This window comes from Tursiops truncatus, chromosome 15 (genome assembly GCF_011762595.2).
Source record: "Tursiops truncatus isolate mTurTru1 chromosome 15, mTurTru1.mat.Y, whole genome shotgun sequence".
Classification (NCBI taxonomy): Eukaryota; Metazoa; Chordata; class Mammalia; order Artiodactyla; family Delphinidae; genus Tursiops; species Tursiops truncatus.
Window position 1 is genome coordinate 19,285,390 of NC_047048.1, and position 288,358 is coordinate 19,573,747.

The window sequence follows — 288,358 nt, forward strand, 5'->3', positions numbered from 1 at the left end:
GGAAAAGATCTCCTAAGTTTTGAAGAGGGAAAATCAGTCCAGTCCCAATGCATGCAAATTATCTCTCGGCCAAATGTTAAGCCAGCTTGCTCAGTGCAACCTCCTTGTCGCTCCCGTCTTGATTCAGCCATCTCCTCCTTTGGCTCAGTCGTTACCCTTAACACTACGTAGACCCTACCTGTCAAGAACTTCACCTCCACCTTCCCTGGTTCATGCACCCTCACAGTTTGACAGCACGGCACTACCACAATTTTTGGTCCTCAAATGTCAACGGGCAACAGCTGTTATCCCTTCAATACCTACTCAGCAACTACTGTGTGTGTGGCCACGTGGATTACAAAGACTAGCAAGAGATTATGCACTGGCTGCAGCTCATTCATCAACAGCAATGATCAGAAAGGGGACCATGGTTTTGAAGCAAGCACCAACGGGAGGACGCACCTGAATTTGACCCGGGTAAGCTGAACCCAGTGATTACTGTCTTTGAGGGGAAGGCAGGGTTGGGCAGGCCTACAGGGGAAGGAGAGTGGAGCCACAGCAGCAAGGCACAGCAGCTCAGGATGTCTAGAGCTAAGACACGTCCAGGGGCACGGAAGCTGTGTGGCCCTTGCGAGCTATATTTGGGGATGCATGACTGGACGTGTTACAATGTTTAGATCAACTCTTACAGGCTGTTAGTGACTTGAGGTCACAGACCCAGGGGAATGTCACGGTCAAACTAATGGCCTGGACTAAGGACTGAGGGACAGGCAATTGGGAGAGATTAAGAAAGATTTAGGAGTAACACAGTCGCTTAGGGACCAGAGCTGTTGTATTTAAGGACTAGGCAAACACCAAACCACTTTTTAATTTTTTAAATCAAACACTTTATTTTCACATAACAAGCGCAAAAAACTCCCAAACACTTTAACAATACAATTAACGCAGTTATGAAGTCAATTATATACTACTCAAAGCCCCAAAAGGTCAATCAGCTTAACGTTCCAAACATTTCCAGACGTGGTTTTTCAAAGCTACCTTTGGTTTTTGGAAAAACCAGTATGGAAGTCAATATACATTGAATGCATTGAACAACATTTGCTTATATTAAGGTGTCCACCAACATTAGCTTACACCTGGCAAGTTGGAGCATGATCTGAAGTCATACACTGAAATACGTACACAGGTTCTGCCCCGGAGCTCCTGCAGTGAGGAGGGAGGAGGGCCGTGAAGGGGGAAGAAGAAGGCCAGTCCAGGCTGTGGCATTTCTCGTTGTGTAACAGAGGTATGAGAGTTTAACACTAGAACACTGTCAAGTCATTAAGCTTCATGTTCCAAATGGTCTCTTGCTGAGGCTTGAGATGGGCACAAATGGTGGGGAAGATGAGTCACAGAAGAGTTTTGAGCGACAAAATCCCAAAGATGCTCAGAGGGCCGGAAGGAGCAAGCGACAGTTTCCCACTGTTCTCACATTATTTCAGGGTGAAATTGTGTATAAGTTCGGATAAAATATTCAAATATTTGCTTAGATTTTTACCAGTTGCTCTATGAGAACCCTCATACATAGCAACTTTGAAACTTTCATTATAAAAAAGAGCGTACAAATAAATTCACAAAAAAGAGACAATTAATGTTGAGCAGCCAAAAAGTCATGGTTTATTATATCTGAAGAAATTTCATAATTCAAACACAACCAAACTGTACATTTTACAATCACATTCTATTTGTAAACAGTTAAAAGCCACTGACTTCTTTTGCATCTTAGGACACAAACAGTTAGAATCAAGGCAATGAAATGATGGCAAATTCTGTACTGTTAAAATTTTTACCCTTGTTTAGTCTCTCTTCTTTGACTAAGCAAGCATTATAATACCATTTGTGGGCAAAAGAGGGGAAAGGAGAGAAAGAAATTTTAAAAATGGTGTAACTCGTTAGTTTGCAACAACATTTAAAATTTTCTTTATACAACGAACAATTCTGTAAGCCCAATACCTTGGTTACAGTATGCATAGTTACTGATTTCGGCTTTACGGTACAACAGTTAAACATTAACACAGTCACAAGAGAGCAGAAACATATAGAGCCACTTGATGGGATTACAAAAAAATTATTACCTACTGATTATTAGCAAACCATCATCACTCACTAATAAAAAGACAGCATCTGAAAGCAGAATCTCAAACTCCAGCTTTAAGCGTTTTTTTGTTTTTTGTTTTTTTTTCTTTTTGGCAGAGAAGATTCTTTAACAGAGCAATATGTAGTATCAGTGCTAAAAGTTGGGGTTTTTCTTTTTTTCCTATAAGAAACTACAAGGAGGTTTTTTTTTTTGTTGTTTTTTTTTTTTTTTTTAAAATGGGGAACTGGTTTTCCTGAGAACCATGCTCTTTGATTTAGGACAGGAATAGAAAAACAAAAGAACATGGCCAAATGCTGCTCCTTTTTCCCAGAGATAGAAAGCATCTTTTAAATCATCCTCCATTTTTTTTTTGTCTTTTAATTTTTTTTTTTAAATGATGGAAGAGTAAACATTTTTTTCTCAAAAAACAAACAAAAAAATCTGTAAACAAGAAGGTTCAACGTGGGAACCTTCAAAACAAAATGGAAAGCCTATTCAAAGTGCAGGGCCCGTCCTGGGTGGCAGGTGGGCTGCAAGTCACAGCTGTGGCCACAGTTTTTCAAACTGCAGAGCGAATTCTTTAGTTTTATAACATGAAAAAACTGGTGCAATACTTTCATTTATAGTCCTAAGTCAGTATCATAACTTGATCTTTTAAACTCCACGATACCACAATAAGGTAGGCAAACATCAAGGCATAGTAGAGAGCGCACACCTTTTAAGAACATCCTTGAGTAAACATTTACACTGGAACAGCTGCCCCCCCATATTGCCGATTAGACGGAGAGAACATCATTCAGTGCAAAGTTAAAAGCTCATACATTATCAGCCCAAAAAAATGGTTTTGCAAAAAGAAAGAAAGAAGAGAAAAAGAATGAATGGGGGGGGAGGGGTAGAAAGGGGAAAATTAAAAAAAAGAACCCAAAGGCTAAACATGATGAATATACACAAGTGAGCTCATTCTATACGGTGTAGCATGTATGGCGCTATTTGGGAGTGTAAATAGATAGATACCTTTTCACATTATAATATTGGCCTGCATGATTCAAGTATTCAAACTGATATGTTTCAGGGAAAACAAAGTGGAAAATGTGCAGAGAATAGCTGTTCCCACAGGTGGCCCTGGCTGCAGGCGGCGAGCCCAACTTAGTGCTCCTTTCTTTCGCGTCTTGAGGTCGCAGTTCTGAGTCGAGTCTACACTGTTACATGGACTCTCCACCCCCACCCAGGTGGTCAACAGAAAGAAAAGCGTTAATGGGGGACGGGCTGCTAATTCCCCGGGGGTCGCTGCTGCTTGGGGGACCCCACAAGCTTGTGGAATAATGTGGGGTCCCCCAGAGGGAAGTGCCGTGAAGCTCTCCACAGTTGGCTCCCGACAGCCCAGCACCATTCCAGTGATTGAGATCGGCCCGGCTGGAGAAGGAGTGGGAACAGTCGAGGGAGCCCAGCCGGCTCTGGCTGGACCCGAGGGACTGCCAGCTGGGAGAAGGGGTCAGAGACTGACTTTGTGCAAAGAAACGACTGATCTCCTCTTCACTGGCAAGCTCAGCAAGAATAGTAGTGTTCCCCAGTACACACCTGGAGGAGAGAGACACAAGCGGGCTAGCTGAGGGGTCTGGGTCAAAGTCAGGGTGACACTGTCTCTGCTACAAAAGCAGTGGAGGGCGAGAGGGAGAGGGCGGGGCACACAAGGACCCAGCGTGCCCTCCCTTCCAGCCAGCGTGTGCCCCGGAGGCTGCACACGGCGGGGGCACAGCGCCCAGGGCTCTCCAGGCCCAGCCGTGCCACCCGGTGCTGCTGTGGCACCAAGATCATGTCTTCTTGTCCCTAACAAGCAATTTAAGGGACTTTCTAGGGCCATTTGCATCTGGTGTGATGCATCCCTTTCTGAGCGCTGCCCCTGGAGCCCAAGGCACAGTGAGGCGGCAGCTTTTATGAAGCGCTCACTGCGGGACCCCAAGTGCTGGCCCAGAGATGGCACACAGAGTCACCAGCTGCACTTTCATACACACAAGGGAGCCCTAACGAGAGAATTCCAAACTTGCAATCCCAAGGGCATTTTCCAGGTGCCATGCGCAGAATGGCCAACTTACATGTGCAGAGACTTTTGTGCCTTCACTACCTCTTCTTTTGAACTGTAACGGACCAAAGCATTTCCATGCGGGAGGTTCAGGTGGAATGTGATCAGTGGGCCATGCTGCATGCACAGAGTGCGCAGAGTTGAGCCGTCAATCTAGGAAACAGAGCGTGGGAACTGCCAATTAGATGCACCGCTATGAAGACTGTCCGGGTAGGTTGTCCCAGGCTGGGACTCTGGTCCTTTCTCTCTTGCCCAAGGTTCTTCACTCCTGGTGCCACTCTTCACTGGGACTCACTGCTGTGACAGGGTACAGTGCCCCCCTCCCCACCTCCACTGGTCCCAGAGCCATACCTCTGTGGCCTCTAGACTCCTGGACATTCCCCAGATCCCCAATTCCTTAGTTAGTCACTGCCCCTGCTGTGGCTTCATGTCTTCTCTCTTCCCTGCCCTGAGGACAGGATGCATCAAGGCACTGCTCCCTGGGGAGGAGGGGGGTGGGCTCTTAACACCCAGCCTCCAGAGGAGGGGGCAGTCCAGGGACTAAGAAAATGTTCTCATCTAAAAGGGCAGACAAGTTTTCTCAAAGTGCAGTACAAGGACCACCTGCATCAAATCCATCTGAATGCCCTTATGGAAATGCAGGTCCCTGACCCTAGCCCAGATATACTAAATGAGAGTCTGTGGGGTGAGGCCTAGGACTCTCTATTTTCGGTCAGCTCCCGTGCATTTTACAGTGTAAAAACCACTGGGTCAGACCACCAGCCTGCCTGAGGCATCTGAAGACCATTCTCTGCTGTTTTCTCTGCCCGGCCTTGACATCTACTCAGCACCACTTTGGAAGGCCTGGGTAGTCCCCATCTCAGACTTCAACCAGAATGCAAACCTTTGCTTCCATGCTACCTGGCGTATCCACATAAGCCAGGATACCTGATGTTCTTACCTGAGGTGTAAGGTTTTTCAGAACAAGCCAATTTGTTATTCTCCCTGAGCTGCTCTCACCCCAGCTGGAACCTAAACAAGGAAGAAAAAGGACAAGTCAGTTTTCCAAGACTGTGGCCTGAATGACTGTTCAGGACAAACATACTCCAGTCAAACTGCAGACATTCAGGAGGACCATCTGGGCTCGTGGCGTCCTCCTCTTCCTTCTTACTTACCTGTGCGTCTACATGGGGTATTTTCTCTGTGGGCCCAAGATGCCGGCTCACTCCAGCTCTGACCAGGTGTTAGTTTCTGGGGCACGTGGCTCTGCCTCTGGGTGGAGGGGGCTCAGAGGGCTGCCAGCTCATCACACGGTGGGCTAGTGAACCAAAGGCCAGATGCCTTCGGGGTCTTCCCATTTATAAAGCTAGAACTATCGCAAATGGTAGCCTTTGGGGAATCGCCTCAGCTCACGATGATCTCAGGTTATCAACCGATGACTGCATGTACGTCCCACAGGGTGTGAAGTTCGAGGGGATTTAAGAGCTTGCAGTCGTCCAGACATTCCTCGTTTCAGTCTGGGCTACCACAGGGGCTCCACACCTGGCTCTCCTGCCTGGCCCTACAGCATCGTCTCTCCCTCCCAGCAGCAGAGCTTTAAGACATGATCAAGTCAATTCTGCCTACAACTACTTAAAAGTGCCTCAGACCTGATGAGGATGATTATAATTTATGTGACTTTCTGTTTGAATATAAAAAAAAAAATCCCACAAGGACTCAGAGGCAAAAAATATAGAAATCAATTTTCACTGCAAAGTAAAGGAGCTGTTACAGTGGAGGATTCCTGGACTGAGTGTCAATATTATGACATAGTGTGCGTGTGTGGTAACTGCAGTCATTGTAGCTTTTGTTGTGGTCATCCATTTACAATGCTTGCTGTCAGTTTATTTATCTCTTGTAAAAATAAAATACAGTGTGTGTGTGTTAAAAAAAAAAAAAAGAACTTAAAAAAAAAACAAAAAAACAGTGCCTCAGAAACACTCCGGGTGGCTTAGGAAGATGGCTGCGTGACACAGCTCGTGCCCACTCAGCTCGCCCTGAACACCACCCCTTGCCAAGCTCCAGCAACTCCAGCAGGAAACGCTTGTGCTTTCCCAGGTCTCTGTGCCTGGCACATGCTGCGCCCTCTGCTGGCCTGGCTGTGACTCTTACAGGCTTCCTGAGCCCATTCAACTCCACCAACCCTCCTGAGGGTGAGGGTGCCACCAGGCACTTAGCCGGCATCCAAAACACATCTGTGGCCTGAAAGAACCACTTACACACGACACCAATTACACTAACTTGCATTCAGTGGCTCAGAACAGACTCATGTGCTTTTTTCACATAATTAAAACTTTCCCCCAAAGGAAACACTGCAAGTTTTATTTCAGCCAATCACCTGTCCAAAGAAGAAATTATTAATGAGGTTTTACTGCAATTTTCAGCCTGGAGATGAGAAAGTTCGGTGCATTTGAGGGGTGGGGTAGAACGGATGAACTGGTAGACGAGCTCTGAGTTGTATATGTGGCTGTGTGTGTTGTGTACGTTGTGGGGAGGCGGGTGAGGACATGATGCCAGTACAAATCCAGTGCTAGCCATTTACGGAAGGAGTAGAGAGGTAAGGGAACCATCTGTCCCAGTTTTCCTGGGATAGTCTGGTTTAGGCCTGTACAGTTAATTAACAGCACCCCTTTTCACTCTCAAACGTCCCTGTTTAATCAATAAATTTTATGATCATCCTAAGTACAGGCCAAGCTTTCACCCAAACAGACCCCATTCTTCAAGGTCCAGGTGGGCTGCTCCCACCTCCCCGGGCTTGTCAGATGACACTTCTGCTCCATGTGACGTGGTATTATGACAAGTCTGCCATGAGCAGGAAGTTACTATACCTAATAAGATGAGCCCTTGAGGAACTTCTGAAAGAAAGGAGATCCCCATTCCATTAACTTTATCACTGACAGGTGTGTCTTTGGGGAAATGTAAGTAAACTGGGCAAAATTTAAAATAAAATTTAAGACTCTCAAAAGCATGGCAATTGCAGAAGATAGCAATGAACCAGGAATCTTACGTTAAGTTCTAATCTTACTTTATAGAGGATGCAACAGTCTGCTATTTAGGTCTCTGTTAAACTAGGCTGTTGGTACTGATTAGTGTTCAGCAAATAAACCACATGAAACCTTATGCATGTCGTCTTACCTGGGGTATACCTGGCGTCAGAATTTCCCCATCCTCCACCTACACGAAGGGGAGAATTATCCCACGTAGACAAGGGTGGCTTCTGACCAGTCAGTCCCGGAGGCGGGCGGGACGGAGCAGTGATGTTTTTAGGTGGCAAAGGGACCTTCCACAGCTCATGAGCCAGAGAGGTGTTTGTAACTGAACCAGGAGACCATGTCAATTTGGAATCACTATTTCTGGCTACTCAAAGGAAAAAAACAAAAGTGGGCAAGAGGGGAGATAAACGCTTTCAGAAAAGAGAAAATTTAAATAATGACAACACTCATTCCCCCACTAAAAGCAAATCAAACAAACAAAAAAACTTAAAAAAAACCCCAAATCAAACTAAACTGCAGAAGAAACAAAAAGCCAAAAGGAAACTGCTCCCTTGCCTCAAAACAGACTGTCTGTCTCATTAATAGTTTTAAGATCTGTGAAACCCTTAGTCCAGCGTATACAACTACATTGAACACTGCTTTGAGCTGCTCGAAAGTAGCAAGTGGGAACTCCATACCTTAACAACCATAATGAGCTGCTCAGGACCAACACTTAGGCCATTCGATTTAGCATTGTGTTATTCATTCATGAAAAAAGGACTACAAAAGCAGCCCTAACTCAGGGAATCTTCACAGCAGACATTCGCTGGGGGCTACTCTATGCTGAGCGCTGGGCTGCTGGGCGCTTGGTGTACGCTACCTCTAATCCTCACACACATTTTACTGAGGTTCAGAGAGGTTAAGCAACTTGCCTATGGGTCCAGTGCACAGCCAGGAACACAGAAAACTAAATCGAAATAATATCAAAAAAAATGAGAGAGCAGAAGGGGATAGAAAATTTTATAACTTCTGTCACCATCAATTATTTTTTCTACCTGCTCATAAGGAGCATGTCTTTAAGTCAGCACGTCTCAAAGTGTGATGGGAAGACTGGTCACAACACAGTTTATTACTGGTCTGTGACAGTACAAATACAGAAATTCAGAGTGAGCGTTTGTAAACTCTTAACAGCAATCTGATGCTGCTGTAACTCCCAAGTGTGTACTCCAGCAACTCGAAGTCCAGGTTTACTGTATTTTACAAAAGTTACCAGTTTGCAAAGGATTGGGCATTAAAAAAGTAAAAGGTCCTTCACTACAGATTGTTGAGGACTACTGCTTCGAACTAAATTATATTTAATCTGAGACAGCTCTCAGATGAGAGATTATTATTTTAGTAAATGATTACTAAATAAAATGATTATTTTAGTAAATGACTACTGGAGACAGTAAATTTTAAAAGGGGGCAAATGGTGTTAAAAATATCTTCCCAGGCTCAGAAATATACTCTCCCAGCACCCTGAAAAGAAGACTCTGAATCAAAAGAAGAGGTGAACACAACGGCCCTGGCCCCAGGTTCTGCCCCTTCCTCTGCCAGAGCCTTGGCAAACCCAGGACAAGGCCCACCTGAAGTGCTTTGTGCTGTACTGCTGAGGGGAACGTTGTAGTTGGAGGCACGAATGGATGACCAGGCACTAGTTGAAGGCAGCGTGGTGTTCAAGGATGAGGATGACCCTACACAGGAAAAGAGCACAATCAGTCATCCCCAGAGCAGGGGACATGGCATTCGAGAAGAAGCAAAAGCACCCAGTGGACCTGCACCTTAACAGTATGCCACAGAAAGGAAACAGCCATGTTCAGGGCCACGGGAACGGTGCCCATGACTGTAGCTTCCTTCCTGCCTTCAAAACAGCACGTGGAGAGCTTGCTCACTGTTTCCACCGTGGCTCAAGAGGTATCCCTCCCATTCCGGTCTTCTAATAACTGTCTGTGAGAACGCACCCCAACAATAGGATCCAGCAAGAGACAACGCAGCCCTGCTTCTCAGCAGTGGGCTCCACCAGGGCTCCCAGTCTGTCTCTGAACTCTAATGACTTCTTATTGGGCAGCTCACCAAGGTGCCCTGGCACTGGCACTACCAGTGAGCCAGGCCTCTGTCCCCTCCCATCGTGCCCTACATTCAGTCTCGAAAACCTAGCCTTTCTTCCTATTTTTTAAAAAAATCCCCTTGACCGCTACCCTAGTTTAGCTCCAGACCCGACCATTAATGGGGATCACTGCAACAGCTCCTGCTGCCAGACTCTTTCATTAACCACCAGGCTGTGAGGTTTTATTGCTGGCTCCGTCCCCACGTTCTCCTGTGAAGGCAGTGAGTGGCTTTAACTATTGCTATACACAGTTGGCTGCTAAACTCAGCCGTTTTAGAATGATGAGGATTCTCATCTTAACCACTGTGACCTGGCAAACACCTGGTAACACATTCTGTATTTAACAAAGCGCTGACTGTTCTACATTTTCTTTATTACAAACTGTTTAAGGGGACAGCTGTGAGGCTGTACGTTACAGAAAGAGAAGAGATCGTCACTCATTTCATTCACCTTTCTTCTACTGCATGCATGGAGTACTTACATATGCCTGGGGTGAAAGACAACCACGGGGTAGGTGGGAGGAGGATTTCATTGGATAACCCACTAAAAGTGCATCTGGACTGCAGCGACCCTTAAATTTTTCTTATTTTCAGTCTCTGGGAGACAAAGAAAGCCAATTCCTTCTCCAGATGAAAGTTCTTTAACATCCAGAGTGTATAAACAAATAATAATATAACATCTTCCATAAGAAACACCCATTTCTTAATAACCACAATACGGAAACTTGTTATAAAATGGGTAACAACCTTCAGTTGTTAATAGTTACTGGAAAGCAAGTGTCTGCTGGTCCTCTGCGTTTACCACATCAAGTGATAATAAATCCTCATCATTTTAAAAGTGGCTGAAGAGTCACCCACGGGAAACCGAGAATTCTGTTATCCCTGTCACAAGCCCCTTGGAGGTCAGGCGCTGTGCTGTGCTGGAGTGACTCTCGCTGCTCAAACTTTCACATCTACTTTGAGCCACTGTCCTGCATCATTCAGAAATCCTGAGTCGTATCCGCCTACATACCACTGTTCCTGTCCCTGAGGTGGTCGACTTCCCGCACAGTATTAATTGAAAGATTGTTTATGACACTGCCAGGAGTGACATAAGGGTCAGTTTCAGGGTCAATGTTTGGATAACCTTTCCATGGTTCACCAGGGCGAAATTCTGGAAATAAAAATTTAAAATTAGTTCAGGCTTAATCATCAGCTGAAAATCCATCGGTAACTACCCAAAAGTTTTATTCCTAAAGTCTATGCAATTATCAAATATCTCCCAATACTCTCAAATTATTTTCCAATACCCTAACAGGCTGACTCAATATCACAATTAATATACTGTTTTTTATGAATAACTTGCAACTTTTTTCTGGGTTTATATATCCTTAGAAGTAACACTTTAAAAAAAAAAAAGTAACACTTCAAAGTGCTTTATTACAAATCACAAAGCCACAGCAAGTTGGAGAGGACGAAACAGGTCATAGGTGCATTTCTGGTGATTCCTCAGTAAATGCAAATGCTGTCACCTCTGTCCCCAGACACAGCTAGAGAAGAACAAGGAATGAAGGTTTATATCATTCTTCGCGCTGGCCTAATCCCTTTGTGGGACTAACCCCGCCTTCACAGACTGGAGCATAAAGGCGCTGGCAATGGGCCAGGTCACTCATCAGCCCAACACCTGGGCTCAACTTCCCTTTCCCATTTCTGTGTTCTTCCTCATCCTTCGCGTAGTTCAGTCCAATCACAGATTCAGGGCCAAATCATTAGTATATCTAGAGGTATCGAAACCTTAATGGACACAAACTCTAATAAAAGAAGATGTCGGCATTTTACCTGGTGGCCAATTAACACTGCTAGAGCCGTTAGGCGATTTGGCACGTGGCCAGCCATCTCCTACTGAACCCGGAGGACTGGCTGGTGAAGTACTGCTGTTCATAAAGTCATAGGGAACAAATGGAGACTCTTCCAGCCTGAAACCACTTGAAATAGCACCTAAAGAGAGAAAATGGAAGGGAAATGTGACCAAAATATAGTATCACATTTATTTCTTGTAGTTTGTCAAATATAGTAAGAAAACTTTTCATTAGATCTGTGGGTTCCAAACTGTCCTGTAGATTATGTGAAGATGTGAGGAGAAAAGAAAGCCCTGTGCTTTCTTCCAGATTTCAATCACTTCTAGCCTCTGATATGAATGAGGCCCTTGCCCACAACGACAGTATATTTTCACAAAAAGCCAAGTAAATGGACAGAGGGCAGAAGGAGAGAATGTGTGTCAAGGAGGGGGCAGGGACAGCATGGAGAGTCTGGGGGAAAAGATTCTAGCCAGTGGGTGCGGCCTGCACAAAGACTTGAGGAGAAAAACTGTTCGGCACATTTGAGGAACTGAAAGATCATTCTGCCTGAAAAACAGTAAACGGGAGAGAGAACAACATGAAGGAGTGGGGCCCTGATCTTGAAGGGCAGGGATGACCAAGTACATTTTGTTTTAAATGCTTGGAATTCAAAGATCCTGAGGTGGGGTGTGCACACTCTAGCTGTCCCAGGCCCTACCACTCCAGACTGGCCTATGCCCTGCCTGTTCCCCGAAAGCATCAGAATTTACAACACCCTCAGACAGGGCTTTGTAGGACTTGGCAAGGAGTTCTTTATGCTGAGGGGTTTTAGGAAGGGAAGTAATACAATCCCATTTGTTTTGAGGTCACATTTGCTGCAGTGTGGAAAATGGAAGGAAGGCTAGCATAGAAGCAGGGAGACCATTAGGAGACACAACAGATGCATAAACTATGTATTTTGGAAGCAGAATGGGTACTATTCACAGATGGACTCAATGTGCAGACTGGAGAAAGGAAGAAATCAAGAATGTCTCTTAGGCCCAAATACCCATCAACAGATGAATGCACAAACATAATGTGGTACATATTGTCCAATTCAACTATAAAAAGGAGTGAAATACATGTGCATGCTACAACACGATGAACCTCGCAAACATTACGCCAAGCCAAAAATACCAGTCATAAAAGACCAGATATTATATGCTTCCACTTATATGAAATGTCCAATACAGACACATCTACAGAAAACAAAAATATCAGTTTTTACTTATGGCTAGAGAGATGGGAAAATGGAGGTGGGAGAAATGACACCTAAGGGGTTCTTCTAGGGTAAGGAAAATGTTCAAAAGTTGATTGTGTGGGGCTTCCCTGGTGGCGCAGTGGTTAAGAATCCGCCTGCCAATGCAGGGGACAGATTCGAGCCCTGGTCTGGGAAGATCCAACATGCCGTGGAGCAACTAAGCCCGTGCACCACAACTACTGAGCCTGCGCTCTAGAGCCTGCGAGCCACAACTACTGAGCCTGCGTGCCGCAACTACTGAAGCCCGCGTGCCTAGAGCCTGTGCTCCGCAACAAGAGAAGTCACTGCAATGAGAAGCCCATGCACCGCAATGAAGAGTAGCCCCTGCTCACCGCAACTAGAGAAAGCCCACGTGCAGCAACAAAGACCCAACGCAGCCAAAAACAAGCAAAAAAAAAAGTTTAAAAAAAAAGTTGATTGTTCGATGGATACCCAACTGAGAATGTTACTGAAAGCCACAGAATTTTATACTTTAAAAGGAGAAATTGTATTATATGTAAATTATCTCAAACTTTTTGAAAAAGAGAATGCCTCTTAAACTTCTAGCTTTAATAACTTGATTGAAGGAGGTACAATTTCTGGAATGGGGAGGAGCAAGGGTGAAGAAAGTAAAACAGAGCAGGTCCCTGTGTGGCCCTCCCGTGTACAGAAGCCATTCCATGTCCCCCATTTCTTGTTTGTAGAAAAAAGGTTTCAGCCTCCTAGACCTTCCCTGAGCCCCAAAGGGCAGATTCAAACAGTTACTAATCTGGGGAGTGAGGGAATGCAGAAACAAAGGAAAGGCAGTCAAGAAACAATAGTGTAGCCACCGGCCGGATCCTGGTTCCTCCTCAAAAGATATACATCACAACCTGATAGAAATCTGAGTTCTTCTACAGGAACTGAGGCCCCCAACCCAGGTGGAGGATGGTAACTTCAGGCTGATCACAAACACTGGACCACAGACTGGATGGGACCAGAGGGCTAACGACTGAGACTCCTGGAACACCACCGTGTTATTTCCCCACCAATCAACCAGAGGAAGGTTACACCCCCTGTAGCCCCCCCACCCCAATTTCGCCTATAAAAATTCTTCCCCCCCTTAAAAGCATTGGGGAGTTTGCACTTTTTGAGCACAAGCTGTCCATTCTCCTTGTTTGGCCTTGCAATACTCCTTTCTCTACTCCAAACTCTGACATTTCAGTTTGTTTGGCCTCACTGCGCATCAGATGAACTTGGATTTGACAACAGAAGGAAAACCAAGTGTCTTGTCCATTCATGTAGAGTTTGAAACAGATGTAAGGAAAGCCCTGGTTCATGGACTCAAGGCTGCTCCAGCTATGAGCTTCTGGTAAAATACAAGACCTCATGCCACTCACTGGTGGGCACTAACCTATCCCGGACATGATTCAGTTATTCCACCAATTCCATTTCCCTCTCTTCTCTGGCTTCCTCATCTAGTTATTACTTTTATCGTAGTGAACTCTGTATCTTAGGCTAATTAAAACCACTTGGAAATACAGTGGGATATATAAAGTAGTAGTTGCAAGTAATACAGTAAGTAAGCATAACTGCCAAATCTGAAGTGATTAATTCTTACACAAGAACCAGCAATGATGAAAGCATCCGCCCCCCTTTTTAAAAAGAAACAATATCTACTTATTCAAACTTCATTTTATTTAAAAGGACAATAGACACAACTTAAGCGGCAGCCATGATCCAATTACATTCTATTAGACACTGCATGGGAGAGCATCAGAAAAATGAAATGTAAAATTTATGTGGTAGGTTTAGTTTACGCAAATAGAGCTGGATTTACACTGGAGAAATGGTGCCGTCTTAGAGGTAGGGCACTCATGAGATGACGATGACGGCAATAACAATAATGATGAAAGCTGAGACCCACTGGCCACTTATGTGTCTAACCCTGTTCTAGTGCTTAGGCGCTTCAGAGTTACTGCCTTATCAATCCTCAAAACATCATAAGCATTACTATTATTACTCCCATTTAGCAGATGAGGGACCAAAGTTCAAAGGTTAAGCTACTTGCCAGCAGCTAATAAACAGCAGAGCTAATTAGGAGCGGAGGCAGGCGTCAATTCTAGGGTCCATATTTATTTTGACATTTTGCCATTGTCTCAGCTCCCACTCCCTCTCTTAAGGAAAATTCCAAACAAGATATACCACTGTGTGGCAAATTAGCTTAGAATTCAGGGCTGCTTGATTTCATGTTTCAATGTTCCTTCAATTACATGACAATTTCACCTTTAATTTCTGATAATCATCAGTCCAATGTGTACAAACCAGCAAACTGACCTTTAAGCCAAGTTTAGTCAAAGTTTCAAGATAAAATCCAATGAAAAGGGAAGGAATGAATGTAACAAAATATCCTTTTAATACTAATCAGAGGAACAATGATTTGGTGTTACTTAAGTCAGAAAACAAGAGTCTCCCCTGGCTCTTCCCTATTATTTTAAAATCACTAAGTCCTGTCAATCCTGCTGCCTACCTAGCTCTTTTTTCTCCTCCTGTGATTGCAAAGATTTCTGAATTACTTTGTTTTGGGTCCCCTTGTATATAGCATAGAGTCAGATTTTGCTTTATGATCCAATATGAATTTCTTTTAATTTCTTTATAGATTCTTTAAAAACTCTTTGAAAATGTTGATTTATCTTTTCTGAAACTGTGGAAGGCTTATAGTTTTTGTTTAGTGGGTATCTTTATAACTTACACATTTAATCTTCATTTCTTTTTAAAATATTTTGATTGAGATGTAATTGACATACAACATACTAGTTTCAAGTGTACAACATAATGATTTGCTATTTGTATATATTGTGAAATGATCATATAGCTTTTGAATAATGACACATGAGATCAGACTACTGTCATCTCGTTTGACCACGCTCTGGATTAGGCAGAAGTTTCCTAACTAATCTCTCTGTCCACTTCTACTCCCCAGTTCTTCACACTGCCTCTTCAAAAATGCCAATCTGATCATGTCACTTTCCAGCTTAAAACTCTTCAACAGTTCTCCATTACAGAGGAGTAAAATTCAAACTCTTCAGTAGTTTGTAAGGCTCTTAAAACTCTAGCCTCTACTAACGCTTTATGGTTTTCCCTCCTTTGACCTCTGCCTGGCTAATGCCTGTTTATCCTTCATATCTCAGCTTAAGGGATCACAGGCCTCCTGGAAACCATTCCCAATTGCCCTCAACTAACTCTAAGACTAAAATAAATGTATTCCAGCTCCTGAACATTGTACTTTTCTCTGGCAATGAGGAGGGGAAAGGGATTTTCTAAACTCTGGTAAGTCACAGAATCTTAGGACCATAAAGTATCACAAATACCCCAGTCCAAACCTCACTTGACCCACAATTCCCCTGTTAAGCGGCCTTGCCTCCACTCTACTCTACTTCCCTTAATGAATCTCGCTTTTTGACTCTGGAAGGTGTAGAGTAAAGGGTCAGCACAGGGCTAGACTGCACATGGCAAAGAGCTTCAGACTAGTCCTTGATGGCTCCTGGGTTCCTGTAACTCACGGAATAGCACGCCAGGTTAAGAGTTCCTCTGCATACATTGGGCCATGGCCATGCCAGAGAGTTTATGATAACAATGTGATTTATGGTGAACATCTGTTTTTGTTTGCATGGGCCTGGGTCACGCTGTTTTGGTCTGAACTCTGAAGGGTCTGCAGGGGGTTGGAGATTGACAAGCAGGTGTGCTCCATGTCTACACAACTGACCCCTGACAAAAAAATGAGGACACTAAGGCTTAGCTGAGCTTCTCTGGCTGGCAATACTTTGTACATGTTGTCACACATTGTTGCTGGGAGAATTAAGTCCGAGAAACTGCACTGAGAGAGGACAACAAAAGGCTGCTCCTGGTTTCTCCTGGACTCTTTTCTATGCGCCTTTTTCCTTTGTTGATTTTAATCTGTATTCTTCTGCTCTAATAAACCATAAGCATGAGTATTTCCGTTTTTCTGAGTTCTGTGAGTTCTTCTAGGAAACCAGTGTACATGGGGATCTCTGACACGGAAGATTCTCTTGAATTTGCCCTTTCTTCTCTGCTCCACAACTATCTTACTAGCCCTCTAAGCTTCACTAGATGGGGATAAAAATAGAACCCACGTAAGATTGTGATGCAAAAGATCAGAGCCAGCCAAGCGTCCCCACAGGCCTCTCCTGTTTCCAGGCTCAGCCCATCTCAGCCCAGCCTGACTACTGCTATCGGATCATTCCCGCTTAAAAAGTGATCTCTACACTACTCTGGTACTATGGAAAAACAACCCCCGTTTTCTACAACATGGAAATACAAATGCCAATAAGGCCAATCAGGTTTTATATACAAGTGAAGCAACCTGCCTACAGAAAAAAAATCCCATGGTCCCTCCTCAGATAGAAACATGACTACAGGGAAATATTCCCCTGGTTAGGGAGTACAGAAAAATATTTCTCCACCAATGGGAGGGAAGGCACAGGTGTGAGGGGAATGGGAAGAATGAGCCATGGGCAGCAGCCACTCAACTCTGGGTGGTGACTGCTCTGGAGCTTGGTGCTGGCAGACCTTCACATTTCTCCAGAGATGCCAGAAATCTGAATCTGTACGTGAAATTTCCTGAATGTTTAAACAGATGCTGGTTCAAAAAAAATATTTTCAAAATAGTGTGTAACAAAGCATAACACTCAGACCAGTTTTGGGATCTCTTCTAGAATACAAAGTTGGATGCCAATTTTATTTTTATAAGGACAAAAGAACAAACTGCACCAAAATAATAATGGAAATAAGACGATGAACATTTCTCTATTTTTTTAATATAAGGAAAACTGAAAACAAATAAAAAGAGTGTGCCTGAGAAGAAGATTCTAAGTCTCTACCAGGAGAAAGAGAGATAGTAAGAGAAGGAAGAGAACCACAGAGCCAAGAGGAGCGCTTCTGGGAGAAAATGATAGTATAAACAATTAGAGAATTATTATAGTAAGAAAAAGCACTTTCTTTAAACAGACTGAAAAGCTTAAAAAAAAAAAAAACCCAAAAAACAAAACCCCAACCTTTTAAGACTTGAAATTTAGAGGGTTCTTATATACAGATATAAAACCAACCTGGTCTTTCTTTCTAGAGATGAAGACCAAAACCACACCAGGTCAAGGTATATTTCTGAAGTCATTTTTACAAGGAAGGAAAAAATACAACAATGAAGAAAGAATAAAAGCAACCACAGAGAAGAAATTCTATCAAACAGTCTTGATTTTTAAGGGGATAAAGTAAAAGTCTGGAGATCTCAAAATAGTATCCATGAAGGGAAGACTACTAGTCTTGGGCTGCTTCACATTAGTTACAGGGCCTGCTAAAGTAAAGAAAATGAGAACATTTCGGGGGTGGGGAAGCATATAAAATTTTTGTAATTTTTATTAACAATACAAAAATACTTTAAAAAAAGAAAAACTGACAGTTCCAAGATGTCAAGTTAAGTAAATAAAGAATAGTAGAATAAACTCACACTTATGGTCAATTAATCTACGACAAAGGAGGCAAGAACATACAATGGAGAAAAAGACAGTCTCTTCAATAAGTGGTGCTGGGAAGACTGGACAGCTGCATGTAAAAAAATGAAATTAGAACATTCTCTAACACCATATACAAAAATAAATTAAAAATTGACTAAAGACCTAAATGTAAGACCAGAAACGATAAAACTCCTAGAGGAAAACATAGTTAAACACTCTTTGAGATAAATCCTAACAGTATTTTTTTGGATCCGTCTCCTAAAGCAAAGGAAATAAAAGCAAAAATAAAAAAATGGGGCTTCCCTGGTGGCGCAGTGGTTAAGAATCCTCCTGCCAATGCAGGGGAGACGGGTTCGAGCCCTGGTCCAGGAAGATCCCACATGCCGCAGAGCAACAAAGCCTGTGCGCCACAACTGAGCCTGCGCTCTAGAGCCCGCGAGCCACAACTACTGAGCCCGTGTGCCACAACTACAGAAGCCCACGCACCTAGAGCCTGTGCTCCGCAACAAGAGAAGCCACTGCAATGAGAAGCCTGCGCACCGCAACGAAGAGTAGACCCTGCTTGCTGCAACTACAGAAAAGCCAGTGCGCAGCAACAAAGGCCAGATGCAGCCAAAAATAAATAAATAAAATAAATTTATTTTAAAAAAATAAACAAAAATAAACAAATGGGACCGAATTAAACTTAAAAGCTTTTGCCCAGCAAAGGAAACCATTGACAATGAAAAGACAACCTAATGAATGGGAAAAAATACTTGCAAATGATATGACTGATAAGGGGTTAATATCCAGAATATATAACAGCTCATACAACTCAACATATAAAAAAAAACAACACCCAATTTAAAAATGAGCAGAAGACCTAAACAGTTTTGCAAAGAGGACATGCAGATGGCCAAAAGGCACATGAAAAGATGCTCAACATCACTAATCATCAGGGAAATGCAAATCAAAACCACAATGAGATATCAGCTCTCACTGTCTGAATGGCTATCATCAAAAAGACCACAAACAAAAATATTGATGAGGATGTGGAGAAACGGGAACACTGTGCACTGTTGGTGGGAATGTAAATTGGCACAGCCGCTGTGGAAAACAGTATGGAGGTTTCTCAAAAAATTAAAAATACAACTACTAATGACCCAGCAATCCCACTTCTGGGTATATATCCAAGAGAAATGAAAACAGGATATCAAAAAGACATCTGCACGTTTATTGCATCATTATTCACAATAACCAAGATATGGAAACAACCTGAGTGTCCATCAATGAATGAAGAAGGTGTTGTATACACATACAAAGGAATAATATTCAGCCTGGAGAAAGAAGAAAATTCTGCCATTTACAACAACACGGACGAACCTTAAGGGTATTATGTTGAGTAAAGTAAGTCAGACAGAGAAGGAAAAATACTGTATATCACCTATACGTGGATTCTAAAAAAATACAACAAAGTAGTGAACATAACAAAAAAGAAACAGATTCAGATATAGAGAACCAGTGGGGACAGGGGCAAGATAAGGACAGGGGATTAAGAGGCACAAACTATTAGGTATAAAATAAGCTACAAGGATATACTGTACAACACAAGGAACTTAGCCAATATTTTGCAATATCTACAAATGGAGTATAACCTTTAAAAGTTGTGAATCACTATATTGTACACCTGTAACTTATATAATATTGTACATCAACTATATTTTAATTAAAAAAAAGAATAACAGGAACATACACTGAAGTAAAGGAGAAAGAGCATCAACCTCCTTATTCTGAAAAAGAGAACGTTACTAGAATATGTTCATTAGATTGCTATGTATACAAGAATAAAACTATCTGTTTAAGCTAATTACTAAAAAACAAAAACTAACTGCTCACATTCCAGGTTTATGCAAAATCAAACAATAAAATGCATGATGAAAAAATAAAAAACAGATACTAAGTTTAAAAAAACAGAGAAGATAAAATACAAAATTAAAATATAAAATTACTAATTGAATTGACTGAAAAACAAACTTATGATAATAGGCTGCTTATAAGAAGACATCACCACCCACTACCTGCATGTCACGTGCCAGGCAATGAGGTAGGAGCTTAATAGTTATTATCTCATTCAATCCTCAACAGTTCTATGATGCACCATTTCCACTTTACAGATGCAAACACTGTGGCTTAGAGGTTAAGAACTGGGATCAAATCCCAGGTCTATCTGCCTTCAAAACCTATGCTGCGGGCTTCCCTGGTGGCGCAGCGGTTGAGAGTCTGCCTGCCGATGCGGGGGACACGGGTTTGTGCCCCGGTCCGGGAGGATCCCACATGCCGCAGAGCGGCTGGGCCCGTGGCGCGCTGGGCCTGCGCATCCGGAGCCTGTGCTCCGCAACAGGAGAGGCCACAACAGTGAGAGGCCCGCGTACCACAAATAAAAAACCAAAAAAATCCCTATGCTGCATGATGACATGCCACTTATATAACGCATACCATATACATACCAGTATGCCCTCAGTAAGTATGCTGAGCACTTGAGAATGTATGATATACACTACACCTAAAACAGCAGTGTGAGGAAGGAAACATTTTTACAAAGAAACTGAGGGTCAGACATGCAAAACAGACATGGAAAAATTCATTTTAATCAGAGTAGACAGAAAACCATACGGCAGAGACATTTTTCTGGGTCTCCACGTCCTAACTCTCTACCCATTCTTCTCCAGGTTTCTTTACTACCACTGGCTCTAGGATTGTGTGTCCTTATTCCCTTCTATGCGCCATCTCTCTGGGCAACCTCATCCATGTCGACGACATCAACATTCTGATGAACACAAAATCTTACTCTCGCCCAGATTTTTCTTCTGAGTACCAGGCCTCTAATTCTCATTTCTTACTGGGCTTTTCCACGTTGAGCTATCCCTAAAATACCACACTCAACAAGTCTAAAATCCATCCATTATCTGTCCCAGCAGGCCTGCTTCAATTCCTACATTTACTCTACCATTAACTGCATTACCGGCCACTCATCCTTTCACCTAGCAAATGTCCCCCGAGTGCTGCAATGTGCTCAGTGGGGCTACAGGTAAGCAAAGCATGGACTCTCTCCTCCAGGAATTTATGTCCTGTTACGGAAAAAGGCCTAAATGGATACTAACACAAGACAGATACACATAAGAGGTGCTATTCAAACACAAAGCCTGGAAGAGGCTTCTTGGAAATGACTCTTGAGCCCAGGGTAAGGTATAGGGTTGGACTGAGGAAGGCAAGAAGCACAGGAGGCACATCACAGATAATCATATATTTGCAGAATGAATTAAGTTAGTTACCAAGCCCTTCTGTCCTTAATTCTAACACTCTCTTCAATGCATTCTGTCTTCTCATGCCCGTTGCCCTCTGTCTCACTTAGACTCCTTTAAGCCTTAGGTGCCTTTATATAGCCCTCATTTTCATGTTTAAAGTGATTTTTTGGCACAAAAGTTTTCCATGATTGCTCAATACCTACTATTGCAGCTACACCTTCCTCCTTTCTCTCACTTGTACCTTCACCCCCAGACATGCCCACCTAGCAGAGCTCACCGGGAGGTCCTGTCTTTGAACGTTTCACATGCTATCCTCTCCATGGTGTTCTTTCTCCACTCCTTTGGTAAACTTGAAGACTCAGTTCAGACCCATGGTTTGTTACTCCTGCCTCACTTCCCCAGTAGATTTCACATTCTTATACCGTTTATCCTATTGTATGTATTAACTTTTAGGCAGCTATCACAGTGTAGTAAAGCTGTTTACATGTTTATTCTTGCTACCAAACAATGAGCTTCTTCAGGGCAAGTATTTTTACTTGTTTACATAGTCAATGTGCACATGTATGTACATATGTATCTATGTACCAGGTGGCCTAGCACAGTTCTTGGAAAGCAGAAAATACTCCATTAACAATTACTAGATGAATGGAAAGGAACTGTCAGAAATCAAATTATGGTGGAAGTTTTTAATCCCTTACACCAGATTAAATTGAGTAAATGTTAAGTAGAACACTAAAACAATAAAATAATAGCAAAAAACTAAATGATCATCTAAAGAGGGAATAATTAAAAAATAAATGGGTAATCCGACCTGTTTTTCACAATAGCACAATAAAGGTCATTTTTTTTGGTTTTAACTAAGACTTAATAACTAATAAAGCACTTTTTAATAATGAGAAAAGGTTCTTAAGAGAATTTAGCTATGAAAAAATACATATATAAAATAAAATAAAGCCTAAATTTAATATTCTACAGTTATTTTTTTAAAAGTCAAAATATAAGAATGCATTTTATACCATGTTTGCTGGAGTTTTGATCCAAAGATGTGTTCACAGAAATGCTGTCCACTGTAGTCCACTTCCTTAGTCTTGACTGTGGCTCTTTAATACTGTTCATATCCATATTTACATTCAAGTTTGAGTTCAAGCCTAAAAATAAGATAATAATTTTAAAAAACCACTTTATAAAATATAGCGTATTTTCCTTCTGGTACCACAACTTTCATTTTCTAGAAAAACATATGTAGCTAATCTAATGTTTTCAATCCTAATGTTCCTTAATAAATACCATCCTGCAAATGTGGCACAGCCAGAAGATTATAGACAAAGGCAAGGCAGGCAGGACAGACACTCTGGACTCCTGGCCGATGCCACGCAGAAACAACGTCAGAAGAGCGAACCATGGCTAGATTATCAAAGAAAGCAACACACAGAAATCCTAAATAGCTTGTCTAACACTCATTAATATAACATTTTCAAAACTGTTAGTACCATAAAACTGTTAGTACTATAATTGCATTAACTGTGGGAAACTACTCCATATAATATTGATTATTTTTAAATTCCTTGGCAAAATAACAGAAAATTCTACGACAGCCGAATATTAAAGTTTATCTCTCTATTAAAATATACCTCTTTAGGTACTTCCCAAGAGAAGAATTACATATGATCACTTTCAGTTGCTAACTTTTGCTTATAAACAATTTTCAACTGCCTGACCCGCCAAAGGATAGTATCATTTAAAAGTAAAAATGTCCTGCTCTAACAATTGTACCTTAGGGCGAGACTCCCATATCCCAAGGTGCAACTTACTTGAACTCTGCTGATGACACACATCAGACTTAGATATTCTCTTGGAACAAAGATGGAAATTTCTATCTGAGATACTACAGTCAGAAAACTGACCATTAAGCCAGTGTTTCTTAAAGTGTGATCCTGGGCACCATCATCAACAGAATAATCTGAGATGCTTGTTAAAAATGGAAACTTTTCGGAATTCCCTGCTTCCACTGGGCACGGATTCGATACCTGGTCGGGGAACTAAGATCCCAAAGGCCGTGCATTGTGTCCCGCCCACCCCCCCTCCCCCCCGCAAAAAGAATTGATGATAGATGTTTTCTTAAGCTTAAGTATGCACAGGGTAAGAAATTACAAATATAGGGACTTCCTTGGTGGCGCAATGGTTAAGAATCCACCTGCCAATGCAGGGGACACAGGTTCAATCCCTGGTCCAGGAAGATCCTACGTGCCACAACTACTGAGCCTGCGCTCTAGAGCCCATGAACCACAATTACTGAGCCCTTGTGCCACAACTACTGAAGCCCGCACACCTAGAGCCCGTGCTCCATAACGAGAAGCCACCGCAACGAGAAGCCTGTGCACCACAACTAGAGAGAGACCGTGCACCACAACTAGAGAGAGCCTGCACACCACAACTAGAGAGAGCCCGGGAGCAGCAATGAAGACCCAACGTAGCCAAAAATAAATAAATTTAAAAAATACAGTTTAAAAAAATAATAATAATTTTAAAAAGTATATAAATGGGCACACAACGAAAAGTCAGGGTGAGTTCTTAAAAAGTAAGTCAGGTTCTATTACTTTCTTGCTTCAATCTTCCAAGTGCTGAAACTCACACTAAGATCCTGCATGCCATGTGGCACGACCAAAAAAAAAGAAAAAAAAGTTTTCAGTGGGAGCCAGAATCTTCATTTAACACACATCGAGGTGGTTCTTAATCTAAAGTTTCAAAACAAATGGTTTTTAGATACTTGGGTCTGATGAGTCCCTGTGATACCAGGTCAAGCTTAAAACTTTAATAATATAAATTCTCTAATACCACCCCTATTTGGAGAGAGTAATTAAATTTGCTGCTCTCTGGACTCATTAATTAGACCCAATACTTGGCAAGTTTTTTCTGTGAAGGTTTAGATAGTAAATGTCTTAGGCTCTATGGATCACATGGTCTCAGTGTCTCTATGCAACTCTGTTGTTACAGCACAAAAGCAGCCATAGGAAATACATTAACAAAAGAGCATGGCTGTGTTCCAATGAAATTTTATTTATAAAATCAGGCAGCTGGCCAAATTTGACCAATGGGCTATAGTTTACCAATGCCTGATTCAGACAACCATACTGGTGCTTGCCTGGGTTAAGCAGACTTCCTTTTTTTTTTTTAAATAAATGTATGTATATATGTATGTATGTATTTATTTATGGCTGTGTTGGGTCTTTGTTGCTGCGCGCGGGCTTTTCTCTAGTTGAGGCGAGTGGGGGCTACTCTTTGTTGCGGTGTGCAGGCTTCTCACTGCGGTGGCTTCTCTTGTTGTGCAGCACGGGCTCTAGGTGCCCACGCTTCAGTAGTTGTGGCACATGGGCTCAGTAGTTGTGGCTTGCGGGCTCTAGAGTGCAGGCTCAGTAGTTGTGGCGTAGAGGCTTAGTTGCTCCGTGGCATGTGGGATCTTCCCGGACCAGGGCTCGAACCCATGTCCCCTGCATTGGCAGGTGGATTCTTAACCACTGCACCACCAGGGAAGCCGCTAAGCAGACTTTCTTAATCAAGAAGAAGTCTCTTGCTGTAAGGGTAGCGAGGCTAGGAAATCCCTTATTTAGAAACTTATCTCCTCATTGGCCCAATTTATATGTCCAGTATGTGATCAGTGAGAGTCACTTCCTTTCACTAGTGAGACAAAACCTCTCAGTGTACACTTGGGTATTCTTTTACCACTATACTGTTGTCTCTGGGATGACCCGGCTTCTCTGGTATTCACCTACAGTGGTAACTGACAAGGGAATGTAAAGAGATTGCTAACAACTCCTAAAACTCAAAGTTCCACCTATGTCCTAGCAGAGAGTCCATGGCAATACCAGGGAGAGCCAAATCCTGTATCAGGTTCAGCCAAAGTGGAACGGCACCAGGGGCAACAGCAGGCCCAACTCCTGCCCACAGCCCAGAACATGCTAGTTAACTGACTTGTCTTCAACAAAACTGGGCCTGTTAACCAACAAAGCTGGTTTACAAGAGAGAAAGAAAAAGTTAAATGAATAGGGTGTGAACGATCAAAGGTCAAAATATATTCAAAGGACAAAGAAGAAAAGGGGCCTAAGGAAGGAGAAGACATATAAGCCTGAAATTCCCAGAGGGAATAAAAAGCCTGGAGACGTCATAAAAAAAGAGAAGGGGGGGTGCTATGGCAAAAGGAATAAAGGCAATCCCTTCTCTCACCCCTATTTTCTACATTTATGCCAGTAATCATTTATAAATATTTAAATAGTAATTAAAATTTCAGATGTGACTGTTCCCAGTTGTTTCCTCAAAGCAGCACTGCTCAAAATTTCTCTGGCGTGCTCTAATAATTTCAGCCCTCCCCTCCAATTCATATCCTACAATTAAGATATCTGAGTGTTAAAAAGAAATAATATCTTTATACTAACTCATTTCAAAAGAGCATGGGATTTTTTAAATAGTGTGATTTTCTTGAATGGAGAGAGGCGTTCCTGAAGCATGAAGAGGCTAGCGCTAGGAGAGGCGTGGCCACCCTCTGAGAGGGAACAGCTAAAGATCAGTGTGGCACTTACAAGAGAACATCTGGACAGGTAAGACAGCAGGATGTTAACTTGTGACCATGAAGCACCAGCCGAATGCTTTGGCCAAGGAGAAACCCACCTATGGGGAAGTTGCTGAAAGCATTTATTGGTGATGGCCCTTTTTGCAGCTCAGGTGTAGTGTGGGGCATGACATTTTCAAGGAAAGATTTCATGGCTGGCTGATGGAGTGACTGCTGCTGAGATGGCGGAGTCTGTTGCTTCACCAGCAGGTTTGGATCAAGTTGACGAGACGGCTGCATCATCTGCTGCTGCACACTAAGAGGTCGACCCTTAAAACGACAAGACGACTGTGAAAAACTGTGGAGAAAAGTCTTTACAGACACCTTCATTCCCCTTCACTTTTGAATTCACTTCCTTCTCAGTAGGAAGGTGAAGAATCACTATATACCAGTTAATAAGACTTCTGGGCAGACAGAAGACTTAATGAACAACCTTTTCCATTATAGTTTAATAAAGCATTTCGACTGTCTTCTTACAATGGAGTTGATATAAGCTGAGTACAAGCAAACAAGGGGAAGGATCAGATCTACCTGCTGGTCTTGCTGCTGCCGGTTCCCAGAAGGCACGCTTCTCTGACTCTGCGCCCTTTGCTGCTGCGCTAACAATCGCTGGAGGGAAGATTGCAAAAAGGTCATCAGTACCACGTCATCACAGACTAGCGTGCCCTAGAGTGACGGTGGCAGAGGGACCTACAAAGGCATGGTTTCATCTAGTCAATGCCCACATGCCCTGCCTCATCTAATATCCCTTGTTTGGACTCTCTGGCCTCCAGCCATTCTGTTGAATTCAGTCTTTTGCTCAATCTAAACTTCCACTCCATCAGGGAAATTTTTCCTCCTCATCATACCCCGACCACCAGCCCAGACCTGGCTGGCCTTGCTCACAGAGCACCCTGCCCTTCGAGTTCACCATCTGTCTTCACACATGGACTGTTAGCTCCCTGAAGGCCATGGCTATGCCCGTTTTATTGACTGCAACACTTCCTGTGCACACTCTAGTGTTCAGCACACAGTAGACACTCAATAAATGTATACTGAATAAGGCTATTATTCTGCTTACCTGTAACTGGGAGATCTGAGAAAGCTGGTTTAGTTGGGATAGCTGGTTCAGCATGGCTACCTGCTGAGGGCCAAAGAGCGGATTCAGGCCACCGTTGTTTGGTGCATACTTCAGCAATGAAACTGGAACCTGAGGATCACAATGGCAGGTTAATAACAAAAGTAACTCAAGCTAACAAAATGTACTGTGTATTTTAAATTATCAGTAGAGCAATTAAAATTTGTGGACTATTACTGGGGGGGGATTGTGTTCTAACTGTCTTTCTTGACTTCACTAATTTATTGTTCACATATGTTTTCACGTGTTAAGTATAAAGTGACAGAGATGAATCTTAAGCCAGTCAAATTTACTTTGCTATTGTCCTCCTCCCCTCAAGGTATTTTATGAAAAAGAATGATAAATTTTAGATTTAAATTATCTTTGACTCATTTTCTTCACCCTACCACATCCCTCTGTAATAATAACTAATTCAGAATTAGTTTCATCTCAAAGTTGCCAATAAATACTATGATGATCAACTAGTCATCTCATTCAAATACAAATTTATTCAAGGTTCTTTTCCAGGTAAAGAGTAGAGAATATAGTGGAAATTTATTCACCTGAGGGGAGAGTAATGGAGGAGGCACTTGAGCACGGAGATTAGGCTGAGATGAACTGAGAGGTTGTGCTGGAGGCTGCTGCAGGCCCCGGGGTTGTGCTGCTGTGTTTCCAACACCAAACATACTGGGATTGCCATTCTACAAAAACAAACAACCACCACCAAATAACACTGGGATTCTTTAGGGACAAACACCTCATTACCACACTGAAATACTGATTTAAACACAGCAACTACATGTAAGAGAGATCTTATTACTTATACAAATCAACAGAGAGCCTAAAATACACACGTGGACTTACCTGTCTAACAGAATTCAAGTTTTGCATACCCAGCCCTGCTATGGAGCCAAGGGCCTGGTTAGGTAGTGCACTATTTGAAGGGGGAAGCTTCATGCTTTGACTGGACATAAACTGCATGTTTTGGGATTCATCTGCTACAATGCCATCCTGATTGGACAGACAGAAAGATGTGCAACACCAGCCAAGCAAACAAGTGGAAGGGAGAAATCATTGCAGGAACAGAAGAGAAGTCATATGACATTCCAGCATCAACAGGAAACAGGTAGAAAACAGAAGAGATCGGATTAGTGTTAATTCTAGAGTACATAGAAAGAACCAAACATACTTTATGGGATTAAGAGGAAAATATAAATGCAACCCCTGTGATAAACCGAGACATAAAAGGACAATGAACTACAAGTCCAGTAATATTTGGCACTGGGTTATAAACACTTTATATTATATTAAATGTTCTAAACTGTTAATGAGAAAATTATGCTATTAAGTGTATTGCTTTCTTAGCCACAGGGTAAAACAAACAAAAAACAAAGGAACAACTTACCTTATCAAAATAAGGACTGCGCTCCATGGAAGACTCTTTGGAAATCTGAGGCCGAGAACCAGGGCCTTTCCCGACCGTTCGATTGTAATCACCAATATTTAGGCTATGTTTATCTATCTCCATTCGTTTGTCTTGTAACATTCCTAATAAATGCAGGAGACTACGTTATCAAGTAGGAAGATAACTAACCTAGATGGTTTCAGATAAATGTACAGTAGAAAGAAAAATACTCACTTCCAAACCAAAATGAATTCTGCCTTGACCAGGACCATGTGAAGAATGCACTTAATAAATCTTGCATTCCTCACAAGTTGGGTTTAGCGAATACTGTTATTTTATTGAACCAAATTAACTTGAAAATAGACTAGGAAATAGACGGTTAAGACATCTATTGGTCATCTATAATCTGCTTAATTTTAAAATAACAACATAGTTTCCAGTAACAAACAACAGAAACAGCACTAAGACAAACCACCATCTAGCATATGCTCACGAAGTGCCAGGCACCGTTCTGAACATGCATTCTCATTTAATGCTAATAATTCTACTATCATCACCCCCACTTAGCAGACAGGGAAAGGTCTTCCTCTTTTCTCAGGGCTTGCTCCGCTCTCCGCATTCTGACTAAGCTGCAATAAATATGACCTCCTCTCATGGAAAGCCCGTCTGGCAAAAAATCTTCACTCAAAATAGCCAGCTCCCAGGCTACAATCCTACTTAAACAAATCTCTAACTCCACGTCCTTATCATATTATACCCGTTCTGGGTTCTCTTTCTCCTCCTCTTTCCATAGCTGAGCCCACTTCTTTGTGTTTCTTCAATGCTGGGATGTACTCAGTATGTTTAAGGTCTCACTCTTTCAACTCTCTCTCTCAAACTGGCCTCCCCCAGGCTTATTCACTACCAAGGTGACCCTTAAATACAAATGCCTACTCTGAATTCACTCCTGTGCTCAGTCACACATCTTCAACTGCCTGCTGAGCATAGCCACTTAAGTGCCCCTTGGTCACTTTTAACAGGTGAAACCAAGCACATGATATCGCCTCTAGATCTTCATGGGACTCAACAGTGGCATCTTCATTTCTCCTAGTCACACAGCCTTGAAACCTGGTTTTTACCTTGCGAGAATACCTTTTCCTCCCATTTCCCTGTTCCTCAGTCTCCACATTTTCTCAGTCCTCAGATCTCCCCCATAATTTCCTTGCAGCTGCTGTCCTTCTTTGAGATGCCTGCTGCTGCAGCCACCACAACACTCACCCCTACTACCCTCATCCTAGGCAAGTGGAAAAGACAAATTTTAACAAAAGGATTCTTAAAATAGGTACCATTTTCAAATGCTGCTGCTTTCCAGAAGTACTGGTCCAGATATGTGAATAACCCACACTTCAGCACTTGTAATTAAGAGCTCTCCCTTAAATGGCAACGAACTTTTTTTCTTTGGCAACAAACTTTTGCAACAACCTCTCCTCTGTTCTCTTTCCCCCGTTAATGGTGTCACCATTCACTGACGCACCCAAGCTAGCCATCTTGAACTCTTTTCCTCACTCTCCACATCTAATCTTGTAACCAAACCCAACCAACTCTTCTTCCAAGTCTCTCTCCAAGCTGTTCTTTCCTAACAATCCACATTATTTTTGCCTACCTAAATAAAATCTTTTCAAAAAGTGGCATGATACATCCTTTCTCCAAACCATTCTGTGTCACTTTATTCATTCATTCATTCATTCATTTTTGGCTGCGTTGGGTCTTTGTTGCTGCGCACAGGCTTTTCTCTAGTTGCGGCGAGCAGGGGCTACTCTTTGTTGCAGTGCGTGGGCTTCTCATTGCAGTGGCTTCCCTTGTTGCGGAGCACGGGCTCTAGGCACACGGGCTTCAGTAGTTGTGGCCCACAGGCTCAGAAGCTGTGGCTCGTGGGCTCTAGAGCGCAGGCTCAGTAGTTGTGGCGCACAAGCTTAGTTGCTCCGTGGCATGTGGGATCTTCCCGGACCAGGGCTTGAACTCGTGTCCCGTGAACTGGCAGGCAGATTCTTAACCACTGGGCCACCAGGGAAGTCCCCGCATCACTTTAAAAACCATCTGAGTGCCAAATGTGGCAGCCGCCCCTTGACCAATCCTTTAAGAAGACCCTTGGCTAAAGTTACCAATGACTCGTCCTAACCCCCAGGATCAAATCCATTCCATGACAATCACTTTCCTCTTTTCAAATCTCTATTCTCATCTGACTACTGAAAAATTACTCTATTCTACTCTAACTTGTTCCATTTCTCCTCAGATCTCCCTTAAATGTCATTATTCCCCCTGGAGTTTGTCTTTGGCCCATTACTCTGTAAGCCTCTAGCTGACCTTCTTTTTTTGTTAAACTTTTTAACCTTTTTTTTCTTCCTGGCCGTGCTGGAGCAGCTTGTAGGATCTTAGTTCCCTGACCAGGGATTGAACCCAGGCCCTTGGCCGTGAAAGCTTGGAGTCCTAACCGCTGGACGACTAGGGAATTCCCCAGTCAACCTATTTTTTGAGGCTGTACTACCATCAGTGTCTAGTTACACTTATTATCTCCAGCCCTATCTCTTCTAAGCTCCACATCCAGATTTTCTACTGCTTACTGGACGTCACCACATGGTTTTCATAGCAACTTTAAACTCAGTAACCTTGTCTATCAAACCTGTTTCCCCTACTATATTTCCTATCTCAAATAACGCCCAGTTATTGATTTATTGTCTCTCAGCTCCAAATTCACACTTTCTGACTGCTCTGTGAAAGTATCTGGGCTCTACATTTTTTTCTTTCACCAGTTGGCACTGAGGCTTTGTCAATAGAGGGCGCTGGAGAGACACTGCAGGCGGAAGTTTTGCCTACGTGCCCTTGGCGGCTTTGGCAGTGCTTCCAGCTTCTCCTGTGCCCTACACTTGCAGTACAGGGTGATCAGTCTCACTCGGAGGCCAGCTTCTCCCAGCATTCCCACATACCTCCAGGCAGCTTTGTAGCAGAGTGTCTAAGGTGAGACATCTCTCCATGAACAGCTTTTCCCAGCACCCTAGAAGGGTAGATTTCCAGAAAGTTCCAACAGCACAGCAGCACAGCAACTTCTCTGCCATTCAGTGAGCCATGGAGGAGGCAGAGCCTTGTCATCACAGGAATAGATGCATATTCTGGATACGGACTTCCCCCCCCTGCCATCCATGGTCTCACAAAAGGCCTTATCCATCACCCCTCACAGCACTGTGTCTGATCAAGGAACTCATTTCATAGTAAAGGAAGTAGAGTAATGGGCTTAACTAACTGGTCTTACCACATGTATCATCACCCAAAAGTAGCTAGCCAAACTGATAGGTACAAGTGGTTCCTGAAGACCCAGTTACAAAGCACGCTGAAAGATAACATTCTAAAAGGATGGGCTTCTGTCCTACAGGATACAGTTAAGAACCGATGTTACTGAACCAGCTGGCAAGGGGGCGGGGGGCTCACCTGCTGGCTGGAGTGACTGACTCTGATTACCAAGGGGGACCTGGTTTCCTGCTACAAAACGAAGGCAGCAAAGACTCTGGAATCCGGGCAGGTGGGCAGGGGGTGGGTGTGTGCGTCTGGGGGTGCTTCTTAGTAATTCCATGCCCAGTAGTAAAGGTTAATGAAAAAACTATAACAACCAAAAAAGCAAAGATGACTGAGGGCTCAGACCCTGCAGGAATGAAGGTTTGGGTCACTCCACCAGCAAAAGAACCCAGAGCAGCTGAGGTGCTGGCTGACAGTGGGGAAGTATGGAATGGGTAGTAAAAGAAGGAAGCCAAAGATACCAACGAGAGCTTGTGACCAATTACAGAAATAAGGATGGCAGTAGTTTTGCATGTTATCTGTTGCTTATCTGTATAGGCCATCTTCTTTTCTCTTCCCTTTTTTCACTTTTTACGCTGTAGAACAGCTGTTTACGCTGTTGAGTTTATACTTTAGTCTTTAGGTTACTCCTTGTATCTGCTATTCATATATCCGTATCTTCTTGAGGAGTCTCGTTATTATCCCTTCCTAGCCAATCCCTCATTAGTCTAATAGTGATTCTTTACATTTGTATTAAACTTTCCCTGTTCAAACTACTATGTAGTTTCTCTCTTCTGCCTGGACTCAGACTAATACAACAACAACAGTACCACATACTAAACTGCCCAGGCAAGAAAGCTGGGAATTATCTTTCACCACACCCTCACCCTCATCCTCCATAGCAGATCGATTCAAGCCAGTTATCAACTTCTATTGATTCTAATTCCTGTATCTACACTGAATTAAGTTTCTTCCCACCAACTGTCTTAGTTTAGAGCTTTGAAAATTCTCACTGGCTACAGCAACAAATCTCTAACTGGTTTTGCTATGTTTAGTATCTTTTAGTCTTCCTCTGCTGCCAATGTTTTCTGTCCCAAGTTATTTTCAATCTACAGCCATGATTATTTTTGTAAAACATAAGACCAAATCATTTCATTCTCCTGGCTTAAAGTTCTTTAATCCCATACTTTCAGAATAAAGCTCAGACACCCAAGCTCCTCATGAGTTAGCACCTACCTAGTTTTCTGGCAACCTCACCTAAGTAAAGCTTTCACCGTCACCACACTCCCACCACCACAACCAATTTATATTTCTTCTTCCATTGCATGGAACTACTTGCCATTTCCCCAGTATGGTTTAAGATATCTCTATCATGTATCTGGGTCTTTGTACACATTGCTCCCTAAATTAAGAAGACTATATCACTCAACCTGGATAACTTATTCTTGACAGGACTAAATTTGAGGTAATCAAAGGCTAACAGTATCACTACCTTAGCTCTGCACAGTGATTTACACTTTAAAAGGCATACTAACTCAGAAAACCCCCACATTCTAATGTATGCTAGAGAGAATAGGAACACTGAAACAGAAACCCAGGTCTCCGTCTCCTGGTCAAGGTCAGTGCTCTTTCAGGAGGATCATGTCAGATAAGTTTCTCCATCAATGATGAATATAAAACTCAAACTGATTTAATTTTTTCTCACCTCCAGAAAGGTCCATCTTATTGCTCTGTACATTTTCTTCTGGTGAGTCTCTCTGAAGAAGGAAAAAGTAGCATGTTAGTAGACCTTAATTTATCAATGAAAATAAATTAAAAGTGAAGAATTTTACTTTATTTCCTTATTTGTGAAATTTAAGTGGATCATAAAACTTCATTTTTCACTGCCTAATATGATAAAAAAAATTTTTTTAAATAAGACTAAAAAAAAAGATACGTGATCAATGTTTTTAGCTAAAACTGTAAAAATAAAGAAGACATCATGGAAAATTTTATTCTAACCTCAGCATATTCATAAGGACTCAAAATAATTATTTGTTAAGAAAACAAAAAAATGAAATTAGGGTATTAGGGTAAGTTTATGGATCGCCATTAAAAGGGAAGGAGGTTGCCAAGAAAACATACTTACCGAAAAACTGATATTTGAAAACTGTTTAACAAATGGATTTATCCATGCTTCTTCTTGTTTGTTTCCACCTTTCATCATTCCCTTTGTAAAATAAAAGAGTAGAAAGATGCCATGGCCATCTCTATTTATCTGGGTATAGTGATGGATTAATAAAACTTCAAGACAATTCCCAACTCTCATTTTTAGCCAATAAATTTCTCCTCCAACCAACTCTTCTCACAGAGTTGTTCATAATTAAAAATCAACTTATTTGATTTTCAACTTCCTTTGCTCCAGTCCTCTGGTATAGCTGTAATGCACAGAGAAATCTCTAAAGGCAAGCAGTCAGAAGGAAAAGACAGAAGCAAAGGGCCTTGATGACCCACAAAAAGTTAAAAAGTCCTCTGGATAATGGAGAACTGTTCATCAGACAGTTTCCAATTTATAAATGAACTGTGTCCTAAAAGATTAATTATAATTTGGATTTGTAGAATTCTCACACAAAACCAAAGAAGAGTCACCAGGTTTCAGGTTAGTCCAAAGAAACCAATTAAACCCATAATTTAATTATGCTATGTGCACTGTACTGAAAAAACACCATATGTTTCCATATGAAAGAGTATTTTAAAATTCCAATTTATGCTGCCAAGAACACAATATCCCCAGCAGCAACTAAAGCTGGGATTCCTCCTACTTGGTGTTGGCTTTCTGTGGCTGCTTAGGGTATGGGAGGTACGGAAACTACTTGGAGACATGACTTCAGAGAAAAAATGATCCGTGATTAGCAGTTTGGTAGACAGGGAGGCTGGAAGCCATAGAGACCAAGGCCTCCCATTAACGTGAGGATCACAGAACAATTCTCAGTTTGTTGCCTTCATTTCCCTTTCCCATTGCTACTACCTATTCCTTCTGACTGTGGAACAGAACACAGCTTCGTAATTTCCCCCTAACTGCAGGTCTCTGAAGCAAGCATCTAACCCTTTCCAAGGTTTCTGAAGTGGGCTTTGATTCCTTTTCCTTTTTCACCCCCACCCCATGCCTAACTGGTTGCCAATACCTGTCTCTTTTATTCCAAATGTCTCTCACAACAATCCCTTCTACTAAACATTTATTCTTGCTTCCCAATTCAGGCTGTCCTTTCTAACCAGAATGAATGCAGAAGCTTCCGAACTAAGATCACTAACTCTGGTCTCTCCTCTGTTCCAATTTATCTTTCATACTATCACTGGTTAGCTTTCTTTAAAGAAATTAATTTTAAAAACCAAACTGATGTTGCCTTCTATTCAACTTGACTGGCTCCATATTTTATACAAAATGAAGCTCAAATTCTCTGGCATGTTACTGAAAACACTTTGGTATCTAGCCCTAATCTAACTACAGATTAGATTGTCACACCTCTTCTCTAAAATTCTGTTATTTTAGTAACATCAGCCTAACACTTTCCCTAACACACCCCACCCCGAGGCATCTTCCAAATTCAAGCTAACACTCCTTAGAGCAACTCTTACCGCCCCATACTAGACCCTGAGCTCCTTGAAGGTATGCTCTTATCCTAGTGTTTCTGAACCCCCAGCACCAAGCACAGTACCTGGCACACAGCAGAGGCTAGATAAATATTTGCAGTTGCTTTCTAAAAGATTTTTACTAGTAGAAACAAAGGAGAAAGAGTAAAAAGGCTACACACCCTTTCCCTTCTCCTTTTTTTGCCACTCAGACCCTGTAAGGAAAGACAAAGTCACAAAACAGCATGGTCCAGTGGGAAGAACACAGGGTTTGGAATTGGAAGACCTAAACTTAAGTCCTTGCTCTGTCACTTACTAGTTATGCAACTTTGGGCAAGTCACCACTTTTTCCAGTCTCAAATTCCTCATTAGTATTCTATCTCAGAAGGTTATGAGGATCAAATGATTTATGTAAAATATGGGGAAGCACTTCATAAGCTATATGGTGAGGCAATAGGCAAATTCAGCCAAATGAAAAATTTTTTAAATGAAAATGGCAGGTCCTAGACTTAGAATCCCAGGATCAAAAGGGAGGGACCCTGGCAGTGAGCTACTAGGTATTTGACTTCTAAGGTCCCTCAAAAACAAACTGTTCTCAAATAGGGTCGAGAGGATATATTAGAATCACCTGGGAGATTAGGCACATATTTTCAAAATGGTCCCCAAGAAAATCTGACACCAGTGTTCTCAAACCTGGCTCTGCATCAGAAACATTCAGAGAGCTTGTTTAGGACAAGAAACTTGGTCCAATTTCCAAAACAACAGTAGCCTAGGGTATAGGATATTATACTTTTTAAACAAATGTCATACAATTCTGATGAACAGCCAGGTTTGGGATAAGATGTGTCCACATTTAAAAGCAAAACAAAACTCTACTCATTCCTAGGGATTTTTGTCACAGGACCTTTCAGGGTGGAGAAGGGACAAAGATGGGGGATGAATAAGGAGGATGGTAACTCTGGGTAATGCGGAGGTCGGGGACTCCAGGTGAGGAGGTGGAATGGGAGACGAACTGGCAGTGGGATGGAAAGAGTCGACATGGAGATTTGCCCTTCTCTTCATCCTCAGCACTGCAGGTACCACCCTGGGGTGAGGGGTTGTCCCAGGCAGCACTGGTGGAGGGGGAGGAGGAGAGAAATCCCAAGCTGTAGCAGTGGGGAGAAAGGAAGTTCCTGTAGTCTTATGTTTTTCTAGGTGGCTGCCCATACAAGAGGTTCTACCTAAGTTGGGGACTGCATGGACTATACTGATTGCATTAAACGGGTAGGCAGAACATTAATTTTCTGTGGGTAAACTACCTTTGGAATTTAAAGTTTCAAGGGCTTTGCCCTTGAAATGTTTACCTTCGACGACATTTTCTTTGTATATGGTGGCCAATTTAAAGATGAATTAAGCTCTTGAGATGAATTACTATTCCACATTCCAATCTCTACATCCTCTTCCTCTTCCCAGCCAGTGGGGCGATTTCCAGGCAATGGCATATCATCACCACACCAGCCATCTTGCATAGATTTTGGCCCTGATTGTGGATTTGTGATAAAGAGAAACATGCTTTAATCAAACAATTCTTTCTGGAGGCTGAGCATTCATTAAGCAGGCAGAGCAGGGGGAGAACCTGAAAAACCCTCTTTTATCTCCCTTACCAGATCTGCACGGCAAAAATGTATGTTATATGCTGAGCCAAAAGCTACATTAAACCAGAATTTATTTTTATTAAAATTTTCAATAAAACACCTGCCATGCTTTTACAAGTCAGAGGGTTCCTAAACATGGGACATCGGTGGCACTCTTGTTCGTACTTGCTTAGCAAGCTGCATGGTGACGCACAGGGCCAAGAGGACGAACAGAATTTTTAAAAATTAATTTTAATACATATTTTTAAGGAGAATGGCCCAAAAGCATAGCAAGTCAAAAGCAGAAAGTATTTCATCTCTATACTCGGCCTTTGGAATTCCTATGGGAATAGTGACAATGTTCATCTGAATATTGAGGGTCCTTCCTGAACTCTGTTCATTTTCTGTGTAATATTCAGGGAATTGTCTGGAACCTGAGCCAGAGAGTTTGGACATATGTCCCCATGACTATTATACTCAGTCTCTCGTGCTGGATAGCATGAAAGTTGCTTGACTATTTCTAAATAATCCAATTTGATAAAATATAATTTAGGTTTGGTGAAGTACATGCAAATCATTAATAGTTATACACTTCTAAGAAAAAGAAAAGATAGGAAAATTCAGAAAGGTAAAAAAGCAAACCACATTAACAAGTTCAAAGAGCCAAACAAATAGTGAAATCATCCAGTATGATAATACATGGATACATTATCAATGCCATAAGCATTATCCAATTACTTAATTATAGTCAATGAGATCACCACTGCTACAGCCAGGAATTATCAATAACTTACCAGATTTGCTTAATGCTTGTGGACCAACAGAGCTGGAGCCCCACGTGGATGTGCTGGATGCCGCAGCAATGGGTTCGCCCCAGCTGGGACCACTGTCTATGGGTTTACCCCATGCTGAAGTACCATTATCCACAGTTGTGGCTGGAGTAGAAGTCTCACCCCAGGGCTCACCCCAGCCTTTAGAAAGTGTGGGAAAAGAAGTCATCAGCACACGGTAGAGGCAATAAGGAATACTTAGGGAACAAAAGAAGACGACCTTCACATTTATGTATTAAATAATAATGTGATAGGCAGAAAGGATGGCATCTGTTTCATGTAAAGAAGACAAATAATTTCCCATTATTGTAATTTAACTATATGGTATGAATTTTTTTTTCACCTCTTCTTTCAGAATTGCCCTCTGGGTGTACAGCAGATTCTTTTGAATAACCTTAATTATGGCAAGTCATCCTCCTTTGAAGATGAATTTAACTCCTGGAAAAGTCAAGTCATTCTGAGTCAAACCTAGTGAATTAAAGCAGGTGATCAAGCTGGGTACAGTATGTGTATAAAATTTTTACTATACGTACAACCTTTCAACATCACTGTTTTGGAAAAAGCAATTTACTGTAAGACTAATAATAGGTAGGCATCCTACTTTTATACATGCTGAACAATGCTTCTTAAAAAATTTATTAGGTTGTCCGAAGCAAGGCAAAGCCAAGCCATAAACACGTTGTTTAAAAGAACCAAAACAGCCTTCCCCTTAGATACATACCTGTTTTTTCTAAGAATTATATCTAAATTAATAATACTCAGAAAAAAAGTTCGGTGCTGAAGGGTTAGTTCATGAAAACACTTCTGTCTCTACATCCAATGGATTATTCAATAAAACCTCCATTCACAAAGGCAACACATCTCAATGACAACTAATGAAAAATGTCATTGTCAAGATAATTTGCAGAGGATAGGAATTAGTTCCTTGCTATAAGACGAAAGTGGAATATACTAGAAAGATATTATTAAATGTTTTAAGCAAACATACATACATGCTATATCCAATAGACTTAGATTTCATGCCTACTTAAGCAAATTCCTTCTAAGGCCAAATATAGTACCTAGTTTCTTAGGGAGCACTGTGCTTATTAGATACTTGTTTTATTTCTGGGGATATTTTAGTCAAATAATAAAACCAAAACGTGATGGCTTGACTCAGAAGAACTGAAAAAAAGTGTACAGCATTCCAGCTTGACATCACTTTTCCAATTCTGCCTTCTACAGCGTTCCTAACGGAGAATGGAGTATGTGGGATTCACAGCCAACACTGCCAAAGGCAGAGCTCTGTTCCCTGATGGTAAACACCTTCCCCATAATTTTCTTCCCTATAAACTTCTCCTGGATTAGAGTTAAAAAAAGCTTTGTGTGCACATCCAAATACTTCGTTAGACAAGTTTTATAATAACAGTAACTTGAAACAAGGTTCACAATACTGTGAAGTACTTTGTAGCACAGACCCCATAAAATAAAAACTCACCAGAGCCACTGCTCGCCTCCTTGTTTGAGATGGCACTTGCAGACGGCAGCAGCTGATGTACCTGTGCTTGCTGGTCTGAACGGCTGCTGCCGTTTGGGACATTTTTGTTCCACATGTTCACATTTTTGTAGTTGTATTTGCTTGGATCTCCCCAAGCTGAAGTTCCATCATCGATCTCCATTTTGCGACGTATGGATTCTGGGGATGGTTCCTCCCAGCCTGTGGGCTCTTCTTCTTTTGTTGGGGCTGGTATAGGTCCTCCCAGCCAGCCTGTACCAGGAGGTTTGCCTGTAGCTGATGGGATTCCCCAAGATCCGACATCCTGTTGCTTGTTCCAGTCCGGAGAACTGACTGGCTTTGACGAATCTCCCCAACCTAGAGACTGATTAGACTTTGGAGGATCTCCCCATCCCTGGGAAGGATTCGGTTTAGAAGATTCATCCCATCCTGATGAATTATTTGGATTTATGTTATTTCCCCAAGTAAAAGAACTAGTTTTACCAAGTTCGTTCCAACCAGAAACGGACCTATCACTGTCACTACCTCCTGAGCTAGATTTCTTATTAGCCTCACCCCAATGGTTACTCCTTGAAGTTTCTCCCCAGTTATCACTGGCAGAAACGGACCAACCTTGGTTTGATTTTTGTCCATCACCCCATCCCTGTTTGTTCTTTTGCGAATCATTCCATGCAGACTTCTCTTCTTTGCAATTCCCCCACTGATTGCTCTTGGCCATTCCTGTAGCAGCAGAATCATCTTCCCATCCCCCCTGGCAGTTTGAGCCTTTGGAATCTCCCCACCTCAGAGTAGGTTTGGGATCTCCCCACCCCGATACAGATGAGGTATCATTACTACTAGGGCTAGTCTTATCTGTACATGCCCCTGAGTTAAAAGTCTGTGTTGCAGAGCTTCCCCAGGCCTCTGTCCCATTGTCAGTCTTTCTTTCCCCTCTAGGTGACGTTTCGGTATCCCAGGCAGTATTCTGCTTAATAGGAGTCTGTCCCCAACCAGAGTTGGATAGGACACGTGGATCTAAGTCAGTTCTGTTTACAATGCTTTGGAGTAATGTGTGCTGATCGATTTTTCTTCTATCTCTACTCTGATTTTCCCCAGTTACTTTTTCCTCAAGGCGTCCAGTGCTTTCTGTACTACCTTCACTCTCCACTGTACCTCCCGTTTTGGCCCACACACTGTTTTGCTCATTTGTCTGAGATGTGGCAGAACCCTGATCCTCTTCCTCAGTAGATTTCCATCCGTTTGTAAACTTCTTACCATTGCCATTTGCACTGTCACTGGAATGCTGATTGCTAGGCAGTTTGCTCCATTCCACGCTGGGTATATTAGTGCCAGTGTTTTGTGCAGGAGTTCCCCAACCTCTTCGACTTCCTCCAGAATTTGCACCATTTCCCCATGATGCACTCTGGGAATTCACTGCCCCAGACTCCCACACACCTCCTCCTTTATTTGTGTTCACTTGAAAGTTAGTGCCCACAGGCCCATTTATGCCAGGCTGCATTAGAGTTGCATTCACAGTGTCACCATTAGCTTGGCCATTAGGGCTTGAACATTTGTCTCCAGAGTAATTAGAACCATAGGCACCCCATGTAGTACCATAAGAGCCTCCACTTTTTGACTCTCCATTGCTAAGGTGAGACAGGGAAGTGCCATTTACAACCGACGGAGCCTGTATCTGAGGATGATTCATTGTGCTCACACGCCAGGCCCCTGTATTACTAGGCAGCTCATTATTCTGTACTGAACCGGAGTTTGGTAAACTAGAGGTCACAAAGTTAGTAGTGTTATTTGGTCCAGTCATTTCAGTGGTAATATTTTGAGGTTGACCACTGAATGAAACCTTCTGTGTACCACTTACTTCAGATTCACAAGTTTCCTGAAGGCTTCCCCAGGTACCATGGGTAGAAGAACCACCCACTTTAGAGTTAATACTCTGATTGTTAGGCATCTGGCCTAAGGTACTGCACTGAATATTGATGCCAGAACTACCACTCCCTACAGGCCCTTTTAGGGCAAGTCCGTTGTTCTCTAACACTGGCCAGGCACCATGGTTGCTAGCTGAATTCAAAGTGCTTGGATTTAACCCTCCATTTGATGAAGAACTTACAGTGCCCCAAGCATTCATTCTATTGTTGCTACTTTCTGATTTGCTTTCAGGAGCATCCACAGAGACCTGACATGTGCTTATTATGGCTCCATGGGAAAAACCCCACGGCCCAGTACTACTTCCATGGCCCACATTATTGCTGCTGCTACCAACCACAAACTTGTTTTGGGATCCAAGTCCAGTGCTATTCCGAAGGCCATCATTTTCACCACCTGTGCTCCCTGAAGCCATGATAGTGATGTTTCTCTCTGATTCAGAACTGGAGGCAGAATCAGCATCCACACATTCTGAAGCCAACTCTAGATCACTGCCAGGGACTGAGGGCCATGCTTCTTTTTCAGGCGAGTCGTTTACAACAGCATTCTTACAGTTTGTGCTAGAGTCACTTGTAGAAGACACAGGTCCCCGCTGCGAATTTTCATAATGGGATCCTGAAGTATTGTGGTTTATATCTAGAATAAAGAAGAAGCACAAAAATGCATGAAATGTTTGGAAAACTGATGAATATATTATAAATGTACATGGCTCCTCAACATCAACAAGCTATAATACTTGGCAGTACAATTACAAAGGCATTCGTTATATCTCAGCCACCAATTTTCCATATCCAATAATTAATTCCACATAGGCAGGGAATTTTGCTGCTTGCTTCATTGATGTTATTCCAAGAGCCTAGAGCAGTACCTGGAACATAAGAGTTCCTCAATAAATATTTGAATGAGTGAATTGTTAACATATCAGCAAGTAAAGAATTTGGAGTCAGGAAGGACAAGGTAGTAATGATGGATTAGGATAATGGAGCAACCCAGGCTTGGAGGCCCAACATGGGAAAGAAGGGGCTGGGATATAAACGGTTAAAGACAAGTGAACAGGCCAAACTTGATAAAATGTATTAGAAATATATTAGGAATCCTTTTCTATCCACACTTTTTTAAAATAGCTTTTTCACAACTGTTTTGGGTATTACAACAAGTTTATAAGAATTATAAAGCCTTTTCCATTATATTTCCATTTCATTAGTGTTCATATTCAATCTGAAAAATACTACATGCAAGTAAAAATAATTTTAGTTCTATTCTCCTTCATAAAAATGTCTTAATAGCCATGTTTATTAGAAGACAACAGAAAAATGGTTGATATGCTGAAGATCAAAGTTATGATTAAAAAATCAACTGCTGACATTTGAAGACATTAATGACTGGTCACATAATCCTGTCTTAGACTTACTGCTACGTACTGATGTTATCATCTAGTTATTGTACTGCATGTAGGGCAGGCAGTTTTAGTGCTTCTAATGCTTTCCCAAATTCATTCCTCTCATTCAGTTTAAGAATCTGGTAGATGGAAATCCTCAGAAATATTAACCTGCATAAGATGTTTGCATTTAGACTGTCCCTAGCGGGTTGCTCATATTGTAGTTCTCTACTACAGTAGTAATCAGAGTCATATGTAGTGTTTCTCAGTAATACATATGCTCAAGTCACGTCCCAGATGCAATGAACCAACCACCAGGCATTGTAAGCCCAGAAAGTTAAGTGTCACTCACTATAAGGGTATTGCTAATATGGAAAATCAGGTTCATCTTGCATCATTTTCTCTCAAAGCACAATTGTTAAGCAGCAAAAGGTGATAAGCTAGAAAGAGTAGCAAAAAAAAGGACTAGACAGAGACCAGAAATGTATACATAATTCACCAAATATAGATATACAGATATAGATAGATAGATAGATATAAAGTTCTGTGACTGTGACTTCTGCTCCCTGATTAAGAATCATTTGGCAGTTTTAAGCTGCCAGGTAAAGCTTTTCATCTTTCAGTGCCTATGAGGAGGATTTTTCTCATGAAATAAAGGATACTAACATGTCGCTCAGTCTTACTGGGTAAAAGCAAATCTACAGACCAGCACCTGCACTGTCAGCAACACCATTTGGCACTCTGGAGCACGTGCTTTATGTGCAATGTTGTCACTGAATCCTTGAAACAACCCTAGAGCACAGGCATCACCTTCACTTTACAGATGAGGAAATCGAGGCTCAAAGGTTGTAGAAAATAAGGTAAGAAAGGCAAGATTCATCATTAGGTAAAAAAGCAAGGTGGCTCAGAACATGGCTGGAACTCTAGAGATACCCAGGTTCAAGTCTGGACTCTATGTAGTAGCTGTATGACCAAACCTGCAAAATGGGGATACAAACAGTACGTACGTACTTCTTTACCTGGTTGTTTAGTTAACCTACTGTCATATGCCAAGTATGTGGCTCAGTGCCGGCTTCAAATAAGTGCTCCATGAAGGGCAGTTTGGTGTAGTAATTAAGAGCAAAACTCTGAAGCCAGCCTGCTTGGGTTTAAAAGCCGCTCTGCCATTTACCAGCTATGTGACCACAGGTGAGATCCTCAATCTTTCTGTGCCTTAGTTTCTTCATCTGTAAAGTGGGAATAGTAACAGTACCTATCTCATACAGTTGTGAGGATTAAATGATTAATAAGTAAAAGTGCTTTGAACCATATCTGATCCAGATTAGGTACTTAATAAATGAGGACCATTATTTTCATTAATTAATGTGTATCAGTGATTTTCATTATTTTTCAGTCCTATCTCTAAAGCACATGTCATTCCACCATGCCTCCCTCAAGAAGAACAAAATTAGAAATCATATACGAAATTGCTTACTTTAAATCTCCATTTAGATATCTCAAAAAGGATGCCAGCTCCTAGATTATACCCCTACAGGTGCCTCCTCCCAAAGGAAAACACAATCCTGCTTCTTTACTAGTTTTCCTCATCTCAGTAAGTTTCCTAAAACCTAACGTTTATCCTTGATTCCCTCCTGTGCACAGCAAAACCAAAACATCACGAAGTCCCAAATCCATCCACTTTTCTCCAAATCTAAAACAATCAAGCCATCATCATCATCATCTCATGGACTATAGCAAAATGGGATGAAAAAAGATCCTAATTGTAATGGCCACAAAAACTATAAAGGAAGTTGGGGGGCTTCCCTGGTGGCGCAGTGGTTAAAAATCCGCCTGCCAATGCAGGGGACACAGGTTCAAGCCCTGGTCCCGGAAGATCCCACATGCCACGGAGCAACTAAGCCCGTGCGCCACAACTAGAGCTCACGTGCAGCAACTACTGAAGCCCGCGTGCTCTAGGGCTCGCGTGCCACAACTACTGAGCCTGCATGCTGCAACTACTGAAGCCCGTGCGCCTAGAGCCCGTGATCCTCAACAAGAGAGGCCACCACAATGAGAAATCCGCACACCACAACGAAGAGTAGCCCCGCTCGCCGCAACTAGAGAAAGCCCGCACGCAGTAATGAAGATCCAACACAGCCAAAAAATAAAAAACTACAAAGGAAGTTGGAATAAAGCTAACATAAATACTTTAAAAAGTCATATATGATTAAACTTTATTGCAGACCATAGCAGACAACTTGATTAAGTATAGAAACTTGTTCCTCAATAGGAATATATAACAATGTTCCTTTTAAGTTTAATTCAATTATAAAAAAATACTAACAAGAGTCTGTAATTTGATTAAAGTGATTTAAAAGTTCACGTAAAACAAATAAGAGGATTAAACAAACTCTTGTTATCATGTAACAGTTAAATAGCACTGTACTACCAGAGTACATAAGAACTTCAATTGAACAGAAAAAGTAATCCAGAAACAGCCCCAAGTATATTATCTAAGGTTATATGTCAACGGTTAGCATTTTAAATCAGCAAAAGGAATATTCAATACTTTATAAAGATTTTTTTAAATGGACAACCTAACAAAAACAATACCAAATGATTCAGTGTTAAGACGAAACCAAGAAGTTACTTGTGAATAAGAATTTTTTATACATAAAAGCAAAGAAAGAAACCATTAAAAAAACAGAGATTGGACTACTTAAAGTTTTTTTTTTTTTTTTTAATGCCCAAATACATCAAAAGCAAAAAGCCCCAGAGAACCGCAGAATACACTTGGCAAACCAATTCTATCACCTTTAATGTTAGTGAAACTTTCTCTCACAATCTGGTCATGACCTAGTTTGGAGGTGGTAATGTTCTAAATTTGCCTTTTGCCGTGTACTCCCATGCATTTTAGGAAAATAAGAGATGCCATCAGTAATTATTAGCTAAAATTCCATTTTTAATCTGGAACCTACTTGACACTTTCCCAAAAACCTAAATTAAAAGGCTATCTCAAAAGCTGCATTTACCAAGGCTGGATCACAAAGCCATTTTTGTTACAAAAAACACTGCAGCTTAGATAGAAAAATAAAAATCTAAGAGTAGGGGAGTGGGATAGGGAGTCAGGGTGGGGGTGGGGAGATTACTAGCCTGACTAAAATTATAAAAAGTGCAGGACTCCTCAACAATCATGACTAAAACATTTCAGAGTCAGAGACTACTTCAGAATTGGAAGAAGTCAAATAATATATTTCCCTTACACATAAGGAAGCCAAAAGCCATCATTACAAATGATCTGGAAGACAAACATATAGAAACATCATTAAGTAGAAGATGATAATTACACTTTTCCAGGAAAGGGGACAGTTCAGTATTACTGAGTGTAATGCAAAATACAAATTTTAAACTAAGATTTGGAAGACTGAACTTAACTGAGAAACATCTGAAGTCCAAAATGTCATCAGCATCCTGCTCTCATACAAAATTGCCTTAGGAAGACTGAGGGCAGCTCTAGTACCATACCTCAAAAAGAATATAAAAAAAAAAAAAAAAAAAGGAATTCCCTGGCGGTCCAGTGGTTAGGACTCTGCGCTTTCACTGCTGAGGGCCCTGGTTCAATTCCTGGTTGGGGAACTAAGATCCCGCAAGCCATGAGGCATGGCCAAAGGAAAAAAAAAAAAAGGACATAGCAGTGCATTATGTAGCACCTATTCAGAAAGAAGATACGTGGGGTAGAGCAAAGACTGGTGATAATTCAAGGGACTTGCATAATTCATTCAGGAAGAATTTAGATCCAGGAAAATTCATACAATTTCCTAAATAAAAATGTATCATGTAACAAAATGGCTAAATATGTGCTTTCTGCCTTAAAGACTTCCAATCTCACCAAAAATAAAGACCTTCAGAAGTTAACAGTATTTAGGTTTTATAGTATTTCCAGGAAGTATGAACTGTTATCATTGGGAATATGAGAAAACCTTAGATGCACAATTTCAAACAGTACTTGAATGAGAAAGTTAAAAATGTTTCCTTAGGGACTTCCCTGGTGGCGCAGTGGTTAAGAATCCGCCTGCCAATGCAGGGTACATGGGTTTGAGCCCTGGTCTGGGAAGATCCCACATGCCGCAGAGCAACTAAACCTGTGCGCCACAACTACTGAGCCTGTGCTCTAGAGCCCGCGAGCCACACCTACTGAAGCCCACGTGCCTAGAGTCCGCACTCCACAACAAGAGAAGCCACCACAATGAGAAGCCCGCACACCACAGTAAAGAGTAGCCCCCGCTCACCGCAAGTAGAGAAAGCCTGTGTGCAGCAACGAAGACCCAACGCAGCCAAAAAAACTTAAAGAAAAGTATCCTTAGTTATTCTAGCTTCTAGTCCAAGGGCTGGCAAACGTTTTCTGTAAAGGTCCAATTAGCAAAGATTTTAGGTTTTGCCAGCCAGATGGCCTCTGTGGCAACTACTTACCATAGTAGCTGGAAAGCAGCCATAGATAACATGTAAATGAACGGGCATGGCAGGTTAAAGAAGACAAATGCAATACCACAACCAAATGCAGTGTATGGATCATGACTGGTTTCTGGGGTAGGGACTGTGGAGAGGCGACTACAGAAGACATTCATAGGGTTGTTGCTCTAGACCAGGTGGTGAGTGTCTGAACCAGGTCAATGGTGGCAGCAGTGCAGAGGAGAGAGGAAAGCTGAGAGATGTTCTGGAGTTAAGATCAGCAGGGCATGATAAACCAGTGGCCTGTAGACATGAAGAAGAAGGAGAGTTAAGCATGATTTTAAGAGTTCTAGATGGGTGACTGGATGAATGGGGTTGCCGACCTTTTGAGCAATGGGATCCAGAAGGAGAAACTGGCATGTGGCAAGATAATGAGTTCGATTCTGGACATGTTGAGTTTGAAGGGCCCAACATCAGCTGAAGAAATCCAGAAGACATGGAACCTAAAACTGGGGAGAGAGATGAAACAAAGCCTTGGGAGGGAGTAACATCTGAAAACTGGTCAAAGAAAAATGAAAGAATGAAAGAGCTTTAAAAAGAAGGAAGGGGTCAATGATAAAAAATGTAGATACAGGTTAAGATAAGAATGGAAAAGTCTATTTTGTAACCACAATTAAAAATAAAAAAAGTCTGGATTTGGCACACAGAAGATCAGTGCCCTTAGTAAGAGCTACTTTAGTCAAGTGAGCAGGAGCCAGACTCCAGAGGAATGAAGTGATGTATCAGAGATTCCAAGTCTAGAGTATTTCTGTAAGAACTCTAAAAGTAGAGAGAAATTCTACAATAGCCCCAAGAGAATGGGAGTTTAAAGGAATTTATTTTAAAGATTATAAAGACTTGAATATGTTTACAGACCAAGGGACAAGTTGAGAGCAAGAAGTGGAAGTTACAGGACAGCGAGGATGTGTACTACACCGAAAAGACAGTGACGAGCACAGCTGGATGGACAGTATTTTAATCTTTAAACATCTCTGGAAACTTTAAGTTTCTTAAAAAAATTGAAACGTAGGAAAATCTATAGTGTAATATAAAAAACACTCACACACCCCTCACCTTAAGGTATATACTACTAATATAATAGAAAACTCCTGTGTACCCCTCTCTTGTTAACATCTCCTTTCTTCTACAGTAGGTAACTGAGTGGTAACCACACAAAATGCTGTATTTGAGTTTACTCATAAGCAAAATATGTTGTCTTGCAAGCTTTATATTTTATATAAATGATATCACACTATAAACAAAGACTTTTTGGTACCATCTGCAAAAATGTGAACATGAACTACGTATCACAGGATATTGCTGAAAACATCCCTCTTCTGCTTAACGGTGACTGTGGTATCATGGTTGTATAAAAGACTATCCTTATTCTTTTAAGAAATTACCTGTGGAAGTATTAAAGGTGAAGTGCAATGAACATTTGTGCACACGTTTGCATATGTATGTATATATAATGTACTAACAACGGATGGATCTGAATCTATTTGTTTAACTTTTCTGCATGTGTCATGTCAGTTGGATGATAAAAATGTGGGTTGGAACACTCTGCCCCCTAAGAACAATACTGCTGCCAGCCCTGTTAAGTGTAAGTCCCCCCAAATCCTTTATCACACAGCCTTCAGGCCCCCCAATTCAAGGGTTTTTTTGGGGGAGGAGCAAGGCCTGATACCTTAAGGCTCTAAGAAATCAACTGCAAAAGAGAGGTCCTTCAGTGATGACTGAAACCATCACTAAGTGTTTGAGGCACAGCCACAAACTGGCAGCTCAGCCTGCAGCATTGTGTGGTTTGACCAGCACAGGTTCTAAAAACTTAAAATGAGAATGTAAAGGTAGTCAGGCAGGGTACAAAATTAATACATTTACCACAGCTCCCATTACTTCTTTTCATCCTTTACTCCACTTACCTGCTAGCCTATGAAGGCATTTAGTTTGTGTGACCTCTAATTTAGAAAATACCTAATGTCATCTAGGTACTACCCCTCTTCCTTGACTGCAGTGAACAAACGAGAAATGCATTCTGTGAGGACAAGGGAAGTGTATCCAGAACTCCTCATCTTTACCATGCAAACTTTTAAGTAAATTTCTATGTATGTATTGCATGTATTAATTTAAATGTCAAATCTATTCCATTACCTATCTCTGTTCAGGAAACCAAAAAATCAAACACAAGTACAAAGAGACAAAACAGTTAAGATTATGTTCCCACATTTCTGAACTACATGTAATTCACAACATGCAATTTTGGGGTTTCTGGGCTATTGTTCATGCTGTTTGTACCGTCCAGTACGCTGCTCTTGATTGATTGCTAAGCTATTCTCTAATCTGCAAAATGAAAATTAAACATGTTAATACAGTGTGTGGGTCATAAGCACCCCATAAGGGTTAGTCACTATATTATTAATATTATTGCTGTTATATTATTATTAGCCCTTCAGGAGCCAGGAGAGACCTAAGAAGTCCTCCCTAATTCACAGACACCCAATGCCCTATTATGTGACTAGTGTTTCTATTATCATTTCTAGTAGCACCTACAAAAATATTTTAAGGTAAATACGTGACTATGCTGTTAAAGGGGGAGTCATAAATGTTTAAAACAAGACAAAAGCACAAGTCTGGTTCTTCTGCAGAATGCTTTGCCTTCATCCTCTGTGTTCTCTAGTTGTGTGGGGATTTAATTTTAAACCTCAGGCAGATTGCTGTACCCTCCTTATTTCCATCGTAACCTCCACATTAATGCAGTCCACCTTTGTAAAGTTGTTTTAGAAACAGGTGGGATATTTTCCCTTCTCAGCCTTTTTTTGAAGACTTCTTCCTATGCCCACATCATAGGCTTTCTTTTCATCTGAATGTATGCCCATAACACTTTTGGGTTTCTTGACCCATACCAATTTTTGAGAAATAAGATTCTTATACTCCCATTGTTTCCATTTCAAAAACGGCTTTGCTCTTTCATTTCCCAAATTGAAAAAGCATATTCAACATACATTTTCTAAATTTACTATCCCACTTTCCTGTTTGTTAATTATCATACCACTATTACTTAGCTTGCAGTAGGTACTCAAGCATTTGTTGTATAAATAACCTCTCCTAGGTTTTAACCACAATGATGCTGATGACTCAGTACATCTGCTTTGCTTCCAACCTGACTTCCCAGAGGAACTTCAAACCAAATTATTAATTGCTTGGCATTAGATCTAACATATCTAAACCAGACTCTTCCTCCTGAAAAGTGCAGGTCCTTCAGTAAAAGTTTCAGGGAAGATAATTCATGCAGTGCCTAAATATTAGGCACTAAACTAGCTGCTTTAACATGTCACATAATACCATCCTCAAAGCAACCTTACAGATTGGGTACTACACTTTACAGATTAGCAACGACAGTCAGATAAGTTAAGTGATTTGGCCAAGCTTATGCAAGAAAGTGTGTAGGGGAGTAGAAGTAAGTATGAACTTGGGCTGATAATTTAAGTTTGCATCCTTTCCAATAATGTGCTTCTCTAATTACCTATGCTCGAAAAATCACATCTGTGCCCTCTTCCTCCTTACCTATCACTACCAATATGCTGCCAAAGCAAGGCACGGTTGTTATGAACATAGCTTTGGAGTCAGACAGATCTTGATGTGAGTGCAGGCTCTGCTACTCATTAGCTGTGAAATACCATATTACAACATAGAGTAGTTCCTGGTATATATAAGAGAGCACAGAGGTAGAAAGTGAATATTCTACCTGAGATAGTTAGGAAAGGCTGCTCAAACGAGACTCGAACACATGTAACAATTAAGTAACCTGCCAAGGTCACACATGCTGGTATATGGTGGAACTAGGACTTCAAAACCAGGTCCATCTGGCTCTAGAGACTCTGTTCATTACCAGTCTGCTACTGTTTTCATGTGTGGGAACCTTGATTATCCTCAATTCTCTATATGACTTGTGGTAAAAGTGTCAAAATAGTTCAATAAGTGAATGGACAAACCAGTCGTCAGAACATATCAAAACAAACTGGGCTTTGAGAAAACTGTAATCACACACTGGATTTATCTTCTGCCTCACAATCATTACTGAGCTGAGAAAAGCCGTTCTGAGGCAATAACTGAAATGCATGTGCTCTGAACAGAATTTTCATGGGTGGTAGTCTCTTTACGGCACGTGGTAACTGATCTCAAGCCATTTTTGTCTTGGTGCCTCAGTTTCCTCCACTGAAAAGTGGAGATAAGAACAGCTTACACCTCTCAGGGTTGTTGAGGATTAAATGCAATAACGTGCACAGTTGCTTAGCACGTGACTTGGTGGGGGGGGGTGCTCAATTTTAGCTATAGTCTTATAATCAATTTTAGCTATAAGCTGTATATTAAAATGGGTAAGATCTGGAGGGAGAGCTCTAGTTAACCTACAGGAAACATTTTCAGATTCCCCATTCATAACTTCTGTATAGAATTCTTATTTTTACAACACAGATACTGATGAATACAAATACATCACCAAACAGGCATGAGTTTATAAACTTGCTACACTGCTAATGACGACAGTTGGAGTCTCGTAAGAAATGCCTTCTCTCACCTGACTGGGTTTTGCTGATCTGCACCTCTCCGTTATTTTGTGGCTGTTGATTTGTTAAAGCACTGCTCTCTGACTGGCTGCTTAACACTTTAACAGCAGATCCCAGGTTTGCTGCTATGACAGGAAAATGCTGACCCCTCTTTAGAAGCTGCTTATGTTCCTGGTGGCGAAATCGAGGTGGAACTTCGCGCGGATACCGAGGCAAGGCCTGTGGTGGCTGCGGCTGCGGCGGCTGCTGTGGCTGTGGCGGCGGCTGCGGCGGCGGCTGCTGATTGTTGGCTGTGGCTCGCTTGGCATTATTATTAGTGCTGGTTGCTGTGGAAGTGCCGTTATTAGAGTTGGCAGGCTGAGGCTGGCTTACACTGGGCTTTATCTGTTCTGGCACTAATCCCAACAAAAGAAAAGGGGTGGAAAAGATTAGCCAGTAAAGTGCACCTCCATTGCAAGCCATCTAAGTAAAAAGGCACTAAGAAAAACAATCCTAAAGGAACAGAAGCTTTACGTGTGCAGGGATATCCTTCCTCATTCACGGGCTCCAGTTTTCTTGAGAAGGATCACTGCCAAGCATCAAATTTTACTTCTGCTAACTACCTATCTGATAAGGGAATGGACACCAGTCAGCATTCCCTGTCCTGGATGACAGTTCATGCTCACCATCTCCTTCCCACATTATCTCCAATTAGAGAACAAGCACTGTTTATACAACTCTGGAACTCACAATAACTAAAATAACAAAGGTGACAAATCAAGTTTTGGTAATCCCGAAAGAATCCTCAATTCCCCAGTAACTGTTCTTAATCTGCCTCATGTTTAATGTGTTTGGTCCCTATTTTTCATCTTTGAAAGACAACACAGAGTAAGGGTAGAAAATAATCCTGCTAGTTCCCTTACAAAACAGCAAAGTTAACACTGTTTTTTGTTATTAAAATGTAAAGCCTGAATCAAATAAGACCAATTCAGAACTGGGATGTATATACAAAGATCACAGACTGAAATCTATGAGACTAACCAAAATTGGAGAAATAACTTGGATACCCTGTCTTAAGCAAGTCTGAAAAACAGCTATCTGTCTACTGTATGAACAATCAGAGACTATAGTGAATTTCTGGACTCCTAAAAGAGATTAAGTAAGTAAATAAACTGAGGGAAATGCTCTAAACCAGTGAAAACATACCCCATCTCTAAAACTACAGGGAGGCAGCGTGGTATATGAACTTTTGGTGCCAGATGGACCCAGGTTTCAATCCCAGCTCTGCCTTTAGTAAGCTTTGTGTCTTTGGACAAGTTGTAAAAACCCAAGCCTGCGGTCTCCTCTGTAAAAGAGGGATAACACCTATCGCTTGCAGAGCTATCCTAAGGTTAAATATATTAATGTTTACAGAGCACCAAACACAAGGCTATACACGCATACTCTGGTTTATTGTGCTTCGCTTTATTGCACTTAGAAGATATGGTGGTGGGTTGTTTTTTTTTTTTTTTTAAATGGAAGGTCTGTGGCAACCCTGCATCGAGCAAGTCTATCGGCGCCATTTTTTCCAACACCACCTGCTCACTCTGTGTCTCTGTTTCACATTTTGGTAATTCTCGCCGTGTTTTAAACTTTTTCATTATTATTAGTTATGGTGATCTATGATCGGTGACCTTTGATGTTATCGCTGCAAAAAGATTATGACCCACAGAAGGCTCAGATAATGGTTAGCATTTTTTAGCAATAAAGTATTTTTAAATTAAGGTATGTACATTTTTTAAGACATAATACTATTAAACAATAGACTACAGGATAGTGCAAACATAACTTTTACATGAACTGGGAAACAAAAAAATTTGTGACTCGCTTTATTGTGACATTCACTTTATCATTTTGTGTGTGGCAGTTTTAAGTTATTAGTTTTTAAAATAAAAATATATATTCACTTTACTCCGGTGGCCTGGAACTGAACCCACAATATCTCTGAGGCATGCCTGTAGAGTGCCTATTTTTTAATGACTGGCATAATACCACTTTATACTTTTGTAGCAGTTTAATGTTTCTCTGAGATTTTGATGCATCTTCACAGATGCCACTGTCAGATAAATAAAGTGATTCGTCTCCATGTGATCAGTAAGGACACTCAGAGAAAACTGTTCGAGAGTTAAGAGCTCCAACCCCACCACTCACTAGCTACGCTATTTCTGTGTCTTTTTCCTTGTCTATATGGTATAGACAGTCTTGATCTAGTACCCAGAATAATGTAAACATTCAGTGAACAAAAGGTATTACTGTGGCCCAAATAAAAGAAATATTTATCAAATGCCTAAAATGTATATGATTCTGTAATAAAGTGCTGGTCACATGGGTTGTTTCCAATAGGCACCCAACTTCCTCTTACAAACCCTCAGATCTAGAGCCACCTTTCATTTAACAGTTTAGCCTCACTATTGTCTTCTTTCTCTGAAATGGTGGATTTAGTCTATATCACTAATACTGATACTTTTTATTCTTAATATATGATCTTGACCTCTTATTTTTTAAAATCTGATTTTGATTTTTCTAAAGTAATACAAAAAAATTGTATTTCAGGAGGAATTACATTGAAAAATCACAAACATTCCATCTATTGCTTGGAATTCCTTCCATTCTTGAAGGCAAACCGAAAAGCCTCTTATTAGCATTTGGGCCAAGTGCATTCTAGGTCTAATTACTTTATGTAGAAAATTCTGTCTCCTAGACAATTTTATGCTCCCAGAATGTAACAATAATGTATATTCCTCTGTCATGAGGAAAATAAGGAACTAGAATATTCTGAAGTACCTCTGAAACCAAAAGAAGATCAAGTATATGTAACTGAAATTATAAGGCACATAAAAACTCTAACTCAGCTTTTACATGCCTAGTATTGGGCTCAGTATGGTATTTGGCAATTGAATGTAACCTTAAAGTGGTGCAGTTACCCACTGCTAAAATACAAGTTTGTCCGCCACTTTATTACTAAAGGGAAAAGATTGTGACAACAATTTAATACCCAAACAAGATGTTATTTATGTGAGACAGCAACAGGAAAGTGTTGTTTAATACATTCAAGAAATTAGAAGATATCCTACATGAAAACACTGTGAATAACCTACATGAAGACGTGTATAAGAACCCTAACACTACTTCAGAAGTGACTAGGAACTCAGAAGCAGTATTTACATCGGTCACCCAGCAACCCCACACCTACCTCAAAAATTCAAAGAACTCCTGTATTTCTTATCAATAAAGCGCCATGGGGAAAATAAGGCTGAAAGAGATACTAGTTTCTTGGGCCAGAAAACTTCACTGACACCAGTAAAAACATTAAGACACGTAACTACTGACTATAATACTAAACTAAATAATCTAAGGTAAAATCTCAGATGTAAACATGGGATGTAGTAGTAAAGAGTAAAGGAGAAGCTAACAGTGCATGTAGGTGTGCCAGGGTAAGGGTGGAGTTGCTGGGTAACAGATATAAATACTGAATAATTTTCGCTGCTGTATATGTGTAGTTAAAATTTAGGTTAATTATGTCAGTAAATATCTAAACCATTGGAAGGGGGAAAAATGACAAAACGATCCATTCAACAGACAGAAAATGCAATAAAGAGAATTACTTTTAAATTGCGGTTAACATGAAATACAAAATGAAATGTCAAGCATAAAACTCAAAATATCTGTAATCAATAAAAATGTGAGTGGGTTAAATTAACTACTTAATAAAAGATCTTAAACAGGGTTAAGAAAAGAAAAAACAAACTTAAGGAATATACTTATCAAAAATCACTCCTGAAACAAAACAATACAGGAAAATTGGTGGAAAAAAGTACAGAGACAGATATACTAACAAGAAATGCTAACAAAACTTAGATGAAAGCAACATTAATATCAGACTTTTAAAATTCAAAGAGAAAGCATTATAAAGATTTTGCATACTGATAAAAGAAACAAACTAAAAAGAAATAAACAACTAAGAGCCTTTATATACCAAATCTTAGTATCAAAACGTGTAAACCAAGTGGGGACAGAAAAGAAAAACTGAGAAAAAGCAAAACCATGTATCTTGAAATGAGGTAACACCTTTTTTGACAAGTACCTGAGAAACAGTCATGAAGTGCACACACAAACCATCCAGCACTAAAGAAAACATCAATAAATTACAAAAAGTAGGAATAATACAGATGGTATTTCTGGATTACAATGGCATCACACTAGAAACACAGGCAAATACAACTGCCTTATTTAAATAAATTTTGAGTTGAAGAGGAAATAAATACCAAAACTGTAGAATTATATTTAAAAAAATAGTGAAAACAATATACATAATAAATTTTAAGGTATCATAGACTTAATTATTTTCAACAAATGAGAATGAACGTGAAGCAACCAACTCAAGTTAAAAATCAAACTAAAGGAAGCAGTAAGAAGGAATCAGTAAAAATAAAAGTAGAAATCAATGACTTTAAAAGTGAACCAACAGCAAATAAAGATTTGAATAAATATATGACACAGATATAAAAAAGGAGTATAAACAAAATATGCTATAATTTTACATTTTAATCTCCGGAATATTTTACATTGTTGATTCAATAAAAGTTTTTTGGAATGCAAATAAGTGAACCAATAAATCCAAGGCATCGTTCTAAGAAAAAAGTAAACTACCAATTAACCTAATTTTTAAAAAAGAAAATGGAAAAAAAATAAGAGATGATTTTCTAAAATTAAGGTATTTCTTAAGGCTTAACTCATTAAATAATTGGAAAAACTGGAGGAGGGAATTATTTAACACTGATCCCAGAAGAGGCAGAAAAAAATAGATTAATTAGCATAGAAGAGGTGGAGAAATTTATGAAATCATCAATCAGGATCACATAGTTTGATCAATACTACCATGCATACTTCTTCATTTTTTTTTAACTAGCACACTTTGAAGAGATATTTATCTCTAAATTAAATGCTATTTAAATTGTTGTAGGGCACAGCATAATACCAACATTAACACTGTTACAAATAAATCAGACAAAATTTTCGTAATCCCAAACAATGGGGGAAATAAAAGAAGCAATATAAATAGTACTGGGGAAGAAAGGACATAACTTCAAATATAGAGATTCTGTAAAGACAAGAAAATACTATAATCTATACCAATAAAACAGAAAACCCAGCTAAACTGAGTGTTCTACAACATGGCTTGGCAAATCTTTCCTGTAAAGGGCCAGATAGTAAACATTTTAGGTTTTGCAGGCCATACAGTCTCTGTTGCAACTACTCAACTTGCTGCTGTAGCACAAAAAAACAGCCACAGACAGCACGTAAATGAATGGATATGATTGTGTTCCAACAAAACTTCACATAAAAAAAACAGGCAGTGGGCCAGATCTGGCCTGCAGGCTGTAGTTTTCCAGCCTCTGCTCTGTAAAATATAATTTACCAAAATGAGCTCACAGAGGAGTAGAAGATCCTATGGAATAATAACAGCTGAGGACACTGAAAGATCCTGCAAGATTTACCTCCCTAAAAAGCACCTGGCTCAGATGACTTCACAGGGAGTATGTAAATAAAGTCCTCAGGAAGCATATATAATATCAATCTTACAGAAACTGTTCCAGAACAAAGAAGTAAAGGTTCAAAAGACTGGCTGGATTCAAATTTTGGCTCTGCAACTTACTAGCTACATGACCATGGGCAAAGTACTTATCCCCTCTGTACCTGTTTCTTCATCTGTAAAACAGAGTCAAGTATTAATACCTACACCCATCGGGTTTTTGTGAGGTTTTAACAAGATAATAGATGTAAAGAATTAAAAACAGTACCTGGCACATGGTTAGTACTCAATGAATGTTAGTGATTACTATTACCATCTGGGTAAAAAAAAGAGAGGAGGAATTAGGATGAACCCCAGGTTTCTGGCCTGGAATCCGAGTAGACAGTAGTACCATTTACTAAGATACGAAATAGAAGACAAAAATTAAATTTGGGAAGTATGTGAGAATGAGTTTAGTTTTTTGTTGTTGTTGTTGAATTGTTAGGTTTGTTATTACTATAGGACAGCCACTCTCAAACTTTTTGGTCTCAAGACCCCTTTACACTTAAAAAAATTACTGAGAACACCAAAAATTTTTTGTTTATGTGGGTTACATCTATAGATAGTTACCATACTAGGAATTTAAACAAAGAAAATTTTAAAATATTTATTGACTCATTAAGAAAGTCCTTTATATATTAAAAATAAATGTTTTTTGAAAAAAAATTTCCAAAACAAAAAAAGTATGCATTGTTTTACATTTTTGCAAATCCCTTTAACATCTGGCTTAACAGAAGGCAGGTGGATTCTCACATCTACTTCTGCATCCAATTTGTTGTGACTTGCACATTATGTACCCTCTAGAAAACTCCACTATATACTCATGAGAGAATAAGTGGCTAGACAAAGCCTTTCTACTATTATTATGAAAACAGTTTTAACCTTGTGGATCTCATGAAAGCTTCAGGAAGCCTCTCAGGTGCCCTTGGGTAAACTATGAAAACCACTGCTGCAAGAATGCTACTGAATATATGGTTCTAGAATTCAGTAAAAGTTTGAACTAAAAATATGGATTTATGATTCAGCATACAGGTAGAAAAAGAAGTTATGAAGTTGTAAAATAAGAAATGGCAAGACCTAAAGAATAGGTTTAAATAGAAGACAGAAGAAGAGAAGTTATGGCAAGAATAAATTACAACTGCCAGAGAAGTAGGAGCGCTGTTGTTTATTTTAGTAAACGGCCTCACTATCTATCTAATTACTAAAGCAGGGACATCTTTCTCAAATTCTCCCTATCCCTTTAGGTCCAGTCAGTCTAAAGGTCCAATAGATTAATTATCTCCTTGATACAATCCAAATGCATCCTTGTATCTCCAATGTCACTGCTGCGATTTAGGCCCTTATCAATTTCATCCTGCAAAAACCTAATTGGTCTTCTTGGCTTAAGTGCTGATCTCATCCCACACCCTTTTCACTCTCCCCAAATCTATCATCTCTCTGCCCCACATTATCTATATTATTAAAGTGCTCTCAGAATTAATGCAAAGTCCTTAGCACAGCCCCTATCTACCACTTTTCCAGATTCATATCCTGCTACCTCCACACACATCTCCTCTTCTGCATCAAATACCTCCAATTCTCTGAAAGGCATCATGCTCTTTCATGACATTCCTTTCTTGAAAATCTTTCTGTCTACCACCTTTCCTAGGAAACAACTAATCACCCCCCACTACCCCTCTATTCAGCTAATCTTAGAAGTATTTTATGACAACATCCCCTCCCCACTCCCATAAAACTCTTAGGCATTCCTTACACCAGAAGTCCCCAACCTTTTTGGCACCAGGGACCAGTTTTGTGGAAGACAATTTTCCACAGACGGGGTGGGGCGGTGTGGTTCAGGCAGTAACGCGAGCGATGGGGAGCCGCACATGAAGCTCCCCTCCCTGGCCTGCCACTCACCTCCTGCTGTGCGGCCTGGTTCCTAACAGGCCCGGGGGTTGGGGACCCCTGCCTTACACTACATGTGCTCTGTAAGTGCAGGTTTCTTACTTCTTCCTTTTTCCACGTGGTGGTCCCAGCACCAAGAACAGCAAATGGCATGTTCAAAAATCCTAGAGAAATCAGAAATATACCTTTTCCTGGGTCTTAGCTCTGCTTCTTCAAGGAACTCTTACCTTCCTACCCAAAATTTCCCATCTTAAATTACCAACACAAAGAGGAACATAGCTGATTTGTCCTTCTACAATCCTCTAGGTTTAGCTGACTGAGTAAATTCTTCCACCGAGCTTCATTAATGAATTTCTGGATGAAACCACCCTATTAACCAATTCTGCTCTTCAGCAAAACACCTTAGGCAAGGTACATCTGTTCTAATGTACAGATCTTCTTTAAGAGCTAGAGGATACCCATACAATATTCACAATATGGTATTCCCAAGATCTTGGTTAATCTGTCGATCAAATTTTGTCCAAATATGTGAGATGCAGAAAAGTGGGATGATGAAAGATTTATTTTTCAGACAGAGGCACGTGCTTTAAAAAAAAAAAGTCATCTACTGTATAGCACAGGGAACTCTACTCAATATTCTGTAATAACCTATATGGGAAAAGAATCTGAAAAAGAATGGATATATGTATATGTATAACTGAATCACTTTGCTGTACACCTGAAACTAACACAACACTGTAAATCAACTATACTCCAATATAAAATAAAAATCAAATTAAAAAAGGAAAAAAAAGTCAGATTGCCCTCAAGTCTCTCTTTCATAACTAACAATTCTAGAAGTGATCCCTAAATTTATTTAATTAAAAGTGCTATGGGGCATGTGTTTAAAACAAAAACAGGTTCTTCAAGCCTCACAGATTTACTAAATCAGAATCTGTATTTTTAAAAGCACATATCACGTGGTTCTCATTTCTGAGTAAATTCTGAAAACTAGATACTGTAGCAGCATCTACAGAGCTTCTGACTTCCATTTGTGAGTCCAAAACAAAAGATAATACCTAACAATTTCAACTAGAAGTTAGTGACAGGAACAACAAAAAAAGTCCCAAACACACTGGGGGAAAAAAAAGTTTGCAAAAGTTATATAATAAAGGAATTTTTAAATTTAATTTTTGATTAATTTGATTTTTTAATTAGAAAAAATGGTCCCAAATATATATAAAAATGAAGTTCAGATAAATTAAACAGTTAGACTATACAATGCTAAAATTTTTTAAAGCTTTCAGAAAGCACAGGCAAAATTTTTTCTAAAATCTGAATAAACGGTAGGTTTTCTCAGCCTAAAAATGAGTCAAGAAATCAAAGAGTAAAAATTGTTAAGTTTGAGCAAATAAAATTATGCAGTGTATTTTATTTTTTCAAAGGTGTCTGTGTGTATATATTTATTCCAAATTAAAAGGCAAACTGGAAAATATTTGTCCTTTGGAACAAGTTAAAGGGATCCATTCCCTACCCCCCTCCCACTGCCCACCCCAATTTTCCCTAACCAAAGGGGAAAAGGTACTGTTTTGGTTTAAGGCGCTAAACCTAACAGAGGAAAGCATTCAACAGAGTCACTAGAGTTTAGGACCGGAGTCTTAAACTAAGAATATAAATGTTATTTAATTTTGCTTTCCTTCTTCTAAACATATATTTGCATCTTCTGCATATGTACCCCCTATGGGGTCTGATATTTAGATATTTCTACCTGGTATCTCATCCTCAGAACAACCTCAAACATATAATACAGTCCATAATCTTAAAAATTTTTGCATCAAACACATTAAATGGAATGTTAATGAGCTTCTTATACAGAGAGCTCATGTAAATAGATAACAAAAACTCTAGGCCCAAGAGGAAAATGGGTAGAGAATAATGGGCAATTCATAAGAGCAAAAAAGTACAATTAAACATATGATACTCCATTTTATCAATAAACAAATTGATTTATATTTAAAGCAATAAAATACCAATTTTGGCCTGACAGATTTATAAAGATAATATATCCCATTCTTATGTTTCAAGACATATTCCTTGCACTGTGGCAGAGACACTGCACTGTGATTCACCCATGCTGGGTTGGGTTCTACTTTAATGAGAGGAAAAAGCCAGTCATCGTCTGGGTGAGGAGGAACTCTGAAATGACTGGGGAAACTGCTAATATGATGTTTCAATGGACTAAAAGGTTGCTAGGATACTGCAAAACCACAGTTGTGGGAGTTACAATTTACCAAGTATCAGTTGGATGCCACACAATTTATCTAATATCTCTTTATCCTCACCATGATTCTATGCATTTGAATTATTACTTCCATTTTACCAATAAGAAAACTAAGGGCAGAAGAAGGCTGCCCATGACTAAACATCTAGTAAATGGCGAAGCTAAAATTTAAAACCAAATCTGACCCCCAAACTAATGTTCCTCCTAGTATACATTTTCATCTTACTTATAAGAGCAAAATCAAACTCTCCAAAAATAAAGGAATGACTAATTCTGGCTTAATGACTTTGAAAGCTACAAATCAAAATTCTAACCAGCGTTTATAAGTTATCTATCACATACTCAGATTTAACTACCCTCCAGTGACTTATGTTCTATATTATATATCATTTCATTCCCACATTAAGTAACCTGGATTATCTCCTTTTAACAGAGTCAAACCGAAGTTTAGAGGTTACAGTACTTGCGCAAGGTCACAGAGATAAGAACTACAAAGGCAGTATTCAAATCCAAGTTTATCTGACTCAGAAGACTGGACTTTTAACCACTATGCCTGGTTTACACAAAAATTCCAGGATTATCTTATTAGATGAATCAATGCTTTTCGCTTCTGGCAAAATGCTGCCTTTAAGTAACATTTTATCAGGCGTACTTTCACTAAGGCTACTGGCACTGAGAGAGAGAGCTCTTAGTAAGCATTCTGAAGCACAGCTACTATTCTAATTAGAACTACAAGTATATAAAAGTGAAAAAGATGATATATCATGTGTTTTTTCCTAGTCTGGAGCTTTCTTTTACCTGGTTATAACTGATAAAGCTATTCTTGCGAATCCATCCCGACTTCTACTCCAAAATTTAAACCAGAAGACTCCTGATTTGTTTTCTTTGAAATTGAAGACCTAATTGTTGCCCAAGCAGAGTATCTCAGGGCTCAGGACACAACCATACGATGCCTCCAACAACTATAGGCTCATTAGTCTCTGAATCTAGTTTTTGACAATAGTTTACTTTGTTAACTGCAGTAATCTCTGCTTTTCTCATATCTATTTCCTGTCTCCTTTGTCCTGCTCCAGTCTCATCAGACATCTGAATTCACCAAAATCTTTAATTTCTACTTATTTTAATAATTTATTAGTATTTATAAGCAAAACACATCTACATTTGGTAGAAATAAAATGGTTCTTACCTAAAACAAAAAGAGGTCCTTAGCATTCTTCATAACCTCCTGAGTACATAAATCTAGATTTACATGTATAAATCTATATAAATCATTTTTCTTTCTCAGTAGGTGAAAAGGAAAAATGGTGACTCTGATATACCTAAAAACAGTACTTTTTATTGACTCCCATGGAAGTAGAAGCCCATTTCCCCCCTTCCCGTTAGTGCATAGTTAGAAATCTTTGTTACACAGCTCAAAGACATCTTCATAGAAACACATTCACCATTAGTAAATTCTTAATCAGTAAGAACCTCCTCTTCTTCAAAGAGGTCAGTACCCATTTGCCTTCAAAATCTCTCATAAAGCCAAAGTACTATCATGGCACATTTGGAATCAGAACCTGGTCTTCCAAATATTACCTAATACCTGCCTGTGGTACAAAAGTCATGTTTCTACCATGCATACTGTGGAGAAAAACACTGAACTGAACCCCGGTTCTAACAGCAGACCTTTCCAACCTGTGTGCCAGGAATCGGTTAGAGGGATGCTGAGGGGAGCAGCACTTCAGAGTCCAGGTGACCAGACTCTCTAGATCGTCATCCTCAGCTGAGAGCAGCCTCTTCTGTTTACAATAGCCCCACAAATGTCACTTTCTACATGTGCCATTATGTGAATAAGGTCAGGCAATGTGCTTCAAGTCACAATCTATTTGCGCCTCAATTTTCTCCTGTATGCAGTACAGTGATCCTTTGTCAGGCCACCAAAGTTCCTGAATTTCATTATTGTAGGAGGCTTTGTGATTGAGAAACTTATGATCTCATGGAGAAAACAGAGTGCTGAGCTGAGATCACAGGTAAAAACATTTAAAACAAAGATGAGAATGGAAACACATTGGGGACAAGGACTTGGAGTTTTGTTCATGCACAGCAGTGACCACAACAGTGCATGAAACAGGGTGGGCACGCAATAAATATTTCATGAATGTTAAATGGTTCCTGAAAAGTCAACCACTTCACACATCACAAAATTGTCGAAACCTCTCTGATTCAAAAAATGTTGCTGGTAATACAATTTTTTATTTATTTCTTTGTGCTCAGTCAACAGGGAAATACTATAAAATCTGTTAGAAGATCTTTCTGTAATATTTTTAAAAGATGCATTGTTTTAGTTCATTCATTGCATGTTATTAAACCATGGGCAATGGTGTAGCTCTCCTGTTCTGTCTTCCATGTAACTAACAACAGGGATATTTTCAAAGAAAAAGAAGCAGTAGAGCCCAGTAGGGTTAGTAGTCCAACCCTTACTCAGACACCAATCAGCTGCATAACCAATAGGAAAGTTACTTAACCTTTCTTAATCTTGATTTTACCTGTAAATGGTGATAATACTATCCACTCTCATAGGGCTGTTGAAACGATTAAATGCAGGCTTATATTGTGCTAGTACACACTGATGAAGCCCTATTCCTAAACATTTAAAACAAAGATGAGAATGGAATAATTCCTGTATTAGTTTTTAAATATCCACTGCGTTAAGTCTCGCAGTTCCCAGGCTGCTGCCCTGGTGCCTTCGCTGGGTCCCACACATTTCCCAAAATTCAATAGCTAAGAGTTACTCTTAGCACATTAAGATCTTAGGTCTGCTCCAGTACAGTGTTATGAATCACTGGTGCCCATTCACTATTAGTAATTAAATATTTAGAATCTCACCTTGACTAATGAAATATAATCAAGCACAATATAAATATAAAGCACAGTCCATGCTACAGAGTAGGTGCTCAGAGTTAGCTATCTTGACGCCTCCAATAGGATGTGACATGCAGCTGATTTAACAGCTCTTGAATATTTTGATCACTCCCTAGATCAATGGATTTAAGTAATGAAATTATGTTTGATAGAAAAACAGAAAGGCTAGAATTGAATACAAATAATGGTTTCCAACTATGGCAGGAACAAAAATGTGTCTTAAATGTTGATTCAATTCTCATGAGTTTTTAATTAATCCGGAAAGAGAATAGCCACAATTAACTCTGCTTCCCTATGTGATCACCAGAAAACAAAAAATCTGTATCAAATTTTCTCTATTCCTGCTTCCATCCCAGGCTCCTCTCATCTCCTTTAGGAGCTCTAGGGTTTGCTATTCTCTGTAATTAGCTTGTTTATGAAACCACTTGAAGAAAGCACTGGCATGATATAGACAGACAGAAAAATAAATATTAGCTGTCAAAAATTAACAGTGCTTATTCTTTTGCAAGGAATGTACAATCAGTATGCTTCCAAAACAAGCCAGTGTCAGAGCTGGAGAGCTGTTTTAAAAAAATGACGTTTATTCTTGATAGAGTTCCCAGTCCTTCCCTGTCTTTACAATGTATAGGTCCACAGGATACCCATCCGTTCCTATTCCTCACCATAATTTTTTTAGCGCTTCATTCCCCTGCTGTTTCAAAGAGATACTCATCATATACATATTTTAGAAAGGAATTTCAAACATTCAAATAGCTATGCTCCGTACAGTTTTTCCAAGTTCAAGTCACAGGTAAGAATAAAATTTTCAGAAATTTCATTATGTCACTCATTATAATGGTCCACATTTTTATGAGATGACGCATGAGTCCACTGCACCAAGAAATAAACATCATATTGTTTTCATATAAGAAAGCTGGTCAAGAATTTAATTTATGATACCTTACAAAAATCCAGCTTTTATACAGTTTCACCACTGAATGAGAGCAACATCAGCAGGTATTATTTAATCGGGAATGGCAGTAGCCTTAGAAAAAGAAATAGCTCATTAAGGCAGAATTCTACAGGGAGTGCCGGGCCTAACCAGTTATGCAGTCTGAGCACTAAAATCTTGACTCTTAACAACCAAGAAGGCTCTAGAACTATGTGGTCCAATAAAATTTAAAATTCAGTTCCTCAGTCACATTAGCCACATTTCAAGTACTTAATAGCCACATGTGACTAAACCTGGGCTTTATATAGACTCTATAATATAGAAAGACAAAAATGATGCTGACAGTATAAACTATAATCCTGAATTAGGTGAATTCTCCTAATTTTTAAATGTTGGCAATCAATTAAAACTTTAAAGGATAACAATAAAAACACTGTGTGGAGACCATAGGAGATGAGGGAGAAATGACAACTAAACAAATTACCTTGCATTGGATCCTAGAACAGAAAAGTTAATGGAAGAATTGGTGAAATCTAAATACAGTCTGCAGTTCAGTAATACCAACGTATGTCAGTTTCTTAGTTTTGACAAATGTACCACAGAAACGTAAGATGTTAATAATGGGGAACTGGGTGAGGTCTATATGGAAACTCTCTGTACTATCTTTTCAACTTTTCAGTAAGTCATAAATTATTCCAAAATAAAGTTTAGTAAAAAAAACAACGGTGTGAGCCAAACCCATACCACAAGCCTCCTAAATTTATAATCTAATCACTGCCATAAACACCATATATTGTACACACCACGAAAATAAATACATTTTCATGAATCAGAATAAGCGTGACCAAGTATGAAGGGAGCTGCCATCAAAAGAAGGATGAAGTGAGTAAAACAGTTGGCAAAACAACATAAAGCATTTTGAAGTGACTTTCATGTACTCAGCCTAACATTCTCAGAATTGTGGAAAATCTAAAAAAAAGATTCAAATATGTTCATGTTTTATGTATGGATGTAAAGGAATGACTTACATTTGGAAAGGATGTAAGCAGTAGGTACTCAAAGGTCATGTCTGAAGAAACAAATATCCATGGACCAGTCAAAAATCTAAGATAGAATAGTGAGTGCCCCAAGCTTAATACACATCACAACACCCTAAGAAAATGGAAAGGGAAGGATCAAGGGCAGTTAGAGAGATCCACTAGAAGATGAGTTCTGAGAGCGTCAGAAAAGCTGAAAGGCATCCTTGGCTAAGAAATGGGATCAAAAAGAAACAAACAGGAATGAACATGAAGAAGATAAGAATGATCTGAAAAGTATAAAGGAGTGATGGGAAACAAGTTGGTTAGATCATGGGAGGTCAGATTAAAGCGGGACTTGAAAGTCAACCAGGAGTTTGGTTTTGAAGCAAAGCAACAAGGAACAACTTAACATTCCTATCCAGGCGAGTGGTGTGAGAAAAGTGGAATTTTAAGAAAATTAATTTGGTCATGTTCCTACTAAAATTTTTTTTGGGGGGGGCCACGTCACAAGGCTTGCAGGACCTTAGTTCCCCAACCAGTAATGGAACCTGTGGCCCCTGCACTGGAAGCTCAGAGTCCTAACCACTGGACTGCCAGGGAATTCCCCACGTTCCTACTGAATTAATTTGGCAGTGCTACTCCCTACATCATTCCACATCCCTGTAACTTTCTTAGACATCCAAATTCAAAGCCACAATATCACCTTCTGATCTCACCAGTTGCCAATCCTGTCAATTACATCTCGAACACCTGTCATCCATCTCCTACCTCTACTGTCAAGACCTCAGTTCAAATCCTCATTACCCTATTCCTTCTCTTCTCTCTCTGGTACTGCTCCTTTTTGGTGACACTAGACACAACTGACAGAAATGTTCTTAAAGCATAGCTTATGACCATGACCTCTAAATGCAAGAACCTTTGCTAGCTCTCCACTCTTTAGGCAGCATGAAGTCCGTCCTCTGGTTCCCCCTACCTCTATGCCTATATTCGGCCCCTTCCCTTTAACACCCCTATACTCATTCTCTGAATATTCCCTCTTCTTGTCCACCTGCCTCTTCTGCCCAGTGTCTTTTTTCTGTTAGCTCCATCTTTCAAATCCCTGCCCATCTTTCAACCAAAACTTTCCATGTAAGTAATTGCTAGATTTAAAAGAATGAAAAAACAAATGATGTCACCATCTTAAGCTCTTCAGTGGCTCCTTGAGTACATTTAGCATATAAGGCCCTCTCTGACCTGGTCCCTGCCTACCTCCTTCAAAAAACCCTTCAACCCTGACCACTTATCACTAGGTATTTAATGCTCTTGGAATACCACCAATGCACGTAACATCACATTATGTCTTGTCTCTGTGCCTTCAATCATGCTGATCCCTCTGCCATTTCATTCTTTCTTTGACCGGCTGTCTCACCTTTAAGACTCACAACCTCAAAAAGGTCTTCCTTATCTGTTCTTGTTCACTCTCATACAACTGCACCTAAAAATGTTACCTTAAGCAATGCCTTGGACTTCCCTGGTGGCACAGTGGTTAAGAATCCACCTGCCAATGCAGGGGACAGAGGTTCAAGCCCTGGTCTGGGAAGATCCCACATGCTGCTGAGCAATTAAGCCCATGCGCCACAACTGCTGAGCCCGCGCTCTGGAGCCCGCGAGCCACAACTACTGAGCCCGCACATCACAACTACCAAAGCCCACGCACCTAGAGCCCGTGCTCCGCAACAAGAGAAGCCGCCGCAACGAAGAGTAGCCCACGCACCACAATGAAGAGTAGCCCCTGCTCGCCGCAACTAGAGAAAGCTTGCACGCAGCAACGAAAACCCAACGCAGCCAAAAATAAAAATATAATAAATTTATTTAAAAAAAAAAAAAAGCAATGCCTTACCTTAACCTCTAATAAAAACAAGCAGTTTTGAGTGCAGTATCAGCCAAATGCAGAGATTATACTTTTGGTATAGCTTACGTAAAAATTCAGAATCTTTAGGCCTAACAAGTTCAGCATCAGAGAGCCCTACACCTTTCATTACAGGTAGTCAACTCCTGGGAAGGTGAAGAACTCCTGATTCAGGATGTGAGAGGAATTAGGTTCCTGTTTCTTTACCACCCTGAAGTTTTTTGCTTGGCATGTACTGGGGGCTGTTCAACCTAACCATAATGTTAGCAATCTACTATTCTCAGTGATAATATAGAATGGATGTCAGTCTGCCTACAGGACGGAGTGGGGGACAGTATTATACAGAGTACAAGGAATAAAGTCCTAGAGGTAGCTCCAGCCAAGAAGACTTTTAGATGGAAGACTGAAGGAAAGGCACATGTGCTCAAAGACTCCAATCAAGGAAGTATGTTAGGAAGTGGTGTTTATTCTACAAGATAAATGTAAGGTAGGTCTCGAAACTATATTTTTAAGGTGGTAATTAATATATACTACAATAAATCATAAACCCCAAAAGATGACTCCACGGTGATGTCACTGAAGAAGTCTGTCCCCACCCCCTGTTCCTTTCATGCTCTTCTCTCTCCCATCCTGGAGGTGAATAAAAATGCACATCAACAACCTTCCTTTAATGAAAAAAAGAATAAAAAATAGCTTTAAACAACGTACCTTTGATTTTTTGTTCAGTGGCCTAAAATAAAAACAAACAAACAAAAAACAATGTAAATATGAAACTGAAAGAAATGGATTGTTATGATAAAATGCTCATATATTACTATTACATAAGACATACACATTTTTATTAAATAAGGAATTTGTCATTTAGATGAACTGCATAGGAAAAGATATGCAAAAAAAGCATGCTTTTCCCACAGATGTGCCCCATTGTCCCTGACACAATGTTTATTAGTAAAAAAAAATTCTGGAAATGCTTTAGTCACAAAGCAGAAAAGACACCATTGTATGACAGTATAATAATAATAATGATAAATGGAACTTCTCTTCATTTAGTTTTAAAATTATATAACTGTCACCTTTACCTTTAATGGATCTAATGAGTTTTTCAAATGTTTAAAGGGCTTCAAATTTTCTTGTATCACATGATAAAACATGAATTAAGTTTTCTGGAAGAAAAGCTGCATAAAGCTTCTTTGGCCAAACTAGTTAATACATTTAACTCCTGGAAGTTAGGCTGCTACAGTTAAGCATGGTGAACTTTTAAGTATTTTTGGGTGGGAAAAATTTTGAAACATTTGTCACTTCTGACACATCTGACAATTCAATTAAAATGACTGTGTTCTGAAGTTAAGCTGACATGGGCCCTGCTTCCCATGCCTGCCCCTTCTTCCACTGTCTCTGACACAACAGGGAGAGGGGCTTGAGGACAGTAGGACTGCCTCAAGGTGGCTGGCTCAAACTTCAAGGGCCTCAAGAAGAACTGATTACAGACAAAGGCCACAAGTGAAAATCAACTTTTTGATTATGCCCAACTGTGTGGGAATCCTAAAAGAAAAAGATACAAGGATAGGCAGGGAGGTGAGGGAAGATTGAATAATTAGTAACTGAATAACCAGGAATTGCTTCTAAATGAAGATAAAGCTTTTCTTAACTGTCATAGGGCAGGATAATTCATTTTGCTTAGTCATATTAAATTGTTACCAAAAACACCATTTTTAAAATTATATCATTATAGAACTATATGGTAAAGAACTATATGGCAATTACCATAATACTGAAGCCAAACATTAATCTTTCCCCGGAGAGCCAGAGTCGATCTAGGCACTGAAGTACTTTACCAAGTTTTAGAGCACTAGTGACACATAAAATAATGGAGGCCCATCTTTTACTTTATATGGATCGAAAATTAAAAAAAAAAAAAATTGATGGAAGGACAATGGCAAAAGACCAGTCAACTAGCTTGAACACTTCATTTATTTCTGGAAGAAATTGTTTTTAAAATCTGGTAATAGAAAAATAGTCTTATTAGAGAGAACTCAGTATCTGAATACTTCCAAGTATTACAAGCATCATGTCAAACTATAAGATAACATAATTTTGTGAAACCCAAAAAATAAACAAGGAAATTATTCTGCATGTTGAACAGATTGTGTGTTGTTTTGTGCGCTGTTTTGGTTTTTTTTGTTTAACTCACCTGGTCTCTTCCACAGTTTACTTCCAAAGGAAACTAGGCTACAGTACATAGAAACCATGACCACATTACTAAACCCCAAGATATACAGTGTTGCTCTTCTAGGCCTTACAGCATAAAGGATATCTACTATGCCAACTCCTTTGGGAAAGAAACCTTCATGTTGCTTGAGAACAATGATCCACCTCATTCAGTATTGTGTCATCTACAGAGAACAGCACCAGGGGACACTCAAAGGAGTGTCTGAAGGACACCCATCAGAACACCAACTAATATAGTGAAAGAATATAAGTAATAGAACCCAAGAGCTCCCGATTAGGAGGAAATGGAACTGAAAGAGTTCCATTTCGTTCAAATAGGTTTTTGTTGGTTGGTCCAGGGAACTTGTATATTACTCAAACTATTAAAAAGAGAATTTTCCAAGTGGGGTCAGTGATTTTAAGAATATTTGTCTGCACTGTTCAAAATGGTGGCCACTATTCCATGTGTTTACTGACCACTGAAACAGAGCTAGTGTGAAGTGATATGCACAAAATACATACCAGATTTCTATTATTCAGTATTTTTTAAAAAGGTAAATAATTTCATTGATAATATTTTATACTGACTACATGTTGAAATAGTAATATTTTGGATATACTGGGTTATATAAAATATATTAAAATTAACTTCAACTGTTTTTTTTTTGTTTGTTTTGTCTTACTTTTAAATGACCTTGTCATTTAAACCCTCTGGGTCTCAGTTTCCTAATCCCTCAAATGGAGAAGGAGAAAAAAAAACTGTTCTGCTTACCTTTTCAGGGCTATTATAGGGCTCAAGTAAAATATAAAAAGATCTTTTCTGGATAAATAATACTATTCAAACGTGAGGTATCATTGTGGATCTTGTACAACAGAATTAAAGGATTCTGGCAAACTGAGAAGCAAAAGTATTTCTATTTTGAATATTTTTTTCTTAAAAACCTGAGCTGTGATTCCACAAGCAATTATCACCATTGCCTCAGTTTACTAGTGAAGGCATCAGACAAGTGGCAGACACACCCATGCCAGGTCCATGCCAGGTGCTTTGTTTCTGTCAGGCTCTGCACCACTTGTCCCAGCTCCTCGACCCCTAAGTACACCTCAGTGGTTAAGAGCTCAGAGTCTGAAGCCAGACTGCCTGGCTTTGACTCCTGGCCCCACCATTTACAGTGTGACCTTGGTCAGAATTAGTTAACTTCTCTAAAGCTTGGTTTCCTCATCTATAAGACAGGAACAAAAACACCTACCTCAGAGTTGTTGTGAGGCTAAAAGGATTGAACTCATATAAAGAGCTTAGGGGAAAAAAAAAAGAGAGCACGCTTAGGACAGTGCCTAGCATACAGAAAGCATTCAACAGATATTCCCTAGTGCCCTACTCACCCATGCTTTGGCTCCTTCATCTCACAAACTTGACTCAAACTCACTCCCAGCTCCCAGGTCCTACTTTTTTCCTCTTTTTCTAATCATCTAAAATGTCTTAACAGTGCCAGGTATTAGAAACTAAAACAAGGACTAAAGAATTAATAGTTTGATTCACTTATTTTAAATGAGATAATTACTGGTTAGAGATCTTTTCTGTGATTTCTCAGCAACCAGCACACTGTCTAGAACCCAGGTCTGCTGAATTATATTTTTAAAAAAAGAAGAGAAGAGTAAGCTTAAATAAGGGCCAGGACTGTAAAGACAATACCTAACTGCCCTTGATGAGTACAATGCTCCAGGCCTGGTTATATTACCACTTAGGTTACTGAGAAAATTTGCTACTTAGACTGATGAATATGGTCTCTAGTCTCAGAACAAAACAGCCTTTGGGAGACATAACTAGTAAATACTAAAATTTCCAAAAAGGAGGAATGAAATTGGAAGTTTTCTACAACATAAGTCTAATTTAAGCTTGAAATGAGTACATTTAAATCCACAAAGCCTTTTATAAAAATCCCTTCAAGCTTTTAACACAATAACAAAAATATCCATGAACACTGACTTTTAAACATTCTCAACCGAAAGATCCCAATTTGTGTTGGTGCCTCCTTCCAACCCTCAACCATTATATGCTTTCTAGGAACTACAATTACATGTTTAAAGTAAAGTTTATACTAAATGATCCCTCTATAATTAACCTATTTCTCATCCTCCTTTTTCCTCCTCACTACATTTCCCTCAAGATTCCATCTAGAAATTTCTTCTAAAAACAGAACCTAGAGATAAATCCATGATAACAACCTACTACTACTATTGTTACCCTTTTCTTAAGTACAGAAACTACATTCCTGAGCTATATCAAATTATTTTCTGAGCCTAGAATCAGAAGGTAAGCAAATAGCCATAATTCTTAGATGCGAAATAGAAGGCTTTTCAAAGAATAAAAAATCAGCCATTGATTTCTATTATTAACTAGAGATGTATGGAACTGAAATAAAATAAAAACCATGTAATTTTGTGTCAGAGATTTTTTAAGGAATTTACATATTTAAATTGATATTTAACAGACAAAATTAGAAAAACTATCATAGTACAAATAGTGCAGTGAGCTTTGTTTGGTGTCTAATTGTTTATATAAGGAGTTGTATATCTAGTTTTTTATTTAAAATAGAAATTAACTCTGGTCTGAATTTAAATTTCTTTAAAAGACCACAGTTAGGGACTGTTAAATCTGTTCTCTGTATTCATGGCATAAAGACTTATTAAATGCCTTATAAAAACCACCATATTATCTCCAGCTTTAAAGTTCACCTTTAGTTGGTGAAAAATAAAGTAAAAGTATAAGATAATGTTCTGTACCAAAAGGATAAAGCCATAGCACCGAGTTTTGGAAAACCTAGGGGAATAAGAAGATTTCAATTCTATTCCTGTTCTGTCACCCTGATGGTGACACTTAACTCATTTTAATGCTTGTGTTCCTTATATATAAAATGAATGGATTAAAACAGCATCTGAAGTCTTTTCAGAAACAAAAATATATAGTTTTTTTCAAAGTGTGCATAGATTACATAAAACAGACAGATTGTTTTTACCATAGTGAATTCATGTTTCAACATTTATATAAATGGGCCTGTCTCCCTAGCTTATGGAGATCTCTGTCACCTACCTGGATACACCTGCTGGCTCCTACGACAGACAAAAGACAAGCTCCAGGAAACTTATCTTAAAACTCCTGTGACTCACAATATATCATATGGGCTCTAAGTGTGCCAACTTGGGATATTTTTCCTTTTATTTTGTTTTTAAAGAGCTATTTGGTAACAGCCTACAGAAATACCAGCTGTCCTCATTTCACCAATGGGTTGTATTCAAATTCAGTTGTAAGCTGGTTATCTAGAATTCAGAGAACAGTCTTATTTACAGTGGCATTAGTCTACTAAGCTTAACATTTATTAGAGATATTAAATATTCCTTTATATTGTGTTCAATCACTAGATATTACTTTTTCTATAGGATACATAGGAATCCCTATTAATGCTGAAGATCTGACAAAAGAAAGAGGGGAAAAAAAAACCCTCCCCATCTCTCTAATGGCTATGGAACCGTATCTCTGATGATGGTTCCAGTGGGACATAGTTGGGGTGAGAGCCTGGAACCCTACAGTGAGTGAGGCAGGGATGGAGTGGTAAACAGTATGAAGAACTCACTTCATATTTTGTGAGGGGCCAAATGCCACGAAAATCATCATTCGTGTGTTAAAGACACTGCCTTGGTGATTTAGATTTGGTTATGAAGAATATAAAGGTAAACTTTAACAATTAGAGTCATTTATTTGTATATGTTACAACTTAAAAATTATACTCACATTACATATTTAAAAATACAATATTTAAAATTTTAAAAGTTCTCATTACAAGAAAAAAAATTCTCCAATTAGGTATGGATATGATTAACCAGATTTACTGGGGTGATCATTTCACAATACATACACAAATATTGAATCATTATGTTGTACAAATGAAACAGAGGCCTAAGGCATTATCAATGCCAAAACTCTATAGTAGGAGTCTATTCCAAACCCTATGACAATTACCAATGCATCTCTTCCCATCACTCGAGTTAACAAACGGCTGACAACAAGGGTCACCTATTAAGTCAACTCATCCTCATCACTCTTAATCCTCCACAGTGCTCTGTACTCTGCTCTTCCCCAGTTTACTTGCTTCATCACACCCTAAACCCTGCAAGTTCAGAACTGAATTATATTTCTTTTCCCCTTTCTGTGTATCCCCTAACCTGGTTAACTGCTCCCAAAATGTACTCAGCCACTCACTCTGGAACCTAAAAGTCAATCCAGGTTACTCTCCCTTCATATCCTTTCAACAAATTCTATGGATTCTTTTAATAGTCCCTTCACCAATATCTCAGTCTCTAGTTTCTACCCCTTCCAATCCAATTCCACAACTGGCCAAGGTTCTAAATACAATTTTAAAATACAAACTTTTATGTCACTCTACTAAAATGTCTTTGGTGTTTTCCCCAACACCCGATGGCCAAAATGGGAGAAGTGCCAACAGCTATGACCAGCCCCTCCAGTCTCACCCCGACACTTCTACACTTGGCTCCTTCCCACCACCACCCCCTGCAATCAAAACCCATACTTTAACACATACAGGCTACAGACACTTAATTCTCAGTTTATACTGCTGGAATCATTTTCCATTCTGCTCCTTATTCACTTGGCTAATTTCTATTCTAAGAAAACTTCCCTGTCCCTCTACCCCATTTCAGGCTGAGTTAAGCACTTCTCTCTGTGCTTCAACAGATCCCTACCTGCCATAGTTTTGTATCCTGTTTTTCCCTACTAAATAGTGTGGAGATAACGATGTTGCTCTAGTCTATATCCAGTTCCTAGCACAAAAAAGGTATATATTAAAAATTAAAATCATAACTTTTCATTAGAATACAGAAATGGAACAGTAACATCACTGGGTCCTTTAGAACATTTTTAAGGTCCCTGAAACGTTGATGTAGCAGGAGATGAGTGCCTAGCTCAGTTAACTGTCATCAGCCTCTAGTATTAATTTGGAAAAATCTTTACAGGCATCTTTTATTTTTCTGCAATTTGTGTTGCTTTGATTACAGTTTTTGATTAATGTATTGGTTAAAGATCTTTTGCAGCAATTATGTCTTAGGCTTATTTTTAAATATCTTAACATAACCTTCAAATTAAAAAAATCAGCCCAGGTACTAAATAAAAAGAGAAAAGGAAATTGACACTTTGTTTCCTATTATGTTTATTACTATTTCCTTTATTACTTTATTTTCTATTATGTGTATGTATTACATTATCTTATTCAACTCTCATTTTACAAAACATAAGGAAACTAAGGCCCAGAGAGGCTAAATAAAGTTGACGGCCACACTGTTCTGTACGCTATGTGGGAGAGCCTGCTTTCAAAGCCTCTCTATGCAGCTACAAATTCCACGCTCTTCTCACTATAAAATGATGTATTATGAAAACCTAGGAGCACCTAATCGAAAAATAAAGACCTATGCAAAGCACTTACCTTCGAGAAAAATTATTGGCAAAATCAAATAACTATGCATTAAATTGTACACACTTAACAAGTTACTATTAATGCATATTCAAAGACATTAAATATTAAAATGAATCTCCACTGAAGTTAAAACATTAAATCAAATGCTTTACATAATCCGATAAGAGTAATTTTCTTTTTTAATCTATGTTTAAACTGCTTAATATAAATAATTAGTTTATACATATACTACCTTCTTTTGAGCAGCTTCCTTCTTTTTCTTGTCGTCTTTTTTCTTTTTCTTTTCTTCCATCAACTGTTCTTCTTCTTGCACTAAATCCCTGAACCACACAGTTGCAATTAACTTTCCCAAAATGAATTAGTAACAGTAATGTTGCATATAGATTCATTTTCACTCTTATCAGAAGACATGGCAAATTATTCTTTTATCATTCATTGAAATAAAACACAACTTGCAACCTCAGTCTAACTATACAGCCACTGCACAGTACTTTTCTTTAGTAAGCCACAAGTAGTAGAGCTTTTATCTTAATGTTATCTCAAGGAAGACAACCTAAAGTTAGCAAATTTTACACTGGGAAACAAGCAACCTCCTCCAATTCTAGCATGTAAACAACATCTCATGAGCAGAGTTACCTTGCTTCTGGCCCCAATTATCAATTAGTAGCTAATGGCAATGCCTGGAACCTTCCCCACAATCCTCTCCTGACCAGGTATCTGGGGTATCTTCAGCTCTCCTTGCTCTAAAAAGCTTTATACCTATTTTTAGAACACAACTTATTCATAAATAGATGATTTGTATTTTAGCATTATACTAATTTCATATCCTATAAACATTCTAAACTATTCTATCAATACTTGGGAAACAATCCATAATGTACTAATGTAAGTAAGTTTGTTTCAATTCTTAAAATCAGAAATGTTCAAATTTGTCAACAGAACCTCTGGCTCAGGATTTCAAAATGAATGGGCAAATGTATTTGTCTCCTCCTTTCTACTCTCCCTCACTGAAATGATAGGGAAAAGGGTACTAAATCTATTCAGAGCTGATGAATATACAAGAGCAAAGGAAGCTGCAACCTAAGAATAAACACAAGAGAAGTCTTAAACGGCTGTATGTGCCATCCTGTGGTAGAGCTCCAGAGAGGCTCCAAGATTAGAGCTGGTTGAGCAAAATAGGCACAGAGCAAAGACTGCATAAGGAATAGAAAGGCCACAACTACTCAGCTCTTTCCATCCACTTTCCATTCCTATATGGCTACATGGCCACAGGTAGCAAATGCATTTAAATCCAAAAAAACAATCAACACCCTTCACATACACAGGGCTCCCCATCAGCATCCCCCCAACCCTTTCAAGGTAGGGGACTACTGGGTAATGAAATCTACACAAAGATGGAGGAAACATACTCAAGTTACCTACATTAATTACCCTAGAGTCTAGAACCTAATCCTTCATTCATAATATCAACAGACAACCAAAAATCACGAGATACTTAAAGAAAATCAATACATAAAGAAAAAGTACCTAACTCTGCCCTGAGGAAGCTTTCCAGGGGGGACATTATGAATACCAGGCAGAGAAGGTTCAAGGGACAAGAACTAGACACTTGGGAAATCGTAAATAATTCATTAAGGTTGGAATGCATATGGCAGTGGGGATGCAGTAGAAGATAAAATGAGAAACACAGACAAATACATACAAAACTAGAAGGGGTGCTATAGGTGCACTCCATTGAGATTACACAAAACTTAAGTTGGCTTTGCTGATGGAAGAAACTGAGAGAAGACGCAGGGAGACCATGAAAAACAAAATGAGTGACATTATGTAAATTGATGATAATTTAGTAAAGTTAACTATACAACTGCTAAAATCAGAAGTTGGAAGAAGAGGATGATAACTGTTGCTGTATTTCATTCCGTTTTGTTCAAAGCAGCACTGTCATGTGGCTAATAGAGTAGCAAAACAGATTCAAGCCAACTGTAATCATGACTCATTCTCTAGCATTCTTTGTGAGGGAGGTAATGAGACTGAGCAAGCTCACTCACTGTAATCCTGGAAGCCAAGGCTGAGATAGCCATAGCATGTGAGAGAAAGAATAAATTCGTAAACAAAAGCAAATAAGTTACATCATTGTCATGTTACTCAACCAAAGCTGTTTACTAGCTCCAAATACTTAAATTCCTTCAGCCTCAGTTTCTTCATTAAAACTGGGGATAAATTACCGTATGCACCTACTTCCTAGCATTTCTGTAAGGTTTACATGAAGAATGCTTACTTAACACATTTGAGTAAGCAACTCAAATGCCTAGTCAGGAACCCCTCTCACCAATTCTCAGTGGCATCTCTAAGACTGTATTCACTCTACTTTTCTCAAGATATTTAGGGTCACTTATTATGCAGAAACTCAGGAATCTTTAGCATTTGTTCTTTGTGTTTGCCTGTGAATTACAGACAAGTCCTTTTCTAACCTTGTTCTACATCACTATAATTTTACTCTATGGGATGTTCCTTTACTATTTAACCGGAATTTTTTTTCTCCCTTCTCAAACTTCATTTTGAAGACTTTTTGATGACATTAGCAAATGTTTTCCTGACCAAAAATGGTCTCTTTAGTACTTAAAAGATGAACCATATTTCCTCAAGGAAATATTATAGTATCAGTTGATACCAGAAGCATAAGAGAAAAAAGTTCTCTTCTTCAATACTGTCATCACCACCAACTAACCACACTTTTCCCACATCTCCTTCAGAAAGCCAACTGGAAAAAATACATATAAATATACCTAAACACTTCGACTTTCAGAATTTAAATGCTAGTAGAGAGTCATATAAGATATTTGATTCTATCTTTCACCATATCTAGCAAAAGGAATAAGGGTCGATGGATCTGATAGGTCTAAGTTGTCCATGTTGTACATGCTAAGTTGCACATGCTCCACAAAGACGACATTCCAGTCAGCAATCATTCATCCCTTGAAAGTTAGTAGCAAAATATCTCAAATATGCAAGTTCTGGATCTAGGAATGAGAACAAACCTCTGAGTGATTAAAATGTTACAGTGACTATGCTGGGCCGTTTAAATATATTTTCCCATTTGTCACTTTTTTAAAACGATAGGGACAGGTTTCCCTTCAACAGATGAAGAAACTGAAGCTCAGAAAGGTTAAGCGACTTGTCCAAGGTCATACGGCTAGTATACAGTGGAGTAAGGATTCAAATCTTGGTTCTCAAAGTCATGGTCCTTCCTTTCCCCTACACCATAATACCTCCCAAAGTACTAGCTCTCTTTTCAGAAGCCATAGAGAATAATCCTTTTCCTTTAGATAGGTTAAGTGATAGATCTTCTCACTTTTATCTTTTCTCCAGACTGTGTGCCTCCACAATCCTTTTCTTATTTCCTTCCACCTTTTATAAGAACACTTAAGAACAATGTACTACAGGAAATACAAAGTATTGGAGTTCCAAAAACCATGGGGTGTATAATCAGGAGCAAGAACTGCAAAAGACTCAAAGACAAAGACTAAACAACCACTGGTTTTAACAAGAGGGGACCAGGCATTGGTGACATTTAAGACAGCAATTTCAGTATTTTTTATTTTGTGAATGTTTGTGGGAGGACAATGTGGGAGAAACAACTAGACCACAACCAGTGAATAGTTGTAAAGTCCATACTTGAGGAGTTCAATCGTTTTGTGGGGTTTTTTTGTTTGTTTGTTTTAAGAAAAAAGAGAAGTAGGCGAGTAGCTAAAAAGCTATCAGAAGTGAGCAAAAATGCCCGTCTTTTTAAAAAAAACACTCATGAAAAATGCAAGGTGCATGACAGAGTACATAGTATTCTACCATTTGTGTATAAAGTGAGAGAGCCTATGTATTCATATTCATCTGTATGTGTCTAAAATGACTCTAAAAGAACACCTAAGAAACTAATAGTAATTGTGGGGGAGGAAGCAGAAGGAACTAAGCATTTGGGGCCCGAGAGGAAGGGAGATCTCACTGTATAAACCTTTTCATACACTATTTTAGTTTCTGAGCTATGTAAGTATTCAAAAACTTAAATATTAAAAATTTTCCAGTATTAATATTAAATTTTACTATTTAAAAAGTAAAAGGCTGTTCTGTTTCTGGTTTGCTCGGAGATCCAGTCATGAATGCATGCTATATTCTCTTAGATTTCTTTTTTGTATCTATTGAAATGGTTACAGAATTTCTGTCTTTTGATCACTGATATGATTAACTCTATCGATGGATTTTCTAGTATTGAACCAAGCTTTGCATTTCTTAGTATAAAGCCAATTCAATATATTATTTTTTTAAATAAATTGCTGAGTTTTCTTTCTAATAAAGGCAAAAAACTATAATGCTACACTATTTTTTTATACTAATTTCACTGGCAAAAATGTTCAAGAATAATAATATCCAGTGCTGCCAAAATGAAAGTTAAGAGGTTCTTGCTTATATTACTGGTAGAAAACTACTATAACCTTTTGGAAAGTATTGTGGTAACAGTTTTAAAAATTGAAGTTACACATAATCTGAGAATTCCCTGGCGGACCAGTGCGTAAGAATCCGCACTGCCACGACAGGGGCCACTGGTTCAATCCCTGGCTGGGGAACTAAGATACTGCGTGGGGGCGCGGCGGGGAGGCAGGAATGAAGGAAGGAAGGAAGTCATAATCTATCCAGCCACCCCATGCTTCAGAATGTGTCTTACAGAAATAAAGCACTAGTACACAAGGCCATATGCATATGAAGGTTCACTGCAAGGTTCACAAGGGCTGAAAAGCAGAAAAGTTGAATGTCCATCAATAAAGAAATGGCTTTATAATAGCACAGCATATTGGATTGAAAAAAAGTTGATCTGTTTATTGATTTGAAGGAATGTCCCTAACATTGTTAAATGAAAAAAAAGCAATTTGCAGAACTGTGAACAGTGTTAGCCCATATTTTTTTAAAGTTGTCTGTTTGTATATTTGTATAACTTTATACAAATTTAAGGAAATACCCTTAAATTTGGGTATACCCTCCTGAACTAGGTATCAGGAAATACCCTCCTGAACTAGGACACTAGAGTAACCTCACAACTGAACCAACTGTTTGGGGAAATTGTTATGTTTTTTAAAAAGCATATCCCCATGGAAAACGTTATGGTGAACATGCATTATTTTTGTAAATTAGTACCAAAAAAATGTTTTTTAAAAACATCATGTCTAGGATTTGCTTTTACTACTCCAGTCCCCACCCCATCTTCCCAAAAAAGGAAAACAGAAAAATGAAACAAGATTGACAAAATGTTGACAATTGCTGAAACTGGGTAATAGGTACGTGAAAGTTCTTTATTCTGTTCTATTTTTGTGTATGTTTGAAATTTTCCATAATAAAAGACAAAATGATCACAAGCCTCCAACCAAATGATTAAAGGCAACAAGGTGGGAGATCAGAGATAGATGAAGCAGATAACTGTGTGAACCAAGTGTCTTAGGAACAGGAAGAGAATGGGTAAGACAAGTGTCCATAATGGCAGCAAGATAGATCTGGGATCTAGAAAGCCCATCCTGGAACTGCTCTTCCTGATGCTTGGTCAGTTTTCCCTACATTCCCAACACGAGTATCATTAAAAACAATCACTTCCAAAGGATACTCCTGTAAACTGCTGTTGGATATGGACTAGCAAGGACCTCTGGTGAGCAACTTAGAAATATCTATCAACATTAAACTTTTAAATGTCACTATGTTTATGACCCATCAATTTCAATCTAAGCCTCTACAAAAGGAAATGTACAAAAATAGATACTGAAAAATAATAGCCTAAAAGCCAAGCAATAGGGAAAAATTAAACAAATCATAATGTACTCATACCATGAAATACTATGCATTAGTTTAAAAAAAAAAAGGAGGGGAGTTATAGATTTCCATGGTGTGCAGAAAGGAGTTATTAACACAGCAGATTTGAGACTGTGATCCTAAGAAAGGACTGCAAGGTTGGCCACTGGCTGGTGTCAAGGAACTTGGATTTCAGGGAGGTTCCCACCAATCCCTAACTGATATGGGTAAGCTTAGTACAAACAGTATAGTTTTGCTGAAAGCCTACTTTTCTTATGGCAGTTGGGAATTTTGGTACACGTTAGGCAGAGGGTACCTACATAACCAGCCCCTAAAAAAACCCCTAGGCACTGAATTTCTAACCAGCTTTCCTGGTAGACAGGTTTACATATGTTATCATAATTTGATGCTAGAGAAATGAAGCACATCCTGTGTGACATCACAGGGACAGAAATCTTGGGAGCTTATGCCTACCTAGTTTCCTCTGGATTGTGTCCAATGTGCCTTTTCCCTTTACGGATTTTGCTTTGTATACTTTCACTGTAATGATTCACAGCCATGAGTATGACTATATGCTGAATCCTGTGAGCCTTCCTAGTGAATCATCAAACCCGAGGGTGGTCTTGGGGAACCCCCTCAACAAATGTGGCCTTACAGAAAAGATCTCTAAGACACACTGCTGAGCTGAAAAAATGTCACGGTCCAGATCATTATATCATTTGTTAAAAAAACAAAAACAAAATCCCATTAAAAAAAGTACACATCCACAGGATAGCAAGGAAGCGGACCCTCAAGGTACCTGGATGATCTGACTCTCTGTATCCAAAATCATTTAATAATAACCTACAAAATGTTTAATCAATAAATCAATAAGAATGTGCCTGGGGATTCCTAAAGTCAAGCAGTCTGCTGTGTACTGGGAGAACCCAAGTAGAATACATGGTTTTAAACTACAATTTTGTAGGAACAACAACTGAACACACCCGCAATATGGAAACAAGAAATCATTTGGTAGAGGCCATAAGCAAGTTCAGGAAAATAAGACATGCATATGAGCTGTTACAGCTAAGCAAAGCTTCATGGAGCAGTAAGAAGTTGATCTGGGTCTTAAAGAAGAGGCAGGATTTCTAAAGAGAGGTGGGCTTTTTCAAGCAAGGGAGCACAAAAGGGCATGGACACCAGCAAAGCATGGAGAACTGTTAGCATGGCAATTTCAGGGTCCAGTGTTGACTGGGATAGAAAAGGGAGGAAAAGCACTGGGTAAAAGTAGGAAATAAATTTGCTCAATAGGGTGAGAAGACTGTTGCAGTAATCCAAGTAAAAGTGTTATGTCCTGAACCATGATGGTGGCAAGTGGAAATGAATAGCAAAGAATAAATCCAAGATAATCACAAGAAATTGGAATAATTGACAGTATTAATAAGAATGGGGCTTCCCTTGTGACACAGTGGTTGAGAGTCCGCCTGCCAATGCGGGGGCGCGGGTTCGTGCCCTGGTCCGGGAGGATCCCACGTGCCGCGGAGCAGCTGGGCCCGTGGGCCATGGCCGCTGGGCCTGCGCGTCCGGAGCCTGTGCTCCGCAACGGGAGAGGCCACAGCAGTGAGAGGCCCACGTACCACACACACACAAAAAAATATATATATATATATATAAATAAGAATATATATATTCTTATATATATATTCTTATGTGTGTGTATATATATATATATATATATATATATATATAAGAATGACAAAAGAGAGACAAGATAATGACAACTCCAGATTGTAGAAAGTAAAAATTTTTAAATGGAGGCTCTGCTGTTAGAAATGATTATAGAAAATAGGGGGCTACTTTCCATAAGGCCCAACTAGCCTATCAGTCTCAACCTACCATAAGCCAGCTCACCTTCACACAGAAACCAACTGTATGTTACAAGCTAGTTTTGAAAATAATTTCACATCTTCTGCCAAAAAATGTTGTTCACCTACTTTTTCTCTTACAATTTATTGTTTTCTCCCAGCCTTCCTGCTTCTCCTTTCCCTATCTGCTTGTCAGCCTCTTCTTTTTTCCTCCTTCTTGTCCTCCTATGCCTAAATTAATCACCAAAGCCAGTCTAGCACCACAACAGGAAGTCACTGGTAACCTTCAAAGCTATAATTTCACCAGATAGTAAAGACAGAAACCAAACTGCTGCAAAAGAGGTTAAGCATGATCAGATTTTCAAAAATTTAGCCATGATATGAAAAAAAAAAAACCAGGATAAAACTGAAGTTTTTTTTTTTTAAATAAGGAAGACTAGTACTTATTTGGAAGTAGAAAAGGGGTTAAGGAATAAAGGTATCAGAGAGGGTGATAATAAATGGGGTAACACAAGAGAAGCTTGTTTACAGTCACAGGTAGTTTATACCTGCAAATGCTAAAGTAGTTAAATAAAACTGATACATCCATAAAATGGAATAACTATACTGCTGTAAAACAGATAAGGAAGGCCTCCATATTCTGATATGAAAGGATCTGAAAGGTATATAGTTAACTGGGGAAAAAACTAAGGTTCAGTATACTATCTTCTGTGTTAAAAGTGGGGAAGAGATAGGAATATATATCCCCCATGTGCTTGTATTTGCGTAAAGGAATTCTAGAAGCACACACATACAGAAACTAATAAAAATACCTATTTGTGATAGAAATATGTGGAGAAAAGAGGACAAAAGACAGGATGGCGGCAACACTGTGTATTTCTAGATAGCATTCGATTTTGAACCATAAAGCATAGGCAGGTAGTGAAGCACAGGCAGGTAGTGAAGCATAGGCGGTAGTGAAGTCAGCATATCTTCCTCTTAAGAATGAAGAGAAAGTAAGAAAATAGGATATGATGAGGTATCAGTGAAGATACAGATGATACACAGTCTGGATCTCTTCCAAAAGTAGGAGGTTGAGCTTGAAGGGGGCTTCTACTGGCCTCATAAACTAAGCAATAAAATAGTGCTAGTAAAGGATTACAACCCACTGAATAAATGAAGAATCCATGAGTCCCTACTAATATGAATAAATGAATAAATGGATGAATTAACAGGGTAAAGGGACAGATCATACAGTAGAATGTCAACTAATGTAGCAAAAATAATGGACTTAGAAAATCACCATTTAGCAATCTATTGACTCAGGCAAGAATCTTGATGAGAAATAATATATTTACATAGTTTCAAAGTACTCCCAACAATATAATTATTAATTACAAAGAGAAAGTACTAACTTTACAGTGGTGAAACCTGACATATACCAGGTAGTTGGTATTCAACTTACCCAAGTAGTTTAAGTTACCATCGCCAATAATGAGATAAATGGACATGATGCACCTCCTTATATGAGGCAATAAGCAAAACAACATCAGTCCTGTGCTGTTCCTGCCAAAAACACATAATGTAAATCTAATCAAGAGGAAACATCAGACAAATATAGATTGAGGGACATTCTACCAAATAACTAACCTGTACTCTTTAAAAAATATCAAGGCCTTCAAAAACAAAGACAGACTGAGAAACTGTTCCAGAATACTGGTGACTAAACAAACTTGAAAACTAAATGCAGCCTGTATCCTAGATTGAATCTCTGACCAGAAGGAAGTTGTTGTTTTTTTTTTAATTTGCTCTCAAAGTTATTACTGAGACAATTGGCAAAATTTGAGTAAGATCTGCAGATTTGCTATTAAGATTGTACTGAATAATACTTTTCCAATTTTGATAATGGCACTGTAGTTACTAAGAAAATGTCTTTGAATTTAGGAAATATTTATTTTTAAATTGAAATATAGCTGATTTACAATGTTTCAGGTGTCCAGCAGTGATTCAGTTTATACACAAACACACCTTCTTTTTCAGATTCTTTTCCATTATAGGTTACTATAAGATAGTGAATACAGTTCCCTGTGCTATACAGCAGGTCCTTGTTATTTTATGTATAGTAGTGTGTATCTGCTAATCCCAAATCCCTAATTTATCCCTCCCTCCCCTCCCCTTCAGTAACCATAGGTTTGTTTTCTATGTCTGAGTCTGTTTGTTTTGTAAATGACTTGATGTGTATTATTTTTTTAGATTACATATATAAGCGATATCATATAATGTTTGTCTTTCTCTGACTTAACTTCACTTAGTATGATAATCTGTTTGCAGCAACACAGGTCCACCCATGTTGCTGCAAATGGCATTATTTCATTCTTTTTTTATGGCTGAGTATGTTAGGAAATAAATATTTAAGTTTTTAGGGGTAAAGGGACATCACGTCTCTAAGTTACTCTCAAATGGTTCAGGAAAAACACCATTATGCATGTAAAAAGAGAATGAGAAAGCAAAGGTGGTTAAATATCACCATTTGAGGAACACAGATGGAGGCTATTCAGGAATTTTTTGTCTAGTAAAATTTCTCTCAGACTGAAATTATTTTCAAATAAAAAGCGCAGGTCGGGGATAGTGATATTAGAATTTTAAAAGAACTGAAACCCCCCACCGCAGCAACAGGAGCACTGTACAGTTTACAAGGTGCTCTGAAGAGATCATCCATTTTGAACCACAATGCCAAAACACAGAATTTATGTTATTGCCATTTGACACTAAAAGAAACCAATGACTGGAAGCTCTAAATGACCTGTACAGTGTAAGACAATGGTAAAGGCTGGCCCCAAATCCGGTTTGCTAAGCTACGCTCCTAAATCTACTCCTCTTTTGAGGCTTAACAATTACTAGTTCCTTCATAATTCTTTCCAACTCATATAAAACTCACCCTTGACCTCTAATTAAACAATGCTCATTTTCTAATTATTTCAGATGTTAATCTCACTCTTCCAAATAGAACTAATTACTGTTCTGGGGACAAAAAGCAGTTCTACTTATATTAGTACTCCAATTTAATACCAATTCCTTCTTCCCTGCTGTTACTAACACTCTAACCCCATCCACCACCAAACATGCACTCTTTTCACTCTCTTCTACCCACATTCTACTTCTTTAAGGACCAGTTTAAATCCAATCTATTCAAACAAGCATTTCCTGGGCAGCACAGCATGAGGTTAAGAGCTCTGGCTCTGATCCCAAAGAGACGTGGGCTTAAATCTCAACTCCACTACCGACTTGTGTAAGCAACTTGTTTAATTTCTCTAAAGCCTCCGTCTCCTTGTTTATAAGAGGTCTTAAACTGTACCTCCCTCAGAGGGTTGTTGTGAAGATTAAATTAGGTAATGCAGAGGAAGTGCTTAAGAGATGCACATAAGTGTACACTAAACATTAGCTACAAGAAACTAGGTACAAAATATGGCACTAAACTAATGTTAGGACACAAAGAAGATTGCGACCAAAGAAAGGAGAGCATACAGTAGAAAATGGAATTGACTCACCTCTTAGAATGGCTGTCATCAAGAAGACAAGAGGTAACAAGTGTAGCAAGTGTCGGTGAGGACATGGAGAAAGGGGAACCTTTGTGCACTGCTGGTGGAAATGTAAATTGGTGCAGCCACTATGGAAAACAGTATGGAGGTTCCTTAAAAAACTAAAAATACAACTACTAATGGCCCAGCAATCCCACTTCTGGGTATATATCCAAGAGAAATGAAAACAGGATATCAAAAAGATATCTGCACTCCCATGTTTATTGCAGCGTTATTCACAAGATATAGAAACAACCTAAGTGTCCATCAATGAATGAAGAAGGTGTTGTATACACATACAAAGGAATAATATTCAGCCTCGAGAAAGAAGAAAATTCTGCCATTTGCAACAACACGGACGAACCTTAAGGGCATTATGCGGAGTAAAATAAGTCAGACAGAGAAAGACAAATACTATACGATTATCACTTATATGTGGACTCTAAAAAACCTGAACTTGCAGGGGCTGGGGGATAGGAGAATTGAGGAGATGTTGTTAAATAGTACAAACCTGCAACTCCTGAAACTAAGGAGAATAAGTTCTGGAAATCTAATGTACAGAATAGTGATTACAGTCAACAATACTATGTTATATGCTTCAAAGTTGCTCAGAGACTGGATTTTAAATGTTCTCACCACGAAAAAGAAATGATAATTATGTGACATGATAGCGGTGTTAGCTAATGCTTCAGTGGTAATCATATTCTAATACTGTAGACCCTTGAACAAGGCAGGGGTTAGAGGCACTGACCACATGCAGTCAAAAATCTGCATATAACTTTACAGTTGGCCCTCCAAACCCACAGTTCCACATCTACTGATTCAACCAACCACAGATCATGTAGTACTGTAATATGTATTTAGTGGGGGAAAAAAAAAAATCTACATATAAAAATCCACACAGTTCAAATCCATGTTGTTCAAGGGTAAACATGCATATAAATATCTCAAATCAGCAAGCTGTACACCTTAAACTTGTACAAAGTTAGATGTCAATTATATCTCAATAAAACACACACATATACACGGGCAATGCACTAACTGCTGGGGGGAAAAGAAAATGGAATTAATTTTGTTAATCATACCTTAATAAACTGGGAAAAAAATAAAAAGAAAAAGTGGAACTGGATATATAAAAACAATTATTAATGCACAATGCAGAATGAGGTAGATGCCAAACCAAACAGCTCAAGACCCCGGATTCTAGATTCCAAACCAGACCATACCTGGTACCAAAAGACAAAGATATCACAAGAAAGGAAAACTACAGATCAATAACCCTTGTGACCACAGACTCAAAAATCCTTAACAGAAGACTAATAAATCGAATCTAGCAACATATAGTAAGGACTATATGCCTTGCCCAAGAGGGATTTATCCCAGGAATGCAAAGTTGGTTTAACATATGAAAATCAATGTAATACAACATTAACAGAACAAAGCATAAACCAACGTGACCTCAACAGACACAGAAAAAGCATTTGACAAAATCCAACACCCTTTCATGACAAGATAAAAACATTCAAACTAGGAATAGAAGGAAACTTCCTTAATTTGATAAAGGCCATCTACAGAAAGCCCACAGTTCACATTATAATTAATGGTTAAGACTGAATGCTCTTCCTCTAAGATTAGAAACAAGACAAGGATGTTCACTCTTGCCATTCCTATTCAACATTTTACTATAGGTTCTGATCAGGAAAATTAGGCAAGAAAAAGAAACAAAAGGCACCAAGATTGGAAAGGAAATTATAAAACTTATCTTTATTCACAATTAATATGGTCCTATGTATAGAAGTCCTAAGGAATACACACACACACACACACACACACACACACACACACACACAAAACGGGTTCAGCACAGCTGCAGGATACAGGATCAACATACAAAAATCAATTGGCTAATGTTCTAAAACATGTATGAACCTTGAGAATATTATGCTAAGTGAAATAAGCCAGTCACAAAAGGACAAATATTACGAGTGGTTCTAGGAACCACTCAAGAGGTTCCTATAACAGTCAAATTCATAGAGACAGAAAGTAGAATGGTGCTTCCCAAGGGCAGAGGGGAGGAGAGAATGGGGAGTTATTGTTTAATAGGTACAGAGTCTCAGTTTTGCAAGATGAAAAGAGTCACTGGTAGTGACAGTTGCACAACACTGTGAATGTGCTTAATTTCACTGAAATGTACACTCAAAAATGGTTAAGACAGCAAATTGGCCATACCAAAATTTTAAATTTTTGTGCTTCAAAGGACATCAAGAAAGTGAAAAGGCAACCCACAGAATAGGAGAAAATATTTGTAAATCATGTATCTAATAAAGGACTTGTATCTAGAACATATAAAGAACTCTTACAACTCAACAATAAAAATATAACCAACTGTAAAATGGGCAGAGGATGTGAATAGACATTTCTCCAAATCAAACACACAAATGGCCAGTAAGCACGTGACAGGATGCTCAGTATTATCAGTCATTAGGGAAATGCAAATCAAAAGCACAATAAGATATCACTCCACATCCACTAAAATGACTATAATCAAAAAGAACAATAACAAGTGTGGGTGAGGATGTGGAGAAAATGGAATACTCATACACCGCTGGTGGAAGTGTAAAATGGTACAGCTGCTTTGGAAATAGTTTGGCAGTTTCTCAAAAAGTTAAACATAGAATTACCGTATGCCCAGCAATGCCACCCCAAAGTACATACCCAGGAGAACTGAAAATGTACGTCCACACAAACACTTGCACATGAATGTTCACAGTATCACTATTCATAATAGCCCAAAAGGGAAAGCAACCTTAATGCCCATCAACTGATGAATGGATAAACAAAATGTGGTACAGCTATACAATGGAATACTTTTTGCCCATAAAAAGAATTAAGTACGTGCTACAACATGTATAAACTATGCAAACATGCAAAGTGAAACAAGCAAGACAAAAGGCCACATATTATACGATTCTATTTATATGGAATGTCCGGAATAGGCAAATCCATACAGAATATAGATTAGTGGTTGCCAGGGGATGGAGTGAATGGGGAGTGATTGCTAACGGGTATGGGGTTTTTTTTTGGGGGGGGGGGCGGATAAAAAAATGTTCTGTAATTAGGTAGTTGTGATGATTGCACAATTCTGTAAATATACTAAACTGAATCATGTACTTTAAAAGAGTGAACTTTAGGGCTTCCCTGGTGGCGCAGTGGTTGAGAGTCCACCTGCCGATGCAGGGGACATGGGTTCGTGCCCGGGTCCGGGAGGATCCCACATGCTGCGGAGCGGCTGGGCCCGTGAGCCATGGCCGCTGAGCCTGCGCGTCCGGAGCCCGTGCTCCGCAACGGGAGAGGCCACAACAGTGAGAGGCCCACGTACCGCAAAAAAAAAAAAAAAAAAAAAAAAAAAGACTGAACTTTATGGTATGTGAATTTAATCTCAATAAAGCTGTTAGAAAAAAAAATTGAGGTAGAATTTGAAGGAGACATTCAGAGAAGGAGGAACTGAGGACAGGGCAAAAGGTAGAGGGGTAAAGCTAAACAGATAAGCTTAGCACAGACAAGAGTTTGGGCTTCAATTCCAGAGTCACTAGGGAGGCGGCAGAGGTTTCTAAGAAATAGTGAGTGACAGGCTCAGAACTGTGGCTTGAGCATGATTAACCTGCAGCAGTGTAGAGAATGCACATTTTATGTCCCTTTCTATTTTTACATGGTAAGATTCTCACTTATATGCCTCACGTCACCTAGGGATTCACAAGAAGAATATTAAGTAAAACATATTTCTCTGACAGCCTTTGTATGGTCAATTATCAAAGTAATGCTTAAAAATACATTTTAAATTAGTGCACATTTCATACCACACAGCACTATTTCCTTGTGTTTTAGGGGGATCCTCCAGAAGAATAAGAGAAAGAAGGGACCCAAGTCAACAAAACACAGATGTCAAAATTATAAAAATATTCAATATCACTGCAGCAAGCTGTTCAATAAATGCTGGCTGACTCAAAACCACTAGTAAGAATAGCAAAACAAGTGACTTGGTTTAATCTTGTTTGTTATTATACAAAATCCAATCAATTGCTGTTTGCAGAAAATATCTTGTAAGGTTCAAAGTATAAAATTCCTTAACCAAGTTTCAATCTGTTTTGAACATTCCATCTGAAACGGGAAGTCAGCTGAGTCATGGTCACACAACATACTACTGCCTAAAATTCAAAATGCTTTTCCCTAGTTACAAGAGTAGAAATGCTAGGATTTTTGCTTCATACCCAGCTCACACAGAGTATGCAATTCATTTTAAAAGTAAGACCACCTTAATATGACATTTAAACTATACAGCTGGCCCTCTATCCCGGGTTCCAAATCCACAGATTCAATCAACCAAGGATCAAAAAAAATTCCAGAAAGTTCCAAAAAGCATAACCTGAATTTGCCATACATGGGTAACTGTTCACATAACATTTACATTGTATTTACACCTATTTACATAGTATTTACATTGTATCAGGTATTATAAGTAAACTAAAGATGATTTAAAGTACACAGGCAAATGTGTACAGGTTATATGCAAATACTACGCCACTTTATATAAGGGATTCGCGCATCCTTGGATTTTGCTATGGGCTGGGGTGCGGGTTCTGGAACCAATCCCCCTCAGATACTGAGGGACAACTGTATTTTCATGTTGGTCTTTTGGGTTTGTTTTTTTTTTGAGAGAAACTATGCCTTAGTTGAATGTTACTTTCTCTCTTTTAAATCTTAAAATCTCCCTTTCACTGACATTATTCAGCTCCTCTAACCTCCCCCCCATAACACAATGTTTCTTAATATTTGCAGAGCCATGAGCCTTTGAAATCTGATAAATGCTGAGGATCATCTTTTTCTTTTTTTTTTAAAGCACACATTCAGTTTTTCAAACTACCTCATACCACCTGTGGTCCCTCCGTGGAATCCAGGATGAGAAACCCTGTTCTGGTGGCACAATGCCACTCTAACTTCACTGGGGTATTCTTTTGAAGAATGCATATCACAAGCCCAGTCCTATGTTTCATTTTCTTACCAGGGTTCGGTTTACTACTGGTGAAAGCCAAAAACACGCAACTTTTATGTCTAACAATGGAAGAGCTACCTTCAGAATAACCCTTCAAAAAAGCTGCAATCGTTATAGTTGGCCAATTTAAAAAAGACTTGTAATTACTGTAACTTCAACTATTTAAAATTATACCTCAGTTTCAACTAATTGTCATATTCTAAAATGAAAGAAGCACTGAGCTAGTGTAAAGGTAAAAGTACTGGGTAAACTTTTAGCTAACTTCCTTCAAAGGGGACAGGGAGAGGGCCTGATGTGATGCACTAAGAACAAACACATCACCTATGTGGTATTCCTGCCAACAAGGTTTAACCTGAATCTAATCATACAGAAACCAGACAAATCCAAACTGAAGCCTGCAAAAACAACTAGTCTGGTCTATTCCAAAATGTCCATGTCATGAAAGGGGAAGAAATGCATAAGGAACTGCTCCTGATGGAAGGAAATTACAGATGACTAAATGCAACCCTGGATTAAGAACTGAGAGAAAAGAACAAACTACATTTTAAAAGATACTATTAGGGTTTTCCTGGTGGCGCAGTGGTTAAGAATCCGCCTGTCAACGCAGGGGACACGGGTTCGAGCCCTGGTCCGGGAAGATCCCACATGCTGCAGAGCAACTAAGCCCGTGCGCCACAACTACTGAGCCCGTGTGCCACAACTACTGAAGCCCACGCGCCTAGAGCCCGTGCTCCGCAACAAGAGAAGCCACCGTGATGAGAAGCCCGCGCACCGCAACGAAGAGTAGCCCCGGCTCGCCGCAACTAAAGAAAGCCTGTGCGCAACAACCAAGACCCAATGCAGCCAAAAATAAAATAAATTTAAAAAAATTAAATAACTACCCGACCCCCCCCCCAAAAATGTCCAAAAATAAATAAATAAAAGACATTATTAGGACAACTGGAAAAATTTGAATATGGACCAAATAGTACTGTAACAAAGTTAAACTTCCCCGACTGTGATCATTTGATTGCTGTTATGTAGAATGCCCTTGTTCTTGGGAGATACATGTTGTCTTATTTAGGGGTGAGAGGGCATGATAAAACAAATTTGGCAAAATATTAGTAACTGGTAAACCTAGGTGGAGATACAGGTGGTCGTTGCACTATTCTTGCTACTTTGCTGAAGATCAGAATGATTTTTTCAATTTTTTAAATGAGAGGACATTTTCTCGATTTTGAGTGAGAGACGTCATAAGTCAGTCTGACAAGAATATACACAGCCATATCTATTTTAGTCTTTCCAATTATGGGCAATACTTCTGAGGTTGTCATAAAACAGAACTGTAAAGGGCTGTATTTTATACTTGCACACTTACTTCGGATGCCAAAACTCACAAGAGTTACAGAATGGTACTCAGATTTTTTTAATGATGTTTATATTTAAAACTTCCAGAAGGTTGTTACACATTTTAAAATTAAGCTTACAGTTTGTGATTCATTTATTCTACCAATTGATATACCACATAGATGCCAAATAAAGCCAGAAAGAAATCTACTAATATGAAATTGCTGGCCTACACTACATCACAGGAAAGCAACAGAAAAGCTTAACAAAATCAGAAGATTTTTTTTTTTTTTCCAGATAAAGTTTGGTGAATTCCAAGAGCAGGGTCCACCTTATCTAGGAAGACCTAATGCTCTGGTTTACTCCTGCTGTCCCTAGTCTTTTCTTATTTAGCATGTCCCAAGTAAAGGTGTCTCAGATAAAAACGTTCCAGTTTAGATGCTACATTATATGGTACACAGCATCTTTAACGACTTCACTTGATGACATTTAATGGTTGGTTTAGGGAGAAAAATAAATCAGCATAACATGAAGCATGTAGTTCTACTTTAGACAACACACCCTATATTACAGTAAATTAGTAAAATGGTCACAAAATTATTGAGGGAATTGTTCTCACGTTTTCAGAAAGAAAGGAGAAATCAAAGTTCTCTCTTTTCTATTGTGCAATATAAAATAAAATGCTGCCTAGCTGTAAGAACCCTATAGTGAGAGTCAAAAGGCCTGTTTGAATCCCAGCTCTGTCACTTGTTAGAGACTATAACCCTGACCATAGCTTTCTCATCTGTAAAATGAAGGGATCAGAATATTGGCTGGGATCATGGTCCAGACCTAAATATTCAATGATTCTATCACTTTGGTATATATATATTTTTAAGTTAGATAAGTTGAGTTACAAGAGATTTCTTACAACTATAAACTGTAACTTACCATCTTATCTCTCCAAACTCCTATTTCTGTTCTCACATCTATTCTGTTCAGAGGCTGGGTCAACCTCCCATTCAGCCAAGACAGAGACCCCGTGTATTTACTCCTCTCACAACTGATCACAGACTAAGTAGCTGCCAAACCCCACAGTCCACATCTTCAGTATCTCACACTCTCCCCTCTTTCTACTACCATGTTAATTCATGTCTTCATCACACCTCTTGCCCAGATCACTAGTTATCATTTTTCTATCCTATCACCACCCTACCTAAAAGCACGTAGTAGCTTCCCACAATGTAAGATTTATGCAAAAAGTTCCCAACCTGATATTCAAGAAACTCGACACCTGCCCCCACCCTTATATGCCAATCCAACTGAACTACTTACTGCTATTTCAAAATTCCCTATACTTTCTGGATTTTGTGCCTTCATTTCTGCTGTTGTTCCTACAGTGCCTTTTTCTCTGCCTTTCAAAACTGATTCCATTCTTTAAAATTTAGTTCCAATGGCGATCTCACACATCTAGACATTACAGTTCTCTTTTGAATGCCCAGGATACCGACAAAAAGTGACAATTTTAATGGCCAACAGTAAATTAGATAGTTTAGCTTGTGTGGGCAACTAAACTTATCTATTGTGCCAATTTTGTTTAACTGGCACGGGCTACCTGGCATGCTGTCTTGAGGGTTTGCAGTTTAGCAGAGGGAAGGGAGAATGGCAATGTAACTTTGTCATTCATTCAGAGACTAGAGTTTCCAAACAGGGGGTCTATACAATGGGAATTTGGAGTTCCATGGTATTAAAAGATATTTAACATTTAAAGATTTAACGTTAAAAATCCAAATGTTTGGTTATCTTCGTGAAACATGAAGATCTACAACAGTGTGGGTGACTTTGCCCTCCAGGGGACCTCTGGCAGTATCTGAAGACATTTTTGATTGTCACATCTGAGTATTTCTGGTAGATGCTGCTGAACATCCCACAATGCACAGGGCAGAATTCACACTAATCAATAATCTGGTCAAAATGTCAACAGTGCCCAGGTTGAGAAATTCTGATCTAGAAGTGTTGCTTGTATGTGTGGGTTGTGCCTCCCCAAAGATTTTTTCAAATTTTTCAAGGTGAAGAACCATGCCTCTTGTAAAGCAACAATACAGTCCAAAGCATACCAGTGGTGTGGCCTCCTGAAAGCTACTTAACCTCTTTGTGCATCAAAGTCTTCACCTATAAAACAGGAACAGTAAAAGTACCTACCTCACAGTGTTCCAGGATCAGATGAGTCAATATAAGACCTTCAGAAAAGTGTGCCAGGCAGACAGAAAAAACACTCAATAAATTCAGCTACTTCCATTCTTCCCCTCCCTAGTGCCTAGTCTTCCATTTGGAACATATAAGATGCTCAAGAAATGTTTACTGAATGAATATAGGATAATGCCTTCCTGGGGAGAGCACAAATGGGTAAAGACATACTCTCCTTATTTGTGAAAAAGGAAGCACAGAGCTAAGGATGGAGTTGAAAGGAAGCATTTACCCACCTAATCATCTCTCTCCCGCCTCAGGAAACTTTTAACCTTTAGGAAACGTTCCCCTCTCACAAGGTCCTTAGTACACAGTGCCCTGTTGTTTTTCCTTTTCATTCCTTCTGACCAACTGAAGAGCCTTAAGTATATGAATGGAATGGTATCTTCTTTTGACTCTTACATCATCTACCTTGTATTAGTTATTTATGTACCCATGACAGTCCTCCTCCTAGACTGCACATGCTCTCTGTGGCCAGGGACAACACTTGACTCCTTTTTATAAAACCCTAGGGACCTAACAGACCTTAGCAACTAGCTGGCCCAAACCTCTTGTTTTATAGATTAGGAACAGAGAGACTAAGTGATTTGCCAAGAGTCAAGGTCATACTGTAAGTGCCAAAGCTGGGATTCAGACTCTCATACACAGATGATACAGAGACTCCAAGTTCTATCCAACTGTAATAGCATATAAAAATTATACCTGTGGTAGAGACAATTTTTAATTTATAGTCCCAGAAAACCTCCATAGGAATTACACTGATACAGTTACCTGACAAAGCAAAAAAAGAAAGAGAAACAGACTGATGCCTCCAAGCTCCTTTCTGACATTACACCTTAAAAATTCAACCTCTTTTATTTAACGGTTTCATATCTTAACATTTCTTTAATAGCTTTTGACAAAACTTATTTAAATATCCAACAGTTAGTCAGTGACATCGGGTTTGATTTCCTTTAAATGATCCTGTAATTATTTTGAATAACAGAAAATCTCTTATTTGGTAAGACGATGACGTCCATCCTTCACCGACTTAACAGATTCTTTAATGATCACTTTAACAAATTAATATCTATAAAACTCAAAAGACTAGCAGTTTGAAATGATTCCATATGCTGAAAAATATTCAGATGATTTGAACTGTGAATGTTAATTAAGAACCTCAACACAAACATAAAACTTATAATCACCAAGCACAAACTACATTAAGACCTGAGATAGAGAAATTTTATTTTATTCTGTTCAAGTGAAAGAAAGCTGCTCACTGATTAGGTTAATCTAGAAGTTTCTGAGTGTCCCAATACGATGCAAAAGAAAACGGCGAATAAGAAAGGAAAAGACTGTAAGACAGAAAATGAATGTGAAAAAGAGTTAAATATGGTGCAATGCCCTGATGCTTAAGCAATTACAGCTCAATAAAGCTCAACATTTCCATAAAGGCATCGTTTAAAAAAACCAAAAAACCCCTTTGTGGTGAAGATTTAAATTACCAGTGCAAAAGCACTCAGGTCCAAGAGGAATGAGAGCCACTTACTGGAACAGATTTTTAATTATTTTACCAGCTGATAAAAAGAGCACATACAGAACGTAGATATAAATGTATTTTCAAAAGAAAACAAAACGCAGTTTATGCTTGGTAAAGTTCAAGGGCAACACTGTTTCTTTCCAGTGCAACAGAATCCGCCTGACTACAATGTGTTGGAAAAAAAAATGCGAACACATAGTATCTTTTTATAAAGGCAACAATTTGAGTTTCAAAGTAATAACGGGGAAGCCAAAACAGTTTGACAGCCCGCCATAAGGGCCGCCTCAATCATGAGTCACACAATGCCTGCAACCATTTACAATAGTAATTAATGCACAAGTCCCCTAATTAAATTCTAAAAGGGTGAGAATGCTTTAACTAAGTTTACAAGAATTGCTTTTCGCTGTGTTCCCCCCACCCCCAAAGAAAGGAACACACGCGTAATTACGCATCTCCCCGCAATCCCTCCATGCAGTATTCCCTCCGGCCTCTTCTCCGTGTCTGCTCCCTGCGTGCGAAAGAAAATGACACCGGGTAACTTCTAAACCCAGCAAGGGCGAGCCAGAGTGGAAATACAAGATTAATAGGTCGAGAGGCGGTAAGCTCGCCCATCTTACCTGCTAAGATTTCTTTCTGCGTCTTTGGTAGCTTTAGCTTCCAATTCTCTGGAACAGAAAAGAAAAAGGGAGAGAGAGAGAGATGCGCATGAAAACGGAGCTGCTGCGGCAGAGGCTCGCGCCGGGGCCGGATGGGGAGGGGGAGGGGAGCCCGGGGGGGCTCACAAAGCTGCGGGGCTGCAACCCCGACTGCGGTCAGGCGACGCGAGCGAGCCGCAGCCCCCGGCCTGGCCCCAGCCGTGCAGCGCCGCCCCTCCGGGCCTCCCGTCCGGCCTCCGCAGCAGCGCAGCCGGTTTCCCTCGCGCCGAGGCCCGAGATCTCGGGGACGCCCGGCGCCGCCGCTGCAGCCCGCAATCGGGGGCCCTGCGGCAGCGCCCGAGGCTCCTCCCGCCCTGAGGGAGGCCCCTGCCCCACTCACCTCATGTGTGTAAAGTGCACGAGCAAGTGGGGCGCGGCGAGTGAGGCTCGCGAGCCTCAAGCCCTCCGTAGCGCCGCGGGGAGAAGCCCGAGCCGCTGCACCAGCGCCATTTTCTACACCGACCCGAGGCCGCCGCCGCCGCCGCCACCGCCGCCGCCGCCGCCGCTGCAGGCCCCAAACCGGAAGTGAATGCCCCACTCGGCAACCCCTTCCGGGGGTGCCGCGGCCACCGGCCTCAAGATGGAGGTCCTAGCAACTAGAGCCGCAGGCTGGGTAGGCCCTTGGCAACCACCCCGGCGTGGCGCGGTCCCCGGCTGGACCTCCCTGTGGGGGGGTGGGGGGATCACAGCCTCCGAGGCGCCCCGCACAGCGGCAGGGGGCCCCGCCGAACTCCGAGCCCAGCCTTTTTTGGCACGGCCGCCTCGGATTCTGACTTGAGTCCCTCTCCTCCTTCTTTGCTGCGACACAAGTTTCCTTCCCTGCTGCCCGGCCCCTCCCCCACCAAAACACAGCAGAAAAAAAAAAATCGCATAAACCGCAAATTCTACCCCAGCGGCAGCATGATGATTCCTCGCTGCTTTTGAAATCCGCCACTTCTAATTTTTTTTTTTTTTACTTCTAATTATTTTTGACCTTGGGCCAATTATTTAACCTCTCTGCTTCTCTGTTTCCTCCTCAGATAATAATGCATACCTGAGGATGACAGGTTTAGAAGCGATTTTTATCCTTCGAATTTTGCAGACCATTTGACTCAGCAATTCCACTTGCATGAACTTCTGTTCAAAAAATAATCCTAGATAGCTACAGATAACGTCACCATCGTGATATTAAGTCCTGCGTTGGTGGTGGTGAAAAATTGTGAACGGCCAAAATGTCCAACATTACGACATGGCTTTAAAAACTGAACTCCTGTAAATAGTGCTGCAATGAACTTTGTGGTAAATGTCTCTTTTTGAATTATGGTTTTCTCAGGGTATTTGCCCAGTAGTGGGATTGCTGGGTCGTATGATAGTTCTATTTTTAGTTTTTTAAAGACCCTCCATAGTGTTCTCCATAGTGGTGGTTCTGTTTACAATACACTGTTTACAATAGCCAGGACATGGAACCAACCTAAATGTTCATGAACAGATGAATGAATAAAGAAGATGTGGCACATATATACAATGGAATATTACTCAGCCTTAAAAGGAAACAAAATTGAGTTATTTGTAGTGAGGTGGTTCGGCCTAGAGTCTGTCATACAAAGTCAGAAAGAGAAAAACAAATACCGTACGCTAATGCATATATATGGAATCTTAAAAAAAAAATGGTACTGATGAACCTAGTTCAGGATTAAAGAGGTAGACATAGAAAATGGACTTGAGGACATGGGGTGGGAAGGCGAAGCTGGGGTGAAGTGAGAGTAGCATCGACATATATACACTACCGAATGTAAAATAGTTGGCTGCTGGGAAGCAGCAGCATAGCACAGGGAGATCGGCTCTTCGCTTTGCCATGACCTAGAGGGGTGGGATAAAGAGGATGGGAGGGAGGCTCAAGCGGGAGAGGATATGGGGACATGTGTATGCATATGACTGATTTGCTTTGTTGGGCAACAGAAACTAACACAATATTGTGAAGCAATTACACTCCAGTAAAGATCTATTAAAAAAAAAAAACTGTACTACTGCACGCGTTAGGATACTATAAAAATGCTGGAGAGGAAGAGTAATGGCACAGCGGAAAATGGTTACAATAGAATAACTAAAAAAGCAAGTTCCTAAGTAGCTCACACTGTGAAAGCATGTAGATACAGTAAGATACTTATATATGAAGACAGTAAGCTACATATGTGTACATAAAGTAAAAATATATACCTACATGTAGATACAAGATACCTACGGGTAGATACAGCAATGTACATACCTGTATATACAGTAAGATACATATATTCGTGTGCATATGTGTGTGTTCCTTCCATCCTCTCAAAACGCTTTCTCTTTTTTTTCTTTTTATTTTTGGCTGCACTGGATCTTCGTAGCTGCACGGGCTTTCTCTAGTTCTGAGAGCGGGGGCTACTGTTCGTTACCGTGCGCAGGCTTCTCATTGTGGTGGCTTCTCTTGTTGCAGAGCACGGGCTCTAGTCACATGAGCTTCAGTAGTTGTGGCACGCAGGCTCAGTAGTTGTGGCGCATGGGCTTAGTTGCTCCGCGGCATGTGGGATCTTCCCAGACCAGTGCTCAAACCCGTGTCCCGTGCATTGGCAGGTGGATTCTTAACCACTGCGCCACCAGGGAAGTCCCTCACAACGCTTTCTCCCCCCAATCTAAAGATGATTCCAACTCTGTGCTTGCAATCCATTCCTTCTCAGGAACCTCACTTTACGGATCATCCCATTTTCCTCTTTCTACTGCTTTGATCCTTTCATTGCCTTTAAAACATGCCCAAATCTCTCCCATTAAAAAGAAACAAAACCTCCCTTGACTGCCCAGTTCCTGTCCTCTGTCAGGGAGATGTGTAATAAGTTAATGTATAAGGGAATGAATGGATGCACAGAAAGTCCTAAAGCATATGTACCAAAATGTTAACTGATGATATAGTTTTTAATTTCCTTCTTTTAATGTATCTGGCTTTTTTTTTCATTTTTATACAATGAGCATGTAAAAAAAAATTTTTTTAATCTGGTTTACAAAGTGTAAAATGTAGGGGGCACCAAATAAATGCTAGTGACTTTCCTTTTCTTGCCATATCCCTAAGTTCGATTCATCCATGCATATATTTGGGTTTGTTTTCTTTTATTGTTCTTTCTACTTAAAGCATTAAAAATTATATTACAGCATTTCTTTAGGAGTTAAAAAAATGAACATGTGTATATAGAACAGTATGCTTTCATACCAGGTTTATGAATAGTTTTCCACAAAAGCATAAAGCAATGTAATATTTATCAACATTTACACAGCTGTTAAGATTAACTGATTTTTTTTTTAAAAAATTAGACTTTCTTAGGTTTGAAAAAATCATTGATTCTCATTTGGGGCAATTTGGCTCCCTAACCCTCACACAAAGATTTAGCAATTTCTGGTTTCTGATGGTCACAACTGGATGCTACTGGTACCTAGTGGGTAGAGGCCAGGGATTCTGCTAAACATCCTACAGTGCACAGCACAGCCCCACTCCCCCCAGCGTGAGAGTATCTGAACCAAAATACCAATAGCACCCAAGGTTGAAAAACCCTGGAACTAATTCCCAGCTCCAGGGAAGCTGAGAAGATATAATTTCTTGAAGATCTTTCCAGAGTGGTTTGACACAATCACACATGACTCCTAGAGGGCTGCATTATGAAGGTATGCTAATCACTTTTTGATTATCTCTTAAACTTGGTGCATAGGGGTAGGTCAAAGAAGAATGACAACAGAAAACCAGCACTGATTCCTTATCAGAAACCTGCTGGACTTCCCTGGTAGTCCATTGGTTAAGACTCCATGCTTCCAATACAGGGGGCATGGGTTCAATCCCTGGTTGGGGAAGTTCCACATGCTGCATGGTGTGGCCAAAAAAAAAGAAAAAGAAAAAAGAAGGGCTTCCCTGGTGGCGCAGTGGTTGAGAGTCTGCCTGCCGATGCAGGACACACGGGTTCGTGCCCCAGTCCGGGAAGATCCCACATGCCACGGAGCGGCTGGGCCCGTGAGCCATGGCCGCTGAGCCTGTGCGTCCGGAGCCTGTGCTCCACAACGGGAGAGGCCACAACAGTGAGAGGCCCGCATACCGCAAAAAAAAAAAAAAAAAAAAAAAAAAAGCCTACTAAGGGGTCTTCTCTTATTATTCCTTCTCTTTATTAATAATTAGTCTCTCTATTGAATATTTCCCATCATCATACAAACATATTCTAGTAACTTCCATAATAAGAAAAAAACGCAAACAAAACAAAAAACAACTCCATGGATGCCTCATTCCTCTCCAGCTTCATTTCTTTTCTTTTTTTTCTCTCTTTCCCAGAAAAACTTCTTGGAAAGGTGTTCTATACCAGCTGCTTCCAGTTGCTCACCTCCTTTCCCAGCCCACTCTAACCTGACATCCCCACTCCTCCCCACAAACAGCTCTTATCAAAGTCAGAAATGACCTTGAAGCTCTCAAGCTCAATAGTAACATTTCTATCCTGCTCTTGATTTACTTCATTTTTTTTTTTTTTTTTTGGCTGCCTTGGGTCTTCATTGCTGCACACAGGCTTTCTCTAGTTATAGCGAGCGGGTGCTACTCTTCGTTGCAGTGCACAGGCTTCTCATTGCGGTGGCTTCTCTTGTTGCGGAGCACGGGATCTAGGCACGTGGGCTTCAGTAGTTGCAGCATGCAGGCTCAGTAGTTGCAGCACATGGGCTTAGTTACTCCGCGGCATGTGGGATCTTCCCGGACCAGGGCTGGAACCCGTGTCCCCTGCATTGGCAGGTGGATTCTTAACCACTGCGCCACCAGGGAAGCCCCTGATTTACTTTTTAGCTGTATTTGTCACAGCTGACCAGTCCTGCCTTCTTAAGAGAGCTTCTTTTCCAGAATGTCTTGGCAGCACACTCTCCTGGGTTTCTTTTTACCTCTCTAGCCATTTCTTGTTTTTGTATCCTTTGCCATCATCTCTTGCTTTGTACCAAATAAATGTTGGAGAACCCCAAGGCTTTGTTCCAGACTCTTCCCCTTCTCTGTCTCTCAACTTTCTCCTTCGGATGGGTAATTCCATCCTTTCTCTTGTATTTAAATACTATTTAAATGTAGATGACTCTCAAATTCATATTTTTAGCCCATATCTCACCTGTGTACCCCAGAATGCTAAAATGCCAGTCTGTCTGGGCAACAAATATATGTGCTAGGTACTGTGCTAGGGCCCAGTTCTCAGCAATACAGGAGCAACTACTCCTGTCCATTAAGTCTTAAGAGGCAGACAGATTTTTTCTTTTTAAAGCAAACTATAAAGTGTATAATTATAAACTATGACAAGTGCACAGAAGGAAAGAAATGTGCTAAGCATGAAACAAAGGAACATTACATAGATTGTGTGGTCAAAGAAGGTTTCTTTGAAAATGTAAAGCTTCATCTGAGAGCTGAAAGATAAGGGGCAGCCAACCCAGCACCTAGGGAACAGCAGAGGAAGGGTCTCAGGCTGGAGGCTTAAACTGTGGGTCCTTATTGTGGATGAAAACAGGCTTCGTATTGTATTTAGCTTTAAATCCACTGGTGCCACCATTTTTACTTACTTGTATAAACAATTAGGAACAAAACCAGAAACAAGGTTCTGTACAGAGTAATGGGTTTCACTAACATAGCTGGTTTAAGTAAGCAAATGCCATTTCCTACAACAAGCATATTCTCTAGATTAAGTGAATGTTATAATATGTTGCATGCCTTATGGTTGAAGTTTCCAGTTTGAGAATTTGTATGTAACATTAACTGACTTTCCTACCATAGCTTTTTATGGAATAGCTCTGGAAGAATCTGTAACTATCTCAGGAAGCTTCTTGCTTCTTCTTAGTGAGCATAGTAAGAAACAGAGGCTATACAAAATTAAACGTAAATAAGATCTTTTCTCCATTTGTCTTTCTTCCTTGGGTTTTTTGTTCCTTTGGTTTCTGAGGTTACCAGAGCTTAAGTATTCTTCAACCCTCTCTTCCTTATCTAAGAAGGGTAAATGACTAGCCTAATACTTGAAAAATTATGTACTTGAAAGGATTATTTTTTCTCCCAAGTCTCTACCAAATACCATCATGAAATCTATATATTTAGACAAAGCTCACTCAAAATATTTTTAAATTTAGAAAAATTTTCACAATAATGTATAAATGGATATTGAAAACATGAACACAAATGAGATTTCCTGGAAAGAGTATAATTATTTTATTTAACTGAAATCTATTTGGTACTTAATACATGCCAATTATGTATTGTTCTAAGTGCTTTAAAAATATTAACTGGGGGCTTCCCTGGTGGCGCAGTGGTTGAGAGTTCGCCTGCCGATGCAGGGGACACGGGTTCGTGCCCCGGTCTGGGAAGATCCCACATGCCGCGGAGCGGCTGGGCCCGTGAGCCATGGCCGCTGAGCCTGCGCGTCCGGAGCCCGTGCTCCACAACGGGAGAGGCCACAGCAGTGAGAGGCCCGCGTACCTCAAAAAAAAAAAAAAATTAACTGATCATTATCATTGTCCTCACACAGCCCAATGATGTTATCCCCATTTTACAGATGAGGATAATTAACTTGCCCAGAGTCACCTAAAATGTGGTAAAAATCAAGCAATTTGGCTTCTGAGCCTAGATCACTAACCACTACATTGTAGATCTTTTTTTCTCAACTCAATTAGACCCCGCAGCTCCCTTTGATAAGAAATATTTTGTAACACCACCCTTTCTATCCCTAAATGATCATCAGAGATAGTATAAGCTACCTAACATATAATTTTAAAATCACATAAAATGACATGTCTGAAATAAAGAAGTCAAAGGAAAGTAAATAAAATAAAATGTCTTTCACTATGTAAATACTTGGTAATAGTCTACACTGGAAGACTCAGTAAAGTCGGCAGATCCTGGCACCTATGTGTTGAATCACTTCTACAAATGCAGCAGTGCTGAAATAACTACTCATACACCAAGACCTGTAGTGATGCTGGAGATGTAATTTATCTGGAAGAGAGAACAACTCTCAGTCAAGTTCTGAACAACTAGAGAACAATTCTCTTTCAATTTAGGGGAACATTGAATTACTGAAAATTTAAGTGTATAGTAATGCTGAATAAAGTAAAGAGTTAGGTCCTTGGATAATTACAAACATGCTTTCACTCATGAGAATGTCGGGGGGCGGTCCTACATTTTGTGGGACTGTCCCTGTCCAGCCCCTCTCCACTGAATCCCAGCTCTTTGTGACAGCCCAAACCCCTTCAGCAGTTTCCCCCACCCCTCTGAGGAGTGGAGGTGAAATATTACCCTATGGAGAACCATTGCTGTGGACTGAGGAAAGAGCAGAGGAATGCTACTCCAGTGACAACCTAGCAACGCACGATTAACAGGATTAAGGGTAGTATAATGGGGACAATCAGATGAGGACTTCTCAGATTGATGTGTCAGAATTTAGCCTTATTCCAGACTTCCCTGCTGGCGCAGTGGTTAAGAATCCACCTGCCAATGCAGGGGGCAGGGGTTTTGAGCCCTGGTCCGGGAAGATCCCACATACCGCGGAGTAACTAACCCTGTGTGCCACAACTACTGAGCCTGCACTCTACAGCCCGTGAGCCACAACTACCGAGCCTGCGTGCTGCAACTACTGAAACCCGTGTGCTTAGAGCCCGTGCTCCGCAACACAAGAAGCCACCGCAATGAGAAGCCTGCGCACCACAACGAAGAGTAGCCCCGCTCGCAGCAACGAAAACCCAATGCAGCCAAAAATAAATAAATAAATACATAAATAAGTAAATAAATAAAAGAATTTAGCCTTATTCCTTCTCTGTCCCATTCCCCCCACCACACACAAACCTGTCCCCAAAGAGACAGTTTCCCCCAGGTAGCAGTAATACCTGGCACGAAGCTGCCCCAGCCAGAAACCTGAGTCAATTTTGACTCTTCCCTCCCTCTCATCCAATATATCACTGTTACTTTGTTTCCAAACTTCTCTTATTTTTCCCTTCCTCTGTTTCTCCACTGCCAACCCCCATGGTATACCCTGAAAACGCCACCAATTCACTTTTATTTCCCTTTCTTTTTTGTTGTGGTATAGTTTACGTACAATAAAATGCACACTTTTGAAGTCAAAAAAAATTGACGAGTTTTGACACATGTAGTTATTTGTCAAAATAAATACCAAAATTAGTGTAACCAAAATCACTATATAGAACACTTGGTCAGCTCTGAAAATTCCCTTGTGCCCCTTTTCATCACTCACCTGATCCCCCCCGCCCCTGCCCCCCCACACACACACCTGACGCCAAGAAACCACTTTTCTGATTTATATCACTATGGGTTAGTACTGTCTGTTCTGGAACTTCATATAGATGGAGTCATATAGTACGCATATATATATACTTTTGTGCCTAACTTCTCTTGCTGAACATATCCTAGTCATTCATATTGTTGCATGTGTCAGAAGTTCATTCCTTTTTGTTACTGAGAATTATCCCATTAAATGAATGTACCACGGTTTGTTTACCATCCTCTTGTTAACTGACACTTGTTTCCAGTTTGAGGTTATTATGAATAAAGCTGCTATGAATAAAGCTGTATTCTTGTACAAGTCTTTTTTGTTCTTTCTTTTTTCTTCTTCTGTGGACAGTAGACATATGTTTCTATCTCTCTTGGATAAATAGCTAGGAATAGAAATACTGAATCACAGAATAAGTTCATCCTTAACTACATGAGAAGCTATACAGTGTTTCCGAAGTGGTTACACCAGGTTACATTTCCAATCGCAGGAGGGGCTCTGATGCACCACATCCTCACCAGCTTTATACATGTTCACATGAAATCATTCACCGTTCAGCAGCCTCAGTGATTTTTCTTAAATTGAAAACTTGATCATCGTACTCCTGAACTTAAAATAATTCAAAAGCTTTCCAGGGCTCTTGATTCAAAGCCCAGTAACTTTAACATGGATTGCAAGGTCGCCCAGTGTTATCTCCAGCCACCACCCTTCTCTCCTTGCTCCAGACAATTCAATCCAAGGGCTTTTGTTTTTTTTCTTGGCCATGTCACATGGCTTGCAGGATCTTAGTTCCCCAGCCAGGGGCTGAACCGGGTACGCAGCCATGAAAGTGCAAAGTCCTAACCCCTGGACCACCAGAGAACTCTCCAAAGGGCTTTTCTTTCGTTTTCTAAAACGTGTCCGGTTCTTCACCCAGCCTTACCATCCTTCAGCTCTCAACCACATGTCACTTCCTCAGGATAGACTTTTTTTTTTTTTTTTTTTTTTTTAGGATAGACTTTTTGACCACCACCTGCCTTGACTTTATTAGGTCTCCCAGTTACATATTCTAAAGGCATCCTCTACTTCTGCATTCTGGCATGATCACATCTGTAATGTAGTACTTCTATCATTATTTGTTTAATTTTTGATTCTCCAGATTCTCTGTAAGCTCCAAGAGAGCAAGGACAATACTGCCTTGTTCTCACTATATCTTTCGCATCTAGCATGTTGCCTAGTACATATTAGGCCCTTAATAAAATTTATTGGATGAAGGAATGACTCTTCCATGCTTGCTAACCTCCCTCTATCCAAATATCCACACTGCTGCCAAACTGGTTTCCTAACAAGTAAGTCTCATCAGGTGCTGCTGCTGCTGCTAAAATTTCTTTTTTTTAACACCTTTATTGGAGTATAATTGCTTTACAATGGTGTGTTAGTTGCTCCTTTATAACAAAGTGAATCAGCTATGTGTATATATATATCCCCATATCCCCTCCCTCTTGCGCCTCCCTCCCACCCCTCTAGGTGGACACAAAGCACTGAGCTGATCTCCCCGTGCGATGCAGCTGCGTCCCACTAGCTATTTATTTTACATTTGGTAGTGTATATATGTCCATGTCACTCTCTCACTTCGTCCCAGCTTACCCTTCCCCCTCCCCTTGTCCTCAAGTCCATTCTCTACATCTGCATCTTTATTCCTGTCCTGCCTCTAGGTTCTGCATAACCTTTTTTTTTTTTTTAGATTCCATATATATGTGTTAGCATACTGTATTTGTTTCTCTTTCTGACTTACTTCACTCTGTATGACAGTCTCTAGGTCCATCCACCTCATTACAAATAACCCCAGTTCGTTTCTTTTTATGGCTGAGTAATATTCCATTGTATATATGTGCCACATCTTCTTTATCCATTCATCTGTCGATGGACACTTAGGTTGCTTCCATGTCCTGGCTATTGTAAATAGAGCTGCAGTGAACATTGTGGTACATGACTCTTTTTGAATTATGGTTTTCTCAGGGTATATGCCCGTAGTGGGATTGCTGGGTCGTATGGTAGTTCTATTTTTAGTTTTATTAAGGAACCTCCATACTGTTCTCCACAGTGGCTGTATCAATTTACATTCCCACCAACAGTGCAAGAGGGTTCCCTTTTCTCCACATCCTCTCCAGCATTTATTGTTTGTAGATTTTTTCATGATGGCCATTCTGACTGGTGTGAGGTAATACCTAATTGTAGTTTTGATTTGCAATTTTCTAATGATTAGCTACATCGGGCATCCTTTCACGTTTCTTTTGGCAATCTGTATATCTTCTTTGGAGAAGTGTCTATTTAGGTCTTCTGCCCATTTTTGGATTGGGTTGTTTGTTGTTTTTGATATTGAGCTGCATGAGCTGCTTATATATTTTGGAAATGAATCCTTTGTCAGTTGCTTCGTTTGCAAGTATTTTCTCCCATTCCAAGGGTTGTCTTTTCGTCTTGTCTATGGTTTTCTTTGCTGTGCAAAAGCTTTTCAGTTTCATTAGGTCCCATTTGTTTATTTTTGTTTTTATTTCCATTTCTGTAGGAGGTGGGTCAAAAAGGATCTTGCTGTGATTTATATCATAGAGTGTTCTGCCTATGTTTTCCTCTAAGAGTTTGATGGTGTCTGGCCTTACATTTAGGTCTTTAATCCACTTTGAGTTTATTTTTGTGTATGGTGTTAGGCAGTGTTCTAATTTCATTCTTTTACATGTAGCTGTCCAGTTTTCCCAGCACCACTTATTGAAGAGGCTGCCTTTTCTCCACTGTATATTCTTGCCTCCTTTATCAAAGATAAGGTGACCATATGTGCATGGGTTTACCTTTGGGCTTTCTATCCTGTCCCATTGATCTATATTTCTGTTTCTGTGCCAGTACCATACTGTCTTGATGACTGTAGCTTTGTAGTATAGTCTGAAGTCCAGGATCCTGATTCCTCCAGCTCCATTTTTCTTTCTCAAGATTGCTTTGGCTATTCGGGGTCTTTTGTGTTTCCATACAAATTGTGAAATTTTTTGTTCTAGTTCTGTGAAAAATGCCATTGGTAGTTTGATAGGGATTGCATTGAATCTGTACATGGCTTTTGGTAGTACAGTCATTTTCACAATGTTGATTCTTCCAATCCAAGTACATGGTATATCTCTCCGTCTGCTTGTATCATCTTTAATTTCTTTCATCAGTGTCTTATAGTTTTCTGCATACAGGTCTTTTGTCTCCTTATGTAGGTTTATTCCTAAGTATTTTAATCTTTTTGTTGCAATGGTATATGGGAGTGTTTCCTTAACTTCTCTTTCAGATTTTTCATTGTTAGTGTATAGGAATGCAAGAGATTTCTGTGCATTAATTTTTTATCCCGCTACTTTACCAAATTCATTGATTAGCTTTAGTAGTTTTCTGGTAGCATCTTTAGGATTCTCTATATATAGTATCATGTCACCTGCAAACAGTGACAGTTTTACTTCTTCTTTTCCGATTTGGATTCCTTGTATTTCTTTTGCTTTTCTGATTGCTGTGGCTAAAACTTCCAAAACTATGTTGAATAATAGTGGTGAGAATGGGCAACCTTGTCTTGTTCCTGATCTTAGTGGAAATGCTTTCAGCTTTTCACCATTGAGAATGATGTTGGCTGTGGGTTTGTCATACATGGCCTTTATTATGTTGAGGTAAGTTCCCTCTATGCCTACTTTCTGGAGGGATTTTATCATAAATGGGTGTTGAATTTTGTCAAAAGTTTTTTCTCAATCTATTGAGATGATCATATGGTTTTTATTCTTCAATTTGTTAATGTGGTGTATCACATTGATTGATTTGCTTACATTGAAGAATTGTTGCATTTTCAATTGTTGCATTTCATCCAAAATTTTCATTTTGGATGATCTGTCCATTGGTGAAAGTGGGGTGTTAAGAGTCCCCTACTATGATTGTGTTACTGTCGATTTCCCCTTTTATGGCTGTTAGCATTTGCCTTATATATTGAGGTGCTCCTATGCTGGGTGCATAAATATTTACAATTGTTATATCTTCTTCTTGGATTGATCCCTTGATCATTATGTAGTGTCCTTCTTTGTCTCTTGTAATAGTCTTTATTTTAAAGTCTATTTTGTCTGATATGAGAATTGCTACTCCAGCTTTCTTTTGATTTCCATTTGCATGAAATATCTTTTTCCATCCTCTCACTTTCAGTCTGTATGTGTCCCTAGGTCTGAAGTGGGTCTCTTGTAGACAGCATATATATGGGTCTTGTTTTTGTATCCATTCAGCCAGTCTCTGTCTTTTGGTTGGAGCATTTAATCCAGTTACATTTAAGGTAATTATCTATACGTATGTTCCTATTACCATTTTCTTAATTGTTTTGGGTTTGTTATTGTAGGTCTTTTCCTTCTCTTGTGTTTCCTGCCAAGAGAAATTCCTTTAGCATTTGTTGTAAAGCTGGTTTGGTGGTGCTGAATTCTCTTAGCTTTTGCTTGTCTGTAAGGGTTTTATTTTTTATTTTTATTTTATTTATTTTATTTTATTTTATTTTATTTTTTTTTTTTTGCGGTACGCGGGCCTCTCACTCTTGTGGCCTGTCCCGCTGCGGAGCACAGGCTCCGGACGCGCAGGCTCAGCGGCCATGGCTCACGGGCCCAGCCGCTCCGCGGCATGTGGGATCCTCCCAGACTGGGGCACGAACCTGCGTCCCCTGTATCGGCAGGCGGACTCTCAACCACTGCGCCACCAGAGAAGCCCAAGGGTTTTAATTTCTCCATCAAATCTGAATGAGATCCTTGCTGGGTAGAGTAATCTTGGTTGTAGGTTTTTCCCTTTCATCACTTTAAATATGTCCTGTCACTCCCTTCTGGCTTGCAGAGTTTCTGCTAAAAGAGCAGCTGTTAACCTTATGGGAATTCCCTTGTACGTTATTTGTTGTTTTTCCCTTGCTGCTTTTAATATTTTTTCTTTGTATTTAATTTTTGATAGTTTGATTAATATGTGTCTTGGTGTGTTTCTCCTTGGGTTTATCCTGTATGGGACTCTCTGTGCTTTCTGGACTTGACTGACTATTTCTTTTCCCATATTAGGGAAGTTTTCAACTATAATCACTTCAAATAGTTTCTCAGTCCCTTTTCCTCTTCTTCTTCTGGGATCCCTATAATTCGAATGTTGGTGCGTTTAATGTTGTCTCAGAGTTCTCTGAGATTGTCCTCAATTCTTTTCATTCTTTTTTTCTTTATTCTGCTCTGCAGTAGTTATTTCCACTATTTTATCTTCCAGGTCCCTTATCCATTCTTCTGCCTCAGTTATTCTGCTATTGATTCCTTCTAGAGAATTTTTAATTTCATTTATTGTGTTGTTCATCATTGTTTGTTTGCTCTTTATTTTTTTTCTCTTTATTAATTTTATTTATTCATTTATTTTGGCTGTGTTGGGCCTTCGTTGCTGCATGTGGGCTTTCTCTAGTTGCAGCGAGCGGGGACTACTCTTTCTTGTGGTGCATGGGCTTCTCATTGTGGTGGCTTCCCTTGTTGTGGAGCACGGGCTCTAGGAGCATGGGCTTCAATAGTTGCAGCACATGGGCTCAGGAGTTGTGGCTCGTGGGCTCTAGAGCGCAGGCTCAGTAGCTGTGGCGCATGGGCTTAGTTGCTCCGCGGCATGTGGGATCTTCCTGGACCAGGGCTCGAACTCGTGTCCCCTGCATTGGCAGGCAGATTCTTAACCACTGTGCCACCAGGGAAGCCCTGTTTGCTCTTTAGCTCTTCTAGGTCCTCATTAATGTTTCTTGCATTTTCTCTATTTCCAAGATTTTGGGTCAACTTTACTATCATTACTCTGTATTCTTTTTCAGGTAGACTGCCTATTTCCTCTTCATTTGTTTGGTCTGGTGGGTTTTTACCTTGCTCCTTCATCTACTGTATATTTCTCTGTCTTCTCATTTTGCTTAACTTACTGTGTTTGGGGTCTGCTTTTTTCAGGCTGCAGGTTTGTAGTTCCTATTGTTTATGGTTATGTTCTGCTCCCAGTGGGTAAGGTTGGCTCAGTGGATTGTGTAGGCTTCCTGGTAGAGGGGACTGGTGCCTGTGTTCTGGTGGATGAGGCTGGATCTTGTCTTTCTGGTGGGCAGGACCACATCCAGTGGTGTGTTTTGGGGTGTCTGTGAACTTATTATGATTTTAGGCAGCCTCTCTGCTAATGCATGGGGTTGTGTTCCTGTCTTGCTTGTTGTTTGGCATAGGGTGTCCAGCACTGTAGCTTCCTGTTCATTGAGTGGAGCTGGGTCTTAGCGTTGAGATGGAGATCTCTGGGAGAACTTTCGCTGTTTGATATTATGTGGGACTGGGAGGTCTCTGGTGGACCAATGTCCTGAACTTGGCTCTCCCACCTCAGAGGCTCAGGCCTGACACCTGGCTGATTCACCAAGACCCTGTCAGCTACACGGCTGAACCACCCTTCTAATGTATCTGAAACTCACTTTGACTTTACTTGTCTAGTTTTCCACAATTTCTCCCAGAACCCAGTGGCTGTAATTAAGGATCTTGAGCACAGGTTCCAACAGAGTAGAAGGGTAGCGTACTGGAGCTGAAGGACCTAAAAATTCTTAAAGAGATCTCTGTACTCTATAGAATATTAACTGAAACCCCTTGCTTAGCATAAAAGAACCCTTCTTCAAGAACTCTTACTACATAACCTACCCTATTTCTTAGAATTCCTATTTTGTGTTCCAGTGACACTGAGTTATTGCTACTTTCTCATGTTTTCCGAAGCCTCTCTGACTTAAACATGTTATTTCTTCTGGGTGGAACATCTCTCCTATTATGTCTACTTAACATAAACTTCTACTTCAAAGCCCAGCTCAAATGCTTCCTACTTTAATAAACCTTCGCTGAGGTTCTCTGGACCTCATACTAATATAGATGGGATTCATGTATCAAAACTAACCTAGAGGGCTTCCCTGGTGGCGCAGTGGTTGAGAGTCCGCCTGCCGATGCAGGGGACACAGGTTCGTGCCCCGGTTAGGGAAGGTCCCACATGCCGCGGAGCGGCTGGGCCCGAGAGCCATGGCTGCTGAGCCTGCGCGACCGGAGCCTGTTCTCCGCAATGGGAGAGGCCACAGCAGTGAGAGGCCCGCGTACCGCAAAAAAAAAAAAAAAAAAAAAAAAAAAAAAAAAAAACTAACCTAGACTTCACTGATTGTTTTTCCCTCCTATTCAGGTGGAAACAGCCCCCCTAGAAAGGACCCCTTGAGCATTTAGGGCTGGAATCTTACATGTTCTCATGAGATAATTCATTTTATCCAGTCACTGCTGCCATGTAAGGTCCATAAGAGTGGGGACTTGTCTGTGATGTTCAGAGTTGTATTTCCAGTACCTAGAGTGGTGCCCAGGAGTATCAAACATTGAATTAATATTTGTTGAATGATGAAGAATGAATGTTGTCTTTCTTCCAAGCAGTCCCACCAGGTGTGTCAAGGAGCATCATTGTTCTCCCAGGTACTTGCTTGTGACCATCTTGACTACCAGCAAGAAATAGATTCTCTTAGACATCTGCTTACTTTTTTAGATCTGCGGGGTTTTGCTTTATCTTACAGATGTAAGCAACATTCTTTCATAATGCTTTTGTTTTCCCACCAGATCCACCAGGCACCTTCATTGTTTTGTTGAGGATAAAGTAGGTACATCTACCTCTTACTAGGTTCCTCAATATTTACTGCTAAAGTAATCAGTTATTGTTTCCCTTTTTCTCTGAATTGAACAAGTGATAATGGCACCTGCTTTGCCTTGAGGGCAAATCTCCCTTACTCTCAGTCCGTTAACTTTGATGAAGAAATGCTGCATTGAGCATTTTTATGTTTAAATTTTTTTATTCCCACTGACCAAACTTAGGGTAATTTTAACACTAAAATAAATATAGTAAAGGATTATAACCCTCTGAATAAAATAGGAAACTATACATCTGCATAGCCACAAACGTATATCATTCATTCATTCATTAAACATTAGGTGAGGAATAGGGGCTTCCTCATCCACTTCCAACCAAGGTGGAGCAACCAAAACTCTATTTACCCTCCCTTCTGAAAAAGCTAAAAATACAAACAAAATTTATGAAACAACAGTTTTTAAGATATTGAACATCAAGGAGTGAAAGAGAGTGATCCCTGAGAGAGGGGAAACAAATGAGGCGAGCCCTATGATTGCCCTAGATTACTGTTTGAGGATAGTTTCCAGGCTATGGTACAGTGGTACAGGGAGGGGGAACCCAAGCAGAGAGGACTCCCTGAATTGAGACAATGTAGCTGAGAGTCTGGAGCTTTCAAGGTGGCTAGATTGACAGGTCAGAGGCCCAGAAAGCAGAGAACCACACACATGGAGGGCTCTGGAGATCTGCAGAGGGTCATGTTTGGGTCTTTAGCTGGGAACTGAATAGTGCCTTCATGTCATGAAATAATTCAAGATTGGGAAATATTGGAAGGATTAGAGGAATAGAGTCAGATAACAACAGGCTTCTTGTTAGAAACAATGCAAGCAAGAAGACATGGAACAACATATTTCAAGCATTAAAAGAAAAAAATATTAGTCAATCTAGAATCCTATTACCTTCAAAAATACTTTTAAAATTAAAGATGAAATAAAGACAGACTTTTCAAGCTTAGAAAATCTGAAATAATTGTCACCAGCAGATCTGTACTACAAAAAAAAAAAAAAAAAGTGGTAAAATGAAGTCCTCAGACAGAAGGAAAATGAGCGAGATAGAAATCCAGATTATATAAATGAATAAAGCGCACTGCAAATGGTACCTACATAGGTAAATCATAGATAACTATGAAAAATATTTTTCTTATTATTTAAATATCATTAAAAGATAATTGTTTAAAACAAAAATGAGAAAAACATATTGTGGGGTTGACAACATATGCTGAAATAAAATGTAAGACAAAGTAACACAAAATCTGGGAGGGGAGAAATGGATGTATTGTTGTAATGTCTGGTTACTAAGGTGTATACTATTGCTTAAAGGTAGACTGTGATAAGTTAAGACTGTAAATGTAAACCCTGCAGCAACTGCTAAAATAATACAATAAATAGTTATGGCTAATAAGCCAACAGAGGAGTAAAAAGGTGTAAAGTAAGGGTTCAACTTTATTCTTTTGCAGGTGGATATCCAGTTTTCCCATCGCCATTTGTTAAAAGACTGTCCTCCAACCATTAAAAGTTCTTGGCATCCTACAAAGTAGTAAAATGAAGTCATAAAAATTACAGAACTAAAAGTATACAGGAAAAAAAAAAGGAAAATGGAAAGAAAGAACAAACAGGACAAACAGAAAACAAATAGCCAAAATCTAAAATTTAAATCTACCAGGTCACATCAGATATAAGTTGTCTAAGCATCTCAATTAAAGGCAGAAATAGAATGGATAAAAATGAAGGATCCAACTGTATGCTGCATACAAGAAACCCCTTTAAATACTAAGACACAAACAAGTTAAATGCAAAAGGATGGAAAAAATAAACTAGGCTAACACCAATCCAAAGAAAGCTGAAGTGGTTATATTAATACCAGACAAAGTAGATTTTAAAGCAATGACTATTACCAGGGAAAAAGATGATTCTTTTGTAATGATAATGGGTCACTTCATCAGGAGGGCACGACAATCCTAAGTTTATGCAGCTGCTAGGAGGGCTTCAAAACAGCAAAAATTGACATAACTGAAAGGAGAAAAAGACAAATCCACAATTGTAGCCAAAGATTTCAACACCTCTCGCTCAATAATTGATAGAACAAGTAGACAGAAAATCAGTAAGAACATAGAACACATGAACAATATTATCAACCACTTGACTTAATTCACATATACAGATTACTCCACACAATAACAGCCGAATACACATCCTTTTCAATTGCATGCAGAATGCTTATGAAGATAAACAATATCCTTAGCCATAAAAAGTCTCAATAAATTAAAGAGAATTCCAATCATACACGGCATATTATCATACTCAACAGAATAAAATTAGAAATTGATAACAGAAAAAGATCTGAGAAATCCCCAAATATTTTGAAACAAAATAACACACTTCTAAATAACCCAAGGGTCAAAGGAGAGATCAAAAAGGAAGTTATAAAGTATGAAAAATGAAAATACCAAAATTTGTAGAATGTACCTAATGCAGTACTTAGAGGGACATTTATAGCACACTAAATATCTATATTAGAAAATAAGGTCTCAAATCAATGACCTCAGTTTCTACCTTAAGACATTAGAAAAAGAAAAGCAAATGAAACCCAAAATAATAAGAAAGGAAATAATAAAGATCAGGATGGTAATAAGTGAAAGAGAAAAAAAGAGAGAGAGAGAGAGAGAGAGAGAGAGAGAAATATCAATGAAGCAAAAAACTAGTTCTTTGATAAACTAGTTTTATCAATAAAATTCATAAATGTTTAGCCATGAAAAAAGATAGAAAACACAAAGCAGTAATACCAGAAATGAGTGAGGTGATAACACTACAAATTCAATAGACATTAAAATGATAATAAGGGAATATTGTGAACCAGCTTATGCCAAAAATTCAGCAACTTACGTAAAATGGTCAAATTCCTTGAAAGACAAACTAAAAAACTCACTCAAGAAGAAAGAAATGACCTGCATCGTCCTTTATCTATTTAAAATTTTAACTTTATATTTAAAAACTGTCCCATGAAGAAAACTCCAGGTTAAGGTTTCTTCATTTATTCTAGCAAATATTTAAGAAATAAATAATGTAAAAATCTACCAAACTCTTCCATAAAATCAAAGAGGAGGAACTATTTCCCAATTCCTTCTAGGAAGTCAAAATTACTCCAGTAACAAAGGCTAAGATATTACAAGAAAAGAAAACTACAGACCAACATCTCTAATGAACACAAATGCATGAATTTAAAATTTTTTTGCAAAACAAACCCAACCATATATAAAAAGACATATAAATATTCCACAACCAAGTGGTGTTTATCCCAGAAATGAAATCAATGTAATTCATCATATTATAAAACTATAAAAGAAAAACCACATAGTCATCTCAATAGATGCAGAGAAAGCTTTGGACAAAATACAATATTTATTCCTTATTTAAACAAAAAAAACCTCATAGCAAACTAGGAATAGAAGGGAATTTCCTCAATACGATAAAGGGTATCTATAAAAATTCTACAACTAACATTGTACTTAATGATGGAATACTGAATATTTTTCCTCTAATATCAGGAATAAGACAAAGATGCCTGCTCGAACGTCTTGTATTCAACATTGTTCTGGAAGTTCCAGTCAATGCAAAAAAGTGGAAATGAAGAAGTACAACTGTCTTTATTCACTTTCTATGCAGAGTGTTCAATGGAATCTACAAAAATGCTACTAGAATTAATAAGTAGGTTTAGTAAGGCTGTAGGATACAAAAGCAACATACAAAAATCACTTATATTTCTATACAATAGCAATGATCAATAGGAATTTGGAATTAAAGATCACAACCATTTTCAATAGCATCAAAAATATGAAATGCTTAGGGATAAATCTGACAGAACATGTGCAAAACCTATACCCTGATAACTACAAAATATCACTGAGAGAAATTAAAGTGTACTTAAATAAACAGAGATATATGGTGTTTATGAATCGGAAGACTCAGTATTATTAGGATGTCAGTTCTTCCAATTTGATGTGTAGATTTAATGTAATGATAATCAAAATCCCATCAGGTTTTTTTGGGGGGGGCGGTTTGGTAAAAATTGACAAGTTGATTCTAAATCTCATCTAGAACTGTAGAGGACATATAATAGCAAAAATAACCTTGAAAAAGACCAAACAACTGGTGGATGTAGACAACCCAGCTTCAAGACTTACTAGAAGGCAGCAGTTATCAAGATAGACAAATGGATCAATGTAACAGAACAGAGAGTCCAGAAATAAACCTATACACATATGGTCAATCTATTTTCAGCAAAGACAATTCAGTGGAGTGAAGATAATCTTTTCAATAAATTTTGCTGGATATTTATATGCAAAAACTAGTACCTCAACCCTTACCTCATATCATATACAAAAATTAACTCAAAATAGATAATATACCTAAACATGAAAACAAAAACTAAAAAACTTTGAAAAAAAAACTCAACTACTTTTGGAAGTAAATATAGGAGAAATCTTTGTGATCTTGGGTTAGGCAATGATTTCATAGTCACCAAAAACACAGTCCATAAGGTATCAGAATTAAACATTTCCACTCTTTAAAAGATGCTGTTCAGAGAATGAAAAGCCACAGACTGGGAGAAAATATTTGCAAATCACATAAAGAATTTAGATCCAGAATACAAAAAGGCGTCACAAAACTCAATAATAAGAAAGCAACCTATTTTTTTTAAATGGGCCAAAGATTTGAACAGACCTTCAGTAAATAAGATATATACATGCTCGAAAGCTTTAGTAATTAGAGAAATGCAAATTAAAACCACAATAAGATACCACTACTCACCTATAAAAAATGTCCAAAATTAAAAAGACTCATTATACTATTGTTGGTAAGGATGTGAAGCAACTGTAGTTCTCATACACTGCTGGTGGGAATGTAAAATTACTCGATTATTTTGGAAAACCATTTTGATAGTTTTTTTGAAAAAGATAAGCACACACCTACCTTTTAACCTTGTGATTACATTCCCAGATTCTTACCCAAGTGATATGAGTGCATTTGTCCATACAAAGACTTGTGCATGAATGTTCATAGAAGCTTCATTTGTAACACTTCAAAACTAGAAACAACCCAATTGTCCATCAACAGAAGAATGGATAAACAAACTGGTATAAATCTATATGGTGGAATATTCTTCCGCACTTACAAGGAATGAGCTATTGATATATACAACATGGATGAACTCAGACCAAAATTAGTACAAATTGTATGGTTCAGTTTATATAAAATTCTAGAAAGTGCAACTTATTTTATAGTAATAGAAAGTAGATCAGTGCTTGCCAGGGGATGGGGAAGATTCAGGGCAAGACGAGAGGGAAAGATTACAAAAAGGCAAGAGAAAACTTTTGGGGGTGATGGATATGTTTACTATTTTGATTGTGGTGATGGTTTCACAGCTGTATACATAATGTCAAAACTTATCAAATTATACACTTTAAATATGTGAGTCAATAAAGCTGTCCCCCCCCCCAAAAAAAAAAGTTTGGCAAAAGGAACAGGATATTTACATAATTTCAAAACACCTCCCACAAAATACTCAAAAATGTAAAAGGAAAACGAGTAACTTTACATTGGAGAAGCCTGACAGACACCCGCTTAGTCGAATGATCAAAGTGAACATCATCAAGAGACGGATACTTCTAAATCTAGCACCACCTGGAAGGATGCAATGAGAAGAACACAGCATCTTTTTGTGCCGTTCCTGTCAAAGATGCATTACTCGAACCTGATCATGAGGAAACCTCAGACCAACTAAATTGTGGGGCATTCTTCAAAATAACTGACTTGTCATTTTTTTAAGTGTTAAGGTTATGAAAATCAGGGAAAGACTGGCTGAAGGAGTTTAAAGAGATACGGCAAACAAAAACAATGCTTGATTCTGAACTGGATCCTTTCCCTACAAAGACATCATTCAGATAATTATGGACCTGAAAAGCGTTTGAGGATTAGATGATATTAATGTTAATTTCTGGATTTCAATCATTGTATTAAGGTTATGCAAGAGAGTTTCTTAGCTCGTAGGAAATATACACTAATTTATTCCAGGGTGATGTGGCATGGATTTGGGTCTATTTTCAGGTTGTGTCAGCAATTTACTCTCAAATGGTTCAGGGAGAAAAAAGTTCTTTTTCTGTACTTCCAACTTTTCTGTTAATTTGTGATTGTTAAAAAAAAATTCTTCTATTTACAACTTTGTTAATGTGCTTGAGATATCTGTGGAACAGATTCATAAAAGTGGACTAACTGGGTCAAAGTTTATGAACATCTTTAAATGTGATAAGTATCACCAAATTGCCTTTCAAAGAGATTGTGCCAATTTATAACCTGGCCAACAGTTTATGAAAGCATTTATTTCCTCTCACTCCTTTTGGACACTATTAAACACTTTTATCTTTGCCAATCTGTTATCTCATTTTAATTTATATTTCTTTAGTCACTAGCAAGGTTGAGAAACTTTTTATGTGTTTAAAAGCAATTTGGACTTCTTTTTTGTGAACTACATCTTCATATCCTTTGTCCAATTTTAAAGCTATTCATATTTTCCTTTTTATTTATGAGCTCTTTGTATATTAAAGAAATTATTTTTTGTAGTCTGAATTGTAAACACTTTTTTTCTAGCATGTTATTTATCTTTTAACTTAGTCTATGCTGTTTCTATACTATGCAGCTATTTTAATTTTTATGTTGCCATTTATTCCTGTTCAGCTTCTGAGTTTTGTGGCTTGCTTAGAAAGATTTTCTTCGGTTCAAAATTATATGTGTGTGTACACATGTTCATGTTTTCTTATTTTTTGTGTCACTTATTTACATTTAAATTGTTTATTCGTCTGGAATTTATTTGGTGTAAGAAATCAGATAAGCACCCAGCTTTAAGTTATATTTTCTCAAATGGCTAGCCAATTACCCCAGTACTGATTACTCCATCGTATGATTTTATTTCTTTTCTCCCAGATTTGAAATACAGCTTTACCGTATACTAGCTTCTCAAACGTACTTAGGTCTATTTCTGAATTCTAACCTGTTTCGTTAATCTGCCTTTCTTTTCATGTACCAGTACCAAACTTTTTTCATAAAAGCAGCTTTATAATATGCTTCAATGCATACTAGGGTTAATCCTTCTTTATTAGTTTTCTTCTTCAGAATTTTCCTGGCTAGCCTCACTTGTTTATTTTTCCATTTGAACTTTAGACTCAGTGAGTCTACTTCCAAAAAAAACCTCATAATGTATTTTTATTGATATAAAGTTAAAAACAAAGGTTAATTTAGGGAGAATATGCATCTTTACACCATTAAATCTTCTTATAGATGAACAGGGTATGTATTTTCATTTGCTTCTTCTTTCATTTTCCTTCATTTTTGTTTTGCCAACATTGTAAAAGTGGGTGTTGGTGCTCTTTTAAGTACAATATTTTTCTTCCTTTTTTTTAATAGCTTTTTTTCTGAAACATAAGAATGCTGTTGATTTTGGATATTTGTTTTGTAACCAACTACTTTTCAGAATTAATTCATTGTGTATAAGAGATTGTCTTAACTTTTTTAAAGAGATTTTTCAATAGTACTCTTGGATTGTCTAGATATGTAATTATATTAGCTGCGAATAATCATTATATTGTCTCCACTTCGGAATTCTTAAACTTCTTACCTTTAAATCTTGGTACATCTAGAACAATGTTTAAAAATAGCTGTTTAAAAAAAAAAGCTGAATGATACTCAATACTCTGTCATGACCTATATGGGAAAAGAATCTAAAAAAGAGTGGATATATGTATATGTATAACTGATTCACTTTACTGTATGCCGGAAACTAACACAACAACGTAAATCAACTATACTCCAGTAAAAAATTTATTAAAAAGTTTACTGAGATGCTTTTATGATTGATAAAACAAAAATTTCAATTAGTGAAAAAAAAAAAGCTGAATGAACTACAAAAGTGAACACACGCATGTAACTCCACACATCCCCCTCCCAGTTTCCACCCCAACACCCCTCCCTCCAGGAAACCACCACCCTTGTTACAGCAAACAGGTTGTGGTGCATTATGGTTTTGAGATGCTACTGGATTCTGGTTTGCTTATCAACAATATGCTGGCTTTGTGGAAAAAGTTGACTTTCTTTATATAGTAGGTTGAAAATTACTAAATTGCCAATATTCAACTGTTTTGGAACTACAGAAACAACAACTGCATTGGAGAAGATTTAAACAAATTAAAGGACATCCAGAATGCTTAATATTGTTAAGATGGCAGCACTCCTCAAATTGATTGAGAGATTTAACACAATCTGCATTGGAATACTAGCTGGATTCTTTATAGAAATTGCCAAGCCAGTCCTAAAATTTATGTGGAAGTATAAGGGACCCAGAATAGCCAGAGCCATCTAAAAAAAAGAACAAATTTGGAGGACTCATATTTCTTCTTCTTTTTTTTTTTTTCCGATATGCGGGCCTCTCACTGTTGTGGCCTCTCCCGTTGCGGAGCACAGGCTCTGGACACGCAGGCTCAGCGGCCGTGGCTCACTGGCCCAGCCGCTCCGCGGCATGTGGGATCTTCCCGGACCGGGGCACGAACCCATGTCCCCTGCATCGGCAGGCGGACTCTCAACCACTGCGCCACCAGGGAAGCCCGAGGACTCATATTTCTTGATTTCAATATTTACTACAAAACATAGTAAATAAACAGTTTGATACTGACATAAAGATAGACATATAGATAAATGGAATAGAATTGAGAATCTGGAAATAAACCCTCACGTTTATGATCAATTGATTGTCAACAAGGCTATTAAAACAATTCAATGAGAGAAAGAGTCGTTTTTCAACAAATGGTGCTGGGACAACAGGATAGTCAAATGCAAAAGAATGAAGTTTGACCCCTAACTTATGCACATAAAAACATTAACTCAGGATGGATCAAAGGCCTAAATGTAAGAACTAAAACTGTAAAACTCTTAGAAGGGGCTTCCCTGGTGGCACAGTGGTTGAGAGTCTGCCTGCCGATGCAGGGGACACAGGTTCGTGCCCCGGTCCAGGAAGATCCCACATGCCGTAGAGCGGCTGGGCCCGTGAGCTATGGCCGCTGGGCCTGCGCGTCCGGAGCCTGTGCTCCGCAATGGGAGAGGCCACAACAGTGAGAGGCCCGCGTACCGCAAAAAACAAAACAAAACAAAACAAAAAAAACAACCCAGTCAAAAAATGGGCAGAAGACCTAAATAGACATTTCTCCAAGGATGACCAACAGTTAAATGAAAAGATGCTCAACATCGCTAATTACTAGAGAAATGCAAATCAAAACTACCATGAGGTATCACCTCATACCAGAATGGCCATAAACAAAAAGTCTACAAATAATAAATGCTGGAGAGGGTGTGGAGAAAAGGGAACCCTCCTACACTGTTGGTGGGAATGTAAATTGGTGCAGCCGCTATGGAGAACAGTGTGGAGGTTCCCTGAAAAACTAAAAATAGAATTACCAGATGATCCAGCAATCCCACTTCTGGGCATATAGCTGGAAAAGACAGAAACTCTAATTAGAGCAGATACATGCACCCCAATGCTCATAGCAGCCCTATTTACAATAGCCAAGACATGAAAGTAACCTAAGTATCCATTGACAGATGAATGGATAAAGAAGATGTTTCATATATATATATATGTATATATATAAAAACATACACAATGGAATATTAGCCTAAAAAAGAATGAAATAACGCCATTTGTAGCAAAGGGATGGACCTAGAGATTATCATACTAAGCGAAGTAAGTCAGAGAAAGACAAATATCATATGATACCACTTATATGTGGAATCTAAAAATAATGATACAATGAAGTCATTTACAAAACAGAAACAGAGTCACAGACATAGAAAACAATCTAATGGTTACCAAAGGGGAAGGGGAGGAGGGATAAATCAGAAGTATGGGATTAACAGATACAAACTACTATATATAAAATAGAGAAACAACAAGGACCTACTGTATAGCACAGGGAATTATATTTAATATCTTGTAATAACCGATAATGGAAAAGGATCTGAAAAAGAATATATAAGTACGTGTGTGTGTGTGTATATGTATATATAGTTTTATATATATACAACTGATTCACTTTGCTGTACACCTTTAACACATTGTAAATCATCTATACTTCAATTTTTTAAAAAGGCACATAACACAAATAAGAAATGTGCAAAGGATCTATATGACATTTCTCCAAGACAAATGGCCAATAAGCACATGAAAATATGCTCAACATCATTAGTTATGTTGGAAATGCAAAAAAACCAAAACCAAAAAATCCTCAGTGAGATATCACTTCACACGCACTAGGATGGCTATAATCAAAAAGACAATAACAAGTGTTGGCAAGGATGTGGAGAAACTGGCACCCTCATACACTGCTGGTGAGAATGTACAATGGTGCAGCCACTTTGGAAAGCAGTCTATCCGTTCCTCAAAAAATTAAACATATAGTTACCATATATATTGACCCATCAACTCCACTTCTAAGTATACACCTAAGAGAAATAAAAACATGTGTCCACCCAAAAACTTGCACACAGAAGTTTTTAACAGTTCTATTCATAATAGTGAAAACGTAGAAATAAATGTCTATCGACTGATGAATGCATAAAGAAATGTCGTATATCCATTCAATGGAATATGATTTGGCCATAGAAAGGAATGAAGTACTGATACCAGCTATGACAGGAATGAATCCTGAACACATTACCCTAAGTGAAAGAAGTTATTTGGGAAAGATCACATATTATATGATTCCATTTACATGAAATGTCCAAAAGAGGTAAATACACAGAGTCACAAAGTAGATTAGTGGTTGCCTAGGGCTGGGGTGGAGAGTTGGGGGAATGCGGTGGGAGATAAAGGGTATCGGGGTTTCTTCTTGGGATGATTGAAATGTTCTAAAATTGGTCATGGCGATGGTTGCACAACTCTGTGAATATACGAAAACCCATTGAATTGTACACTTTCAATGTGTGAATGTAGAGTATGTGAATTATATCTCAAGAGAGCTGTTGCCAGAAACATGTCAATTTCATACGGTTCAACCCAATTGTCCAGTATCTTAAATAGCACTGGCTTATATGGTATGGCTTGAAGATGTGATCGAGTTTATGTGTGAATCTGGGAAGAGAAGAGGGAGTAAAAAGACTACCTGCATGAGAAGATAGGAAAGGAGGCAACCAGTGGGGGCAGGGGGAGGTTTGTTTGCTTGTTGAGGATGGGAGAGACTTAGACTTCCCACATAGGAGGAGGAGAAAGAACCAGCAGAGTGGGAGATGTTGAAGAAATAGGAACAAGGGTGATGGATGACCTCCAGAGTCGGGGCAGAAGCAATCACCTGGGAAGGAGTCCAGTCTCTCTCCCATAAGACCAGAAGGAAGGGGGAGAGGATGAGTTCGGATACTAATTAGTTGATGGTGCAGAGAATTTTTTTTCTTACTGGCCTCAATTTTCTCTGGAAAGAAGGCAAAATCATTTGTAAAAATAAGAGAAGAGAGATCAAGGTCGTGGGTTTGAGGAGAGGGGAAAGTTAGAACTTAGTAAGGGGAGTGAGCGAGGAACCCAGGGGGGCTTGGGAGCCTGAAGACCCAGCTGCCAGCAGAGGAATAGATTCTGAAGTGATGCTGAGACTAGACCCCTGCAGTTCTTTCCTGCAGCCTCGTTCAGGAGCCATCGCCTCCTGAGTCATTCCTGCTTCGGGCCAGACAACCCCAATTCTTTCAATATTACTCATACATTTTGGCTTTGAGCCTCTTACTCTCTGGATAGTCTCCTCTGAACTGGCTGCCTTTGGCAACCTTCCTCCCAGAACTGAGTGTTCTTTGCTGGTGAGCGCTGATCCAAGTCGACCTCCCTGGTTCTGAGCCCTATGCTTTCATTAATTCAACCTAAGATGACTAGATTCCCCTTGGCAGCCTCATGGCATCAGGTTAGTGACAAACAAATCCAAAGAGCAGACGGAAATCTGTCTGATAATACATCAGCCCCCCTTGTTAGGCACGGGAAAATGTGGGGTGGAAGGAGACCAGCGGTTTGTCAAAGAAGCTAGAAAGATATTTAACATGTTGGCGAATGTCTAAATGTGTGGGATCAGGGAACAGGGTGGAGACACATAGGTGGGACGTTCCCCAGGGGTGGGTAAGGCCAGCCAGACTGGCACGTCACCCATCACCTTGAACCTAATTACTGAGCATAGCCAATCAAGCACCTTTACCCTGGAGATCCTCAGCCCATTAGGGTTCACGAGTATCACAAGAGAAAGGGGAGGGTGCCAGGGAACCCTAAGAAATATCTTTTGACCCCAGCTATTGGAGTTATACTGGAGTTACTGCTGGTCTAAGTCTCTGGGCAAAGAAGATGTGGCAGGTATATACAATGGAATATTACTCAGCCATAAAAAGAAACGAAAGTGAGCTATTTGTAATGAGGTGGATAGACCTAGAGTCTGTCATACAGAGTGAAGTAAGTCAGAAAGAGAAAGACAAATACCGTATGCTAACACATATATATGGAATTTAAGAAAAAAATGTCATGAAGAACCTAGGGGCAAGATGGGAATAAAGATGCAGACCTACTAGAGAATGGACTTGAGGATATGGGGAGGGGGAGAGGTAAGCTGGGACAAAGTGAGAGAGAGGCATGGACATATATACACTACCAAATGTAAGGTAGATAGCTAGTGGGAAGCAGCCGCGTAGCACAGGGAGATCAGCTCGGTGCTTTGTGACCACCTAGAGGGGTGGGATAGGGAGGGTGGGAGGAGGGAGACGCAAGAGGGAAGAGATATAGGAACATATGTATATGTATAACTGATTCACTTTGTTATAAAGCAGAAACTAACACACCATTGTAAAGCAATTATACTCTAATAAAGATGTAAAAAAAAAAGTCTCTGGGCACCAGGAGGCATAGGGTTCCTGATTCTAGAAGGGACAGTATAAAGTGTGGTTGAAGGAACGTATCCTTTGGTGTCAGATGTAGACTTCAAGCCTGTCTCTGCTACTTATTTGCCGTGTAACACTGGAATTTGACACACTGCTTAGCCTCTTGTAGCCTAAGCTTCCACATCTGTAAAATGGAAATTAATTAACACCTCTTCTCTTCAGTGCTGGCTGTTGAGGAGATGATGTCAGTGGCCGTCCAGTGCTACTTTCCTGTTCATTTCTGGGCCTTTGTTTTGGTTGTTCCCTCAGAAGCACATTTTACACAAGTCAGATTTGCCTGAATATCTCCTGGTCATCCTTTGCATCTCATCTGGCTCTCTTCTGTCTCCTGCAAGCCCTTCTTGATTAGGTGTCCCTCTCCTGCCCGCTTCGCTTACCCCCTTCCCAGGACTAACTGCACCACATCAGAACTCTTTACCTGTCCATCTCCCTGCCAGGTCTGTGGAGGCAGGAGCAGGATCTTGCCACCATCATACCCCCAGTTCAAGGCACACACTGAGCACTCAACAGATAAATGTTGATGAAATGAAGTTTTGAAGATGAAGTGAGATCATACAGGTTTAGCCCACGCCTCCCGAAACACACTAGGAACACGAAAGAATACTTACCCACTTTGTACCCTCTCTGTAGGTGCTTTGGCTCCCCTAAAATTCTCCCCAAATCCTGTGGGGAGACTCCAGGGAAGAAAGCACAGACTCTGGAAACAGAATGCATGGGTTCCTATCCTGCCTCTGCCACTCACCAGCTCTATGATTGACCCTATCTGTGCCTCAGTTTCCTCACCCATGAAATGAGTCATAAGGTTGCCATGGAGATTAAATAAGCTACTATTGGCATAACGCTTGTAACAGTGCCTGGAATGTAGTAAATCCCATGAAAGCATTTAATAAACATCTGGAAAAGGCCCCACACCAGTCCCCCTGGCTGTCCCTCCATGCTCCTTCTCTCCCACTTCAGCTGCCTGTGATGATCTCCCACTGTTGTTGCTAACAAAGATGGCGGGACATCTAATCCAATCTTGTGGAGTCTAGGCAACCTCTGTCTCGGTTAGGTTGCAATCAGCCACACTCCTGTGATTACTGAAACCGTGGCTTCTCCCACTTTAATGTGCCTCTGAATCAACTGAGGATCTTGTAGATTCTGATTTGGAAGCTGGGGCAGGCCTAAGATGATGCATTTCTAACAAGTTCCCAGCTGATGCTGATGTTGTAGGTCCACAGACCACATTCAACTTAAAAAGGACCTAAACAATAAGGATTGCTTTTTCTCACAAATAAGTGAGAAACAGACCTATAAGTTAATATTAGAAAGAGGATTAGAAAAAAAGAAATCAAAAGGTACCCCGACATAGGTAGTTGCTACCATTGTTTTAGCATTTTAATGTTGTCAGGGTCTGTGATTCTCTTGGCCACAAAATGGCTGCTTCAGCTCCAGCCATCAAGTCCAAGACCCAGGCAGAAAGAAGGGGGATGGGTCAACAGGAAGGCCAGTTCTGAGCATGCCTTTTTAATACAAAAGCAAAAGCTATCCCCCACACCTCTAACAAAGCTCTGCTTACATCTCATTGGCAAGAATGCTTTCCCACGGCTACCACTAGCTTCAAGGAAGGATGGGAAGGTGTTTGGGCACAGTCCTGCCTAAAACAAAATGGGAAAGAATGAGAGGAATGGATAAGAGATAAGCAACTGGCAATACCAGCCAGTCTGTGCATATGCCCAGATTCATGTACACACCACTTCTTGTCACTCTCAGAAAATTATGGGATTAGTAAAATAATTTTTTTCTGCCTCTATGGTTCAGGGATGGTGCATAATCTCGGAGCTGAACAAGCCTTTCAACCTTTAGCACGAAGTCTTTCCCAGGAAGCTTCTCAAACTATCATACACATAAGGAGGGCAGTGAAATATTGAAATTCTGCCCACTCCTGCTATCAATTGTTTCCCTTCTTCTATTATTTTTATTCTTTAAATAACAACTTTATTGAGATATAATTCACATACTATAAAGTTCATCCTTTTAAAGTGTATAATTCGATGGTTTTCAGTATAGTGACAGACTTGTACAACCATCACCACTATCAACTTTAGAACATTTTCATCAACCCAAAAGCAACTTCATATCCACCAGCAGTCCCTCCTCACTCCCCCCCAGCCTCTGGCAACCACGAATCTATTTTTTGTTTCTATAGATTTGCCTATTGTGGATATTTCACACAAATGGGATTATACAATATGTGATATTTCACTTAGCGTAATACCCTCTGTATTCATCCATGTTGTCACAAATGGCAAGAGTTTATTCGTTTTTATGGCTGAGTAATATTCCATTATATATATATGTATGTATATATATATATACACATATATATAATATCACAGCTTCTTTATCCATTCATCTGTTGCTGGACACTTAGGTTGCTTCCATATCTTGTCTATAGTAAATAGCGCTGCTACGAACATTGAGGTGCATATATCTTTTCAAATTAGTGTTTTCATTCCTTCCTTCGACTAAGCTAGTTTGCACTGGGCTTCGGTCACTGGCAGCTGAAAGCATGTGGCTAATACCGTCAGGCATTGTAACTTAGGATGGTTATAGGCATGGGCTCCAGCAGCAGACAAACTCGAGTCGAATTCCCCTCCTGTCACTTGCTAACTGCTTGACCTCACTTCCAAAAGCTTCAGTTTCTTCAGCTTCAAGAGTGGAAAAATGAAACACCCTCACGGTGGGATTCATTGAGAGGGCCCAGCACACAAGTGCAAGGAATATCACAGTGCTTCACGGCTTTTATCTAAACCACAGGGAATGCTGCTCAGTATTCTGTAATAACCTAAATGGGAAAAGAATTTGAAAAAGAATAGATACATGTGTATGTATAACTGAATCACTTTGCTGTACACCTGACACTAACACAACATTGTTAATCAACTATGCTCCAATATAAAATAAAAATTTTAAATGAATGAATAAATAAATAAACAAACAAATAAGCCAAATTAAAACCCTGGGAGCTTCATCAGCTCACCGGACCTGCTCAGCTGCCCGTGCTGGTGGGTGATGGTCGTGGGAGAGCTCTCGGGCCTTGCTCTTGGATCAGTGCATTCAGCACCGTTGTCTGAGTCCATGTGTTGGGCTTTTAAAGATAAGTGTCTTGGCTTCTGTTGTGTGGAGCTTGGACAGAGGGTCCTTGGCTAAGATGGGAGCCCCAGGCCACAGTCCAAATGGCCACATGAAATCATTTCCCTCCGAGGTACTGCCACCTCCCCAGGGTGTTGTAAGAGGTAGGACATGGGTGGGGACATGCCAGTCTCTGTCCCCATGTCTAGTCCTGGGGACAGTTCTGCCCCACTTGGTGTTCATTGCTCTGTCTCCCCTCCATCTAAGATACTTGCCTTTTCCCCTCATCCTCAGTGATGACCCAACATAAGTCCTGCAACAAATAATATTTCGAAGAACAAAGCCAGAGATGGGGGCTGTTTTGAGGTTCCTTCTGCTTTCCTCCATATCAACCAATCCCTTTCAGGTGAGAGAACACAAAGTCTGGTTTCCTTCTTGGAGCAAGGGAGGGAAAAATCCACTGGGACCACACTATGAATTAATAGCTGGCTAAATTATCTTGCCATAGTACGAGTATCTGTATATCATTATTTTTCATAATACTACTATTATTATTTTAAATATACTTCAGTTGGGAAGATATTTGCCAATCTATTCAGAATAAATACAGCTTTGGCTCAAATCTGAGACCTCAAGGATTTGTCATAAATCGTTTAGTGCGGTGTCTGGCACCTACTGGAACCATGATAAATATTAGTTTTCCTCCCAGAAGGTTCACTAAGAACAGTCTGGGTGAGGTGTTAGATATTAAGGGTTGACTATCTTTTTTTCTTTTTTTTTTTAAGGTGCTGGCTGGCAATATATTATTTCTTTTTTTTTTACTGGAAGTGTAGTTCATCTACAATGTTGTGTTAGTTTCTGGTATACAGCAAAGTGATTCTATATATATCTATTCTTTTTCAGATTCTTTTCCATTATAGGTTATTACAAGATACTGAGTATAGGTTCCTGTGCTATACAGTAGGTCCTTGTTGATTATCCATTTTATATATGGTAGTATGTATATGTTAATCCCAAACTCCTAATTTATCCCTCTCCCCCTCCTCTTTGGTAACCATACATTGTTTTTTTATTTTTAAAGTTTATTTTATTTATTTTTTAATTAAAAATAATTTTTATTGGTGTATAATTGCTTTACAATGTTGTGTTGGTTTCTGCTGTACAATGAAGTGAGTCAGCTATACATAACATTGTTTTCTATGTCTGCGAGTCTATTTCTGTTTTGTAAATAAGTTCATTTGTATCATTTTTTTAGATTCCACATATAAGTGATATTACATGGTGTTTGTCTTTCTCTTTCTGACTTACTTCCCTTAATATGATAATGTCTAGGTCCATCCATGTTGCTTCAAATGGCATTATTTCATTCTTTTATATGGCTGAGTAATACTCCATTGTATATATGTACCACATCTTCTTTATCCATTCATCTGTCGATGGACACTTAGATTGTTTCCATGTCTTGGCTATTGTAAACAGTGCTGCTATGAACATTGGGGTCCACATATCTTTAGGGCTGACTATCTTTTAAATAAGGAGTGAAAATTACAGAATTACATGTACAGTATGACACTTTAGTTTTTTAAAAAAGCGCATAGACAGCAACAGTATGTGGATTCTATGGAAAAAAAGAAACGTTTAGAAAAACGTCCAGAGGGATAGACTCCAAGCACACTGAACCGAGGCAGGGGAGGGGAGCCCAGGGTTGACAATGGCAACTGGAGGGGACTTATCCTTACCTGATACATTTTAATTGTTTTAAGAAGATATTCATATATTTTGTGTACAATTAAAATCATTTTCTAACAAGTTAACTTATGATTGAAAAACACGTGGGCCGGAGGGGAGCCAAGCAGCCCCGAGGAAGGGTAGGCACAGAGCACCTTGGCTTTGCTTTTTGGCCCTTGGGTCTCTAACATGGGGTCTCCATAACTACATGGAGTTTTATTTGTTTGTTTGAGAAAGGGACAAGGAACCCATTATCTGAAATCTGGTTGACTCATTGCTCCAAATATCAAAGATCTTCACCTTTCTGGGTCTGTTCCAGACCTCCAAAAACCCCAGGCAGCCCCTGGAGATTACAAATTTGGAAGCAAAAAGGAGGCGATATGTAGGCAGTGGAGCAAGCGGGAATCAGAATATTGGTGAAAAGACTAGCCAGGTCTGGAGGTCAGGCTGACCTATCTTTACTCTCCAGAAACTTTTATATTTCCTCTCACGGAACACATTTGAAAGACCGCATTTATCTAATCAAACATAGCTTTCATAACAAATTTATTTTCTCTTTGGTTGTCTTATCTAATACTACTAATTGTAGCTGCTGAGAAACATGAATTTGGGATTAAGCGGAGTTACTCCCTAAGTTACCACCATGCAGTCAAAAAGCAAAACAAGGGACTCAGTGTTGAACGAACCCAGGTTCAGAGCTCTTGCCACCGTGCCATCTTGGGTGGCATACTTTACATCACTCACTTTTTGTTCCCTTATCTATAAAATGGAGCTTAAGTAAAGTAGTATTTGTGAACCGATTGGAACAAAGCTTTTGGTTTTCATATAGTAGGCACCCAATCAACGTTAGGGTTACTTTATCTAGGAAAGATGTTTCTGTACCTTATCAGCCACAAAATAATACAGAAAGTTACCATTCCTTGAGGGTTTTTGTTGAGAAAAACCTCACTTTTGAAGACCATGGAATGAGAACTTCTGGCTGAATGATTTCCCTTTCTGACAGTCCCTATTTCTCTTCCCTTAAAAATTATTTTTCTTCATAGCACGTATCACCACCTAACCAACTTTATCCGTGTATTTATTCTTTTTGTTTATTGCCTGTCCCTCCACTGAGATGTCAGCTCTATAGGGGCAATGATTTATGTCCGTCTTGTTCTCTGCTGAGTCTCTGGCAGCTAGCCTAGTGCTGGCACATAAGAGCTCCAAAAATTGTGTTGGATGCATGAATGAATATTCCTAAATTTTCTCCAGGTCTGCATACAGTGCCACCATCTCAGAACGTTTGGAGTCTGAGGAAGGATTCTTGTCAAGGTGTATATTTTAGCCTCCAGTCTTAGGAGTCTCCTTCAATTTGTCCTTGACCCATGTCCACACCAGGCATCTAACAACATGGTCCTGCTTCAGTCTCAAATCCAGCTCACTTTCCTCACTGCCACCAGAGGGCTCTTTTTAAAGCACTGGATCTGGTCATGTAGCTCTTCTCTGGAAGAATCTATGTTGCCTCTTGATGGCTAGATCCCCATGTTACATGTTTATACCAGTTAGGAAGCTCTTGGATTTTTTTTTAAACCAGAAGACATACCTTCAACTGAAACAATGTGGACATGAATTGAATCCAATAAAGAGTCTGATTTGACCCCATGGGTCCTGCTCCATTGGCCTTGGCTCAGTCCTACGGAGGTTTCATTCATGGGCTCGTAGAGAGAAAACAGCTTCAGTGCTTGGCCTCGCTTCCTAACTCAGCAACGTCCAGAAGAGGAGAGATCAATATACCTTTCTAAAACATTTTTATTGAAGTATAGTCAATTTACAATGTTGTGTTAATTTCTGCTATACAGCAAAGTGATTCAGTTATACATATTCTTTTCCATTAAGGTTTATCGCAGGATATTGAATATATTTCCTGGGCTGTACAGTAGGAACTTGTCCATCCATTCTATGTATAACACTTTGCATCTGCTAAACCCAAACTCCCAATCCTTCCCTCCCCTACTCTTTCTCCCCTTTGGCAATCACAAGTTTGTTCTCTATATGTGTGAGTCTGTTTCTGTTTTGTAGGTATGTTCACTTGTGTTGTATTTTGGATTCCACATATAAGTGACAGCACATGGTATTTGTTTGTCTCTGTCTGACTTACTTCGCTTAGTATGATAATCTCTAGGTCCATCCATATTGCTACAAATGGTGTTATTTCATTCTTTTATATGGCTGAGTAATGTTTCATTGTGTGTGTGTATATATATATATATATGCCACAACTTCTTTATCCATTCATCTGTTGATAGACATTTAGGTTGTTTCCATGGAGAGACCAATGCATCTTAAGGCTCTCTCTCAAATGTCATGAGCCCTTGCCTCACTTCCCTCTGGACTAGGTTGGGTCATTTCCCTTCTTAAATCAGGCCCTGCTTCTAGGAGAAAGCCATGCTCTGGTTGACCTAGGTCTGGATTTCTGAATCAATCACTGACTTGGAGGATGTAATATCATAATTGGTTTTTATCAATCAGGCTCCTCCCTTTTTCTGCTTCCATGGTGCTGAGGGTCAATGCCTCTAGTGGCTTCTGAATGGTGGAGAGGAGATGGGAAGGGTGTTGAAGGAATAACACAATTTGCTTCACAATATATCTCACAGCACCCCGTATACTATTCCTTCAATTATCACAATTATTATTTTGAATAAATGTGAGTAAATGAATCAATGAATGAGTAGGGTTTCATCTGCTAGAGATGAAAGATGTTCAAGAACGTTGGAACAGCCCATAAAGCCAAGACTTCTTAAGGTTTGTTACAACTAGAGCCTAGGATGATAGGGCTAGGGAGAATTTCCAGGAATTAGACCAAGTGAGTGTTTCAGAGTTCTCCAGAAAAACAGAACTAATAGGTTGTATATAGAAAGAGATTTATTATAAGGAATTGGTTCACAGGATTATGGAGACTGAGAAGTCCAGACCTAGGAGAGCCAATGGTATTGTTTCAGTCTGAGTCCAAAGCCTGAAAACCAGGACAGCTGATGGTGTAAGTTCTGGCCTAAGTCTGAGTCTGAAGGCAGAAGACTGATGTCCCAGCTCAAAAACAGTCAGAGAGAAAGAATTCTTTCTTACTCAGCCTTTTATTCCAGTCAGGCCTTCAACAGATTAGATGAGGCCCACCCACACTGCGGGGGGCTGTGCTTTACTCAATCTACTGATTCAAATGTGAATCTTTACATCCAGAAACACCCTCACTACACACCTCACCCATAAATATGTTTAATCAAATATCTGGGCACCCTTCAGCCCAGTCAAGTTGACACATAAAATTAACCATCACAGTGGGTCTTAGTCAAATTGTAGAAGGTCTTGAATGCCATGTAAACAGGTTGGATTTATTCTTTAGTCATTCGATCATTCACACATTCTTTTTTTTTTTTTTTTTTTTGTGGTATGCGGGCCTCTCACTGTTGTGGCCTCTCCCACTGTGGAGCACAGGCTCCAGACGCGCAGGCTCAGCGGACATGGCTCACGGACCCAGCCACTCCGCGGCATGTGGGATCTTCCCGGACCGGGGCACGAATCCGTGTCCCCTGCATCGGCAGGCGGACTCTCAAACACTGTGCCACCAGGGAAGCCCCCCATACATTCTTTGATTCCCTACTCCATGAACTGTGCAAGGAGGTAGGGATAAGATGATGAAATAATGCAGATATACTCCCTGACCTCAAGGAAGTATTGGGAGATACATTCGATCCCCAGGTATCTGCAGAGGTTTGGTTCCAGGACCCCCCGTAGATACCAAAACTCATGGATGCTCAAGTCCCTTACATAAAATGCCATTGTATTTGCATATAGCCTATGCATATCCTCCTGTATACTTTAAATCATCTCTAGATGCTTGGCGCGCTTATGCATGTCGGTACCATTGGGCATCTTCTTCCAGAGCAAGTAGAAAACTTGCTCTGGAAGACAGCCTTTCTCATCTATGAGTTTCTTGAACTCTCCTGGGAACACTGATGCTGCCTCAGCATCGGCCAATTGCTGATTCCCCCCTGATGTTTAAGTTCTTGAGGCTGCCGCTTTACAAAGCCAGCCAGCCAACCCCTACCAGCCTGCATCTCCTTCCTCTCTCAAGCCCCTCACGGTAGCGCTCACAGAGACTGGGTGCTTTTTCACACATAATTTTGCCACCATCAGGGACATCCTTCTGTGACATGTCTTCTGGCCACGCACTTAATGCTTTCTCAGGCTTTGCAGGTACTCTATCGTGAACCAGAGAGACCATTTTTGCTATTGGAGGGCCAGCACTGACCCTTCCACGAATTTCAGCTTCTTTCTGCTTCCCTGTGCAAATGCTTGATTCGTCCTTAGCGACCTTATTCCCACTTCCGCAAGCCACGTGCTGCTTTTCAAAAGATTAAGATTTTTGTTTTCTTGTTGAGGTGGCACTTCAGGCTCCCTCTTAGCATTTGATGGATCGCTTTGACCACCTAATTGCTCTTTAGAAGCTATTTTTTTTTCCCACAGAAACAAAGGGTGCACACAACACGAGGAGCAGGGGAACGAGAGGGGAGGCAAACGATGCTCAAGTGAGGAGCGCTGGAGAGACACCGAGGACCTGTGCGGGCCCGAGGCCACAGAAGGGCGTGATACCGAGGACCTGTGCGGGCCCGAGGCCACAGAAGGGCGCGCCTGCACATCACCGCGTTCATGTGGATTCAGTACAGTGCTCAGCAGGTGGCAAATTCAAGTGTTGGTTTTTGGAAGTTTCTGGATTTTTTTTTTTTTCCAAATACTTTCGATCTGAAGTTGGTTGAATCCACATACGTGCCACCCAGATATGGAGGGCCAACTGGATAGCTAATTGGGTAGCTAATTATCTACCTGCTACCTCCTCTGGGAAGGTCCCTCTCACTGCTCAGCACCCAGTTCTCCAGGGGGACCCGTCTCTCCCTCCTCTGGGCTCCCAGGGTCCCCTGAGGTAGTGGTAGTAACACAACAGGTCTAAGAGCCCTGTCCTATGTACATGCACTCACTTACGTAGACCTCACACAGCTCTATGTGATGGGCACCGGGACCGTCCCCATTTAACAGTGAGTGTAAGTAACTTGCCCCGAGACACAGAGCTAGTAAGTGGTAGAGCTGAGACCTGAACCTGCCCGCCAGTCCCACTCCAGGAGGCAGACTCCTAAACACCACGCTAAGTAATGCCCTCAAGTGGGTACCAGCATCATCCCCATTTTACAGATGAGAAGACTGAGGTTCAGGCTAGGATTTGCCTAAGGCCATGGAGTTTAGGAGCTGAACCTGAAAGCAGGCAGGTGGCAGAGACTGAGTTTCTTCCCCGTCACAACTCCCCACCACCCCTGAAGAGGGCTTTGTGGAGACACCATACTGTATCTGTTTATTTCCACACCTTTCTCCATTCTCCAGTAGAGTCTCCTCAAGACGGAAGACCTGATCTATTTCCCTGTTTCTTCAGCTCTAGCACAGTTTTGGCATTTGACCCAGTAGGCAAATGTTTGCTGAATGAATGAATGATTGTTAGTGAAGTTCCCATACCCAGGGTATGGCCTGTGATCGAGAGGGTTTTGAAATATTCTCTGCAAACTGGCCTGTTTCCTCGGCCTCAGGAGGAAAAAAAAAAACGTTGAAAAGAAAGAAAATGGGGCGTAACAAGGATTCCGGGCTGGATTCCATGACGTCACCCTGAAGTTGGATGTCTGGACTGGTAAACAAAGGCTCTTGTGACAGGGGCCCTGGCTGGCCACTCGGCCGTGTGGGAGAGGCAGGGAAAGCAGCCTGCCTCAGCGCTGGCCTCCACCCCAAGCTTTAGCCCAGGCGCCTCTGCATTCAGCAGGTATCTCATCCAAGGGAAAACCAGGACAGGAAATCACGTTGCCATGGAGACCAGAGAGGCCCTTCCAGACACAGGGGAAAATAAACACATTCTGGTTGGACTTAACCCCCACGAAGCCAGGGTAGCCTCACCTCCTAGTCTAAGAGGTCCTGGTTTTCTTTAGAAATGTCCAGTGGCCTCTCCTCCAAGGGCCCTTAGCACCAAGGGCTGAATGACAACTCCAGCCTGCTCTGGGTCCCCAAGGGCAGTGTCACCCCAGGGCTGAAGGAGGAAGCCATTTTTCTGCCTGGACCTAAGGCCTCAGTCTCCTTCACGGCTGGAGGCTCCCTGCTGACAAGGACTGACATTTATATGGTGCTTGCTGGGCGCCAGGCAAGATCTCCCCCTGTCCTCGCGACAACTCAGTGAGGAAGGCATTGTGTTATTGTCATACCCATTTTACTGACGAGAAAGCTGAAGCACAGAGTCCTTGTGACTCACCCAAGGTCACCAGATTGTTGATGGTGGCATCAGAATTTGAGGTGCTTGGACCCTTCTTGGTCAACAGAGTACAGCACTTAAGACAGGACTTTGAGAATTCCCTGGTGGTCCAGTGGTTAGGACTCTGTTGCTTTCACTGCCAAGGGCCCAGGGTTCAATCCCTGGTCGGGGAACTAAAATCCCACAAGCCTCGCAGCATGGCCAAACAAACAAAGACAGGACTCTGGAGCCTCCAAAACTAGCTGTGTGACCTTGAGCAAGTTAATTAGTGTCTCTGAGCCTCAGTTTCCCCAGTGGTATAGAGCACCTGCCTTGAAGGATTGTTTTAGGGTTAAATGCAATGCACGTTTATTGAGCACTTGCTGCACGCTGGGCACTATGTTGGGCCTTGAAAGTACAGCAGGATGGAAGACAAATGCAGTCCCAAGATCAAGCAGCTTATAGATGGACAGAGGCACATTCAGGACAGAGGGAGGTGCCCCCCTGGGAGCTCCGAGGCAGGAAGGAGTTGGCCCCTTGGAAGAACTGGAAGCCAGAGGGGCAGTTCCGAGCAGCACGGAGAGTGCCGGAAGCTGGATCACATAGTACCCACGGTAGATTTCTCTCTAATGGGAAGAGGTGGGGTTCCTTCCCAGTCCTGATGCTGTGAGATTACAGAAGAAAGTCAGGTTTCACGGTCACTGTCAGGGGTCAGTCCTACCTGAAGGGGCCTACGCTAGGGGTTCGCTAGCCAATGCCAGACTGAGAGCTAAGTCTGGCCAGCTGCGTGTTTCTGTATGCGCCTGCCAACTAAAAATGGCGTTTATGTTTTTAAGTCATTGAAAAAGAATTTGAAAAAATATTTTGTGACATGTGAAAATTATATGAAATTCAGATTTCCGTGTCCATAAGTAAAGTTTTATTGGAACACAGCCACACCCACGTAGGCCAGTGGGCTCTGGCCGCTTTGGCGCCGTGCCAGCGGGTTGAGTACTTGAGACAGAGATGCACCGCCTACAGAGCCGATAATACTGAATGTTTGACCCCTGATGGAAGGAAGTGGCCAAGCCCTGGACAAGACGCCTCTGGCTTTGCAGAGCAGAGTGTAATTAGGGAGAAATCGTGCATCTGGACCTTTGAAGGGCAGCGATGCCGGGAAGCGGCAGTTCCCTGCGAGTTAGCGGTGACGCGCGTAACAAGGTGCTGGGTACCACGTGTGTTGACTTCTGAGGTCCTCACCACGGTAGGTACAAAGATGATCCTCACTTAACACACGAAGAAACAGGACAAATGTCCTTGGGACCTGCCCAAGGTTACACAGCTGGTGGGTGACAGGCTCAGGATTTGAACGCGGGCAGTTTGCGCCCTGCCACCTCTCCCAGGTGGCGTCAGTGATGAGGCCGGTGTCCCCGGGGACGCCGCGCTGGACGTACAGCTGAGAGCGCGATTCCTCACCGCACCTCACCTGAGCTACCACCTCACCTGTCCCAGAAGCTGCAGGAGAGTCTTTCGAGACCTCCACAACTCCTTGGATCCCGCCCCATGTTGGGGGACTTCATTACTTGACAAAGTGTTTGTGGTGACAACAGCCTACTTGCCCTCAGATCCAAGTTCCACAGCACTTCAGAGCACAGGGCTTGGGAGCCCTCCAAAACTAGCTGTGCAGCCTCGGGCAATTAATTAACCTCTCTGAGCCTCGGTTTTCCCATTGGAATGTAAATGCCTACCTTGAAGGACTGTTGTGAGGGTTGAATTCAGGGACACACTTATTGGGCAATTACTGTATACTGTACGCCCTGTGCCTTTGGGTTGCCAAAAACATGGACGATTCACAGGGCTCCCTTGCCCTGTGGCTTCCCATTGGTTTTGACCAATAGGGAGCTAGAGAAGGTGAGTGGGGGAGGAGAAAGCTGGAAGGATTTAACCTCCAGCTTCCTCCCTGCTGGGTGGGTGTGACCTCCTTAGGGTCACAGCTCCTGCCTGGTGGCCCTTTTCACACGGGCTTCTCAGTCTCCGGGTTACAGTAGTCACTCTTCCCCTTGGCCCCTTCAGGTCTAGGGGTGATAACAGAGCCCAATGTAATTAGTCCCTGGGGATACTTATGGTTTTCTGACACCCTGCCCTCCTTTGGAAAGAGTTTCTTTATTAAACGCCCTTTAAAGTACCTAATCTGAGTGTGCCCTTTCCTGCTGGGACCCCGACTGGCACACTCTTCATTTAAATTAATTTCCCAAGCATGGTAGGCTCAGTATATTCTGCCCGGTCTCACAAAGGATCTGCTCTTCAATTCCCCAACACAATATTTGTAGTTTCAAATCCCATCACAACGTTATGTCAGAGATGAATTATATCCCATACTGGTGAGGGTGTAGGGGCCCATATACTGATGGGTAGGAATGCAATACAGTAAAGACTAAACACACGGGAATTTGGCAACATGTTTCAAAATGTTAAGAAATCCCTTTGGGGCTTCCCTGGTGGCGCAATGGTTGGGAGTCCGCCTGCAGATGTGGGGGACACGGGTTCATGCCCTGGTCCGGGAGGATCCCGCATGCCGCGGAGCAGTGGGGCCCGTAAGCTATAGCCACTGGGCCTGCGCGTCCGGAGCCTGTGCTCCGCAACGGGAGAGGCCACAGCGGTGGGAGGCCCGCGTACCGCAAAAAAAAAAAAAAAAAAGAAATCCCTTTGACCCAGTAATTTCATCCTCAGGAATTTATCTCAAGAAAATAATCGTACAAGTGTGAAAAGATGTTCTATTCTAGTCAAACAAATTGTCTATCAGTAGTTGACTAGATAAATTAATTCACCCAGTGGATTTTTTTGAGTACCTACGGAGCTTCAAGCACTGTTCTAGCCCCTAAGGATCTAGCAGTAAACAAGTTTGATGAAGTCTTATTTTTGTGGAGCTTACATTTTAGCAGTTGAATTAATTACAGCACATGTATATAATGAATGACATGCAAAAAGACAAAAAAAATTAGTAGTTCCAAATGTATGAGAATATAAAGATGTCCGTGATAGATCATTAACAGAAAAAAGATCTGGCTACAGAACAGTAAGTAAAATAGGATTCCATTTTTATTTGTTAGATTTAGAAGAGACTATGGATGAATATAAAACAAACGTAATGATTATTAATTGGGGCAATGAGGTAATTATGGACTTTCATTTTGTATTTTATACAGTCTATATTATTTGAGTTTTATTGGAATAAGCTTTGCCAATTAAAAAAGATATTTTCACTTTGAACAATAAAATCTCTAAGCCTGTGTTTTTCCATTTAAAGTAGTATTTACCTTTTTAATTTTAAAAATTATACATAAATACATTCTTTGTGTTAAAGTTTCAAAAATATAGACAAAGTTTAAGCTCTTCATGACTACTCCATGGTAACCACGGCTGTGAGTTATGTTTACCTCCAGATTTATTTCCATACATACATTTACTTGTAGCTACAGAAAATATATTGTGTATTGAGGTTTTTTTCTTTTACATGAATGATATCCTACAATAAGTATTGTTCTTCACCTTGCTTTCTAAAATCCAGTGTTGCAAACGCCTTACATTAGTACCAAAAGATTGGCTTCGTTTCTCTTAACCACTCCATTGTATTCACAGTATGGGTACACCAAGTTAATTTAGGCCCTTAGAAGGTTTAGCGCTTGTAATTTAAAATTAAGTCTTAGGTTATTTTTACACAATAAATTACCCCACAATTTAGCATCTTAAAACAACAAATATTTACTATCTCACAGATTCTGTGAATCAGGGTCTTTCACAAGCCTGCACTCAATGTGTTGACAAAGACTGTGGTCTCATCTGATGGCTCAGGTGAGAGAGAATCCACTTCCAAGCTCACTCACATGGCTGTTGTCAGGCCTCCTTGCTGTCTGTTGGCTAGAAGTTCTTCCTCAGTTCCTTGCCACATGGGTCTTTCCAGAGGCTAGCTCACAACATAGTAGCTGTCTTCCCTCAGAGACAGCAAGAGAAGGCATGAAAAATGAAAGCCAGAGTTTCTTTGTCACTGAACCTTAGAAGTGACGTCCTATCACTTTTGCCACATTCTATTCATTAGAAATGATTCACTAGGTCCAGCCCACATGCAAGGGTGAGAAGATTATACAAAGGCAGGAATATCAGAAGGCAAGAATCATTGGGGACCATCTTGGCCGTTACCTATCCCGGGAAAGATAAGCAACCACATGAGCAATGGATATGATGAACGATAAGAGAGGAAGCACAGGTAATTCAAGGCAGGAGCTGTGTAAGGAGTTATCCATTCATTCAACAAGTACTGAGCCCAACAATTATGTACTGTGACCAGGCACTAATCTAGGTTCTGAGCAAAAAATGATAAACAAGGCAGATCAAGCTCAGGCTCTCATGGAGTTTACAACATAGCAGAGGCAAGACAAGGCAACCAGAGAGGTAATGAGCCTAAGAAACAGGACAGCGGTCGTGCAATTCATAAGGGATTTAACAGGTAGACTCACCACAGTCTGTTGGTGACAGGATGTGGTGAGTGAGGGGGAGGGAGGAGTTCAAGATGGTTCCCATGTTTCAAGGCTGGGCAACTGGTGGACTCTGGTACCTTGCCCAAGAGGAAGAAAACTGGAGGGGGAATAGACTTAGAGAAGAATAATAAGCTCAGTGTTGGATGTGTTGAGTCTAAAGAATCTCTGGAACAACAAGGTGATACTCAGGAGGCAACGGACACCAGTCTAGGAGCTCAGCAGCGATGCCTGGACTCAAGACAGAAAACAAGACATCAATGGCGTGGTGGTGATATTTAAGCCACACCAGTGAATGGAGAGAGGAAATGAGGCTAGTGGAACCCTGAGGAATTGGAACATCTATGCCGTAGGGAAAAGGAAAGAGGAGGCAAAAGGAGAGAGAAGGCAAAGGAGCAATCAGAGAGTGGGGAGGGAGTGTCATGGATTCCGCAGGAGAGAACTGGAAGCAAAAGGAGTGAGCAGCTCTGTCAAACCCAGTTAAGATGTCTCCCTTGGGGCAGAGAAGTCACTGGTGACCATGATGAGAAGAGCTTCAGAAGTGGGGAGTGGGGAAGGGAGAAGGTTGAGGAGTGATTGAGGGGTGAGGAAGTAGAGATAGTGAGAGTAAATCATTCTTGGCTTTTCTTAATCCTATTGGCACATATATGAATACCGAGGCATTATCTGAATTAAATGTCCATCCTTGACGTTATTTTAGTGTCTGCGAGGCTGTCAGCTCTTCCTTTCTCATTCAGTCCTAATACTTTGGTTGGGAATGGTTCTATTAGGCAAGAAGGATAGGATTGCTTTTGAAAAGTGGGGAAAGAGTAGGAAGAAAAGCCGGGGTGGGGGGACACAACTTTCTGGACTGTGATTGTGAAGTTGTGTAACCTCCAGTCAACAGAGAAGCAGAGGTCTCCAGGAGTGCAAAGGCTGAGGTGCTGTGAAGTCCTAGATCCCTTATGGGTACTCAATATCTCCTATCTAAACTGAATCCTCTTCCAAAGCTGAAATGTGTCCATATCCTTTATTAGCAAGATGGAATCTTTCTTAGAAACTTCAAGCATTTACTATCTAAGTAGGAAGAATCTCAGCTTTTCTCACGCAAACTATCTTTTTGGACTGCTGCAGTATCAACTTGTTCTTTCTGTCCACCAGAGGCCTTGCTTCTTGAATTTTTTTTCTTCCCCTTGAGATCAGAAAACTGTATGAAATTGGTGGTGTTGATTGGAGAATTTGAGTGGATTGACTGACATGGTTCCTTTGGCAGTCTTTTCATAATCTTTCTTGTGATCCTTTTGAAAAAATTTACTTCACATAATTGTTCAGATGTAGACCGGTCTGTATATGTGTGTGTAGGGTGAGGGGGGGGGCGTGTTTTAAGAGAAATAATGCTTTAAAAGTTTCCTTTACAGGTGTCACCTTCTGTCACAATACACTGAACAATTCATCTGCTTTTGTGTGTCACTCTGTTGCAATAGAGAAAAAAGGATGTCCCCACCTCCACCTGAAATCCAGGCTCTATTACTTGCAAAGTCCGTTTCTAACTAGTCCCAAATTATCAATCCCACCCAGGAAAACTGGCGCCTTGCTCTTTGTGGACCCACTGATTCATTTAATACTATTGTACTTTTGAATCACTTACAAGTTGGAAATAAAAAGTAGACCATTTCTAAACATTAGCATTTGACCTGAATCGACCTTCTATTGGGAGGTAGCACTTTAGAAAGAGGTGGCCAGGGCTGGGAAATTCTAGAACTAATTTGCCATTGGCATTTTCTTGTTCACTTGCTTCCCAAATAATCATATCCAAACAGCTGTTTTGTTTTTATTTTGTGCCATCCCCCCAGTTTCATTTTATTAATATATGTTCAGATACTGACTTGCATTTAGGACCTGAAAACAGGTAAGTTTTGCAAAATGCTGTGGACAATAAAAATGATTTGTAATCTGTAGACTTTACTCCTTGGGAGAGACTCATCCAGATGTTCCTCAAACAGACTTTTATCATGTAAAACAGTGCACCATGGAGGAGGATTTATGTAGATCCTTCCATCTTCTCCTCCTTCCCATGATAATGTTTCTGGGGACTGAACCATTGCTGTGTTATATCATTAATTTTAGTGTTAAGTTTCCCAGCCATTTCTTTCCCACTGCACTGAATTCAGAAGCTCCATGATCACTTTTTTCTGTTATTTTTTTTCACTTCTTGACCTATTTCCTCTGCATTTCACAAGTTCTTTTGTTGCATCGATACAACCTTCTCCTGTATCATTTCTGCTTTTCTTGCTTCCAGTAAGATTTTTGTTCAGTTGATGTTCTGTGAAGTTTTCCTTTGTATCTGCTTCTTTTTTTTTTCACTCTTGGCCTATTATCTCACTGAGTGTAGACTGTTTTTCAAACATGCTGCCTTCTTTGCAGTAAATCTTTTATCAGGAGAAACATTTTCTTCTGAGCTCTTTCATCTTTGTAATTCATCTCATGCTATTAAATATTTTCATAAGTTCCAACATTTTATTTTTTATTCACTGACAATCTATTATTAGTTTAATTTGTTGATCTGTATATGTGTCCCTGGAATGCATAAGACTGAGTAGATGCTTCAAGCAACATTTGGAGCAGGAGGGCAGAAGGAGGTCACTAACTCTATCTCTATAGTGTATTTAAGACTAGAACCTACCATACTTTATTCAGAATCCCCAAAGCTTAGTGCTTGGCTATCAGTTGTCAAAACTTGCCAGGTGATTCCATCGTACAACCAGGATGAGAACCACTGCCTACCTCCTGGCTTCTCAGTGGAAGCTAAAAACACCCAGCAAAGCTAGCCCATAGCGCTAAATTTTGAGCTAAGCACAGATAAAACAATAAAGACATTTATTAAGAAGTTCAAGTCTATTATCACTTCATTTTCTTAAATGAGAAAGTGACAAATCTCAGCGGGAGCCTTTAAGGCTTATTGTTAAGGCTAGTGTTGAAAGTAAATTTTGGACATAGTGCTTTTAAGAAACACTCTTGATATTGTTGCTAATGTCGATGTTGTTATTGATATCACAGATATTTTTTTAAACGCTACAAAATTATGGTCTATATTCCTGACTCCCTTTCCGAGGCTGTTTTATGTTTTGATGGTATCTGATGCCAGGCTCTGCTGCTAAGGAGAATGTAGTCTAAAGTGGATGCAGTGTAATTACGACAGACGGAACTTTGGTCCGTTTTCATTCACAGCTGCATTTTGTTAGCTGGTTAAGGTCACATAGTTGTCTCGCAAAAATATTTCTTGAGTGAGTTGCTGGAGGGTTGTTTCACTGCTTGGGCCAGTGCGATTCTCATATGCTGCCACAACCTTCTTCCTTACCTTTGCCTGAGACGTGGCCCTGCAAAGGGAACTCTCTGGCATCCCTAGGTGAGCAAAGCCCTGTCCTCTCTCTCCGGGAAGGCAGCGGAGCCATGCCCCCAGGACATGAACTTTGAAGCCTGGCGGTTCAGATGTGAGTTCACTTCTGACACCTAATAGTGGTGTGACCTTGGATCTTGTGCAATTTACTTAAGCTTTCTTTTCTACCCTCTCTCATAATCTTATTATGAAAATGTTCACAGATACAGAAAAGTTGAAAGAGTAGTACTATTATGATATATATGATAAATACACAGTAATATATGATGTACTATATTGACAATCCAAGGATGAACCACCCAGATTCAACATTTGTTAACATTTTACTATATTTGCTATGTTTGCCATATATGCTTACGTATAAGGGTGATATAATTTAAAAAACAATCTTTGTCCCAGGTTCCTGGCACACAGCCCCTAAAACCCTCGGAACACTGGAGCGATGAGCGTCTTTTGTACGCTAATGAGATGATTGGTGTCTGGGGGCCACCCCAGGATGGGGCTGGTCCCCAGAGAGACCAAGGTTTGATGACAGGGTTGGAACGTTCAGTCTCACCCTTCTCCTGGGAAAAGAGAGGTGCTGGAGATATGAGCTAATCATCAATGGCCAATAATCTAATCAATCCTGCCTATGTAATGAAGCTTCCATAGAAAGCTCTGAATAACGGTGTTCAGAGAGCTTCTGAGTTGGTGAACATGTAGAGATACTGGTACATGTGGAGGGGGCGTGGAAACTCGGCACCCCTTCTCCCACACCCTGCCCTACGCACCTCTTCCATTTGGCTGTTCCTGAGTTGTATCCTTTATAATGAGCCCCCAAATGTAAGTGCTTTCCTCAGTTCTGTGAGTCATTCTAGCAAATGATTGAACCTGGGGAGGGGGTTGTGGGAATCCCCTGAATTTATAGCCTATCAGTGAGAAGTGCAGGTGACAACTGGGGCTCATGACTGGCATTTGAAGTGGGGCAGTCTAGTGGGACTGAGCCCTTGGATTGTAGGACACCCCACTGGTGCCCAGAGAACCAGAGAATTGGTTGCTGGTGTTGGACAACATCACAGAGTAAGTATATGTACAAGTAAATTACAGGCATCATAACACTTCTCCCCTAAATATTTTGGCCTGTATCACCTAAAAATAAGACCATTCTCCAACATAAGCACCCTACGTAGCGTTTTCACACTTAGCAAAAATTAACAGTGATTTCCTAATGTCATCTAATATACAGTCCATATTCAAATTTTACCAAATGTCCCTCAAATGTCTTTTTAAAAAAATATTCATTTAGGGCTTCCCTGGTGGCGCAGTGGTTGAGAGTCCGCCTGCCGATGCAGGGGACGCGGGTTCGTGCCCCGGTCCGGGAAGATCCCACATGCCGCGGAGCGGCTGGGCCCGTGAGCCACGGCCGCTGAGCCTGCGCATCCGGAGCCTGTGCTCTGCGATGGGAGAGGCCACAACAGTGAGAGGCCCGCGTACAGCAAAAAAAAAAAAAAAATTCATTTATTTATTTGGCTGCATCGGGTCTTAGTTGTGGCGTTCGGGCTCTCTAGTTGGGGTGCGAGGGCTCAGTTGCCCTGTGGCATGTGGGATCTTATTTCTCTGACCAGGGATCAAACCCGCATCCCCTGCATTGGAAGGTAGATTCTTAACCACTGGACCACCAGGGAAGTCCCTCCCTCAAATATCTTTAATGACTGTTTTTATTTTCCATAACAAGTGCAAGTAGGATCACAAATTGCATTTGGTTTTTATGTCTCTTCACTCTCCTTTTTTTTTCTAGAAAATATCCCTACCCTTTTGTTAACGATATTGTGAAGAATCCAGGCCAATTGTCTTGTAGAATGTCCCATATTCTGGATTTCTGTGATTGCTTCCTTAGGCAGGGTGTGATATTTAACTTTTCTAGGCTTATATACCCATGGGTGCAGTGACAGTACCTGCCAGTTCTTACTAACTACTACTATATAGTCGATGTGAGGATTAAATGCAATAATGCTTGGAAAGTACGGTATCTGGCACAAAATAAATGGTACTATTGTCACATCATGATCAGCAGCCTCCCCATCACCACCGCCACCCTCAGCACTGCAGGCTCCAAGCTGCCGCTGTACACAAACTTTCCTGATTCTTTCCTCACCCTCTGGGATATCTTATGCTCATCTTGCTCTGTTCCTTCTGTCCTGGAGAACTTAACTGACTAGTCCTAAGCCAAGTGACTCTCTTAGCCCCTCCAAGAACTGGTGGTTAGCATTTACCCATCCTCCTAGGGACACCCTCTTTGTTCAGAATCACCGATTTACTACTACAAAATGGCTCAGATGATAGCGAGGCATTAACTGGTGTAACGCCCACCTGGGGAGGAAGTAGGTGCTTTGTCATTGTTGGCTCTGGGGGTGACCTTGGTGCTGAGTTTGTTGGTGCCGCAGCTGCTGCAGTGCTGATGGAGGGATGCTGGAGAAAGGAGATTGGCTGGTGAGGAAGGTGAAGAATGTGCTGCCAAAAGACTGGGCTCAGAGCCAGATGCTAATTACGATGGCCTGGGGGTGCTGGTACCCTCTGTCCGCGTCATCTGAGGAAGCAGGGGGGAAGCTGGTGGGAGTTGGGGAGGTGAGAGAAACGGGAAAGGTGAGAGGGACTGACAGGTTGGAGAAATCCACTTGTTCCCCTAGGGTCCACCCTCCCTTCAGACCCAAGCTGTCTGGGAGAAATTGTGGCTGTCACCATAGCAACAGCAGCAGCTGATGCGTGATGCACAGTGTCTTTATTAGAGAACCTCGGTCAAGCTTGTGCCAGTATTTTTCCATCTGAATCTCATTTCTTCAGTAAACGAGAGACCGGAGGCTGGGAATGGCACGGGTGGGGCTGGGGGTGCTTGGAGATGGAAACAGGAGAGTTCTCAGATATTCTACTGAATTTCTGGGAATTGTAGATTGAAGAGAAGCAGATTTTTTACATTACTTTGATAAGACATAATTTAAATATTCAAACTGCTTCAGAATTCCCTTAAATTATACATGAATTGCTGAAGCAGCATTCCCATTGCCTTCGGAAAGGTGCAAAGCATTGCACACTGGAAACCTTAGTGGAAGGAGATGTCTCTGGTCGTGAGCAGGGCCAACCTGGGAATCAGACTGACCTTAGTCTCCCAGCCCTGCTAACTTCCCAGCAGAGCGGCTTTGGGCTAATTACTTTACCTCATTAAGATCAATGTTCTCAGCTGTGAAATGGAGGTAAGAAGAGTAGCTGCCTCACAGGGTTATGATGAGAAATAAGGGAGCAGATGCGTACAGAGTTAAGCCCAATTCTTGACCCTCATTAGATGCTCAATAAGTGGTCTCTTCCTACTGTGAATATTTCTATTACTACTACAACAATTTCTATTATTCCACCTATTACTACTACGGGTACTATTACTGTTACTATTCTTACTATTACTCTAACAATGACTAATGTTACTCATCTTCTCTTCCTCCTCCTATCACCATGGGGATAACACAAATCAGCTGAGTAAGGATTATGACCCACTGGCAACTGCCTCTTCTCCCTTAAATGGTACCAGCGCCTCTATGAGGGGCCGGGGTCAGAAACTGGGAAGACCTTGTTGTTGCCTCACTGGCTGTGAATCTAGGGTCAGACGAAAGCGTGACTCCACAGACAACTAGGGAATCCTGGAACAGCAATAGGATCTTTCTTAGAGATTGTACAGCTGATGTATTTCAGGACTTTTTCCAAACTTGTCACTCAAGTACCCCCTCTCTATTTTTGTCCTGAATACCACCCACGTTGTTCTTTATTTCAGGTTCTTCCCTTGAACTTGACTCCCTTTTTATTGGCCACGTAAATGTGGTTTTGAAGGAAATTTTATAGCGCTATGAAAAATGTAAAACTAGTATCACTTGCCATGAAAGGAAGTAACTAAAAATAAAAGTGATGGAAACAATTCAGTGCTGTTGAATTCTAGCTGATACTTTTTTCTGTTGAAACTTTTGAGACTTGGGCTCACCCTCTCTGTTCACAAAGGAGGTTGGCAAGAGGTTGTTGAAGATACACTAGCACCAAAATGAAACTTTCCTGTGTGAAGTATTGAAAACCACTGGAGGGGAATGAATTTCTCACTATATGGTCCAGTGATATCTTATGCTCCATGTGTGTCCCCCTGAAATCACTGCTGACCTTAATTAAAGAACAATAATTACCTCTTCTTCGAGGGGAAGGGGGTGGGCAAGAGGTAGGCCCTAGAGCAGACTGCATTTCAACTGCTTCTAATCGTTCAGGCCGCCAAGGACACAGGTGGACATCCCAGTGGAAGGAACGACACTGGTGAAACACGGGGGCACACGTCATGACGATGCTCCATCAGGCAGCTTTAAGTAGTTCAGAGTCACTGAAGCAGGGAGGGGCAGGCCGACAAGGTCCAAATCACAAACGCTTTGTTAGTTGCACTAAGGAATTCCAATTTCATTCACTGAGTAAAGTGCAACCATTGAGATATATTAAAGTGTAGAATAATAAGAGAGTAAAAATAGCTATTGTTTACAAGCACCACTATACACTTGGCATCGAATCTTCACAACAACTCTGAACGGGGCAATATTATCCCTGTTTTACAGATGAGGAAACTAAGCCTTAATGAGGTTAAGTGGCTGCCCAATGTGGTAGATTGCAAAAATGACCGCAACTCTCCACCCCTCCCCGTGTTTGTCACATTGTAGTCACTTTGCAAAGGGACTCTGCGGTTCCTTCCATCAAGAGTGGAATCTGTTTTCCCACCCACTGGCCTTTGGGGTCAGCATGAACCAGAAGAATGTGGGGAAGGGACAATGGGCCAGTTCCAAGCATAGGCCTCAAGAGGCCAGGCATGGCTCTGCTCACTCTTCTGGAACCCTGACATTACCACGTGCACAAGGCCCGGTTGGCCTAATGAAGAATGAGAGGTCGGGTAGGGCAGAGTCCAGCTGCTCCAGCTGCAGCCCAGGCATGTGACAGAGCCCAGCCAAGATCAGCAAAGCCACTTCTCCAACCTGCAGCTGACCCCAGACACAAGAGTGAGCCCAGGCGAGACCAGAGCAACCACCAGCTGATCATAGACTCATGAGCAGTAGAGAATAGGGTTGGTTAGTTTTGGAGCCACTTTGGTTAGTAAAAGCTAACTGAGAAACCCGGCTAACCCAGTGTATAAATGTTGGAGTCAGGATTTGGTCCCAGGCTATGCTTGTTTTTCCCTCCAGGCTGTGCTTTTAAACACTATTTCTCAGGAACACTGAGATTTCCCAGTTACATTGGTAGGTATCAGTTTTTCAGCACAGCTCACAACTTTCCACTGATTGTGGACCACAGCTGCCCTGTACACCACCTCAAAAAGATTTGGTCAACAGATAAAGGAGGAGCAGGAAAAGACTTGTGTCCCAAGAACATTTTCTACAAATGGCACCTTCAATAATTCTTTTAAGGCAGTGGGTCTCAACCAGAAGTGATTTTGACCCTCTAGGGGACATCAGTGGTGTCTGGAGACATCTTTTATTGTCACAGCCGGGCAGTGCGGGTGCTCCTGGCATATCGTGGAGAGAGGCTAGGGGTGCTGCTAAACGTGCAGCCTAAACGCGTAAGACAACGCCCCCAAACAAAGACTTATCTGGCCCAAAAATGTCAGTCGTGGCGAGGTTGACAGACCCCGTTTTAAGATAACATGTAAACGAGACCATCATTATGACTATGATGCAAACACTTCTGAGCAGTGGATCTCAACCCTGGCTACGAACTAGATTCATCCAGGAAATTTTCTAGAAATACCAACACCCAGCCCCCATGCCCAAAGACTCTGACTCAGTTGGGGTGGGGCCATTTAAAAAATTCTTTCCAGGTGATGTAACGTACAGCTAGGGCAGAAAACCACTACTTTAGGAAAGGTAGCGGACAGTGAGTCATACAAATAAGATAGTGAAATGATGCTTTTAAAAATATGTCTGCCCCTTCTCTTTGTCAGAGTAGCCTCTGTACCTGGATTCTTGCTCCCCTGGTGTTAGAATCTGACTGCAGCTCTGTGCATGATTCCTTTGAGTCCTGTGGCTTACTTCCCCTGGCTTCTGTCTGTTTCCACCACACTTGCCCCAAACAAACACTTTTTCTCCGATGCAAGACTCTTCCTGCTCACAGATTTTCCTAAGACCTTCATATACAGGAAGATTTCACAATTTACTATAGGCTTTTCTTGATATTTGGGGATTACTGGCAGGACACTCTTTCCAGGAGAGTCTTCTGATATCTCCCTACGTTTATTCACCCTTCTCTTCTGTGCACTCCGGGGTTAACTCAGCAGGCTTGGGATGGTCAAACCATGCACATATCAAAGAAAAGGACTGGCCTCTGATCTGCTTCTGGGAGATGACCTCTAAGCCCTTGGAATACCCTGCCTGATAAGAGTGTCTTCGTATACCTGGGATCTTGGGCCATGCCAGATGGTTTATGCTAACGTGGGATTTATGGTGAGGGCTTTGGGCCATGCTGTATTAGCTCTACTTCCGGAGAGGATGGAGACTGAGTAACTAAGGTCAGTGACACACTCACTCTATTGTCTACATGACGGACCCCCAACAAAAACCGTGGACATCAAAGCTTAGGTAAGCTTCCTTGGTTGTGTTGGGAGAATTAAGCAGTATCTCTATGATTCCACTGAGAGGGTACAACTGAAACCCAGTGCCTGGACCCTGCCCTGTGTACCTTTCTCCTTTGCTGATTTTAATCTGTATGCTTTCACTGTAACACACTTTAACTGTGAACATAACAGCTTTTCTGAGTTCTGTGAGCCCTCCCAGCAAATCTTCAAACCTGAGGGTGGTCTTGGGGACCCCTGACACATCTCCCTACTCCCTATTCTCTCTTTTCACGTCTTCTGGAATAAACTAAATAAATAGAGGGTCCTCTATTTTCTCTTGTAAGGCAATTCTGACCATATGCAGATCATTTGGGGTCTCATGTTTTCTTCTAAGTAGTTTATCAATAAATTTCTTTCAAATAAATTCAGTGTTCTCCATGGAAATGAGGCTGGTAAAAACAATTTTCTCTAGCTTATTACATACTTTTGCAGACATTACTTTGTAAGCATGTGCACACACACACACAGAACTGTCCTACCATTACCAGAACCAGGGCTGGGAGTTACTTTTCTGCTAGAATCTAGAAATCATTTCCACTCACTATAAGGCCAGTGAAAGTAGAATGAGAAACACAATTGGCAGTGTACCTCTCTGCAAATAAGGTGAAGGTCTCTTCAGCACTTCCTCCCAAGAGCTAATGACTGTGTAGATTCCACCATATGGATGTACCATGATTTTTTCAACCAGTTCTCTATTGTTAGATACTTGGGTTGTTTCCAACATTTTTGCTCTTCCATATAAGGCACCAATAAAGATTATTCCATAGTAACCATCAGGCTCTTCTATAATTATTATCTTAAGATAAATTTCTATACATGGTATTTCTGAATTAAAGAGTATAAATGTTTTTAAGATCTTTTTTTTTTTTTTGCGGTATGCGGGCCTCTCACTGTTGTGGCCTCTCCTGTTGCGGAGCACAGGCTCCGGACGTGCAGGCTCAGCGACCATGGCTCACGGGCCCAGCCGCTCTGCGGCACGTGGGATCCTCCAGGAATGGGACACGAACCCGCGTCCCCTGCTGCGGCAGGTGGACTCTCAACCACTGTGCCACCAGGGAAGCCCTAAGATCTTTGATAGAGTATTTTCTTTGAGGACTATATCAATTAAAAATTCACCAGTTCTATGTAAACATGATTGTTTCCCTGCTTCCTTATCACACTGTGCATTAATTACTTGCTCCATTAATAAACAAATTGCTCTAACAATAAGAGGATAGTTAGCTAAATTATGGGGCACTTATACTACAGAATATTATGCTGCAAAGAATAAGGGAAGCTTCTGGAATATAAAGGTGAAGAGAAGCAAAGAGATAGACTTTTCCTATCCCAACATAATGAAATGGACAAAAATTAACAAAATCTAGATTTAAAAAGCCACCAGGATCATTTAGAGGAAGAGAGGAAGATGTATGACCTTAGGTTTTGGCTCTAAAATGTCAACGGAAAAAAAATACAGAAGCTTCATGCAATTAACAGGCAGCTTCTGCCCTGTACCCCAGGAAGTGTGAAGAGGGGTGAGGAATGGGTAGAAGGTGAAGGTGAAAATCCTGAAAAATCTTAATAATATCCCCCCATTTGGAGAGAAGACAACTGAGGGGATAAGCCAGCAGCTGGGGGGAAAGTCTCCCACACCCGCGGGAAGAGAAGCTCCTTGCTTCCATATCGGTGTCCTTCCAGAGAGCTGAAAAACAGGTAGGGTCTGGCATGGTATATCCCAGGTGGCAGGAAAGCGGGAAAGGAGATATAGACTGGTCTCAACTACCTCGCTCTAACTACTCACTGCCATAAAAGGACTGGATGGAAGAGGAAACAGTAAAGAAAATATCAGTACATCAGATAAGTCTCCTGATGGTGTGTGTGGCAGGCGGAAGTACCTGGTGCCTGTCCCCCCTCTCCCCCACCTTCTGGCTCAGAGGGGAGTGGGAGGAACCTCTGGGAAAGTTGGGTGAGGGGATAACGGAGGTGGAGTGAGCCCTGTGATGGGGCATTTAACACAATTGCAGAAAACAGGAACCAGCCTTCAGCAGCCACTATGGCTCACTGGCTCAGCCTAGCTCTGTTTCCCTTTGCTGCCTGCCCCACCCTATCCCAATGCAAAAACTGACAAAACAGAAACCCAGGAAGCTCACCCATTTTCCTTTATTTGGGGAACTCAATAGACATTTACTAAAGTTGACAAATCAGGAAATGGAGGTTTAAAATATTACCTAAAAGTATAAAGCCAACCTAAAATTATAAAGCTAAAAGTTACCAGAAACAAAGTAAGGGGAAGCAGAACAAACATAATCCTCATATCAAAATAGTAGAAAACAAAGTAAATATTAAAAACAGAAAAGATGAGAGAACGAAAACAAATCATATCTGTTATTTCCATAAATGTATGTGGAGTTTTAAAAAAGCAATTTAAAGAGAAAGACTCCTTGGATCAAAAAAGCAAAACACAACTTTTGGCTGAAAACAAAAGAATATGTCAAACAAAATATCTCAAGAAGGTTGAAAGGTATGAACAAAGACATACCAGGTGAAGATGACAAAAAGGAAGCTGGGTTCATGTTATTAGTATCAGACAAAGTTGAATCTAGAATTATACAAGGTAGTTGAGATCAACAGGGGCATTTGATAATGACAAAGTGTGTGTACACACCACAATTAGGCTAAAACTTCAATGATATGAGGACACAATTGAAGACAGTATCAAAATGATCAGAGCATCAACTACAAACAGAAACCAAGGACTAAAAAACTTATGTAGCTCACCTCTCCCAGTCCACAATAGAGAAGGAAATTAAAAATGAAGATTTAGAGGACCTCAATGTACACTTAATTAGGTTGACTTTGTAGTTTTGCATCAAATGCTGTACACTGACAATAGAGGATGCATCTTTTCATAGTCCTGTGGAATTTTTACAGTAATGGACTGCATATCAAGCCACAAAGAAAATCTTAATAAAATTCAAAAAGTAGAAATATTACAGACCATTTTCAATAACACAAGAAAACTAGAAATTAACCACAAAATTAGGAGGGAAAAAAACCTACCACCCACCTGGGTGGGGGAGAAGTGTGGGAAGAGAGAAAGAGATTAAAGAATATTTTTAAACCAAAATTTCTTAATATCTCAAATAATGGGGCTTCCCTGGTGGCGCAGTGGTTAAGAATCCACCTGCCATTGCAGGGGACACAGATTCAAGCCCTGGTCTGGGAAGATCCCCCGTGCCCTGGAGCAACTAAGCCTGTGAGCCACAATTACTGAGCCTGTGCTCTAGAGCCTGTGAGCCACAACTACTGAAGCTTGTGTGCCTAGAGCCCGTGCTCCTCAACAAGAGAAACTACCGCAATGAGAAGCCTGTGCACCACAAGGAAGAGTAGCCCCTGCTCACCACAACTAGAGAAAGCCTGCACACAGCAACAAAGACCCAACGCAGCCAAAAATAAATAAATAAATTTATTTAAAAAAATATCTCAAATAATGAAATAAAGTCAATACATATCAAAACCTGTGTCATATGGCAAATATGGGTTGTTAAGAGGAAAATACAGAGCCTTAAACAAATATATTAGTAAAGAAGGCAAAAAAACCAAATGAATTTAGTATTCAAAGAAGAAGAAAAAGAACAACAAACTATTCTAGGAAATTAGAAGAAAGAAAATCATAAAGAAATGAATCAACTAGAAAATGAAACAAATTTAAAAAGTACAATTGGTTAATCCAAGAACTGACTCTTTGGGATGGGGTGGGTTAAAGTGAAATAGATAAACTACAGAGTGAACTAATTAGAAAAAACAAAAACAAAACAGAAAAAGCACAGAAAAGACATTAAAAGTAAGGAGAAGGAAACAACATAATACAGAGGAAATGAAAAGATTTAATACCTAGCAAAACTTTGTGCAATTACATTTGAAAATCTGAAATAGATGACTTTCCAGGAAAATATAAATAACTGTACCAAAATAAATACAATGCTAGAAATCTTAAAACAGTAAGCAGGAACAAAACTGAGAATGTTATCAACCAGCTCCCTACCAAAAACCCACCAGACTCAGAGAGTTTCTTAGAGGAATTCTTCTAAATAGCCAAGAAATAGACAATTTTGCTTGTATGTAAGTTGTATCAGAGCACACAGAAGTAAAAGACGTTCATATTTTCTGTGAAAGCCACATCAAAACATGAAAATCATGTCACAAAAACCATATACTAAGCTCATTTATAAATATTACATCTCAAATAAGATATTACTAAAGAAAACCTAACATATTTCAGGAATGTAGGTAATGCTAAGTGTTAAGAAATCTTTTTTTTTTTTGGCTGCATGGCTTGCGGGATCTCAGTTCCCAGACCAGGGATTGAACCAGGCCATGACAGTGAAAGCCCAGAAATCTAACCACTAGGCAACCAGGGAACTCCCAAAAAAATCTATTAATAATCATTGTTCCCCATACATTTTGTTTTTTTAAAAAATCGCCATAATAAAAAAATTTTAATGTTATTAGCATAGATGACAAAATATTCTCTTATGTCTTTCAAAATCTCTACTGTATATCTGGCTAAACCTTTTTTATTTCCAATTTTTGAAATATGCTCTCTATTTTTTTTCTCTATTTTTCTTTGTAAATCTCTCTAGAGTTTTATTTTATTGATCTTATCAAAGATCTGGTATATGGATTTATTTAACATTTGTTTTTCTCTATTGTTTAATATAGTAGTGGCTGACTTTGTCATGACTGATTCTATCTACCTCCTATTTTAGTTCATTTAGTTCTTTCCCATAACATCTTTTTATCAGAAACTTATTTCATTTCTTTTTATGCTTTCTTAATAAAAAGCATTTAAAATTATGATTTTGCCTCTGATTACTGGGTTGCCTCTCTCTCGTAAGTTTTGAAAGGTAGTGTTCTTCTTGTGTTATTTTGTACACAAACAGAAACTAAAGTTTTAATTTCCTCTTTTCCCCAAAGTAATTTTTTAGGGGATTTTAAAAAATTCTAAGTATTTTGATTTTTTCAGTAATCTGACATTATTCATTTATAGTTTGTTTTTATCAAATACGTAATTTGACTTGTACAATTTCTGCCTTTGGAATTTACTTAAGTTTTCATTTGGCCTAACGTGTTATCATTTTTTATTTAAATCCTGATTTTCTTGTATTTTGTTCTTTCAGAATGAGAAGAGCCTGTTAATCTCTTGCTTAATTTTATTTTTGTTAATATTTCTTATAATTCCATAGAAATAATTATTTTTAATCCCCACATTCTTTGCCTCAGCCTTGCTTTAAATTTGAGGTAATAAATTCAAAGGCACTTAACAAAAAGCTCTAAGATAAAAAAACTGTTGACTCCAGTTCTTTTGAGAACGCAAAACACTGGCTTTTACTTAAATAGATTTTAAAAAAACATGTTAAAAACATATTTACAATCTAGTGATAAAATTAAGTTAAATACGTACTTTTATGAATTTCTGTCATCATAAAATTAAGTTTTTGTCTAAGTCTGATAACTATAAAAGGCAAGGAACTTTCTTAAAGTCAGAAATTATTTTAATGCTCCTAGGACCATTAATTTAAAATCTTAAAAAGTTAAATATTTATACAGGAAATGGCATTTGCTAGAGTGTTTGTTGTAGAGAATTTTGCTTGTTTCCTCAATGTTCTAAGCTACATTTATCACGGGAGGTTAATTTTTCTTACTGATGTAATTATAATGAAGCCAGCCAGCATATAAACTCTGTATATTCTCTTGGAGTTAAGGAAAAGCTCTTGTTAAGACTTTTCTCCTTACCGAAGTCATATTATAGAAATAAATGGCGATTATAGTGGAAACTATTTAAAACCACAAAATAGAATCTCACTTTCTTTGACAGTTCCTATCATTTTTTTTCTGCAGTGCTTTGGTTTTTATCTCATAGATGTTCACAAGTATTATTATCCTTTAGGAGGATTGTACCTTCTGCCATAAAATAATACTCTGTCCAAAATGCTTTTTTGTCCTCTTTCCTCTAAAATTAATATTACCGTTCTGTCTCATTTACTTTTCTATTTCTGATGTATTTTAGATCACCCTCCTCCCCCTTTTTTTTTTGCTTAACACTTTTGATTCACTTTCCATAGGTTTGTCTCTTGGAAACATGATATAGCTAGATTTTTTTTTAACAACTTTATTGGAGTATAACTGCTTTACAATGGTATGTTAGTTTCTGCTTTATAACAAAGTGAATCAGTTATACATATATATATGTTCCCATATCTCTTCCCTCTTGCATCTCCCTCCCTCCCACCCTCCCTATTCCACCCCTCTAGGTGGTCACAAACCACCTAGCTGATCTCCCTGTGCTATGCGGCTGCTTCCCCCTAGCTATCTATTTTATGTTTGGTAGTGTATATATGTCCATGCCGCTCTCTCACTTTGTCACAGCTTACCCTTCCCCCTCCCCATATCCAGCAATCTTGAGAACAAAAAATGGAGCTGGAGGAATCAGGCTCCCTGACTTCAGACTATACTACAAAGCTACAGTAATCAAGACAGTATGGTACTGGCACGAAAACAGAAATATAGATCAATGGAACAGGATACAGAGCCCAGAGATAAACCCACACACATATGGTCACCTTACCTTTGATAAAGGAGGCAAGAATATACAGTGGAGAAAAGACAGCCTCTTCAATAAGTGGTGCTGGGAAAACTGGACGGGTACATGTAAAAGTATGAAATTAGAACACTCCCTAACACCATACACAAAAATAAACTCAAAATGGATTAAAGACCTAAATGTAAGACCAGACACTATCAAACTCTTAGCTAGATATCTAAAATCTCATCTAAAAGGGCTTGGTTTTTTAATGGGATTGGTTAAGTCTTTTCATTACTGTTCTGTTAGGTCTTATCATTGTCATCATACTTTATACTTTCTGAAGTTAATGCTCCCTTGTTTATTTTTTCCTCTTGTCATTTGCAGTATGAATCATTCTGCCTTTGTTGGTGTTATTGTTCTACTTTTTATAGATTTGTTCATTTGTTTTATTCCCAGACACACATCCTCTGCTTGGGTAGTTCAGAGTTTCCATAATCCTGTCTTAGTGAAAGGCTGTGATCTTAGGGAAGTGGAATGCAATTTCAATTTAGGAAATGGTTTGAAGCGAATGCTCCCAAGAAGCTCTAATTTCAGGACACTTTTACACAAAGTTCAAGAAGATTCCCGAGCCGCTCTGCAGATTTAATTGTCTTGACTAATCTGTTTACTCAATCAATGTCAGGTAGGCTGAGGGGAATTTGGGATCAGGATGAAATTAATCAATCCATGTCCTGTAGGCCCTGGGGTAAACTCGATCTGTGGGAAGGCAAAAAACTAGCACTGGGGCGTTTATTAATTTGAAATTGGGTTTCTCTAGGTACAGAAGGGCAAATTGAGGATCCCAAACACTTAGATATCTTCCCCTCTCTTTCCTGAGAAAAGTTATGTCGTTTGATCTCATCACCACTTGTTTGGATCCTAACTGCCACTGAATCAACATCTATATTTAAGAAACAAATGAAGCAGAAGAAAAAGAACAGTAGATATGAAAGTAGGAACTACAAAAACAATTGATGTGTTGGAAAATGTTGAGGTCAGGGGGTTGGATGCCAGTTGGGACCTTAGACTGGAGGCTTTTAATGCAATAGCAGCTGGTGATGGGTAACCTGGATGTTCTCCAAAATGCTGGTAGAGGCGAGCCTCATAAATTAGTTTTGATCACTGTTTGGCATTTCCCATTTTCAGTTTACAGAAGGGCCACTATATAATTTGTATATCTTCTTTTTTTTTTAATGGGGGTATAGTTGTTTTACAATGTTGTGTTAGTTTCTACTGTACAGCAAAGTGAAGTAGAGTTGCCTGTGCTATATGTATATCTTCTTTTTGAAGAATTACTTTTGACATATTCATTAAATATTATAATCATGTGATTATACTTATTTAGACACCATATAATCTCTATTGTAGTTAATTCTATTTAATTGGTGTCTTTGTCCATCTTTCCACTTCTCTCAAGACTTCCCTTTTCTTAAGATCTTTCTTTCCAAATTAGTTTTAGTCACATGAGTAAGACACGAACGCATTCTTCTTATTAAATCCAAGTTAGTCTAAGTTTCCTCTCTCCCTCCACAGAGGCACAGAAGTAACCACTCCGGTGTGAATCTATTTTTATCTCTCTCTCTCTCTCTCTCTCATCTATCCATCTATCTATCTAATTAATTTTAAAATGTGGTATTTTTTTAATGACATCATAGTGCACAGCTTGCTTTTTCCCCTTCCCCACATAGTGATATGTTTTAGAGATCTAACCATAGATCTATTTTAAATTGCTACATAAAATTCCTTACAATGGATACACCACAATTTTTTGGCCATAACCCAATTGATGGATATGAGATTGTTCTGTTTGGGGGCCACTGTAAACAATGTTTACAATGTTGCAAGGAACTTCCTTCTATATGCCTTCCTGTGTCCATATACAGAGCTTTAGGGAAGAAACTAAGCAGTGAAATTGCTCAATTTACTGTTGTCGTTTTGTATTTCTAGAGCCATGCTATCCAATACAGTAGCCACTCACCACATATAGCCACTGAGCACTTGAAATAGAACTAAATTTTTAGCTTTACTTAATTTTTAAAATTTTGAAACTGAATCAGAATAACAGTTTTTTTTGTTATATTGAATTTTGGTAGGACAAACAAATAATTGCATTGCATAAAATATTATTGTTATAATGTAGGGCACATATGCATTGTTATAGGTAGGCCACTTGTGCACGTTCCTAGGATGATATATAAACACATCACCTATTTAATTGGTGTATATGGACTGATTCAGTTTGAATGATTTTTTTCTGTGCACTGATGTAAATCACTGTAATGTGTTTACTGGAATATTTTATGCAGACAGTATGAGTTGCATGATACCTTTTAAATTGCAATTAGTAATTAAATCAAAATATGTATTATTATAATTATAATTCAATTACTTTTTTACATAGGAATCAATTTTAAAGGTATAAAATGAAGGTGTACAAATGATGAAGAATCAAATGGAGCTGTAGAAGCTAGTGACCAAAATAGTAAAAAAAAAAAAAGGGACTGGAAGAAGATAGTGCCACAAATTTCACGATGAATGTCAATTGTAATTTGCTGTGGCAGAGCAAAACGAACACGCTGTGTTATTGTGAAACAAACATTTTTAAAAATAATAAACTGGAAAATATTGAGGCATTTCCAGCAAATATACAGTTGAATTTGATAAGAAGTTTTCTCTCTACATTCAAAAAAGAATTGGTGAAGCACATGAAAAAATGCCCAATATCAGTAGTCATTAAGAAAATGCAAATCAAAACCAAAATGAGATCTTTTCGCATCTATTAGGATGGCTATTACTGAAAAAACAAACAAACAATCAAAAAAACAAACCCAGAAAATAACAAGCTTTGGTGAGAATGTGGACAAACTGGAACTCTGTGCGTTGCCATGGAAAATGGCATGGTAATTCCTCAAAAAACTAACATAAGAAATACCGTATGATCTAACAATTCCACTTCTTGGTATATATCCAAAAGAAGCAGAAGCAGGGACAGATATTGGTACACTCATGTTCGTAGCAGTATTATTCACAATAGCCAAAAGCTGGAAGTAACTCATTTGTCCGCCAATGGATGAATGGATATACAAAGTGTGGTATGTACTTAAGCGGAATATTATTCAGCCTTAAAAATGAAGGAAATTCTAACACCTGCTACTACATGGATGAACCTTAAAGACATTACATATACTAAGTGAAATAAGTCAGTCACAAAAGGACAAATATTGCATGATTGCCCTTATATGAGATACCTAGAGTAGTCACATTCATGGAGACAGGAAGTAGAATGGTGCTTGCCCAAGGCTGCAGGGAGAGAGAGTTAGTCTAATGGGTACAGAGTTTCAGTTGTGGAAGGTTTTAAAAGTTCTGGAGATGGATGGTGGTGATGGTTGCTCAATGTGAATGCACTCAGTACCACAGAACTTTACACTTAAAAATGGTAAATTTTATGTTCGGTGTGTTTTAACACACACACACACACACACACACACACACACACACACCATTGAAATTAGTTGCCTGAAATCAGAATAAAATGTTGAACAAAAAAATTTTAAATAGGCGTTAACAGAATCAGAGATTGCAAATTTGGCCAGTTATAAAATGATTCTTGCACACACGTGTGCACACACAATTTTCAATGGAAAGATGGTAAAAGAAATTATTTTTTCAGTTATGAAAATTTTGTGAGAAAATTATGAAGAAGAGACTAAAAAGATATTTCATAACAAGTGAACAAGCTTCAACTAAGCCACCAAACAAATGCCCATAGAATAAAAGAATTTATCAAAGACAAATTAATTCAAATTTTGAAAAATAGCAAATTTTAGCTGAATCATGCCATGAGACACTGCCAAATGAATACTTTGGGTATATAAAGGTCTTCCAAATTTATACAGAAACATTGTAAATCCATGGCTCTAAAAAAAACTGTAGATTAGAATTTTTGAATCTTTCACATCTGATAAAGATGAATTTCAGTTAGATATGAAAAAAATAGTTTCTATCATGCCAGATGGTGCTCCAGCTATGTTCAGTCAAAAATGCGGATTTATTGGAATTTCAAAACAAGAGACTGATGTTTCCCTTATTGCTTCATCCCACCGTATGATATATATTGAAAATATTTGTGTTCACTTTCAGAAGTAAACTCTATGGAAAGTGTTATGGATACAGTTGTTAAAATTACTCAGTGTATGCATTCAAATGCTGTGAATCATCACCAGTTTATGGAAAGGAACAGAAAGCAATGAATATGATGATCTTGTTTCTTAATCTATGTTCATGGGTTGAGTCATGGAAGAGTTTTACAAAGATTTACTGTACTGTCAATTCCAATTCAAGATTTACTTGAAAGAGAAGAAATTCTTACTAAATATTTAACAATCAAAGATTTAAAAAATGGCAGCATGATTTATGTTTTCTTACTGATATCATAGTGTGTATGAATGAGATACATTTGAAGCTCTAAGGAAAGAGAAAAAGCTTACTTGTGACCAAGCTAGAAAAGTACAAGGATTTACACTGAAGCTAAAATTTTTTTATAATGCAAATCAATGATTTTTACACATTTTAATATGAATCAATGTACATAATGCTTTAAGTGGTAATAATCAGCATTATGTAAATTATCTGCAAAACCTACCAAAAAACTGGAAGAAATTTGAAGAAAAATTTTTGTGGGTATTGATAAACTTAAAGTTACTTTTCAATTTGTGCAACACTCCTTTACATTCCATGTGAATACACTGAGCTGATGCAAGAAACAATGTATTAACATAACTTGGACAAACATAGCTTTGAAATTGATATGCTTTTGCTTCAAACAATTCTTCTAATAAAGATGAATTTGTTTTGTCAATGTGGAGGTGAATATTAAAGGCAAGTGATTTTTGGTACTTGATTCAGTAGTTGGAAAACTTTTAAGCAGGTCTGGAACAACTTGGGAATGTGATTCTACTTTTTCAGCTGTAAATATAAACACAGATCAAATATTTCCAATGAAAATGTAGCATCTGGATGAGCTGTGCCATGAGAGTTAAGTACACCCTGAATTCCAAAGACTTAAAAGAACAACAAAAAGGAACATATCTGGATAAATAGTAGGATAAAGGTCCTATTGTGTAGCACTGGGAACTCTAGTCAATATCCTATAATAAACCATAATGGAAAAGAATATGAAAAAGAATATATATACGTATAACTGAACACTTTGCTGTATACCAGCAAACACTAAATCAACTATACTTCAATAAAATTTTTTAAATGGAACATATCTCACGAATAATTTTTTATATGGATTACATGTTGACACAATAATATTTGGGAAATATTGGTCAAATAAAATATAAAAATTAATTTCACCTGTTTCTGCCTTTTTTTTTTTCTTTTGCGTGGGACTCTCACTGTTGTGGCCTCTCTCGTTGCGGAGCCCAGGCTCCGGACGCGCAGGCTCAGCGGCCATGGCTCACGGGCCCAGCCGCTCCGCGGCATGTGGGATCTTCACGGACCGGGGCACGAACCCGTGTCCCCTGCACCGGCAGGAGGACTCTCAACCACTGCGCCACCGGGAGAGCCCTCTGCCTTTTTTAATGTAGCACTAGAAGATTTTATGTGGACCTAATTAAACTTAAAAGCTTTTGCACAGCAAAGGAAACCATAAACAAGACAAAAAGACAATGCTCAGAATGGGAGAAAATATTTGCAAACAAAGCAACTGACAAAGGATTAATCTCCAAAATATACAAACAGCTCATATAGCTCAATATCAAAAAAATAAACAACCCAACCCCAAAATGGGCAGAAGACCTAAATAGACATTTTTCCAAAGAAGACATACAGATGGCCGACAAACACGTGAAAAGATGCTCAACATCGCTAATTATTAGAGAAATGCAAATCAAAACTGCAATGAGGTATGACCTCACACCGGTCAGAATGGTCATTATCAAAAAATCTACAAACAACAAATGCTGGAGGGGGTGTGGAGAAAAGGGGACCCTCTTGCACTGTTGGTGGGAATGTAAATTGATACAGCCACTATGGAGAACAGTATGGAGGTTCCTCAAAAAACTAAAAACAGAACTACCATATGACCCAGCAATCCCACTACTGGGCATACACCCTGAGAAAGCCATAATTCAAAGAGAGTCATGTACCACAATGTTCATTGCAGCACTATTTACCATAGCCAGGACATGGAAGCAACCTAAATGTCCATCGACAGAGGAATGGATAAAGATGTGGTACATATATACAATGGAATATTACTCAGCCATAAAAAGGAATGAAATTGGGTCATTTGTAGAGACGTGGATGGACTTAGAGAGTGTCATACAGAGTGAAGTAAGTCAGAAAGAGAAAAGCAAATATCGTATACTAACGCATATATGTGGAATCTAGAAAAATGGTATAGATGATCTTAGTTGCAAAGCAGAAATAGAGACATAGACATAGAGAACAAATGTATGGATACCAAGGGGGAAAGGGGCGGGGTGGGAGGAATTGGGAGACTGGGATCGACACATATACATTATTGATAACTACATATAAAATAGACAACTGATGGGAACGTACTGTATAGCACAGGGACCTCTACCTAAGGCACTGTGGTAACCTAAATGGGAGGGAAGTCCAAAAATGAAGAGATGTCTGTATGTGTATGGCTGATTCATTTCGTTGTGCAGTGGAGGCTAACACAACAGTGTAAAGCAACCATACTCCAATAAAAATTAATTTTAAAAAAAAGCGAAAAAAAAAGTTACATATGTGGCTTGCATTATTATTCTATTGGACAGCACAGATTAGAATCCGTCCCTTCTGATTAGCACCAGATCTCCCTCTGGGAGAATTACCCATTGTGATTAGGTCTGGCAGGAAGGCAGTTTACGGCACCTGCCACCTCTCTCAGCTCCCACACTGTGGAAGCCCAAGGAGCAGGATCCAGGATCCACGAACTTGGGCAGTCAGATGCTCACTCCTGGGACTTTGATTCTGGGCTAAGTGGCACAGAGACAGAAGGACTGTTTGGAAGTCAGCCTTGACGTGGTATTGGTGGTAGTGTGTGGACCAAATTGTATTGCTGTTACTAACAGGGGGTGGGTTGAAGAGTCAAACAGAATGTCCACTACAGAAGTGTAGCCAGAGGAAGATGTCAAATCAGGCAAAGTTGGCGTCAAGCCATGTGAAGGTTGAGCTAAGCCTCCAAATAGGGAATAAGTGAGAAATGTGGAAGCCAGGGAGATGGAAATGGGATGGAGTGTGGAGTGCAGCGTGCGCTGAGACTAAGTGGTAGCTGAAAGAACCACATAAAGATTAAGTAAGATGCAGATAAGGACTCCATGCCTGCCCTCATCAGCAGTCCTTCTAAGAAAACCATCCTCTGAGTTTTGGAGTGAAGACCTGGATTAATTCAGGAAAAAGGACTCTCTGGAACCATCCAATGCTATGGCAACCAAGGAAGCAATAGTGGGGATTCCTGCTGACAACAGGAGCCACAGACATGATCTCCCCCCTCCTTCCTTCTGCATGGGGCGGGGGGAGGAGGGAGGTGGTGCCCATTTCCTGTCCCCTCATCCTACTTTCTCTAAAGACCAGGTCCTGTGCTTCCCATCAATGGGAAGGAGTCTTAATCCACAGCGAGATTTAAAGGTTCAGGAGCTCAGTCCCTCTGGCTATCATCTCAGGTTTGATGAAGGGTCCAGCTTATAACTGGGCTCCTGTGAGCAAGTCCCTACCTTATGCCCTGGTTCTGATGGCATCTCCCTTCTTCACTCCTGGGACTGCCTTGCTTGGAATGTGGTTTATTCCTCCCAGAGGCTGGAAATGTTCTTTGAATCTCAGCTCAGTGACCACAGTCCTGCTTTCTGCCCACTGATTGATGCTCACCTACCTGACTTACCTGGATCTCAGGTGCTCCTAGACTTCCCATGGCTTGCTCCCCACACCCCTGTGTTGAAACCACCTGTGACAAAATTGCATGATCTCTTAAAGTCCAACTACCCATGTAAACTGACCATTCCTTTGGGCACTCTGTTCTGTCTGCAGATCTGAACCTCCTCACCCGGCCTGGGTTCAGAGTCCTTCCCCAAGTGCCTCCTGTGTTGCAGTTTATCCCTGGGTGTCCAGTCCTGTTCGGAGCCTCAAGATCACAGCCACTAATCTGGGCAGAGCCTTTGGGACGATTCTGCTATCTCAGTTCTCTCTGCCTAGAAAAAAAGCTTTCTCTGAGGAACCCAGTGAAACTCAACCTATTCTTTCTGGCTTTTACTTTGATTAATACCATTTCAATTAGCAATTTCCCTCCTAGCTTTCTTCTCCATTATTTTTCCCAAGAGACTAGCTTCTTTAGCTACTTTTCCCTGATTAAGCTCCATGAGGGCAAGGGTATTTGTTTGTTTAGCTCACTTGATGTGTTCCAAGTACCCAGAATAGAACCTGGCACATAGTAGGTGCTCAATAAATAACCATTGAATAAAGGAAAAAGAAACTATGACTCAGACTCCTCACAGGGATTAATACGCGTTAGCAGTGACTAGTACCCATATTAACATATAACACACAGGATAAATCTTACTTATAGCATTTTAGGTAGTTTTTGTTTTATCAGTACTGGTCTTAAGAACATTCCTTAATACATGAAAGCAGGAACTCTTTTCCTCCCCATTTTGATGTGGATTTCATTTTTTGTCTGCCTTTCCACTATCACTGCAGGCCAGCTTTACCAGCCACTACCCAGGTGATGTCACACTGATCCAGCAAACCCACCAGCCAGACTTTCCTTATTATTTCCCTCCTGGATGTCTACAAAAGCCTCCTAACTGGTCTTCCTGACTCCCTTTTCCCCCAACTCCCCAGTTGTCCTCTTTAAGTGGCCACTGACTTTCCTAACACTGAACTGCATTGGAGAGAGCATAGGTGTCAGAATGGCCAGAAAGTGACTCACCACCTTGCTATTTGAAGATGGACATGATACGGCGAGCTAGATCTACCTTGAGAAGATAACCGCTGCCGTGGGAGCATGGTCCATTGGCTTCTGTCTTGGACTCATCAGGGTTACGTTTCAAACCTCCCTTTTTTTTTCTCGTACACAGTTTTGATTTCAGCCCTGAGTCATTCAGTGGTCAGAATTTTGAGCTGACACTTCCTCTGGTTTCCTTAGTTGGAACCCCAGGCAGCTCTGGGCTGAACGGACTGACCCATGCGCCCCAGTGTGAGTGATACTACCTGTTCCATTCCTCGGGCAGCGGAATGTCTTGGGAGCCAGGACACCTGGCTTCTAGGCCTGGCTCTGCCACTAGTTGCATGACTTTGGGCAAATCACATCACCTCTCTGGGCCTCAGTGTTCACACCTGAGAAATGAAGGGGTTGCATTATATTAGTGATTCTCTGCTTTTAATTTTTTTCTCCCTCCCGAATATAGCCAGTGATATAGATTTACTTATGAGACACACACACATATGCAACTTTTTGGTGCTAATTACATCCCTTTCTTCCCCACTCAAGAAAGCCTATTAGAATGCAAGGGAATGACAGTGGAAATTTGTTTTTATTAGTATTTTTTAAAAACAAGTAATCTGCAAGCTTGATATTTTGACTGTAATAGAGTTACACTTATTGAGGATTTAATTACCCACTTTCAGAATAAAAAGAGAGAGAGGGAGGGAGAAAGAAAGCATAAGGAAGAAAAACGCATCACCTTAATAGTGAGGAATAGTGTGAGATAGGAAACAGGGACCTGGTGGCTTCTGGGTTGGTCTCGGTCTCTACAAACCTCTCATCCTGTGAGGTTCATTAAGCTGAGAATTAAACAATCATTTCTTAATACAAAGCCCCCACAGGCAAACCAATGACATCACCTCATGTTCAGCTAAAGAAACAAAAATCTCTACCTATGCTTTTCTGGAAGAAAACATGCCAAGAAAGTTTCTCATCTCCAGTATGGCCTCTTCCTTCGAGATTTTTCACTGGAAACTTCATGCAGTTTTCACCTTCTCTGCTGGCTTACTGATCCTCATGTCAGATGTGACTCTGCAGAATTTTACGCAGTCTTCACCCTTGACAACTGCTTGATTTATGAACCGAGGTGGGTAGCTGCTCAATTAGGTATCTCTAAGGTCTCATCTAGCATCCAAGTTCTGGGAAGAGCTTGGCTTAAGCCTACCATCCCCTACCTGGTTTCACCTGATCTAGTGTACGTTTCCACACTCCTGCCTAAGAGGAGGGCTCCACGCTGCTGTTTTAATAATTTTTCTTAGCAACATTTGTAACCATCTTTCAGTTTTATCCCCTTGTAAGAAAGGGATATCACTGCTGTCTCATTGTAAGAAAAGATCCCTCTTGCCCATGCTAATTCTTCCCCTTGTACTTTGATTCAGTAACCACCCCTGCCCCCGCCCATGCCAGCATCATTCTTTCTGTCACCGACGTCTTCAACGTCTCTTCCCTAATAGAGTGTAAGCTGCAGGAGGGCAGAGGCTGTGTCTAGTTTATTCACTGCTCTTTACCACTATCAAGAACTGATACAACTGGTACTTAGTAAGTAGTTGTGGACCACATGAATGACTGACGGATTGAATGAAGAAGTAGATGAATGAAACTACTCTTGTCTGCTGAATTCCCACTTTAGCATGTAAACATGCTCTAGTTTTTCCAATTTTTCATGATAAACACTCACACAAACACTAAAAAAAAAAAAACTATCAACCCCAAATAATTCTCTCCTAACTTTTAGAGTTAAAGGACTTGAAATATGTGTCAGCGTTCACTGTTTCCAGTTCCTCACATCCCATTTCCCCTCAGACCTCTGCAGTCTGGTATCTGTTGCAGCCACATGAGTGAAACTGCTTCCACCAACACCTTCAAGAACCGACATGTTGCCAAATCCAATGGACAAATTTTTGTCCTCATTTTACTTGATCTCCTGACTCTAAATCATAAAAGTGTTTGAATGTCTGCTGAATGAATTTACTATTCTTATATAAGCGGAGGGGAGACAGAAATGATTTTTTAAAAATAATGTCTGCTCCGGGGCATGTATCCAGAGAAAACCACAATTCAAAAAGATATATGCACCCCAGTGTTCATAGCAGCACTATTTACAATAGCCAAGACATGGAAACAACCTAAATGTCCATCAACAGATGAATGAATAAAGAAGATGTGGTACATATATACAAGGGAATATTACTCAGCCATAAAAAACAATGAAATAATGCCATTTGCAGCAACATGGACCAGAGATTATCACACTAAGTGAAGTAAGTCAGACAAAGACAAACACCATATGATATCACTTATGTGTGGAATCTAAAATATGATACAAATGACCTTATTTACAAAACAGAAATAGACCCACAGACATAAAACAAAAACTTAGGGTTACCAAGGGGAAAGGTGCGAGGAGGGATAAATTAGGAGTTTGGGATTAACATATACACACTACTAGATATAAAATAGATAACCAACAAGGACCTACTGTATAGCACAGGGAACTATACTTAATATTTTGTAATAACCTATAAGGGAAAAGAATCTGAAAAAAATACATTTATATGTATGTATAACTGAATCACTTTGCTGTACACCTGAAACTAACACGACACTGTAAATCAACTATACTCCAATAAATAAATAAATAAAACCTAAAAAATAAATAAAAATAATAATAAAACGCAAAAATGACAATAAAAATAGCTATTGCTTCAGTTTTCTCCAGGGTGATTAGTTTAAGGGAAGCCAGGTACAAAACCAGTTAGAGGTTATAGAGATGCATTTGTTTACTGACTCACTTATTCATTCAAACACACGCATGTAATGAATCCCTTTAATGTGCCAGGTATTGGGGAAAAAAGACAAGGCAGCAGATTTCAGGGAGGGTCCCTCTGGTGGTTGTGCCATGTACCAACCAGACAGCTGATTTTGAATTAAAAAATAATAATAATGCAACTATTAACATGTAACATTTATATTGAAAATACACACAGTTTCAAATGCTCAGTCTAATGAATTTTCAGAGACTGAACACACAAGTGTTAAGAGCACCTGGATTAAGAAACAGAACATTACCAGAATTCCCACTGGGTCTCCTTCTAGACACTCCTTCACCTCCATGATAACTGCTGGGTTGACTTGGACATTATAGATCATGGTTCCTGTTTTTGTGCTCTGCATAAGCACAATCGTACAGAATGCACTCTCATTGCCTCACCTGTCTCGCTCAACATGGTATTTTGGGGATTCATGGATATTGTGGTAAGTAGCTGTAGACATTCATTCTCATTGCTGTCTGAATTCTCTTTCAGCAAGACCCTCAACCTCCCCACATAATTATGGTTCCCTCTCTCCCAATAACATTTCCCGTCCCCCTTCCCTGCTTTCTCTCCATACTTCTTATCACCGTCTAACATACTGTACATTTTATTTATTTTATCTTTTGCTGCCTGCCTAGAATGTAAGTTCCGTGGAGTCGGATAAATACCACAAATACCCTGTGAACAAATGAACCTCAGCTACTTCCACATGGCTCCCAGCACACCCCGAGTCGGGGGTTGGGGGTGGAATGCCATGTTGCCCAGAAAGAACAGATGGGTCAGGACTGCAACAAAGTGTCATTTAGCAGGAGACGCCAACCTGATGTGGAGCCAGGTGTGGCTCTCCTACTGTGACATCTGTACCATGACCACGAATACCGATGCGAAAATCCTACATAAAATCCTTGCAAATGATTTTTAAAAGTTTATTAAAACCAAAAAAGAAAAAGGTCCAGAAATATCTATTAGTAGGGAATATCCCTTGGGATATCGGAAAATTGGATGTGAACTTTCTGTCTTTATATGCTTTTCATCTTTTGAATTATTAATAATAAGGTCTATTGCTTTAGTAATAAAATTTAAAGAATAACACACCACGGTTAAGTAGAAGTTATCCTAGTATTGTAAAAACCATTGAATGTTTACAAACTGATATTAAAGATATCACAAAGGCTGACAACGTTTTATAAAAATCACAAATTTTTATAATAGAAGAATGCCTGGCTTAGAGTAAGCACTCAAATATTTCTTGAATGAATGAATGTAAAATATATTAACATGTTCAATCATCCCTATAAGTCAAACAAGAAAAAAATAATTGAACTAATAAATGCTGAAAGAGCATTAAAAAAGAATTTAGCATAAAAGAAGAAAGTATATATATGTATAAAGGAATCACTTTGCTGTACAGCAAAAATTAATACAACATTGTAAATCAACCACACTTCAATAAAAATAAATGAATAATAAATAAAATCAAAAAGAGTTCAGCATCCATTCTTGATGAAAACCCTTGGCACGTGTTAAGGAAGAGGTTTCCATCATATGCCTCTCTGCAAACCACTGCAATCTGGCTTCTGCTGGCACCACGCCAGGGAAACTGCATTCCCCAAGGCTCTCAGTGCCCTACATATTGCCAAATCCAATGCACTTGGCTGGGGACCAATAAATATGTAATGAATTGAGGAATGGATGATCAAAGAATCTCAGATCAACAGTCAACATCATACTGAACAATAAAACACTGGAGTTGTCTCTTTAAAGTCAGAAGCTAAACCAGGATATGAGCTACCACTGTCATTTGATGTTTTTCTGGAAGCTCAAGCAAAACCAAACAAAGCAGCATGGAGACAAAACAAGGTATAGCTCTTGGCAAGGAGACAAAAATGATCTTTCCTTGCATGAAACCTAGCAGAATCATCCAAAAACTATCAGCAATAAGAAGAGAGTTCTGGAAATTTACAAAATAAACACTCAAAGAGCAATAGTTTTCCCCCCAAATCAGCAAATGGAATGTCCATGGAATGATGAGTTATGAGACAGCTGAGAAAGTACAATATAAAGAAGGCACAGGGAATTCCCTGGCAGTCCAGTGGTTAAGACTTGGCACTTTCACTGTGGTGGCCCAGGTTCAATCCCTGGTTGGGGAACTAAGATCCTGCACGCTGTGTGGCACGGCCAGAAAAAAGAAGGCACAGAATCCCATGAATAAAAAGTAAAACAGTCTAGGTGAAAGATACAGAATCCTAGCTCTACAAATTAAAAAAAAAAAAGTTGTAAGAAGAATAAGATTTTTTTTAAAAAATTGACTAGGGGTTTCCCTGGCAGTGCAGTGCTTAAGAATCTGCCTGCCAACGCAGGGGACACGGGTTCAAGCCCTGGTCCGGGAAGATCCCACATGCTGCAGAGAAACTAAGCCTGTGCGCCACAACTACTGAGCCCGTGTGCTACAAACTACTGAAGCCCGTGTGCCTAGAGCCTGTGCTCTGCAACAAGAGAAGCCACTGCAATGAGAAGCCCGTGCACCGCAGTTAAGAGTAGCCCCAGCTCGCCGCAACTAGAGAAAGCCTGTGCGCAGCAATGAAGACCCAATGCAGCAAAAAATAAATAAATAAAATAAATAAATTTATAATAAATAAATAAATAATTGGCTAAATGTGAAGAATAAATGATGCTTATGTTACGAATTTAACATTTAATTCTAGGTGAAAGAGACAGGCTAGATATCTATCATAAACAGATCACACAGAGCTTAACTATGAGAGAGGGTCAAGGTTGTTAAAATGGAGCTGATATTGCCCCAACCTGGAAAGCATATCCCACTTCCCCCGTTACTGCTTGTAATCACTGTCTGAAGTTCCCATACTTGTAACCTCAGTTTCCCTGAGATAATAATCTGCTCTCCTAGAGAAGTGACTTGACAAACGTGGGAAAGTCTAAAACCAAGAACCGGGACGATGAACCTATTTAGGTCCAACTTGAACCTCTTGGTTCAGCAGAAAGTTTTCACGGCCCCTGTGATAATTTGTGGGTTTTGCATATTATTTAAGGTGCATGAAATACTTAGAAGAATTTTATTATCTAATGTACATTTATTTTGAAATGTTATTGCTTGAATTTTCACACTATTCTAAGTACTGGGCATCTCGTCCCTGCCTTAAGTGAGCTTAAGTTCTACTCAGAGATGGACACAGAGAACAAACAAATACACAACTAGTATTATTTCAAAAGTGACTGATGCACCTATGGTCAATTAATCTATGACAAAGGAGGCAAGAATACACAATGGAGGAAAAACCATCTCTTCAACAAGTGGTGCTGGGAAAACTGGACAGCCACGTGTAAAACAATGAGATTATAACATTCCTTCACACAAAAATAAACGCAAAATGGTGTAGAGACCTAAATGTAAGACCTGAAACCATAAAACTCTTACAAGGGAACATAGGCAGAACACTCTTTGACGTAAATCATAGCAATATTCTTTTGGATCTGTCTCCTAGGGCAAAAGAAATAAAAGCAAACATTTAAAAAATGGCACCTAATTAAACTTAAAATCTTTTGCACAGCAAAGAAAACCATCAACAAAATGAAAAAAAAATGATGATATCAACCGACAAGTGGTTGATATCCAAAATATATAAACAGCTCATACAACTCAACATTAAAAAAACCAAACAACCAATCAAGAAATGGGCAGAAGGCCTGAATAGATATTTTTCCAAGGAAGACATACAGATGGCTAACAAGCACATGGAAAGACGCTCAGCATCACTAATCATTAGAGAAATGCCAGTCAAAACTACAATGAGATATCACCTCACACCGGTCAGAATGGCTGTCACAAAAAAAGTCTACAAATAATACATGTTGGAGAGGGTACAGAGAAAAGGGAGCCCTGGTGCACTGCTGGTGGCAACGTAAATTGACACAGCCACTAAAGAAAACAGTATGGGGGGGCCTCTAACAACAAAACTTGGAGCTACCGTGTGATCCAGCAATTTCACTCCAGGGTATAGATCCAGAAAAAACAAAAACACTAATTCAAAAAGATACATGCGCTCCAATGTAGTAGCAGCACTATTTATAAGAACAGCCAAGACAGGGAAGCAATCCAAGTGCCCACAACGGATGAATGAATAAAGAAGATGTCATACACACACACACACACACACACACACACACACACACACACACAGAGGAATATTGCTCAGCCATAAAAAAGAATGCAATTCTGCCATTTGCAGCAACATGGATGGACCTAGAGAATATTATGCTTAGTGAAATAAGTCAGAGAAAGACAAATGCTGTATGATGCCACATATATGTGAAATTTATAAAATAATACAAATGAATGTATAGGCAAAACAGAAACAGACTCACAAATATAGAAAATGAGTTAGTGGTTACCAAAGGGAAGAGGGAAGTGGGGGAGGGACAAATTAGGGTTATGGGATTAACAGATACTAACTACTACATATAAAATAGATAAGCAACAAGGTTATTTTGGATAACAAGGAATTATAGCCATTATCTTGTAATAGCTTTTAATGGAGTATAATCTACAAAAATACTGAATCGCTATGCCATATACCTGAAACTAGTATAATACTGTAAATCAACTACACTTCAATTTTTAAAAAGTCATTGATACTATGAAGAAAATAAGCCTGGTTAAGGTGATAGACATGAAAGAGAGTGTACTCTGGATCGAAGACTTCTCTGGGGAGGTATTTGAACTGAGATCTAAAATGTATGAAGAAGCAAACCATGCAGAAGCAAAGCATCCATGCACAGCAAAGAGAGAGTATAAAGTTTCAGAGGCAGAGACGAGCTTGGTGTGCTCCAGACTGTGCAAGGCAGCACTACGGCTGCAACAGAGTGAGCAATGGGGAGAGGAGGTTGAAAGCAAAGCAGATGCCAGGTCACGTAGGGCCTTGTAGACCACGTGGAAGAGTCTGGATTTTATTTTTAATGTGAAGGGAAGTCTTTGGGACGTCTTGAACAAGGGTGTCATGTGGTCTGATTTATGGTTTTTAAAAGCCCATGGGGGCTGCTGTAAGAATTAGTAGTCTGTTGGGAATTGCCTGGCTGTCCACCAGTTAGGACTCGGCGCCTTCACTGCCAGGGGCCCGGGTTGGATCCCCGGTCAGGAAACTAAGATCCCGCAAGCTCTGAGGCGCGGCCAAAAAGAAAAAAGAATTCGTAGTCTGTAGTAAGGAGGGGTATGAGTGGGAGCAGGCCAGCCAGTTGCGAGGTCCCTTAAAGAGTCCAGGTGGAAGATGATATTGGCTTGGAAGAGGACGGTAGCAGTGTAATTGGAGAGAAGTGACTAGTCTGAAGACAGGTTATGAAGACAGAACCAAAGAACTTACCTATGCCTTGACTGGGTGTGGGATGTGAGGCAGTGAGAAATCAGGAAAAACATGTAGCATTTTGGACTAAACGTCTGGGGGGGATGATGGAAACATACTGGGGTGGGGGGACAGGTTTGTTAAAGGGAAGTTGAGAATTCTAGTTTGGACATGTAAAGTTTGGAGTGCCTATTAGATACCCACGTGGTGGTGATAAGCAGGGAAACTAGGAGTGCGTCATCAGCCGTAGGTCAGCGGTCCCCAACCTTTTTGGCACCAGGGACCGGTTTCGTGGAAGATAGTTTTTCCGTGGATGTGGGTTGAAGGGTGTGGTTCAGGAGGTAATGAGAGCCATGGGGAGCCGCACATGAAGCTTCGCTCACTGGCCCATGGCTCACCTCCTGCTGTGTGGCCCGGTTCCTACCAGGACGTGGACCACTGCCGGTCCGAGGCCCAGGGGTTGGGGACCCCAGCCGCAGGTGGTATTTACGGACATGAGACCTCAGATAACAGAGGAAAGGATTTAAGTGGAGTGATGTTGAGGTCTGAGGCCTGAACCCTGGGGCATATTTAGGGCAAGTGGGAAGAGGCGGAGGAAAAAACAAACGGGCCAAACCAAGAGGGAACAGGAGGCAGGCCAAGATTTTGGTGCTGTGGAACACAGGAGAAGAAAGTGATTCATTGTGTCAAATGCTGCTGAGAGGTTGAGGAAGATGACGACAGAGATGTGGGCATTGGATTGGCAAACTGCAGGTCATCGGCAACCTTCACTAGAGAGGATTCATGGGACTTGTAAAAATCTGATTGGAGAGGGCAATCATGGGGCCAAAAGTACAAGTGGAGGTCTACACATCACACGTCTAAACATTTAAATTTTATCAGTCAAGCAAACTGCTAAATAAAATATTATTGTATTTATTACATATTGGAAGGCGAGTTCCTTACCAGAAGGAACTGGCATAGAGAGAACTGGTACCCTGACCTGCTCCCCCAGCTTTTTCTTCTCTCCCTCCAGATTGAATATCCAAGTTCCACCTACACATGCTTCCCCAACCCTCCACCCTAGTCAACAGCCATCTCTGAGGCGTAGAGATATATACACCACATCCCTTGGATCTGGGGAACAGCCCCTAATAGGCCCTGGGAGCTGGTTTGGGACCATTTAGACAGGGTCCTAGGCATCCTGAGTGAGGTCTGGGGAGGCGGCAAATCCAAAGGTTTGTGTTCCCCTCATGGGGGGAACTGAGTGGGGTCCTCTAAAGCATGGGGCTTAGGGGCAGTACTGGAGTGGGTTAAAGAGAGAACGGGGAATATGAGGTGAAGTGGTGAGAAAGCAGTGTAGACAGCTCTTTGGAGCGACTTTTCCTATAATGGGGAAGTAGCTGGAAGGAAAGGAAAAGCCAAAGAAAACTTAGTCTTTTTGCTTTTTAAAGACAGCACTTTTGCATGGTGATGGAAAGGATGAGTGGAGGAGAGGATGGGGATAATGTTGGGCCCACAGTCCTTCAGCAGGTGAGAGGGACAGGATCTAAGCCTCAGGGGGAGAGATTGGTACGGACAGTTCTTCCACTATTAGATGAGGGAGAGCAGATTCAAAGGGCACAGATGTAGGTAGCCTGGTAAATCTGGCAGTGGGAGGAAGAAAAATCATTCTTTTCTAATTGCTTCTAATGTTTACAATTACTTAGCAAATGAGATCATCCACTGAGAGTAGGGAGAGACAAGTTGTGAAAAGTTATCTGAGACACTTAATGGTTAAGATGGTAAATTTTATATTATTATGTATTTTACCATAATTAAAAATAATAATAATCTTAGGGAGTTCGCTGGTGGCTTAGTGGTTAGGATTCCGGGCTTTCACTGCCATATCCCAGTTAAATCCCTGGTCGGGAACTGAGATCCTGCAAGCCGTGTGACACAGCCAAAAGAAAAAAAAAATTTCAAAAGATGACAAAAGGCTAATAAATAACCATCCTCCCCTTTTTCAAAAAAAAAAAAGCTACCTGGGAAAACAGGAGAGTAAATATATTAGGGAAATGTAATATTAGAGGCAGTACTAGGAGCTTACTGGAGACTTATGGACATAAATTTAAAGCAAAACCAATAAGCTTAATCGTGCATGTTTTTCCTCTGCTACCTTCAGTTACCAGGGTACAAACAGGTGAAGGAGGCAGAAAGTTGGGTTAAGAGAATTTGATTGATGTAAGAAGATTTGTGACTTTAATTAAAAAATAGTTAAGAGAATTTGATTGACTTAGACTAAAACTGAATGCTTAAAAACTTCTGGATTAGTAAACAATTTCAGATTTATTAGGTTTGTAAATAGTGTTTCAGTGCTTAGCAATTTTGTTTGTTTCATTTATAAGTCTGCCTTGTAAGACGTTTGAAGCACTGAAGAGAATAAAATCTGTAATTGTGGTTAAAAATGTCAAAGCTGGAAAAAAAAAAATGCCAAAGCTGGGCTTCCCTGGTGGCGCAGTGGTTGAGAGTCCGCCTGCCGATGCAGGGGACGTGTGTTCGTGCCCCGGTCCGGGAAGATCCCACATGCCGCGGAGCAGCTGGGCCCGTGAGCCATGGCCGCTGAGCCTGTGTGTCTGGAGCCTGTGCTCCACAACGGGAGAAGCCACAACAGTAAGAGGCCCGCATACCGCAAAAAAAAAAAAAAAAAAAGCCAAAGCTAAGGGAATGTTATTAATCAAGATTGTAAGTGATGTTAAATATTTAGGAGAATTTACTATGTCAAATTTACAAGCTAAGTTAGCACTGATATAAGAACAAATGAAAATGAGTCTAACTTTAGATAAGACTTATAAATACAACAATATCATCTGTGAGTTATATGTTAAAGGCTTAGGGAAAATTGGGTTTTTACATTTAAAAATTTAGCAAATTGAGCATTAATTAAAATACAAGTAATTGTAAGTATACTCTTGTACTCACTAAGGCCCAAATTTAGATGCTAAAAATATGGCTGTTCCCTATGAGATGCCATCTTATGCCAGTCTCACCATTTTATTTTCTCAGCACAGGTATCTACCTTCCATGTTCCAAAATTCCACTAAAATGACAGAAAAATATGCATTATTTACATATACAAAATCATTTATATTTAATATATATTATTTATATATAAAATATCTATATGGTCTGGCAAATTTTGCATTTACATCTATAACTGCCAAAACTAAGAAAGAGTCCTATTAGTAAATCAGAAATGATGAAGAATTCCTGTAAGATAGAATATATAAGGGTTCCAATCAACGGCAAAACTAGGGTGGAGAAACTTGACACTAAACACTCCTGAGGGAAGGTAGCTCTTCCTAAGGAATCCAGGGGGAAATCCAAGATTAGAGTAAACAAGCAGAAGAGAGAGAGAGAGGTCCGCCTGGACAGTTGTTAAAGTAATTAAATACAGGGCTGCATTTGGCCTGGCTGGATCAGATATCGCCCTCTAGCTGGCAGCTCAAGGCAGATAAAGTTCCCAGGATAAAGACCCCAGGACTACTTTTTGAATAGGGGAATAAATACCTTTCTTGGAGAAGGCTCTGAACTTGAAGGCTGGCCTGGATGGGGAAGCAGAGCCTTTTTAACGGGGCCTCCAAAACAATAGGGACTGAGGTTGGGGAGGAAGAGAAAAGGTTGTCCCCAGTGCCTGGTCCTGTCATTGCTACATGGGTAGCTCTCCAAGGTAGGATGCTTCAGAATAACTGCAGGGGCAGCCGAAGGAGGCAAGCAGTGCCCCGGAGAATACTCAGCTACCTACCAAGAAGGATAGAATATCTCGACCCCTAGAATATAAACTACCTGGTCTGGCAGTACATTTACCCCATCCCTTAAAATCCCAGGAATTGGCTCCGGAAATAAGAACAGGGATCCTCATTTGGACTAACAATGCTCCAGCTTCCAACACTGCAAGTTCTAGAGAAAGGAGTGGTGGATACAAGAAACATAGTGTTTATAAACACTAGTAAAACTTATGACTATATCTAAATAAATGCGGATATGTTTATTGTGAGAAAAATTAAAAACTGGAACTAGAATTTCATAAGATTTCAACATTGGAGGGGACAGGAAAGGGTCTGAAAGTAGGTCGTGGCTTGAATTATTCCAAGGGGGCTGTAGAGGCAAAGTCAATCTAGATACTGATGGGAAGATATCTGACAGGAGATTTAAGATGAATTGGAATGGGTCATGCAGGAGGCTTCTGGGGTGCGGGAAATATTTCATTTCTCAACGTAAAAATGTTGTTTTGTTTGCTTTATGTTTTTTTCCCCTGAGTGTCTTATATTTCTGTACATAAGGTATTTTATAATAAAACATTTAAAAAATCAAGAGTGACTGCTAGATTTGGGATTTTCAAAGCTGGCTGCATATACAACATGGGGAAGGTTTAAAAATACTGATGGCCAGAGCACACCCCAGACCAAATGAATTAGAATCTCTGGGATGGGGACATATGTATCTGAGAACCACTGTACAAAAAGAATAAAAATAAACAAATTCAATGGGAAGAAACAGTAATCACGATCAATGTTAATGGGTTAAATTCTCAAAGTAAAAGAACTCAACAAGATCACCGAAATCCAAGTTTCCTTCATTTCTCAGGTTTCCTATCTTAGTATTGGCTCTGTTCTCAGATTCCTTGTGGCTACAGGACTGCTGTAGAAATGTTATCCCTATGTGCTTTTAGGTTTATATTAAGAGGGAAAGAACTCTTGAGTGTATGCCAGATATCTCAGCAAAACCTTCATGGCATCTCTTTTCTTCTACTGTGATCATGTGCTTAACCCTGAGCTAATCACTGTGACCAGGAGACTTTGGTTGGCCAGGCCTACATCACAGGCATGCCCAAACTCGGGGTGCAGTCAATACTGCCAGAACTACATGGGATGAAAGTGTGGGGGAGAGCTGGAGCCTCAGGCAAAACCCAGAAGCTGTTAGCAGAAGTAGAGTGAATGGAAGCTGGGCAACCAAAGAGAAAAACAAATTCCATAATGGAAATATAGATTCAAGGCATTAGAAAACAATAAAAACTAAACCAAAGTGGGTAGGTTCAAAGTGGAGGTTAAGGAGATGGAAACTGGTTAAAAAAAATATCCTGCCCTACAGAAACAGTTGTCTATGGGCTTGACTGAGGCCAGAGAAGAAGCTATTAAGGACAGTGGACAAGCTGAGCCAATCTCCATGGCTACCAGTCCATCCTATATCCCCAAATATGTATCTGCAGCTCAGATTTCTCTCTCCACGTTTATATACACACTTGCCTTCTGGACAACTATACTACATGCCTAAGAGGCAGTTCAAATTCATCATGTCCAAAACTTAATTACCAAAAGACGCCAACGCTCCTCTTCTTCAATTCCTTTTCTTCGTTAATTACCTCAGGCTCTAAACCAGGAATGCAGAATCATCTTTTAATTCCTTCCTCTCTCACCTCCATGTCTCATCTTTCTCTAAGAATGGTTTCTATCTCCATTCTTCATCAAGATTTAGCACAATTGTAATTTAATCTTTGGGTAATTTGTTTGAATAGTGATCACTCCCACTAGGCTGGATCCAGGACAAAAGGCCCATTGCAGTCTTTCCATTTTTGTGTCCCCAAATCTGAGCTCTGCTACTGGCGTTCAGTACTGGCGAGTATTTGTAGAAGGGTTAAAATCAAGTCTGCCAGCACCCAGTTTTATGTGCCGTTTTCCAAACTCAACACTATATTACTACCTGAGTAATCTTCTGAAAATACAGATCTGACCCTATTTTCCCCTCTGTTTAAAATCTTTGCATCTTTCAATGACCCCCTCATTCCCTAAAGGAAAGCAGCGTTTCTTAAACTTTCAGTGTCTAATAACTACTTACTAGCTCTCTGGAGCATATTGAAAACCTCCAATTTTAGGTTAACATTCATAAAATTTTTAAATAATAAAATGAGTATAAATTAACTTAAAAATTAATAATATTCAAGTATCCCTTGTTATCCAAGCCTATTTATCTCCTGAGTTTGAGTTTGGAAATCAAGTTCATAGAGCAAGAGATACATATACTTGGTACCTGAATTCTGGATAACAAGTAGCAAGAGTTTGGATAGTGCAGTATACCAGGCCTACTAAAAAGAAGTATTCAAATATACTCAGATCCTGAGTTTGGGTAGAGAGAGTTGAAATAGCAAAAGTAGGATGATGAGAAATATCAAGTCAGCGAAAGGGATACTGTTATTTGCAATCAATCATTAAAGTATATAACATACACACATATATATGTGCATCTGGATTAATGACAGATTCCATTTATTTTGTTCTGCTCAACTAGAGAGCATAACTAAGAATTATGGGCAGCAAATGCTTGGTGGCCCTACAGACGGTTGTGTATATTTGGATGGGACCTATACCTAGAAAAAGTGGTGAAGTCTCTCACTAAAGGCCGCTTTCACAAGCAAGTAAGTCAAAGAATATATCTTATTCAAAGGCTGGATGGTTGGATGTTTTAACTTGGATGGTAGTTGCAAATGAATTTCTAATGTTTTTTGTTTGGGTTCAGCTCTGGAAAGAATTTCTCCATTTTTTCTGGCATAGTGAATGTTTTTTAAATATGCCCAATAATATGTTGTTGATATCTTTCTCCAGAAAATGAAAAAAGTCAAGTATTAGGAAAGAGTCAATGCCTGCTAACAGAGCCTCTTCACCACAGTTCAATTTCCTGATATCTTATCCTTGGCACTGAATGTCCTAAGAGGTTGGGCCTGAAGTGAGAGGTTTGAGCTTTTCAAGCTACTGCCCAGGGCATGTTGACACCCACTTGAAATCACTGAGATAACATTTCCTTACAACACTGGTAATGACCCAGATTTATGGTTTCTGGCTTTCCCTGGCATTATTGGTGTTATAAAGAAGTCTTATCTCCTCCCTCCTTTCAATTATTCACATGAGTACCTTCCCCTTGGATAGCCAGCACGCTTTACGGTGGAGAAACAGTTTTAGTACACGCCGCCCATTTCTTCACAAAACACACGGGAAAGACATGGGCTCCCTGATGGAGATTTGATTGTGCTAACAATTTTTGTTACTTCTTCAACACTTAGAGAGGATCAGCATGCGTAACTGTTCTTGGTAAATAAAACAGCGTGCAATTTTAGCACCTGGATACAACTATTTTTGAGTAGTCAAGTGAGGTACATGGCAAAAATGGCCCTAACCCTTCATCCCTCCTTATGTCCATGCCCTCTGTCACAGTGTGGTAGCACCCTCCCACTCTACCTCTGAGCTGGCCATGGGACTTGCTGTGGCCCAGTGGGATTTGCTGTGGCCCGATGGGATGGTAGCAAATGTGACAAAGCAGAGACCTGAAGAGTGCTTGCGTGTTTGGGCTTGCTTGTTCTTGTTCCTCTGCCTTTGCCTTAAGAATATGCTTGGGCCAGCCTGCTAGAAGATGAGATGCATAGAGTAGAGTTACCCAACTTGTCCCAGCCAAGTCTATCCCAGACTAGCCATGCTGATACCCAGACACATGAAAGAACCCAGCTGAGAGGAGCAGAGCTGCCTACACCACCCACAGCCAGGACTGGCTTCATGGCTATGGGGCCTTTGTAGTCACACAGGGTCCTGTGCTAAGAAAAGTCCCATGCTTCGTTTCATATTCTGCTGTCATGACCCTGAAATTCTTAATAACTTTTGAATAAGGGGCCATGCATTTTTATTTTGCACTGAGCTCCACAAATCATGTAGCTGGTCTTGCCCACGTTCTAGCATGACACCTGGAGGAGCCTAGCTGAGATGGGGAGGAGCCTCACGGGCCTACAGACTCATGAGATTAATCAATTCCTACTGTTGAAATGACTAGGGTTTGTAGTTGTTTTACATTTTGTAGCAATAGATACTGACACACCAAGCCTTTTTTTGCTGGACGCATGGTTGGTCCTCCATCAGCATTACCTCAAATACACTTCTAACCTGCATCATATCTCACAAAAATATTAGATTAATTGATAATGAGAATTCAAAATTATAAATTATGTCTTTCTCATTCATATAGCTACCACGGAGATGCAAAAAGCTGGTTCATTCTTTTCCCACAAGTGGTTTCACTCAACTGTAAAACAAAATATTGGCTGTCATCAGTACAACAGTAATAGTCCCACCCTCTTTGTGTGCCATTTGTGCTATGCAGCATACTCTCCTGACATTAGGTTTGCTTGTGGCCACTTTAGCTTTCTTCCTCAGCATTTTATTTGTCTTGAATTTGAGGCTGGTTTTATAAGCATGTTGGCCATAGCATGACTTGTATCTGTTGATGCTGTTGCCTTGCTGTCTTTGCATTTAGAAATAAAATTAATCAATTTCATACCAGAAAATATTATTTTGTGCTTGGTCCCAGAAAAACTACTGGTTGACCTATAAGGTTATGCTATTTTGGAAATGATGTAAAATCTCTGAGAGCATCACGAAGCTCTCTGACAGGGTTTTCTAATACAGAGTGCGCAAGGGGGGATAAATCCCTTGTTCAATAAAATCCAGTTTTTAGATATTCATAGCCACACTTCCCATTCACACTTTCCCTTTCAGCTGCTTGGGTGAAATAATCACATTCACAGATGCTCTTGTCCCAATAGATCCTGAAGTCCTGTTCACTAATTATGCTTCTGAATTGTAGAGTTTATACTACTATTTTTTTTTTTTTTCCGGTACATGGGCCTCTCACCGTTGTGGCCTCTCCCGTTGCGGAGCGCAGGCTCAGCGGCCATGGCTCACGGGCCCAGCCGCTCCGTGGCATGTGGGATCCTCCCGGACCGGGGCACGAACCCGTGTCCCCTGCATCGGCAGGCGGACTCTCAACCACTGTGCCACCAGGGAAGCCCTATACTACTATTTTTATCATTGCTTTTCCACTTCAATGAACCACTTTTTAGTCATTAATCTATTTTTGTTAATCAGAGCCATAACACAATAGTAACAACAAAAAATGCAAATTTTACACACATAAACAGTAATATTCCAATGATATAGCTAAAATAAACTATATCCTAGTAACTGATTTTAACTACATCTTGTTAAGTGTCTGACAGATTTGATCCATCCATATGTGTGAACCATTATTAAGAACATAATGGTATTTGATACTTTTTCTTCCATTTCAAATTCATAAAATTTTAAAGAACATATCTTTTTATTACTTGCGCCACAGAAGCTGCTTGAGGACCATTAGTTTTACAGATTAATTGATCACATTTTAGAAACACTGACCTAAAAGGCCTGAACTCTTTGACGTGATATATAAGCCATTTCACAATCTAGTCCCTTGATTCATATAAAACAATAGTTGTTATTAGTGTGTATACACACACACGTTGTTATTAGTATAACAATAACAATAGCAACAATAACACTTTCTATTTACTGAGACCTTAAATGATGCCATGTGATCAGGTGCCTTTCTAAGCATTTAAAAGGGATTCTCTTACTTCAAACTCACAGTAACCCTAGGAGGTAGGTACTAGTTTGTTATTATGAATTTACAGATAGGGAATTATGAATATTACAGAGGTACTTGCTCAAAATCACAGAGCTAGTAAGACGCCGAGCAGGAATCTGATTCCAGGCTTGTCTAACTCTCAAGGACTATATTACCTGGCCCCCACCCTGCCTCTTCAACCTCCCCTTCCTGTACTCTCTCACAAACGCTCGCAGCCTCTGTATGCCTCAGCGAGGCCACAGTACCTTCCATTCCCCAGAGGAGATGTCTTCCACCTGTGTCTGTGCCCATCTTATTCCTTCTGTCTGGAATGCCCTCCGCTTTTCCCCCCGTCACCCTTGTGAACTTTCATTCACCCTTCAGCACCCAATTTAAGAGTCTCCTCTATGAAGACTTTCCTTCCACCCACACCCCAGATTTTTACCTTGTCTGTAATATCAGCCTAAATTTTATTTCTTTCCATTCTCCAGACAAAGATGCAAAAATGTCTACAGTGACAGCTGAGTTATTAAGAATTATAAGATGACAGAACATAATTTACTACATTGTACCTGATTGTTCCCTGGTCTATCATTAGTCGACTCCAGTTATTGATTTATGCCTCAATGAATAGGCAATTCCTTACCTTAAAATGTTATTCTCAGCTGGTCAGAGGACAGAATTACTTTTTATTGCATCTCTAATAGCAACTAGTTAACTTCATGAGGCACAGGGAACACATTCTCTATTTTACTCTCTCCAATTTACTATCTGAGAGTGAGATCCATGATAATAAGTAAAATTTCTAAATTCACTGTCTCTAAGAACTGGTAGGGATATTGTTTTATGGATACTTAGAAAACACAGCTCTATCAAGGTGGCAAGAGTATATCTTTAGGTCTGCTGGTAATTAAGGAAGCTGTAAGTTAATCAGTTATATTCTCTCTGAAGAGAAAGTAGGGGCTTCCCTGGTGGCACAGTGGTTAAGAATCCGCCTGCCAATGCAGGGGACATGGGTTCGAGCCCTGGTCCAGGAAGATCCCACATGCTGCAGCAACTAAGCTCATGTGCCACAACTACTGAGCCTGCTCTCTAGAGACCACGAGCCACAACTACTGAGCCTGTGTGCCACAACTACTGAGCCTGCACTCTAAAGCCCACGAGCCACAACCACTGAAGCCCGTGCATCTAGTGCCTGTGCTCCGCAACAAGAGAAACCACTGCAAAGAGAAGCCCACGCACTGCAACGAACAGTAGCCCCTGCTCGCCACAACTAGAGAAAGCTCATGTGCAGCAACGAAGACCCAATGCAGCCAAAAATAAATAAATAAATAAATAAATTAAAAAAAAGAGAAAGTAGAAGGTGGTGGTTTAGAGCAATGGTCTCTAAACTCTTTTGAACACTCACTTCAGCAGTAGACATGTGAACCTTCACCCCCACAAATGTGTGTATTTATTTATAGTTTATGTATGTGTACTACTGCATTAACATTCAGTATGGAAAAACATTCAAAAAACATACAAAACATTCATGAAATGGAAACGAAAAGGAATGAGGTAAGGAATAAATAAAAATAGAAGTTCCACTATTTTCCTTCCTTACCCAGTGGATCATCTTGTGTACCTGCTGGGATACAATCACACTTCCAGCAGAAGACTCACTGGACAAATACCAACTGGCCCTGGTGGATCCAGATGCTGGGCTCACCCTAGTGGTCCCCAGCACCTGGTTGGCCCCTGTGGACCCAGGATCCAGGTCCAACTATGCAGACTCTGGTCCCAGACCCATCACTGCAGACCCAAGCACCAGGCCTGCCTGGTGAACCCGGGCTCCAGGTCCACCCCCAAGGACTCAGGCACCAGGTCTTCCTACCTGCTGACCCAGGCACCAGGCCTGCCCACTTATGGATATCACCTAGAATCTCTGGATGGGCTGACAGGTGAAGGGCTTTGCCTACTGAAGCCAGTCTATAAAGCTATTCTTCAAGGTGTAGACACCAACACAAGGCCACAAGGATCATGAATAATGAAGAAAACATGACACCACCAAAAGAAACTAATAAAACTTCAATGACTGACCCTAAAGAAATGGAGATCTATGAACTGTCTGACAAAGAATTCAGAATAATCCTCTTAAAGAAATTCAATGAACTACTACAAGAAAACGCAGATAAATAAATGAAATTAGGAAAACAATGCATGAACAAAATGAGAGGTTCAACAAAGAAACAGAAACTATGTACTAAAAAAAAGTAGAAATTCTAGAGTTGAAGAACACAATAATTGAACTGAAGAATTCAATAGAGAGCTTTGGCAGATTTGACCAAGCAGAAAAAAGAATTAGTGAGCTAGACGGCAGATCATTTGAAATCATCCAGTCAGAGAAGTCAAAGAAAAAAGAATGAAAGAGTCAAGAAAGCCTATGTGAATCATGATATACCATTAAAAGAAACAGTTACGCATTATTGGAGTCCCAGAAGAAGAGGGGGAAAGGGGGAAAAGAAAGCTTATTTAAAGAAACAGTGGCTGAGAACTTCCCAAACCTAGGGAGAGATTTGGACATCCAAGTTCATGAAGCTAATAGGTGACTGTAAAATTTCAACACCCAAATCATGTTTTCCAAGACAACGTAGAATAAAATTGTCTAAAATCAAAGAAAATGAGATAATTTTTAAAGCAGCAAGAGAAAAAAAAATCTCACCTATATGGGAACCCCCATAAGGCTATTAATGAATTTCTCAGCAGAAACCCTGTAGGGCAGAAGAGAGTGGGATAATATATTCAAATTACTAAAAGAAAAAAAAAAACTGTCAAGAATACTTTACCTAGCAAAGTTGTCTTTGAGAAATGGAGAGAGAAAGATTTTCCCAAAGAAACAGAAGCTGAGGGAGTTCATCATGACTAAACCTGTCTTACAAGAATCGCTGGGGCTTCCCTGGTGGCGCAGTGGTTGAGAGTCCGCCTGCCGATGCAGGGGACACGGGTTCGTGCCCCGGTCCGGGAAGATCCCACATGCCGCGGAGCGGCTGGGCCCGTGAGCCATGGCCGCTGAGCCTGCGCGTCCGGAGGCTGTGCTCCGCAACGGAAGAGGCCACAGCAGTGAGAGGCCCGCGTACCGCAAAAAAAAAAAAAAAAAAAAAAAGAATCGCTGAAACGAGTTCTTCAAGCAGAAATGAAATAACATGAAAATATAAAAGATACTGGCAAACGTAAGTATATAGTCAAATTCAGAATACTCTAATACTGTTATATGGTAGTGTGTTAATCAATTAACTCTAGTATAAAGGTTTAAAGGACAAAAGTATTAAAAATAACAATAGCTACAATAATTCGTTAGTGAATATACAATATAAAAGAGGTACATTGTGACATCAAAAACATAAAATATAGGGTGGGAATAAAAGAATAGAGCTTTTGTATGCAGTCAAAGTTAAGTTATCAACTTCAAATACACTGTTATGTCCAAAAGATGTTTTATTTAATACTCATGATAACTACAGAGCAAAAACCTACAGTAGATACACAAAAGATAAAGAGAAGGGAGTCAAAGCATTTAATTATGGAAAATCACCAGTACAGAAAGAAAGACAGCAAAAGAGAAAGAAAGGAAAAAGGGAACTACATAACAGGTGGAAAACAATTAATGAGATGGCATTAGTAAGTACTTACCTATCAATAGTTACTTTCAATGTAAATGGATTAAATTCTCCAATCAAAAGGCACAAAGTGGCTGAATGGATTAAAAAACAGAAACCAACTTTATGCTGCCTCCAAGAGACTTACTTCAGACTTAAGGACATGAACAGGCTCAAACTGAAGGGGTGGAAAAATATATTCCATGCAAATGGAAACCAAAAGAGAGCAGGAGTGGCTATACCTATATCAGACAAAATAGACTTGAAGTCAAAAGTGTTAACAAGAGACAAAGAAGGTCACTATATAATGATAAAGAGGTTAATTAATAAAGAAAATACAGCAACTGTAAATATATAGACAACCCAAATCAGAGCACCTAAATATATTAAGCAAATACCAGTAGATGTGAAGGGAGAAATAGACAACACTACAATAATAGTAGGAGACCTCAATACCCGACTTTCAATGATGGATAGATTATCCAGACAGAAAATAAATATGAAACGTTGGACTTGAACTACACCTTAGACCAAATAGACCTGACAAACATGTATAGAATATTCTACCCAACAGCAGCAGAATACACGTTCTTCTAAAGCACACATGGAACATTCTCCAGGATAGATCATATGTTAGAGTACAACACAAACCTAGCAAATAGCAACTGTAAGATGACTGAAATCACACCAAGTATATTTTTTGACTGATATGAAACTAGAAATCAGTTACAAGAGGAAAACTGGAAAATTCACAAATGTGTGGAAATTAAACAACACACTCTTGAGCAACCAATAGGTCAAAGAAGAAATCAAAAGAGAAACCAAATAATATCTTGACACAAACAAAAATACAACATACCAAAACTTATGGGATGCAGCAAGACTAGTTCTAAGAGGGAAGTTTAATGCAATAAACATCTCTATTTAAAAAAAAAAAAAAAAAAAGCAAGGTTCCTAAAGTGAATGAACCCAGCCAGTGCCTCTTGCAATGGAGATGGCCACGTCTTGAGAGTTTCCAACTTTGGAAAAATGAGCGTCCTCAAGAGACCCCAGAATCTAACAACAGCATATACACTTCCTTTATAGAGTCTCTTGCTGCTATGACTTGATTCTCACAAGCTCCAATTTGGTTGTAGTTGCTACTTCCCTGCAGGTGAAGAAAGCTTTCTTTGCTTTGGTGACTAATGGTATACAAGCTGCCCCTTTCTGGGACAGCAAAAAGCAAGGACTTGTGGGCGTGTGGACTACCACTGATTTCATCAATATCCTGCACCGTTACTATAAATCAGCCTTGGTACAGATCTATGAGTTGGAAGAACACAAGACAGAAACTTGGAAGGAGGTGTACATACAGGACTTCTTTAAACCACTTGCCTGCATTTCTCCTAATGCCAGCATGTTTGATGCTGTCTCTTCATTAATTCAAAACAAGATCCACAGGCTGCCAGTTGTTAACCCAGAATCAGGCAACATCTTGTACATCCTCATCCACAAATGCAGTCTCAAGTTCCTCAAATTGTTTATCACTAAGTTCCCAAGCCAGAGTTCACGTCTAAGTCTCTGGAAGAGCTACAAATCAGCTTCTATGCCAACACTGTTATGATCTGCTGTATGTGGCTCTGGGCATCTCTGTACAGCACCAGTTCTCAGCCCTGCCAGTGGTGAATGCGAAAGGTCATGTGGTAAACATCTTTTACAAGTTTGATGCTATCTATCAGGCAGCAGAAAAGACCTACAACAACCTAGGTGTGTCTGTAGCCAAAGCCCTGCGACATCAGTCACATTACTATAAATGTGTCCTCAAGTGCTACCTGCATGAGACGCTGGAGACCATCATCAATAGGCTGGTGGGAGCAGAGGTTCACCAGCTTGCAGTGGTGGATGAGAGTGATGTGGTCAAGGGAATTGTATCATTATCTGACAACCTGTAGGACCTAGTGCTTACAGGCAGAGAGAAGCAGCCCTGAGCTGAGGGAAGAGGGCAGGCAGCACCAGCGGATGTGCCTCACTCACTGCCTGCCTAAAGCTCTGGGAATCACGGATAAAACCTGGTGACTGTTCCGTGCTCAGGAGCCCCCCTACCCTTCTACCTGGGAGCTGGAGAATGCATGGGGAAAGGAAGGAGAATAAATTTTTAGGTGTCCTTAACCTCACAGTACTCAGAAAAACTTTCAGTCTAGCCCATCCTAGCTCCTACCCTCATTCATATCCCCCTTTCTGGGCAAACTATGGGCTCTGTGCCCCCCCCAGAAAATTCTGATCTCTAAGAGATCCCTGGGCTTCATTTAGCCTTAGCCTCTATCTCAGCCTCTGACTCCACTATAAGACAACAGCACCATAGAACTCTTCATAAAGATATTTTCATTCATCCTGTTTCATGTTGGGTGAAAGAGGCTAAATTCATTTTGTGACATTTCTTCCCATAATGGGAGTGGGGTGGATCACTGGGAGGAGGGTTTTGGGGTGTCTATGCTGTATGCATGTGAAGGGAGATGGGAGTTGGTGAAAGAAGAAGGCAGAGTGGTTAGCTGAGGTTATTGCTTTTCATGGTGAACCTAATTAAAATGACAAGAACCCATCCTGAGGGTTGTCTTTTCATCTTGTTTATGTTTTCCTTTGCTGTGCAAAAGCTTTTAAGTTTCATTAGGTCCCATTTGTTTATTTTTGTTTTTATTTCCATTTCCAAAGGAGGTGGGTCAAAAAGGATCTTGCTGTGATTTATGTCATAGAGTGTTCTGCCTATGTTTTCCTCTAAGAGTTTTATAGTGTCTAGCCTTACATTTAGGTCTTTAATCCATTTTGAGTTTATTTTTGTGTATGGTGTTAGGGAGTGTTCTAATTTCATTCTTTTACATGTAGCTGTCCAGTTTTCCCAGCACCACTTATTGAAGAGGCTGTCTTTTCTCCGTTGTATATTCTTGCTTCCTTTATCAAAGATAAGGTGACTATATGTGCATGGGTTTATCTCTGGGCTTTCTATCCTGTTCCATTGATCTATATTTCTCTTTTTGTGCCAGTACCATACTGTCTTGATTACTGTCATACAGAGTGAAGTAAGTCAGAAAGAGAAAAACAAATACTGTACGCTAACACATATATATGGACTCTAAAAAAAAAAAAAAAGGTTCTGAAGAACCTAGAGGCAGGACAGGAATAAAGACGCAGACGTGGAGAATGGACTTGAGGACATGGGGAGGGGGAAGGGTAAGCTGGGACGATGTGAGAGAGTGGCATGGACATATATACACTACCAAACGTAAAATAGATAGCTAGTGGGAAGCAGCCACATAGCACAGGAGATCAGCTCGGTGCTTTGTGACACACCATTGTAAAGCAATTATACTCCAATAAAGATGTTAAAAAAATAAAATTAATTAAATTAAATTTTAATAAATGACAAGAACCACCCCCCCCAAAAAAAAGAAAGATTACAAAACTTTATACCTTAAGGAACGAGAAAAAGAAGAACAAACTAAGCCCAAAATTAGCAGAAGGAAGGAAATAACAAAGATTGGAGCAGAAATAAATGAAATGAAGACCAGAAAAACAATAGAAAAGATAACACAATTAAGAGCTGGGTTTCTTTTAAAGATAAACAAAATTGACCAACCTTTAGCTAGACTAATTAAGAAAAAAAGAGAGGACCCAAATAATTGACATTAGAAATGAAAGAAGAGACATTACAGCTGATACCACAGTAATACAAAGGATCATAAGAGACTACTATGAGCAATTATATGCCAACAAATTGGATAATCTAGAAAAAATGGATAAATTCCTAGAAACATTCAAACTAACAAGACTGAATCATGAAGAAATAGAAAATATGAACAGACCAATAACAAGTAAGGAGATTGTATCAGTAATCAAAAACCTCCCAACACAGAAAATTCCAGGACCAGATGGTTTCCCTGATGAATTCTAACAAACATTTAAAGAATTAACACCAACCTTTCTCAAACTCTTCCAAAAAATTGAAGAGGACAGAACACTCTTAAGTTCATTTCACAAGCTAGCATGACCATGATGCCAAAGCCAGATAAGGATGCTACAAGAAAAGAAAACCAAAGGTCAGTTTCACAGATTAATATAGATACAAATATTCTCAACAAAATACTCACAAACTGAATTCAGCAGCACATTAAAAGGATCATACAACATGATCAAGTGGGATTTATGTCTGGGATGCAAGGATGGTTCAACATATGCAAATCAATAAATGTGATACACCACATTAATAGAATGAAAGATAAAAATCATATGATCATCTCAATAGATGCAGACAAATACTTGACAAAATTCAACATGCTTTCATGATAAAGAATCTCAACAAATTGGGTATAGAAGGAATGTACCTCAACATAATAAAGGCCATACATGACAAACCCACAGCTAACATCATCCTCAACAGTAAAAGGTTGAAAGCTTTCCCAATAAAATTAAGAACAAAACAAGGGTGTCCCCTCTCAACATTTTTATTCAACAGAGTCCTAGAAGTCCTAGACAGAACAGTTAGGCAAGAAAAAGAAATAAAAAGCATACAAATCAGAAAGGAAGAAATAAAAGTGTCTTTGTTTGCAGATGATATAATCTTTTATACAGAAAATCCTAAAGACTCCACCAAAAAAAAAAAGTTAGAACTAATAAATGAATTCAGTAAAGTTGAAGATACAAAATCAACCTACAAAAATCAGTTGTACTTCTATACAACAACAATTAACTATCCGAAGAAGAAGTAAAGAAAACAATCCCATTTACAGTAGCATTACAAATAATAAAATACTTAGGGATAAATTTAACCAAGGAAGTGAAAGGTCTGTACACTGCAAATTATAAAGCATTGATGAAAGAAACTGAGGAAGACACAAATAATGGAAAGATATCCTGTGTTTGTGGATCAAAAGAATTAATATTGTTAAAAGTTCATTCTACCCAAAGGCATTTCTAGATTCAATGCAATCCCTATCAAAATCCCAATGCATTTTCCACAAAAATAGAAAAAGCAATCCTAAAATGTGTATGGAATCACAAAGACCCTGAAGAGGCAAAGCAATTCTGAGAAGGAAGAACAAAGCTGGAGGCATTACACTTACTGATTTATTACAAAGCTATAGTAATAAAACAGTTTGGTACTGGCATAACAACAGACACATAGATCAATGAAAAAGAACCAAGAGCCTAGAAATAAACCCATGCATATACAGTCAACTAATATTTTACGAGAGAGCCAAGAATACTCAATAGGGAAAGGACAGTCTCTTCAATAAATGGTGCTGGGAATACTGGATATTCACATGCAAAATAATAAAATTAGATTCCTATTTTATACAACCCACAAAAATTATCTGGAAATGGATTAAAGATTTAAATAGAAGATCCAAAACTTTAAAACTACAAGAAGAAAGCACAGGGAAAAATCTCCTCGACGTTGGTCTTAGCAACAATTTTTAGTATATGACAACAAAAGCATAGGCAACAAAAGCAAAAATCAACAGGGGGGACTAGATCAAACTGAAAATTTCTGCGCAGCAAAAGCAAAAATCAGCAAAATGAAAAGGCAACCTCCAGAATGGGGGGAAATATTTGCTAACTATCTTTTAAAATTTTTTTATTTTACGTTAGCATACAGTTAACAATGTTTTGTTAATTTCAGATGCATAGTAGATTGATTCAGTTATACATATACATGTACCTATTCTTTTTCAAATTCTTTTCCCAATTATGCTAACCATCTATCTGATCAGGGATTAATATCTAAAATATATAAGGAAATTGTATAACTCAATATCAAAATAACAAATAACCTGATTTAAAAATGGGCTAAGGACTTAAATAGACATTTTTCCAAAGAAGGCACACAAATGACCAACAGGTACATAAAAAGATGTTCAACATCACTAATCATCAGGGGAATGCAAATAAAAACTACAATGAGATATCACCTCACACCTGTTAGAATGGCTATTAACAAAAAGACAAGAGACAACAAGTGTTGGTATGGCTGTGGAGAAAAGGAAACCCTGGGGCACTGTTGGTAGGAATGTAAACTGGTGGAGCCACTATGGAAAACAGTATGGAGATTCCTCAAAAAATTAAAAATAGAACTACCATATCATCCAGCAATCCCACGTCTGAATATATATCTAATAGAAATGAAATCACTGTCTCAAAGAGTTATCTGCACCCTCATGTTCATTGCAGCATTATTCACAATAGCCAAGACATGGAAACAACTTAAGTGTCCATCAGTGTATGAAAGGAAAAAGAAAATGTGATACACACACACACACACACACACACACACACACACACACACATACATACACACTGGAATATTATTCAGCCATAAAACGGAAGGAAATCCTGCCTTTTGTAACACATGGATGGACCCTAAGGGCATTATACTAAGTGAAATAAGTCAGACAGAGAAAGACAAATACTACATGTTCTCACTTATATGTGGAATCTAAAAAATACAAACTCATAAAAATAGTAGAATGATGGGGACTTCCCTGGTGGCTCAGTGGTTAAGAATCTGCCTGCCAATGCAGGGGACATGGGTTCGATCCCTGGTCCGCGAAGATCCCACATGCCACAGAGCAACTAAGCCTGTGCACCACAACTACTGAAGCCTGTGCGCCTAGAGCCCATACTTCACAACAAGAGAAGCCACTGCAATGAGGAGCCCGCGCACCACAACGAAGAGTAGCCCCCACTCGCCGCAACTAGAAAAAGCCTGCGTGCAGCAACAAAGACCAACGCGGCCAAAAATAAATAAATAAATATTTTTTTAAAAAAATAGTAGAATGATGGTTGACAGGGGCTGGGGCATGCGGGGAATGGGGGAGATGTTGGTTAAAGGGTGCAAACTTCCAGCTCTAAGATGCATAAGTTTTGGTAACTAGACTTAACAATACTATATTATATTCTTGAAAGTTGTTAAGAGAGTAGATCTTAAATGTTATCACTACACACACAAAAAGGTAATTACATGGAAGAATGAAGGTGTTAACTAAGCATATTGTAGTAATCATTTCACAGTATATATATGTGTGTGTATCAAATCATCACATTGTATACCTTAAACAAATGTATATGTATGTCAATAAAGCTGGAAAAAAAGGTAGAATTCAACAATATAATTCACTACACTAAAAGGATAAAGTAGGAAAATCATTTTATCATCTCAGAAGACACAGAAAAAGTATTCGATAAAATTCAAAAACAATTCATATTTAAAAACTCCAAGCAAAGAAAAATAGGAATTTTCTTAATGTGATAAGAGATAAAATTCTAAAAAACCCCATTCAACCAAAAAAAAAAAAATCAGTTACTTAATTGTGTAATGTTGAATGCTTTCCCTTTGAGATCAGAATGAGACAAGGATAATTACTTTCACTATTTCTATTATATTGTATTAGAAGGCTTAGCTGGTACAATGAGGCAATGACAACAAAAATTAAAAGGTGTAAGGATAGGAAAGGAAAAAAATTAACTTGCAGAAAATAGTTTGGCATTTTCTTGTAAAACTGAACTTATGCATACTCTATGATCCAGCACTTTCACTCCTAGGTATATAGCTTAGAGAAATTCTTGTACAAGTCCATAAGACATGTACAAGACCAAATGCCCATCAAGAGTAGAATGGATGAATAAATTGTAGTACATTCACTTGGTGGATTACTATACATCCGTGAAAATGAATGAACATACACAAACACAGATGAATCTCAAAAATAAAATATTGAGTAAAATAAATGTCATAGAAGAATATCTATGATCTGATTACATTTATCTACAACTCAAAAAGTTGGAAAAACTAACATATTGGTTAGGGATGCATACATATGTAATAAATCTAGCAGAAAAATTACTATTATAAAAGTCAAGATAGAGGTTACCTCTAGGGAAGATGAAGAGAGATGTTATTGGAGGGCTTCTAAGGCACTAGGTAGGTGTTACAAGGACTTTTTTATTCTTCAGGCTGTATGTATATATGTATGTATTTATACATACATGTTTCATGTGTGATACATTTCACCATAGAAGTTTTTTTGAAAGCAATTCTTTTTAGGTCTAATTACCTAGAGGTATTTAGAGGAACATATTCAACGATACCTTGAGCAAACAATCAGTAAAGTCTAGACTTTGGGAAAATCTAGAGGAGAAATCATCTTGTTTCTTTAATACAAAATTTCAAGGAAAAAAAAAGAGATGAACAGGAACCTATAAATTACAAAAGATGTGAGAGACATATTAACCAATTGCCAGGTACAGACCTTGTTCGGATGCTAATTCAAACAAACAAATTACTACAAATATGACAACTGCAGATATGTGAACACTATCTGGATATCTGATGATAATAAGAATTTATTCTTGATTTTATTGGGAAGCAGTGATGAGACAGTGGTTATGTTTTAAAAGGGGGCCCTTGTCTTTTAAGGGACAATCATTCCCTCGAAATCCCCCTCAACGCCCTCACCCTTTTCTCTCCTGTGGAATTTGTTCAGCAAAACTTCAACCCGACTTGCACTCCAATATTTACAGATGAAATTTTATCATGTCTAAGATTTGATTCAAAATAATCCTGTTTGGTGGCGGCAGTGGGTGGGGTGGAGGGATGGTATAGAGAAAACAAGATTGGTCATCAGTTGAAAATTATTGAAACTAATGTTGGTATACTGGTTTTCACTATATTTATATATACATTTGAGATATTGCATAATAAAAATTAAAATAAAATAAAAACCAGGACAAAATTTTAAAGAAGAACTTCTGCTAAATCAAGATCTGTTTTGAAAGGGAAAATAAATATAGAAGTGATTGTGACATTTTGGGGTTCATTACCTTCTCACTCTGCCCAGAATAGCACCATTTATTTTGTTTATCTTATTTTGGCTGTAACGCGCAGCTTGTGGGATTTTAGTTCCCCGACCAGGGATTGAACCCAGGCCCTCAGCAGTGAGAGTATGCAGTCCTAACCACTGGACCACCAGGAAATTCTCAGCACCATTTGTTTTTCACAAGACAATCTAGATCATTGCTTCTAAATCTTCAGTGTACATACAAGTCACCTGAGGATTGTTAACATGCAGATTTGGATTCAGAATATCTAGGTTGGGGCCTGATATTCCACATTTCTAACAAGCTCCCATGTGATGCTGATGCTGGACTACCTCCAAGAATGCAGTCTTTCACCTCATCATAACCTCTATTCTGTTGAGCTTACCACTCACTCATCCTCCATCATTCCTTCCTGGTTCCATTCCCATTCTGGTCCAGCTTGGATTCTCTGGCTCACCTGGACAATCATTCCCTTAAAACCCCCTTCAACATCCTCGCCCTTTTCTCCCCTGTGGAACTTGTTCAGCAAAACTTCCATCCGACTTGCACTCCACCATCTCCAGGTTCTTGAACCCAAGCACTTAAATGTTACTGGAGAAAATGAGACAATTTTAAATACATGCTCTCTGTTCTCAGTAGGCACTCTGCTTTGCCCAGCAACCCTACTTCTCTCTTCAAGATGCTTATTTCCAAAATGACCATTTTATATCTTTACCTCCTCCCTCTTCTCATCTCCTTTCTCTCTACTAATCCCCTTTCACTGGGAAAATAAAAGTTGGCAGATAGGAAACTCTTCATCCTCTCAATATCAAAATCTATAAGCCTTCATGTATCTGCTCCATCTTCTTTCTCATTATTCCTTCCTTTAAAAAAATAAAAATCTATCAGCACCTATTCATTCACATACACTTTGGATCCCATTCCCCTCTCTCCCTTTCAACTGGACCACTCCAACAGTTTACATAATCTACAGGTTCCTGTTTCTGGTTTTTTAAAGCAAACATAAAATCAAGATAGATTCCCAACCCTGACCCATATCTAAATGGTGCTTGATTTCTGTGCTCCCTTTCACAGTTTATTTACTTTTATTCACTCCTTAACACACTCCAATCTGGTTTCCATTATCACCAATCCACCAAAATTGCTCGTGTCAAAGTCTTCAGCTATCTCCATGTTACCAACTTGAATAGACAATTTTCTGTCCTCAATTTACTCAACGTCTCAGCAACTTTTGACCCAGTTAATAGAATACGAGATTTTTTCCTGCCTGCTCCCTTTCCCCCACCAAAATATTCTGATCCTCTCCTAATCTTTCCACCTTAGGAAATGATATTACCAAGTTTAAGTCCCTTTTCTTAAACTCCTATCAAATCCATCAGCAAGGCTTGTTCTTTCTACCTCCTGAATATTTTTCTAATCTGTCTACTTCCATGCCATTTTCACTGCAATTACATTAAACTAATGTCTCCTATTTCCCAAAACAAGCCACCTGCTTCCTTGCCTCAGGGCCTTTGCACACACTGTTGTCTTGCCGAGAACACTGAAACACACTCCAAGTTCCATATGGCCCAAATGTCATTCTAGGGTAACAATCACAAAGTCTTCTTGGACTCCAAGTCATTCCCAGATAACCCCATGAGGAGACATTTCGACATTTCTGCACCGCTTTCTCTACCCTCTCCTGATTCACATCCAAAAGAGATGCTCAGACCCCTGCTTGTTCTAAGCAGATAATAAAGTCTGATATATGACCTGGTCTAAGCTCATCTCTAATCAGAGCAAAACTGGCTCCAAATTTCCTCTTGGCTTTCAGTTCTTCCCATAGTAGAGGAAGACAGTATCCAGCTTACCATTCTGAATTCATGTAGTAGGCTGGAAGCAAATAGACACAGTATTTTATAACGCCTCTTGTCAAGAGGTATATTTCTTCATCCCTTGAATCTGGGCTTGACCATGTAACCTGTCTGGGCCAATGGAGCATTAGCAAACACAATGCAAGCAGATGTTTGAAAAGTGCTTGTGCATTGGGGCTTACCCTCTCTTGCTGAATTTGGAACTCAGCCATCATACGAAGACAACTGAGCTAGCTAGCTTGTTAGATATGGAGACACATGGCCTGGTCAGTTTCAGTGGCCTCTGCCGATTAGCAGACATGTGAGTGAGAACATCTAATATCAACCACCGCCAGCCAGCCTGCCAGCTAACTAGCTATATGAGTGAAGCCACGCAAGAACAGAATTCCTGGGCTTCCCTGGTGGCGCAGTGGTTGAGAGTCCGCCTGCCGATGCAGGGGACACGGGTTTGTGCCCCGGTCCGGGAAGATCCCGCATGCCGCTGAGCCTGCGCGTCCGGAGCCTGTGCTCTGCAACAGGAGAGGCCACAACAGTGAGAGGCCCGCGTACCGCAAAAAAAAAAAAAAAAAAGAAAAAGAACAGAATTCCTGTCCAGATGATCCCAGCTGCAGCTGTCAACTTGCTGCATAATGACCTATAAATGATTGTTGTTTTAAGCTGTTAAGTTTTGGGGTGCTTTGTAACACAGCAAAAACTAACAGATACACCTCTGGAAGGAGTCTTTTCATATTGCAAATCCAATTATGCTACTTCCCTACTTAAAATGCTTTAATGGTTGTTCATTGATCCTGGGATGAAACCCAAGTCTTTTTAGCAAGGCCTACTGTGACCCACATTATCTGGACGGCTTCACCTCCTATTGTCCCACTCGTTCTTGCTGCTCTTGAAGTGGACCCAGTTCTCTCCCACACTGAGGCCCTTACACATGCCATTCCCTCTACCTGGGATGCTCTTTCTGGCTCTTCACCTGGTCGATTCCTGCTCCTCTTTCAAGTCATAGCTTAAATATTATTGTACATCAGCAGAGAGGACTTCTTGGACCAACTCTTCCCCTTCGCCCCCCAACGGAAGTATGTCTCCAGTTATATATTCTCATGCTACCCTATTATTTTTCTTCTTAGCAAATACCCTAATTTGAAACGATATATTGTCTTGTGTGATGGTATGTTTATTAGCTGCCTTTTCCACTGGATTGCAAGCTTCACGAGAACAGGATGTCTCTGTTTGTTCACAAATGTAGCCCCAAACCTTGCATACCACCTGTCACATAGAGATGTGGATAGATATTTTTTGAGGCAGTTTATCATAGTGGTTAACAGTGCAGGCTCTGGAGAAAAGCTGCCTGGGCTCACATCCTAGCTCCATCACTTATGACCTGAGTGACATAACTAACTCCTTTGTGCCTCAGTTTTCCCATCTCTAGAATGGGGATACAAATAGCACCTCCTCATTGAATTGTTAGATGGATTATGCTCAGTAATTTTTAATTATTTCTTGCTGAACAGGTGTCAGCATACCTGGAGAACAGTGAACCAGGAGCTTCTGACACTGCCAACATCTCCTTCCTATGAGGCTACAGACACTGCCATGATTAAATTTGCTTTTGCCTTCCCTGTGGCTAGTTTCTCAGCTAATGCTCTGCTCGTTCCACCAAGGTGCAGCCTCAAACCGTAAGCCATCTCTGTGGGGTGCCTTGTGACAACTGAGTGAGCCCCTATGCATTGAGCACTGGATTTTGACTCCTGCTTTAAGACCCGACTTCTTGCACATAGAGTCAGACATCTGGGGTCAGAGGACGTGGTCTCCTAACCACTGTAACTGCCCCTCCTGTCTCTTGATGATCCCCTGGCTGAGCAGGGACCTGGAGCCGCAAACATCCACTCAAGAAACAGTTCTGATGGGAAATACATCAATCACCCTTAACACACACGCACACGCACACACATACATGACAGGAAGTGGGCCCTCTGCATTGTCTTAGTAAGAAAATCATCTCCAGAGGGGCCGTTAGTAGACTTCCAACCACCAAGTCCTCAGAAGCTGGGCCTTCAGGTTCTGGACAGAAAGAACATAAAATCTAGGTACCCCCCCCAAAAAAATAATGTTTCAAGGCGAGGGGAGAGGAACTCCTAAGACAAGGCGTGGGAGAGAGAAAAACAGAAGGTGGGGGTGAATGAAAAGAGAAAATAAGAGGGGGTGGAGAGGGAGGAGGTGAGAAGTAAGAGAGGTTGAGAAGAGAGAGGCTCAGAGGAGCAAGCTGAGATAGGAGAGGGATGTCGGAAGAGGAGGCCGGGAAGGCAGGGAGAAGAGAGATGGAGTGCACATGCCGCCCCGGCACAGCCGCGCAGCACTGGTCCCAGGAAGCCTGCGTCTGCCGGGGCCAGAGCCGGCAGGCACGTTCCTTCCAACGCGCCCAACCAGGGTGCCTGTGCATGCTAATGAGGCAGTCTAGGACGGCTTCACACACAATTGCTCCAAGTGCTCAGGAACTTACCAGGCTTCAGAATGATGGGGCACAGCTCCCGGGGTGGGGTGGGGGGGACCCCCTGCAGAGGGGCCTGGCCTCCAGGTACCCGGCGCTCACGGGTTAGTGGCTGCAAGACGACGGGTTTTCCATTCAGTCAGGCACCAACCCAAAGGGAGGGAGAGCCAGACCAAAAGGCAAAGGAGAGGAGGGGAACCTGCTTGTGTTTTTGGATTTAAATTGTTTTTGAGCCCACGTAGCCCTGGGAGTCACATGCTGCCTGCAACATCACCGGAGTCATCACGTGATACAGGTCCCCCATCATGTGACGAGACAAATCTGCCTAACTTCAGACCCCCGCCCCCACCTCCAGCTCTCAGACTGGCAGATAAAGTGCTTCTGGAGGAGCCTCCCCTTCCCCCAGAAGTCAGTGATAGAGGGAGGGATGCAGGTGGAGAACCTCAGAGCCCACGCGACGCTCGGGTCTTGATGAATAGTAATATGCCTTTCGCCCTCCTCCTAAGCTACTGCGACTTGGAGCAGTGCCAACCTCATTTGCATTCCAGCCTTTGTGAATAACTCAAGTGTCGCCACCGTTGCTCCAGCAATTGCAGAGCGTTTGAGCTCACACCATCCTGCCTTGTCCTGGAAAGCCCAGCTCGCCGGCCTCCCCTCCCCACAGCTTCCATGCCTCCTCACAGAGCAGTGGGAGTGGGGCGGAGCTGGGAGACGGTGGGGCTGCAGGAGAAGGGGAGCCGCTCTAGCTGAACCTTCTAGTCCTTTTTTTTTTCTAGCTGCAGTAGGAGTCAGGTGGGGCCCGTCTGGCTCTGATTAGGCTGTCTCCTCTTAGTGATTGTAGCTCGGCTCTGCAGCGCTCTCTCTCTCTCTCTCTCTCTCTGTGCCCACAAGCATTCCTTCATTTCCCTCCTTAATCGGGATTCAGTTAAGTAGATCTGGTTTAAAAATCCGTTAGGCTTGTTTCCTCCCATTGCAGTAACCTCCTTGTCTCACTTGTTCCTTCACTCAAACAATCTTTTATTAAAGAAACTCATTTCTGTCGAGTACCTACTGCGTTGTGGATCTTGTGCTAGGCATTGAGAAAGGAGAAAGGAAGGGAAGAGATGTTAGATGCGTAAAACAAGATCTCCATCCTGGAGGCGCACGTTTGTTAGGGGCAACAGAAACATCAACAGACGTAGTAGATGTAAATTTCAGAGTCGCACAAACTCAGGCATGCAAAAATGTGAATCCTCTATTCGTCTACACCCCAACCTCACCTCTCCCTCCAGCCCCACACACCCCCCGGCCTCCATTCTGCCCAATATAGGAGATTTAATCTAATCACTTCCGAATAAACTTGTCTGGGTGATTTTTCTCTGCTTTGGATTTAAAGTCAAATTAAATTTCTGTTCTCTTGTCACTCTGCATACTAGGGTTGATACTAAACTCTGACTCGCTCAAATAAAGAAACAGGTAAACTATATGGACCACTTTCCTCGGAAGGAGATAGTATGACCGTTACTTTACAATCTGGAGGCCTGTTTGAGCAAAGGAAGATTACATTTTAAGAACAGATGGGCAGCAGTGTAAAATGCCTATGAGAGAAAAGATCCTGTTCTGAGTCAGAAGTTTTGTTCTATTCCATCCTATATAATAAGAGAAGAAAGGGTGTCTGTGGTAGGCACAAGTGGCTGAGTTTACATGATGTGATAAATTAAGTTTCCTGTGTGGGGCAGAGTGAGGGCTGAGTGTAGAAATTAGGCTTAGGAGTAGACAATTAGAGCACTAATGTTTTTGCACTCCTGAGTTTGTGTGACCATGAAATTTGGGTTTGCTGTGTCCGAGTTTCTTCTGCCTTCCACTGACAACAGGCACCTCAAGGACAGAGATCTTGCCTTATGTGTCTCTACAACTCTTATTCTTTGTCAACAAAACCCCATTATGATGCCAACAGCAATGTTTCCAGCCCCGGGGATGACTCCATTCTCCTTTGTCAGTGATTGCTCCAAGGATGGACATGTGACAGTTCTTGCCATAGGGGCAAAAGGGTCAACTTCTTGGAGCTTCTGGAAAGATTTTCCTACTTGATAAGAGACAGAGTCATGAGGAAAAAGTTCTCTTCTTGCTTGCCACCTTTTGTTACTTGGATGTGGTCATGGGAGGCAGCCATCATGTGACGATGAGGTTAAAAAAAAATCATTGTCATAATACTAAGGATGGCGAAGAGGAAGGACAGAAAAAACACAGGTCTTTAATGAAACTGAGTTGCCAAACTGACCCTGGGTCCACCTATCTTAGAAAAATTAAGCATCTTTATGGTTTAAGACACTTTTATCCAGGAATCTTGTCACTTGTGTTTGGAACATATCCTAACTGACATAGCATCCACTGAACTTGGCAGCTGCCTCCTGGTTATCAATGGCCTTGGAAGAATAGCACTGGTGACGTTGTGGAGGTGGAAGTCTGATGATAGTGAGTCAAGAAGTAAATTGGAAAATTCTCTTCCTGACAATACAGAGGACCAAATAAGCATAGAAAAAAATCTGGATAAAATGTAACACATTTCTTTTAAGTGCATAGTTGAGTACTCTGAGAGAGAAGAAGAAAAAGAAAAGCAGAGAGCTAAGCTCATGAGGTAACACTGTGTCAGCCCTGGGGAGTTGGGAGTTGGTGCTTAATGGGGACATGGCAGCCTTAGAGGATTGGGTTGTAACCTCGAGCAGTGTAGAAGACAAAGTCTGGGGAATTGGAACTGAAATTTCGACAACAACTTAGGACCCTCAAAGTGCTGTATTCTCACTGAAAATGTGCAACAGAAAAAGGTCTGCATTTAAGTCCAAGAAAACATGGAAGCGTGTGTGATTTGACCTGAATTCTGGGTCAAGGGAAAAATGACTCCTCTGATAATTAATAACCAAGGCCTGGCTCATGTACTTTGATGTTTGAATATACACTACTTTTTATGACCCAGGAATACCCAAAATAAAAAATAACACATAAAGAGAGGAGCCTTGGAGAGGCAAACATAAAACTGACCCAGAGGCAAGTTCCCTAAACCCAGGCTCCACAGAATTCCCACGGATTAATTTCCCACAGCAGATGAGTTCATAATCCAGAATGATAAAACACCAGTTATAACATATAAAGCACTAGTAGACAGAACAGTATTAGATCCCTCTAAATTTCATACAATAAAACAGTTAGATGTAGACTATTTAAAAAAACTTTATGCTTAACTTTTGTTTTTTTTTTTGCGGTACGCGGGCCTCTCACTGTTGTGGCCTCTCCCGTTGCAGAGCACAGGCTCCGGACGCGCAGGCTCAGCGGCCATGGCTCGTGGGCCCAGCCGCTCTGCGGCATGTGGGATCTTCCTGGACCGGGGCACGAACCCGTGTCCCCTGCATCGGCAGGCGGACTCTCAACCACTGCGCCACCAGGGAAGCCCTATGCTTAACTTTTTAAGAAGAGATATTGCCTCTTGATTTCAAATAAGATGGAATAACAGGATTTGGATGTACCCTTCTGTGTGAAACAACTTAAAAGATAAAATATATAAAACAACAGTTTTCAAGACATGGAACATTAGATAACAAAGGACAAAGGAAACAAATGAGATGAGCCTTATTATTGCCCCATATTACTTGTCTAGAAAGAGTCTTCAGGCTGCAGTGAGAGAGGTGGGACTCAGACTGAGGCTGGCAGTCTCCCTGAGTTGAGGAGACAGAGCTGAGAGGCCAGGGAGGCCAAGGCAGTTAAAGTTTGCAAGGCAGGGTACTGGAGAGGAGATAGCCTCATGGAGAATGAACCTCCAGAGATCTGCAGGGGTGCCCTTCAAGTCTCTAGCTGAGTACAGATCATCACACACATGTGATAAAACTACCCAAGACAACTGAAAGAACCACCCAAAAGGATTAGAGGGACCAATTCCTGGGGCACACACAGGGCCAGAAATAATTCCTGTTCACCACCCTAGTATGGAAAAATTTGTAATTTACAGGCTATTGGGTAGAGTACTAAGAAGTGTCTTGCCTCAGTGGTGGGACCAAATTATCTCCAGACTAAACACAACTCTAGTTCAGCCAAACAAACTTTAAAGCGAGCCTTGAAAGAATCAGTATATTTCCGAGTAACTTAACTCTACCCCATATCAAAGTTAACAATATTTAAAGAAATACAAAAACATCCAGCACATGTCAAAATAAAGTTCACAATTCTACCATCCAATCTTGAATATTATCAAACACGCAAAGAAACAGAAATATATAACAGAATGGAAAAAAAATCAATCAAAACTGACCTAGAAATGATACAAAATGGAATTAGTATGTAAGAAAATTCAAGCAGTTATAATAATTATGTTCCATATGTATAAAAGGCTAGAGGAAAGATGAAATATGTTGGGTAGAAGCATGAAGATATCAAAGTCAAGCTTCTAGATATGAAAACTATAATGACTGAGAGGAAAATTATAATACATAAGATTAAAAGCAGATTATACTTGTAAAATAGAATATTAGTGAACCTAAAGACATAACAATAGAAATAATCCAAAGTGAAGCACATAGAGAAAAAAAAGATTGAAAGAAATGAGCAGACTATTGTGACTTTTAGAAAAACTTCAAGTGGCCTAGTATACATGTACTTGGAGACCCTGAAAGGAGGGGGATAGAAAAAATATTTTAAGAAATCATGGCTGAAATATTTCTAAATGGATGAAAACTATAAACACAGAGATCCAAAAAGCTAAACAAACACCAAACACAAGAAACATAAAGAAAACAACACCAAAGAATATCATAATCAAATTTTTAAAAACCAATGATAGGGAGAAAATATTAATAGCTGTCAGGGGTCACTTCACATCTGCTAGGATTGCTATAATAAAAGAAGATGTTTTGTGGATGATATGATACTATACATAGAAAATCCTAAAGATGCCACCAGAAAATTACTAGAGCTCATCAGTGAATTCAGTAAAGTTGCAGGATACAAAATTAATATACAGAAATCTGTTGCATTTCTATACACTAACAACAAAATATCAGAAAAAGAAATTAAGGAAATAATCCCATTTACCATAGCATCAAAAGGAATAAAATACCTAGGAATAAACCTACCTAAGGAGGCAAAAGACCTGTACTCTGAAAACTATAAGACACTGATGAAAGAAACTGAAGACAACACAAAGAGTTGGAAAGATATACCATGCTCTTGGATTGGAAGAATCAATATTGTTAAAATGACTATACTACCCAAGGCAATCTACAAATTCAATGCAGTCCCTATCAAATTACCAATGACATGTTTCACAAAAGTAGAACAAATAATTTAAAAATTTGTATGGAAATACAAAACACCCCAAATAGCCAAAACGATCTTGACAAAGGAGAATGGAGCTGGAGGAATCACACTCTGTGACTTCAGACTACGCTACAAAGTTACAGTAATAAAAACAGTATGGTACTGGCACAAAATCAGATATATAGATCAATGGAACAGGATAGAGAGCCTAGAAATAAACACATGCACTTATGGTCAATTAATTTATGACAAAGGAGGAAAGAATATAAAATGGAGAAAAGACAGTTTTGGGGTTTTTTTCTTATAATAATGGTACTTTGTTTTTGTTTTGTTTATATTTATTTTTTTATCTGGCTGCACCAGGTCTTACTTGTGGCATGCGGGATCTTTAGTTACAGCATGTGAACTCTTAGTTTCAGCATGTGGGATCTAGTTCCTGGGCCCCCTGCATTGGGAGCATGGAGTCTTAACCACTGGACCACCAGGGAAGTCCCAACAGTCTCTTCAATAAGTGGTGCTGGGAAAACTGGACAGCTACATGTAAAAGAATGAAATTAGAACATTCTCTACCACCATATACAAAAAATAAAACTCAAAATGGATTACAGACCTAAATGTTAGATCAGATAGTATAGAACTCCTAGAGGAAAACAAGCAGAACACTCTTTGACATAAATTGCAGCAATACCTTTTTGCATCCATCTCCTAGAGTAATGGAAATAAAGGCAAAAATAAACAAATGGGACTTAATTAAACTTAAAAGCTTTTGCACGGCAAAGGAAACTATAAACAAAATGAAAAGACAACCTACGGAATGGAAGAAAATATTTGCAAACAATACAACTGACAAGGGATTAATTTCCAAATATACAAACAGCTGATTCAGCTCAGTATCAAAAAGAACAAACAACCCAATCAAAAAATGGGCAGATGGGACTTACCTGGAGGTCCAGTGGTTAAGACTCGACGCTTCCACTGCAGTGGGCAAGGGTTCAATCCCTAAGATCCTGCACGCTGCATTGCATGGCCAAAAAAAAAAAAAAAAAAAAAATTGGGCAGAATACCTAAATAGACATTTCTCTAGAGAAGACATACAGATGGCCAACAGGCACATGAAAAGATGCTCAACATCGCTAATTATTAGAGAAAGGCAAATCAAAACTACAATGAGGTAACACCTCACAATGGTCAGACTGGCCATCATCAAAAAGTCTACAAATAAAAAATGCTGGAGAGGGTGTGGAGAAAAGGGAACCCTGGTACACTGTTGGTGGGAATGTAAATTGCTGCAGCCACTATGGAGAATAGTGTAGAGGTTCCTTAAAAAATTAAAAATAGAGCTAACATATGTTCCAACAATCCCATTCTTGGGCATATATCCAGAGAAAACTCTAATTCAAAATGATACATCAACCCCAATTTTCATAGCAGCACTGTTTACAATAGCCAAGACATGGATGCAACCTAAATGTCCATCAACAGAGGAATGGATAAAGAAGATGTGGTACATATATACAGTGGAACATTACTCAGCCATAAAAAGAATAAAATAATGCCATTTGCAGCAACATGGATGGACCTAGAGATTATTATACTAAGTGAAGTAAGTCAAAGACAAATATCACATGATATCACACATATGAGGCAAATGAACTTATTTACAAAACAGAAATAGACTCAGACATAGAAAACAAACTTATGGTTACCCAAGGGGAAAGGCATGTGAAGGATAAATTAGGAGTTTGGGATTAATAGATACACACTACTATATATAAAATAGATAAACAACAAGGACCTACTGTATAGTACAGGGAACTATATTCAGTATCTTGTAATAACCTATAATGGAAAAGAATCTGAAAAAGAATAAATATCTATCTCTCCATTTATGTATAGCTGAATCACTTTGCTATACACCTGAAACTAATACAACATTGTAGATCAACTATACTTCAATAATTTAAAAAAAAAGATAATATCATCTGTGTAGGCCAAGATGTGGAGAAATTGGAACCCACATACACTGCACTTTTGAGAATGTAAAATGTAAAAAACAACCACTTTGGAAAATAGTCTTGTATTTCCTCAAACATTTAAGAATACCATTTGATCCAACAATTCTAATCCTAAGTATATAACCAAGAGAAATTAAAACATATGTTCACATAAAAACTGGTATATGCGTGTTCATAGTAGCATTAATCACAATAGCCAAAAGGTAGAAACAACCCAAATATCTATCAATGATGAATGGATAAGCACAATGGAATACCATTTGGCCATAAAAATAAATTAAATACTGATACATGCTACAACATGGATGAACCTTGAAGACATTATGCTAAGTGAAAGAAGCCAGTCACCAAAAGAACCACATATTATGATTCTCTTTATATGAAATATCCAGTATAGACATATCTGTAGAGACAGAAAAGAGATTAGGGCTGAAGGAGATGAGGATATTGGAAAGTAATAGCTAAAGGGTACAGGGTTTCTTTTTGAGGTGATGAAAATGTTCTAAAATTGATCGTGGTAATTGCTGCCAACTCTGTGAATATACTAAAAAACCACTGAATTGTATACTTTAAATGTGTGAATCATACAGGATGTGAATTATATTTTGATAAAATTGTTACAAATAATTAAAAAGCAATGAAATGGAGGAAAAGACATTTTACATATAGAGGAAACAGATAAGAATGAGACCAAAATTTTGGTTGGAAAAATGCAAGTGAGAAGACAGTAACAACATCTTTAAAGTACTGAAAGGAAAAAAATCAACTTAGAATTTTATACCTCCCAAAAAACGTGTCAAAAATGAAGTCATATTAAATACATTTTAATTCATATAAAAGCTGAAAGAATTCATCACCAGCAGACCCACACTATAGGAATTGTTCAAGGAAATCCTTCAGACAGAGGGAAATAATTCTAGATGGAAATCTGGATCTACATAAAGGAAAGACAAGCACAAGATATAGTAACTATGCAGGTAAATATAAAGACTCTGTGCCTTATTATTTAAATCTCTTTGAAAATAATGTTTAAAGCAAAAGTAATAACAACATACCATGGGTATACAAAATAAATAGAAGTAAAATGGGTGGTGAAAATAGCATAAAGATCAGGAGGGGGAGATGGAAATATACTGTTGTAAGATTCTTATACTAACTATATGTGAAGTGAAATGTCACTTGAAAGTAGAATGTGATAAGTTAAAGACGCATACTGTAAACCCAAGGCAACCCCTAAAATAACATAATTAAGAGTCATAGCTAATAAGCTAAGAGGAGTACAACTGCATATAGATATGGATAAATCACTAAGGAGAAACAGATAATTCCGCAATTATAGGCAGATATTTCAACATCTCTCTTTTAATAATTCATAGAAAAACTAGACAGGAAATAAGTAAGGGTATAAAAGACCCAATATTTTAACCAACTTGACCTAATTGACATTTATAGAACATCCCACATAACAGCAGCAGAGTACACATTCTTTTCCAGTGTACATAAAACATTTATCAGGATAAACCATGGTCTCTGTCATAAAACAGTTCTCAAGAAAATGGATTAAAATTATATGAAGTACCTTCTATGACCAAAATGGAATTAAATTGGAAATCAATAATAGAAATAAATCTGAAAAAGCCCCCAATAGTTGGAAACTAAAAAACACACTTCTAGGGGCAGAGTCAAGCTGGTGGACTAGGAGGATGAGGAATTCGTGTCTCTGCACAACTAGGGCACCTACCAGGCACCGGTGGGGGACCATGGACACCTAAGGGGGTGGGAGAAACCCCCAGAAACTGGGTAGGATGTGGGGAGTAGTGAGGGGAGAGGAGAAGTGGAGGCTGGACTGGACCAGCGCCCCTGAGGGGCGGCTGCGGGGGGAAAGGGATCTGAGGCCCGGAGGGGAAAAGTGGGGGGGACCTTTGGGAGGGCAGAGGACCAAAAGGGAGAATGGCCAGCGTTTAGCCTGTCCACTTGGGCCCCCGGAAGCCTGCTGAGATCCCGGGCCTGATCCTCTGCACACTAAGGCCCCACCCAGCCACGTGGGTCCTGAGGGAGTGGGAGGGAGGAAAGGGGGAGCAAAAGTAAAGGCCGGACCTCTGGGACCAGCACCCCTGAGGGGTGGCTGGGGGAGGGGAGGAGTTCCTACACCTGGTTGGACCCACCCACAGTTAGGGGTCCAGAGGCGACGGAGGAGACTCTGGAGGGGGATGGGGTGGAGGAACGGAAGGGACCGCAGCCAGCATTTTCCCTGTCCACTTGGGCACCGGGGAGCCTGTTGGGCTAATCCTCTGCCCTTAGAGTCTCCCTCCTGCTGTGCAGAGCCCAAGCTCCGCCCCTACACCCCCACCCAGAGCCCTACCTCTACAGGTGGCACTCTGAGACCCCCTCCAACTGCCCTGGGCCTAAACCGCACCCACACACCCTCACCCAGGGACTTACCTCCAAACTCCGGAACTCCACACTTTGGAGGCCCCCCTCTGGGCGTGCCTCCTCTCCACTTCTGCGCAGGTGCTAAGCCTAGGCCCCACTCCATGCTTAAACTGCACTCCCCAGCCTAGGCCCCGCCCCACCCTAAACCCCACCCCTGCCTAAGTTCCACACCCCCGTCTAGGCTCTGCCCCACCTAGTCAAGGCCTTTTCGGGCCTTTTTTTTTTTCTTCTTTTAGGTTGGGCCTCTGTATTACCTTGCTGTTGTTGATTCGCTTATATTTTTATTTTTTCTAATCTTTTATTTTTCTAATTTTATTTTATGCTTTATACTTTGTTATTGTTCTGCTCCTTTGGGCTTGTTCCTTTTTTTTTTCCTTTCTTCTGCTGTGGTTTTCTTTTACCTTGCTGCAGTTGTTTCAATTATACTTTTATTTTTCCTAATATATTTCTTATCTTTCTAGTTTTATTTTATTTTTTATTCTTTGTTATTGTACTGCTTCTTTTTTTCTTTTCTTTTGCCTCACCGCACAGCTTGCAGGATCTTGATTCCCAGGCTGGGGGTCAGGCTTGAGCTCCTGCGGTGGGAGCGCCAAGTCTAAACCACTGGACTACCAGAGAACCTCAAATCCCAGGGAATATTAATTGGAGTGAGGCCTCCCAGAGGTCCTCATCTTGGCACCAAGAGCTGGCTCCACCCAACTGCCTGCAAATTCGAGTGCTGGATGCCTCAGGCCAAACAACCAGTAAGACAGGAATTCAGTCTCACCCATCAAAAAAATAAAAAATAAAAAATGGAACGACAAAAAGTACATTACAGACGAAGGAGCAAGGTAAAACCCCACAAGAACAAATAAGTGAAGATGAAATAGGCAACCTACCTGAAAAAGAATTCAGAGTAACGATAGTAAAGGTGATCCAAAATCTCAGAAACAGAATGGAGAAAATACAAGAAATGTTTAACAAGGACCTAGAAGAACTAAAGAGCAAACAAACAGTGATGAACAACACAATAACAGAAATTAAAAATACTCTAGAAGGAATAACTGGCAGAATAACTGAGGCAGAAGAATGGATAAGTGAGCTGGAAGATAGAATGGTGGAAATAACTGCCACAGAGCAGAATAAAGAAAAAAGAATGAAAAGAATTGAGGACAGTCTCAGGGACCTCGAGGACAATATTAAAGACACCAACATTCAAATTACAGGGGTCCCAGAAGAAGAAGAGAAAGAGAAAGGGTCTGAGAAAATATTTGAGGAGATTATAGTTGAAAACTTCCCTAACATGGGAAAGGAAATAACCACTCAAGTTCAGGAAGTGCAGAGAGTCCCATACAGGATAAACCCTAGGAGAAACACACCAAAACACATATTAATCAAACTAACAAAAATTAAATTCAAAGAAAAAATATTAAAAGCAGCAAGGGAAAAGCAAAAAATAACATACAAGGGAATTCCCATAAGGTTATCAGCTGATTTCTCAGCAGAAACTCTACAGGTCAGATGGGAGTGGCAGGATATATTTAAAGTGATGAAAGGGAAAAACCTACAACCAAGATTACTCTACCCAGCAAGGACCTCATTCAGATTCAACAGACAAATCAAAAGCTCTTTACAGACAAGCAAAAGCTACGAGAATTCAGCACCACCAAACCAGCTTTACAACAAATGCTAAAGGAAATTCTCTAAGCAGCAAACACAAGAGAAAAAAAAAAAGACCCATAAAAACAAACTCAAATCAATTAAGAAAATGGTAATAGGAATATACATGTCGATAATCACCTTGAATATAAATGGTTTAAATGCTCCAACCAAAAGACACAGGCTTGCTGAATGGATACATAAACAAGACCCTTATATATGTTGTCTACAAGAAACCCACTTCAGACCTAGGGACACATACAGACTGAAAGTGAGGGGATGGAAGAAGATATTCCATGCAAATGGAAATCAAAAGAAAGCTGGAGTAGCAATACTCATAACAGATAAAATAAACTTTAAAATAAAGACTGTTACAAGAGACAAGGAAGGACACTACATAATGATCAAGGGATAAATCCAAGAAGAAAACATAACAATCATAAATATTTATGCACCCAACATAGGAGCACCTCAGTATATAAAGCAAACGCTAACAGCCATAAAAGGAGAAATCCACAGTACCACAATAACAGTGGGGGACTTTAACACCCCACCTACACTAATAGATCATCCAGACAGAAAATAAATAAGGAAACACAACTTTAAATGACACAATAGACCAGATAGACTTAATTGATATTTATAGGACACTCCACCCAAAAGCAGAAGAATACACTTTCTTCTCAAGTGCACACAGAACATTCTCCAGAATAGATCACATCTTTGGTCATGAATCAAGCCTTGGAAAATTTAAGGAAATTGAAATGGTATCAAGCATCTTTTCCAACCACAATGCTATAAGATTAGAAATCAATTACAGATGAAAAAAACTGTAAAAAAACACAAATACATGGAGGCTAAACAGTGTGCTGCTAAATAACCAAGAGCTCATTGAAGAAATCAAAGAAGAAATTTAAAAAATACCTAGAAACAAATGAGAATGAAAACATGATGATCCAAAACGTATGGGACACAGGAAAAGCAGTTCTAAGAGGGAAGTTTATAGCAACTCAAGCTCACCACTTTTGATAAAATTCAACACCAATTTATGATAAAAACTCTCCAGAAACTGGGCATAGAGGGAACCTACCTCAACATAATAAAAGTCAAGTACAGCAAACCCAGAGCAAACACCATTCTCAATGGTGAAAAACTGAAAGCATTTCCTCTATTATCAGGAATGAGACAAGGATGTCCACTCTTGCCACTATTATTCAACATAGTTTTGGAAGTCCTAGCCACAGCAATCAGAGAAGAAAAAGAAATAAAAGGAATACAAACTGGAAAAGAAGAAGTAAAAATGTCACTGTTTGCAGATGACATGATACTATATGTAGAAAATCCTAAAGATGCCACCAGAAAACTACTAGACCTAATCAATGAATTTGGTAAGGTTGCAGGATACAAAATTAATGCGCAGAAATCTCTTGCATTCCTATACACTAATAATGAAAAATCAGAAAGAGAAATTAAGAAAACAATCCCATTTACCATTGCAGCAAAAAGAATAAAATACCTAGGACTAAACCTACCTAAGGAAGCAAAAGATCTGTAGTCAGAAAACTATAAAACACTGATGAAAGAAATTAAAGATGACATAAACAGATGGAGAGATATACCATGCTCCTGGATTGGAAGAAACAACATCATGAAAATGACTATACTACCCAAAGCAATCTACAGATTCAATGCAATCCCTATCAAATTACCAATGGCACTTTTCACAGAACTAGAACAAGAAATTGTACAATTTGTAGGGAAACACAAAAGACCCCGAATAGCCAAAGCAATCTTGAGAAAGAAAAATGGAGCTGGAGGAATCAGGATCCCTGACTTCAGACGATACTACAAAGCTACAGTCATCAAGACAGTATGGTACTCGCACAAAAGCAGAAATATAGATCAATGGAACAGGGTAAGAAGCCCAAAGGTAAACCCACGCAATATGGTCACCTTATCTTTGATAAAGGAGGCAAGAATATACAACGGAGAAAAGACAGCCTCTTCAATAAGTGGTGCTGGGAAAACTGGACAGCTACATGTAAAAGAATGAAATTAGAACCCCCCTAACACCATACACAAAAATAAACTCAAAGTGGATTAAAGACCTAAAGGAAGGCCAGACACTATAAAACTCTTAGAGGAAAACATAGGCAGAACACTCTATGACATAAATCACAGCAAGATCCTTTTTGACCCACCTCCTTTGGAAATGGAAATAAAAACAAAAATAAACAAATGGGACCTAATGAAACTTAAAAGCTTTTGCACAGCAAAGGAAAACATAATCAAGACAAAAAGACAACACTCAGAATGGGAGAAAATATTTGCAAACGAAGCAACTGACAAAGGATTAATTTCCAAAATATACAAGCAGCTCATGCAGCTCAATATCAAAAAAAACAAACAACCCAATCCAAAAATGGGCAGAAGACCTAAAAGACATTTCTCCAAAGAAGACGTACAGATGGCCAAGAAGCACATGAAAAGCTGCTCAACATCACTATTCATTAGAGAAATGCAAATCAAAACCACAATGATGTATCATCTCACATTGGTCAGAATGGCCATCATCAAAAAATCCAGAAACATGGGGGCTTCCCTGGTGGTGCAGTGGTTGAGAGTCCGCCTGCCGATGCAGGGGACACGGGTTCGTGTCCCGGTCTGGGAAGATCCCACATGCCGCAGAGCGGCTGGGCCCATGAGCCATGGCCGTTGAGCCTGCACGTCTGGAGCCTATGCTCCGCAACGGGAGAGGCCACAACAGTGAGAGGCCCGCGTACCGAAAAGAAAAAAAACAAAAATCTAGAAACAATAAATGCTGGCTCGACTTCCCTGTTGGTGCAGTGGTTAAGAATCCACTTGCCAATGCAGGGGACATGGGTGCGATCCCTGGTCCGCGAAGATCCCACATGCTGTGGAGCAACTAAGCCCATGAGCCACAACTAGTGAGTCTGCATGCCACAACTACTGAAGCCCGCACACCTAGAGCCCTTGCTCAGCAACAAGGGAAGCCACCGCAATGAGAAGCCAGCGCACGGCAACGAAAAGTAGCCCCCACTCGCCGCACCAGAAAAAGCCTGTGGACAGCAATGAAGACCCAATGCAGCCAAAAATAAATAAATTAATTAATTAAATAAATTTAATTTTAAAAAATGCTGGAGAGGGTGTGGAGAAAAGGGAACCCTCCTGAATTGTTGGTGGGAATGAAAATTGATACAGCCACTATGGAGAACAGTAATGGAGGGTCCTTAAAAAACTAAAATAGAATTACCATATGACCCAGCAATCCCACTACTGAGCATATACCCTGAGAAAACCATAATTCAAAAAGATACATGCACCACAATGTTCATTGCAGCATTATTTACAATAGCCAGGACATAGAAGCAACCAAATGTCCATCAACAGATGAATGGATAAAGAAGATGTGGCACATATATACAATGGAATATTACTCAGCCATAAAAATGAATGAAATTGAGTTATTTGTAATGAGGTGGATGAACCTAGAGTCTGTCATACAGAATGAAGTAAGTCAGAAAGAGAAAAACAAATACCGTATGCTAACGCATATACATGGAATCTAAAAAAGTGGTACTGATGAACCTAGTGGCAGGGCAGGAATAAAGATACAAACATAGAGAATGGACTTGAGGTCACAGTGGGGGAAGGGGAAGCTGGGATGAAGTGAGAGAGTAGCACTGACATACATACACTACCAGCTGTAAAATGGATGGCTAGTGGGAAGCTGCTGCATAGCACAAGGTGATCAACTTGATGCTTTGTGATGACTTAGTGGGATGGGATAAGGAGTGTGGAGGGAGGCTCAAGAGGGAGGGGATATGGGGATATATGTATGCATATAGCTGATTCAATTTGTTGTACAGCAGAAACAAACACAACATTGTAAAGTAATTATACTCCAATAAAGATGTGGAAAAAAATATTTAAAAACTCACTTCCAAATAACCCATGGGTGAAAGGAGAAATCAAAAAGGAAACTAGAAAGAATTTTGAACTGAATGAAAATGAAAACACAACATATAAAAATGTGTTGAATGCAACTAATGGAATATTTAAATGGAAACTTGTAATACTAAGTGAATATTTTAGAAAAGGAAGATCACAACTACGTAACTTTAGCTATTACCTTAAGAAACTAGAGAAAAGGAGCAAACGAAACACACAGTAAACAAAAGAAAGGAAATAATAAATATTAGAACAGAAATCAATGAAATAGAAAACTGAAAATATAGACAAATCAATGAAAAAAACCCGGATATTTTCAAGATCAATAAAATTAATAAATTTCTAGCCGTACTGATCAGGAAAAAAGAAAGAGAAGACACAAATTACCAATATCAGGAATGAGAGAGATAACACTCCAGATTTATGGATATTAAAAAGGATAATGGAGAATATTATGATAACTTTATGTTGATAAATTTTATAGCTTAGATAAATTAGACAAATTCCTGGAAAGACAAAAATGATCAAAGCTCACTCAAGAATACTGTACTATACAAGATCAGTATATACAAATCTATTGTAGTTCTATACACTAATAATGAACAACCAAAAATCTAATTAAGAAAGCAATTCCATTGACAATAGCATGAAAAAACATACTTAGGAATACATTTAACCAAGGATGCACAAAACTTGTACACTGAAAACCACAAAACATTGCTGAAAGAAATTAAAGAAGATATAAATAAATGGAAAGATATCCACTGTTCATGGACTGGAAGACTTAATATTATCAAGACAGCAATACTATCAAGAGAGATCTACAGATTCAATTGTAATCCCTATCAAAATTCCAACTCCCTTTTTTTTTTTTTTTGCAGAAATGGACAAACTAATCCTAAAATTCATATGGAAATGTCAGGGACTCAGAATAGCCAAAAAATTATATTTTAAAAGAACTAAGTGGGAGGACTCACACTTCCCAATTTAAAAACTTACTATGATGTGGTACTGGCTTAAGGATAAGCACATATTATCAATAGTATAGAGTTAAGAATCCAGATATAAACCTTCACATTTATGGGCAATTGATTTTGGAGAATGTGTCAAGATTCAATGGGGAAAGAGTAGTTTTCCAACAAATGGTGCTAGGACAAGTGAACATCCAGATGCAAGAGAATGAATTTGGGCCCCTACCTCCTTCCATAGGCCAAAATTAACTCAAAATGCATCATAGACCTCAGTGTAAGAGGTAAAATAATAAAATTCTTGGAAGAAAATGTAGGAGTAGATCTTCATGACCTTAGATTAAGCAAGTTTTCTTTGACGTGACACAAAAATTAACAAAAGAAAAAATAAGATAAATTGGACATCATCAAAATTTAAAACTTTTGTGCTTCAAAAGACACCATAGCAGAAATAAAAAGACAACCCAAAAACTGGGAGAAAATATTTGCAAACTGTATATCTGATAAGGGACTTGGATCCAGACTATACAAAGGACTCTTACAACTCAACAGAGGAAAGACAAATAGCCCAAGAAAAAGTTGGGCAGGGAATCTGAATAGATATTTCTCCCCAAAAGATATGCAAATTGCCAATAAGCACATGAAAAGATGCTTAATATCATCAGGAATGAGGGAAATACAAATCCAAACCACAATGAAATATCAGTTTACATCCACCAGGATGGCTATAAACAAGAAGATGGACAATAACAAGTGCCGAGGAGAATGTAGAGAAATTGGAATTCTCACACTGTTGGTGGGAACATAAAATGGTACAGCTGTTTTGGAAAACAATTTGGCATGTAACCCAGCAAATACACAAGACTGAGAATTGAAAATATACATCCACCAAAAAACTTGCACATGAATGTTCAATAGCAGCATTATTCATACTAGCCAAAAAGGAGCGATAAGTCAAATGCCCATCTATTGATGGATCAACAAAAAGTGGTATAGCCAATGGGACCTAATCAAACTTAAAAGCTTTTGCACAGCAAATAAGACCATTAGCAAAATGAAAAGACAGCCTACAGACTGGGAGAAAATATTTGCCAACAATGTGAACCAACAAGGGGCTAATTCCAAAATGACAAACAGCTCATACAAATCAGTATTTTTAAAAAAACCTGATAAAAAATGGGCAAAGGACCTGAATAGACATTTTTCCAAAGAAGGCATACAGATGGTCAAGAGGCAAATGAAAAGGTGCTCAACATCACTAATCACCAAGGAAATGTAAATCAAAACCACAATGAGATACTACCTCATATCTATCAGAATGGATATTATCAAAAAGACAAGAATAACAAGTATTGGTGAGGATGTGGAGAAAAGAGAACACTCATGCACTGTTGATGGGAATGTAAATTGGTGCAGCCACTATAGAAAATATGGAAGTTCCTCAAAAAATTAAAAATAGAACTACCGTATGATCTGGCAATTCCACTTCTGGGTATTTATCCAAAGAAGGCAAAAACACTAGTTCAAGAAGATATATGTACTCCTACATGCACTGAAGCTTTATTTACAACAGCCAAGATATGGAAGCAACCTAGGTGCCCATCAATAGATGAATGGATAAAGAAAATGTGGTATATATATATATATATATATATATATATATATACACATACACACACACACAATGGAATAGTACTCAGTCATAAGAAAGAATGAAATCTTGCCAGCTGTGACAATATGGATAGACACATGGAGGGTTATTATGCTAAGTGTAATAAGTCAGACAAAGAAAAATAAATGCCTTATGATTTCGCTTACATGTGGAATCTAAAAACCCAAACAGAAACAAACAAAAAAACCAAGAACAGACTCAGATACCGAGAAAAAAAATGATGGTTGCCAGGCAGGGGATGGGGGGAATGGACAAAATAGGTAAAGGGGATTAAGAGGTACAAATTTCCAGCTATAAGATAAATAAGTCATGGGGATGTAATGTACACATAGGCAATATAGTTAGTAATATTGTAACAACTTGCATGGTGACAGATGGTAACTGGTCTTACTGCAGTGATCATTTTATAATGTATAAAAATATTGAATCACTATGTCATATACCTGAAACTAATATATTTTATTTTATTATAACTCAATAAAAATTTTTAATTAAAAAACAAGCTTATGGAAAGGTATATGGAAGACAAATCCCTTAGCTATACCCTACAAAGAATCAGAGTTACCAACAGAATAAAAGAGGTGGAAGAAGAGAAGAAGAAATAAGGAAACAGTGGAAGAAAAAGTTCCTGATCTAAAGGAAAAACTTAGGTTGATATAGTTGACCGAGGATTCTAGGCACAAATCTAGAATGGCCTTGAAAACATGAGAAGTCCAGAAATTTATAGAATCTTGGGGGAAAACTTTGACATTTTACAGGCCCACGTTTTGCTAATCTGTAGGACTTGGCAAGCTACCAGCTGACATTGTTTAACAATATTATTGATGATAGAGAGTCGGATTGAGGGATTCCAGCTAAACATAGTGGACTGAATATAATTCCTTCTGATTCTTCCTGAAAATTCACTATAATGATAATAAAGGGAGAAAAGGGGCACAAATGAACAAGAACAAAGAGAAGAAGTAATAGCAACACATTTTTGGAAGGTGAAATTCATATGGAAAAGTAGAAACTGACCAGAAAATCAGAGGTCTAAATCAGTAGCCCAAAGTGAGGCTATTCATAAGATAGAAGCCCAGGAAGAATCAGAATACATAGGTGACAGATACTACTGAAAGCAGGGATGCAGGTAGGGCCAGAAGGGTGAATACACAGCAGCTCATCCTGCAAAAGAATGAAGACTAGCTCAACTAGAGCAGTGGTTCCAAACCTTGGCTGCACATTGGAATCCCCTGGGGAGATGTATTAAATCAGAAACTCTGGAGGGTAGCATCCACCCAGTTTTCAGTATTTTTAAAGCCCCCCAGGTAATTTCAATATGCAGCCCTGTGAGAACCACTGAACAGAAAGCCTCTGGATTTGAGGACATCAGGGGTGCTATAATGAGAATAGGAAGATTGACTCTAAGTCTATATACTGAATGAAGCCTACCTGGCTCCCCAAAAGTTCCTGGTAGCAAGCTTTGTAATTATATTGCACCTTCTCTATCCCATTCTGAAGAGTGGAAAATTCCTCTTTGGGGAAACTAGCCCAAGAAAAATGTCTGGGAGATAGTAGCAGCTGGGGCTCCCCTAATAAATGATCCAACAAGAACAACAGAACCCACTTGACAAACGTCACACACAGTTTCTAATGCAAGGGACAACAACCAAAAGAAAAAAAAAAACTCAAAACCTATCATCTCTCCACAAGTCCTATTACATCCATGAAAAAGTACAAAAAGGGAATAAAACAAGAAATAATTCTGAGAAATTAAAAATATGCTAGCAGAAATAAAAATTGGGAAATGTTGAGGAGTCTTCACCATAAAAAACATAGATAGAAAATAAGAGAAAAGGGGTAAGAAAATTAGACAATCAGTCCAGGAAATCTAACATCTAAATAATAAGTCCCAGGAGAAAAATGGAATGGGGGGATATTGTCCCACAAGTAATAAAAGAATGTTTTCTAGAACTGAAAGACATGAATTTCCAGATTGAAAGGGCTCATAGAGCACTCAGCAAAATAAATTTAAAAATACATTGATGTACATCAATGTACATCACTGGCCTTTTTAATGCACCCAGGATCGGAGAAAGTTCCCAAAAGTTTCCTGGGAGAGAAAAAAAAAATAAACAAATGGATTAGAAGTCAGAATGGATTTGAACTCCTTATCAGCAATGCCAAGCTGTATCATGAGAAAGGCCTCCAAGTACGAGTGAAAATAATTTCCAACCTAGAATTCTATGCCTTGTCAAGCCATAAATCAAATGTGGGGTGGAGTAAAAACACTTTTAATATTATAGGAGCTCAAAAAATATACCTCTCAGGAATTTACTAGAGCATGTGCCCTCCACCCCAAATGAGGAAACAAAACCTAGAAAGAGGCACACAGGATGGAAAACACAAAGATAGAGTGCAGGTGAGAGGGTGAGGAAAATTCCCAGGATAGTAAAATAAGCTTGTGGGATCAGAGCTGTGCAGCAGGCCTAGAAAAGAACCCATTTTTTTTAAATAGGAATAGATATAAAGAAGGTTCTAGAATTGTCACAAGAAAAAAGATAAAACCGAAGGAACAGGATTTATTTGAATATGCCAAGAGGTTGTTTACATTTTTGGTAATCCATAGGAAACAAAACACATTTTAAAATGAGCCAGTTATTAATTCCAGGAAAAACAAAATTTCATAAGAAAGAAATCCTAATATACCAAATGACTTGATTCTGAATATATCATAATGTACACACCATTCGATTTAGCCCAGACAGTGAAACTTTTATTTGGAGGCTGGGAGAGGATGTATATGTGGTGGGGAAGGGGCAGGTAGGGACAAGGAAGAGCTAAAGTAATAGTTAATACGTGAAACTGGAAAATCAAGAAATAAGAGGCGAATGCTCTATTTTTGGGTTTTGGGTTTTGCTTTTGTTGTTAAAGAAAGAACTAGCAGACTTGAAATTGCCTCTGAAGAATTGGAGTCAGGGTGCAATGGGTTAGCGCAGGAGACTGAATGTGAAGTCTTGAGGCAATTTGTGACTTTTAAAACTATGTACAACTTTGTTAAAAACAAAATTTAAAAGCCTTCCAATTGAGAATGTGTAAATCATGATCTGGGTGAACTTCATGGAAAAACTAACCATCATAGACAAATCCTGGTGGAAATGTCAAGGTGCGGGGAGAATGGAGAATCAGGTTGGCTTTGGACTTGTAATTCTAAACACCTGAGGGCATTGGAACTTTGTTTTATTGGAATTTTATTATCAGTGACATCTTTTTCAGATGTTAATTGGCCATTTGTATTACTGAGTAATAGCTGAGTTTGTAATTTTTTAAAGTTGTAGAGGGAAAATAAGTTGCTATTTTAAAGAACAAATTGTAGCTTCTTCTGCCCCCTAATGGCATAATTCATCACAGGAGAATTGTTTCTTGGTTCAGAAAAATAACTTAATGATTAATTTCAGTTTAAAAGATGAAGAGCCTATGGTATAGGACTGAAAAGAAGGATGATGCTGTACATAGAAAAATGAGAGGAAAATTTGTTCTAGGAGAAATGTCATAAAACTTATGAAGACTGAGACCCTAGTAAGATTAGAAGAGAAAAATCAGCACCAAGAATGGACATCAGGAAATCAAAAAGGGGTAAACCAAGATAAACAGATCTCGACAGGTACCATCAGAAATAATGAGGAAGGGGCTTCCCTGGTGGCGCAGTGGTTTAGAGTCCGCCTGCTGATGGAGGGGACACGGGTTCGTGCCCTGGTCCGGGAAGATCCCACATGCCGCAGAGTGGCTGGGCCCGTGAGCCATGGCTGCTGAGCCTGCGCGTCCGGAGCCTGTGCCCCCGCAATGGGAGAGGTCACAACAGTGAGAGGCCCGCGTACCACAAAAAAAAAAAAGAGAAAGAAATAATGAGGAAGGACCTGGGTTTCCAATTGACTGTCTGATTTGAAAAATAAAGAACTAAACTAGTAAAGAAAAGGTGATTCTACAAGGCAGGAGGAAAACTGATCAACACTTGAGTTATGCAATAAAACAAAATTTTGGATAAAAAATATTTAATCTGTCTAGAATTTTAAGATGTGAAAAAAAGCTACTTTAAATGGCTATCCAGTTCTCTCAAACTGCTTACTGAAAAATCTTTCTCACATTTATTTATGCTGAAGCTGTTACTACTCTTATACTTGGATCAATTTCTGGAATTTTATTCAATTCCACTTAATTGTCTGCCCTTGCTAGTACCAATACCATAATGATTTGAAAATTATATATCTTTAAGTGTTTTTTCCCCTTACCTGTAACAGCAAGGGGAATGAGGCCTGTGTGGGCTAGCCTTCTTCCTGGCAATGAGACCAGGTATAGCAAACTATTTTTGGATAAAATTGTCGCCTTTACCAGTCAACACTGTAGCCTTAGATCCAGGTTAAGGAAACCTGAAGTGCAATTTCCATCATATCAAAAGTGGACTCAAAGGGAATATTCCTCATGTGCTCCACAACCTGCCCTGTCCCTCCAACTTACAAGGTGTTCATAATGCCTGTGATGATCTATTTGCACTTCTCAAGAGGCCATCTGCTTTCTCAAGGAAAAGAATTATAGGTGTTTATTTTACTTTTTTTTATAGCCAACAATACTGTATTATAAACTTCAAAGTTGCTAACAGACTACATCCTAATTGTTCTCACCACAAAAATATATAATAATTACATGACGTGATAGAGATATTGGCTAACACAATGCTGGCAATCATATTGCAATATATAAATCTATCAAATCAACAGATTATACACCTTAAACAGGTTATGTCAGTTATATATAATAAGAGTTGTGCTAATTAGGTTTTTGATATTAGAAACATTTAAAATGACAAGATAGGGACTTCCCTGGTGGTGCAGTGGTTAAGAATCCGCCTGCCAATGCAGGGGACACGGGTTCGAGCCCTGGTCCGGGAAGATCCCACATGCCATGGAGCAACTAAGCCCATGCGCCATAACTACTAAGCCTGCGCTCTAGAGCCCGTGAGCCACAACTATGGAGCCTGCATGCCACAACTACTGAAGGCTGCACGCCTAGAGCCCGTGCTCTGCAACAGAGAAGCCACTGCAATGAGAAGCCCACGCACCGCAACTAAGAGTAGCCCCCACTCGCCACAACTTGAGAAAGCCCGTGCGCAGCAACGAAGACCCAATGCAGCCAAAAAAATATATATATATACATAAATAAATAAAATTAATCATCAATGTGATTTTGTAAATTGATATTTATTAAATTTATATTTCCAAAGCCAATTAATATTTAAGATAATTGTTAAATATATATTATTAAATTAAGAAATACACACTAGATATAGAAAAATAACATTTCCCAGAGTAATTACAAGAGGTAATGATTGATTGCATCACAGGAAGTCTATTCTTTAGCCTGAGATTCTGACTCCAGTAAAGCCAAGATTCTTTGGATTCTTGGATTGGATTCTTTTTGAATCTGAATTAATTTGATGAAGTCAAATTGAAATCCTTCCAAAATATCAGTTCAATTCAGGGGGTTCAAAATTTCATGAATTGTCAGTTTCAACCTTTTCTTAATAGAAAAATTGCTACTAACTGATGAACTGCTACTGTTATTCTTAGCATATTTCCAACAGTAATAATCACCAGATGGCCACCCACCACTGAGTGACCAAAAAAACCCCCAAAAACCTTAAAAATGTGGTATTGTGGCAGAAATTACACACTTCTATGTCTGCCCCTCCTATGCTTTACCTGGTATCTAGCACTGATATAGTTTGCCTCATGTTCATTTTTTTTTTTTTTTTTTTTTTCGGTACGTGGGCCTCTCACTGTTGTGGCCTCTCCTGTTGCGAAGCACAGGCTCCGGACGCGCAGGCCATGGCTCACGGGCCCAGCCGCTCCGCGGCATGTGGCATCTTCCCAGACCGGGGCACAAACCCGCGTCCCCTGATGCATCGGCAGGCGGACTCTCAACCACTGCGCCCCCAGGGAAGCCCCCCTCATGTTCATTTTTCATTAAATTTATTAATTTTTAGGACATGAAAAAGAATCAGTCTACCAGCTTTATTCATATATCATTAAGCCTAGGTAAAAACATTTATAAGCAATTATTATAATTTTAAGGTGCTAACATCTCTACAAAAGAATATTTTCTTTAAATCCTAAATGTATGTCCACTCTTGTATTAGTATCTTTTACTACTAAAGACTTTAACAATTAAATTGAGAAAGATTCACACTGGCCAAGCCAACTTCATAGCAAATTACTAAACAGCCACATTGCGAAGTGGAAAAGATTCACGTTGGTGTCGGCTTTAATAAAAGATCACTGTTCACCCTCCAGCTTTAAGTGCATAATGAAATTATCAAGTTATTTTTAAAGTCTTAAAAAAATTTTTTTAAATATTTTTTGGCTGCATTGGGTCTTCGTTGCTGCACAGGGGCTTTCTCTAGTTGAGGTGAACGGGGGCTACTCTTCCTTGCAGTGCACAGGCTTCTCATGTGGTGGCTTCTCTTGTTGCGGAGCATGGGCTCTAGGTGCACGGGCTCAGTAGTTGTGGCGCACGGGCTTGGGTGCTCTGCAGCATGTGGGATCTTCCCGGACCAGGGCTAGAACCCTTGTCCCCTGCACTGGGGATTCTTAACTACTATACCAAAAGGGAAGCCCTAAAAAGGTCCTTTTAACATGATCTTAAAAATAATCTCAAAGGCAACAAAGACTTGATAAACTGTTTATACTTGAGGTTACTGAAAAAATTCACGTGAAATCTTTGAATATTCCTGTTAACCCCATTTCTTTCATATTGTATGCCTGTTATTCACTTCTAGCAGCTCTACATTACCCTTTATCAAGGAGTTAAATGGTTTACTTTTATTCAGTTCTCTTTTCATGATCATTCTCAATTCTTAAAAAATGTGAAAAATGTTAATGTCAAAAGGATGTGATTATGACATATAAAAAGAAAAAGCAGGGTACACTATATACATGTATTAGAGAGGCCTTTGTTGTTAAGAGACCCACTGAAGCTAGCTTAAGTAAATGGCAGTGGTGTAAAAGCACTCAGAAGGAAGTTCCAAATCAGAGGTTCTGTTCTATGTAGTTTTGTACAATAAGAACAGTGCTCATTAAAGGAATTAAAGGCAGGAAAAAGTGGACAAGACATAGATGAGGACACTTGCACAAATCAGGATGCATAAACCATTAACTAGCTTTCTACCTCTCTGAATCCCTGTCCTAAACATTTTGGAGGGCATCTGCTTTCTTCATTTGGCATACTGAGACTAGCAAAGGAGTTATTTTTAGATTCCTAATTGTAAGGCTTTGGAGTTTCCCTGGCACACTGAAGCAGCTAGTCATTGGAAGGATACTATCACCCAAGTCTATAGTAGCTCAAAAGTTTTTTCCTGTCTTTAAAAAGTTGACATATTCCTGGTTTCCGTGATCTATTGAGGGAGACAACCAAACAGAGCCTGTTAGTAAGCACTTTGGTGTTACTATAGCATATTCAGTGATTCTACTGCATCTTGAGTATGTATATTGAGGACGGCAGACAGCACTGAGAGAAATCAAAACAATCAAGCTAACTCTCAAACAATGGGTAGGAACTTGTGAAGACAGGCAGAGGAGGAAGGAAATTCCAGCCAGGTGAAACAGCCAATTGAGTTAAGATATAACCTTGTCTTTTTGGAGAGGTTTCACATGTCCAACACCAAATGGCAGGGGTGAGGTGGACAAGTTAGGCACTAGTTGGAGTACCCAAGGCTGGACTGAACCTTCAGAGGCAGTGGAGTTGCGTGCTCAAACCAGCATTAGACAACATAAGCCATCAGGATTTTTAAGGATCAAGTACTGCACCTAGTACAGTACCCGACACTTATTTCTTAAATTTTCTTTCAAGCCTTTTAATTTTGTTAAGCAGCATGCAGCACCTGTATCTAGATTTGGGGTTTAACCTGTTCAGATACAGCAAGATGGACAAGGGGGAGCAGGTTTGGGGAGTGTTGGCATGTGGCTGAAATGATGGGATATAGGCAACTATAGAAGGAAGGACAATAAAAGAATAACTACGGGATGAGTTGAAACCTCAGGCCAATAGAGAATGGAGCTGAAAAACCAAGTTGCAGATGACATAATGGAGTTTTAATTTAAGATGGGAATGGTGACAGGTGATTAACAACTCTGGAAAATTGTCCTAGGAGTGGACTGCAATTAAAGTGAAGGTGAGTTGAGCTTGAAATAACAATGCACCTAGGTAATGAAACTGACCTCACATGACAGAATTCATGATAAAAAGTGAGTTCTAGATGCCAAAATCCTCGGTGAACGTGCGAGATATAGTTTAGATTTTGGGTCGAGATTAGTTAAGTATTAAGAGTGTAGTCTTGGGCTTCCCTGGTGGCGCAGTGGTTAAGAATCCACCTGCCAAGGCAGGGGACACGGCTTTGAGCCCTGGTCCAGGAAGATCCCACATGCTGCGGAGCAACTAAGCCCACGCACCTAGAGCCTGTGATCAAGAGAAGCCACCGCAATGAAAAGCCTGTGCACCACAACAAAGAGTGGGCCCCACTTGCCGTTAACTAGAGAAAGCCCGCGTGCAGCAACAAAGACCCATCTCAGCCAAAAAATAAACAAATAATTTTAAAAAAGTGTAGTCTTGCTGGAGTATCTGAAAATACAAGTGGTATGTGTTGTGGGTAGGGTGGGGTGAGGTTGGCAGTGGGTAGAACAGGCATCCCATCCCCAGTGATGGAGATGTCTAGGAATAAAAAAATGTGACTTCAGAAAGTCAAGTCGGTTTCATTTAAAGGCTGCATTTCCCAAACTTAACATTTCCCAAACTTTTCCCAGCATTTCCCAAACTTAACATTTCCCAAACTTAACTCAGTCCTGAATGGCTTTCATAAGGCTAATAGCATTCTTACTATCACTCTTACAATTTTTCTTTAAATCACTTTTTCCTTAAATATTAAATGCTGCATTACACACATTTAAGTATGTTTGTATACCATCTAAAACCGAGTACCAACAATGGTATACAATACTGTAAATATTGTACTGTACGCTCTGGAAATAATGAATCAAGGCAAGACAGGAAGTTAATAAAAGTTGCTGCTAATGTAAGCCCTTTCCTCTTCTACTACCATAGTCCAATGCCCCCTGCCAAAGTACTTTAGGACCACTACCTCACACTAGAACTGGTCTTTTCCTGCTTTTAGCCATTGTCTTCTTAATCTGCATTTATACAGCTATGTTTCTAATGTACCATTCTTATCCTACTTCCCGACATCCTTTCAATAGCTTTTTATTGCTTACAATAAACTTCCTAAACCAGAGCCACTAAGGAAATCCATTGTAGCCTTACCTACTGCTTCTTGCCTCCTATTGCTGCTTGCTTCTGTCACCTGGACAGATTGGGTAGGCCACAGACTGTTGTGTTATTTAGTACTTTATCAAGGAATTTAATACTCATTTATCAGGGTTTCAAGAAAAATACATAACCATAAACAAATCAAAATTCCTCATCTCTAAAATTCATGTCCGAACTTCTAATTACTATATTTAAGACCCTTCCAGATTTATTCAACCAGATCTCCAATTAACCATGATATCTTATTTCTGGCTACCTATTACCAGCCCACTAATAAAGTACATTTTCCATGTTTACTTCAGAATTTTACATATACAGTTCAGCTTATACTAAAGCCTCAAAGGATATTTTAAATATGAAAATGGAAGGGGGAAGAGACATGACACACTTTCCTTCAAATAAGGCAGATATTCAACATCTGAAAAGTTTACTGAAAACTTTTATTGTAATCAAAAAGTGACATAACGGAGTTGTAATGAATTCAGCAAATCATTCTGCTGATATTTTAGAACTGATATCAGCTTTTGCCAGGCAATTAAAAAAATTCAATGTGAAAATTTCACAGTACAGTAAACTCCACCCCAACTAATTATGGTGGTTAAAAATAATAGGCCCTAGCAAAACCTCTCATGTTACATGGTCACAACTCACAATTCTGTACAAAAGTTCGTGTTATAAAGCTCTGATGTAAAAATCAAATAATCAAGCAGCAATATTTTAAGTGCAGCACAGGGTCTTCCATATCATTATTTACAAGGCTTGAATCTCTTTACATTATAACAAAATTTAATACAGATGACTTAGTAATTAAGTCAATTTTTAAAATCTGCCCTTTTACACAGTGACAGATTTCACTTTTTGGTCATCCTTCTCCTTCTCCTTTTCTTTATCTTTGCTCTTCTTTGACTTCTTTTTCTTATGTTTGTGTTTTTGGCTTTTTTCCAATTCTACTTCAGTGCCTGCATGTTTCTTATGCTTCTTATGTTTTTTATGTTTCTTGTGCTTTTTCTTTTCTTTCTTTTTCTTCTTCTTCTTGCTGTCCTGACTTTCTGCAGAGCTAGCACTGCTACTGTGGCTTCGGGTTTGGCTTCCAGAAGGGCTATGACTTCTACTTGGACTGACACTAGGGCTGCTTTGACTCTGGCTCCTGGTTACACCTACCTGGCTGACTGCTGCCATGTCCAGGCTCTCTTTTGCTTTCTCCATTACTTTATCTTTCAGTTCCTTAGAAATCTTCCCTGAAGTTTCTTCCTCTTTTACAGATACATTGCTTTCACTGTCACTTTCATTGTAATCTGGTTCAAAAGCAGCTTCATCAGTTTCTCTAGTTAAGTCAGAGGACAGTCGAGAGGAATGACTTAACTGGGGTTTAGGCTTGATGGTGTTCTTATCAATTTGCCCAGTAACTTGCTCCTTCTCAATCTGTGGGTCCGGTGGGTTAAGTATATACAGTGATTTATTGCCACTTGACTCTTTATTGTTCTTTGCCTCTAACACATGTTTCTCACGATCTTTACAGGGATTTTTATCTACAGATTTCGTCTCTTCACTTGAACGTTTAGTATCATAAGTGGATTTATGATCATGAGGTTTTTTGTCTCTTGAGGGACTAGAGTTACTTTTTTTGGAATCTCCTGTTCCTTTTTTAGGCAAATCTCTCTCCTCCCTTGGCTTAGTTTTTTGTCCAGCTGCAGAGTCTTTACTGCGAGAAGGAGAGTCTTTTCTTCTTGTTAATTCATTCCTTTCATCTCTACGTTTGGAACTTGAATACTCTCTGTTGTCATAATCAGTTTTTTTGTCTCTGTTGGGAGTGAAGTCTTTATTTGAGGAACCTCGAATGGAATCATGCTTATCTTCTTTGCCAGAAGTTCTAGTCTCTTTGGAAGATTGAGACAGACTTTTAAAATTTCCTTGCTCATTCAGACGGTCCAGATTACTATCTTTCTCTGGCTGAGTGCTGTTCTTCCTCTTTTCTGGGTTTTCCTTTTCCAACACTGAATGATCTCGATCTTTGGTTTTCCCTTTTTCACTAGATGCAGAGTTTTTTGAACTTTTGACCTCATGCTGTGTAATTTCATGGCTCACTTCCTTGGTGAGTTTCTGAATTTTCTCTGACGACTCATTTTCTTTTTCAGTATATTTGACTGCATTTGATGGCTTAGTGCTAACATTTTTTATAACACTGGCAGGTTTTCCTACACTTGATATAGGCTGTGTGGTGGATTTAACATCTTCTTCTTCAGATTCAAAGTCATCTTTATCCCATTTGGATTGAGGAACCTGAATCATAATAATAACATCTTCAGCAGGAGCTGTGTTATCATTATTATATTCTTCCATTGTTTTAATGACAGTTCGCTTTGTATCTGTTTTTTCTTCAGATTTCCGCACAGGACTGCCTCCAGTCGAACTGGTACTAAAAAGAATTAAAATATTTTTTAATTCATGAAGAACTTACAGTTATTAAACATTGATAAGTATAAAAAGACCAACTTAAACATGATAAATGTCCTTTTAACTTTCAAAAGCCACTTATTTTGCTGAGATATAAAGATTTAAGTGTATGATTATATAAAAACAAATGTGGCTCACCCCCAAAATCTACTTATCTTTTAACAATTCCTTTCTTCAAAGACAAGAGTAACCAGCTAACCCCCAACATCAATACATTCTTAATTATCATATTCCACTTTTTCCACCCACCCATTATCAGATACCTGGTATAATCCACGAGTGTTGAGCTGGATCCTTCAGTTCCAGTCACTTTTCGCCTGACCTTTCCTTTGATTTTTTCTTGTTTAACTTTGCCAGATGTTGACTCCAGTTTTTCAGAGGGTTCTTTTGTATTAGATATATTTTCTGTACTTCCAATTTTTTTACCAGTTTCTCTGTTAAGCTTGATTTTTTTGGCTGGAGCAGTTGATGATGAAATTTTGTCTTTTTCAGGCGTCCTATCCAGCTTTTCAATATCAAGTTCCATTTTGCGCTTTGGTGATGGTTTCACTATTTCAGTTACTTCTAATTTAGAGATTTTCATTGAAGATGACTCAAAATCTTTATCTCCACCTTTCTCTTCAGTTTTTCTTTTTCTTTTTTCTCCCTTGCTATCAAGTGGTTTACTCTTATCATTAGGCTTCTTGGTCTTTTCTTCCTTACTAGTTAGCTTCTCTGACTTGACGTCTTTGGAGTAGTCCTTCTTCACTTTTTCCTCTTTGACTGGTTTTGTCTCCTGGTGTTCCTTTACTGACTTAGAGTGAGCTTTTCTGGGGGTACCAATGATCTTTTCATCTTTTTGAGAGGAAGATGATGATTTCACATTGTCAGTCTTTGGAGTCTCCTCTTTGGCTTTTTTAAGTGGAGGTTCAGATCGAGGAGATTTTTCACGCTCTCCATCTAGTTTTTCTTGAGGTCCTTTAGCAGGTTTTGCAACAGTTTCTTTTTTGGACACAGCAGATCCATCATTTTTCCGTTTGGTCTTGTCACCTTTTGCTTTAGGTTTATCTTTTTCTCTCTTGTCTTTTTCAGACACTGATTTAAAAGTAATGGATTCAGCATCCATTGGTTCATCTCTAACAGGTGTAGCATCATCTCTACTTGGGAGAACAAACAATGAGTCTGTTTTATTTTCTTCACCACTTGTTGGCTCTCTTGATTTCCTAGAAGTTTCTAATAACTCTGGGTTTAGAAAGCCTTCACTTTCTTCCCCCTTTCTTCTTTTTCTGTGTTTCTTATGTTTATTTCCTTTACCATCTCCTGAAACATTTTCACTCTCCTTCTCTTTTGACTTTGTATTATCCTTCTGATTGTGACTGTCTCTTGATGAAAGCTTTTCTGGATAGTTGCCACCTATGTTTCGACTTCTATGACTCTGTCCACCAGAGTACTCCTCTCTGCGGCCTCTTGTGAAGGGAGAATTCCTGATATTAAGTGGTAAAAATCTCTCTGGAGAAAAGTTCTCTCTATTTGCTGAAGGTCTAGGCTGTGCTCCAGCAGCATAGCCTTTATAGTATTTTTCATACCACTCTCTATATTTTCTCTCCCATTCTCGATAACGTTCTTTTTCAAATGGGTCTCTGAAGTCAACACTCCTCCCGTAATAAGCTTTCATGTCATAAGGTGGTGGAACTTCTCTGTACCTGTTAAAATATTCACGTTCTGTTTCTCCTTGAGGTACATTACGTTTATTAGGAGATTGTCCCCTAAATGCTTGAGGAGATCTTGATCGTGAATGATACCGTCTATATGGGGGTGACCTTGACCTAGATCGATGATACCCGTGCGATCTAGACCGTGAACGGTAATTTCGACTTTTTCCTCTGCCTCTTCTGGGGTATGGAGGTGATCGTGAATAGGAACGAGAATGTGAGCGGCTAAATGATCGAGAATAAGAACGTGATCGTGTTGAACCAGATCTTGATTTAGAATAAGTATATGAACTTCTTGAATAGGATGAACCACTATAGGGAGATTTGGACCTAAAAGCAAAAATAAAACAATAGTTGATAGTTGAGAAATATATACAAAATAAAACACAGACTCTCAGATTTCAGTATGTTCTCCTCATGGTTCATTATTTATTTATATCATTTCATCTTAGATGATTAAAGAGGCACAGTGACCTCTACTGGAATGGAATAAAGTACACAAAGATCGGAACAATCACTTGTTATAAAACAAGAGTGAAATCTTAACAATTAGAGTGAAGTGCATTAATGTACCGTGAGTTATATGACCTAGCATTAAATAAAATGCCAATTAAATTTAAACATTACTTCCTATCTGATTATTAAGTAGGAGTAACTTTTTTTGTCCTACGTTGGCCAATAGTCTAGCTTTAAAAGGAACATCTCAAGCATAAAAAATAAGTCTTTTAAACAAACTTCCTGGGAATATTTATAATTCAGTTTTTCTATCAATAAAGCAACTTGTATTCTACTATTAGTTCATAATCACACAGGTTAATGTTCCAGCAGAAAGCTGTAGCCTTAGGTAAAAGGGGCCTCAGAAATGTAATCTTTGGCTAGTCCACTATTTTTTTCCTTCCACAAACATTTCCCAATTATTTCACACTATAAATAACTTCAAGGGACAAGGGCAATTTAATCCCCATAACTGCTAGTTCTACACAATAGAATTTACAGTGAGATATTTCAATAAACAGATATTGGGAAATAAGCTACATTTCCATTTTTATAAACCTAGACCGAATCAGAAAAATTCCATCACTGCAATGTTATTTATATCCATAGCTAATCCCTGGATATTCAAAGTCCCATTTGTAATTCTGTTGTGAAGGCTTGCAAAACACTAACCTGGAAAATGAGCGCCTACGCTCCTTTTGAATCTTTTTGTATTCCATCAATTCCTTAGCAAAATCATTTGTAAACTCATCTAGCTTGGACTTTTTCTTTTCCCTAGTAAAATAAAGTTAAAGAGCGAAAGTTAACAAAAACCATTTAAGAAAACTAACAAGACAAATGTAATTAGATCATGAATGAAATGAATGAAATTGTCATTAGTTTTCCACTTTAAAACTATAAATAACTAGGAATCCCTGAGGAAGCTGCTTGTATGGCTTGGTTTAATTTTTAGGTGATTTTTCTTATACTAACTGGAAACACTGGAAAATGCTTCCAAAGATACCTATTTAACGTTACATCAGAAAATGAAAGTGTAGAGTAATTTCAAATTCAAACACTTACTCTTCTTTTAGTCGTCGTTGCTCTCTATAGAATTCTTCCCTGGACAAAGGTGGTGCTTGTGTTGTTGGGATGGTATTTGAATGAGCTGTCTGTACTCCTGATGATACCCAAGGTGTTGATAAATTGGCCGGAGCTGGAGGAAACCCTGGAGGGGGAACACTATACCCAGCAGGTGGTGGCTGGCCAGGAGGAAACTGAGGAGAAAACTGTGGAGGAGGAACACCTGGAGGGAGAGGAAGCGTGTGGGGAGGAGGAGGATACAAGGGAGGGGGTGGGACAGGTACAAAAACTGGATTTGCTGGTAGTGATGGGCCTTGAGTTCTCTGTGATCTTTCGCTGTGGTGTCGTCCACGGTTTATACTTCTGGAAAAATAAATTCCAAGATATTAAAGCATCTGAGACAAGTAACCTTATCTTTTCTACTCATCATCTTTTCAATCCACAAACAAGGAAAAGAATCAACTATTCAAATAAGCACAGGGACACTGATATTGTTTATATGTAAAAGTAACATCATTTATATGTTAAAAACAACATTTAAGGCCAGTTAGGGATTGAGATAAGTTTACAAGGTCTTCTTTATATGGAGATGCCATACTTTTATCTTTTGATAAAAGTTATCTTTTGTGAAGTCCAAATATCACTCCACAATGATCTCATTACTTCCTAATCTGTCATTTAAAGGAACTGACAGGTTAATGTCTCTGTGACCTATTTCTCCCCAAAATGCCTTCCAAGACCAAAAGTTTAAATGAAGAAAACCCACTTCCTATAATATTTTTGAGGAAATAAGACCCTTCAAAGTAGAATAAACATGGGACTTCCCTGCTGGCATGGTGGTTAAGAATCCACCTGCCAGTGCAGGGGACACGGGTTTGATCACTCGTCTGGGAAGATACCACATGCTGTGGAGCAACTAAGCTCATGCACCACAACTACTGAGCCTGCATTCCACAACTACTGAAGACCGCGCGCGCCTAGAGCCCGTGCTCCGCAAACAAGAGAAGCCACCGCGATAAGAAGCCCATGCACTGCAACGAAGAGTAGCCCCCCCCAAAAAAAAGAGTAGCCCCTGCTCGCCTCAACTAGAGAAAGCCCGCGTGCAAGCAACAAAGACCCAACACAGCCAAAAACAAACAAACAAACAAATTTATTTAAAAACAAAGTAGAATAAATACTAGTTTTAACATTTGTAATTAACAACTGAAAATCTCACTTTTTCTCTCAAAGGCTTAGATTAAAATTAACAGTGCTAGCCAAAGTTTCTAAATTCTGCTTCATCAAACAAACAGTGGCTTCTTCAAAAAAAGTGGGCTTATTTCTGTTAAGCTAAAAGGATCTTTAAATTATAGGTAACTGGTATACAATAGCAGCAGCTGGGATTTAGATTTCAGGTCTCTTTTCAGAGTCTGATTAGTAAATGTTATCTTCTTATTAAATATGTGATCTAGCAACAAAACAGTAGTTATCTTTCATAAGCTTAGCAATTCTCTTTGGAGCACTAGAAGATACCCTTAAGTATGACCTAGATAGTAAGAACTATATGGCTTACTTCTTAGATTAACACTGCTTGTGCATCTTCTGGGCAAGGGCCCCTAACAATCTTCTGTCTAAACTTTTGGAAGAGAAGATGGTAGAAGATGGGGATAACTGAGTCTAGGGGAGAAATAAATCCAAGTCTTCTTCACATTTGGGAGCTGAGCTCGTTAACATCCATCTTAAATTAAATCGACACCTTAGTTTGTCTGGGCCTTACTGACCACCCTCTACACTCAACAGAGTAAATGTAAGCCAGTATTCTGCTGTGTGCTGACAGGGAGAAAGCAGTCCTTGGGAAGGAGTAGTAAAGATGTAGCCTTAAAAAACCATTTAAAAATAAATAAATAAATAAAAATTTAAAAAACCCATTTAAAACACTAAATGTAGGGACTTCACTGGTGGCGCACTCGTTAAGAATCCGCCTGCCAATGCAGGGGACATGGATTCAAGCCCTGGTCCAGGAAGATCCCACATGCCGTGGAGCAACTAAGCCCGTGTGCCACAACTACTGAGCCCATGTGCCACAACTACTGATGGCTGTGTGCCTAGAGCCCGTGCTCCACAAGAGAAGCCACAGCAATGAGAAGCCCGCGCATGGCAACGAAGAGTAGCCCCTGCTCGCCGCAGCTAGAAAAAGCCTGCGTGCAGCAATGAAGACCCAACGCAGACAAAAATAAATAAATTTATATATATATAAAATATTAAATGTAATCTATTCTTTTATAGGCCTCTTAAGGGCAACTACTTAAGATATAAGTGAGGAAAGTATAAACCAAATGAACCCACTCCCCCTACCACTACTGTGCTTTAATTTGTGTTATATTTTTCAGTGTGTCATCAGATTACTGTTTTTCAAGATTTTTAGCAAGCCTACCTGTAGCAGCTTCTCTCCCCTCTTCTAATTTGTTGTGGTGGAGAAACCAGATATCCAAGCTTGTTGGAACTGTGTGGAAAGAAGGATAAAATAGGCTTGAGTATTATACACACCTTTTCGTGTGTAGACTTTAATATACCTATTTTAACTATTCTGAAAACTTTTCCTTACTCCCTGATCCTGATTCTTAAACTTGTTTCAGACAGAGATATGAGCAAGTGTTATATTTACTTAAAATGAAATATTCTTTCTGATTAACATATTATAAACAATTAAGCTTCAATATATATTTTATGTAATATTGTATTTTAATTAGCATTCTATAAGTTTCTCTATGAACTTATTGTTATAGAAAAGGAAAAGAGCTCTTTTATCTGCTGGACACTATGCAGAGGCATTTGACATGTGAGGTAAGTAGCACCATTCCAATTCTACAGATGAGGCAATGGAGGCTGAGAAGTAGAATCACATACCCTTGTCACATAGCTAGCAAATGCAGGAGATGGGACTCAAACCCAGGTCTGTCTCCAAATCCCGTGTTCTTTCTACTGATATATTCTCCTAGTCTCTCAACTAACATACTTTTTCTAACATACTTTTTCTATAAGAAGTTTGGTTTATCTTTCAAACAAAAAGATTAAAGTTTTAGAATATAAGCCAGTTTACATAAATATATGATCCCATTTATACAGGTCACATAAATAGAAATAATTATATAAAAACAATAAATAAATCTGATTTTTAATGCCATAGAACATCCTATGGAAGATCAAAGTTCTTAGTACTCCAGGGTAGAAAGTCATACCCTAAAGAATTTTTTGTTTTTTCTTCTGGGAGACGGAAGGATTTATTACTTGCAGCAGTAAGGAGAACACCAGGGATCATTCACAAAGCAGTGTCTCCCACACCCTACAGATTTTAATACGCAATAAAATTTCATTAACATAGCTAGTCAAAATGAGAAATTTTGTGTTTGACAGACTTTAATCTTATTATGTGTTTATTTACTCAAATCAAAAACATCCAAATTAAAGAGGAAAGTTTAATCTACCAGCATAATAACTGACTCAGTATTTAAAATATTCTTTCAAGTAATTCTTATCTGTTCATTAACTGAGATTCTGCCAAGATCACCATTTGTTAAGCCATAAAAGTAAAAAGAATTTACATGAGTTTACATCTTATTATTATAGAAAAGAATTACTAATTTTTTAGGAAGAATTCTTCATATAGTCTTGAATTTGTGACATTTTACATAAAAACTGTGTTAACATGGCATATAAAAGAGGAGTTCACAGTAAAAGACACTCAGCACACACTGCTGAGATTGTAATTTCCATCATCCAGTTAGAAAGCAATCATCTGAAGATTATTTGAGACATATACTTACTGTTCCCAACCTGGTCGACCACCACCTGGACGAGCAGTGTTTATTCTTACTGGACCTTGGAAACAAAAATAAACAAAACCAATAAGTAAATATAAAATTACAGGTTAAATAAAGTTAAAATTATTTTTTAAGGAAAAAAGTTCAAACCAAAATGATTTTACTCACCAGTTGTGGGGATCAATTGTCCATGCAATAATGACTGTCCAAGCAAAGATGGGGTTCCAAGTACAGGCACCTGGTAACCCTTTAGGAAAAAACCAAAAAGGTATAGTTAAAAAAACAAAACAAAAAACTCTACTGTAATAATAATAAATCTCCAAATTTAAAAGCCAGTGAAACTTACCTTCTCTTCCATAAGGGCAGTAATTGCAATTGAAGAGGCTCCCTTTGAATGTTCAGATGCAAGTGCTGCAGCTGGCAGTATTTTATTATCAGAATCCCTAGATAATAATATAATTTACAATACATTAAAAAGTCACCAGAAATGGAGGATTAAAGTTACAAACTTCCAGTTATATAAGATAAATAAGTACTTGAGACATAATGTACAACATGACGACTATAGCTAACACAGCTGTATGGTATATAGGAAAGCTGTTAAGAGAGCATAGATCCTGAGTTCTCATCACAAGAGAAAAAAATTTTTTTTCCTTTTTATTGTATTTACACATGAGAAGACGGATGTTAGCTGAACCTACTGTGATAATTATTTCACAATATATGTAAGTCAAATCACTGTACTGTATGCCTTAAACTTATACAGTGATGTATGTCAATTATTTCTCGATAAAACTGGAAAAAATAGGCAATATTTTCCATATTTTTGAAAAAAAATTCCATGTTACAAGGATGTGAGTCATATTTAAGAGGCCTCTATATATAATACTTGTAAAGTTTGAAAAATAATAGACCTGAAGGAAATGTCTGCATTACACAAATATTCTTATTTCAGGAACACATAATCTGTGATAATAGGATTATAAAGTTTACTTCTGCATGTAATGAGTAAAAATTATCAAAGGAAAATAAAGAGTAAAAGTCACATCTTGTTACTGTTCATCCATCACACTTCCATTAAGATGAGTTACATCAAAGATGATGAAAACTTCTGGGGAAAGTGAGAGAGGACTGGACTTTTGAAGAGTTCTTCACATGTAAGTGAAATGTAAAATGAAGAAGCCTCCTTAAGAAGTACAATCGGGCTTCCCTGGTGGCGCAGTGGTTGGGGGTCCGCCTGCCGATGCAGGGGACGCGGGTTCGTGCCCTGGTCCGGGAGGATCCCGTGTGCCGCAGAGCGGCTGGGCCCGTGGGCCATGGCCGCTGGGCTTGTGCGCCCAGGGCCTGTGCTTCGCAATGGGAGGGGCTGCGGTGGTGAGGGGCCCGCGTACCGCAAAAAAAAAAGAGAAGTACAATCTATGATAGATATGATAGAAATTGGTTCAGTTTTAAGACTAGTAAAGCTAAAAAAAAAAAAAACTTGAGAGACAAAATAAATAAATAAAGGATTAAGAGTAAATTCTACTTCCACCTCTACCACTAAATCAAAGGGTAACCTTAGATAAGTCAATGAACTCTCTGGGCCTTATTCCCACTATTAATCAAATAAAAAGCTGAAATAGGTTAAGTGGGATTTAAAAAAAATTTTTATTTTATTCACGTATAGCTGATTTATAATGTTCTGTTAATTTCTGCTGTACAGCAAAATGATTCAGTTATACATATATATACATCCTTTTTCACATTCATTTCCATTATGGTTTATTACACGATATTGAATATACAGTTCCCTGTGCTATACAGCAGGACCTTGTTTATCCATCCTATATATAATACTTTGCAGGGATTTCTTAAATATACTTGTAAAGGTCCTACTCCTAAAGATTTTGTTTCTGGGAACAAACCCCTGGCATCTATTTTTTAAAAGCTGGTTGATTTTTTAAGCCTTTATGAGCCATTGGACTATAAAGGTCCCTTTCATTTCAGGAGTGGTAGGATTTAAATGAGTTTTCACTACTCTCCTACATAATTATGCTCCAAAACAATCATTTCTTGACCTCTCTACTTCTACCAGTATTTCATCCCCTCTTTCTCTATTTATCCAAATTGTTCTTAGTTCTGCTCAAATCTACTGTTTTCTAATAACACCATAAGAGGTGACCATAAGTGACCTCTCCCTCTTGTGAACTGCAGAGCTGACTGTCATGGGACATTATTCAACATTTAATGTGACTTGCTGGCAATGTATATAGTTTTTGACCTTGGGATGCTTAATAATTTGCAAATGAATCTCCTTCATTTGTCTGTTCCTCCAGTAAAACTTAGCCATTTCTTTCTTTTTTTTTTTTTTTTAAATTTGGCTGTATTGTGTGGCTTGTGGGATCTTAGCTCCCCAACCAGGGATCGAACCTGGGCCCCAGCTGTGCAAGTGCCAAGTCCTAGCCACTGGACTGCCAGTGAATTCCCAAAGACTAGGTCATTTCTTACAAGTCATCCACCTTACTGAGCACAGTGGGATGCAACAGACTGAAGGTCACTAAAACAACTGTTAAAGCAATATACAATAAAAAAAACTACATCACTGATCTCACTTGTTTCCTAACAGCGAGAAATACATAGACTTACCGAAAAGGTCCATCTGATTTTTCTGAGTGGACTGATATGGAGACTGTTGCAGTTATATCAGGTACAGGGGCTGGGGTAGAAGATGGATTTCCAGGCACAGGAGGGGCCAAGGAAGACTGATTAGAGGTTAATGAAGATATGGATGGAGCCGGGTGAGTTGATGATGTCACTGGAATCATCAGAGGATCTTGTTGTCTTGATATTGGAGACCTCATCAGAGGTTGTAGGTTCCGTTGAATGAGTGGTCTTGGAGGTGGTAGTTGGGGTGGGGGTGGAGGTAACTGTTTTCTTAGTCTTTTCGTATAACCAGTTTCATTTTTGAAGTTATTAACAGCCTACAGACACCAATCATAAAAATGCAGAAAAATGTAATGTAGTATTTACTCAAGTACGGTTAAATCAATTAAAAGATTTTTAAAAGTTTTTCATAAAAAGTGATACAAATATAGCTACCTGTCGTAAGAACTTATTGGCAATTAAAGCATCAGGAGAGACATCATTCTGATGACATGTTGGACATGTATGTTCATCTGATTCCAAGAGAGCTGTCCTTATACCTATGTATAAGATTTTAAATATTAACAAAAGCATAGTTAGGAACCCAGTTTTTACTGAATGAATTAAAAAGACAGTTTACATGTGTTCAGTTACATTACTGTTTTTCAAGCACACATCACTAACCATTTCTATTCTTAGATTAAGAAATTTAAAAGTAAAATTTCTCGCCTGATAGCACTCCTCTGCTCTAATCTCTCTCTATCTTAAAAACAGAAGTAATGGATATAAGCTAAACAAACATTTAAACTGAGAGAAAAGATGCTCTTTCCCAAATACTATTCTCTTTGTTTAGCTAGTAATCGGAATATTATAGGGGAAAAAAAAGAAAAGAAATAGTCTACAAAGAGACAAAAACATTATATGGCTAATATAGGGCTTTTAAAAAAGCATCACTTGGGAATTCCCTGGTGGTCCAGTGGTTAGGACTCCGCACTTTCACTGCTGAGGGCCCGGGTTCAATCCCTGGTAGGGGAACTAAGATCCCACAAGGTATGTGGTGCTAAGAAAAAAAGCATCACTAGAAAAGGGCATTATAAATAACAGAAGCATTGTTCAGACAAGGAAATCAGAGACATCTATAGCACAGCAGGTAAGAACCAACACTAAATTATAGATGCACTGACTATGCTTCAGTGTTGCAAAAAATCCAATCATAAGTGGTCTGTTAAATTCAAGACACACTCTGAAACAACTTTTAAGTGACCTCTTCTTGACTTTGGTCTTCACTGAAGAGGCCCCATAAAAAAGATTTGTATTTCAAAACGACCTTTATTTTGTGGCCGTGAGACCAGGGATCAAACCTGCGTCCCCTGCAGTAGAAGTGTGGAATCCTAACCACTGGACTGCCAGGGAAGTCCCCCCAAACCATCTTTAGAAATGATGAAGACCAGAGCAGGACTGAGCAATGAAATTTTCAGATGACGTAAGAAGGGGCAAACTTAAGATAAGTGGCAGAAAAAAAATCAAGTGCTAATAGAATATAAATGATTCACAAGTAACCCCCTGGCAAATGTTGGGTAATATCTTTACAGAGTAGTTCTCAATCACACTTAAGAATTTTAGAATAAGCTATTTTTCACATTCCTAGAAAGGGACTTAGATATCATTTAAAAGTACTTCTGGAATATCTAAAGCCCAAAAGGCTTTTAAATTTCTGTATACCATTTAAAACACAGAGGAAATAAAAATCCTACATTTTATAAAACCTCAGTAAAGTCACCTTGATGAAGGTAAAGAATGTGGTCAATTCTAATATTTAAAAGGACAAGGAGGTGGTTGTTTTTTTTAAAAAAAGTAGCAACAAAAAGTTATTAAATGCTCATTGATTAATTTATCAATAATTCATATTATTAAAATATACAATATTGCTAACAGCCTTTCCAAGGAAATACACATACTCTAAATTATGTATTGTCAAAGATTCAACATTTCTTACATTCATCACAATAACTATTTCCACAGCATGGAATGACAACAGCATCAGTCATAATATCTTTGCAGATGAGACACAACAATTCATCTGGGATAGGATCATCTTCTTCTGAAGATGATGATGGTTCCTCTGGTAAAAAAGGTGGTTTTTCTTTTTTCCCAATTGCATATGCTTCTCTGTAAAAGAAAGTTTTAGTGTTTTAACATTGTTAAGGCGAAGTATTTCCAAAAAAATTTATATATTCTACTATACCATAATGGATACTTATAATTCAGTACAATGTAAATTCAGTTTATATAAGTGTGTACCTCCCAAAATAAGGGAGCAGTTATGAACATCCTCCCCTGAACAAAAAGATATAAAACAAAATCCTAAACAAGTATAACAAAAAAGAAAAAAAATGCTATGAAAGTGGCTAAAAGGATCTTCGAATCTGTAACTCTAAGAACTGAGAGCCAGAGAAGTAAAGCGACACAATCAGTGCCACAAAGTTATATTTATATGGGTGGCAGAGACAGGATTTGAGCTTAAGCTATGACAACACCCTAATCACTATTTTCTGTACTACCATGTTTCTTGGGGGAAAAAATTGTTTTTTCTTCCTCCATAGTCTAACAGTCCCCAAAACCTGTGAAGGTACTAATGTGAATACCACAATATGGGAAACTAAAATTGGAACTGACATTACACAATTAAGGGGGATAATTCAAGGGAAATATGTCACTAATCACACCAGTAATTAATAGCCAGAATTAGACTTCAAAACAGTGGTCTACTATACTTAACATTTTAAGAGAGATTAATCTATTTATAGTCAATTAAGAAATATTCATGACTTAGAAATTAAAAATATGTGTAAAAAACTTAAAGGAACACCTCATTAGATATTTGGAGGTCCATTTTTCGTAGAAATGTACTTTGCAGAAATGTTGGGTATTAAATATATTAAAAACAAAAAACCAAAATATTCTATTCTCAGACTTATCACCAGTGCTTCCAACACCCTCATCTTGTAATCAGGCACATTTGTAAAACACAGGAATTCCTAGAGAAATCCTTTCTGTTTCATTCAGGAACAGAGTGTGTTCATCTCAAATGCTAAAATGAAAGAATCTCATCTGCACAGAGCAGGGTACCTTAGGTGTGTTATTTGTGTTGCAGTTGCTCCATAGACATCACCACGATTCCAGAAATATGTATCAATTTGCTTATGCCCCATTGTTCCCAATTTGTGAAAGAGGAGTCTCCCACTGCCCAAAAGAGAGAAAAGAAAAAAAAAAAAAAAAGAGGAGAAGAGAGGATAGAAAAAGAAACAGAAGAAGAGTCTAAGTTGCTTATCAGTGGTGTTAGTGGAGAAGGTGAAAGTTTCATTTAAAATATTTGGGTTCCCATTTTCCCCAGTATTTGCTGTGTGTTTGGAACAAATGGGCTTCTGTATTTCAGTATTCAAAAGCAATGAAGTTAATTATTAGTAGGGGTTCACAGGTGATGTTAATTTTTCCAACACAAATTTCTATTTAAATACTTTCATATCTACATATTATATTAATATGTAGCCGTCTGCTCTTAAATTGTGTCTGTAAAAGTCATCAATTTCAACCTAAAGCTGTTTGGAATCATGTATGAAATGTCTGAATTAGAAACAGCGTAACAACAAATTGCTCTAAGATGAACCACAAAAACACAGGATGGTAGACTGATAAAAAATAGATGGGAGTGAAGTTGAGAAAGTGAGTAGGGCTGGGAGTTTAGGAAAACATTAATTCTTATCTGTGAACTACAACAATGTATTTACTCAAAAACAATGTATTTACCTACTCAAAAACACAATCTTTTTTCAGTATCATTCTGTAAGCATAGCCATTTTCATCATCCTTACCTGCTCACCACATCTGACAATATAGCATGAAGCTGAGGAGAACTGTTCTTAATATACATTTTGTCACTAAGAACATGGACATCTACTCTCTAAATTGATGTTTCTCAAGGTATGCCCTAAGGATCCCCTAAACTCATAATCTCCTCGAGGACTTGTTAAAAAATGCAGACTCACGAGTCTCATCATATAATCCCTGGGGGCGGGGCAGGGTACCTAGGTTATTTAACATACTTTTGTAAGAGATTCTTATGCACGATTAAGTTAGCGAACCATATTCCAAAGAACACTTAATATTGTGTTTTATATTGTGAGACTTTACAACTGTTGATGGTAATCAAAAAGGTAATTAAATGTATTAATAAAAGCATATAAAATGGGAAGTTACCTAGTTGAACTATGCCTCTAGGTTTACTGTCTATTCATTTCATTAAAAATTGGCTCATAAAATCTGAAAACACATTAAAAATAAGCATTAAGGTATAGCTTATAGAGCTATAGCTAATCTGAACTAATGGTTTATAAAATAAACCACACTTCAGAATCTTAAGACTCACACAGTATATCCAAACTTATTCAAGATACCTCAGCATTTCCTTTAATCTTGGCACTTAAATTTGCCTTGATATCTTGCAGAACTTTTATTCTTAACCGTCCTGCTTCTCAGAAAGTTTAAGATACTTGTCTTGTTCTTTTAAAGGATGCAAACAGCATATAAGACTATGTGGGAGTATGTATGTGAATGAGGAAGAAAGCAGGGAATGACAGAAAAAGAAAAATTAGAAGATCACAAGGGAAGTGGCACTCACTGGCAGCAAAAAAACCCCAAATCCATTTTAAATTTGCTTTAAATGGAGCAGACTGCAGCCTCTCATTCTTAACACAGAAATGCAACATGTGGAGACTAAGTCTTGGTATACAACGTTCATAAGGAATCCAAGTAGCCAACTCACAAGCCCAAGATTAAATAAAACACTATCACCTGGACTGACTGTAGTCTCCATAGATCATACCTAATTTGAATACTTACGCATCTATAGTTGGTATTGCATATTTTCCAGTGTTGGTAAGCATTGCACCTTTCATGTTAGGATCTTTCACCTCCATCATAAAACTTCTGGGAATTCCAGTGCTCTTTTTAATCCTAGGACCAGATTCAAAGTTCTTATCCTATATGTATGGGAAAGGAGAGAGGAGGAAGAGAAAAAGCAGTTACCTTTATTTAATATTAGCTAACACGCAGTGCTATCATATATGATCTCATTTAATCCTCACAACAGCCATGTGAGGTAAGTACTATCATTACCTCCATTTCACAGAGAAGAAATAACAGGCTTGGAGAAATCAAGTAACTTGCTCACTCAGTGGCAGTGTCAAGATTTGAAGCCCGGCAGTTTGGCTCTAAAAGCTATGCTCATTTGCCGTTGTAACAGAGAAGGCAGTATTTACCAAGAAAAATAATATGGCTAAGAAAAGATTTTAAGAAAAATAAGGTGTATCATAGCTTCTACTTTGAACTTACCCCATTTGTTGGGCAATTCTTAATATAATGGCCAGGTTTACCACAACGGAAACAAGTATAAGATGGAGGTGGTGGACCTAGAGGTTTCTTCATGTAACTGAAAGGGGAAAAAAAAATTACATGTACACAAAGACTTGAAAAAAATGCTTTTGATATGGGGGGGAGACCCCACCCCAAAGTACCTATTAGTATAAAGTATTTATGAACTTACTTGACTGGGTCGTATTCATGGCCAGATTGCGACATCATTGCTTTAATTTTATCTTCTTCAGAAGCATTGGCTTCAGCCAGATTGGCAGTCTGTTTAACAGGTAATTATTTGACACACACATTAGAAACACATTTAAGACCACACAGCCAAAGACAACACCACTCATCCTGTAAAGAGCAGTATCTAATCTTGCATAAAAACAGTTATTTACAAGTATAACCTAGAAGACGCACTGGGAGTTCATTAGGTCATTACATGATGTTTGGGTGTCTATGGTGCTGAAGAAAGTCTTTCTGGGGGCACTCAAACCTTAGACCCTGTTTGTACCTTACATTTAAGATTTGCATACTACTCTTCTAAGAGTTAAAAACTGAGATTAAGCTAGGAGAGAAACACTTGATGTTTTTAAGTCTTAAAAATAGTTCAAGTGTCACAGCATTAAGCATCAAATGTCAAGCATATAACTTGGAGGTAGGGTTGGGGGTAGAACAATTGAACATATTATGCAGCAGATACTACAAGTCAGAAGGCTCTTTAGGTAGTGGTGTCAAATTTCAAACTAAGTGCAAAGCACATGCATTGAGCATTCAAATTTTAAATCCAACTCTCCAAAGATTTATGAACTTTAAGGTATTACATACAATAGTCTAGATATAAGCAGGGTCTAAGGGAGTGAGTCCTAATAACTTGAATCTTCAAGCATCTAGCACTCATATCAGCCATTCATTAGGTTTTAGCTTTACATTCATCCACAAAACAAGCAACCAGTTTTAACACTTTATTGTAATTTTATATACAAAGAATGCTTAACATTAACAGAGCTTAGAACAACAGCAACATTTACAGAAAACTGGATTACAGATGTTGAACAACTAATTTGTTTGAACCCAAACAGTAACTTACAGATAGTTTAAAAAAAAAAAAAAAAATCCCCCAAACCTCCAAAACTCCGCAACTGCTTCCCACAAAGAAACAATGGTAGGAAAAGACCAAAACTCAAATATGGTCCTTACAGTACACATGAATTAAAACAGTGAACTATAAATTGCTAAAGATGTTAACTCTATGCTAAACCACTTTGCATTAAAAAATTATAGAGATTGGTTTTAGCCCACTTCATGTTTTAGAATCATCAACTTTAATGTTTACTTTTCCCACAACAGGAACTTAAAAAGCTGTATTTGTTACTAGGACATTTTGGGGGATACATTCTAGGGGATAAGGACAAAACCTATAACAAAGCCAAAGACAAGATAGGGACAGCACTAATGGAAAACTCATCTAACTCATTAACCTCGGTTGATAAATTTGGTTTTACATTTCTGATAGGGAAAAAATGATTTTCGGAAAACTGGAAAACTTCCTTCTTGGCCCTCAAAAATCTGCCTGATCTGTAATATTTGCCTTTTTTCCCCTAAAGGCACAATTTGCAAACTAAGTCTATTGTTTTAAAAATTAATCCATCACTAGTGCTTTCCCAAACAAAAGGTACACATTGTTGAGCAGAAAATTGCAAGCAATCTTATCGCAAAACATGGCATATACAATGATTTCAGGAGGTAACAATTTTCCCCTCTGCCAAACATACACATTGGTATATTCCTGCAAACAACTTTATACATTTACACAATTCATGTAGTCTGTGTTCAAACAAATTAGGTTGTTTAAAACTTTTTCTAATGCAGACAGACTACAAGTCTATAGCATAAAGAAACAATTGTATCACATTTAAAATGTTGACCTTCAAGGGATCAATTCAAATATTCAAGAAATAACCACGCAATCGTCCGTGTAAAGGAAAGCTTCTATTTTGGCTGCGTAAAGTCCACATAATTTACAGCCAAAACCAGGGAATTCCTCCAGAAATTTGCTAGTTTCCAATGTATAATTAAACAAAATGTATGAGGGGAAAAAAGCGAGTAAGTGTAGCTTCATGTGTTTCTTCTGTCTTGAAGATGAACAATACTCCAACATTATGGTGAAGCTGATTTCAAAATACTCCCCCTATCTTCTCAAAACAGCAACTACTCTTTACAGGATAGTAATAGTACGTACAATGTGTCTGCAAAATATCTCCTCCCCCAACCCCTCTTAAAACACTGTTCCACATTAAACAACAACAAAAAAATACGATGTTAGAAAAAGATTTATATTTTCAAGAATATATATATATATATATACCTTCGTAAGCTGGGCCAGAGAAATAGATGCAGAAGAGTCATCAATCTGTTCACAAAAAATTAAACACACATTCAAGTTCCACACTGAAAACATCTGAAAGTGATCATTTAGTCCCTACTGCCACTTAATGTTCAAATACTGGGCATTTTTCTTAGACGTTTTCTAAAGAATGTTATCTTGTTTTAAAGCTGAAATGTAAACTCACCCCACTTATCCTTCTCCACACATCCCACATACAGTAAATAAAGGCTAACCGTTGATAGGGACTCAATTACAATGAGAAAACAGGGTAAAGAACACTATATCACATAGGAAACCTGTTCAGAGTGGTGGTTTAATACTAAGAAAGAGTCCCATGTCTATCAATGGTCTCTAAATTTGATAATGCTCAAGACAATGTACACTAGAAGAGAGAATAAGAAATCTTTCGAACTTTCCCATAATGCCATTACATAACACTGTAAAAACAAGCAGCTCTTTAAAGGCTCAGATAATTGCTTTAATAAAACAGGTTCCAGATAATTGCTACTTTTTCTTCTTTGAGTATGTACTGCTCAGTCTGAATAAGTTCATTTATTCTCCCATACAAAGAGTAACAATAGCTAATCTTGCCAAAGAAATCACAGCTTTATCAGGGCAAAGATGTTAAGCCAAATAAAGGGAAACAAAAGGTACCCCGGGGCAGGGCAAACAGAGCAGTTACAGAATGGACTTTAATATGCAGAGAAAAGAAAGTTAATTTAATCAAACAGAGCAAGTATTAAACATGGATATAAAAGGGCTTTAAAAAACATTTTTTTTCAAATGTGACATTTAAAACTTCTTATTGTTCCCCTGAATATGTTAATATCAGTTTAAAAAAAATGTTTATGTATGTGTGTATGCACACACCTTCAGCCTCTAACTCTAAAGATATGATTTCCCTACAAGTGTACCAAAATGAAAACATTATTAGCTTCCTATGCAGTAAGTGGGCCGCTTATTCGACATGTTATACATTTCTCATGCATTATTGGTCAGAACTCTTCTTTAAAATGGAGAGAATGTAACAAGTTGTCTGCATCAAAGAAAAAAAAGTGAGTCTTCATCATGTATTTTTCAGGTATTCCAGAGAACTAAGTATTAAAATAAAAGCAGCATGACTTAGAGCCCCCAACAGAAATGTAATCAGTTTCGATATGAAGTTCTTAGCCCAATGCCCACCACAGCAGTAATTCAATAAATAGAAACAAAACTGATGTTGACTAAATTTAAAATACATCTTATAAATATCTTAAGAGTTTTAAATGTTAGTTTGATGGATATTATTACTGGGATGTTTATTTAAACAAAAGGTTCTTAGCTCCACTTCGAGGGACTACAGAGTCCATAATGCACTAATCCCACATACATTCCTAGCCATATAACCCACCAGTGGGTTCTCACTCTCGTGCAGCTTTGAAGTGTTCTTTCCTTAAAGAACGAGTATCTCAGGAGGTAAATTTAAAAAAGAAAAATTGAAAGAACACATAAATAGACTATTTTTATCCAGAACAAATTCTGACCTATTCAATCTATTTTGAAGAGGGTAATATTTTATTGATATATCAACCAGGAATTACCTGAATTTTAAGAAACAAGGACTGAACAAACTGCTGTCAATCCATGAAATTAATAGCCTTTAAAAATAGCCTATTACTGTCTAGAATATGCATACTGATCATTTCCTTAGAAAGAAAGCAATCAGTTATATCACTCTTTTTTATTGTTGGAACTAAAAAACTAACATTTTTTTGTTCTTCCCACTCCTAAGATATAGCTGTCTTTTTGTTATTATGCTGGGCTTTCCTATCGTTTCTTTTAGATTTCTGCCAACTTGTTATTATTAGTATATATTTATCTGGTTAAAAGTGGTTTCAGATATTCAACAGCATCTAAATCACTTTTTTCCACCAAATAATCCCTATAACACTTTAATACCTTATAATTCACAAGTCAAATTTACCACAAATTTAGAAAGGCATCCAATTGTTTTCTACATATAGCAAGGTACTAAGAAATAAGTGTAAAATGCTGACAAGAAATGCTTTAGAAACTAGGAATTTATACGTACTAAACATCAATAAATACAGTAACTTTCAGATTTAAAAAAAAACCCTACTTAAAAAAAATAGTCTCCAAAAACACTGATTAATGCACACTATAGACATCAAAATTAACCCACATTCTCACATCTAATTTGTGGTCTTGCATCTGGAAGCAAGAATCTGAAATCTTTTATGCCAACTATATTTGCTTGAAATTAAAGGATCTTACAAAATGTAAGCAGGAAGAACCCGCAGCTTTGGAGTACCAACATAGAAGGATGACTACAAACAAAAGTTGTGGAATATAGATAGAAACAGTCATCCTTGATTAGAGCTGGCTTAAATTATCAAAAGTGTACATACATTTACTAATTAGAATTTAAAAATCTGGTTTAGTGATTCTGTCTTAATTGGCTTTTGTGAATTTGCACAATGCACGTAAGTCTCCTAAGATGGGCACTAATTACACTTTATGAATATATTCTCTCAAATCTTAAATGTCAGCAAGTGTACCCCAAGCAAATAAATGATAGGGATATTAAGTTACTTAATATCTCCATTTAAAATTATTCTACCTAAAAATCAAAGTCAGTTTTAAAGTTATTTTTTAAAAAAAGAAGAAAGAAAAGAGAAACCTAAATAAGCATAAAATAAACTGCTTCTTGTAAGTGTAATACAGACATGCCAGGGAACACACAAGGCTAAAAGAACGTTAACTTTATTTATGAACATGTGATCTGTGTTCATACACATGCTAATAAACAAAAAGGAAATAATTGTTTTCAAGAAATAAAACTTCATCTGAATTAGTTTAAATACTATATAAAATGTACTTTATACAAAATGTGTTACATTAACTACTACAGTCACCAGTATAGTCAATCTGATTTGTGCTAGCATTTGGATACATAAAAATCAGTTTTAAACCAATCACCAGCAAAACAGAAACTGTGGACAGTCTTTACAGCATTACGCTTTAACCCCCCCCAAAAAACCCATATACCCCAAAGAGGGGAAAAAAAAAACCCAAAACACTAAGAGTTGTGATTTTTGAATCACTATATTTAGTTCCATGAGAACTAAAGGCCATATACTTTATAGAGAACAAGTCCAAAGTTCAGATATTCTATGTTATCATGTTTAAGATCCAATGATCCAAGGTTAGTGAAATGCCTGATACACAATTAAAAGATCAGTAGCATTTTAAAAGGATAAAGTTGAAACAGCAAGCAATACCCTTAAATTCTACGTGAAGATTTCAGACATCTTGTATTGTGTACAAATCAAGCCTGAGCAGTCAAATGTTTAGAGCACCATCAAGTTTACAGAACCCAATTACTACAGATCTCTGTTCTGAAATGGATGTTTCACCCCACAACTTAGGAATGCTGCTACCTTTCACTTAAAAGCTCGAAGTCAAAATGGTGTCATACTTAAGGTTAAGATGTTACCCTGGTTAAGGGGAGTTACCTTTGATAAGCTACAGCTTTCAGCTGGCTTACAATTAATGCAGCATTTTAATATCTTATGAGAAACAGGAAATATTTTAATTTGGACAACTGAGCAGACTAGAGAAGTAGAAGACCTCTGTTAAAACTTGAGAACGGTGTACTCAATTGTATAAAATCATCAAAATCATCGACGAGACACTGATATACTTGTAGGGGGCCCAATTCCAGGTTTCACTTTACAGTACAGATATAAACAAAGAATAGGAGCTCAAAATTGCCAAATAAAGCAAAAGTAAATAATAAAAGCTGCATCAATGGTCTCTGGAAAGCTCTTTTCTATGACGTGTCTGAAACTGGAGAAAGAATCAAACCTTAAATATATGCTTTGGATGTTGCTAATGCATTTTTCAAAGCCATCAATCAGGCAGAAAAAAAACCAAAAACCAAAAAAAACCAAAAACCAAAAAAAGAAAAACTAAGTGATACAACGTGAAAATGGCAAAATATACACTCCAAACATTTTTTATTGCAAGAAACAAAAAGCACACAACAGCCTGTACATACATACAAAATACTAACTATAGACAGACAGATGTAGAACATGTTACCATGTTCATTAGTGTAAAACCTACATGATCTAAAAAAAGATCATACATTAACTGTACAACACAGCGTCATACAGGAAGAATGCTATCATATTTAATATGAAACAGTGTTTTTTGGGCACAAACTACCCATTTCTACAAAATAAAGTGTGCAAGTTATGCCACATATATCCATATTCAACTGAGCTGTAATCAAATACATTTTATTTACAATATGTACTATGATCAGTTGGATATTAAGTTCTAAAATGATTTACTTCACTGCTACATTATAAAGGTAAAAGCAATGTGTAGAAAAAGTGTGAGATTGTGTTTTTACATACTGCTTTTGAAGTTCCCATCACTGGTTCAGTTCGACTTCTAAAACGACAAAAAGAAAATCAGCATTAGCTCTCTGTGAGTAGCTATTAATGAATTTTTGTGATAAAAACATCTCTATAATCACACATTTTTAGGAACACAATTTTTCCTTGGCATAAAGATTTTAAAACAGCCAATTTCAGAAGTAATAAACACATTACCTTGATTAATCTTTACTATCTTTGAACAGTTTAAGATGCATTTCTGGTTTAAAAAAAAAAAATCCATACTGGGGAATTCTAGAATAGATGTGTATCTTGCCACTTATACAATAAATGTTTTCTGAAAGGTAGTATGAGTTTTTTGTTATTTAAGAAACTTTGTCGTTATTTCTTAATAGATTGAACAATAATATTATTCCTCAGTTTCTTAATAGGTACAGACGTTAACTTTCATACATCGGATTTCCTTAAAGCAAGACCACTGTTGTTAACATTTTTTAATTTGGATCCCCGAGAAACTGCTGTGCTCCAAAAACTAAATTTGAAATCCAGAAAGGTTGGCAGTTTAATTTTTTAAAAAAGTCTCAAGACAATGACCAAAGACTAAATAAGAATTCTAAGTTCCAAAAAAATCAACAGTCTGACAGAGTATTTTGGTTAAAAGAATAAGTTAAATAAGTTGGTTATGGAGAACTGAACAAACTGATTTTTAAAATACATACACAAAAAAGCTCAAGGAGAAATTCCTTTAAAAGTCCACACAGAAAAGGGGACAAGAGTCAAGTTGCTAAAATACAGCCTTTAAAGGCTTAGTTTTAGTTTTAAGTTTACACTATCCTGACTACAAAGAAATGTCAGACAGCGTATGAATGGAGTTTCTAAATCTGTGCATGATTTGGAAGTCCTGAGATAAAAATGAAGTTTTAATTTACTAGTATTTGCTCAACAAATTCAAAGGCACTTCACGAGGCAAGTACATTACAAAGGAAATCATATACACAGTGAATTCACATTTAATTCTTTAAGGGGCAACTATTTTCCCTAGTATTGATACTTTGAACAATTCTCTCCTCAAAGTCTCTGAATATCAAAAAAATCTACTGAAATCGAATGCTTGCTATTTTTAAAAAGCACTTGGTAAATTAAGGAATAACTTCACACTAGATTCTACGAATTAATTCTTCTCTTACCATGTCTCAAAATTATGTAAAGTAAAAGGCACATAGTTCACTTGGTATTTATAGGAAGAATAAAAGTATTCAGCTTTTTAAGTTGTTGCTATACAGAAGATATTACACAAAAGAACCTCCAAACATTAACGTATGGAATATAACTTTACACTAAACTAATGAGAATATTCTTAGAAAACTTGTCCACATGAGGTAAAGCTCCAGGAAATGACTATTTTCCCTCAATTCCAAGAACACATTCCATTTCCTAGGACTGGCAAATTCCAGAATGTTTCATTGACCAAAAGCAGAATTTGCCAGAATTTCAAGTAAGGTAAAAATCTCTACGCTTTAAATAGCTCAAGTTGCTACCCTTTTCACATATTTTAATTGTTATCACCATTGAAATTTCAAGAAAGCAGAGAAAGTTAGATATAAAGTTTTAATCCTGCCCCTTTAGTGCATTTCTTAAGCTCTAGACCACTCCTAGGATATTACCACATTCTTACTCCAATAAAGGGCATTTACCATGTGCCAGGCACTATTTAATTCCTACAACTCCCTGGAGTTAAATACTCATATCCCTATTTTATTTTGAGGAATCTGAGTCACAAACTTTAGGTAACTTACCCAAATACAACTTCACACAACTGGTGGGAAGTAGTAAATGGAGTCAAACCTAAGCCTGATTCCAGTGTCTGTGGTTGCTTCCCAACAAAAGCCCCGGACTGATTAGGAACAAATGTTAGCATTACTGAATACTCTTGATGCTGACAAAACATTTAGGACAGATCTCTTAAGACACTTAATATACATTTCTGTAGTGAAAAAATGGTAGGGGGAAAAAGTGTACAGGCAAACAAAAACCAAAGAAGGGTTCAGAAATACTTATTCACTAATTTGAACATCATTTTCTTGTCTTTGTAAATATTACCTATACAGAGCAAAAAATCTTTCTAATTAGCTCTTACTCCTAACTAGAGGTTAAGTTAGCTGGGGGAAGAAATCAGGAAAAAACAAACTCATCCTCACAATTTTAAGGATTAAGAAGACATACTTATCAGGGTAAAGTAATGAGTTCAGTTCTAAAATATACTTGTTCTTTCTCACAAAAAAAGTCTATTTTGAGAACTTAAACATGGGATTTAATAAATACTTACATAACGTATGTCTTGCTTGTAGATTTAACACCTCCAATAGGAATTCTTCTAACAATCACAGATGAATTCTTAGGAATTAGAGCATTATCATCAGTATATTCTGTAAATAAAAAGATAAAGATTTGAATTTCTATTTGGGATTTGGATAATTCATAGTCCTCAAGAAATAGAAAACTTCAACCAGACATATATGTTACGGGAAATGATCTTTAATATAAAGGAGCATTAGTAACTACATGCTCCTTACATCTAGATTACTGAAATTGTCAGAACAAATATCCAAAGCCATAAGGGGTTTCTCTTAAAAGGACACCCAATAGTATCAGCAGGTTCTTGGCTCTGGCACCTCTACTTTTGTGGAACCCCAAATCTCAGTAAGACTAAGTCATTCTCTATTTAGCCAGTAATGCAGAACATCTGAACTGCATGAGAAAAAGCTGTTATTTAGAATGCAAACATTCTATCTCTCCTAGGCCCTAAACACAGTATTACTGGGGAAGACACAGTAAAAAATTAAAATATGACACATTTCAAATACAGAATAAAGGGCTTTGTAATAAAGAATGAAAAGTGGATGCAACTTTGGATAGTATGTTGATTCAAGGAAGGCCCCTCTGAGGAACTGACATGTGAGACTAAGAAGCCAGCAAGATGTGCAAAAACACCGGACAAAGAATGTTTCAGATAGAGGGAAAAGCATGTGAAAAAATGACACAAAAAGGCCAGAAGAGCTGATGAAAATGAAAGAATGAATTGAAATACAAGTAGAAAGGTACACATTATATATACTGCTTCATATCTTGTTTCTAAGTACAACAGGAAGCCACTGAAGGATTTTAAATAAAAATGATGATAATTTTAAAAACAATATTAAAAACAAAGATAACTCTGGTATCTAAGTGGAGAATGAACCTGCATGGGAACAAGAATAGAAACAGGGTGACTAATATGAAGATTGCTGCGTAGTTTAGGTAAGAGAGAATAATGATCTGTTCTGGAATGTGACAGAGAAATCAAGAGTCAGAGTGTCTTGAGGTAGAACGAAGGCTTTCGGATGGATGCGGGGGCAGAGATGAAGGTGAAAGAGGAATCAGGTATGAATTCCTGGGTTCCTGGCTTAAGCAACTGGATGAACAAGGATGTCACTTTCTCAGAAGACAAACAGGGAGGAAGAATTTTTCTACTCTTTGGACTATTGCTTGCAATACTTTCCTAAGAACGAAATTAAAAAAGAAGCCGGACCAATGAATTCAACTATGGTTAAAAAAAAAAAAAAAGATTTGCTATGAAAGGAATTTGTAAAATTACCAAAAAGAAAAATAATCCACTACAGGGAGACAGATGTAAAAATGTACCCATCTCCCTTAATCATATAATCAGGTATCAGGGTTCACTCTTTTAAGATTACTGAGTTTACCTGATTCACTAATGTTACTCAGCACCTAGGGGCTGACTACCACTGTTCTAATTATTTTAAGTTTATCACATATGTAAGCAGTTTAAGCTTTTATATATGTATCAGCTCTATTATTTTTAATCACACTATTACTATTTCCTGTTATAAACTGAAGTGTTCAGGAAAGGGCTCTTTTCAGTATATTTCAGGTAGTAAGCTGTATCTTCACAAGTATCCAATTAGAGTGATGCAATTTCCTAGATTTCGCATACCAATGTAAGACTACAATCATTACCTTTTGGATAGTTCAGGATAGTCCCAAATTCCACGCAAGATCTGAGTAAGAAAAACTGGGAGCAGGGGAGGTAGGGTATCTTTAAAAAATTCTGGAACCAAAACTTGGTGTCAAACACAGGACAGCTAAGCTTCTACCTATGTAACAACCCTCAAAAGAGTTCACTGTGGGAACAAATAGCAAATATGTTCATGAGCTCTCCAATCCAACCTATTCATTTGATCAACACAGTGCTCTGTCAAGCTTGAAGTCTGGTGCCCTGATGCCACATGCTTTCTAATTGACCTTTTAAAGTATCTGAGTTACACTGATGATTTCTTACCCTTTAAATACCTCCTTAATAAGTAGTCTGTTAACTTCAAAAGACCCTTTCTATGCAACACTGTCATTTCAGATCCAAAACATGAAGACTATGGATGAAATGAAAAACAAGATGAATTTAAGAAATGGAGAAACAGTCTTGAAAATACTTCATCCTCAGCTTCCAAATCTTTCACACTAAGTTCAGGATAAAGGTTGTTTTGTTGTGTGTGTGTGTGTGGTTTTTTTGGAGGGGGATTGCAAATAAGCAGAAAATTAGGAAAACAAGTTTATTCAGGAAAAACATTAAAAAAGATAATTTGAGATTCATTTTGAAATACAGTCTAGAAATAAAGAAGAATTCTTAAATCTAAAACATGAAATTCTGATCCAAGCATTTTAGTCTAATTAAGATGTAAGAGTCCTAAACATGGACAGATTTCCAAAACTGTAAGGAATGTTTTATAGAAACATGATAGAAATATTAATTCAAACAAACGAAAGTGATCCAGTTTGGCATTCTTTCCTAGGCAATCTCCTAACTAGGAAGCTATATTTATTCCGTCCTCTTTAATTCACCGGATGGTGCTAAAACCAAGTGGCATTCTTCCTCAGCTACCTTGTGACACTGGATGCTATTTCTCATAAAACTCATTAAGCGCCTAGATATCTTTTTCTCTCCTAATTTGAGGACTGCATAAGATGCAAATTTTCTCTTCTCTTAACCAATCTAATAGCAAAGCTTTCTCCAATAATGACAGTTCACAAATACATAAAAAATACGCTGCTGGGCAAAGCACTTCCCTGCTTTCAGCGTTTGTAAAAATAACGTATCATATAATTTCCTGGCTTAGAAAAAAACACAACACATGACAAAACTCTTAAATTCATGGACAAGAATTCCATCAGCAATAATTTACTCCAGTTTAACAAAGTTGTTATCAATTATTAGGTGGAAAAGATGGACAAAGTCTAGCCTTAAATGATTAAATCCTGTTATACTCCAGTAAAATATGAAATTGCGTAGTATGTGATTAAAATTGCCTTAATATTCTCTAATATCATTTATATTTTCTTTCCTCTCATTCTTTAAGTATCACTAACATATAAAGATGGCCTAAAATTCGTGTAAATCCATCTGTTCTGTTAAGCGTGACTATAATGCTTAAGGGATGCTTTTGTGGCCTTAAAGAATATCTTCTTTAAGGTATTTTCTTGAATAATATTTTTAAAAGCTGTTTCTCAACTGTTCATGATCCCCAGTAATTTTCCCACGTAATTACAATTACTAAAGCCTCACATGAAGTGTCCCTTAGGTCTGATACACTGAAAAAAGTTGGGGGGGGGGGGAGTGGAGACTATTCTTTCACGTGTTATCAAGTGAGTATATAAAGTTCTTCTTCTTGAGTATTTTTGAGTTGTGATATGCCAGTAGTAGTTTCTTAACATAACACAATTAGTTATGTCTGGATGTACTGATAAATGGAAAACAGCTCTTGTACATGACAAGAGTTACTCTACCTACCAAACTATATGCTAGATGTGGGCCCCCCACCCCAAATTTCAACTAAAAGAACCCATGTTCCACCTTAAGCCAAATGTAGTGATCAATGAAATACCCTAACTAGCACTTCACTTTACTTCTCATCCCATCAGTAAAACTCAAAAGACTGACCTACTAAAAACTACACATCAGCATTACAGTAATGCGAAAAAGAAACCAAAACAAGCTCAAAGCCAGAACCTGAAAAGGCCATTTTGTCTCATTCTCATACCTATGCTACATTCTCAATATTGTATAAACTGCTTTTAAAAAGGAGAAAGAACTTAAAGATTCCAATGAGTGGCTTCTATAAATAAGCTACTCATATGGTAGCAGCCGACTATTTTTCAGTATCCTAGTATCAACATAATCATGTAAAGTCTAGCAATTACTATTCAAAAAAAAAGAAACACCTGTACTTTTGATCTTTACGAAATTGCTGAAGTTTGAGAGTAATGTGATGAACTAAGAGTTCAACTACCTAATTACTGCATTACTAATTCTGGAATTTACACACAAGACAAAAGTGGTCACACCGGAATATACCACGTTCCAAAAGCAATTCCAACATTAAAGACTGGCTGGATTAAATCCTCTAAAACATTAAAGTGAGGATCTTTCACCACAACGCAGGCAACTCCAAAATTTAAAACTAACTAAATAAATCAGGAGAGGGAGAAGAGAACATAGAATTTGCCATTAAACCCCCAAACGTGGTTAGGTTAGAAAGGTAGAAAAGTATCTCTAGTGCTGCTTTAACTAATAAGCAGCCTGGCTTATGCGCTCCTCTCCTCCTTCTGAAGAAAAACAGGTTAGAAAACGCCCCAGGGCAAGCACTCAGAGAACCTGGACGACACCCCCATCCTGTGCCACGGAAATCCTCGTTTTAAAAAAATCATTTGGGAGGAATCATCAGACTTTGCACGACTGGGGATCAGCCTGTTCCAGATGATCCAAGTACGTAGAAATCAAATAAGTCAAACTCCAGGGCCGACTGCTGCAACCCTTGGCTATCAATGAAAGTCGTCCGCAAAGTGTTTGAACGAACAGTCCCACAAGAGACATCATGGCGGTTAGTCTCCTGCCAGGCACCTCGCCACCAGCATCTCTCTTCCACCAGCGAGGATCTGGAGCCCCTGTGGCTCTTACCTTCTTTCGTCTGCGCGTTGGTGATCTGCAGGTCGCAGTCGGCAGCTTTCAGCTTCTCTCTCCCCATAATCTGCTTCTTTAAATCGCAGAGGGAGATATGGAGCCCATCAAAGGTGACGGTATCATAGTTGAGTTTAGAGGAAAATTTATAATGCACACAGGACATGGTGCCAAAGGATTCCTAAGGTTCAGCGAGGAGACGTGGACACGCTCAATGTATGTATATTTATAAACTTAAGAGCAAAATATGTACACACACAGAACACTCAAGAGACACCGAAGGACCCTAAGGCCTCAGATTAAATAACCCCCCCAGCCACAAGCGGGGGTTCGTAAAAACAATAATCCAGAACACCCCCCCCCCCGGATATTCAAAATCGCTTCATGTGGGAGGAGGAGGACGAGGACGGGGCAGGGGGCAAGCGAGAATCCGCCAACGGGCACAATGTCACCCCGCTGGGTCCCCCTCGCTCATGCTAAGGGCCGGCAGGAGACGGGGGCAGGCGGTGCAGTCAGTAGCGGTCAGTCCACACGTTAAAGTCCGAGCGACCCCGCGGGGTCAGGGGTCCATAGCGCGGCCGCACCTCCCGGTTGGTCTCTCTCTCCGTGGACGGGGGTGACCCAGGCCCCGGGAGAAGGTTGAGGGGAGAGGGCCTAGGCCCGGAGTCCACGAGCGGCCTCTCGCCTCCTCCTGGCTTCCGGACGACCGGCGTCGGCTGCCCCAGGCCCAGGCCCCCACCACACACAGACCCCTTTCGCCTGCTCCCCGGAGGCCACGGGCGGCCCCGCGGCCTAGGCCGAAACGCGCGGTCGGCGGAGGAGAGGCCTTCCCGCAGGCCGCCCCCAGCTCCGCCTCCCCCCCGCCGCCGCCGCCGCCAACGCCGCCTCAGACACAAAGCCGGTACTAGGCCTCGGCTAGGCCTTGCAGCGCCTCCTCACCACCCCGGGCCCCAGCCAGCGGCCGGGGGGCTTCGGCTGACCCTGGCGACACCGCCGAGGCTCCCCGACGCTTCCTCTCGCCGAGTGCTCCGCGCTTCTCTCGCCTTTCGCTTCCGTCGCCTTTCGGCCCAGTACCGAAAGATTAGGCCCGGAAACCGCCGGGCAACGGCGAGGGCTCCGCCGGCTCCCTTTTTGTTTTGCCCCCCCTGCCGCTCTCGGGTTCTCGCCAGGTGCCGGCGGCACCTCCAAGCCAACCACTATGGCGGACGCGGCCTGGCTTCGGACGAGCGCCCCACTCCGGGGTCTCTTAAGCAGGGATTGCACGGGCGGCGCGCGCGGGGCGGGCCTGACGTGCGCGCATAGGCGGGACGAAGGGCGGGGCCTGCGGCGTCACAAAGCGCACCGGCCCGCCCACGTGACCCCGTGCTTTGTGACTCCCGAGCGCTTGACCTAAACCATCCGGGAGAACGGAAGAAACCATCTGCCTCAAAGGGCGGGGGGGAACCACCGATTCCTCTCCCCAGTTTAAATAAGCATTATGGTTGAAATGCAGTAAAGTATGGTTGCTATGCAAGCACCCCCTAGCTTCTTCTTACAACAAACTGGTTACCGAAAGTTCTTCCTAAGGAGAAATTCTGGAGCAGCCCCGGGCTTGAACTGATAACAACCACTACTGTAAAGATATATTGAGCTCTTTAAGTATATGCTTGATATATTAAGCATGGGGGTAAGCGCTTTACAGTATTTTCACGCTCGGGAGCCTAGTTGTCTGGATTGGAATCCTAGCTGTGGGGACTCTAGATTTTACTCCTCTGTGCCTTAGTTTCCTCGGTTATATTATAAAATGTTGTTAAAAAAATCGTATTTGGTTTACTGGGTTGTTAGAGATTAAATTAATGAATACATATCCATTGTTTAGGACCGTCCCTGGCACATGGTTCAATGTGGCTCAATAAATGTTAGTTTAACAACATCAACAAAAAACCCGAGGTGGTCAGCACTACCGTTATCTCCAATTTATAGATGAGGGAACTGAAGCTAGTGAGCGATCATGCACTTTCTGAATTCGCAGAATCAGGGGAATGTCTGCTCAGTGGCGGGGTCCGAAATTCCATCGCTAATTATTCATGCCGGGAACTGTACCAAGAACCCCCTCAGTAGATTGGAATATTTTTTCCTTGGTGCATGGGGAAGTTATTATTACATTCATAAAATTCATAATGTAATAAAATTGTGTTCATAAACTGCAATAATCACTATTATTTACAAATGCATTTTCCGCATCCTCTCTGAATTCTACAGGCTGGGCTCAGAGAAGTTAGTCACTGGGAGCAAGGTCACACAGCTAAGATGTGGCAAAGTTTGCCAGGGACTTCCTAAATACACACACCAAATTCTTACTGAACTCGGTTTAAATCAATTATCTTATTGTAAAGGTCTCCTGAGGCCACCTTATCTAAATAGCACCGTCATCATTCTCCATTCCTTTACTCTTAATTTTATTCCAAGCACTCACTCAACATTACTTACAGGGTGTATGTTTACTTTTAAATCCTCTGTCTCCCCTTCAGCTGAGAAAAGGGATTTTTGTCTCTTTTGCTTATACTGTATCCCCAGATCTTAGAACACTGCTTGGACATAGTAGGCACTCAAGAAATATCTGTTGAATAACTAAATACATTTTTATGTAACCTATAGAAATACCATGGCGATAAGATTTTGGCAAATCAAGGGCAGTCCCAGAGACACAAATACAATTTAATTCAACCACATCATCAGTGCTTTTCACATGTAACAAATTTCTCTCTCCTTTATCTTTGGTAACTCACTAAAATTTTCTTGCTCTTGGGTCCACTGTAGAACAGCTGCTTTTCTTGAAAAAAATCTCTGTGTGAATGAAAGGGGGAAAATCACATCTAATGAAAGAAAAACTGGACAAGAGAATGGTGAATCGTCTTGGTATCCCTGCCTCCAAAGTGGTCTTTGGTTAATTCCTCCACACCCAATTTAATTAATCAACCTGATGGGATTCAAAGGAGGCCACACCCTTAGGGTAGAGTAGATCAGACCCCTGCCAGAAGAGGAGTAAGTGTACTTTGAAAGAATACAGTCAGTGGTATGACTTGGTCCAACCGTTCTCCTCAGCCAAGAGCCCTTTACAAAGCTTTGCTCACCCTCGGCACTCACTTATGGAGAGCTCACGCCTTAGCACATCAAACAGGTCAAAATGTACTCACAACCCACATTAAATATACTTTTGATGAGATTTTTTTTTAATTAATTAATTAATTTATTTTTGGCTGCGTTGGGTCTTTGTTGCTGTGCGTGGGCTTTCTCTAGTTGCGGCGAGCGGGGGCAACTCTTCCTTGCGGTGCGCGGGTTTCTCACTGCGGTGTCTTCTCTTGTTGAGGAGCAGCCAGGCTCTAGGCAGGCAGGCTTCAGTAGTTGTGGCTTGCAGGCTCAGTAGTTGTGACGCACGGGGCTTAGTTGCTACGCAGCATGTGGGATCTTCCCGGAACAGGGATCGAACCCGCATTGGCAGGCGGATTCTTAACCACTGCACCACCAGGGAAGTCCCTGATGAGATTTAACTGAGCTGCCTGACTAATTGACAAAATGTTACATCTGGTCGACTTCATTAGATTCCTTTACTAATATCAATTTTGTAAATTTCTTTTGGTTATATGGAACTACATTCCCTGCCACTGCTGTACCTACCTCCCCAATATTTTTGTAAGCCCTTGAAGAGCCTTTTGTGCTATACCTATGGTGAATGAAGCATCCCTTTCCAAGCTCCTCCTCTGTAGCAATTTTGGGGCTCTCACATCTAGGATCTTATACCTTTGTCATTCTCAAACCCACCGTACCCTCACACCTCCACCAAACACATACATTTAGTAGATCTCCTACCTTATTTCCTTTTGCTAAAATGTCCTAATTGGGAGACTGAAGAAGCTCTGCCTGTCCACTGAAGGGGACTTGGACTACTACCCAGGCTCCAGAAGTTAGAGTGAGGCCTGCCCCCGCGGAGACTGTATTTATATACATTTATAATCCAATCCCCCAAGTGCCCCAGTAGCAGTGACATCACCAGATTCTTACTCTGGCCTGCACACTGTGAGGCCAAATTCATCAAAGGTAGATACATATATCCCCATACCACCAATGTATCTTCCCCAGATGGTTGATTGATTGCCCTTATATTACCTTTATATTTATTTAATATTGGGGCCTACAAAAATTTTTGCATTTTTAATAGAATCCATCAGTCTTTTTCCCTTCACTTTTTTTTTTTTTTTTCCCTTCACTTTTTTTTTTGGCCGAACCACTCAGCTTACAGGAACTTAGTTCCCTAACCAGGGACTGAACCCGTGCTCTCGACAATGAAAGTGCCACGTCCTAACCACTAGACCACCAGGGAATTCCCTCCTTCATGGTTTTTACCTTTATTTGTATACTTAAAAAGGTAGTTCCTGGCCATTCAGTACCCACTTTAGATATTTATCTGCTTATGTGTCCTTCTAGTTTATGTATGAGCTTCCTGAGTTTAAATTAAACTCTGTAATCTATTTGAATATTTCTGTGTATAGGATACACAGAGCAAAGATGATTTTATTCCTTTTAAAATTGCGGGGCTTCCCTGGTAGCGCAGTGGTTGAGAATCCGCCTGCCAATGCAGGGGCACGTGTTCGATCCCTGGTCTGGGAAGATCCCACATACCGCAGAACAACTAAGCCTGTGCACTACATCTACTGAGCCTGTGATCTAAAGCCCATGAGCCACAACTACTGAGCCCGCATGCCGCAACTACTGAAGCCCACGTGCCTAGAGCCCGTGCTCTGCAATGAGAAGCCACCGCAATGAGAAGCCCGTACACCACAATGAAGAGTAGCCCCCGCGCTCTCTGCAACTAGAGAAAGCCCGCGCACGACAACGAAGACCCAATGCAGCCGAAAATAAATAAATAACTTGTTTAAAAAAAAACCCATTTCTAAAAAAAAAATAAAAAATAAAATAAAATTGTGAAATATATTGTTAACAAAAAAAAGCATAAATATATATTATGATTTGATGCAAACTACAATATGATCTATAAAGGGACTTTGTTTTTAAACTATTTTTATCTTACATCTATTTATAATAGGTGATTTTAGTTTTTAGAATATTTTTGCAAACCTTATGTTTGACTCCTTCCATTTTGCCTTCTTAGCAGCATTTTAAGGCACATTTAATTTGCTGAAAGCTGAAGGTCATTGATTATTTAAGTCCTCATATGAACTGAGTTTTTGAAAATTGATATGAGCAACCTATTTTCCCTCCACCGTTAATTCATGTATTCACTCAACACTCATTCAATTGGCAAAAGTAAGAAGTTTGACTGGGAATTCCCTGGCAGTCCAGTGGTTAGGACTTGGTGCTTTCACTGCTGAGGGCGAAGGTTCAATCCCTGGTCCCAGACCTAAGATCCCCGTAAGTCATGTGGTGTGGCAAAAAAAAAAAAAAAAAATGATAATACCATGTGTGGGGAGATGGGGAACAGTGGGATCCCCTGTGATCATTGTGGGGTGTGCATTGGAACAGTCATTCGGAGAAACAGTTTGGGATTCTCTTGCAAAATTGAGCATTCCTATACCCCATGAATCAGTAATTCCACTCCTTGATTTGTGAAACAGAGTTAAAATGCTACTTTCCTAGAAACAGAAAGTAGGGGTTGGGGGAGGGGGAAAATGAGGAGGAGATGTTCAATGCGTATAGACTTTCAGTTTTGCAGGACGAAAACATTCTAATTCTAGTTACACAAAAAAGTGAATATATCTAACACTACTAAAGCATACAGTTAAAAATATTTAAGATGATAAATTTTGTGTTACATAAAAAAAAAAAAACCAGAAATATAGTACCTCAGAAATTCCCTGGCAGTCCAGTGGTTAGGATTCTGTACTTTCACTGCTGAGGGCCTGGGTTCAATCCCTGGTTAGGGAACCAAGATCCCAGAAGCCACGCAACACTCCCCCACCCCCACCCCCACAAAAAAATATATATAGTATCTTCCTCATATTATATTGGTTATATACCCAAGGCAAAATTTAACTCGTGTACTTGCACAAGAATTTCATGGAGGCTCTCTTTTTAATAACAAAAAGCTGAAACAACCCAAATGCCCATGCCATGAGAATAGATTCATTAAACTCCATCCAGACACTAGAATATTGTACAGCAGTGAAAAATAAGTAAAATACAGCTACATGTAACAATATTGTGATGGGAATCTTTTTAGCTGTTCTTGAATCAAAAAAGCAAGTCTCAGATGATGGCGTATTATATAATACCCTTTCTGTGAATTTCAAAAACTAGTAAAACTAAACAATGCGTTATTTAGTTAGTCATACGGATATAACACATCGGCAAAAAGACAACTGGAAAACACAAACTTCAGGAGACTCATTACTTCTGAGAAGGAAGGATGAGATACAGAAGAGGAACCCAGAGTTGTTGGTAATGATCTTGGTCTTGGGTAGGTTCACAGGTATTCATTATTTTAATGAAAAGAAAGAAAGAAAGAACAATTAAACTGCAAGAGAGCCATGCACAGAGCAATGATGACAAGAGGTCATGAGATCAGGGTTATGATTAATCCACTGATGTGCTCCTGAAGTTCCAGCCCTCCCTTCTTCCCACTACCAGCAAAGAATCTCACACACAGACAGAAAAATGAAGTCCCTTTCAAAGAAACCAAAATTAGGCTAGCTCCCTAAACTCTTGTAGCACTTAGTGCCATAACTGTAAAAAACAAAACAAAACAAAACAAAAACACCTCATGTTTTGCTTAGACTTGTATACTTCTGTTCTAGTTTTCTTGTGTTCAGATCAGAGAGGCGACTTGACCCTCAGACCAGACTCTGGGTGACCTAGGGACCTGAAGCCAGAACGTGCCACCAGGGACCTCATGTTGTCCTGTGTCTTCTAACTTCACCTCATAAAAGTGGGACTCAAAACCAGGAATGTTCTGAAGAGGTGTGGCCTCATAAAAGTGCCAGGGGACATTATGTAGAGACAGACACACGCCACGCTTGCTTCTCCTAGGAATGCGAGGGCTCTAGGTAAACGCAAAAGATGAGTAGCTCCGTGCTTTGTGGCCACCTAGAGAGGTGGGATAGGGAGGATGGGAGGGTGACGCAAGATGGAGGGGATACGGGGATATATGTATACATATAGCTGATTCATTTTGTTGTACAGCAGAAACTAACACACCATTGTAAAGAAATTATACTCCAATAAAGATGTTAAGAAAAAAAAAAGACGAGTGGGAATGGGAATGTTATTGTGTCAGAGCTCAGTTAGAGCTCAGAAACTTGGAGAAGCCTCTTCTCTCTAGGATGAATGTGACCTATTCATTCATTTCCCCAGATATGAACTTTGTAACGAGTGCCAGTGTGTGGCAGGCATCGTGCTGGCTGCTGGGCAATCCGCTGTGAACATATCAAAGCCCCTGCCTGCAGGGCGTTTACAATAAGTTAGGGAAATCGTGTAATTTTAGAGGCTCCCAAACTTGCTGTGTGACCTTGGGAAAGTACTTTAACTTCTCTGGACCTTGGTTTCCTCTGGGACCTGTTTCATGGGCCCTGTGTGACTGCACTCAGAAGGGTCCTGTGCTTGGTTTAATGCTCTGATATTGCGGTCTAGACATTCCTTTAAAGTTTCATTTTCATTTGGCCCTGAATCCCACAAAGTATGTAGCTGGTCTTGGTTTTCTTGATTGGTGAAACAGAGTTAAAATAGTGTTTTCCTAGAAACAGAAAGTAGGGGTTGGCGGAGGGGGAAATGGGAAGCGTTTCAGTTTTGCTAGATGAAAAAGTTCTAGAGATCTGTTGCACAACAAAAGTAAATACGCTTAACACTACTAAGCTGTACGCTTAAAAATGGTTAAGATGATACATTTTATGTTATGCGTAAAAAAAAAAAAGATGAAAAAAATAGTACGTTCCTTATATGTTTGTCAAGACAATTCCCTGACATTGTCTAGCACACAAGCACCATGTAAATAAATTCAAGCGGTACATGCTAGAGATGTTTCTTTGACGCGCTTCCCATTTGGATAAACATAACAACAACACCACAACTCTGGCTGGCATTTGCCACCCCTTTCCTATTCACCACGCCCCATGCCAAGTATTTTTAATGCAAAGCTCCTTAAGTTCTCCCAAGAACCCTGCAAATAGGTCCTAATATTGCCCCCATTTTATAAACGAGGCGATGAGGTTCAGAGAGGTGAAGTCATGTGCTTGAGGTCACACAGGATCCACGATTTAAAACAGGGTGTGCCTGGCTGGGGAGGACGGTCTCCTAACCACGACTCTATGTGACAGCAGAGGCATCCTATGGAGGGGCCCACGGGGAGGGGCATCCTATCTTCGTGTACCAGGAGCAAGGCTGACCCACTGCCAACAGACTGTCCCCGGCCTTCTTCCGTCTCACAGTTACCCTCTGTTATCTTTGATCCTGTGTTTTATCTTGTCTCTGCTCCTGGATTAAGTTCTCAGAGGGCACAGACCTCATCTGCTTCATCTGTCTTCCCTCAGGCACCTGGCAGGTGCCCCAGATAATTATTTGTGGAGCCCCAAAAGGACGCTTGATAAGTGGTTCTGTCTGGCTTCTCCAGCAGTAACAAGCTTGGTAGATTAACACAGGGCAGTGGCCTTGAATCTGCCTTTTAAGGAAGTGCAAACAGGGCCGCCTTTAGGTACACAGGCCATCTCTCAGGCTTTGTGCGTGCCCTTATCCCACTCCGCATCCAGGATTATTGATCCAATGGGCCTGGCTCTGTGCTGCATGCTGAAAGTGTAGTGCCTCCTTTACCTTTACTATGACACTGTGAGGTAGGTCTGATTCTTTTCCCGGTTTTATGCAGGAGGAAAACCGAGGCTCAGAGAAGGAAGCCCAAGGTTACATCCCCCAGAGGTGAGACCAAGGTCACAGCTAGTAGTGATGCAGCTGGGATTCAAACCCAGTGGGTGAGCTGACTTACCCTGTGTGGGGTTCCTCGCTGTGTCTGTCCCCTGTGCCTGCCTCAGGTGTCTACCTGTCTTTGGTTTGCTGCTGATGACAAAGGTATCATTCTCTTACAGTTGCTTATTGAGTGACGGCTTGTTCCTGGCATTGCTCGAGGCATGCAGGGTACAGCAGTGATGCGCAAGTCTTTTGCTATCCTGGAGCTTCCGATCTAGTGGGGGAGAGCTACAATAAGCAACTAGACAAGCAGAGAGAGGATAACAGTAGAATGTGATAAGTACTATGAAGAAAATTAAACCGGGTTAGGGAGATGGAGAGTGACAGGGCGGTGGGTGAGGGTGACTTAACACTGGCTGGTCAGGAAGGACCTCTGTGAGGAGGTGACATTTGAGTGTGAGGTTCTAAGGGAAGAAGTTTCTAGCTGGGGTGAGTGGCATGTGCAAGAGTCCTGAGGTGTGATCTAGGGACAGTCAAAAGGCTGGGACGGCTGAAGTATGGATAACGATGGGGAGTGACAGGGCTTAGGCCAGAGGCATATACAGGGGCCCAATCACATAGGACCATAGAAGCCATATGAACAAATTTTGACTTAGAGAGGAATGTCCTAGAGGTGTATGAGAACTCCCTCCCATGTTAACATTCAGGGCAATTTAAGTATGGCTGGTACCACAGCTGAACTACAATTACCTTCAGAAGCATCTGGGAGGTTCCAGGAACTTGAAGGGGCTCAGGATAGCATGGGGCTGTCAGGTGTGGTTTATTTAAAGGCAGAGATTGGGTGGCACACACACCATGGCTCATAGCATCCTTCCCAGCAGTCACGTAATCAGGGTTATGGCTTCTGACAGGTGGAGAAGGATGATCCAAAGGATAGCTGTTTCTTCCCGCAGCTCCTGGAGCCTGTTCCACCTGTTGTGCAGGCTGGTGACATAGATCTGGCAGGAATGGGTCAAAGGTAACCCTAATTATCTAGGTCTGAGACTTGGTAGAGGAAGAGGCTGGCGGTAGAAATCTTCCCCAGGGAGGCAGAAAAAGGGAGACAGGAGGGGAAAGGCATGCCCATATTTGAGCCCTGACTCTGTGTTGAGGCATGGAGCTTCTTTCCAAAGTAGAGCTCAAAGAGTCTGATTCAGCAGGGCTTGGCGGGATATGCAGGTGGTTCTGATGCACAGCCAGGATTAAGAACCACCACATTCTAGGTGGTTAAGTGCATAGATGCCAAAATAAAAAGACAAAACAAAACAAAAAACCACATTCGCAATCCCTATCAAATTACCAATGACATTTTTCACAGAACTAGAACAAAAAATTTTTTAATTTGTATGGAAAACACAAAAGACCCCAAATAGCCAAAACAATCTTGGGAAAGAAAAACGGAGCTGGAGGAATCAGGTTCCCCACCTTCAGACTATACTACAAAGCTACAGTAATCAAAACAGTATGGTCTGGCACAAAAGCAAACATATAGATCAATGGAAAGGATAGAAAGCCCAGAAATAAACCCATGCACTTATGGTCAATTAATCTACAGTAAAGGAGGCAAGAATACACAATGGAGAAAAGAGTCTCTTCAATAAGTGGCGCTGGGAAAACTGGACAGCTGCACATAAAAGAATGAAATTGGAACATTCTCTAACAGCATATACAAAAACAAACTCAAAATGGGTTAGAGACTAAATGTCATACCAGATACAATAAAACTCCAAGAGGAAAACATACGCTAGGAGAACACTCCTAGGAGAACACTCTTTGACGTGAATTGTGGTCATTTAGCATTCATCTTCTAGAATAATGGAAATAAAAGCAAAAATAAACAAATGGGACCTAAGTGAACTTAAAAGCTTTTGTTTTAAAGCTGATCACTCCAAACTGATCTACAGATTCAGTGCAATTCTGATCCAAAATCCCTGCAGGACTTTTGTAGAAATTGGCAAGCTGATTCTAAAATTTATTTGTAGAAGTCAAGGAATTAGAATAGCCAAAACAATTTTGAAATTGAAGAACAACGTTGGAAGATTCACATTACCTGATTTTCTGACCTGCTATAAAAGCTAAAAAGTCCAGACATATATCCCCATGTATATGTATAGCTAACTCACTTTGTTATACAGCAGAAACTAACACACCAGTGTAAAGCAATTATACTCCAATAAAGATGTTAAAAAAATAGTCCAGACAGCACTGTACTAGAGAAGTGTAGATATCTAGATCAATAAAACAGAATAGAGAGTCAAGAAATATATATATATATGACATTCTTACAAAGCAAAACTATAGGGACAAAAAAAAAATCAGTGCTTTCCAAAAGCTGAGGTGTGAAGAGGGGGTGACTACAAAGAGGCATGGGGTAACTTTTGTGGGTGATGACACTGTTCTATACATTGATCATGGTGGTGGTTACAGACTGCATATCAAAACTCTAAGAGCTGTATGCTATGAATCATACCAATGTTTTTGTAGGACAGTCTCCCAAGGCAATAGAAATAAAAGCAAAAATAAACAAATGGGACCTAATCAAACTTACAAGCTTTTGTACAGCAAAGGAAACCATAGACAAAATGAAAAGACAACCTACAGACTGGAAGGAAATATTTGCACATGATATGACCAACAAGCCTTAATTTCCAAAATATACAAACAGCTCATACAACCCAATAACAAAAAACCAAACAATTCAATAGAAAAATGGGCAGAAGACCTAAATAGACATTTCTCCAAAGAAGACATACAGATGGCCAACAGGCACATGAAAAGGTGCTCAACATCACTAATTGTTAGAGAATGCAAATCAAACCTACAATAAGGTACCACCTCACACTGGTCAGAATGGCCATCATTATAAAGTCTACAAATAAGAAATGCTGAAGAGGGTATGGAGAAAAGGGAAAACTCCTACACTGTTGGTGGGAATATAAGTTGGTGAAGCCACTGTGGAAAACAGTATGGAGGTTCCTCAAAAAATTAAAAATAGAGTGGGATCCAGCAATCCCACTCCTGGGCATATATCCAGACAAAACTATAATTCAAAAAGATGTATGCACCCCTATGTTCACAGCAGCACTATTCACAATAGCCAAGACATGGAAACAACCTAAATGCCCATCGACAGATGAATGGATAAAGAAAATGTGGTACATATACACAATGGAATACTACTCAGCCATAAAAAAGGATGAAATAATGCCATTTGCAGCTACATGGATGGACATAGACTATCATACTAAGTGACGTAAGTCAAAGAGAAAGACAAATACCATGTGATATTACTTATATGTGGAATCTAAAATACGACACAAATGAACCTATCTATGAATCAGAAACAGACTTACAGACACAGAGAACAGACTTGTGGTTGCCAAGGGGAAGGGGGAGTGGGGGATGGGTGGAATGGGAGTTTGGGATTAGCCGATGCAAACTAGTATATATAGAATGGATAAACAACATGGTCCTACTGTATAGCACAGGGAACTATATTCAATATCTTGTGATAAACCATAATGGAAAAGAATGTAAAAAAGAATGTATATATATATATATATATATATATATATATATATATATATATGTATAACTGAATCACTTTGCAGTACAACAGAAATAAAACATTGTCAATCAAAAAAAAAAAAAGCTTTTGCACAGCAAAGGAAACCATAAACAAAATGAAAAAACCTATGGACTGGGAGAAAATATTTGCAAACAATGCAACTGACAAGGAATTAATTTCCAAAATATACAAACAGCTGATTCAGCTCACTGTCAAAAAAACAACCCAATCAAAAAATGGGCAGAAGACCTAAATAGACATTTCTCCAAAGAAGACATACAGATGGCCAACGAGCACATGAAAAGATGCTCAACATCGCTAATTATTAGAGAAATGCAAATCAAAACTACAATGAGGCATCAGGACTTCCCTGGTGGTCCAGTGGTTAGGACTCTGTGCCAAGGGCCCAGGTTCAATCCCTGGTCGGGGAACTAAGATACCACAAGCCACGTAGCATGGGAAAAAAAAAAAAAAAAAAAACCCACAAAGAACTACAGCAAGGTGTCACCTCACACTGGTCAGAATGGCCATCATCAAAATGTCTACAAATAAAAATTGCTGGAGAGGATGTGGAGAAAAGGGAACCCTGGTACACTGTTGGTGGGAGTGTAAATTGGTGCAGCCACTATGGAGAACAATATGGAGGTTCCTTAAAAAACTAAAAACAGAGTTACCATATGATCCTGCAATCCCACTCTTGGGCATATATCTGGAAAAGACAAAAACTCTAATTAGAAAAGATACATGCACCCAAACGTTCATAGTAGCACTATTTACAATAGCCAAGACACAACCTAAGTGTCCATCAACAGATGAATGGATAAAGAAGATGTAGTATATATACACAATGGAATATTAGCCATAAAAAAATGAAATAATGCCATTTCCAGCACATGGATGGACCTAGAGATTATCATACTAAGTGAAGTAAGTCAGACAGAGAAAGACAAATATAATATGATATCACATATGTGGAATCTAAACAAAAATGATATAAATGAACTGATTTACAAAACAGAAATAGACTCACAGACATAGAAAACAATCTTGTGGTTACCAAAGGGGAGAGGGGGAAGAGGGATAAACTGGGAATTTGGGATTAACAGATACACACTACTATATAGAAAATAAATAAACAACAAGGACCTACTGTATAGCACAGGGGACTATATTCAATATCTTGTAATCACCTATAATGGAAAAGAATCTGAAAAAGAATATATATATGACTGAATCACTTTGCTGTGCACTTGAAACTAATGCAACATTGTAAATTAACTCTACTTCAATTTTAAAAGATGGTTAAAAAATAAAATAAAATCTTTGGAAAAAGAGTCACACTCGATCCCAAAATGCTCAAAGGATCTGGGGTCTAATGGGCCCATATGACCCACTGCTCTGCAGGCAGGGGGCAATAATATTACCTTTCCTGCAGGGTCGTCCTGAAGGTGCAATGTGGCCATTAGAAAGAGTGAGGCAAAAAAAAAAAAAAAAAAGAGTGAGGCAAAATCCTTCTCCCAGTCATGGCCAAGCACCTCCCCAGATCAATCCTGTGCAGCTAACAGCTGTAAATGCTGGATAAAATGTAAAAAACTTAACTACCTGAGGGCACTGGAGAATGACCAAAAACAGACCGCTGCTGAAGGGGTGTTGTCATGTACAAGAAAGGGACAGGACCCGGGTGTATGTCCCATTTTCAAAGGCAGGGCAAAGGGGGTGGGGGTGGGGGTGGCTGCATCTCTGCCAGAATGCCTGGTTTACTGGCTTGAAGAATCAGAGAGCTAAGTGTGCATGAACACGGCCTCTGGAAATTGAGGGGGCAATCCTGGAAAGGGAGATCCAGAGAAGAGGAACCCCCCCATTCTATACGTGAGCCCTGCTCCAATCTCTAGCAGAACCCTTGTATACAGGGCAACTCCAGCTGCGGTTAAACAAAGTGAACGGATACACTTCAGCTAAGATCCGGGGTGGGGCGGGGGGCAGCCTGCAGCTTGAGTTCAGCCAAGTTATCTGCCTGCTTCAAAAAAAAGACTTGCCTGGTGGTGCAGTGGCTAACACTCTGCGCTCCCAGTGCAGGGGGCCCAGCTTCAATCCCTGGGCAGGGAACTAGATTCCACATGCCGCTTGCGTGCCCCAACTAAGTGTTCGCATGCCACAACTAAGGAGCCTGCCCACAACTAAGACCCGGCACAACCCAATAAAAATAAATAAATTAATTAAAAAAAATAAATAAAGGAATGAGACAGCCTGCTCTGTACTGATATGGAAGGATATTCAAAATATATAAAGTGCAAAGCACAGTAAAAACCAGTGTATAATAGGCTTCTAAAATTGTGTGTATACATATCTGTGCATGTATATATATATACATGCATATATATATATATATACACATGCATATATACAGATGCACTTGTATATATCTAGAGTATTTCTGAGAAGCTGAGAGGATACACAAACTGGTAACAGTGATTGCTTTCTCGGAAGGGAGAATGGAATTAGATTGGTCCAACCGTATGAGAGGAAGAACCACTTTCTTTCCCCCTTTGGTTTTGTTTTTTTTCTGAGTCAGAATCACTGAAGTATAATTTCCATACATAAAAATTCACTCTTTTTAGTTTACAGTTTTCCAAATTTTGACAGACACATACAATCACGTACCGACCACCACAGTCAAGATGTAGGCTATTTCCGTCGCCTCCCAAATTCCCGCGTGCTCCTCTGCAGTCAACCCCTCCCTCTACTTCCAGCCCCTGACAACCATCGACCTGTCTCCTGTTCCTACAGTTTTACCTTTTCCAGCTCATCCTATAAATGGAATCATACTGTATGTTGCCCTCTGGGGCTGGCTTCTTTCATTTAACCTATTTAATTTGACATTCATCCACGCTGTTATAGCCACAGTTCATTCCTTTCTGTTGCGGACTCCTCTTGCATTGCATGGACGAACCATGGTTGGTTATTCATCATTTGAATATTTGGGTCATCCCTTTCTTTCTTTCTTTTTTTCCTTTCTTCCTTCCTCCCTTCCTTTTTTTGGCTGTGCTGTGCGGCATGCGGGATCTTAGTTCCCTGACCAGGGATCAAACCCACGCCCCCTGCATTGGAAACACAGAATCTTAACCACTGGACCACCAGGGAAGTCCTTGGGTTTTCTTGTTCTGGTAATGACACTGCTATAAAATTCATGTTTAGGTTTTTGTATGAACACGTGTTCATTTCTCTTTGGTAAACACCTAGGAATAGGTTATTGAGCCTTATGGTACGTGTATGTGTAACTTTACAAAAAAACTGCCAAACCGTTTTCCAAAGTGGCTCCATCTTGCATTCCCACCAGCAATGTATGAGATTTCCAGTGTGTCCACAGCCTTGTCAGTTCTTGATATTGTCCGTCTTTTTCGTCTTTTTGGCCATTCTAACAGATATGTGGGAGTATCTCATATATATGTCCCTAATAGTTAACAATGAGGAACATCTTTTCACATGCTTGTTTGCTACCATATATCTTTATAACAGCATTCTTGAGGTATAATCCACATACCATAAGATTTACCTTTTAAACATATAAATTCATTGGCTTTAAGTATATTCACAGAGTTACGCAGCCATCACCACTAATTTTAGAACATTTTCTGTCACCTCCACAAGAAACCCATTAGCAGTCACTCCCCATGCATGCCTGCCTGATCCCACCTCCCCTCCCCCAGCCCTGCCCCAAACCATAGTTTGTCTTCAAGGATTTGCCTATTTTGAACATTTCACATAGATGAAATCATGCAACACGTGCTCTTTGGTGTCTGGCATCTTTCACTTAGCTCATGTTTGCAAGGTTCATCATGTTGTAGCATGTATTAGTACTTTTTGCCAAATAATTGTCCAGTTTTTTCCTAATAGATTTATTTATTTAAATAAATAAATAAATCTGCGTTGGGTCTTCGTTGCTGCGCGCGGGCTTTCTCTAGTTGCAGCGAGCAGGGGCTACTCTTCGTTGCGGTGCATGGGTTTCTCTTTGCAGTGGCTTCTCTCTTTTTTGTTTTTTAATACAAGTTTTACATTTAATTTTACTTGGACTTACTAACAAAGAAAAACTGAAAGGAATTAATATACTTTAATAAAAATATTTCTGTGACACAGAAGCTAATCATTCTTAAAAGAAGTCTCTAAGACAATGTTATAAAAATTGAGGCTGGAGTAATTTCTGTAACTTTTTAAAAAATAAATTTATTTATTTTTGGCCGCCTTGGGTCTTCGTTGCTGCGTGCGGGCTTTCTCTAGTTGTGGCGAGCGGGGGCTACTCTTCATTGCGGTGCGTGGGCTTCCCATTGCGGTGGCTTCTCTTGTTGGGGAACACGGGCTCTAGGCATGGGGGCTTCAGTAGTTGTGGCACGCAGGCTCAGTAGTTGTGGCACACGGGCTCGGTAGTTATGGCTCGTGGGCTCTAGAGCGCAGGCTCAGTAGTTGTGGCACATGACGGGCTTAGTTGCTCTGCAGCATGTGGGATCTTCCTGGATCAGGGCTCGAACCCGTGTCCCCTGCATTGGCAGGCGGATTCTTAACCACTGCACCACCAGGGAAGTCCCCTGTCCAGCTTTTTTATGGCTGAATAGTACACCATTGTATAGTTTTGTTTATCCATTCATCAACTGATGAACATTTGGCTTGTTTCCACTTTGGGGCTATTATGAATAATGCTGTATGAATGTTCATGCACAAGTGTTTGTGTGGACAGATCTTTCCATTCTCTTGAGTATAGAAATGGAATTGCAAGGTCATATGATAATTCTATGTTTAACTTCTTGAGGAACCACCAAAATATTTTCCATAGCAGCTATTCCATTTTATTTATTTTTATTTTTTATTTTTTTTAATTAACATAAATATTTTTGGCCATGCCACACGGCATGTGGGATCTTAGTTCCCCGCCCAGGGATTGAACCCACACCCCCTGCATTGGAAGTGCAAAGTCTTAATCACTGGACCACCAAGGAAGTCCCTATTTTTATTTTTTTTATTTTTTTTAATTGAAGTACAGTTGATAGCTATTCCATTTTACATTCCCATCAACAATGTATGAGGGTCCCTGTTTCTCCACATCCTCACCAAGGCTTGTTATTGCCTCTTTTTTTTATTACAGCCATCAAGTGGATATAAAGTGGTATCTTATTGTGGTTTTGATTTGTATTTTCTTTTTTAAAAATATTTATTTATTTATTTGGCTGTGCCGGGTCTTAGTTGTGGCACACGGGATCTTCGTTGCCATGTGCAGGATCTTTAGTTGCAGCATGTGGGCTCTTAGTTGTGGCACGTGGGATCTGGTTCCCTGACCAGGGATCAAACCTATGCCCCCTGCATTGGGAGCGCAGAGTCTTATCCACTGGACTACCAGGGAAGTCCCTGTATTTTCTGAATGACTAATGATGTTGAGCATCTTTTCATGTGCTTATTGGCCATTTGTATATCTTCTTTGGAGAAATATGTATTCAAGTCCTTGAACATTTAAAAATTGGGTTATTTGTCTTTTTGTTGTTGAGTTTTAAGAGTTCTTTATATAGTCTGGATATAGTTCCCTTATCAGATATATAATTTTAAAATATTTTCTCCCATTATATGGTTTGCCTTTTCCCTTTATTGATGATGTCCTTTGAAGCAGAAAAGTTTATAATGTTGATAAAGTGCAATGTATCAATTTTTTCTTTTGGTGTCATATCTAAGGAACCATTTAACTGGGGGGAAAACAGCATGTAACATAAAATTCACCATCTTAACCAGCTTTGAGTGTACATTTCACTGATACTAAGTGCATCCACAATATTGTGTAACCATCACCACCACTCATCTCTAGAACATTTTTACTCTCGCAAAACTGCAAACTGAAACTCTGTACCCACTAAACGCCAACTCCCCATTCTCCCCCTTCCCCTGAGCGTATTCTTTTGTGTCTTGCTTCCTTTGTTCAATATGTTTGTGAGAACTCTCTATGACGAGGCATATTATGATGTAGCTCATTCATTTTCATCGCTATATAGTGGTGCTTCTTAAAATCAGACCATTCAAGAGGTCAAAACTGTTTTCATAGTACCAAGTATACACACATAGCACATAAATACTAAGAAGAGATTTGCCTTTTTTATCTTTATTCTCTCATGAGTACTGTGTAGCTTTCTAGAAAAAAATGTACTGTGGAGCTTTCTAGGAATGACATGAGGTGAGATATTGAAACAATGAATGCAGAAGTAGATATGAGAATGCAGTTGCCTTCTATTAAGGCAGACATTAAAGAGATTTGCATATATGTAATGTCGCCATTTTTGCTAGGCTTTAAAAAAAGTTATTTTTCATAACAATATTATTTATGTTATGGTATATATTTATTATTTTTAACTGAATTAACAAACATTTAAAAAGTTTCGCAGTTCAAACTTCCCACATGGTAAATACGTATAGGTATAAATGTAAACAAAAGCTCTTTGGGGTGGTTAGTAGTTTTTAAGAGTGTAAAGGAGTCCTGAGATCAAAAAGATAATTACTTCTGTATAGTATCAATTGCATGAATATACCATAATTTATTTATGCATTCTACCATAGATGGACATATGGGATGTTCCCAACAGCATTATGAACAATGATCTTATGAATGTTCTCAGATGTATACATTATTGCATATATACATGAGGAGAGGAATTATACATCTTTAACTTTAATAATGTCGTACTGTTTTCCGAAGTGGTTGTACCCACTCATATTTCCACCAGCAGTAAAGGAGTGTCTATGAATCTCCATTCATGCCAACACATAGAATCACAACACTTTTAATTTTTAAATTTTTTTTATTGGAATATAGTTGATTTACAACGTGTTCGTTTCTGCTGTATAGCAAAGTGAATCAGTTATACATATACACGTAATCACTCCTTTTTAGACTCTTTTCCCATATAGGTCATTACAGAGTATTGACTGGAGTTCCCTGTACTATACAGTAGGTCCTTATTAGTTATCTATTTTATATACAGTAGTGTGTATATGTCAATCCCAATCTCCCAATTTATCCCTTCCCCCTCCTTTACCCCTTGGTAACCATAGGTTTGTTTTCTACATCTGTGACTCTATTTCTGTCTTGTAAATCAGTTCATTTATATCATTTTTTTAGATTCCACATATAAGTGATATCATATGATATTTGTCTTTCTCTGACTGACTTACTTCACTTAATATGATAATCTCTAGGTCCATCCCTGTTGCTGCAAATGGCATTACTTCATTCTCTTTATGGCTGAGTAGTATTCCGTTGTGTATATGTACCACATCTTCTTTATCCATTCATCTGTCAATGGACATTTAGATTCCTTCCATGTCTTGGCTACTGTAAACAGTGCTGCTATGAACACTGGGGTGCATGTATCTTTTTGAATTAGAGTTTTCGTCTTTTCTGCATATACGCCCAGGAGTGGGATTGCTGGATCACATGGTAGTTCTATTTTTAGTTTTTTAAGAAATCTCTGTACTGTTCTCCATAATGGTTGTACCAATTTACATTCCCACCAACAGGGTAGGAGGGCTTCCTTTTCTCCACACCCTCTCCAGCAATGTATTATTTGTAGATTTTTGATGATAGGCATTCTGACCGGTGTGAAGTAATACCTCATTGTAGTTTTGATTTGCATTTCTCTGATAATTAGTGATGTTGAGCATCTTTTCATGTGCTTTTTGGCCATCTGTATGTCTTCTTTGGAGAAATGTCTATTTAGGTCTTCTACCCGTTTTTTTTGATCAGGTTGTTTTTTCGATATAGAGGTGCATGAGCTGTTTTTATATTTTGGAGATTAACCCCTTGTCAGTTGCTTCGTTTGCAAATATTTTCTCCCATTCTGTGGGCCGTCTTTTCATTTTGTTTATGGTTTCCTTTGCTGTGCAGAAGCTTTTAAGTTTAATTAGGTCCCATTTGTTTATTTTTGTTTTTATTTTCATTACTCTAGGAAGTGGATCAAAAAGACATTGCTGCAATTTATGTCAAAGAGTGATCTGCCTAGCTTTTCCTCTAAGAGTTTATAGGGTATGGCCTTACATTCATGTCTTTGATCCATTTAAAATTTATTTTTGACAACACTCTTAATGTTTTGCCAATTTAATGATATGGCATAAAATAAAAAGCACGATAGAGATCTACTTTCCGTTGTGTATTCTTTTGCACATTTTGACATTTGTTCCATGTGTATGTTCAACTATAAAAGTTACACTATATATTTTTTTACTATATATTTTTACTATATATTTTTAAAAGCAAATTTGTCTTTATAAAGTCATTTAAAAAATAACTTTCCATACAAATATGTTGAGAGTGCTTACATATATTTTTCACTGAAAAATTTCCTTGGAAAAACAGAATGTGCTATTCATCAGCATCTCTTATTTTTTGGGCAAATATGGGTAAATGGAAGAGCTGGGATTTTAAGCCATATGTCTCTCTTATTCCAGGCTCTTTCACTTCTCTTTAGGAGAGCATGGTGACAGGTAGCAGGTCTTTTCTTGTTTTATTTTGATTTAATTTTAAGCCACCTTTAAGAGGGGATGCTGCTGATAGCTGCCCCCTAGTGGAAATTTTCAAAACTGCTCCCACTGGAGGGTAAGAAACCCCCTTTGGGTCCCTCACCACTCTCCTGATGAAAGTCAGGTCTCTGTTCTGTACTAGCATTCTGCTTCCAGGAGAGAGTAAACAAACTGATAATCCTCAGTGTGGCCAGGGTGTAAAGAAGTAACATTCTTACCCCTGCAGCATGAGCACACTTTTGGGGACCAAGATCGAGGTCACCCTGTAGCATCACAGCTTTGGTTACAAGTTTGGGTTGGCTATTTATCAGACTTTCGAGGCATCACAGACTTTACTAGTTTCCCACCCTCAGCACTATATTGACATTTTGGGCTTGATAATCTCTTGTTGTGGGGCTGTCATGTGTATTGTAGGATATTTAACAGCATCCTTGGCCTCTACTCACTAGATACCAGTAGCATCCTTCTCCTAGTTGTGACATCCAACACCTGTGTCCAGTTGCCCTGACAAGAGCCAAAGTGTGTAGACATCACCTTTATACAGAGAAGCCTCAGCCTTGACTTATTACCCATCTTTTATACCATGTTAGTCACACGGCCCTAAGGCTCACATGCAGATTCAGAGAGCCTCCAATACAGGTGTATTCCTGCATTCCCACACAGCAGAAAAAACTCAGGACATTCCATATTCACCCTAACTCTTTGTTTTCCAAGGAAACTGCACTGTGAGAACTCAGAGACCTGGGGTCATTCTCAGGTAGACCTGCCCCAGCCCAGGCCTGAAGCTAATTAATCCTTTACTTACACTGCCACAAACCCTACCCAGCAAATTAGAGTTGGTTTATTAAGTGCTTCCTCTCCCTACAGAGACACTGTTCATGCACCTCTCTCCCACCCACCCCACTTAAAAACAGAAAAAGAAAGAAAGAAAGAAAAATAGCAGGACCTTCTGTCCACCAGGACCTGTATAGCCTCATAGCAGCCTCCAACAAGTCTGCTTTCAGGTCCCCTGAGCCCTACATCCCAGATGAACCTCGTGGGACCAATGAAAATCTACGCTTCTGGGGTGGCATGCAAAGGCTTACTTTGCTCCTCCACTTAAAATACTACCCCCCACCCCCACCCTTGTTTTGGCCGAGTTGTGCGGCTTGCAGGGATCTTAATTCCCCGACCAGGGATGGAACCCGGGTCCCGGCAGTGGAAGCGTGGAGTCCTAACCACTGGACCGCCAGGGAATTCCTGAAGTACCTCTTTTAGATCACGTATATTGTGCTAGTGAAGGTGCAGTGCCTACATCTAGAAACACTTGTCAGCGTGCAGAGACATCTTAAAACGTTCCCGTGAAAGAAAAGCTTAAGGAAATTTCACAGGGCATGATTCCACTCCAGTGGAAAGAATCACCAAGATTCTTTCAAGACAGTGGGAGTAGCTTCTAATATGACAAAATAGGGGACATTGGTAACTGTTGAAAATTTGCTGGGGTCCAAGGGAATTCTGGAAATCTCAAAGAGTTGTCACTCTTCATAAATCATAGCAAGATCCTATTTGACCCACCTCCTAGAGAAATGGAAATAAAAACAAAAATAAACAAATGGGACCTAATGAAACTTAAAAGCTTTTGCACAGCAAAGGAAACCATAAAAAAGACGAAAAGACAACCCTCAGAATGGGAGAAAATATTTGCAAATGAAGCAAGTGACAAAGGATTAATCTCCAAAATTTACAAGCAGCTCATGCAGCTCAATATCAAAAAACCAAAAAACCCAATCCAAAAATGGGAAGACCTAAATAGACATTTCTCCAAAGAAGATATACAGATTGCCAACAAACACATAAAAGGATGCTCAACATCATTAATCATTAGAGAAATGCAAATCAAAACTACAATGAGGTACGACCTCACATTGGTCAGAATGGCCATCATCAAAAAATCTACAAACAATAAATGTTGGAGAGGGTGTGGAGAAAAGGGAACCCTCTTGCACTGTTGGTGGGAATGTAAATTGATACAGCCACTATGGAGAACAGTATGGAGGTTCCTTAAAAAGCTAAAAATAGAATTACCATATGACCCAGCAGTCCCACTACTGGGCATATACCCTGAGAAAACCATAATTCAGAAAGAGTCATGTACCACAATGTTCATTGCAGCTCTATTTACAATAGCCAGGACATGGAAGCAACCTAAGTGTCCATCGACAGATGAATGGATAAAGAAGATGTGGCACATATATACAACGGAATATTACTCAGCCATAAAAAGAAACAAAATTGAGTTATTTGTAGTGAGTTGGATGGACCTAGAGTCTGTCATACAGAGTGAAGTAAGTCAGAAAGAGAAAAACAAATACTGTATGCTAACACATATATGTGGAATCTAAAAAAAACCCCAACACAAATGGTTCTGAAGAACCTAGGGGCAGGACAGGAATAAAGACGCAGATGTAGAGAATGGACTTGAGGACACAGGGAGGGGGAAGGGTAAGCTGGGATGCAGTGAGAAAGTGGCATGGACTTATATATACTACCAAATGTAAAACAGATAGCAAGCGGGAAGCAGCCGCATATCACAGGGAGATCAGCTCGGTGCTTTGTGACCACCTAGAGGGGTGGGAAGGAGAGGCAAGAGGGAGGAGATATGGGGATATATGTATATGTATAGCTGATTCACTTTGTTACAAAGCAGAAACTAACACACCATTGTAAAGCAATTATACTCCAATAAAGGTGTTTAAAAAAAAAAAGAGTTGTCACTTTTCCTTGAAAATGCCTAGTGGTCTCAGAGATCCTCACTTTACCCTCCTCCCAGGGCCATAAAGTAATTCAGGAGAAACAATCTATCTCCACCCTACCCCCCTCCTCTCAGTTTAGTTTGAGGAAAGGATAAAATGTAAACTTGAATGTACTGATGGCAACTGGGGAGACCCTGCCTGGAATGGAGTTGTCACCAGTGGAGTTTTCCTAGAAGCAGATCCTGCGACAAGGATGTGAATGCAAGTAGGTTGTTGGGCAGCTGATCCCAGGAAGCCTCAGTAGGGTATTAGTGTCACAAGACAGGGAAGGGAAGGAAGCCAATTAAAAATGTTTTGTGCAACAAGTTACTGCTGTGGGCAGCTGGGGTGCAAACCCCACTGGGGAACTCGGGGAGATAGTATAGAACACGCACCACAGAGTTAAGGCAACCCAAAGAGAGAGATGGGCTGCTAATCTATCAATTCTTTTTTTTTTTTTTTTTACTGTATATTTATTACATCCTTTATTATGGACATTTGGTTGTTTTCCTTTTTTGTTGCTGTCATCACTGCTATTATTAGCATCCTACACACACTGTATCTTTGTACACACCATATCAGAATGTCTCATAGTATAAAGTATTATAAATGTAATTGCTGGGTAATCCATCAGTTTTTTGTTTCGTTTTTGGCTGCGCCGCACGGCATGCGGGATCCTAGTTCCACGACCAGGGCTCGAACCCATGCCCTCTGCAGTGGAAGAGGGGACTCTTAACCACTGGACCACCACGGAAGTCCCCCATCAGTTCTTATCAGCATTTGTTAAGGGCACTCCAGGCTTTCCTTGCAGGTGGACCAAGTGGGCTTCCTTGCCTGTGGCCAGAGAGAGCCCTGAGGCCAAACTAGCTGCTGCCGAAGCTACAGCGAAGGGTGTGTGCTTGGATTCCCTCATGCTTCACGTTGTGTTCTTCCCTCTGTCCTGTCACCGATCCTTCTGGGTGGTGGCCCATCATGACAATTTCTTTAAAAAAAGATTGCCAAAAGGAGGGTCCGTGGTATAAGCTCCATCTCTGCTCTTTCATTTGGTCCTGAGGCCGTCATTTATCTCCAGTCACCATTCTCAACTCTCCTCAACTTTGGCCAGCAATTTTTTTCCTCATACCTTTCTTTTTATTGAGATAAAATCCACAAACCATAACATTCACTCTTGTAAAGTGGACAGTGCAGTGGTTTTTAGTATCCTCACGAATTTGTACAGTCATCACCACTATCTAATTTCAGGTCACTTTCACCCCTCCATAGCCATTAGCAGCCACGCCCCACTCCCTTCACGGCCAACCCCGCCCCATCCAACCCCTGGCAACCACCAATCTACTTTCTGTCTCTGTGGACTTGCTTGTTCTGGACATTTCCCATGAATGCAATCATATAATATGTTGTCTTTTCCACCTTGCCTCTTTTCCTTATCACAGTATTTTCTTTTTTAAAATTTTTAATTTTTTAAAATCGAAGTATAGTTGATTTACAATGTCGTGTTAGTTTCTGGTGTACAGCAAAGTGATTCATATATATATATTATATATATACATATATATAATATATATGTATATATACATATACAGATCAGATTCTTTTCCATTATAGGTTATTACAAGATATTGAATATAGTTCCCTGTGCTATATAGTAGCTCCTTATTTTTCATCTATTTTATATATAGTAGTGTGTATCTGTTAATCCCAAATTCCCAATTTATTCCTCCCCTCCTTTCCTCTTTGGTAACCATAAATTTGTTTTCTATGTCTGTGAGTCTATTTCTGTTTTGTAAATAAGTTCATTTGTGTCATATTTTAGATTCCACATAAGTGATATCAGGATATTTGTCTTTCTCTGTCTGACTTCACTTAGTATGATAATCTCTAGGTCCATCCATGTTGCTGCAAATGGCATGATTTCATTCTTTTTTATGGCTGAGTAGTATTCCATTGTGTATATATACCACATCTTCTTTATTCATTCATCTGCTGATGGACTTTTAGGTTGCTTCCATGTCTTGGCTATTGTAGATAGGGCTGCTATGAACATTGGGGTACATGTATCTTTTCGAATTAGAATTTTCATCTTTTCCAGATATATGCCCAGGAGTGGGATTGCTGGATCATATGGTAATTCTATTTTTAGTTTTTTAAGGAACCTCCATGCTGTTCTCCATAGTAACATAGTATTTTCAAGGTTCATCCACGTCGCAGCATGTATCAGTACATCATTCCTTTTATGGCTGAATACTATTCTATGGCATGAATATACCATTTTCTTTGTCCATTCAAGGTGGGCATTTGGGTTGTTTCTGCTTTTTGGCTGTGATGAACAGTGTTGCTATGAACATTTATGTACAGTCTTTGTGTGGACATATGTTTTTATTTCTCTTGGGTATATACCTAGGAGTGGAATTGCTTGGTCATATGGTAACTCAAAGCTTAACTTTTTGAGAAACTGCCACACTGTTTCCAAAGCAGCTGTACTATTTTACTTTCCCACCAGCAATGATGAGGGTTCCAATTTTTTCACTTCCTCACCAACACTTGTTCTTCTTTTTGGCTGTGGACCTCCCAGTGGGTGTGAAGTGATATTTCATTGCGGTTTGTATTTGTATTTCCCTAATGACGGATGACGTTGAGCATATTTTCCTGGACTTATTTTGGCCACCAATTCTGCTGGTGTGATGATTTAGCCTAGAACTTCATCCCTGAGGGCTCTGAGCCCCCGGTTTCCATGCCAGAAGGAGGCTGGGGTTGCTGTAATTGCCTCTTCAGAGTTAAAGTTGGGCATAGGAGACCAAGGGGCACCCCTGGAAATCCTCTGAGTTTTAGAATCCTCTTCTCTGTCCTCATTATATAGCAGCAATCCTATGTCCTTGTGATAGTGAGAGTCAATTACTCTACTAATATAGTAACTGCTTCTTCTTTTCTTTCTTTTTTTTTTTTTTTTTGCCTGCATAAGGAGTCCAAAGTGACCAGATAGCAGCTTAGATTTAGGCTAGTGGAATGGTTACTGTGTCACCCTCCTTTAGGAACCAGAGCCTTTAGTTCAGGAGAGCTTAAAGTTGCAGGGAGAGGAAATACAGATTCCCTAAGTGGGTTGCTGGGAGTGATGGTGGAGGGGTAGTGATGTCTCTGGTTCTCAGATCCATGCATTATAACTTTTAGGGACACACCATCATATAATGGCTGTTGGTTCAAATTATATATTGCGTCTTGAGGGACTGCATCCTAACCCCCTATGGTATCATCCTGGAGCTGGTGTCTTAGCTGTGCTTTTAAGAGGCCATTTGAGCATTCTTTCAGACAGGCAGCTTCTGAGTGATGTGGAATATCATGTCCACATCCTTCATCATAAAGGGAGGCCCTCGGTCTAAGACTTTGTTACCCAGGATCCCATGATGGAAAGTCAGACACTTTGTGAGTCTTCTGATAGTGGTGCTGGCCAAGGTACTGGGTGGACAAGAAAGGTAAACAAACCCATACTTGGAATCCAGATGAACTCCAGTAGAGACAAACCACTAGCCCCTCCAGGGTACAAATGGTCCAATGCA

The 288,358-nt window shown here is 39.6% G+C and overlaps 2 protein-coding genes and 1 pseudogene across 20 annotated transcripts; 1 reads left to right on the top strand and 2 right to left on the bottom strand.

Annotated features, from left to right (window-relative positions):
- Nucleotides 1–842: 842 nt before the first annotated feature.
- TNRC6A (trinucleotide repeat containing adaptor 6A) lies at nt 843–212,082 on the bottom strand. Of its 18 annotated transcripts, XM_019921768.3 has the most exons (29): nt 208,549–208,617; nt 207,978–208,141; nt 193,094–193,190; nt 179,078–179,127; nt 168,130–168,255; nt 97,623–97,670; nt 97,454–97,513; nt 75,890–75,977; nt 68,675–68,696; nt 51,499–51,882; nt 39,140–41,713; nt 37,627–37,803; nt 36,563–36,738; nt 35,402–35,434; nt 33,739–33,819; nt 33,316–33,367; nt 28,305–28,447; nt 27,463–27,600; nt 26,864–26,992; nt 26,335–26,412; nt 25,863–26,073; nt 22,217–22,348; nt 11,129–11,287; nt 10,323–10,463; nt 8,791–8,898; nt 7,329–7,550; nt 5,116–5,186; nt 4,189–4,328; nt 843–3,673 (listed from the first exon to the last, which is right to left on the bottom strand). In XM_019921768.3, exons 5-29 carry the CDS (start codon nt 168,207–168,209, stop codon nt 3,298–3,300), a joined length of 5,823 nt encoding a protein of 1,940 aa, XP_019777327.1. In that variant the 5' UTR covers nt 168,210–168,255; nt 179,078–179,127; nt 193,094–193,190; nt 207,978–208,141; nt 208,549–208,617; the 3' UTR covers nt 843–3,297. The 18 variants fall into 18 exon arrangements, with proteins under 18 accessions (XP_019777327.1, XP_073648293.1, XP_073648299.1 ...); XM_073792192.1 differs by lacking the exon at nt 179,078–179,127; XM_073792198.1 differs by lacking the exon at nt 35,402–35,434.
- LOC101336777 (5'-AMP-activated protein kinase subunit gamma-1 pseudogene) lies at nt 190,131–191,109 on the top strand (annotated as a pseudogene).
- Nucleotides 212,083–230,075: 17,993 nt separating the features above from the next.
- Nucleotides 230,076–261,574, bottom strand: RBBP6 (RB binding protein 6, ubiquitin ligase). Of its 2 annotated transcripts, XM_004321009.4 has the most exons (18): nt 261,000–261,574; nt 256,317–256,416; nt 254,009–254,045; nt 249,564–249,608; nt 247,383–247,471; nt 247,172–247,268; nt 246,680–246,819; nt 243,777–243,949; nt 242,237–242,340; nt 241,784–242,118; nt 239,505–239,601; nt 239,327–239,405; nt 239,162–239,216; nt 237,772–237,840; nt 235,359–235,721; nt 234,969–235,070; nt 232,374–234,131; nt 230,076–232,072 (listed from the first exon to the last, which is right to left on the bottom strand). In XM_004321009.4, the coding sequence occupies exons 1-18, from the start codon at nt 261,163–261,165 to the stop codon at nt 230,491–230,493; spliced, it is 5,391 nt and encodes a 1,796-aa protein (XP_004321057.1). In that variant the 5' UTR covers nt 261,166–261,574; the 3' UTR covers nt 230,076–230,490. The 2 variants fall into 2 exon arrangements, with proteins under 2 accessions (XP_004321057.1, XP_004321058.1); XM_004321010.4 differs by lacking the exon at nt 234,969–235,070.
- Nucleotides 261,575–288,358: the final 26,784 nt, after the last annotated feature.

Excerpts from the sequence above, each read along its gene's own strand:
- TNRC6A (XM_073792202.1), bottom strand. The coding sequence starts at position 168,209 with ATGCAACTAGTGGCAGAGCCAGGCCTAGAAGCCAGGTGTCCTGGCTCC. Across the intron at positions 97,514-97,622 it reads GCAGAAAGAAATCTTAGCAG|GGAGCAGACACGGAGAAGAG; the intron begins GTAAGATGGGCG and ends TTTCGCACGCAG. Across the intron at positions 27,601-27,763 it reads ACTTGAATTCTGTTAGACAG|AATGGCAATCCCAGTATGTT; the intron begins GTAAGTCCACGT and ends TTGTTTTTGTAG.
- RBBP6 (XM_004321009.4), bottom strand. The coding sequence starts at position 261,165 with ATGTCCTGTGTGCATTATAAATTTTCCTCTAAACTCAACTATGATACC. Across the intron at positions 254,046-256,316 it reads ACAAGCAAGACATACGTTAT|AAGTCGAACTGAACCAGTGA; the intron begins GTAAGTATTTAT and ends TTGTCGTTTTAG. Across the intron at positions 246,820-247,171 it reads AGAATTGCCCAACAAATGGG|GATAAGAACTTTGAATCTGG; the intron begins GTAAGTTCAAAG and ends CCATACATATAG.